At 36.5% G+C, this 272547-nt stretch overlaps 2 protein-coding genes, 1 long non-coding RNA gene and 1 pseudogene across 6 annotated transcripts; 1 reads left to right on the plus strand and 3 right to left on the minus strand.

Annotated features, from left to right (window-relative positions):
• The first annotated feature begins 35464 nt into the window (after positions 1-35464).
• LOC140699150 (uncharacterized) lies at positions 35465-209970 on the plus strand. Of its 4 annotated transcripts, none has more exons than XR_012077153.1 (4): positions 35465-35586; positions 104794-104829; positions 109805-109861; positions 209865-209970. It is a non-coding gene; the product is annotated as an uncharacterized lncRNA (long non-coding RNA). The 4 variants fall into 4 exon arrangements; XR_012077155.1 differs by lacking the exon at positions 209865-209970 and adding an exon at positions 118138-118220; XR_012077152.1 differs by lacking the exon at positions 209865-209970 and having other exon boundaries at positions 109805-109940.
• A 162-nt stretch (positions 209971-210132) lies between these two features.
• On the minus strand, positions 210133-214750 carry LOC140699148 (ral guanine nucleotide dissociation stimulator-like). The gene is made up of 8 exons (XM_072970906.1): positions 214537-214750; positions 214026-214136; positions 213197-213390; positions 212502-212561; positions 211358-211551; positions 211004-211157; positions 210642-210735; positions 210133-210317 (listed from the first exon to the last, which is right to left on the minus strand). Exons 1-8 carry the CDS (start codon positions 214672-214674, stop codon positions 210312-210314), a joined length of 951 nt encoding a protein of 316 aa, XP_072827007.1. The 5' UTR covers positions 214675-214750; the 3' UTR covers positions 210133-210311.
• Positions 214751-222581: 7831 nt separating this feature from the next.
• LOC140699503 (ral guanine nucleotide dissociation stimulator-like) lies at positions 222582-226750 on the minus strand. Its single transcript, XM_072972198.1, has 7 exons — positions 226537-226750; positions 226026-226136; positions 225197-225390; positions 224502-224561; positions 223358-223551; positions 223004-223157; positions 222582-222735 (listed from the first exon to the last, which is right to left on the minus strand). The coding sequence occupies exons 1-7, from the start codon at positions 226672-226674 to the stop codon at positions 222582-222584; spliced, it is 1005 nt and encodes a 334-aa protein (XP_072828299.1). The 5' UTR covers positions 226675-226750.
• A 26952-nt stretch (positions 226751-253702) lies between these two features.
• LOC140699662 (mitochondrial import inner membrane translocase subunit TIM16 pseudogene) lies at positions 253703-254052 on the minus strand (annotated as a pseudogene).
• Between the last annotated feature and the right edge of the window lie 18495 nt (positions 254053-272547).

The raw sequence follows: 272547 nt of genomic DNA on the forward strand, positions 1-272547 counted from the left end.
CCTCCATCTCCACTAGTAAACGCAGCAGAACAGGAGGGGCCAGGCTTACCGCTTGTGAAGAGGCGGTGGAACTGGAGCCATGCAGGCATATTTCTGCCGTGCCAAGTCTTTGCTCAAGTTCCTCTTTCTTGCACTGCAACTGCTGCACTTGGCATCTGCAATTCATCTGAGCTTCCCCGTCAGAGGAAGGGGGAACGGAAGGGGCACTTACTTCATCCTGCTCACAGAGCTAAGTGTCAGCCGAAGGGGGCTGAAGAGGGATTTGAGGAGGTGAGCTGCTCAACTGGAAAAATGCGTGAGGAGCCGACATGGAGAAAAACAGCACTTTATTGCAGTATAAGCAGGTGGTGCACGTGGCAGGTGGCGGTGGCGGCACTCAGCACTTTTTTCTGGTTTAACAAGATGACGCCGTCCGCGTGGTGCACTTGTCCTGCTTTTATCTATTTTGCTCAGTGTTCATTTCATTGTTCATACTGCTTACGTAACTGGCACAAGCATACATTTACCTCTGACCAGGTACAAGCTATTGTGAACTTTGGTCTGGGCCCCACAGCCTATTCACTCAAGGCTGGGCCCTGTGGCCTACTCACTTAAGGCTGCCGACACGTATCTATATGTCACTTCTTATATATCAACCAAAGTATCTTGGACCAAATAAATATGTGTTATAATTAAAACTTAAAAAGAACTGAAAAAAAAACAAGAAAATTATTTTAAGAATCTTGGGGAAGATAGTCTTTTTAAGCATAACATAACATCCAGAAGTCATATAGGAAAAAGTTACTGTTTAATATAAAAATTATAACAATTAAGATGAGAATAAGTAATATATTTGCAGTAACTCTGACTGACCATTAAGACACTGTCTAAATTATGGTAGTCCCTTAATACACATTGCTGAATGAATAGTCTTTCATGAGAAAAGTTCTTATCAATCAATAATACAAAGGTGTACAACTCCATAGAAAAATACGCAAAGAATATCCCAGCAAAATGAGAGATATCCATTAAGTACATAAAAATCAACCTTTCTCCTAATTATAGAAATGTATATTTGATCATCAAGAATATATAATTTTCCTTGTTAGAACAGAAAAGATTTTAAAACTGATATTCAGTGTTCTTGAGGATGTGGAAAATAAAGTATTCTAACATCGTGGATATACACTTGAGAAAAAGTTTGGAAAGCAATTTTCAATACATGTTTCAAAATGTAAAATATATGTTCTTTAATGACAGAGCAAAATCATTTCTATCAATTTACCCTCGTGATATACTAATACATCTGAGCAAAACATAAGAACAATAAATCTGAATAAAATGTAAATATCTACCAATGGGAGAATTTAGAATCTAATTATAATATGCCTATTTGTAAAAAAGAAGTTGATGTATTGACTGTTTTTAAAGATACACTGAATGTAAAAGCAAAATGGAAAAATCTTTTTTTTCAATAGCATAGTGACTCTGAAGACACATACGAAACACTGGGAAAAAAACTTTACATCCTTTTTGTATGGCTGCAATATTTGCTGTCCAAATAATATTTTAAAAGTAAGAGAAAATAAACAATAAAACTTAAAGTTGGTACTTTGAAAAGATCTACAAAATTGATAGATCTTTACCTAGATGAATAAAAGAACAAGAAAGAAAATTCAAGCTATTAAAAATAAGAATGAAAAAAGGAGACACTACTAGAAATAAAAATGATTGTAAAGGAACACTATGAGCAATTATATGCCAACAAATCAGATAACAGTGATGAAATGGACAAATCCTAAAAAGACACAAACTACAGAATTGACAAGAATAAACAGAAAATGTATTACAAATAAAGAGGTTGAATTAGTATTAAAAAAATACAAACAAGGACAGCTCAGGCCAAGATATCTTCACTGGAGTTTTTATTAACCATTTAAACACCTATACTTCATAAATCCTTCCAAAAGTAGAAGAGAAGGAACATGTCCAATGTCATTCTATTAAGGCCAATATTAATCTCAGACCAAAACCAGACAAAGACATCAAAAGCAGATTACAGCCTAGTATCTCTTAAGAATTACAGACACAAAATCCTCAACAGAACATTAGCAAACTGAATTAAACACTATGTAAAAATGAATAATTATACTAAATGAGATTTATCCCAAGAATGCAACTTTTACTTGGGCTGAAGATTAGCACCTCTCAAAAAGGACTAATAGAAGACAAATTTCACCATGTAGAACAAGTTGGGTCTGTATCTGACATTGTAAGAAAGAATCAGTTTTTACAAAATGCAATAGAATACATGCAGTGTCAAGTAGCTGTCACAAAAACATCTCTCATAACCCATTAAAAGAATGAATAACTGCTTCAGGAATCTCTAAGAAATGTTTGAGAGAATTTGTCTTATCATTAGAGAAGTCTAAAACTGCTTTTAAAATAAGCCAAAGAATGGAAAGGGAAAGTGAGTAAACTTATACAGGAAAAAATATTAGAAAACACTAAAGAAAGTTAAATGAAGCCCCTGGGTAGACACTTATAGAAGATGAGAAATGAGGCTGCACTTGTTGAAGAAGACAAAATAGACGGCGGGAGCTTGGAATTAGGTGTCATAAAATGTACTGGAATACGGAGATCACTTAGGAAGTGAATAAAATGTCTTAAAGAAACTGATGGAATTGAGTTAAATATTTATGTGAAAACTCTTGAAGAAAAAATCAAATGCACACTAAATTAACTAAATATGAAATAATAGATGCACTTAAAGGTTATATAAGTCACCAAGCTGAGAAACTTCAATCTAATTGGGGTGAGGAGGACCCAAAAAAACCCATATACATTTAGAAAAGGAGAAGCAATAGCTTCAGTAGAAACCTCAAGTTAAATCAAGGAAAAGAAATGAAATTTTTGCCAAACATCCAATTTAGAGAGAATTTGTTCTGCAGTGAGACAGGAAAAAAATCTATCCAAAGCACATGACACAATCTGTCATGCAGGTGAAAAACTGGTCTATAAAATACAAGCAAAAATTCTTTCAGGAATTTTAAAAATATATATTTTAGTTTTATTGCTATTAAGCAATTATACAATGGCTCAAATGGAAATGAATAGTACTGTAATACTCAGATAATGTTTTATAATGGTAGATTATTTAAATGTAACTCATAAATTAGTTGCTTGCATATTATTCTAAGTAGTATAATTACAGTATTTTATTATTGCTAATAAGTTCACTACAGTAACTCAGAAATACAACAAGGATTTTATTTTGTCTTTTTTTCCAAAATAAGTTTGACTTTTTTTTTTACTTTTTTTACTCATGTAAGTAGTTATATATATATAGTGTTTCACACTGAGGCTTGATGGGGTCACAAACTTTAGGATAATGTTTTATACATGTACATTATAAAAATTTGAATTTTATTAGTTGTTTCCATCCTATTTGAGTTTTACATAGTAAAACAGGGTAGCATTTTTGTTATTGCAATTTAGTAATATGTATCTATCAATAAAGGTATTGATCCAGAAATAACAGTATTTTCTCACTTCTAAAATACATTTGATTTTTTTTCTATCCAGCTTGATCGCTGTAGTTATGATTATACAACTACCAAAATGGAAGTTTAATAGAATTATAAATCTTAAGTGAATTATTTATAAATGTTATTTATTTAAAACTTAATTTCATGGGTAAATTGTCTCCTTTTCCATTTTTAGAATATGTAAGGATAATATTTTTGTCATTGCTATTTAAAAAGGCCCCATAACAGCAACTGTAATGAGAGTTTTATATGAGTAGTCTCACAATTGGAGACATTTAAAACCTAGAGTTCACTTCTGGTAAGAAATTTATTCTAGTTTTAACTGTAATATGTTAACTTTAATAAATCTTAGCTTAAACATAATGGATCAACAAATGACTATGTCTAGCTAGGTTACTAAAGAGGTTCAAAATAAATATGCTGGTTGACTAAATATTCAGGCTTATCTAGCTAGGTAGCTAAGATTCTCATAGGTACATGATGTGTGCTACTTGTAAATGAGGTTACATAGACTTTTTGAGATAAGGGTTCTCAATCTGCAAAAAAGAGTATTGAGATAGGAGATAAAATTATGTACACAGACTCAAGATTTAAAAATATCTTGGTTCTTTTTCTGCTACCAACATCCTTTTAATCTGGTATATTTTGACATCAATCGGGGAAAGCAGCCATTTTGACATATGTCCAGAGCACTCTGTTCTTATTAACAAGGCATATTCTACAGAAACTTTTTACCAGAGTCTAACCAACCGGGATTTTACCATAGCCTAAATGACATGAGGGAAGGGAAATTCTCATCTTCAGTCCCTATGGCCTTCCTGTTTCATCTAAGTGGGAAAAACACTGCAAAGCATTTGGTAAGGTCACAGCCCAGAAGCAAAAGATCGCTGAAAGGCTGAGACCTAATCATAGAAATATAGAAAGATTTCCTTTCCTCCATTATATCATAATGAGAATCCAACTGGAAAAAAAAAAACTCAGATCTTATTTAAGAGGAAGTTTCTAAAGAAACTCAAATAGAATAGGAGGAAAAAAATCAAGGACATCAGAAAAAGTGTTATCTTTGACACCAACAGCTACAACAAATGGTTATGCAGGCTAACCCCAGCTAAATAAACAAAATTTCACCCCAAAAGGTTGTGGATGTGTTGATTTTTCTCACCCTGAAAAAGTAATTCATTCTCCAGTCAGAAGATTCACTGCACACAAGTATGTCTCATGTCCATGCTTTATGACTAGCAGCAATTTTACTGACCTCCGTGTCCAGGAATGCAGACCGGAAATAACATTGTCTGCAGTCACTGCACTGTCATATTTATGGTATAAATGGCAAAAACTTGTTCATGATTCATTATTTGTGACTGCATCACTCCTTTTCTCACTGACATTGAGCAGAAAGAAAACAGTGATTGATGAGTAAGTAAGAATATTGAAGGAGAAAGATAAAATGTCATAAGGTCACTTCAGAAGTAACTCAGTAGCTAGCAAAGGTTTTTTTTTTTAAACAATCTTTTATCATGATAAGGGATTGTATTTATTATGAGTTATTTCTCTTAAAATTGTAGATATAGGACACAGTAAAAATAATTGTATATAGATGAATGAAATGCTATTTTTATAAGCACACAGTATCTTGATATCTCTTAGGAGGCTAGGCTCCCACTGAAAGGATTTTCATTTTTAAGTAGAGTAGTAATATGCTCATCCTCTGGTTTAACTTAAAAAGCTACACTGAATGGAGACGTTAAAAAGCAATGACCTCTGGATATGATGGAACAGGAAACATATGTAAGAAATGAAGTAGATGCATGAAATGTAGATAAAAGTTACCCTTTACAGAGAAATCCAAGTACCATTGCTTTATAACTCTGATGGACTATATATAGTAGCAAACACAATGTAACCCATAAAAAATGAACATTTCAAAAAGCCCTGTGGTTTAAAATTATAAAAGAACATACCATAAGTTAAAGAGAGAAAAAACAGAGGAAGATCTGAGAAATTGCAACTGATTTGCTCTCAGGATTATTAGAAGATTGCTTGTTATATGTAGAAAACTACTAAGATTTAATATAAGTAGGGAAAAACTTGTTCTAGAATAATAACAATCATAAATAATTTCAGGTTTTTAAAAAAAATGTTAGTTAACCACAAAGTTTAAGTTTGTTTTTTTTTTTGAAATAATAAGAAACTGACTCAGATAATCTGCATAGTAGATATGGAATCCTTTGTAAATAAGTGAATAATTTAGAAGACAATCTGGTGATGTCCTCTGATTAGAGAATGCTGAAGCAAATTTATTATTGTGTTTTACAAAGAGAGACAAACAAAGCTAGTTTCAAGGCTCAGACTGACACTAGTCCACATTTAATTCAGAACTGGAGTAGAGAGAAAGGATTTTTCTTGGCCTGGTTTATTTACAGTGTGTGATCATGCTGTATGCACCTTGTGGGTTTTCTGTTTGTTTGTTTGTATTTTAGGAAATACATGGAGATTGGTCTGGGAAGTTTGTTGGCCTGATCCTATTAACCACTGTCACTAGCTTGAGGAATCAGTCCATCTCTACCACTTCACATGCTTCATTTGCTTTGCAGAACACTCTAAACATGAAGAAGAGGGCTGTTGATTTTGGCATCCTTCTGAAATACAAAGGCTCTTGGCCAACTACAGAGCATCTTCCTCCAGAAGTTGTATTATGCTCTTTAACATTCCAGCTGCAATGTTGCAGAAATCATACACCCTGTAAACCCCAGTTAGCCAGGTGTCCTCCCAACTACTGCTAATAAAGGAATCTTGCCAATATAGTAATGAAATCTCATGATGCTGCAGCACTGCTTGTCTTTATCCAGCAGCTCCAGGCCTGCAGAGAAATGGGCTTTCTCGGGCTTAATTAGGCCAACATTTGGCAAGAAGTGCCTCAATATGTAGAAACCTCTTCTCCAGAAATGAGCAATCAAATTCTCACTCCTTATTCTTTCTGGAACAATCCATCAGAATAACGTTCCAGTGAGGCTTTTTATCCTTTTACGCTTCCATTTTTATCCACAGTTTTCAAAAATCACCTTGAGAATTTGAAGAAGCAGATTTATTGCATTTTGGAATGAAAAATATATTCTTGGGCTTTAGTGAGTGAGGCAGTGATACTGTAAATAGGTTCATCAGAGAGTTGGCAAGAATTATAATCCAACATATAGTTATGGTCCAAGCCTGGCACTTGCTCCAGCATCTCTTTTTTGTCTTATTTGGTGAATAAACTAAAAAAATTTAAAAAGCCTATGCTTCTATGTTACTCAGTGTTCTTTAGATGAATAGAACCAATAGGATGTGTGCATACAGAAAGCGATACAAGGAATTGGCTCACATAATCATGGAGGCTGGCTACTTCAAAATCGGCAGTAGACACTGATGAGCTTGAGACCCAGAAGAGCATAAGGTGCAACTCCAGGCCAAAGCCCAGAAACCTGAAGACCCAGGTTGCTGATAATGCAGATGAAGTCTGAAGTTAGTCAGCTGGAGAATTCCTTCCTGCTCAGAAAAATCAGTCTTTTTTATTTACTTACTTATTTCTATTCAGACTTTTGACTAATTAGGTGAGGAGAACAATCTGCTTTACCCAAAGTTTATTGATTTAATGTTTATCTCATCAAAAAACACCTTCCAGGTTGATACAATAAAATTAGCTATCATAAGTATTGATTCTTAAAATGGCACCCATATACATCTCCTTAAATCATACTTAATTGCCAAATAAAAATAATAACAATGTCACACCTCCACCTAACATAATACAACTATTACATGTACAACTGAAAACATAATAACCCTTCACTAGAGAAGAATGCAAAGTCCTGGGTTGTTATATATTCTTCTTGATATCTGTAACTTAAATACTCTCATGTAAAGATACAAATACTTGAATACTATGATATAAATTCAATGCATCTTATTGTATATGATAAAGGGATATGAGAGGGAAGAAAACAAATGTATACATTCTCCACACAAAATGTACTTAAAACAAAATAAAAAGGAAATACTCATGACAGTTACAGTGCTCATTTGCATAACTAGTCAGAAAGAAGGTCATGGGTGGTATTCATAACTACTTCCTTCCACTAACCATTCTGAATTCCCTTTGCCTTCAGGAAGTAACTCAAGCTGGTTGTGGCTCTTTACCTGGTAGAGTGACCCAAGCCTTTATTCCTGAGGGGTGTAAGCCATTAATAGTTCTGCCTGAGTTGGACTGTTGTAATTTTCCATTGACTTTAACCACAGGGAATGGTAATACTAAGACATGACCTATGAGAGCTCTTGTATCCCATATATAGTCTTCCTTACCTCTGTTGTACAGCACCAGTCCAATTTTCCTTTGGCAGTCAGGATCAGTCATTCCAGCTAGCACATCTTGTTTCCTCAATAATCAGTCCCATATTTGTCACCTAATAAATACTCACTAATTGTTATTATTGGACTAAACTGCTTTCACTCACATCCTCTATTTGACTAAAATCTAGATGTTAGCACAAGGGAGCTCTGATATCCATGTTTTAACTTACCTTTCAATCTTTTAATTAATTTCAGTAATTTGTAGGCTCCTTTCCTTCCTTCCAAAATTTCTGTTTAAAATTATGACTGTTACTACATTCTCTTTCCCTTAACAATTAATACCAGGACTGTAGGAACCACTCTCCAAGATAATTTTCAATGATCTCACTCCAAGCATTTAAGCCCTTGTGTATTTTCCTTTCACACTGAATTTGGGCCTCAAATTACATAGAATGTTCTATAAGTAATGCTGTATAGCTCTGGTGTCTCAGTTTTAAGAGATCTGTACTTCCACTTTGGCCTATTGGAACATGCTTTCTTTAAACTGAACCCTCAGACTGTGTAAGGAATCACAAGCCATCATGTGGAAAGGCACCCATGAAGGTATACTGAGCCTCAGCGGACCTCCCAGCTGCTGACCACCACCAGTGTCAGCTATGTGTGTAGCATTTCTTCACCTTCCAGCCTTCCCAGAACTTTGAATGATACTGTGATAAGCTGGAATTCTTCCAACCAACTGACAGAATTGTGAGAAGAAATTATTGTATTAGACCACTGAGTTTTAGGATGGTTTGTTATACAGCATGAATAATCAAAATAGTGAACAATGCAGTGATAATAATGGTCTTCATAACAACCTTTCAAAATCAGAACGGCAGAGACAAAAAGCAGCCGTACAATATGATTACCCATTTGAGATGTCATCAGGTGACAATTTAGCCTCTGCTTCATCTCCAAGTATGTCAGTAAATCACCACTTGTTAAAACAGTTGTTTCAACTTTTAGATAAGGCTATTTGAGTATACTCATTTTCATTTGGAAAAAACTCTTTCCTGTACTTACCACTTAGTCTGTCTCTGTCTCTACAGTCAACTATCATAAACCTTTCTAACCTCCTTCACTAAACACGTTAAATCTTCTGTATCTTGTGACTTGGAAAGCAGATCCTCTCTACCTCAAGTTTTTGACCTCAGAATACACTTTAGTCTACATACCTTTTGAAACAGCAATTCTCTTGGAGTAGCCTATTGTGTGCTGAATAGAATAGGATTATCATCTCTTACTTAGACATATTAAGTGCATTTGTATGATACTTTATAGTCTTCAAAATGTCCCCACATATTAACTCACATGATTCCATTGTCGGGTTCCTAAAGTAGGGTTGAGGAGTTCTTCAATCCTTGTAGTGAGAGATAAACTTAGCCCAAGGAATATTAAGAAACACTGCCAGACTATCAAAAATTTCTGAGTCCCAGGCTAGAGTTTTGTTTTGTTTTGAGTTGTTTTGACTTTTTTCTATCTCTGTTCCATCAAGTGTAAAGACATAATGGTGAAGAGGTACTCTTCCTCAGCTGTACCCTCACCAAGAAATCATTGTATTTCATATAAGTGACAGGTAAAAGATTGACTAAAGTCGTTATACTACAAGATTTGTTCAGCCTTGTTGAAGGTGAACTAATTCTATGTATATCTCAAAACTTTTAATCATCTATCTCTTCAGGCAGTAGAGCATCTGACTAAAACCATGGATCAACAGCTGTTCAAAATAAATTCTTTCTCAAAATGAAAAATCACTCAAGTTGTCTTCGTGGGTTGTCTTCTGTTGGTCCCAATTCAGCAAATATAATACAAAGTTCAAGGTGTATTCCTTTTCTAGCTCCATTAGATCATTTGCCATGATAACATATTTTAGGGGAACCAAATTATTTCGTATTAATTATGATAATTGGGGAGGTAAAGAAGACATCTTCCACTTCCATACCTAAATATTTCTTGGGCATATGTATAAATATTAAAATTATAAAAACTGAGCAAGAAACACCTATAAGTGTGGATGTACATGGAGATGCATGTGCAAGTGTGTATATCTGTGTGTGTGTGGGTGAGTAAGTGGGTTTAATCCAAGATAGCAATTTATATAAGATTAAGTAAGATATTCAAATACCTACTTAATTTTATGAATTAATCTATCTTTTCAAATTTTAGTTCTTTCTTTTTTAAAGCAGTATTTCATAGAGCAAAACCGTGGATGTTAATATTGGTAGATAAATATTCTTATTATTTCTTGTAAGGATGGAAAATAATATTTTTAGGAGAATTTTAAGGAGAGATTTGATAGAATCTTATTATATTTTAGAAAATTTGTCAAGATAAATACGAAAACTTATTTTTTCTTATGTAGAGAAATCTGTATAGTGCTCTCTTGAACCGTCATTCTGTACAATTGAGTACCTTTATTTGCATTTGGAGAACATAATTTACTTTTTTATGATCATTATTTTTCACATACTTTTACAAATTTCTTCATTTTTCTATCACTTCACATTACTTTGAGAGAGTCTCTTTCAAATCGTTTTCCGGAATTTCATATAATTTCTTTAATTGAACATATGGCCAGTTTTACATCTGTTAGTATTTAAATCTAGGAAATCACTGCTTTCAGCCTAACTAATGATTCCAAGCCAGCTCCCAATTGTACTGTTGTTAGTTTCAGCTCTCCTCAGTCTTAAATCAATTTCTTTTTTTAAAAAAATGACAAGATTTAACACAATATTCAAATGATAACACAAAATCATCTGTGGTGAAGAGTTTTGTCTCCTTGCCAAATTGAACTTATGTTATATGGGAAAATATGTGTTTATTAATTAATATATAATGCCCTCCTTTATTTAAGAAAAACTTAATGGTGTTACTGTTTATTTATGGAAGTAGAGGTTTTATAAATTCAGGGGCCATTTACAACAATTCTGGGACTCTTACTATGTTCCAAGACACTTTCAAACAGTGCTGGACATTATTTTTGATTTATCAGATAAATATACTGAGTTCTTAGATGTTAAGTATGATGTCTTAGATCATACAATAAGTAACAGTTTGGAGTCATGCCAATGTCTGTTGCCAAAATCTGCTTTTGTTTTTCTGTATCTTCCATTCTAAATACCAGTCAGAAAATCTGAGTTCTACCCACTCCCACCCCCATTTTTTTTTTTTTTGCTGTGAAGTAGCTGTCAACTCTTAACTGATTACATGATCAAAAGTTAACACGCTTAGCCTCAGTGTCCTGAAATGCAAATGCAGTGTTGTAGATGAGAAAATATGGATTTTCTGGAAGTAACTTAGAGGATATAGCTTTTAGTCATGGTTCTCAACCATCCACTTCTGTTCCAACTACATTTATCAGTATTATTTTTAGGGCCTAACAAATTATTATATTTGAAAAAAACTACTTCCATTTTTTTAAAAAGTCTATCGGTGAGCCATTTTTGCATTCACTAATCATGTCCAACGTTAAGGCTAAGCTAATTGTTAACTCAGTGAAACATTTCTGATCATCCCTGTTAGATGCAGACACTCCCTGTTCTGAACTATCTGAGACTTAACTCTCAAAGTATTTGTCATGATCCTGTGAGCAATTTAGAACATTTTGATTGAGATGTAGATACTCCTTAAAAATATAATATTTTACCTATTTTTATCAGCCATAGGACTGACAATCCATAAATATTACTTGAGTGAACAAATGAATGAACAAATGGTCACAAAAGTCTCTCACAGCTCTGAAACTTCAAATATATTAATCTAGCTCTCAAACTAGTAATTATTGTTCATCAGAACAAAATATACTAGGCTTGCAAGTAAATACATAGTTTTTAAAATATCTAATTACAAATTTCTTAGTATTCAGATTTAAACTATGTAATTCAGAAAGTCATAACCTTAAGAAAGTTGGAAAAATTATGTCAAAACTTTATTTTTTAGCTTTAACCCATGCTTCTATTCAATGAAAAGTAATGCTAAAGAATAGGAAATTAAGCAATCAATTTAAATGGTCTCATCAAAAACCACATTGAGTTATATACATGGCATATATCACAAAATTTTCTTCAGATTGATTAAATTTTATCAAGGCTCATTTGTTGTGTTTTTCTATGAATATGTATTTATATTTATTTCTCCATCTATATCTAGGTATATGTGTATGTGTTGTATGTGTGAATATATATACATGTATACGTTTATTCATGTGTGTAAACTTGTATCTGTGAGTGCACAAATTATTTATAGCCTACAGAGCTATTTTTTATAAGGCTTGAGAGAAGTCACATGGCCAAATTTATCTTGTTTCTATGATTTTATATCTAGGTTTCCCTGCATGAGTAGATATTCCTTGTTATACCTTCATCCTCAGAAACTGTACAGCTGATGGCCATCAGTGATGCCATGTAGAGGTCATTATCTGTTCTAGATAGTATTTCACCTGATTTACACAAACCAGTTCAAAAAGGTCCTCAGTGAAGTTCTCAGGGGTCTACCCAAAAGTGCGAAGGAAGTTGTTTCAAAGTCTTACAAAGTCCAGATGTGTGTGTGACATGTGGGTGGGCTTCAGCTGGTGGTGTTTGATTCATTGTTTCAGGGTCACACCTTCATGTTTCATCCTCATTCCTTTCATCATTACCTGTTGCCACCATTTCCCTTGACTTCACCCACCACTGTGTTTCTTTGTACTCTCTTTGTTGAGGCCTACCAACCTTCTCTAGAAAAGTAATCCATTTCTAGGTCCTTTTTACGACTCACACATTATATAACCATAGACTTCTTATGTGTCACCTTTTTTTCCTTTTCTACCAAATGTTATCTAACTTGATAGAAGGGAGAGTTCTGCATTGTAGGTGTCAACAGTATATGAAAGGTGGTCCCATAAATACATATGGATAAGTGAATCATGAATGGCTTCCTGTCAAATAGCACTATTAAAGTATCTGAAATTCAGAACACCTCACAACGAGAATATAAATATTTTTCTGGAGACTATTTCTCTATATTAGAAATCTGTACATGTATTCATTCAACTAATTTTTATTGAACTCTTATGATGTACCAGCTACTGTGTTAAATCCTGAACAAAAATGCATTTGGGTACCTTGGGTGGGGGAGTTATAAATGGGAAATTGATATATTAATAAAATAATCACAGAATGTTAAATTGCTACTATTATAATTATTTTTGAGAGAAATATGTATTAAAAGAGCAGATAATGTAGAGTTTAACTGAGTGAAAGATGGCAGAGAAAGTTTCCGTAAGGAAGTACAGATTAAGCTGGAATCTACTCACATAATAAAATTTGTTCCATTTGTATGCAATGTCTAGGCGTTGTCTAGGCTAAGGGGAAGAAGGAAATTCCCTGACACTCTTTGGCAAGAGTGAGCATGAATATATTACAGGGATGCTAGAGAGCCAGTGCAGTGAGAGAAGAAAGCAAGATACAATGTAATGATGCAGCAGAAGGGGAGATGCTGGCCATGAAGGGGCTGTAGATTATTTCAAGGACTTACATCTTGAATCTAAGAAGATAGAGTAGCCTTCAAACATTTAAACCAGAGTGGGCATGGAGGAGATTTGCATTTCACAAGATAACTTCAGTTGCATGTGTGAATTAGAAAAGTGCAAGGTTATTGAGAAAAAGAAATTGGAAGTCAAGGAGACCAACTGAAGATGTTTGGGAAGATAGCATGATTAAAGGTCTTGTTCAAGGATATATCAGTGTGGGATTTCCCCCCTTTTATTTATCATTAACTTCTAGAAATAAAATCTGAAGGGAAACTGGCTAATTAAAATTCTAGGCAAGTCAGAGATCAGTTAATTGAGTTTTTACTGTACTTGGACCATTAATTTTCAATACTTTTAATGAAATAGGATGGAATCTCTTTGGAATTTAAATGTGTCTATTGTATTTCAAACTGTAATCATCTTCAATTTCTTCTACAAATCACTATCTGTAAAACTTCTGTAAATGTTATTCTAAAAATAATCAAAAATTTGTGTATCATTTGTTATTTTTCCCAGTGGAAACATTAGCCCCATGTCTTGTAAATAAGGAAATAGAATGAAGGGAATAAAAAAACAGAGAGCCAAAGCCCTCCTCTCAGTGAATGGTAAAAGCAATAGTATATTTTGTGATTTTCTGCAAGGCAATACTTAGTCATGGAATCTGAATTAAAACTATGATAATGAATACATTTACAAATATTTTCATTTAGTTACACAATTTGAAAATACTACCTCTTTGACTCCCTCTTGCTCCCTCTCTCTCTCTCTCTCTCTCTCTGTGTGTATATATACACAGACACACACACACATATATATACACACATACCTGTACACAAATATACTCACATCCTGTTGATTCTTACTGGTTCTGTGTTTTCTGTTGTTGTTGTTGTTGTTTGGTAAACCTCAACTAATACAAAGACCATAAAAGATCACATGTGACACATTTATTTTTTCAGTGTTTTGCCCGATTAGCATCCTCTTTTGCTCTTAAATGTATTTTAGTTTGGCTGATAAATTGTATGAAAAACCATGGCATATAAAAAATGTATCAATGAGATGGACCAGTTCAGACTGGACACTGTATTTGGAGTGGGAGAGTAGGGACGGTAGCTATAAGGGAGATGAATGGATTTTGCTTAAGCCTTTGAATGAATGCCTATGTTTTCCATGAAAATAAGATATAGAATAGCATAATAAAGATTAGAATTAACTGGGACATATTGATGTGAGTGTGGAACTTCCAGTGGAGATGTCCAACTGGTAGTAGGTAAATGGGAGAAATCGAATGTGAGATAAATTTGGTGATCATGAGACTATAACTGATAATTAAATTCAAATGGAATTAAGTGAGTTCATCTATAGAGAGCATATAGATCGAGCAGAATAAGGAGTAAAGGACAATGCTTATGGAAAACACCAACATTTAAATATAAATGGAGTCAGAGAAATATTAAAGTGCTTGTCAAGTTTCCAGAAACACATCTCATTATTATCTCATTATTCTACATCATACACCTGTCCGCTGAGTTTCTCTGTATTTCTCCCATTCAAACTCCCACAAAAAAAATCTGATATGTAACCAGTGTAAGGAGTTCCTTTATGGCAGAGGTTTTTAATCACACCACTTCATAACTACAGAAAAATCTAGGTGCTTACCCTAGATCCAAGGAGATATACAAGTGAAGCAGAGTGTGGCAGAGTGATAAGATTCAAACTATGATGAACTACAGTTCAAAAAAGGTTCACACTTGAACAATCCGATCACTAGAAAGGAAATAGAAATAGCAATTAAAAACCTCCCTACAAATAAAAGTCCAGGACCAGACGGCTTCACTGGGGAATTCTACCAAACATACAAAGAAGAACTCATACCAGTCCTTCTCAAACTCTTCCAGACGATTGAAAAGGAGGGAATACTCCCAAACTCATTCTATGAAGCCACAATCACCCTGATACCAAAACCAGGCAAAGACACTACAAAAAGAATTATAGGCCAATATCACTGATGAACATAGACGCCAAAATCCTCACCAAAATTTTAGCAAATAGAATCCAACAACACACAAAAAAGATTATACATCATGACCAAGTGGGGTTCATCCCAGGGACACAAGGCTGGTTCAACATATGCAAATCAATCAATGAAATACATCACATCAACAAGAGAAAGGACAAAAACCACATGATCATCTCAATCGATGCAGAAAAAGCATTTGATAAAATTCAACACCCATTTATGATAAAAACTCTCGCCAAAGTGGGTATAGAGGGAACATATCTCAACATAATAAAAGCTATATATGACAAACCTACAGCCAGCATAGTACTCAACAGTGAAAAACTCAAAAGCTTCCCACTAAAATCTGGGACAAGACAAGGATGCCCACTATCACCACTCCTATTCAACATAGTCCTGGAAGTCCTAGCCACAGCAATCAGTCAAGAGAAAGAAATAAAAGGGATCCAAATTGGAAAAGAAGAGGTAAAAATGTCATTATATGCTGACAACATGTTACTATATATAGAAAACCCTAAAAGGTCCACACAAAAGCTACTAGAGCTGATCGAAGAATTCAGCAAGGTAGCAGGTTACAAAATTAATGTTCAAAAATCAGTTGCATTTCTTTACACTAACGATAAATCAACAGAAAAAGAAAGTAAAGAAACAATCCCCTTTAAAATAGCACCCAAAGTAATAAAATATCTGGGAATAAATCTAACCAAGGAGGTGAAAGAATTATACACAGAAAACTATAAACCATTGATGAAGGAAATTAAAGAAGACTTTAAAAAATGGAAAGATATTCCATGCTCTTGGATTAGAAGAATCAATATTGTTAAAATGGTCACACTGCCCAAGGCAATCTACAGATTTAATGCAATCCCTATCCAATTACCCAGGACATATTTCACAGAACTAGAACAAATGATAATAAAATTTATATGGAACCATCAAAGACCTAGAATTGCCAAAACATTACTGAAGAGAAAGAAAGAGGCTGGAGGAATAACTCTCCCAGACTTCAGACAATACTATAGAGCTACAGTCATCAAGACAGCATGGTATTGGTACCAAAACAGACATATGGACCAATGGAACAGAATAGAGAGCCCAGAAATGAACCCACAAACCTTTGGTCAACTAATCTTCGACAAAGGAGGCAAGAATATACAATGGAATAAAGACAGTCTCTTCAGCAAATGGTGTTGGGAAAACTGGACAGCAGCATGTAAAACAATGAAGCTAGAACACACCCTTACACCATACACAAAAATCAACTCAAAATGGATCAAAGACTTAAACATAAGACAAGATACAATAAACCTCCTAGAGGAAAACATAGGCAAAACATTATCTGACATACATTTCAAAAATTTTCTCCTAGAAGAAATAAAAGCAAGAATAAACAAATGGGACCTAATGAAACTTACAAGCTTCTGCACAGCAAAGGAAACCAGAAATAAAACAAGAAGAAAACCTATGGAATGGGAGAAAATTTTTGTAAATGAAATTGACAAAGGCTTGATCTCCAAAATATATAAGCAGCTCATACGACTCAATAAGAAAAAAATAAACAACGCAATACAAAAATGGGCAGAAGACCTAAACAAGCAATTCTCCAAGGAAGACATACAAATGATCAAAAAGCACATGAAAAAATGCTCAATATCACTAATTATCAGAGAAATGCAAATCAAAACTACAATGAGGTATCACCTCACACCAGTCAGAATGGCCGTCATTCAAAAATCCACAAATGACAAATGCTGGAGAGGCTGTGGAGAAAGGGGAACCCTCCTACAATGCTGGTGGGAACGCAGTTTGGTGCAGCCACTATGGAAAACATTGTGGAGATTCCTCAAAAGACTAGGAATAGACTTACCATATGACCCAGGAATCCCACTCCTGGGCTTGTATCCAGAAGGAAATCTACTTCAGGATGACACCTGCACCCCAATGTTCATAGCAGCACTATTTACAATAGCCAAAACATGTAAACAGCCTAAATGTCCATCAACAGGTGACTGGATGAAGAAGAGGTGATATATTTATACAATGGAATACTACTCAGCCATAAAAACCAACAACATAATGCCATTTGCAGCAACATGGATGCTCCTAGAGAATGTCATTCTAAGTGAAGTAGCCAGAAAGAGAAAGAAAAATACCATATGAGATCACTCATATGTGGAATCTAAAAAACAAACAAACAAACAAAAACAAAGCATAAATACAGAACAGAAATAGACTCATGGACAGAGAATACAGACTTGTGGTTACCAGGGGGGTAGAGGATGGGAAGGGATAGCCTGGGATTTCAAAATTGTAGAATAGATAAACAAGATTACACTGTATAGCACAGGGAAATATACACAAAATGTTATGATTAAATCACAGAGAAAAAAATGTGAAGAAAAATGTTCAAAACTATAGTTAAAAAAAAAAAGCTATTATAAGAGTGCTTTAGGTCTGACTCTTGCCTCAGGAGAGGGCATCTGTGGTAAATGTTTCCGTGAGATACATGCACTTGAATGAAGGGACTTGAGTGAGAGGAGGGGATGGAGTTCATTTGAGATTTAAGCCTCAGACAAGTTTAGTCCAAATTCAATGGGTCTATATTAACAAGTTATTGAGTTGCTGTGGTGTTTTCATCATCTTGAGTGATTCAGTCTTTATCTTTAATGTGTTGTCTATTTCAGGGTAACTGTGTCAATCATTTAGGTTCATATTTTATCTCTTTGGAATAAGGATTATACATTCCACTTGTGGCTTAGACATCCACCTTTCATAGATAAGTTATTATATTTCCTCCCTAGTTTCCCTTATTTTTTTACATTTCACAGCTTTTCTTATATGTAGCCAAGAGAATCCAACTAAGGTTTCATTTTTTTTAATCTTAATGAGGTCAGTGCTACAAATTCATTATTATCTGTTCTTCTCACATTTGGGTCTAATTTATCACTCCTGTAAATCCATAATCATACTCTCTTGATAATAAAGATAGTAAAGTTGCAACAAGATATGTCATTATTATAGCAGAGGTATCACACAGAAACTTCTCTACCCTTTTTTAAATAATCTTCACAAGCAAGATAATTCCAACAGTGTTTTTTTAACCTCTGTTGACATGATTAACTAGAAAGAATAATTCAGGGATAGAGATGTGAGAGAAAGTTTTAAAAATCATATCCAATAGACCATTTTCTATTAATTTCATATATGTATTATTTCAATTTATCTACATATTGGTGGCAAAAATATTTCCATCATTTGCAAGACATTTTACTAACATACACAAAGATGAATTTGAGATGCAATAGCAAGGGAGACATGTAAGAAATAGTTAAAATAATTGTTCTCATTCAGTTTTTGCAAATCTGATTCAAAAAACAAAGATTTATTAAAATTGGCCATTAATGCATGGGAAAGGGATGCAATTGACAAGATTGAAACTGAAATTTATTTTTAGAATAGCTTCATTTTCTCAATTTCCAGTTAGTTCCCATAACCAGATCAGGGCAAATAAGACAGAAAATGAGAATGAAGATCTTTGGAACTAGAACACCCATATGTGTTCTGTTATTTGATCCTTACTGTATTAGTTATGGTTCTCCAGAGAAATAGACCCAATGCAATATAGAGTTGAGAGAGAGAGAGAGAGAGAGAGAGAGAGAGAGAGAGAAATGAGAAATTGGCTCATGTAATTATAGAGGCTGAGAATTCTCACGACCTGCCATCTACAAGTTGGAGATCCAGAAAAGCCACTGGTGTGTAATTCTAGTCCTAGTCCAAAAACCTGAGAACCAAGGGAGCTAGTAGTATAAATTCCAATCCAAGAGCAGGAGAAGACTGATGACTCAGCTCAAGTAGGGAAGCAAGAAGAAAAATGGGTAAATTCCTTCTTCCTCAGCTTTTGGTTCTGATCAGTCTCTTAATAGATTGGATGGTGCCATTCACATTGGGGAAGACAGTCTACTCAGGCCGGTGATTATAAAGTGCTAATCTCATCCAGAAACATACTCACAGATACACCCTAGAAATAATGTTTTATGGGCTATCTCGGAAAACTTTAGCTCATTCAAATTAACACATAAAATTAACCATTTCATCTACTTTTATTTATGAGACAATTCAAGCCAGAAAGGGAAAAGGATATCGTAAAGTATATCAGATAGGCATATTTTTAGCTGCTGGTAACAGAACATCATTTAAAACACAAGCTTAAGCAAGTAGATTATTTTTTGCTCACATAATGAGAAATGTAGGGCAAGTCAGCTGTTGGATTGATTCAAGGGCTCTAAGTTGTCAGAACTGATGACTTACTGCTCCTGTCAATACAAGAAGCAGGACTGTGAAGGTAGGATAGCATCTGTGTCAAGAAAGCAAAGGTTTTCTAGGAACACAGAAGCATACTTCCACTTACCATCCTTACCATCCCACTTACCACTTACCTTACCAGAGTATCCACAAGTATTTGAAATCTAGCTCAGGGAAACAAATTTGGAACAGCTATTCAGTAGTTTATGCAATAACTCAAGCATATGGATTTTTTTATCTAGAAGAATAAAAAATTATTTCTATACAATGATGCAATGATCATGATAGAAAAGATAGTATCTCTAGGTTAGTGTTTTTCTCTAAAAATCAGTACTAGAAAAAATTAACATGGGCAAACAGCATCAGAAGGTTGGTACAAAACATAAAGGGTGAAGAAGTAAATTTCACATGATAGGTTTTCTTAAATTCAGTGACACTGTACATTAAATTAACTCTTCTTTTATGGAAGTAAGACAATTTACTATTTACTATTTTGAGCAAAATTCAAATGACATAAATAACTTGCATAGAAATTCCAGTACATGGATATATAATATTTCCTTAAGTTTTTGTTGAAGATCAACTTATAAAAAACTATAAAGATTTTCCTGCGGAGTGCTACCATCCTTAAGCACACAGTATCGTAATCACTAGTCCTGTTACCTGGCAGAAAAAGGGCAGCTACAGCTTCAGTCTATTGATCATCCCCTCTGCTGGAGGAATGCGTATCATCTTCATTAATAACCATGTGTTGATGCTTGTATTAATATTAATACATTAGAAGAATAAAACCAAAAGAGACTAACCTCACTAGATTAGTGAGACAAGAATCTTTACAATAGTTTAACCCAGTGGATCTGGTTATAAAGGCTAAGGTGTTTTGTTTTGTTTTGTTTCAGTCTACCTTCACTTAGAGAAAAGGAGATATGACACCAATAAGGCCACTTCAGAGACTTTGACATACTTTGTTACATCTCTATGATAAATCACACAGGATGCTTTTGTTATTTAACACACTTGTAATACTTGAAATGTAGAGGGAAAAAGTTGAAAAATACTGGATTAAAACTGTTAACAATTTCCAAATAAAGGATGCTAAAAAGTAAGATGACGGTAAATAAAAGAATCAGTACTAAAAGGCAGACCAAAATATTGAACTCTACAATCTGACACTCATAACCCTCAAAATTTACCTTTCAAGTGCTCTCTATCCATTATTATGAATTATTTGCAATCCACTTACTGCCTACACCATTTGGCATCTACTAAACTACTTTTTTTCTACTGAGAAACATCTGTCCATCCTATTCTCTTAAGCACACATTAAATATTGGTTTTCAGATCCTTCAGATTGTCTTTGTAGTCCTTTTATTCCTGTATTGTGCACTTATTTTGCTATTTGTTACACTCCTTTCCCACCTGCTAGAACTTTCATTTGCTTGACCAATACATACTACTTAGTATAGGTTCTCAGATGTTTAAATCTTTGGAAACTTCCTTCAGTCTTAAGAAGTACAAAGCGCTATGAATGTCTACTCTTCCACAATAAATATTATCACTTAAAAAATAAATGGCCGTCACAGTTTGAAAGAAAGCCTTTAAGTTGTCATTCCATATCTCTTAGCTGACATATTGTATAATTAGGAGTTCCTAAGTGCAATTCTTCAAAGAAAAGCTGGAAACAGAGTTCATATATTTGTCAGTGAGTAATACATACTATATCCAGCTCCCCTGGGGTTAAAAATTAGTCTGTTCTTCCCCCAAAAATGCAATAGGCACTAGATGACAAGTCATTTGTTGAAACAAATATGATCTCTGTATGATTCATCCCTTCAAGGAGGCATGACCTGTCTGCTGTGGGACATTTAAAAAAGACTTTGTTTTACCAAGGGGAAATACATAATGTTATCCACATCGTTACCTGAATTCTCTAATGGATTTGAGTGAAAAGCGAAACAAACAAAAAATTCAACCAGTTTTTCAGTCAGATGAGAAAATGGTGTTCGTGAAACCTAAGTTACATATTTTATTTTCCCAAGGAGTAAGTTATTTATGATTCACAATTACGGACTCAATCTAGAAGAAGAAATTTAATGAGGATTTCTTCTTGTATACACTTTCTCTTCCAATTCAACCATGGGTTAATAGTTTCTCTTCACTGCCTCAGATGCATACTCTTAGATATTGTTAGCTGTCATCATCTCTACACACTGGTGGGATGTGACAGGTATTGTAAGTAAGATAGTAAATAAGTAACAGAATAATTCAAATCAGTTTTGGCCTTATCCACATGATGTTATGCCAGAGTACCCCTAAAATAACAGCTCTAAGAAGCCCAGATGAACACTTTACGTAAATGTCAGAACCCCACCTTCCCAGTCAAAGCAAGACCAACCCATTTTCTTCAAACCTTCACTCCTTCAAGATTTCCTTGCAAACAGACGCTCCTATCTGCCATCTAATTCCTTTATTTTGTTTTACTGATTTTTGCCTTCCCAACTCTTAAAATTTCTCCCTGTTCTTTACAAAGAACTCTTTAAAAAGCTCAAAGGTATAATTTGTTCATTTGCATCATAATTTTAACAACAGAGGTTATATACTCAGATTGGTGTGCAAATTAATATATATACACATGTGTATATCCTTATTGTGCTAATGTTGCTAAAACATAGTCAATATGCTTGGATAGTCATATTCTTGCTCTATGAAGTAAGAGAAAAAGAACTTGAGAAATTTTAAAGAAAAATTGTTTTTATTCTTATATACATATAAAATACATAATATATATGATAGAATATGGTCTCTAATGTACATAACAATATTATATATTTCCTAATATAAATAACAACTACATGTGTATATACATACATAGCACAGCATTATTTACTTAGAGAAACTGTAATAATACACATAGTTTAAAAAGTTTTAAGTTTGGCATCAGACTACAGATAATTACATGTCAAAACTGAAACACATACTACTTTTTACTAATTGGATTATATCTTTCTATGGGAATCTGTAATTTAACATGCACTTTCCTTTCTTCCACTTTGGAGTTGTGAAAGAAAGACTGTGCCACTCAAGTTAAACAGGCAAGGAAGAATTTATTCAAGACTGTTACAATAGGGATTAAGACAACTGCAAAAGGGCAAAGAGATTGAACTCAATTCCACAGAAATAAAAGGCAGGAGAGTTTTTAAGTGCTAGGATGAGTTAGCAGAAAACTACTAGAGGACAGTAATGGGAAGGTTAGTCAATGTGATTAGGCCATTTGTGCTTGCTAATTAGGACTTTCAGAAGTTAGGCCACTGCCCTCCCACAGAGACTGGGAGATACAGACCTCATCTTTCTTGATGATTGTATTTCAGAAGGATGGCTCCTAGGTCACTGAGAAAGATGTTCCTGCGTTGTAAAACTGGCAAGAAACTGCAAGAAGATTTACATCTCAAAGGGGCAGAGAAAGAATTTACAATGATAAGTTTTTGGAAAGTAAATACTCTAAAGAAGGGAGATTAGGGGCCAATAGTCAGGAAGAAATCTGTCTAAAATTAATAAAGCTAATATATAGAGTATAAAAGTGTCAGAGGGAATACTATATTTCACAAATTTATTCATTTTTAAAATTAACCTGGACATAAATTCATGTGTGGCATTACCAAAATATAGACCAGAATGAGAGTCAAAGTGAAGCTGAAGTCATTTTAGACTCCTCTTTTATACAGTTGATATTCAGAAACCACTGTTTTTCTCTTGCCCTTATCCTGTCCTTCTGAATTAGATAGTTTATGTATACAGAGCAGTCTGGAGCTCAGTTTGACTCCAAAATACCACCATAGAAGCTATACAAATTTTAGAGAAGTGAAGGAGAAAATGACCTGACTACATATAAAATGCCTTTTATTAGGATAATGCCATTACCAAAGAAGTCAATATCCTTGAAACAGTTTTACTGTTGTCATGTGGAATAAGACCTTGGGGAATTTAGAGGGAAAGGATCCTAATTTGATCCTAATTATCTCTGTTTTAATTAGAGCTTTTCAACATTCACTTAGTGAAATTTACCAAGGTATCATAAGAGAAGCATTGTATCTCTCAGTTTTGTAACTGGAAAAGATCTCAGAGAGAGTATCAGGTCCAACTAGTTCATTTTAAAGTAATAAGATAAAACAGCTTGCCCATTGGGTATGTCTCTTACTTCTCATACACACACACACACACACACACACTCTAGTACTCAAAGTGATGGAATATTTCTAAATTTCCATATTTGGAAATTTCGTTATAATGTTACATCCCATCAAGATAAGTTTACATATAATTCTTATGATTAATAATTACATACTACTTACAGCTAACATACTGTATTTTGCATGGGACAAAAATTAATAAATAAATACTTGTTAAAATGTTCTCTACATTCTTTTCATTAAAGGTTAATTGATGTTTTAAATTATTCCTCAGTTACCACAACTTATTTTATATGTAAAGAATAGAATCCCTCATTGATTTCATTCTCATTCAGATAAAATGTGCTTTGTGACCTGGCCAATGAGAAATAGAACTCTCAAACTGCTCATTATCAAATAGCCTTATTATGAATCCATTTATTTCTGTACTAATCTTTTTTAAAATTAGCCCTGATTTACAATGTTAGGAAACAAGAAAATCTCTAAGTACTTTTAAAGAGATAATCCATCTTTTAAAGAACCGTTTGATATTTACTAAATCTTTTACATTCTGTATATTCAATTGAACCATATTTTCATGATTAGAACAAGTGCCTAAATATTTGTGTACCCTCAAAATTTGAATTTTGAAATCCTAACCCACAATGTGATGACATTAGGAGATAAGACCTTTGGGAGGTAATTCAGTAATGAGGACACAGCCTCGTGAAGCAATTAGTATCCTTATAAGAAAAGGCAGATTGTTTTCTAGCTGTCCTATCCATTATTGAAAATGGGATACTGAAGTCTCCTGCTATGTATGGTTATTGATTTCTCCCTTCAGCTCTGTCGATATTTGCTTTATATTTTGCAGCCCAATGGACCTAACAGATACATACAGACTTTTCCACCCAAGGGCAGAATACACATTCTCCTCTAGTACAAATGAGACACTCTAGGATACATCACATTTTAGGTCACAAGACAGGTCTTAACCAATTTAAGAAGATCAAAATAATTACAGGTACCTTCTCTGACCATAATAGAATGAAACTAGAATTGATATGATCATAGTTAACAATATTGTTTAACAATACTGTATTATGTACTTGAAATTTTCTAAGAAAGTAGACTTTATGTTCTTATAACAAAAAAGAGGAAAGAAAAATAGAAACTATGTGAAGTGAACAATGTGTTATTTGGTTTGATTATTTTAATTATTTCACAGTGTGTATATATATGTACTCTACATATATATAGTATACTTTAAATATATACAATTTATATTTGTCAGTTAGACCACAATAAGCCAGAAAAACAATTGAGTTCATTGACATCTTAAAAAATAAATAAATAAAAGACAAAAAGACAAAAGAGCTTGCTCAGTTACTCTACTCTGCTCTGCCATGTGAGATAACATGGTCCTTTGCAAACCAGGACATGGGTTCTCATCGGACATTGGATTTCACAGCACCTTGATCTTAGACTTTCCAGCCTCCAGAACTTTAAGAAATCAATGTTTGTAGTTTTTTTGTTTTGTTTTGTTTATATATATGTATTTTTTTTATTGAAGTATAGTCAGTTTGCAATGTTGTGTCAATTTTTGGTGTATAGCACAATGCTTCAGTCATACATGAACATACATATGTTCGTTTTCATATTCTTTTTAAACACGTTACTAAAAGATATCAAATATAGTTCCCTGCATAAATTGTTGTTTAAGCTATCCAGTCTGCGATAATTTATTATAGCAGCCCAAAATGATTTAAAGGATGCCTAAAACTCAGTTATGAAATACCTATAATAAACCATTTAAAAATTATCAGATAACTCACATGAGAGTAAAATAATGGTTACCTTATATATTAGATTGTTTTTCCCATAATTGAATATCTGTTCAAAGCAAATATTATATGATATTATATGTTTAAACAGTTTAATAATTAAGAGCATTGATAACAATCAGATCCTTCTATATTATGCCATAATACACTAAGCGTAACTCCTCTCATTAATACTCTTTTTTAAACAATTAAAATATTCTCTATATTTCCTTTTTTTAAGTCTTAGGTTAGTTTTAAAAAATACTTCTCACTGAACATAATACAAATGTGAACATTATACTTACTCTAAAATATAGCAAAATCAAATGTTTTAATTATATACTCAGATAATAATTTTAGATTAGTCCTACTAATTTGAAAATATGAAGAGTTGTATGCTCATAATTTATGCCTCTTTCATAAATTTTATTCATACAATTCCAGACCATTTAAAATTGCTTCTAGGAGCTGAAGAGAACTAAAATTTACAATTTATAAAAACAGTAGTGCTCTGAATTTTATATTGGCTTAAAAATAATTTCTCAATGTTCTGTACATCAATAAATTTTCCTAAAGGAATGCTTACTTTTTTCAAATTATTTAATTACCAACATACATAAATGAGGTCTAAAATGAAATGTGATCCTGTCATAACATGCTGGTTAAAGCAGAAATTGATGCAACTGAAAGTCATTTGCAAAGCAAATTTTTTTAAAGTCAAGAGCTTTCAATTACTTTGATAACATAAATACACTTATAGAAACATATATGAGAAAAACTGAAAAGAGGATAACATCTATATTTACAAAGAAGTTTTTTATAATATTATTTCTTTGTTATACTTAAAAAATAATCCAAATATCCAATTATAAGGGGTTGACAAAGTGTACTTTATCAAGGCAGTAGACTATTTTCAACCCAAAAAAAGTTTGTAGTTTTATTATAATGTAGGAAATTATTTATACAAGAATTAAAGAAAAAATTTTGTATATGCAATTGTATAATTGTATAGTTGGATATACAAAAATTATCAGGTATGTAACAGCCGTATGCAATGAAATCAAACTAGAATTAACATATCAAAAATAGTAACAAGAGTTGATTTTGAGAGGGGAGATTATAATGAGTAGACATCTAAGAAAACATCCAGATGGCCAACATGCACATGAAAAGATGCTCAACATTGCTAAGTGTTAGAGAAATGGAAATCAAAACTACAATGAAGCATCACCTCACACCAGCCACAATGGACATCATTAAAAAGTCTACAAATAATAAATGCTGAAGAGAGGGTGGAGAAAAGGGAACCCTCCTACACTGTTGGTGGTAATATAAATTGGTGCAGCTACTATGGAGGACAGTAGGGAGGTTCCTTTGAAAACTAAAAATAGGCTGTGGAGAATAAGGAACCCTCCTACACTGCTGGTGGGAATGCAGTTTGGTGCAGCCACTGTGGAAAACAGTATGGAGATTCCTCAAAAGACTAGGAATAGACTTACCATATGACCCCGGAATCCCACTCCTAGGCATATATCCAGAAGGAACCCTACTTCAGGATGACACCTGCACCCCAATATTCATAACAGCACTATTTACAATAGCCAAACTTGGAGACAGCCTAAGTGGCCATCAATGGATGACTGGATAAAGATGTAGTATATTTATACAATGGAATAGTGTTCAGCCATAAAAACCAACAACATAACGCCTTTTGCAGCAACATGGATGTTCCTGGAGAATGTCATTCTAAGTGAAGTAAGCCAGAAAGAGAAAGAAAAATACCAAATGAGATTGCTCATATGTGGAATCTAAAAAAAAAAAAAAACAAAGCATAAATACAAAACAGAAATAGACTCACAGACATAGAATACAAACTTGTGGTTGCCAAGGGGGCGGAAGGTGGGAAGGGATAGATGGGATTTCAAAATGGTAGAATAGATAAATGAGATTATACTGTATAGCACAGTGAAATATACACAAGATCTTATGGTAGCTTACAGGAAAAAAATGTGACAATGAATATATATATGTTCATGTATAACTGAAAAATTGTGCTCTACACTGGAACTTGACACAGCATTGTAAAATGATTATAAATGGATAAAAAATGTTAAAAAAATAAAAAAAAAATAAACTTACTACATGATCCAGCAATCCCACTCCTGGGCATATATTCAGAGAAAACTGTAATTCTAAAAGACACATGCACCCCAATGTTCATAGCAGCACTATTTACAATAGCCAAGACATGGAAGTAACCTAAATGTCCATCAACAGATGACTGGATAAAGAAGTTGTGGTATATTTATACAACAGAATACTACTCAGCCATAAAAAAACAGTGAAAAAATGCCATTTGCAGCAACTTGGATGGACCTAGAGATTATCATATTAAGTGAAGTAAATCAGAGAGAGAAAGACAAATATCATATGCTATCACTTATATATGGAGTCTAAAAAATGATACAAATGAACTTATTTACAGAACAGAAATAGACTCACAGACATAGAAAATAAACTTATGGTTACCAATGGGGAAAGTGAGGGGGAGAGGGATAAATTAGAAGTTTGGGATCAACATATACTCACTACTGTATATAAAATAGATCAACAACAAGGACCTACTGTATAGCACAAGGAACTATATTCAATATCTTGGAAAAGAATCTGAAAAAGAATATATATGTATATGTATAACTGAATCACCTTACCATGCACCTAAAACTAATACAACATTATAAATTAATTATTCTTCAATTAAAAACGGTTAAAAATTTTAAAAAGAAAGCAAATAAGCCTTGTTGCTGATATGGAGAAAATTTTAGTAGTCTGGATAGGATATCAAATCAGCCACAACAATTGCTTAAGCCAAAACCTAATCGAGAACAAGGAAGTGAGTTATCACTTCAATTCTGTGAAGGCCGAGAGAGATAAGGAAACTGCAAAACAAAAGTTTGAAGCTAATTGAAGTTGGTTTGTGAGGTTTAAGGAGAGAAGCCATCTCCATAACATAAACGTGCAAGGTAAAGCTGCAAATGCCAATATAGAAGCTGTAGGAAGTTATCCAGATAATTTAGCTAAGACAATTCATGAAGGTGGCTACACTAATCAACAGATTTTGACCATAGATAAACAGCCTTCTATTAGAAGAAGATGCTATCTAGGACTTTCATAGCTAGAAAGGAGAAGTCAATGCCTAGCTTTAAAGGACAAGCTGACTTTCTTGTTAAGGGCTAATGCAGCTGGTGTCTAAGTTGACATGAGTGCTCAATTGCCATCCTGAAAATCCTAAGGCCCTTACGAATTATGCTAAATAAAATCTGTCTTTGCTCTATAAATTGAACAACAAAGCCTGAATGACAATATATCTGTTGACCACATGGTTTACTGAATATTTTAAGCCCACTGTTCAGACCTACTGCTCAGGGAAAAAAGGTTCCCTTCAAAATATTACTACTCATTAACATTGCCCCCAGTCACCAAAGAGCTCTGATGGGAATGTACAATGAGATTAGTGTTTTTCATGCTTCTTCCACACCTCCTAACGCAGCATCCATTCTGCATTTCATAGATCAAGGTGTGATTTCAACATTTAAGAATTACTATTGAAGAAATACATCTTCTAAGGCTATAGCTGCTATGGATAGTGATTCCTCTGATGGATCTGGGCAAGGTAAATTGAAAACCTTCTGTAAAGGATTCACCATTCTAGATGCCATTAAGAACATTATTGATTGTTCATGATTTGTGGGGAAAGGTCAAAATATCAACATTAATAGGAGTTTGGAAAAAGTTGATTCCAACCCTCATGGATGACTTTGAGGGGTTCAAGACTTCAGTGGAGAAAGTAACTGCAGATGTGTTAGAAATAGCAAGAGAGCTAGAAGTGGAGCCTGAAGATGTGACTGAATTGCTGCAGATGTGACTGAATTGCTGCAATCTCATAAAATTTTAATAAATGAGCAATTGCTTCTTATAAATGAGTTTAAAAAAATGGTTTCTTGAGGTGGAATCTACTACTGATGAAGATGCTATGATAATTGTTCAAATGACAACAAAAGATTAGTAATATACATAAACTTTATTGATATAGCAGGAGCTGGGTTTGAGACAACTGATACCATGTTTGAAAGATGTCTACTCTGAATAAAATGCTGTTAAACAGTATTGCAGGCTACCAAGAAATTGTTCATAAAAAAAAGAGTTAATAAATGTGGCAAACTTCAGTGTTATTTTAAGAAATTTCCACAGCCATCTCAACCTTCAGCAACCACCACCCTGAACAGTCAGCAGCCATCAGTATCAAGGCAAGATCCTTCACCAGGGAGAAAGAGTACACCTCACAGAAGGCTAAGATGATGGTTAGCTTTTTAGCAATAAAGTGTTTTTTAATTAAAATCTGTACTTTTTTAAAGATGTAATGCTATTGTACACTTAATAGCCTATGGGATAGTGTAAACATAGCTTTTGTACGCACTAGGGATCTAAAGAATGTGTGTGGAATTTGACACAACATTGTAAAATGATTATAAATCAATAAAAAATGTTTAAAAAAAAAGAATGTGTGTTATTTGCTTTACTGTAATATTAGATTTATTGTTGTGATCTGGAATTGTACTTGCAGTATCTCTGAGATATGACTTTATCTATTTATTTGTTTTATGTATGACATGGTATCAAACAACCATGAAACAACCACCACTAGAATATTTAGAAAAACTTACACTGATTTACAAGGTTCACCCTTCTTCTATTTTCCTGACTTACCACCCCTTGCAGTTTTTAGTTCTATGCTTTTACTTTTATACAGTTTTATCATATGTATGTATAGTCTTAAGCAGTGAATGTTTTTTCTTATTTTTTTAACCTCATAAAAACTATCCAATCTATATATAATTTTGTGTGACCTATGTATTTCACTGAAAATTATATGGAAAATATTATGTTATATGGCAATATCATTCATTTTGACTGTTGCATAATATTCTGAAACATAAGTTTACCCCAGTATATTCATCCATTCTCCTGCCAGTTGTTTTTAGGTTGTCCTTACTTTTTTGATATTAAGACCCATGCTTCTCTAAGTATTCATGTATTCTATACATTGTTCTATCAACTACTGTTAAATTATTTTAATGATTTTTCTTGGCTTCAAATAACTCACTATATAAATCCACAAATACTTTAATTAAAATATAGTCTTATTCTGAGCTGAGAGGGTTCATGGCAGGTGACCCCAGAATGTGCCACTTTGTCATCTGGATTATTTCTAGCTGAAGTCAGTCAGGGCCCAGCAAACTCAAAATGAGCTTTTCACCTCCCTCTTAACTTCCTAAAATTATTTAGATAGGGCACCTGTACCAGGAAGAGAGCTATTAACAGAGACAACTTTTTATATCAGAAAGGCTTATCTGCATGGCCTGGCAAACATTTCTTTACCAAACCATTGTTTTTTTCATTCCTGTGAATTTTCTTCCTTCTATTTGGAGTCCCTGGTCCCTACTCTCTTCTCAGCTGAGGATGTATATAAGCCTCAATACCTGACTGCTTGGGAGTCTTATGAATTTGTGGGGCTCTTGTAGTACAAAATTAAATTTTTTTTCTCTCGTTAATCTGTTTAAGTAATTAGACCAGGCAAAGAACCTAGAAGGGAAGTAGGGAAACTTTTTCTGCACTACAGAGCATTTGTAACAGGTATAGGTTTAATTATGATAAGTGTCTATATACATCATATAATTCTTATGTGAGCTTCTTATTTAGAACATATAACTAGAGATTATCTAATCTGACAATCTCTATCTTTTAATATGTGTTCTTAGTCTATTTTAATTCAGTGTACTTATTCATATGGTTGGGTTTAAGTTTATCAACTTTATGGGTTTATTTCTACTATATCGTCTTTATTTCTACTGGAATGTCACTGCTTCTAGGACTTTATAGCACACATAACTAAGAGGTGTATGTATGTATATTAACCTACATATACGCACATATCTTTGTATGTTTATCTGTCCTTCCATCTGCATGTAAATTAAAACTAAACATGAATCCATACTGATATCTCCAATTCTGATCCAGGACCACAGGGCTGATTCTAGCCACATTTCTGTCACCTCCCTTCACCCCCAGTTACTTATAACTTCTACTTTGACACTGAGAAACCTGTCTCTCATAAAGTATGATTTATTTACTTAATTCAGTCCTTTTATTCATGTAAAGTGGTTTCAAAATTGAGAACACTTATTAATGTCACAAACAAATTTACCAACATAAGCTCAATATTAATAAATAGTCCCTTTTGTCCTCAGTCTTAGAATATCAAGTCAAAGTATTGTTTTCCAGTCACTTAGATCAGCTACTTTGACATCTCCTTCAGAAAGGCTATTCCGTATGTTTGTAGTATAATTAGATTTATTTGTTACAGTCTGCAGTCCATCCTGTGATCGCCTGGCATTTTAATGGGTTGGTTTTTGTTATTGTTGTCATTAAATTTGCACACAGTACACAGTGAGATTCACTTTTCATGTTGTTCAATTTTATAGATTTTGACAAATGTATAAAGTATCTACTAACACAATACTATATGGAACAATTTTGTCACTTTTTGTGACTCCTTTATAGTCAACATCTCCTGTCTTTCCCAATCTTTGGCATCCACTGATCTGTTTCTATTATTTTTCCTTTTCCAGAATGGAAAATTGATGACATGTAGTCTTAAGTCTAACTTCTTTATCTAAGCAAAATGCATTCAAGATTAATCCATGTAGTTGAGTAAATTAATATTTTATTTTAAGTTTTTTTTTGTTGCTGTTGTCATTGCCACTTGAGTTTTTATTTATTTGATTTTTTTTAAGTTGCTGAAGAGTTGTTCACTCAGGTATTGATGTATTGATGAGCTATCTGTGTAATGATGAACCACAGTTTGCTTATTCTTTCACCTGTTGAAGGACATCTTGGTTGCTTCCAGATTTGGGTGACTGTAAATCGAGCTATCATGAACATCCATATAAAGATTTTTATATAAACCTTTTTCCCATTTATTTCACTAAATACCTAGTAGTGAAATTACTGCAATGTATGCTATATGTGTTTAAATTTGTAAGAAACTATCATACTATTTCTAAAAGACTGTATACCATTTGCCATCCTCAGTGAGAGTTTCCTCTGCTCCCCATTTTTGCCAGAATTTGGTATTTTCCATCTTTTAAAAATTTTCGGCATTCTAATAATTGTGCAGTGATTTGATTTTTATTTGTCTAAAGACTAATGATGTTGAACATCTTATATGTCATCCCTACATCTCCTTTGATGCAGTGTCTGTACCGGTGTTATGTCTACTTTTATTGGGTTATTTGTTTTCTTATAGTTGAGTTTTATTTGCAAATATTTTCTCCAAGTTTGCGGCCTATGGTTTCATTGAATAGTATCTTTTGCAGAGAAAAAGTATTTAACCTTGATAAAGTCCAATTTGTTATTATTTTTTCTTTACAAATTCTGCTTTTGATGTTTTATCTAAAAACCTTTTGTCTGGGTCAGTGTCATGCAGACTTCCCATTATATATCTATCCCCAAAGACATTTGATAGTTTGACCTTTTATATTAAGCCTGATCCATTTTATGCTAAAACTTGTGTATGTGGAGTATGTTTCAAAATTCTCATTTTGCACAGGGACATTCAAACGTTTCTGTACCCTTTCTTGAAAAAACTATCTTTTCTCTAATAAACTAAAAAGAAAATGGCCCCTGTGTATCTTCATCACAAATCCGTTCATATATTTGTGTGGATCCATTTCTTGGATTGCTATTTTGTTCCATTGATCTTTGTGGGCTTCTCTTACCTTTCACTTAGTGTGGTACCTGAGTGTGTGAAAGGTTTTTCTGTGTTTTGTCTCCATTCTTAGCTTTTAGGAGTCCCTGCAAGCTTATGTTAATCATGGAAGGGTTTCTTTCCATGCTCTGTGCCTCTCTCAGAGCTGTAGCCTTCTGCATGGTACTTGATTACGATGGAATCAGGTGAGCCCTCAGTGTACCTGGGAGAGCCTGGGTCTTAGGTAGGCCTTGTGAGCTCAGACCTTGGGCTTGGGGCATTCTCTGTATTCCTACCATTCTCCTTGTTTGTCAGCCAAATACTTCATTTTATCTGTGAGTGGGTTCTGGGCTGGAAAGGGTTTCTTGTACCTCCTTAAATAATGGCAGACCTCTAGTCTGTATTAAAACAAATCCTGGGCCCAGCAAAGGATTGTTTTCCTCCTTTTTGAAAGACAGAGAGTTTTAACTTATACTCCCATTGCAAGGCATTGGGAGGTGGGGTGGAAGGGTCAGAAACCTGTGGGCTGGTAGCAGAGGTGGTTCCTGGCCTTCCTCTGAGCCAGATGGATTTTGCCTACCCCTTTTCTTGAATTATGCTTCCCAAATTCTTATTACAGTACTTAGCAATAGTCACTATGAAATTTGTAGAAATCTGTCATTTCAGTATTTCTCATATCTTTCAAGCACGAGTTTCATTTCCAAGAGAATGGAATGTTTTCCCTTCCTCCCACTGCAAAAAAACCCTCACCTCATGGAAGAATTTGATAGATGGTCAATCAATTAAGTGGAATTGTCACCTGTTGGTTTAAACTGTGTCTTATTTATATCACATTTTCTTTTTTTCTTTGATATTTTGGGTAATTATTTAGTGATAGGTTAACTGATACTTTTATTTTCCCTGCCATTTTAGATACTTGGTAGAAAGGATAAATTAAAATCCTATTATACAGAATGAAAGACAAGCTGAGCAAAGAATTTGACTTATTTTGCAAATTATAAACTTTGAAATGCATAGCATAAATAACTGTTTTAATTTTATTTTATATTTCTTATTTGATCCTAAATGCAAATGTGATCAGCAAGGAGTTTTCCTACATAGTGAATTTTATTCCAATAAATTATTTTAAAATCTTCAGCAATTTATAAAAGCATTTATAATTAAACATAAAAAATTGTTTTAAAAACATATTTTTCACTTGTTTAAAATAGATTTCTTAATGTTTTTCAACCAGTGCTGACAGTTTTAGAGCACTTAGTATTTCGTTAGAAGTATTCTAAGCACAGATGAGAAAAAAAATAAGTAAGACTGGAATATTAGCCTCTGTGATTATTATACAAACCCTGAAAATTATTCAGGTATAGATGTTGTGATATAGAAATTAAGTGAGTTTCCCAGATCCCAAGATAGGGATTTAAAGATTCAGATTGCTACAATATCATTACTGTTCTCCTTCCACTTTCAAACCCTGCTGTTTGAAACCCTAAGTGTTACTTTCTTCTTTGTCATTTAAAATGACAATAGTCCAATTTCCCAAAAGTACACAATCCTTCTCCAACAATTATTTTTCCTGTTCTAATTCAAACACACACACACACACACACTCATACAATTTCAACTTCTTATATTCCAAGGGAAGATAAAGTCAATAAATGTTAGATAGGCCTAATACACATTGTCCTAATCACTTCCCTATAGACCAAAGAGAGAAGAGGGAACCTGAGTAGGAATGTGTAAGAAAAACTCCTTTCCCAAAATGGCATGGAAGAAGATCAGATGCTGAAGGATGTCCAATCCTAGTATCCTTGGGAATAAGCCTATTTTATTATTTAAAGAACATATTGTGAATTCTGCTTTCATTTAAGATGTAGAAGGCCACAAGAAATATATTTACCCTACAAGTAAATGTACAAAAATAATAAAATTTTTTGTGTCCATTAGAGAACCAAGGTTTCAACTCAACTGGGTTAACTGAATTCGAAATGGTGACAAGCTTCTCCGAGAGGAGATGAAAACCAGTACACTATCTCACATTTGGCGGTGAAGAGGTGGCTACCACAGAAGCAGGTAAGAAGAATTCAGCTAAAATGTCAGTAAACCATAAAGGCTGAGATTGGACTAAAATGTCAGTTTAGAAGAGAAACTATAACCTTTCAAACACAAGGGAAGTTCACAGTCACTTGCAAACTCTTTCTTATAAATGTTCTCTGGGTGTTCATAAGAGAGACTTGTGGGGGGTTGAGGGGACAGGAGACTAGAGAGAATCCCTTGGTGGCATGGGTTTATGAGAGGTTAATGATTGTTACTAGAGACCAGAAAAAAATACTACCCATCTCTAGGGACTGTTTTTTTTTTTTATCAGAAAAAAACCTTCAACTGCTGGGGAAAGAGAAGGAAATATTGTGGTCCTCAGGGTCCCCCAAAAAAGCCACTGCTTCTGGAGGGGGGCAGGTAGAAGTGAACCTTTTGGCCTCTAAGCAAGGGGTAGAAAAACCTTTTAGACTTAAGAGGTCTGCTACCATTTGGAGAAAAGTGGGGAACTTTCTCTCACTCAAGACCGCCACAGACATAATGTAGAGTTCAGTTTCTAAGGAGACTGACAAAAATGCTGAGAATAGAACATCTCAGCACCAACGTTCAGTGCACAGAATTTGCATTATTTTATTTTATTTTTATCTTGCCTGGAGTTCCTTCATCTTAGATCTGTATTGGTTAAATGATTGATTGATTGTCTTTCTGGAGCTCAAATTACACAAACGTTACGCTGCTTCATATTGTTTCCTAACGCTTAGATGCTCTGTTCTGTTTCTTTTACACTTTTTTTCTCTTTGGTATCTCAGTGTAATTTCTACTTACCTATCTTCAGGTTAACTTTTCCTAATGATTTATCATTCTTCATCTCTCAAGTGTGTTTTTTTCCTAGAATTTTTATATGACCCTCATTAGTGCTTTCCATCTTTCTGTTCAAATGCTTCATCTAATGCACATTGTCCAACTTTTACTATAAAACTGTAATATGTTGGTAATGGTTATTTTACAGTTCCTGCATTCTAGCTCCAATATTTATGTTATCTCTGAGTCTAATATTATTATTATTATTATTATTATTATTATTATTATTATTATTAATCTCTTGCTTTCGAGTTTTTTCATAACTTTCTATTGAATGCCAGTGATCATATATAAAAGAAGAGTAGAGAATGAAATAGGTAAAGCTGGCATCTAGAAATGGACACATGTCTTCTGTCACACCATTAATGTAGATGAGTTAATTCAATCTAGTCAATTTAGGTTTTGTTGTTGCTGGAGTCACTCCTAATGCATCAAAGCCTTCATGTTTCTCCAGCAGTGGATTGATGTCACATGTTACAGTGTGAGACACAGGTTACTTAAGACTAGAGTCAGAGGCAGGGATTCTTGAACAGATGATTTATTGAGGGGTGCTCTCAGAAGAGGGAAGTGAGTAGTGAGTCAAGTTATCTGGGTCCAGGGGGAGAGGATGGAGCTCAGTGGTAGCATGCATACATTGCATGCAAGAGATCTCAGGTTCAATCCCCAGGACTTCTATTAAAAAAAAAAGATACCTGAGTCCTAGTCTAGAAATGATTATTAACAAACTCTGTTACTTTGAACAAGTCATTTCTCCTAACCATGATTTATCTCTAAAAGGCAGATACAGAAGACAACACATAATTTTAAGATTCAATTTGGCTCAGAGACATATTCTTCAAGTTCAGAATACATAGTATGTGCCTTTCATTTATTGCTAACAGCAAAACGATATTCTGAAATGTAGCCTATTCTCCACGCAAATTAACAATGATTTGAAATACTGTAATGAGAAATTTAAAAAAGTGCTTCAGTGGTGGATTAATTTACACCTGTATTTTTAAACCTTACTGCAGGAGGAAAAAAAAAAATATATATATATATATATATAAAACATATATAAAATAGCTCTGAGGAAAATAAAAGAAGAGAAACTAAAATTGCAAGTCAGTAGATATTTGGGTGAGGGAAAGGAGTGATTAAGGAGATCAGGTTAGATACAAGTGTGGTCATTTTTAAATGTCTTCCTTTCTTTTGAGTATGGTGTTTTATTGTTTTATTTTAACTGACAAATAAGAGAAGCATAAATTTGGAGATTTATAAAACTCTTATTTACATTTCAGAGAAGGGAGGACTCATAGTTTCTCACTTAATCTTCTGATATTACAAATGAGGACATTAAGGAGAAAAATGTTGGGGATGAAATGGGTAGGGGAATGAAAGAAAACTTTAAAAAACAAAATCAATATCATCAAAGCCCAGGGGCTTTGATCAGAATTGGAAGTGCTCTCTGGACTGCTGAAGCTAAACATGTCTATTATCTGATTTTCTAGAAAAAGTGTTAGGATTTTACTTTTAATCACCCTGGATTTCCTCAGCAATAACGAAATTCACTCTGGATAACCTCCACTACCTCTTTGTTTAATTCATATTTTTACCTTTCCCCAAATTCTTGAGTAGAATCTATATATAGTCATCCCTCAGAATCCACAGGTAAGATTGTACATTATTTTGTACAAGGGGCTTGAGCATACATGGATTTTGCTATCCGCAGGGGTTCCTAGAAGCAATATACCAAAGCATGACTCTAAATGTTTTATTTTGATTATCTATTGAGGATGTATATGGGGAACACCCATGTAAAGCCTTTGGTGAAACACAGAGAAAATATCTGATTCAACAGAAACCTTTCGTGGGCAGAGGCAAATATTGTGAGTTTTAAAAAGTCACAAAATCCAAGAAGATAATATTGGTCTATAAGACAAAGTTGGGGACAAAATTCCTATCACCAGACATAGTCTTTCCATTTTCGCTTAAAAAGTCCTTGTCATATAGTATAGGATGTGAATTCTATGGTTATGAAACAAAAGACACAAAGAGGAAGATGTAATGAAATAGTACAACGGATGAATAGTTTCCATAATTCTTCCTTTTTCCTGAGTCCTTCATGAGGTCATGTAAGACATCAATAAAATAGCCAAAGATACTTCAAGTTAGACGTGGGTGTACCTGTGTTTTATGCTATTCTGGGACTCTAAAGGCTCACAGTGCTGGAAGAGGGAGGTGAAGGCATCAGTAAACAAGCGGATTTAGACTTATTCACGTACAGACCTACTTAGAATAATATAATAAATGCACATTGTGGTTTAAGTGAAACCTCATCAGATTTTAACCATAACCATAACTATAATTATGGACATGTTGATATTTCTATGTCAATAATTCTTTAGACAAACAATATTTTTGTTATGTACATACTGCATTAGTAAGTTCATCTCTCTAAAATATGTATGAATATTCAAAAGAGCAAGAGAACTATTAATTATATGCAATCTTAATATGGCAAATATATGACAAGAAAATAACATATATTTTTCCCACCCTTCATGTTGTATTTATTCTTGGATATGAGGTCTAGCTTTCAATTCTTTCCCTGAAATTGTCCTATTCCTTGTTAACTTGTGCCTTGAATTATTTTAAAATAATACACAGTGGGAAAGTCATTACTAATTTGTGATTTAAAGCATAAAGTGCAAAAAAAAAACCCTGTAAACTTTACAGACTCATACTTTTTAGTGTTATAGACTACTGGAGATTATCTGGTTAAACTTCTTATTTCACAAGGGAGACCTGCAGATTTGCCAGGCTTGAACTTTTTGCCAGGGCTAAAGACATTTGACAGTAATAGATAAGGTGGGTAATTGATGTCCCGTATTCTCAGTCCTATTGAAAGTTGCTATTCAACATGTAGTCCTCTGACCTGAAGCTTTGGCATCAACTGGAAGTTGGAGAGGGATGCAGAATCTCAGTCACCACTCCAGATTTATTGAATCAGAATGTATACACTAGTAAAATCCCTGGTGATTCATTACATTTAGTAAATCACTGGTGATTCACATTAAAGTATATAAAAAGTACTTCTCACTGGGAAAAGCTTGGGATGGAAGGAGATTTCTCGCAATGACCTCAGCTCACTTCCATTTTCAGCTTTGCTTCTTGGGTTATAAAACAGTGTTCACCAAAGTGGGGTGTTTAGAGTAGGAAGTTTTCCTTGGTGTGTGAAGAACATAGTGGAACTTGTATTTATACATAATTTTAAAGATTCTATTAAATTGGTCACTCTGTCCTTGTTCCCCAAGATCCATTTTCTACCCTTTTATGTCCTGCTGTAGTCTGTGCTCTAAGGGCATAATCACCTGGGTTCATTGCCCTTTGGATTTTGATTGGGGTTAGCCAATGTGGGAGAGACCAGGTGGAGATCAGAAGATGAGCGCAAAATTAAGGTATTTCTCTCCCAGCTCCTATTTTCTTTGCTTGAACACCAGGATCATGGAAGTGTCTGCTTTTCTCTGCAGTTAAAGATGCTATTGGATAGATTATTTTCCAAGGTTTCTGCTCTCTCCTTGGCATTAGGAGCCCTAGTTCATTCCCTGATCCCTTCAGAGAATGGAGTGATACCATTTTCTGGTGCTGCTTACTTACATCAATAATATTTGTTGATTCCCTGAATCTCACCCTCAACTCTGTAAATAATCTCCTCATTGTTTTCAAAGTTTTGAAATATATCCATATTTTCTTGTTTATTTGTATATCTTGTAATTAATCCAGTTCATATATATGTATCTCATGTCATATATATCTCCTATATTATCTCTCTCACACACAAACGCATACACACACACACTAGTGGGAGAGGGAGCATGGTCAAATATATTTGAAGATCATTGCTAATAACATTCAAATTCTATAGTTAATATAGTAAAACAAACAAACAAGCAAACAAACAAAAAACTTCACCCTTATAGAGAAGCTATTGTTCTGTAAAAGTTACTGAGGTCACATACAGATAGGTCTAGTGGGTTAAAACCCTACCTGTATTTTTCCTAGATAAATTCTGCAGCATTTGCTTATCCTTGTGATCTGCACCACTGATTGGCTGGTCCTTTTAATGTAACATCAAATAAAGAGAAAAATGATTAAAACATGCATAAATAGGACACATTATGTATTAACTTGATTGATTCCTTAATTTTTAGATATACCTATACCTACTAACTGGCACAATTTCAGCTTCCTTTTTCCACTTGGCATTAAGAAAGTTAGCAGCCAGACTTATCCATTCCCCTCGCTGCCAGGCAGTCGATTGCTGTATCTTCTCTGAAGAAACAGTAGTCAAAAAGAAAGACCTACTAAAGCCAGACCACTCCACCCTTTACTGAAGCACAGGAAATCATTCTACATACAAACAGTGGCTGTGTTGTCAGGTTTTAAATGTTTTATTTAAAAAAAATAAAATGATAGTTAAATCACAAGAAAGAGGACAGAACAAACAAAAAATTGTGAAGGCAGCATAAAGAATTTATGATGAAGACAATACTGGGAACAGAAGAAAACGCTAAAAACCAAAATCAATGTCATCAAATAGCTTCAGTAAGATATTGCAACCATGAAATGAAAATAATCTTCAGTCTGAGAGAATACAATTACGCCTTTAAAGTTAAAATGCAACTGCAGAAATAAAAACCTTGATAAAATGTAAAATGGAGGAGATCTATCAGAAAGAACACAGAGAGAAAGAGATAGAATGGGAGATAACAAGAAAAAAACTTAGAGGAGTATCTAGGAAACCCAATAATCAAATAATAAAATTGCCAGGAATAGAGAACAGAGGAAATGAAGACAAAGAATTTTTTAATGAAACAGTTCAGGTACACAACACAAAATTAAAGCATGTGAATTTTTCATACTCAAAGGGTGCACCTAGTATCCAGTAAAATGTATGAAAAGAACTATGCCAACAGTCATTATTGTGAAGTTGCAGAACATTTGTGCCTAAGGGGAGATCCTAAATACTTCCTGAGATGAAGGATAAAAACAGTGTATTATAAAGAGAAGATAAGGCTTTAAAATATCAATTTTCTAAAACAGACAGAATTGAAACTTGAGGACCATGAAGCAATGCCTGAAAATTTAATGGAAAAGACTTCCTCTGCAGAACTCCATATCTGGCCAATCAAAACTGAGGATTGTCAAAGACATTCTATCACATGAAAGCGCTCATAAATTTCACCATGCATACACTCATCCCTTAGAAACTACTGCAAGAATGTGCCTTACCAAAACAAGAGAATAAATCAAGAAAGAGGAAGTCAAGGGAATCAGGAAACGGGGAATCCAACAGAAAAAAAAATGCTTAAAAGATTTTGCAAGATAATGGTAAAGACAGATTACAGAATAGCAACTGTGTAGCAGGCTAGAGAAAAATCATTAAGAAATAAGGTCCAGGAGAGCTATTGCAAAGGGGTGGGGGATAAAGTAATTTATAGATCATCTCATTCATTTAAATGTACTAGAGAAAATATATATTTTGAAACAGAAAAATATTATCAAACCAAAAAATGAGTAATTAAACCTAAGAAGTAGTGTGTATATAGCACTATAGAACTGTCTGTAATATTTCAGTAAGATGTAATCATTGAAAATAGGTCTGAAATATTATAATAAAAGTAATGATTATAAAAGAACATAATTCTGACTTTCCATGGTGATAAGTGTCATTATCTAATAACTACTCTTAACAGATAAATGATTTACATATAAGCAAGTTACCGAGAAATATATAAATGAGTACCATAAAGAAAAACAATTAAAAACATTGAAAATTGTTGCTTCTGGGAGACATGATGGCTAATAACTCACAAGTTTTTCCTCTGAATACCACTCAGATACATTCAGTTTACTGGAACCAATACTGACTGCAAAACAAAACATATGTAAATTCCACTTTCACAATCCCAGTTTTCAAGATCCCTACGAAGTTATTCAGAATCCAGATAATACTGAGGCTATTAGTCATTCTTGTACTCTTAGAGCAACAATTTTTAAATTAATAGCCAACAGTGAGCAAGCAGTACACTAGGCACCGAACATATAAATGCTATGATCTTTCCCTAAGGAAGCTTGAATGTAAACACAGAAACAGACTCTTTTCATCTTTTCTGCACCTCACTTCAATTTCTACTCTTGCCATGCCATTTCTACTCTGCTGTGATTCAGGAATCTTCCCAGGAAGGTGTTCAACTCCCTTAATAATTACACTAAGTTTTAAGAGTATGATTTTTAAAAAAGAAATTATTAAAATGCTCTCTGAAACAGTAACATAATCATGAAATCTTTATGTTTCACTTGCTTCAGTCAGTCAACAAATCATTCTATAAATTATTTTTTATTGGGCACACCATAGTGTGTTCCAGGTATCTGGGACATTATTATCATCTCTGTAGTTAAAAAGTCCCTATGCATCTTTTCTGCCATGAATGCTTCCTAAAGTTATCTGGGACGACTTGATATGTTCTCCTGTTTAGATCTGTGAATATTATTGCTATTTTCCCTCTTCTCATCTCATTGACATACTTCTCCTCAAGCCTGAAAAGACGTAACATGATTATTATATGAATGACATGGGTATATGTCAGAATATACTTTCTTTTCCTAATTTTTATCTAAAGACTCTATTGTGGACTGTAACTTCTCAGATAGTATCTATTTAATTGATTCAGACAGTTATACTATTTAAATGATTTCATCAGGTATTACAGTTTTTAAAAAATACTGTGTGTTTCTAACTGATATTAGACTGACGGTATGTATGTGACAGGCTGTGTTTCCATGTTTGTATTCAGAGCCTGGTCTAGACCACCTACAGAGGAATCCTTAATAAAGGTCTGTTGTTGACAGTTCTGTCTCATTTATCCTTCTGAAAATTTTTATTTTTATATCAGCACAACCTACATCATTTGCTATTTTTAGTTGAGATAAATATTTACCTTGGTTATTTCTTAAAGTAGGCAAACTAACAGTGTTGAGTAACAGAGGGTAAAGCTAGGTAAAATACTGTTAATATAGTTTTAAGTATTTTAGGCAAAACCATTTAAATGATTTCATCAGGTATTATAGTTTTAAAAAAAACACTGTGTGGCTCTAACTACTACTACTGTGTGATATTATTGCAGTGATTACTAGAAAAATATTGTAACAAAAATATGTGACAAAATAATTATTACTTAAATCCAGTAAAAAATCAGTTTATACGTCTTTTGTTATTCTGTCATCTTTTTTATTCTGTCATTTGACTCATGACTCACATTTATTTAAATGTGAAGAACACACAAAATACAAAAAGGTGATCAAATGGAATCTAGATGATTAATACATGTGAGTCCTTTATCAGACTAAGTTGACTGGATTATAAAACTTCATGGGTAGACAACTGCATGACATATGAAAAGAGATGACATCAGGATAGAAAAATATTAAAGATAATTCTGAATATTTTGACCTTTGCACAGCTGTATAAAATAAATGCAGTCCTGAACATTTTCTTTGTTCTAAAATGGAATATATATCATCCAAGGAGTCTGTCATTTCATGCTTTTGTATTTCTATAAAAAAAAACTGGGATAGAATCAGATGTAAATCCAAAGAGAAGTTATTTTTTTCTTTTAAAACTCCATAATTCTCATGGAATAAAAAATATTATCTTGGAAGTGTTAAAATTGAGAGCCATTAAGAATATGTTTTAAGCTTTGTTATAAATGAACATTTTGCTTAAACATGATAATTGTGCACAGACATGCTCTAATTTTAAATGAAAAAATAAAATAATTTTTCTTGGCATTTAATATATATCCATCATTTTCCAGAGGAGGGAACTGAGGTTGAGAAAGGATGAGTGATTTTCTAGAAGTCACACAGTAAATTAGTAGGGCAAGATAGAACTAATCCAAATTTGCTGTTTCTTAGCTCAGGCTAATTTCTTCTATTGTGCTTGAGTTTCAAATATTTTGAGCATTTAAGTGGATTCATTTTTAGAACTAAAAGAATATGGAGACCATTCTTCATAATAATATTATACTTTTAGTATTTTTACATTTAAACTGTCACTATATGCAGTATCATTTATAGTATTATTTCATACTTATGGATTAAAAGAGGTAAGTCTTGGATTTGATACATTTTGTGAAAGAAAAAGACATATGAACATAAGGTGCATTATAATACTATAATCTTATAACATCACAATTTTTTTTACTTTAAAAACTAAGAATGTGGAATACAGGAGAAAGGATAGTCAGGGAGTCTCAGGAACAGCTTCATCTAAGAGAATGGAGAGCATTTCAGCAAAAACACCGAGCACGAGAGAGCAAAATGTAACTGGGGTCTACATGTATAGACTGTGAAGACTTAGGAGATTCAGCTGATGAGGCAAGTAGGATCAGATTTTAAACAGCATTCAGTGATTTCTGTCTGAAGGCAAAAGGGAGCAACTGAAAAACGGAGGAGAGAACAAGACCATAGCTGGATATAAGAACCACTACATTCATGGCACAGTAAGACTAGATTGAAGGAGATGAGATAAGAGAAGTAAGGAGTATGATGAAAAAATTAATGAAAATTTCAAACAAGATATAATGAATGTCTAAACTGCTAAAGTAGATATTAGATACTTAGGACTCAATAGCACAGATATTTAAAGTTTTGATCATGTATTGACTTTTAAGGTAAATAAAATAAAGAAAATGTACCAATCAATTAGTGTTTGCAAGTGACATGGAATTTATTTGACTATTATACATATAGACTAGTTACTCCCTGGATATAGACCAAGTCCCAGGAAGAATATAGCGTTATAAGAAGGATTTAAAATATAGAATCCTTCAGAATGTTAATTCTTATAGATGCATAACAAAAGATGAATTCACAGAGAGATTAAGGGTAGGTGGCCAGACCTAAAGACCTCCTCCACCAAAAATAAAAAGAAAGCATCAGAGAATTGGTGGCCAGAGGTGTGTAATGTACATGGAAAGAGAAAATTATCTCAGAAACTAAGGGTGAAAAAATGTTTGAAAAAGGAGAAAATGGTCAGCAGTGACATATTTTGCCATGAAAGCAAAAAAACTGAAGTCTTAAAGATGAAATTATATTCTTTCTTTGATATAAGTTCAAATATTATTTTCTCTGACTTGGGTAGATATTGGGTGGTTGAACATACAGATGAAGTTAAATGCAAACATGTCTAACATAAGAGTGTTAATAACTGACAGATTCCTTTGTTTTTGTGAAATTAGAAGCAAAGTCATATGAAAGAGTTAGAGACAAAGTAGGATATTTGAGAAGAATAAAAAGAGTAAGGAATAAATGCCCTAGGGAATGTGATGAAGGAGTAAAGACATGTTATAGCACCACGGAGAATGATAGAGCGAGATTCAGTAATACTAAGACTGTTTTCACATGGTCCATCCAAGTCTGTTGTGATTCTAGGGATGCCCACATGTAGGTGGGCAGATAAATGTTTCCAATAATATACTTAATTTAATGTTCTCAGACTCAAACCAATTAATAAGCATTTTAGAAATGGAAACATTATTCATCCACACAGGTCCATCTCAAATTAATAACCCAAAAATTAAGTTCAACCTCCTGGCACCAAGCTTAATTGAATATTCTACTGAGGATCTCATTTCCAGTCAGATAATTTATACCTAATTCTCTCAGTCAACTACCAAGGATTTTTTAAAAGTATCAAATACATGCATAGCACTGTTCTTTAGGGTAGTATAGGAGGATTTTAAGAAATTATCCTTATTTTTGAGACTCTGACTCTAAGGCAGTATATAATGCAAGAACAAGTGACAAGGTATACATATTTGCCAAAATTCATAACTGAACTACCAATTTTAAATTGAAGTATAAGTAAAATCAAGTCTAAATGTTTAAGCATTTATTAAGCTGTGGAGGATGAGCTGAAGTCTTTGACTGGAAGTATCTTATAGTATAGTTTAGAAGAAAAAGTAAATACTCCCTAATTATTTTTTAAAATAAAAGGTAACACTTGTCAAATGACAAATGACAGAAATAAAATATTTATGATATAATCTGGATAATGTTAGAATAGGTAATAGTTGCTGAAATATTTAACTGGGTTTAATCTTTCATGAGAAGAAGGTACATAAGTAATTAGATAAAAGAAGCAGGGATTTTGGGAAAAATAAAAGAAAAGAAAGAGGGGTAACAGGCACGTGAATACATCTCTCTTTTAGAAGAACTCAGTAAATGAGACAGGTTAACACTACAAACTACATTGGATTAACTGGATGGATTCCCAGGTATAACTAAACCAAGACTGTACTTGCAATGACCCTGGCTAACAGTGAGACACTGCATTCTTTATCAGCATTCCTCCTACTGAAGATGCAAGGTATAGTGATTGTGAAGTCAAAGTGTTAGGAAGCATTAAAAATAGTGATGAATGACACAACTCTAAGCAAGTGGATGGAGGATTTATTTATGTAGTTTGGTATAGCTGTTATGGAAAACAATAAGAAGATTCCTCAAAAAACTAAAAATAGATTTACCATATGAATCCATCAATCCCACTCCTAGGCATATATCCAGAAGGAACTTTAATTTGAAAAGATACACGCACCCCGATGTTCATAGCAGCACTGTTTACAATACCCAAGACATGGAGACAACCTAAATGTCCACTGACAGATGACTGGATAAAGAAGTTGTGGTATATTTATATGATGTAATACTACTCAGCCATAAAAAAGAATGAAATAATGCCATTTGCAACAACGTGGATAGGCCTGGAGATTGTCATTCTAAGTGAAGTAAGCCAGAAAGAAAAAGAAAAATACCATATGATATCACTTATATGTGAAATCTAAAAGAAAAGACAATGAGCTTATTTACAAAACAGACTCACAGACATAGAAAATAAACCTATGGTTACCAGAGAGGGAAGGCAGTGGGCAGGGATAAATTGGGAGTTTGAGATTTACAGATACACACTATTATATATAAAATAGATAAACAATAATTTTATACTGTATAGCACAAGGAACTATATTCAATATCTTGTAGTAACCTATTATGAAAATGAATATATGTATATGTATGACTGAACTATTATGCTGTACACTAGAAATTGACACAACATTGTAAACTGACTATACTTCAATTTAAAAAATAAATAAATAAAGTATATGAGGGAAAAAGCACTATTTGGAGTATTCCTCCTAGTTGAAGGGATTTCAGGGAAGACCAAATGAGTGAAGGAATCAACGTCTAGAACTGAAACAAAAGTGGTAAACTATTTATGCAATAGTAATGACACTGACCATATCCAGGCATGTGGTATCTTTTGGAGGAATTAAAATAAAATACTTTAAGTAAGAGCGCAATGCACATTTGTGGCTTTGCAAGTCAGCAAAAGGAGATTTGATTTAAACAGTTAAGATTAGGAAGCCACTAAAATGTTTTGGATTAAGGGGATGTTAAAAGCAATATTGTCAGAGAATCTACCAGATTAGAGTAGATGGAAATTTTAAGGTTATTAACTCAAACATATAGGAAGATTAAAGTATTCAGACAAATTGGATAGAGATAAAATTGCAAAGAGAAGAAACAACTGTGAAGAAGATACTGTAACAGAGATAGTACCTCCCTCCCCTGTTTTTATGTTTTGGTAACAGGATTATGCCAAACCAATGCAAAATCTCAAATTTTGATAGATTGCTAACATATATTTCTAGTTGTCTTTTAGGGCTTTATAATAAAATTAGGAATAAAACATAAAATCTCTGATGCTTTTAGTCTTAATATGCTAAAATAGATTTATCTCAGAAAATCTATATAAAGCATTTATTTTTAAATGTTTTACTAGAATAATCTAGAAAGTCAGGGCTGTAATCTATGATGAAACCAAACTGTGTTCTCAATTTGTCTAAATTCAGACACACAATGATACCAATATGATCTCATAATACCATATCGGTCTTCAAAAATGTCTTGCACCCAACAAAAGCCACACACTACAAGATAACTATCACAAGAAATGATTATGGAAAGAAAGTTGTATCTAAACTCATTATTCATTTTTTTCTCCTCAGAATGTTCAAAAATAAACCCCTATAAACCTGAATTAATCAATTATTTTCCCTATCAAAAAATGCAATTCTTATTTCAAAGTCCGTTAAAGACAAATTTCATCTTCGGGTGTTTCTTGAGCTAAATGTATTTCAAAATGAGAGAGGCAAATAGTAGGTGTTCTGACAAGTTTAGGCAAATTTAAAGAATCTCTTCTGAGTATAACGTTTAACTAAAGCTGTCAAATGGCCAGGGTGGATTTCATGATAGAGGGAAAGATGGAGCTGGTAGTCAAAAGATTTGTTTTTCAAACCTGCATTTACTGCCTTATGACTTTCAGTTAAACTCACTGGATCCTGCTTTCCTGTCAGTGAAATGTTGATACAAATGAAATAATATACTAAATTAATGACACTGAAGCTGACAATGAAGACAAACTTTTCCATCTGAAAAGTTAAACTTTTTAGCAAATATATAAGTTACCTGTGTTGGAGACCATGACTTGCTCTTGTCTTGTGATATATATATATATACATACATATGTATGTATATATGTGACATTAATTTATGTCTTTTGGTGATGTATATACCTGTGTGTATATACATATACATATATATATATATGTATGTATATGTTGGTGACATGTATATACTTGTATATATATACATTAAACATGAGTTCATGAAATTAGTAAATTAAAAAACATCAGTTACAGAACCTGCAGTGCATTAGTATCTGCCTGCAGTGTTATGTCTGCTTAGTGACTATGTTACAATGGTAAATGCATTTAGAAACATGTTATCCTTGCTTTATAGAGAACAGATTTAGTAATGTACACCTGATACCAAAGATGTTATAGTTTATGGGTTTTACGTTCTGAGTAAGATTTTTTTCTCCATCTCCAGAACTTTTAATGTAGTTCAGGCCATTATCATTTCCCTGTCTGCCTTCTCACTCACATTCAGAACAGTTTAATTTTTCTCAAATTCATCATACTGCAAAGTACTAAATGATTTATAACAGTAGAGCTAAGAGCAGGTGTTACTGCCCTCCAGGGGTAATTTTGAATATCTGTAGAGTCATTCATGTCTTCTGAAAGAAATACGCCTGAGAATTTACATGTAGCAATGCGTATTATTTTAATATAGATTTCTTTCCTTCTTTATACTGATTTTTGAGTTTCAGTTATACATTGTATTGACATTTTATTACCAGTTTTCTGGAGGTATAAATAAGTACAATAAAATTCAGCAACATTGAGTATATAATTTGATAAATTATACAAATGTTCAGGTATATAACCTCTGACAAAATCATTTATAAGCATAGCTGTCACCTCAAAGAGTTTCCTCATGCACCTTGTTTTCAGTCTCTTCCCCACCCCTGGTTTCTGACAACCACTGATCTGCTGCCTGCCACTTTGGTTTTACCAAAATGTTTGGCATTTAGTGACCCACAATTTGTTTTGGATGGACAAAGTACAGTGTGTATGTAGGCAAGTGGTGAGAGCAAAGATCATATCAGGAAGAATCTTAAGTAACATGTTTAAAGTTTTTACTTACCTTGAAAACAATAAGGAGCTATCAGTGGATCTTTAATAAGCAAGATTCTTGACACAACCTGCATTTCCAAATCTTTCAGGGCAGTGGGAGAATTGATTGGAGAAATGTGAGACTGAGGTAGACCAGACAGATAGCTGTTGCTACAGTTCAAATGAAGAAAAATGAGACTTGAACTAAGTAATAGGAAGAACAGAGTAGTGGGTACAGGGCTGAGAGGTTTAGCAGGCTGTTCTACATTTTCCTAGAAATCGGAGAATGGTGGAATGACAAAGGTGGAAACACATGGATAAATAAACGATTATATCCAGGTTTCTGGCTTCAAAAACTGGATAGGTTTTAAAGCTATTAACCCAAAAAGTAAACAGAGAAGTAGAACTGAGGTATAGAGAGAGGGTAGTGAAGTTAAGCTTTGACCATATTTAGTGTGTAGTATCTGTGAAATATTCAGGTGAAGATGTCTAATTGTTTCCAAGACCAAGAAAAATGTTTAGATTGAAGTCATGTATTTGGAATTCATAAGTGTGTATTGAAAGCAATGTGATTTGCAGTATATTCTGCTAGCAAAATTTGAACAAAATGTTTTTCCTCTCCTCTATTTTTTCTTGAAGTTAGAAATATCCTCCTTTTGTAGTATCTGTGCCATCTGTATCCTCTTGTCATCTTCTTGCACTTATCTTGTCAAAGCTTTGATTATTTCCAACAAATACAACCACAATAACTTCCTCACACCTACCTGAAATTCCCCACCTAACACAACTTAAGTATTGCTGTAACCAGTCTTTACCCTTTCTTTTCTGTTTTCCTAAAACACTCTTCTTCTAACCATTGTTTGTAAAATTTGTATCCACCTTACACAATCTGAATCTCAAGATCATCTTCATTTGATCCCTTTCTGTTTCTATTCCCACACACGACCACATGCAATTTCTTTCTTTTAAGCCCTTATGGCATTTTTTGTAAAATATTCCTTATTTTGTACTGCTTACTCACTTATAATTAGTTATGCATATTTGATTAATCCTCTTTATTACACTGTAAAATCTTTAAGCATATGGTTTGGGCTTTAACCATTATATTTTCAGTGGAGCATACAAATGCTGCTTTTTTGGTCTTTTTTTGCTTTTATATACATATATATTTAATTGAAGTATAGTCAGTTTAAAATGTGTAAATTTCTGGTATACAGCATAGTGAGTCAGTTATATATATATATATATATATATATATATATATGTGTGTGTGTGTGTGTGTGTGTGTGTGTGTGTGTATATTCCCTTTCATATTTTTCACTATCGGCTATTACAAGATATTAAATATAGGAAACTGTCATACTAAGTGAAGTAAGCTAGAAAGAGAAAGAAAAATACCGTATTATATCACTTATATGTGGAATCTAAAAAAAATGACACAAATGGACTTATGTACAAAACAGAAACAGACTCACAGACATAGAAAACAAACTTATGGTTACCAGTGGGGGGCAGCTGTGTGGAGAGATATATTGGGGGTTCAAGATTTGCAGATACTAATTACTACATAGAAGGTAAACACAAATGCTCATTTATATTTAGAAGGCACTCAGAAATATTCATGTATAAACACTGACAAAAATTTTTTATCCATTTACATATAGATCAAATGTAACTGGTCCTAATAGGGCTCCCTAATTGAGGATGTCAATTATTTTTTAAAATCCTTATTGACATCTAAAATGCTTTGAAATGAGAACTACTTGAATAGTTATCAAGAGGCAAGTGGGGATTCTAAATTCTGAATATTGGTTTAAAAATATCAACAGGAAATTGAATACCTAGGCCCATAAAAATTTAACTTTTTAGTTCTTTATGGATTTTTATATGTTCAAATTACATAATAGAAACCAAGATTCTTAGTTTTGTCTTTTGGTGATTATTAAGCTAATTCCTATTCCCTAATTCAGTTATTATAGTAACTTGAACTATGGGTAACTTTGTATATAGTAACTTGAACTATAAATAACTTGAACAATGCAAACAGTTTTCTTGTGACTAAAAAGTCAAAGTTAAATGAAGGATAACTATCCTTTAAAAAGTTCTGATCAAAACTGTAATTAACAACCATGGATAATGGAAAATAACTGTTTTCAAATGCTATTGAGACAGTCCAGAATGGTTCTTGAATTTTTAATTATGTTATGCTAGAATTTGTTTTGGTCGTGAAAGATGACTATTCTTGGCAGTTCATAATAATCAAAAATGTGAAAACAAAGATTATTGGAGAAATAAAATAACCATCTGTCCTAAACCAGTTAGGTACTGTCTTGCCTAGAAATCTGAAGATAGGCCAGAAGATCTCTTTTCATATTCTGGGATACCATTAAGTGTTGGGTATCTAAGCCAGCTATGCAGACAACAACAACAGCTTTTAAAAATATTCATTGCAAGTATAGTTCATGGAGTTAAGAATGTCAGGTAAAAGGTAAAGCTAGACCAGTTACATAGGATGCCAGAGACAAAATGAAAGAATAAAATAGAAGAAATGACAGAAATGCCTAAATGTGTCCCTAACAGATACTGACAAAGCTCTAACATAAAAAATACGTCTTTTTTCTTTTTTATGAAAACTTTTAAATATTTTTATTTTTAGTCATATGTAAAGGCAGTAACTGTACCCACTTTTGTTTAATTAATAGGAAAAGTACATCATTTCTTTACATTTCAAGATTGCAGATTTAGATATTATCTTTATCCAAATGACTTCTTTCTCTGTCTGAAAAATGGTCTGAAATTATTGCTGAATGCAGATTGGAAGAACAGCTGTGAATCTTACAGCAAAGGATAAAGATGTGTGCCAGTAAAACATTACTCACTTCATAGGTTGACATAACCTAACTTCTTGATGCTCATATTAAATTTAGGAACAAAGAAAAAGTACTTTTACACATAAAGATAATAGGCTTTTCATGTCGGGTTTTTTTCCCATAAAAAATGTTGGGGAGAAACATTGCTTAACTTCTGTGGGTATATAATTAGCCCTAAATTTTCTATATCTAAAATTGTTTTGGCTCTTTTCTGAAAGGTTTTAAATAACTAAAAACAGTATGACTAAAAAGTTCAAATTTCCATGGTATCAAGTAATGTTTATAGGAGTTTGAATTAATTAATACACAATATTAATTATGTTTTCAGATCTTTTATTACTGATTCTCCAGTTTCCTTACAATGTATATTGTTCAATTTATGTATCTTTCTTTTTCAATAGGACACTGTCTCATTTTACTAAATATCTGTGCTTCAAAAATATGTTTTTATTGATTTAATCAGCACAGGCAGGGTTATTATCTATGGGCTCCAAATGAAAGCCAGACATTCTACTCATGCCTTTAGTTACTACCAGATCATGTTCTCTGGATAAGCCAATTCCAGTATCTACCAAATAAGAATCATAAGAATTAAACTACATTTATTTATAAGGTTATGGCATATATTATTTAGGTAATATAAACAATGTGTTTTTTCATGACATACAAAGAACAAGCTAGCATCATTAAAAAATATGTGATATAAAAGGGAAAAGAGGCACTGAAATAGAATTTATCAAAGAGATTTTCTGCAGATTTTCTTTTATATTATTCAGTAGTATTTGTGGAAAGATCTTAATTTGGTTTGAAAATGTCAGGAGATTTAGGCTCTAACCAAACAATGTGTTTTATTACCCCCATGACCATTTCTCCCAATAAGAACAGCACTTCTGAGGTTTTCTTAATACACTCAGAGTTAAGCTAAAAATAGGCACCTATTTTTAATATATTCATTCATGTTATATATTTTAATAAATTCAGCTTGGCTTGGCAGGTAGAATATAGGAGCAAACCAATAGATGTGGGTTCAATTTCTGGTTCTATATTTTGTGTTTTCTCTTTGGAATAATTTCAGATTAAAAGAAATTGGCAAAGATAATGAAGAGAATTTTCATATACCCTTCACTCCATATCCTCTTATATTAACATCTTACATAACTATAGTATACTTACAAAATTAAGAAATTAACATTTGTAGGGGGGATATAGTTCAGTGGTAATGTGCATGCCTAGCAAGCAGGAGGTCCTGATTCAATCCCCAGTACCTCCATCAAAATAAATAAATAAACAAATAAACAAACAAACCTAATTATCTCCCCCCAAAACACAAACAAATAGAAAAATTGAAAGAAAAAATAAATTAACATTTGTACATCATAAAGTATTGTACTGACTTTATACAGATTTCTACAATTTTTCCACTAATTTCTCCTCTATTGCCTTTTTTTTTTCTGTTTCAATGTCCAATACAGGATGCCATGAATTGTATTTAGTATCCCAGTCTCTTTGGTCCTATGTTTTAAATAAACATATTCTAACAGAATTCAGTGATATTGTGTAAGTGATAGGCCTTTAGAATAAGTCTACTAAAATACATGTAATCTCTCTTCAGAGAAGCACAGATGCACACATAATAGAATATTGCTCAAAAATTTTCAAAGAGGTTAATGAAACTCTAAAGACTATTGATGGATAATCTGTAAGGATCTGCACAAAATGATGCATGATGTTCTTTAAAACTCTAGAATACACTGATTATAAAACAATTTTCTCCTAGAATTGGTAAGAGCTTTGTCCAATTTCATATAAGATAATACTGAGTCACAAATAAGTTTTACCCAAGTGAATTTGTGACTAGATAATTTACATAATTTCTGTGAAACTTGATTTATCCATTTTAAAAGGGGGCTAATAATCCACACATCAAAGAAATGTTGCAAAGTTTGGTTGAGCCAGCGTATGTAAAGTGCTTCAGAGAGACACTGCCACATGAGAACACTCAGGAAACTGGGCATTGCCACTGTTGCCTTTGTAACAGCACACCAAATCCCAGTTTTGTAATCTTAAAAATAATTTACTTAATATTTGATTTGCTTTCTCATCTACAAACTAGGATTTGTTTTTATAAACTTGAAACCTTATACTAGAAATATCTCTTTCAAAATTCAACTTACAGTTGTTGGAGAACTAAACAGTGATCTTGTGTTCTAGAACAGCATCCTACCTGGCCCTGGAATCGATTCCATGAACAGTCATTGTTGTGTGGTCTCCCATTTAAGCCCCATGATTAGGGTTCTCCAGTTATGGATAAGTGTATCCCGTTGTTGCTCATATCTAATTTTTATTTATTTATTTATTTATTTATTTATTTATTTATTTATTTATTTTAAAATATATTTTTATTGAAGTATAGTCAGTTTACAATGTGTCAGTTTCTGGTGTACAGCATGATGCTTGTGTCATGTAAGAACATATATATATTCATTTTCATATTATTTTTTGCAATAAATTACTATAAGATATTGAATATAGTTCCCTGTGCTATACAGTATAAATCTGTTGTTTTCATATCTAGTTTTTAAATGGTAGTTGCTTACAGTGTGTTAAAATCATCCCCCTAATAAATTCTATCTTTAGAGTCTTATATCTTCCTTCTGGAATAAATAGTATAAAACAAATCTATTTCTTTTGCTACATACAAACAATGGTAATTAAAAAAATATTGCTGTCATTTTCATGACAATAATTTTAAATAATTCTAATAGCATCATTATAATTACTTTTTAGCAGGGTGTGTCATTTACTTATCAAAGTCACAAGCAGCATGTGGTTTGGGAATATAATACTAATCAGAGATAAAAAAATTATTTACAGTTTTATTTATTTCTACAGTGACATATGCTACTTCAAAAACAATAATGAGAATATAAGTGATGGTCAATTTTATGTATCTACTAGACTGGGTCATTGGGTGCCCAGACATTTGGTTAAACACTATTCTGGAGGCGTGCTTGAGGATGTTCAAGAACTAGATTAACATTTGAATTGGAAGACTGAGTAAAGTGGATAGCCCTCTCTAATGTGGGTGGACCTCATCCAATCAGTTGAAGGTGTGAGTAGGACAAAAAGATGACCCACTTATAAGTAAGAAGGAACTCCTCCAGCTTGACCTCTTGGACTGGTACACCAATTTTTTTTCTTGAAAATATCAGCTCTTTCTGGGTTTTGAGCTTGCTGACATTTGTACTAGAACTATATACGATTGGCTCTCCTGGGTCTCCTGCTTGCCACCTCACCCTGTATATCTTGAGTCTTGCCATCTTCCAGAATCACATGAGCCAATTTTTTATGATAAATCTCTTTGTGTGTATTTATATATCCTATTGGTTCTGGTTCTAGAGATTGTGATCAATACATTATCTCAATCATTATTATCTGTACATCTCCTGGATGATTAAAGGTGGTGTCAGTTGTCTTATTTATTCTAACTCTACATTAGGAGTAAACATGTAGAACTATGCATTTTATTAGTGGATGTAACCACCAGTTTAGGCAACTATGTTATGAAAGTCTTAAATAACCAGGCAATCTATAATATATCTCATTCTAAAAATAAACATGAAGTATTTGTGTATTAACTATGGAGGAATGCTGAATATGCCTAAACAAATCTATATACATAGAACCACACAGAGATATAAAACTTTATATAATGAGGTATCACCTCACACCCGTCAGAATGGCCATCATTCAAAAGTCCATGAACAATAAATGCTCAAGACAGTGGAGAAAAGGGAACCCTCCTACACTGCTGGTGGAATGTAGTTTGGTACAGCCATTATGGAAAACAGTGTGGAGAGTCCTCAAAAAACTAAAAATAGACTTACCATATGATCCAGCAATCCCACTCCTGGGTATATATCTGGAAGAAACTCTAATTGAAAAGATACATGCAACCCAATTTTCATAGCAGTACCATATACAGTAGCCAAGACATGGAAGCAACCTAAATGTCCACCAACAGATGACTGGATAAAAAAGCTATGATATATTTATGCAATGGAATACTACTCAGCCACAAGCAAGAATAAAATAATGCCATTTGCAGCAATATGGATGGACCTAGATAACGTCATTCTAAGTGAAGTAAGCCAGAAAGAGAAAGAAAAATACCATAAAATATCACTCATATGTGGAATCTTAAAAGAAAGAAAGAAAGAAAGAAAGAAAAAGGCCACTATGAACTCATCTACAAAAGAGAAACAGTTTCGCAAACATAGTAAACAATCTTATAGTTACTGGGGAAAGGGGGTGAGAACAGATAAATTTGGGAGTTTGAGATTTGCAAATGTTAGCCACTATATGCAAAATAGATTAAAAAATTCTTCTGTATAGCACAAGGAACTCTCTTCAATATCTTGCAATAACCCTTAATGAAAAAGAATAGGACAATGAATATATGTATGTATATGCATGACTGGGACATTGTGCTGTACACGAGAAATTGACACATTATAACTGACTATACTTGAATTAAAAAAGAATAAAATTATGTAAATGTAATGAGAGAGACAAAAATGTACCAAGCTTAAAATAATTATTAAGTTCTAGGATATAAAAACTATCAAACTGTATTTCCCATACAGAAATATTTCTGGTACAAAGAGTCATGCACTGATTTGAGATCAATTTCTGCTTTAAAAAATAATGTTTTTATCACCTTACACCAGTCAGAATGGCCATCATTCAAAAGTCCACAAATGACAAATGCTGGAGAGGCTGTGGAGAAAATGGAACCCTACTTCTCTGCTGGTGGGAATGCAGTTTGGTGCAGCCACTGTGGAAAACAGTATGGAGATTCCTCAAAAGACTAGGAATAGACTTACCATATGACCCAGGAATCCGGCTCCTGAGCATATATCCAGAAGGAACGAAGGAACCCTACTTCAGGATAACACCTGTATCCCAATGTTCATAGCAGCATTATTTACAATAGCCAAGACATGAAAACAGCCTAAATGTCCTTCAACAGATGACTGGATAAAGAGGTGGTATATTTATACAATGGAATACTACTCAGCCATAAAAACCGACAACATAATGCCATTTGCAGCAACATGGATGTTCCTGGAGAATGTCATTCTAAGTGAAGTAAGCCAGAAAGAGAAAGAAAAATACCATACAAGATCACTCATATGTGGAATCTAAACAAAAACAAAAACAAAAACAAAAACAAAAACATAAATACAAAGCAGAAACAGACTCATACACATAGAGTACAAACTTGATGTTGCCAGGGCAATGGGTGGAGGGATAGACTGGGATTTCAAAATTTGTAGATACTGACAGGCATATGTAGAATAGATAAACAAGATTATATGGTATAGCACAGGGAAATATATACAAGATCTTGTGGTAGCTCACAGTGAAAAAAAAAGTGACAATGAATATATGTATGTTCATGTATAACTGAAAAATTGTACTCTACACTGGAATTTGACACAACATTGTAAAATGACTATAACTCAATAAAAAAAGTTTAAAAAACTGAAAAAAATAGTATTTTCATTATTGACACAACTGCTAAGTTTTTTTTACATCTTAGAACAATCTTCATCTATTTCATATTATATTTATATAATGAAAAGCATTTTTAAATGAATACTGAAACATTTTGCTAGCTCTGAATCTATTGGGAGAATAGTGGACATTTGCCAGTGCATACTTAACTCTTAGCAAAAGATAAGAAACTTGGCCAAATGTTTTACTTTAATTCTCTTCCATAGCAGTGAACACAATTTTGTCTACGTAAGTAAGGGTTTCCGAATATATTGTACTATTTTCTCTAAGCTGTTTTCATCCAATTTTTTTCCTGTCTATAAATAAACTAGACATAAATGTCTCCTATTTCTAAAGGCACTAATTATTTTAATAGATATGACTAACCACATACCAGCTTGATCATTGTTATCAAGAGAGGAGAATTTATCCCAGATGAATGGAACTCCTTGAGAGCAAGGGCCGTGCTTTTGTTTTTTTCCAGTGTTTGTTAGTTATGCCCACTTTTTGAAATACATTTACAACAACATCATCGTAAGTAACATCAGCAGTGACATAAAACTTCCAACTGTAGCTGAATTCTTACCTTATTTGGCTTCTTTTGAACACATCCTTTTTCTTAAAATTCTATTAACCTCTACTCTCTCCTAATTTCCCCCCTCTTTTATTAAATAACACCATTTTAAGCTCTTCTTCTATAGGAAACTCAGAGATTCCCCTCTCCCCAGATCTCTTAATGCTTTTCAATTGGTTTTATAGATGAAACATTATTTGTGAATATATTAAATTTACAAATCTATTCATCAAATTATCAGTATATTTTGCATATCTATTTTGTTATTGAATTTCCAAATTTTATCCAAGGATATTAAAAGTATAAGAAATGATAAAAAATACACCTAAAATACATGAATTAGTGGTATGGTCATAATTATAAGATGCTTAAATGCTGTGTGATATTTTCACTGTGTGTCTTCTGAATTCACGTCTGTGGTTGCTCATATACTGCGCGTCTTTACTTAGGGATATTTGATCTGCTGGTTTGTATTTACGCCTGGGATGTCAAATATTTGTCAATCATTGTGTGATATCAACAACAATAAGTAACAGTTTTCTTCAAGCACAAACTAAACAGTGCTACCACTAATATAATTGTAGATGCAAGCACCAGATGTTTGAACTAACCTATGTAGTCACTGCATAGGAAATGAACATATTTCATCAAGCTTTTAAAATCTTGAAAATCTCGTAAGAACCCTGTAAAAGATTAATTGTAAAAGATGTGGATCAAGTTCTGCTGTTACCTGGATAAGACTGTTGCTGGCTTCCAAAGAAAAGCCCACAGGGTAGCAGTTCCTGGGTGAATTTACCATTGTTCAACCCCAGGCCACGCAATTTAAAGGCTAAGAATCCTGATTTGTCATCACCCCAGAGAAGATCTACCTTTACTGAAGGGCAGACTTTCTAACTTGTCTCACAGAGACTAAAATGCAAAGACTAGAATATCAATAAGTTAGTTTACACTGAGAGTTATAAGTTCCAAAGGAGGGGTGGACGCTATAGTTTTCTAGTAGGTGAATTATCTCCTTGTAGATAACATAGATGGCAAACGAACATTCAACAGGCAGGTTGCTTAGTGAGCCAACATCAAGAACGGAAGGGTTAGTTTTCATTTTAATGTGTAACACCACCAGCTAAGGATAGTTCGTTACATTTAGCTCCACAACAGAGATACACCTGGGTGACACAAGTGAAATATTTGGACCAAAGTGTATCTTCCCTGGGTAATAATTAGTTAGGAGCTTCTTGGTGTCCCACTCTCCCTTGTCTGTAATTCCAGTTGTCCACCAATCTACCACCTCTTTTTTTCTCTAGGAAGACTTTGGAAAAAAAACTCAAGGGTAAATTATTTGCATTGTTCTGATTAGATTATTTATATGTTGGTTTAATTGTTTAGCTCCAAGATAATGATATGACTTACTTTAAGATTCTTGGGAAGCACATTGTTTTTCTAGCTTTTTTTGAATAAATGCAAACCTACATCATCCCTTCTTACTTGAATCTCAAAAGAGTATAACTTCAGAACATGTCTTTTTTTCTGAGTTTCTTATCTTATATTTTCCAATTCAAGATCATGTCTGTGTGGCTTTTTAAACCAGTTATTCAAATTTAAGTACAGAAAATCAGATTGCTTTTTTTCAAAAAAAAATTTTTTTCTTATTCCCTTAAATATTACCATGCATCTCTTTTCTTATTTAATGGAAAGGTATATTAAGATTTCTGTCAATTACCTTATTAGTGGCATGTGGTTTTTTTTTATAGATTTTCTCTTTAATGTCACCCATTCTACACTGTATCTATGGAAATACTGAGAAATTAAGGAGCTTGCCCAAGGAAGCACAGTCTTGTAAATTGTACAGTAACACTTAATGCCCATTCTTTCTGACTCCAAAGATCTTAATTATACTTTCATGTCACAGTTCTTCCTGACTTCATCATTACCTTGCCATTTACCCAGCTGGCTTCATTAAAGTAATTCTCAACTGCCTGTTTTCTCTCATCACCCCTGTCTTTTAAGTCTATTTCTTCTTAACCATTGACTTGCCTATTCCATTTACCATTGCCTTATTACACTTTTTATCATCTTCTACTTAGACCCTAATATTATTATTCTATCGTCATTTTCTGTAGTCTGAAGATAAGCTGGCTTCCATTATGTTGTTACATTTAGTCATCTCAAATTTAAATCTGATCTTGTCATATTCTTGCTTAAGCTTTCAAAGGGCTTCATGTTGCCCCGTGGGTTAGGTATTTAAGCTGTAATATATTTCCCTTAGATCTCTCACATCTGTATCAGTGTTACTGTTCTCCTTTTACCCAAGCATTCTACCTCCTGCTTCCACCTTCTCTTTAACACCTTCAGACTTTGTGCATCCACTTCTCCCTTACCACAACCTTTGTTTTCTTTTGCAAAAAAAAAATTATTAATACTCAAAAACACATTTAATGAGGGCCTACAATTTGTCATGCATTGTCCTAAGATGAATTATTAAATTTTATTTGTAAATAGTTCTGTGAGTTTGTGTGATTATTATTCTCAGTTTACAGATTAAGAATTTGTGACTCAGAGAGAATAACTTGCCTAAAGTCTCAAAGCTGGAAATTTTTACAACATAGTGTTTAACCCAGGCCTAAGACTTCATGCTTTCAGTCACTACAGAAAGTAAAATGTACTCATCACTTTAATATAGACAGCTTATAAGAATTCAGTGTTATAAACAGCGAGGTCCTACTGTATAGCACAGGGAACTATATTCAATAGCTTATAGCCTATAATGAAAAGGAATATGAAAAGGAATATATATATATGTTTGTGTATGTGTGTGTGTATAACTGAATCACTATGCTGTACACTAGAAACTAACAACACTGTAAATCAGCTATACTTCAGTTTTTTAAAAAAAGAATTCAATATTGAATTTTTACATTGCAATTAAAAATTCAGACAAAATGGAAGCACATTAAAAATGAAAAAGAGTGAATATGTGAATTATTTTTAAAAATAGTATAAATAGTAAAAGTAAACAACTCAATTCAACATAGAATTTATGAAATGAACTTAACTTATACTATATGGTTCCATTGAAGAAAAATCTATATTGGAAAGAAAATAATGCTTAGTATGATTAATAATTGCCTTATTATGCCAAATAAGTTTTGGGATCATAAAAGACTTATCACTGCTTCTTGTCGTGGTAAGTCTTTCACTCATAGATGTTATTAAAAAAATAAAACATGAAAATGCATTGTTAAGATAAATGACCATTTAGAAATCATAAAGGCATAGAAAGTAAATTTAAAAAAATAATTTTCTATGTTTCTTAGTGAAATCCCATACTGGTATTTATGAATAAATAAATTCTTAAACTTTTTTTCTAAAACATAGTGGTATATATTTTAATACATTATGGAACACTTGCAGATTAGTGCTGTCCACTGGCCCTAGACCTTGGAGAAATTTAGGGCTGAAATTCAGAATCCATTTGCCATTCACCAAGTCACACAGGTTGCTTGCTATATCCCTTTATGGTTTCAGTGTGCGTTAGAGACCAAATCCCCTTCGTCACAATTTATTTTTAAATACCCACTGTGAGCCTTGGTTTTTCTTTTAACAAAGTAGATGGAAAAAACAATGAAGGAGCTGAATATTAGACACTTCTGACATTTGGCAGCTGCATTCACTTGCTGTTTCAGGAGGTATTCTCAGGTGTTCATGGAGGTCAGCTCAGGTCCACCAGGAGGCATGTAGCCAATGGTGGTCTCCTTGTTGCTGGGACTTTTGACCTGCTATGACCATATTCTTTCCACTTGTTTCTTTGTATATCATTGCAGTCCCTTATGTATTTCTCTCTGTTTTTGATTCCTCTTTGTTTTTGTCTTGCTCTCTGAATAGCTCCCTGCCTTGCTACTTGGGTTTTTGGGTTTTTTTCATATAAGATTTTAGATTGAACATCTGATCCAGTCTGCTGTCTAACTTGTCTCCGTTACCTGCTTGATCTGTGTCCCTTTTCCTTATTCTTACTGCCCACACATTTACATAATTAACTCCTTCCCTCCCTGCAATTTGAAAATGTGAATTTGAAATTCTGCTACTCCTGCCTTGACAAATCAATATGAAATTTGGACATAAAAGGTATATCAGATTAGCCTATAAAATCAACATGTAGATGAAATCAGAGGTACAGAGTTGACTGAAAGAGATGGAGAAGCTCCCATTTATCTGGTTGCTAATAGAACATGGATGGGGGTTAATTAGAAACACTTTATCGGTGCTCTTCTACCAGTTTTCAATCTTTCTGTCTACAAAGCTGTGTTTATAAATGACAGTCTTAGCCTTTGATTCTGTCATAATGCCTTGAAAAAAGTTCTAACATAGGTGACATATTTCATTGCAGTGATACTCTCGGACTAGGGCAGTCACAACTGTAACCCACCTGGCTGCTTTTGCCCCTAAATTGTCATTGGTGATGGATTTTCTATACTAGTCAATAATAAGGTACTAGTGAGGCCTTCATGTCTGTTGGGAAGGAGTTTTTCCTACACCTACTTCAGATACTGGTTCACTTAACTTTCCCTTCTAAAGAATCTTGAAGAAGGTAAAGCAGTTGCATTTATTGTTTGTTTGTTTCTGAAATTTATATTCCCAATGCTGTAAAAAGTTGGAAGTAGGGATTGGTGGAAATATTGGATTTAGGAACTGATGCTTTGTCCTGGTTTATCTGCTTTCCTAGGAACAACACCTCACTACTTAGGCTTGAAAAGTCCTTGCTCTTAAGCATTGTCTTCTTTCACAAGTTAATCCCTACTTACTTTCCATCACTCTCTCCTGTGATAGCCTTCCTTCTTTGTTACACACACTCCCTTTCCTAAGTTCTGCTTACTCTCTCCATTGAAATAGTCAGCCTCTTGAATCTGCTACTACCTTCAGCTTTAATGGCAAGAAGGTTGGTGTCTCCATCCAGTATGTTGGCTCTTTTGGAGGTAGGAAGATGAGCTTTGTAGAACAGAGAAGTGGGGGACAAGACCTGATGTGGTGGGAAGGTCGAGGTCTCTTCCTTGGGTGGTGGTTGAATTTATTTCATAGTAACTACCGTTTTAAAACAGACATCATTCTCTGAGGATTAATTATCTCTTCCAAGGTGGTAAAGCCCTCCTGTTAACATAATGCCGACCCCATTGCTGACAAAAGAGTAACAATGACTTCATTTCATAAAAAGAACATTTCTCCATTTCCTTCTCTGCACTACACTACAAAACCTCCTCCATTGTAACAAATTGTACTGTGCCCAAATTTCCTCTAATAACTAAATTTCTCTTTCACTAGAGTATAAGACAGAAGAGGAAACGGTAGGGATTGAATTGTGACTAACAGAGCTGTAGCATGAGGCCTCTTTACATGGTTCAGGCCTCCCACAGCGTAGCAAATAGGTCCTGAGAGGAAGTCTTCCAAGAGAGAGTGTTCACACAACAAATGCTCTATGAAAACCAAATGGGAGGGGAATGGCCTTTATTGACCTAGCTTCAAAAGGTACACAGCACCACTTCCACCTTTGAGCTGATAAGGCCAGTCCAGATGCATGTGATGAGAAATAAGGTCCACATCTTGATGGGGACAGAGCAAGGTCACCCTGCAGAAGAGAGTATGGGATGGGAGATACAGTCCCGTTATTTTTGGAAATGCAGTCTGGAACACAAGTCATACCTGCTGGGATCTGTCCAGATTCCTGACCCACAGAACCAATGAGCATAATGACAGTGATTGTTTTACATAAGTTTGGGGATAGTTTACCAGGCAGCAATAGATAACCAGAACACTAGCCTATGAGACAATGGCTGCTGAAGCATGTACTGCTGCTTCAGGCAACACTCAACGGCTGACCAATATAGCCCACCTGAATGGCTCACAGCTGGGAGTCGATAAAATGAGATCCATTTGGAAAATGAAATGCGGACTTTATTTGAATGCCACAGAGGCCACTATCATGGGGGAAAACATGTGGGTCCAAGTGATTCAGAGCTACCTTCATCCAGATTTCCCCCATTGATCTTGTTTTTGTGCTATTCTCTGTGATTTCTACTTACTTGAGTACCTTCTGAAGGAAGATAAATCAGGTAAGACACCTGGACACCATGATCCTGATCTTTGCCCTTGTTTACACTCTTGATTAATTTTTTCAAGGGTAAATAGTGGGAGATAGTTTTTTATTATATATTCATGGCATTTGTAGAAAGGCTTATGACATTACTTCCTACTTGCTTTTTCCCCTCATCAGTATGAGGAGAGCAAAAATTTTTAAAGCATGTATTCAAAAGTACATGTCAACTGTAATTTCTTTACAGCCTAGCCCAGCACCCCTTGCTACCCAAACAATTGAACGCACTCTAAAACTCACTAAGAAGCCACTAATTATAACTTGATGTCACATGTAGCCATTCTATAGCAAAAGGAAATATATGTATGGGTGTTTATGTGTATACACACACATACATACACATACATATGTAAAAGTGATTATATATGCTATATACATAAATATAGATAATACATATGTGCATCAATATATTAGCATAAACACATATATATAATTTCTCCTTGAACTTTTTTTTCTTATTATAAATTTAAATTTCTGGTTTATTCCTATGAACTTGTAAGCTTTACTATTTAGGGTCTATCTTTGAGAGATTGAGCCATTCACTGTGTACTTTTTTTTTTAACATTTTTTATTGATTTATAGTCATTTTACAATGTGTCAAATTCTGGTGTAAAGCACAATTTTTCAGTTATACATGAACATATATATATATTCACTGTGTACTTATTAAATCAAGATTCTAGTCACAAAATACTCTGGAACTGTGAGGGATTAAATAAGACAAGTTTCAACTCAAATGGTGTAGAGAGGCAACTTTAAATTCTCATTATGATTTTTGAATATCTCAGTGTACCTCCTTCTACTGTGGATGCATATTATCCAAATAGTTGCAAAGAATGTAGAGAAAGATGGGAAAAGCTCCTTTCAACTTGGCAGTTTGCATTGTTTTTCCTTCTGGCAAATCAAGACTATAGATCCATATAGAAAACATGGAACCTTTACTAATTTTTGCCATCACTCAAAATATCTATAACATTATGTCACATACTTCTGTCTATAAATGTATATATATGGATGGTGTGTGTATACAAAATTATGTATAAGAGATTATGATATAATAAACTATTATAGATTTCAGAACAAATATATGCTTATTTGAAATTAAAATTGTGTATAATAAATTTTAAAATAAACATATAATTACATATACTGTTTTTAAAATTACCTACTATGTTTTTATGCACATCTTTTTCCATTTATTGTCTTAATATTTCTTAAAGTAGAATATTTGAGTGAAGTTGATGCATACTTTAAAGTCTTTTGATACATACAGTGGACACTACCATCCAATTTTTACTCTCATCAGTAGTATACAAAACAGGAAATTGAAATATACCTTAAAATATTTTTGACTCATTTCTAAATAACTTTAGTTTTATTGTTTAAAAGTATTTCATGCACAAAAGGGGATTTTTAAATGATTTAAGTAAAGTGCCATACATTTTGGTTGATATTTAAATAACAATGTTGCTAACTCACTTACTTGCAAGTAAATAATTCATTTGGTGGATGACAATTAGAAAATTGTTTCTTTTAAATTGGTTGTGCTACATTCTTCTCAGCATATACTTGGACCAGTCTCTCCCTGGCTGTTAAGTGATTATGGGCTCAGGACCAACACCTTATTTTAAACTTTACCTTAATCAATAATAACTGTTAAGTAAATCTACTGCCAGAAATGTCATGGAGTCTGGCATTTCATAGCAAAAAAAAATGGACTAAAAACTTGGAATTATACCTTGTTAGAATTTATTCATGCCCCCAGTCTTTTTGTTCCCATGGATGTCTGAGAATTATAGATTCTGCTTTTATTAAATATTTAACCTTCAGAATGTATTTGCTACAGTTAGAGTAGCTATTTCTCCCACTTGCCAGTGTTTGAAAGCATTGTTCCCACCCCTAACCAAAAGATAAATTATTTCAAAAAGCTTTCAGATTCAGTTTGGACCAACAAAATAATTCAATATGAGCTGATATAAAAAATAAAATAGTTTCAATTTTGTTCTTACTGCTGGCCTTTTCCTGTGCTTCTTGATTTAGTGGTCATCATAAAAGTTTAAAGTGAGTTAACTGTTTTATGTCATACAGTGCAGGCTATATCTTCACTTTAAGAGACCTCTGTAAAAGTAGAAAGAACTCTGAGATGGCCTTTAAAACGGGTCAAGTTGGAAAGTTCACGTTCTTCCTGGTGTCTTTGTGTTCTACTGGTTGCCAGGTGCCAGAACATCTGCTCGGGAAGTTGTTGATGTCACACAGCAGCAGGGGAAGAACACTTGATTTCCTATAATTGATTTTATTCTTTATGATGTGGATGTCTGCCTCTGCTTTTGAAGGAGCACTTAATGGAGTTATATAGATTTTTTTTTTTGATGTAGACGGTCATGCCTACATTTTTAGGCACTCTGTATGCCATGGATGGAATTGTTCGGGTAAATAGGAGGCTAAGAGGGGGAGACCTTGTATCCCCAGTGCCTGAAGAGAACCAGTCAGAAACCAAACAATTAGTGGTTACTTATGCATGTCAGAAGCTTTAGCGAACATACAGTCAGTTATTAAATGGGTTTTGCCGCCAGGTGAATGTACTTCTTTGGAGGCAGCATGGAATTGCAATCAAGCTGATCAAATGCCATTTTTTGCTGAGGAGTGAAATAGGGACTTGGTGGAGAACAGTATCTACAAGCTAAACTAAAATGATCGTCATCTTGACATGAATAAATTACTTTTTATTTCCTTAAGAAAAAAAAATCAACTCAGTATGGATTAACTTCTTGAGTTTTGTCAGGAGTTTGAAAATAAATCCAATAAAACATCCTATGTTACCTTTAAATTTGTTTTTTAATATTAAAAAGCATAAGCAGTTTAACTGGGTCCTGACGCTTGGCAGCAAGCCACTCACATTAATTCTCTTCTCCTTTGTCTCCTACACACTACCCTGTCCTAATAATAAGCATCATTTTAATGAATTGCTGAGTTTTATTGACTGACCTGAGAACTTGGTCAATTCTAACTGGATTGAAATCATTAATTTAGGAAGTATACATTGCAGTTTAGTCCAAATCAGTTACAAAACATTAATAAGGACAGTAATAATGTCCCTGCCCATAATTATTAGAATCCATTGAGTCTCAATTGCCTAATAAGACTCCATTAGTAAAAACTAGAAGAATATACCACTTAAATCCTGAGGAAATTAAGAACTATGCAGTGATATTTCAGTAACAGCCAAAATTTTACCTAATGAAGCACAAAGGAAAAAGAAACCCCAGCTCCCATATGTAATGCCGTGTTATAGGGCCATAGAATTTTTCTGATTCAAAAGAAGAATGTGAATTTGTATTTGACTTGCTTAAATAGTTTACGTTAATAAAATTAGAAAACCCTACTGGGGATTATAATAATCCCCCTCTCTGAGGTATTTCTGAGGGGCAATTTTGCTGTTTCAGTTTTAAGAAATTTTTTATAAGGAAGAATCTCTTAGCTAATGACAAAATAAACAGATTTTAGGCAGAATTAACTTGGAGATAATGAACAGATGCCCAAGCAGCAGATTTTTAACTTAACCCTTTTAACTGATGGCAAAAATCACAGAAAGGTATCCATTATTTTCTTCACAACTGCAAAGGAGAAACACAAGATTTTATGGCTGAATATTTTGGCCTCCACCTCTGAAATTCATCTCATGTCAGGGGTACTACATCAAGCAAGAAGACCAGCAAATCCAAGAATAATTTATTTCATAAAGAATAAAATATGGGATACTTTAGAAATATGACTAGTAGTTAAACAAAAGAATATTACAGAATTCTGAATCATGGAAACAGAAAATGTTTTTTCATTAACTTGAAAACAATTTTTAATCAATAACCAAAACAATGCAAAACAAAATAAAAAAGCAACTAAAAACTATTGTGTTATAATCAAGTCTCAGTAGTTTATAATGAAAGAAACTTCAATTTCTACCATAGGCTTACTAATAAAGACCTTTTATATGAAATGTAGCTATATTTTTATCAAAATATATCATAACTGTTATGGTGAATATAAAAAAGTATTAAAAGAGTAATTATAATAAACAGAGGATTCAGATTATCCCAGAAGTATTTTGTCCTAGTAGAAAGAATACAGTATTGATAGTATTATTTTATATATATACATTTTACTTTTAATTATAAATGATAGACATCATATGACAGAAACATTGGAAATACTGCAAAGGATAAAATTGAAACCCATAATCTTTTCTTTTACATGGGTAGAATCAGAAGTGGTATTCAAGATATTAATAATTAGTGAGTTAATATAATTCAAGTATATAAAATTATACATGATTTGTATAATGAAGAGTTGAGCATTGCCCAGAGAGAGTTTTAGCCTTTGCCCTCACCTTCTCCATGTTAATCTCTTGGCCCCTTGAATGTTGTGCATGTTAGGTGTGTCTTGGTTTACTTGAGAACTTTGGGTCATACTGGATAGTCTTAAAAATGTGCCTTCAGGTAGGGCTTCAGTTCAAGTAATAAGAATCAACTTGGATACTTAAATCAGCCATAAGGACAATCAGTCAGTCTATCAATCATGCCTAGATAATGGAACCTTAATGAAAAAAAAAACTATGGACACTGAAGCTTGGGTGGGCTTCTCTGGTTGTCAGTAATCTGAGCATATTGTCACACATCAGTGCTGGAAGAGCAAAGTGCTCTGATTCAAGGAGAGAGGACAACAGAAGGTCTATGTTTGAAACCTCCTAGATCTGACCTATGTTTACATTAATGTATATCCTTTCCTTGTAATAAACTTTAGCAGGGAGCATAACACCTTTCAATGACTTCTGTGAGTCTGTCTAGTGAATTATCAAACCTGATGGTGGTTTTAGAAGCCACCTGAATTTATAGTGGGCATCAGAAGTCAGGGCAATTTTGAGGGCTCTCCTCTTTAACTTTGCTGTTGGCTTAAACTCCTTGATGTCTACATATATCACATGTCTTACTAGTTTTAGGACATTTACATACATTTGTATACATTCAGTAGTTACATACATTTAATGTAAACTATCCATGAAATCAGTCTGATAACTTCCTAATTATTGTTAATTTCTACCAATTGTTTATGTGATATCACTACTCCAATAATCCCCTGTTTATGCCAAGCTCTACTGTATGGAACTATATTAAACTTTTCAAAAGATGTTTTCTCCATTAAATGTATAGTCATTGCATGACTTTCATTTACAAAATATAAATAATTACCTTAATATAAACAATAGTATTTATTATACTCTGTCCTTTCTCATTATGTTTCCTTTTTTGTTCCTCTGACTAGATAATTTAAATGACATAAAATCTTTGAGTTTACTGATTATTTCTTTTGCTTGATGAGTCTGTTGATGCTATCTATTAGATTTTTCTGTTTAATCATTGTATTCTTCAGCTCCAGAATTTCAGTTTGGTTCTTTTTTGCAACTTCTATCTCTTTGTTGAAATTCTTATTTTGTTTGTGTATTGTTACCCTGATTTTGTTGATTTTGTTTTAGTTAATCTGTATTCTGTTAGCTCATTGAGTTTCAAGATGATTATTTTGGATTATTCATGAAGCAGTTCATGGATCCTCATTTCTTTTTTCAATAAAAATTGTATATTTTTAAATTGTACAGCATGATGATTTGATAGACATATACATAGTGAAATGATCACTACAATCAAGCTAATTAACTACCATCTCCTCCCAGAGTTACCATTTTTTATGTTGAAAGTACATGGAATCTACTCTCTTAGCATATTTCCAGTATTCAATACAGTATTGCTAACTATAGTGATCATGGTGTACAGTAGATCCCTAGACTTATCACCTACGTATCTGAAATTTTGTATCCTTTTATTACCATCTCCCCACTTCTCCCACCCCCACCGTTTTCCCTCTGCGTCTATGATTTCAACCCTTTTAGATTACACATACAAGTGAAATCATGCAGTGTTTGTCTTGCTGCATCTGACTTATTATTTCACTTACCGTAACGTCTCACAGGTTCATCCATATTATCACAAACAACAAGATTTTCTTTTATTTTAAGGCTGATTAATATTCAATCATATGTAGGTATACGTATAGATATACTGATTCCATTTCTTGGCTATTGTAGATCCCCACTTCTTTAGGATCCATTACTGGAGATTTATTTTGTTCTTTGGATAGTGTTAGATTTGCCTGATTCTTCACAATCCTTATACTCTATGTTGCGTCTGTGCATTTGAAGAAGCAGTCACCTCTTCCAGTCTTTACAGAATGCCTTCGGCAAGGGAGGCTCTTCACCAGTCCAGTCCAGATTCTGCATGGGCTAGCTGATGGGGTCTGTCACTGAGTCGACTGCCCAAGTCCACAGGAAAGCCCTCTACCGGGGTCGTGGGCTGCTTGTTGAGATCAACCCACTGGTAGTTGAAAGCTTTTACGTTTCCTTTTTTCATTCTTAATTATCTCCAAGTGATCTAGCTGTGTCTATCCCCTCAGTGTTTGGAGGGAGGCACAGCAAAAGCAGACCTCTCAGGTAGCACCTTAAAAAGCTGAGGAAGTTGAAAGTTCACCTCATTTTCTCTTTCCCCCAGAGAAGCACTCGTGAGCCAAAGAGCTGCACTAGCTTGGGGTAGTACTGATGCAGTTAAAGTGAAACTGTTCTTCTGAACTCTTTTCAAAGAATGTTTACTGATTTCTGTACTCCACTGAGGTGCTGTAACCTATCACCTGGAATCTGAGCTGTCATCAAGGTGTTTTTGTCTGTGGATGGGTATTAAAATAGTGTTTCTGAGGGGAGGGGAGGGGAGGGCTGGAACCTCTCATGCCATCTTGCTGACATCACTCAATTTCAGCAGAACTAACAGCAATTGCATGAAGACTTTCTGAGCCCTTACAAAATTGTCTGCAATTTTATAATTTCAACATGGTCCATCTTCAACATCAACATATTACATCATGAAAATTTACTGGGCTGTCTAAAATGAAGGCCCAGTATTATCTGCTCCTCAACATCTGGTGAAACCCAGAGGGCCTTGAAAGACCAAACTACACTTTTCCCACTCTCCTTTCACGATAAATCTCTGTAGCAAAATAGCACATTTCCCACTTACTTCTTTCTGAGTAGCAGTTTCAATTCCTTGTCAGCCTGAAAAATTATTCATACTAGCCAAGCACATCCCTGTGAGTGAACTGAGAGTCACCTCACTCTATTAGTACTACAAAACTCGCGTCCCAGAGCTCTGGTTGTTCTCTCTGTTCATGATTACAACCCCTGTCAGATCCTGGATGGTGTGTGATGCCCTTATCCCCTGGGATATATGTTGCTAATTAATATTAATTAAGTTAATCAATCTCATCTATCTAATATTAAATATGGTACTTTTGATCATCCCCATAATCCTCTTGTGGGAATCTCTTTCTCTCCAACAGAGTGGATAGGAGGTGATTAAAACAATACTTCCCACTTAAATTTTAAATAATCCCTCTGGGTGTCAGTTTCTCATCAGTACAATGTGTATGATAGTGATAATTATTATATTAGTTAAGTTAAATATATGCTTAGAATTGTCTGCAACGTAGATTGAACACTACAGAAGATTTTCTTCCATTTTTAAGAATTAAGTTATGTTCCAATGATTAACATGTGGGAATTCAGTTGGTTTTAATAAATTGTTCTGTTAAATGGCAATAAAATTCAACTTTTATGATAAAGAGTGGTATCCACACCTGGGTGTTTCCCAGCCCCAGATAACACAAAATCTTTTTCTATTCACACCCTTTTACTGTTGCTTATAATCCCTCTTTGCAAGAGCCCCTGTACCTAGCCAGTGTTTGATTTGTTTCTCTTTACTGCCTATAGCTTCATTCCCATCTCCCTCACTCTGTGGAGGCAAGTCCCAAGTCCCTAGAGTAGTTTGTATTAAGGTTAATGAGGGTAACTGTGAAGGAAAGCTGTCTAATGGCTCAGAGCCATAGTCTGTGGGGCATGCAGAAGGGGACTGAGGACTTGTTCTCTAAGGTACTGCCATTACCATCATGGAAATCACCCCCTTTATTTATATCTGGCCTTACTTTGACCATGAAGATAAATAAAAACGGTATTCAAAAGCGATGGTAACCTGGCTGATTCACAGGTATGGCACAGGGTGAGGAAGAGCTGATAGCTGTCCTTGAAAACCAGAACTCTTGAAACAGTACCAGTCAAAACCAGCAATAGACATAGTGGAAGTAAGATCCTATAGGCCCCCAGCGTGCAGGTTCAGAGATTCTAAGAAAATTTCCAGAGTAGCTGGGGTAGGGGATCGAGTGAAGGGACACTCAGAACATTTAAGAATTTGACCCAAAAATGTGAAAAAATTTCATGTCTTCACAATCAATAAAACCATCAAGGTATATATAAATTAAATATCAATCTTGGCTGCAATCATATTTTCATTTATTAATTTTCACCTATTACAATATAGATAATTTCACCCTTGTGGTTTAATGAATAAAAGTTAAAAAGTAGAGTGATGCAAAACAGTAAATTTTTACTGGTGTATAAAAATATCTTGTTGGACCTTAATATATTTTATTTGCTAATAAAAAAGCTATCTCCAAAACTATGTTTCAGAAAAGGGATCTCCAGGGTTAAGCTAGGTCAGATTTGGGTAGGACAGATGCCAGCAAATACAGCTTCTTCTGAAATATTTTTCAGTAAAAGGAAGATCACCCTCTGAGTCATCTCAAATTAAATCTTTGTCACAGGCCTGTGTATGTGTTTTAAAGGGAAGCCTATCATCAAAGGCCCAATCATTAGTGACTTTTGACATAATATCAGGATAACAATGCAAGCATTCAAGCACTCAAGACCTAGAATCAATACCACCTATACGTGGTTAAGAAAATAATGAATCCTAGAGGATCCATCACAGATAGTTCAGTTACCCCGTCGAGGGTTACTATCTACTGTCAGCTCTCCTCCCTGCTATCCAGTGATCACACACACAGCGTCTGTTCTCTTTCTCCCACTGCCGTAGCATTTCTGGGTATGACGTCATTGAAATATCACCAATGCCCTAAATGAGTACAGACGTTTCAGAAGGAATGGATGCATGGTTGTAATACTCCAAATGAGACTAGTAAACATAGGAATTGTGAGCCTATACCTCGAAAAGAGAAAACTGAATGAGGTAGGTAGTTTTCATTGTAGAAATGGATGCAAAGAAATATAAGTTATTGGGAAATCTGGAAGGTGCTCAATCAATGGGAAGATTTTCTCCTACCTCTTGGGTTGGTAATATAGATCTGGGGAGGCCCGCTGTGAACAGACATCCTTACCTTGTAGTCTTAAAATAAATGTATAGGGAATTATAAGAAACATATAAATTTTACAAGATAGTCAAAACACGGCTCTAATGGTTTCCTGAGTGGAAAAGTACAGATGAGTTGCCTTTTCATTTCAAAGAAATTCTGACCTAAGGCTGAAGGAACTTGCTTGCTATCAAAATTAAATATTTTATTGTAACTTTAGAGATAAGGCTCACATCTTTTGAACTTGGTTTAAGTCACACCTGGGGCATTAGCACCTAGGATAGTGAGACTTTTAGTTTTAACTTTTTGTTAATTAAGCAAAATCACAGAATTTTGTCATATTTTTTGTTTGTTTTTAACTGCAAGGTTTAACACTGGAGATATGTGGGCCAAAATAATAATAATGGCCTAATAGCAATAATAATAAATTGTAAATGCATTTTGCCCTAATCTATTATACTGTATCCATTGCTACCAGCTACTTCAAATTTGACATAGATGGGGAGTCCCAGAACATTTCATTTTATCAGCAAAACCATTCTTGCTGTCCTTGAAAGGAAGTGTTAATAATGCCGCTTCTGAAAATTATCCGGTTATTACTGGTCATCTTTCAGATTTCACTACATGTAACATCAGAAATCTGTTCACTGCACATGCATTTCAAAGGCTATTAAACAAGAATGTAGCAGAAGCTAAAAGCCCCAAAGGAGGTCAAATTCATTCTGTCTTATTTTAGTGGAACTATTATTAAAAATAGTTTATTGAAAAATAAATCCCAGAAGAAGCTTGAACCACACTGAATGTCTAGAACAACAGGTATAAATTGGGACTGTTCTGGCATCTTGGATGTATGGTCATCTTAATTGTAGATTATTGATTTATGGAGGGAACTCACTTTCCTTTTTGAAATTGCTATGGCTGTATAGAGTTAAGTGGTTAATTTTTAACTATTTGGTGAAACTGCTAAATTATTGGGAAAAAAACTGAGAAAATTTCTTCCTGAAAAAGAGAGCTACAAGCTAACAATTCCTAGGGCTTTGATATGGCCGCCTCAGCATAGTAAAAAGTCCTTATTCATGATGAGAAAATGAGATGGCATGTAGTTATTTTAATGGTAGTATGAGTTTTATTACTTATATAATGGCAATGATAAAAAGATGGCTATGATAGCTGTGAGTTGATTTCAAAGTCTATAATAAAACTAAGTTGGAGAATAATTTTTTTGCCAATAAATCAAAGTTAAAATAAGAAGTTAAAGAATAAAAATGACCAACACTCATGAGACTATAAGGGTAAATGTATGAACATAAAAGTTACTAGTTTTTAGCATTAGCCATAAAATAAAGAAAAAGAATGATACTAATATTTCAGTCAAAATTGTTCCAGACAACTTGATAATATCCCACCTGTATTTAATTGATTTAATTATATAATTAAATTATAGAATTAATCTACACATTATATTCCAGTGAAAATAAGCCAATTTTCTAAAAAAAAATAGTAAATTGGGACAGAATGAAGATAAAAATAGGAAAAATAAGATAGAGTCAAAAGTGGCATCAGAAGGCAGATTGTATAAATTTTTAAACATTGCTAGGTAGGTTTTATAAATTAACTTCTTGAGTGTCCCCACAGTTGATATAAAGAGAAAAATCAGGAATATTTGTGTCTTCACTTTATTCACAAGCTAATAAGCTATATTCTCAGGAAAAAATGGGCCTCTTTTTTGATGGTGGTGCCAGTAGAAAAGAATCTTGGAAAGCTACAGACCACCTACCAAGATTGAAGATTTCCTCTTCTCTACCTTCCAAAAAGTACCCCAGGCCTACTGTGAGTGCAAAGAAGTTTGAAATCAATGATGCCAGGAGTTAAAGTAGAACAGACTCTATGGGTGTTTATCTTATCCAGGTTATATTCCTGAGGTTGTTAGGAGAGAACTAGCTAACTAGGATATATTCACTCAGAGTAATATGTGAGCATAATTCACTCAGGTTTATCATCCATGATAAAAATCCAGCACTACCAGGTCTGTTCCTTAAGTAAATATATCAGAACGTTTTGATACAGATAATACACGACTCTGTAAAGACTGATGCACAGGAGACAATTGCTTCACGTTCAAACTCTTCCAAGTAGGACCTGGTAGAATGCATATCCAAATCATCTTTTAAGAACAGATTAATTACATTATAAATTACGTAGAATACACCAAAATTCATTGAGATTTTATGTATGTAAATTAAGACCATATGTATGCATACATGCACATACATTTATTTATATTCACATAGTTGTACAGTTCAACATAAATGTGAAGTTTAGAGTTTGTTATAGCACAAAGCATAGAGTAAGTTATAGAGTATATATGTGTAAGTGAAAACATATATATTCAGATATTCACGTAGAGAGTGTGTTCCCTTACAAGAGACTGGCAGTGTTAAGAATCATATCCAGTATAGGAAGAAGTAAGCACATAATACACCCTTAATCAAAGACATCCGGATTATCCTTAGTCAAACACACAGAGAATGTAGTACACATGTTCTAATCCATGCATATCTTATTGCTGATGTGCATGGACTAGAACAGGTCAACATGGACAGTTGGCTTTCAGTTTGCTAAAGGGAAAACTAACCTAACAGCTCTTTCAGGCTTCTATTAAAATGAGAGGGGTGTCACTGAGTATAGCTGATGAACTCTTCATTAAGACTCGAAGCTTTCCATGTGTTACAGTTAAAGCTGAACTTTTAAGTAATACATCTTTACTTTCCATGGGCAAAATATTTACAGATATATGGACGGAATTTTTTGAATGATATAGATACATCTACAATCTTAGATTTGGTTAATTTATTTATTAGTTCTCCTGAAAAAAGGAAAGATCTTTTTAGACAGTATTTCTTATTCTGTTTATTGAATCCATCAAAAGTAATTGGATTTTTCCCGCAAGGGGCTCTGAACATGCTTTAAATTTTTGAAAATTCGTATTGGAGATTCAGGTGCCTTTTGTTACTACTTAAGTACCCACTGATGTGACATGCCATTTCTAGAGGAACTATTTATATTTCATCAATGAATTTAATTATATATTGTCCTTCAGATAAATTTCTATACCTTTTATGTTTTGGTTTTAGTTTCTATTTGACATTTTGTTTATAATTTTAGCTGCAATTTGCAATCCAGGTGCAGAATAAATCTCAAGTTCTTAAACTGTCTCAAGAAGGATTTTACTGTTCTATATATTTAAAATTCATTCTAAATTTTAATGTATGGTTTCCACAAATATTATAATGAGAAATATGTATATATATTTAAAATTTTAGTTGAGATCCTATGGCATAAGTAATATAACTTTCACATTAACATAATTATGAAGGAAAATTGAAATAAGTTTTGCATCGCAACATCATTGGAAGAATTTATCAAAACTTTGCCAAAAGTGGGGAACCATTTCCATGAGCTCTACAGAGCTAAACAGTAAGAAAGAACCTCATAGAAAGAGCCAAATAGGGAGAAAATAAGAGGAGATTTCAGCTCATCTTCATTATCTATCCCTGGTTTAGTGACACAAACTAATTCAATTAAAACATTTATCAAATAACATCTCTCCATTGTGTCACACTGTCTTATGAAGTAATCAAAACTTTGCCCAGTTACTCTCACCACTGCCAACTATATGAAAGGGTTAACTTGAGTATTTGAAGACTAGAGATCATAACGGCATACTGAATTGTTCTCTTCTCAACCATGAAGACTGAATCAGTGTCAAGTATTAAATCAAGTGGCTACTTATCCATGTTTTTATTCCTAGTATACTCATTTGATTACCATGGGAGAGAAAATCCCCAGAATTAGGCACTTGGGACTGGAGAAGGATGAATACACACTCCTTGGGAATACTGCAAAGAATTATAATCATCTAGAGAAGGGGTAAGCAAGCCAAGGTCTCTGGGCCAAATATGGCCCTTGTCAAACAAGCAAAAAATCTCAGATACCTTTGGTATTATGAAATCATGGGAGAAGAACAACAGAGAGATGATGAAGTGCCACAAACAAGTGGGGATTTACGAAAGTAAACACGTAATAGCAGGAAGTTGAAGAGAAGTGCATTTTTGTGCATATCTGATCTATTCAGTTCATGCCCTGTGATTAATCTTTCTTGTCTACCTGCCTTCTTGCCATCCACACATTTGATTGAGAGCTTATCAATAGGAAAGTACAGGTGAACTAGGTCAAGGCTTAGGTCCTGCCTTCACGGAGTTCACAGTACATCAGAGGAAAGTGACATATCGACAGGTTCTTACAATATAGAATAGTGGGCACCATAAAACTGTTATGTATAAAGTGCTTCCTTGAGCTATTTATAGACCTCTTAGTATAATCTTGGAATTATCTTGGTAGAATTTTTGTATTTCTTTTAAATGGACTGACTCCATGTCCCTATGTTTGTCCTCTCTATGGGTTCCTAAATGTACAAATAAATATACAGAAGACCACAGCAAAATTCTACTAACCATATATTATTACCTATATTTAATAAAAATTTTGCTATAACTCTTGGGTAGATCCATTTGTTTACTTAAGTGGTCAATTCATTGTTATTACTTTTACACACCATTTGTTCTGAGAGAGATTATTTTCTTCAGATATTTGTCTAAGAAAATCTCTTTTTCCTGAAGCCCTAAGAGTTAAGAAATATATCTTTAATTCATCTTGAATTAATTAAAATTATTATGTGCTTTTTAAATAACAAATAGCCTTTGTGGTGATCTTTCTTTTACTACTTCACCCAGAAAAGGGCATTTTTAATTATTTCTTATATTTATTTATACCTACAATTTTCTATCCAAAATTACATATTCCCTGCCTCCTTGCTTATGCTATCATTTTTATATGCAAACTGCATACACAGCTGCACAGAATAATTTGTGGCTGTGTTTTTCCCTAGAACTTACTCTGAGCTTCTTGAAAGAAGAAAGCTAACTCACGGTTGTCTAGATGCCCCATTCAATCATGGATTTACAATTTTGTTTAAGTAAATGATCAAATTGTCAAATACTATGAAATTTTAAGGAATTAATGTCACTAGGTACCTTATCCTTTGCCATTATTCAATATATTTGGGACTTTTCATTTTATTTGTAATGACTATCCTTTAGTTTACAAAATTGTACCATATACACATAGTAGTCCCATAATATTTTTTAACATTTTTTATTGATTTATAATCATTTTACAATGTTGTGTCAAATTTCAGTGTTCAGCACAATTTTTCAGTCATTCATGGACATATACACACTCATTGTCACATTTTTTCTCTGTGATTTATCATAACATTTTGTGTATATTTCCCAATATTTTTAATATTTACTATATCCAGAAGAATTACAGCACAGCCGTAACTTTTATTGGTATATGCTATTCTCTTTGAAAATTGTCATTTGCTTTGAAGTTAAATAATTTTACTCTGGGTAATTATTATAAGTTTTCATTTATGAGAGAGATTCTAGTCTTTCTAAATCCCTAGAACATTTTGAGCATCCTTTTGGATTTGAATTCCTTTATTTTTTTCATTGTGTACTCTTTACTATTTAGATAGTAGCCCCTTTTCAGTGGGATAATACTAAAATACTTACAGCAAAAAAAAAAAAGTACACAGAAATGAAAAAAAGTGAACAGAATATCCACAAATCAAAAATACAAAATTTTGCAAATATGGAAAAGTTATAGTTAATAGTGAATGAAATTTAAATATAATTTACTTGACAATGATTATTTTAAACTGTTAATACTGGCAAGAATATGGTGAAACAAATATTTGTGCTGAAACAATGCAGACTGATACAACCCTTTGTGGGAAATGCTATGATAATATAACTCAGAAGTCTTAAATGTTCTTATACTTGTTGACCTAGTAAACCAATGATCCATGTTTTCTAAGGAATATATAATTTTTTTGAAAATAGCTTATTGCATATGGGAATAAATTATATGATTATTTCATAAAAAACTGATAGACTAAATTATTTTTAAAAATAGGAAATACCAAAAAAACTCAAGAATTTCTAACTTTGTCTCTGTGACCGTAATTCTTCCCCAAAGTGCTTACACAGTATTTTTAATAAAAGGTGATTCCATCTCTAGCATTCTCTGTTAACTTCCTGGTAACTGAAGGCATTTAAGTATATGATTACTGAATAGACTTGTACCAAATCCCCTAGATTAACTAATTTTTTGTCATTAATAGTTATATTTACAAAAAACAATTACAAATAAGTATTTTGAATGTTGAATTATTTAAAATTATATATATATATTCACCATTAATATGAAATACAAATGTCTCTAAAATAAGCTTAATAATAATATACCAATAGGTATAATGGTTATGCTTTGGGTGTGGAATTATAAGTGATTTCTTTCTTCTTTTGCTTTTTTTAATATCTGAATGAAAAAAATTTAATGTAAATACCAGTAGGACCAGGAAACCTGTCTGAGATATAAGCATAAAAAAGCCCTGATTCATAGCTAGTGGTGATTTCATCTAATTGCAGTGAGCTTCTCAGCGGTGGCCTCCTTTTCTGGCTGGTGTCATTTCTAAGAAAGGAGGGCTCTTCCTAATGTTTCTCTGTGCAGAAAGTGTTAAGTAACTAATGTGAGCATGCTTCTGGAATATCTTTTACCTGCTTTGAAATTGCTGATGCTCCTATTGTGCTTTTGAGTGTTGAGCATTCATTCATGGTTCTAATAAAACTGTTTTAACTTCACTATTTATAAAACAATTATAATATTATTTATTCACTTGTTCTTGGAAGAAGAAAGAAAAGCTTCTTGCTCTACTCCTTGAGAAGGTTGCACACATTTTGCAGTGCCATTCAAATTACTTGAGAATAAAACACCCTGAGATAAAACTGGCAGTTGGGTTTTCTGCTAATTCAATAATGATGCCTTTATAGTCATTGCTCCTTTTTTTTCCTTTGTTATACATATTTAGCACTTCAACCTAAATCTGGTGCAGAATCACAGTTCCCTTTTGTAAGAATGTTTTATTCAATATTTCATATTTTATTCAATATTTATATCATATTCACTTATTTTAATGTCTAAAAAGATCATGTTAATATTCATGGAGTGAGTGACTGATGACTGAGCAGGTGAAGTGCAGACTGGGTACTACACAACAGGTACTTTACGGTGTAGTGGGTACACTTCAGATGATCCTTTGTAGTGATTTGAAGGAAACCATATGGGATGGTGTTTGTGGTGAAGCTCAACTCTCTGGCAGGCCTCCAGAGTTCTCACAGGTGTTTTCTGCCCAAAGTTATTCACTCTATGGACAATATTAACAGAATTTTGCATGAAAAATCTCGGTATACCAACATCTGTAAGGGATGCATAAAATTAAATCTCTAAATAAAATTTCAGAAGTAGAATATTTGTTGGGTCCAATTGTTAGGGCTGTGAACTTTTGGCTCTTGCTTGATTCTGCCTTCCTTAGAAAATCATTGGTTATAAAATCCATTTCACAGAAGCACTGTGCAAAAGTGAAAGAAAATGAAATTTTAATAGTGAGAAGTAAAAAGTCAAATAGTTTGTGCCTTTATTTTTTAATCTACATTCATTTCTTCAATTCTGTCTGACTGTTGGTCTCCCTTAAGAATCTGAAGCCAAGTTAAGGGCTTTCTTACAGAATTTCAGTGTCTCGCACTCCCTTACTTCCACATTCCTAGTGTTAATTTCTAACATGGACACAAGAATACAGGAATTAACTGTCTTGGCCTTCCTTGTTGCAAGAATAAGCCTGTGTCAGAGTGATTATTCCACTTCCTCCTTGGAGCTTTATAAATATAACAACCTCAGTTGGGAGTGGTAGTTACTGTTGCATCCTTAGTCCCAAATGTCATTCGAAGTTACACATTTTGTGGTGGCTCCATTCATGCCATGAATCTGGGAAAGACCTGAAACAAATATGTGAGCAAAAAAACAAAAACATAAAATAAAGCAAAATAAAAAGAAAACAAACAAACAAAAAACCCCAGGATATTAGTATTACAATACCCCCAAACAGATAAAATTTTTACATAAACTGAAGACTTGAACTGCTTCAGAGGGAATCACTGCCACTATTTCTACAGGGTTAGTCTGTCACATCATCAAAGTACACAACAAAAGGTGAGCCTGTTCCTCCTCTTACAAAACGCTGAGGAAAGGTCAAGAGGGGGCTTAGATGAAAAGACAGGTTTTATAAATGTGTGTAGCCACACAGGGTATTCACTAAAGATTGAATGAGTTGGAGGTAGTTGGAGACTTTAGTAGTGTTAATAGTTAACACTTGTTAAATGAAGTGGAGAATCATTTGGTTATAAATATAGCAGAAAAAAGATTATGGATCTCATGCTTAAACACAGTTATTTTATCTGGTTTGCATAAGTCATTACTTTATTCATTTTTCCAGGTAAGTCGGATTGAAATGTTTTAGAATTACTTGTAAGAAATTCTTTGATATCCTTTAGAATGCTGACATTTGTGAGGATCAGAGAATGATATGATTCCTCTGTTTCATCAGTACATTTTTAGTGATTCCTCAGACTCCAGATTCATGAGCTATCCTAGTAGAGATTTTTCACTATTTTTTCTTTTATAGCCAAAGAAACTGGGGCACTGGGAATTTAACATACCTTTGGGTAATAAACTGAAGAAGAATGATATCCAATTTTCTTCCAAGGTCAGAGTTCTTTTCAGTGCACTGTGCGATTACACCACAGCCATTTTCGACTTCATAGGAAAGTTGTTTCTCAGCCTTTTAAGGGAGTAAATTTAGAAGATATAAAAGCTGTAAATCTGTTTTAGGAAGTAAACCTTCTGAACCTCTCTGTGTTATACGATATCCAGATCGATAGTGTATGTCTATCCATGCCTTTCCATCAGCTTTCAAGTACAGCTTGGAATCATTAGCACAGGATGATCTGGCCCGTGGCCTCCATGATCTGACTTCATTCACTGCTGTATCTTACTCTCCTTACCCAGTGGCTCCTCTCAAACTGAACTCTGGAAACTTTAATCTTCACACTCCTCCATTTCTTCAGTCAACTCCACACCTCTGTTCTTCCCCCACAACTAAATTCTACTCTTCTGTGAAGCATTGTCAGATATCCCAGCCAGAACTCCTTCTGTCCTTTGAATTTCCATAAGAATTTAGTTTATGGAGGTGTCTCACATCGCTTCTATTTCACTTGATGTGATGAATATCTGTGCAAACATTACTTTCTCTGCTACTGCATATTAATATATAATGATAGGGCCTGTGTCTTTGACTAGTAACTTTCAATATTCAATTAGAATTTAATAAAAAAAAAGCTGTTGAATGAATACAAGATACCCTGAAAGAAAAATATTCTGTAATATTATATAATTGGATCTAAAATTTTAAACTATTTTGTGACAGGAGCACAATGAAACAAGTTACAGGTAAAAGAATTAGTGCTTACAGCTCATCTAGTCAAGTAGTAGTAAAAACCTAACACCCTACTACTAAGAATGGTAGAATATTTATTTTAAAAGTGGGCCCATAAATTCTGGATATCTAAAATTAACCTATTTACTTTTTAAATGTTTTATTTTTTCTTGCTCACTCTTGAACAATAACTTAGCTGAATATATGATACTGTATTGATATCTACTTTCACTCATACTTGCAAATTAGAATATAAAATGATATTGGATATTGTTTGGTCTCTAATTTCACTTTCAAGGAGTTGGTTTTTAGGATGGAAATTCTAGTTTTCCACTTTTGATATTGACTAAATATTTTTTGAGCCATAAACTTTAGCTAATACTTTTGGGTATGGATTTATTTTTATTTTGTTGCTCAGACTTTTTCACCTTTCTTGACTTGAGAGATATTCTTTTCTCTTAACCACTTTTATCTTTTCCATCTTTTTATTTTTCTAGACTTCCTTATAAAATAGTTTACAAAATCTATTTTGCAGTGTATATACTCTTCATCTGGATGTAGTAGTCTCTTTAATGTTTTTATTGTTAAATGTTTTGAATAATATTACTACAATTTCTGCACTGTTAATTTCCCAATCCATTTGTTCTTTTTAAGAATCCATTTTCCTTTTCTTATAAATGATTTTAATTCCTTCTATCATTTGTATAAATATTATAGACATATCATTTTATATTCTACCCACATTTAAGTTATTTTAATAGATTTCTAATTCTACTTTTATTTTATTTGCTGAATCCCAGAGATGGTATACTGATTCTTTCTAAGTTATTTTAATAGATTTCTAATCCTACTTTTATTTTATTTGCTGAATCCCAGAGATGGTATACTGATTCTTTCTATGTTTTAAAATGCTTTGTTATGAACTCATCTTTGATTGGGATTATTTCCTTTATTTTCCCCAGTGAGAATCCCTTGTGTTTTGGGTTGTAAGAGTATCCCTTCAGAATCCTCTTATGTGTGTTTGATTCATTCAGAAACCCAGCATAAATCAAATACTACGATAATTTTGTGACTGAGATTCAGGAAGAATGCAGAGGACCTAAACTTAGAAGGAAAAACTATGCTTTTTAAAACTAGCCTAGAAGTTATCAATAGTGCTTATTATGCAAATTTGGGATATGGTGACAGCATCAGTGATAGCAGAATGAAATAAGGATGGCACTAAATACTCAAAATACTGTTTATTTAAATCAGATATTGAACCTCATTAACAAGATGCATATATGTGCATATGTATAAATGGAATTTGCAAAATTTGAGAGGTTAGAGGGAATTGATTGTTCCATTATACTGTATGTATGACAAATTATGATCTCTTGAACTTTCTACTCTTTAAAAAATTGGAAACACAAGGATATCTTTAATGCTTTTGAAGTATGTGGAAGAGTGACATGCAAATACTAATTATTTAATACATGGTTGTATTTTTTGAATAATAAGGATTAAGGGAAAAAAACATTTATGAGGGAAAAGGTAGGCTATGACTTTAATTTTCCAGGAAAAAGACTCACTAAGCTAGTGGTAGTGGGGATAAATCCTCAGTTTTATGCTCAGAAGACTTTACAGAGGCAGAAAAGAGGATCATATGAAATTTGTTTATAACATTAAAGAAAAGAAAGAGCTTAAAATATTGATTTGTTTTTGTTGTTTGTTTGCCAGCTTGTGACAAGATCAGATATTAAAGGCATTTGTGGGAAGAAAATTAGAGCTCAATTAGAACTTTATAAGTTTAAAGTTTCTCCAGAAACTTTATGTACAGGGGGAACTGTAACTTGCTAGAAATGTGTATCAGGGAATTGTCACCATACAGGCAGATGTTAAATTTCTATGACTGGATCGTATTTTCAGGATACCATATGGGTGGGAAAGTAGGAAATGGATAGATAGAGGCTTAGCAACTGTATGCATATTTGCACAAGTTAAAGAATAGTTCAACTAAGAAGAAACTGCCAAAAATAGGAGAGCTAGAAAAAAGTTATATACTAAAAATCAAGATAGAAGAGTTTTAAATTATAGGGACCTAGTTGTAAATGATGACTCATTTAGATAGATCAAATAGAAAAAAGAAAGATTTAACACAAGCCATTTGATTTGACAGATAAAAAGATGTTGCTGATATTAACAAGAAGAGTTTCTTCTTGGGTAGAGAGATTTGTGCTTACTAAAGTGGCCTGAAGCACTGAAAGTTCCAAAATTTCTACATATAAGAGGCTTTATGGATGCAGTCCATCTGGAGCAATTGGTAGGCTTAGGACTGCATCATACAGCACTTTGCATAAGACTGGAGAAACATCAGAGTCTTTATTAAGTAATAGTGTTGGAGTTGTGTGCTTCAAGATATTATTGAGAGGGTGATAAAGTAACCCTTCTCAATTTTAAGTTGTGGAAACAGAGGCATTACCTACAATTAAGAAGTTATGATTAAGGTAAAAGGAAAGGTTAATGAGGACATACATTAGGAAATAACAAAGTAAAACCATTTGCAGGCTAAAGGGAAGGAGGCAGAACGTCAAGCCATGAGAGTCTAAGACCTACAATAAACAAGGTTACATTAACTCCACAAAATGTGCAAATGAACTACAGGGAGCCATTTTAGAAAATTATTTAACATAATAAAAGACCATCCAAGACAGAACCACCACATAATCTAAAATAAATCTTCCCCTTCATACATACTACACACATGTGCATGTGCAGACATCCAAACTTCGTTGGGGTAGAGGTGGAGGGCCACAGTACTGGAACTTCTAGGTGAATGTCAGTGATGGTCCCCTGATCACATGAAATGGCCACCTCGATCTCTTTGCCACCTGACTCCTTGCCTGTCATTGTGCATTGGATCTGAATGAAGGTTTTCTCAAAGCTAGACGCAGACTCTCTAGACAGAAACTCAAACTTGTAGTGTTAAGAGTGGAGCACAGCACGCCCCCGCAGCAACCACTGTGCCATTGATTTGTACAACTCCAGGGTTTTCATACTTAATAAACTCTAATATTTTGGTACTGGATACCATTAATGTGCATGCATTTTCAGCTACTCCCACCAGCGACTGTAGGTTTTACAAATATGTAAATTTGTTTAAAAAATGGGTTGAACCATTTAAGATGAGGCATCCGTCTTTGGATGCAGGCAGCTCATGGCGATGTACTGAGGGTATCACCTATACATACTACCCCCCACCACACAATCTATACACACAAACACACATTTACATACCAAAACTGGGAAAAATTCATGTTCAAATTAAAGAAGAGAGAGGAGATAATTTAGAAAACAATTTTCCAGAAGACTTGGGTAGAAAATAAGATCTACAGTGTAGACTGAGAACTAAATGTTAGAGAGGGTAAGGGTAGCCCTTCTTCTGAGAGTTGAAAAATCGAGTATGTCTTGTAAGAGTTAAGGCCAGATGTGATTCGTGAACCTCAGAGATGCCATATAAAATAGTTTGTAATTCTCAGAAGAGGCAGACATAGTGTCATCAACTAAGAGGGAGGGGTACGATGGGTGGAGAAAAGTGAAAGGAGTGGAAAAGACTTGTGGCACAAAGAATGCCAGAGAATCTGAAAACGGCAAGTAAAAATAATGTTCCTATGAGGTAAGCTGCTATCAGGTTATACTGGTGCCGATAGGCATGGTAGTAAGAGTTTTCTCTAACAAAATATAGTGGTATAAGGTTAAAAATTAAACCGAATGGTCACAAGAGGCTAAAGTTCAGGATTTTTATGTGCAGACAGAGTTATTTTAAGTGGACCAAACACCAATTTCACCTGATAAAATGTGCCCAGGGTTAATGTGATTTTCACCTGTTTCATGAAACATTGATCATTTTTCTGATGTCCAGTCGTGTTTTTGTGGAGTGCTCTGAATTGTTACCTTCTCAACACACAGCAGAGAGAATAACCAGAGACTGACTTTATGTCTAATTATATTAATTTTTAAAATGTCAAACATGTCAATTCATCCAGATGACAGATACTTTTCTAAAAGCTTCATTTAATTCTAAATCTGCATTATAAAATGTGTACATGATTTAAAATACTTAAGACTAATTCTGCAGCTTCAGATGACTTAATAATGTAATATGAAGTTGGAATAATAAACTGCTTTGAGAGTAGAAGAGCATCTGATTTTAACATTTTGTCACTATCGCTTTTATACAAAGATTTCACAGAGGAAGAAAAATGAAAGTCTCATATGCAATAGAAAACAGCAATGTGTTGCCTGTTTCCAGAGTTCTCCAAGAATGTGCTAGAAAAATGCTTTAGAGCAACAATACCTTATAAATTAATACAGAGAAGTAAAATATTAATATATGCTTCAAATAGACTTAGGATACACATGAGAAAATCAGAAAAAAAATTCCCTAAGAAATTAAATCAAAGGAAAACATGTAATTTTCAAAAAAATTTTAAATACATTCCTGTTTATTTGCACCTAGTTTTGTGATTCCCTAAAGCTTGACACACTTCATGCTCCTCACAACCCAACAATTCCCCCGCAGAGTCTTCTGCATCCATTCCTCTTTATCTTTGCATGTGATCCTGCCTTTGCTTGCTTACCCTCTGCCTTTCCACAAATTTCTTTGCGAGGGTACACCTTAGGCATCATGGCAAAAGTCACCTCTTCCAAGAAGGTTTCCTCTACCGATACACGTCTGAACACTTTCCACAGGGGAGCATATTTTACAAATCCATGCCCCACTTTAATCAAGTCCCTTGAGGATGGCAACTGAGTCTTTTTCTTTCTGGATCCCCCTCCTGTAATATATAAAATGTCACATTTTCAGTGATCAATAAAGAATTTATTACATGAATAATTTATAAAAGGATTTCTCCATTAAGTTTTTTGAAGCGATATTAAGGTGTCTTCTATGGCTATTTCTAAAAACAAGTATTTAAATATATAGATTATCTTATGCTGCAGTTACCCACATCCAGGTACACTGACATAGTCGCTGTTCTGTGAACACACAGAGTGTACACCACCAGTTGAGATTTCTATCTGGAATGTTTTCCTCAGGTTGCCTCTTAGCTACTTCGCCCACTTCCCCCATGTGTTGCTTAAATTTACCGTTTCAGTGAGGTCTGCTATGACTTCTGTGTTCATAATTTCAGCCACCATCCTCCCCCATCTCAGTACCCTTGCTCTCCTTAAACTTGCTCACCGTTTTTGTTTTTGTTTTTCTTTCCCCACAGCATGTGTCACCCACTAGTACACTATACTTGATTCACTTATGTTATTGTTTGTGGCTACTGAATTCTGTTTCCTCACTAGAAGTAAGCTCCATAAGGGTTGACAATCTTTTCACTTAATTTAACAGATAGATCTTGTGAACAAAGACCAGAAGAGCATTGCTGGTTGCCCAGTTTTACAAAGTCAAGTCGTAACCCACTGCTGTTGCCCACCTACAGTGCACTCCTTGGATAGTTAGATACATGTCTCAAGAAGAATTTCAATGACTCCAAATTCCTCTACCTTCCCATACATAGAAAAGGCCTAAAATCACTAACTCTTGAGATATCTGTTCTTTGTGATTAGCAATGATCTACCAGACTGTATGCTTGACTGCATGTATTTCCTAATAAAAAAAATCATATATAAACTGACCTCTTCCCTACCTCAGAGTTAACTAAGTGTCAATCTCCCAAGTTATAGTCTTCAGTAAATCCCTGGATAAAACTTGACTCACAACTCCTGCATTGTGCATCTTTCTTTATGTAGACAATCTAATTGAGGATGGCAACTGCCTTTTTTAGAATAGTGTTTGACATATAACACACTCGATAAGTATTTATTATTTAACTATATGAAAGAACCACCACTGCCACTTTAACCTCATTAGATTTTATTTTGTTCAAATTATTTTATTTTCTTCTTTAACTTTTAGATAATCTGCACAGAAGGTTAATGAAGAAGATGATATTCAAGATAGAATCTCACTAAGGCAACTGACACAAGGAGAGAAACTTTGATTTAGGTGTTTCTTTGCTCTCTCAATTCTTCTGTTTATGATGACCCCTGCACAGAAAATATTTGCTTGGAGATATTCTAGTATTTCCCTTCTACACTACATTCTACTTAAGAATCTACAACCACAGCTTTGAAAGTAAATGCAAATTACACTACCTCACCAACATGTTTGAGTATGACAAAAAGAAGTCTTTGATAGCTTACTGTACTCTATGTGTGTGTGTGTATATTTATATATATGTGTATATATATATATTTAAGAACAAGACCTTTATTATCATAAATACTAGGAACTTTGTGAGACACTGAGTAAATATTATGAACTGTACTAAAAATAACTGTTAGGTTTTTGTCAGTGAAGCTGAAATATATGAAAGCCCAGGATATTTTAGGAAATGTTAACCACCTTGTTTACCATTCAAGTCTTTCAAAAGAGCTAGTCTGAAGTCATTTCAAAGAGGACAAGGTATCAACTCAGAGAAACCCACTGATGGTTAGCATAGAAGTAAGTCATTTTTACTGCCAACTTGTGGAACTTAACATTCTCATTTTTGTGATTGTGGAAATCACATGTAATGACTCTCATTCAAATTTAGCTGGTTTCAAATTACTACTTTCTATTCATCTCTGTCACTTTACTTTTCATTTTGAAAGCCTGGAAGACATAAATTGAATTTTGCAGCTGGTGAGGAAATGTTTGTAAATCATAGGAAGAAGCCTAGTCAAAATTTAAATCAATATACCTGTATCTCAAAGGTAATAAAACTAGTACATGATATACATTTCATATCACATAGGAGCCAAATTAAACTTGTAGTTAAAATATGAGTCTCTTTGCACAGTCCTCCTTTTTCCAGTGATTGGAGAAGGGACAATTTGTTTCCTTTGAAAAATAATTTTTTGGAACGTTTCATAATTGTTTTATGATATATTTACGTGTGTAAATAATAAACCCTAATTTGAATTAAAGTTATAACAGACTTTTTTTCAAACTAAAACTAAAAGTGTTTAAAAAGTGATAGTTCTGTTCAGTTCAGGCAACTTTGAGAAAGAATGCATATAAAGCAAAACTTGACCTTTGTGGTAAGAGTTCGTATGTGGGAGCATTACCTCATTAGAGACAAATCTTCTAGTTATTCTAGATTATATACACAATGGATTGAGCTAATACGATCCATTATTCTGACGCGATGAAAACCAGAGGTTGATAAGGTAAACTTTACCACAGATCTGCAGCCTCAAAGACAGTTTGCAAATAAGAATGATCATGTGTAAGAACTTGGCTGTTACATCAATCTTTTTAAATATCTTGTTTGAATCCTATTCCAGAAAGTACAATAAAGCAATTTCTGAGGGGAAAAAAAAGTCAACTATTTTCAGCTCCCTTCTCCCTCAATTTATGTACCAGCTGGAAACCCAAAAATGATGTTTCTGAGAACTGGTTGTCATCTGGAGTCAGACTAATATTGATTGGTTCATACTCCCTTTCTTGTAATTTATCAGCGCTTTACTCTTAAACAAATCACTTTGGCTATCAGTTTATTTATATTACTACGGGAAATGCAACAATACCTAATTTTTAAGGTTGTTCTGAGTCTTAATGAGGTAATGTTTACAAAGCACTTGGTACAATCAGGCTTTCAGTAAGTAAATCAACATGTTAGTCATGACTTTGATTATGATGACGCCTACAACAGAACTCTCCTGCCTCTCCCTCACCCACTATCACAAAGATCGTCCCAAGACCCAGAATGTTATTTTTTAAAAAAGGTTATGACAAACTCAACCCTTCTGAAAAGCTTTATTGAAGAAAAATCAGCCAGGGTGAGGTTGGCTCAGCTTTCACTCTAGGGAAAGTCACTAGTATAGCCTGATTATTGCTCCCCTGCTTATATTCCTCATGCTGTTTTGCCAAGCTACTGTCATGGCCCCTTTATAGTATGTTTCTTGATTTCAGTGCATGATTACTGTTTTGAAGATGGTGCTATCATACCAGGTGTCCCTGAAGAGTTGTATTAGTATATACATTCTTAGATTTCTCATTGAGGTTGTTTCCGCTTCAGATATGCACCATAAACCTTGTGTTTTTCTGTGAAAGTTGCCTACTTTGGCAAAGCATGATTTAATTTTTCTTTCAAATGCCATACTAATACTATGCCATATTTCATCTTTTTGACATTCTAATATAGTATCCAAGATTTTTCCTGCTGTCTCTCACTCTCCAATCTAGATTATATCACTAACAATCTGTGAATAGATTTAATATAGCACTTAATTTACAGAATTGCAAATTCTTCTTTGTCTGCCCTTCTCACTGTACTTAAATCCTCTGGGAAGAGAGGCAGTGTATCTTCTTAACTGCTGCTTCTAACATTTCTAGCACAGCAAAATTTCTATTGAATAAGAAATAGATGTATGCACAGAATAACGAAGGATTTTCTATCAGCTTGTTTTTTCCAACACAGTTTCCAGAATCATTTCATAGTTAGGTATTGTTAATTACCTGAATATTTGATCTAAATATAAATATTTTTAAATACTTAGTCCTACTTCAAACTATGGTAATTTTATCATCTTACTGTATTGGTCAACCTCAAGGGTTGTTCTCTATTTACATTATATCAGGTTAAATATGTTTTCTAGGCTTTCAAGTTTGTCCATAATCATTGTCTACCTTCATTATGCAAATGTAGTTCTCTAATTTTTGACATTTTCTCTAGTCCTGTCCTTATAGGGACTTTAAAGGCATACACTTATATTTTTTCCTTTGGGAAAAACAGATTGCCAATACCCTCTCTTGTCAACCCTTTTAACATAGTGTATGACAATCTGTTACGCAATTAATGATATATCTTTATTTTGTTTATAATTTCAAGTGTTTTAATTTTGTCATCTCCACCAGAGGATATTGATTAATTTCCATAATACCATTGATAAAATTTGATTTCTGTTATATTTTCAGCTTTATTCTTATAGATGGACAAATTTAAAAATATCTACTACCCACCATCTATGTCTATTACAGTTAACAGGAAACTATAATAATAGACTCAAAATTCTTGAATAATGCTACATAGACTTTTAATTATTTGGAAAAGTAGTTTTTGTTACAATTTCAAGGATAGAGACACTTTGCATGAATTATCTCATTGTGTACCATGTGTGGCATAAGTATATACTTTTTTAGTTTTAGAAAAAGTAAAACAGATCTAGAATTAAACTCTTATTCAATATTGAAAGAACTCCACATTAGACACGTAGAAGCCTCTGTTCCAAAAACACTACCATTATGACTACTCAAATATATTTTGGAACCATATTTCTCTAATTGCTACAGTAAATAAATTATTTTAAATGATTTTGTAACTTTAAGGGTATTCTGTTTTTTAGAGAAGCCTCAAAATGTCCCCCTCCCGAAATCCCTGCTCCTTGGTATACCTGCTCTTAATCAGCTTAATCCTACACTATATCGGTATTAGTCTATATGAACAATAGAATACAGCAGAAGTGACAACATGTCCCCTCCACAATCAATTATTAAAAAATTATACAGATTCCATCTTAATCTCTTTCTCTCTCATTTTCTTTCTGTCTAGGGAAAACCGTAGTATTAGTTTCCTAATGCTGCTGTTAAAAACTATCAGAAATAGAGTGGCTTAAAACAATACAGTTATTTAAAGTTCTAGAGGTTAAAATTCCAATATTAGTCTTATAAAATTAAGGATTGATTCCTTCTGAAGGCTCCAAGGGGGAATCTATTTCTTGCCTTTTCTAGCTTCAGAAGCTTCCCAGATTCCTTAGTTACAGGTGTACCACTCTTTGCTACTGTGGTCACATTGCCTTCTTTCTCTGGCTGTAACTCAATTGTTTCCTTCTTATTATGACCGTATGATTACACTGTTTCGCCTGGATTATCCAGGACAATTTTCCCATCTCAAGATTCTTCTCTTAATCACTGGGAAAATCCCTTTTGCTTTGAAAAGTAACAAATGTATAGGTTGGATATCTTTGGGAGACTATTATTCTGTCTATCACATGATGCGATGATCAGCTTTACGGAGGGGCCTATGCGACAAGGAACTGAAGCTTGCATCCAATGACCACATGTGTGTTCGAAATCAAATACTCCAGCCCCAGTCAGGTTTTCAGAGACCACAGCATCTACCTAAAGTTAAAATGATCCTCATGAGACACCTTGAATGAGAAGCAATCAGCTAAGATACTTCTGAATTCTTAACCCTCAGAAGCTATTAGATAATAATGGTTGGTTGTCTCAAGCTATTAAATTTGTGGTAATTTGTTGTATCAATAGATAATAAACCCCTAAAATGCTGAGGGACAGTTGTTCTTTGGTTAAAATCATCAACTTTAGATATTTTTCTGGGGTAAAAAATCTTTAGGTCAATTTTCAATGTGATATTTCATCAGAATTCACCGTTTCATTCAGTGTTTTCTGAACATTTTATGTAATTAAATTAGGATGCCAAATTATTGAATTCATTTATGAGTGTGTCCTTATATTATTCCAACCAAAACCAAAACTTCAGTAAAATTCATATTAGCAAAAAAGTAAAATAAAAAAATATTAGTTTAAATTCTATCCACAAACAATTATACTTGATGCCAAATCATTTTTGTTTTTCTGATGACAAAATATGAAACTTTCTTGTTATATTTTAAAACATATATCAATATATTAAGAACAAAATTAAAGTCTATAATTTAATAAGCAGGAAATAATCTTCGATGCACATTACCCTCCTCAGTGTGGGTGAGCATTATCCAAACCTTTGAGGTCCCAAGTAGAATAAAATGCTGGGTAAGAAAGAATTCTTTTTCTCTGCCAGAAAGTCTTCAAGTTGGGAGATTGGTCTTCTCCTGCCTATTTTTTTGAGCATTTTTTATTGATTTATAGTCATTTTACAATGTTGTGTCAAATTCCAGTATAGAGCACAATTTTTCAGTTATACATGAACATATATATTCATTGTCACATTTTTTAATCTCTCAGCTACCATAAGATCTTGTGTATATTTCCCTGTGCTACACCGTATAATCTTGTTTATCTATTTTACAATTTTGAAATCCCGTCTATCCCTTCCCACCCTCCGCCCCCTTGGCAACCACAAGTCTATATTCTCTGTCCATGAGTCTATTTCTGTCCTGTATTTATGCTTTGTTTTTGTTTGTTTGTTTTTGTTTTTGTTTTTTAGATTCCACATATGAGCGATCTCATATGGTATTTTTCTTTCTCTTTCTGGCTTACTTCACTTAGAATGACATTCTCTAGGAGCATCCATGTTGCTGCAAATGGCATTATGTTGTCGGTTTTAATGGCTGAGTAGTATTCCATTGTATAAATATACCACACCTTCTTTATCCAGTCACCTGTTGATGGACATTTAGGCTGTTTCCATGTCTTGGCTATTGTAAATAGTGCTGCTATGAACATTGGGGTGCAGGTGTCTTTTAGAATTACAGTTTTCTCTGAATATATGCCCAGGAGCGGGATTGCTGGATCATGTAGTAAGTTTATTTTCAGTTTTTTTTAAACATTTTTTATTGATTTATAATCATTTTACAATGTTGTGTCAAATTCCAGTGTAGAGCACAATTTTTCAGTTATACATGAACATATATATATATACTCATTGTCACATTTTTTCCTGTGAGCTACCGTAAGATCTTGTGTATATTTCCCTGTGCTATACAGTATAATCATGTTTATCTATTCTACAATTTTAAAATCCCATCTATCCCTTCCCACCCTCCGCCCCCTTGGCAACAACAAGTTTGTATTCTATGTCTATGAGTCGATTTCTGTTTTGTATTTATGCTTTGTTGTTTTGTTTTTGGGTTTTTTTTTAGATTCCACATATGAGCAATCTCATATGGTATTTTTCTTTCTCTTTCTGGCTTACTTCACTTAGAATGACATTCTCCAGGAACATCCATGTTGCTGCAAATGGCATTATGTTGTTGGTTTTTATGGCTGAATAGTATTCCATTGTATAAATATACTACATCTTCTTTATCCAGTCACCTGTTGATGGACATTTAGGCTGTCTCCATGTCTTGGCTATTGTAAATAGTGCTGCTATGAACATTGGGGTGCAGGTGTCATCCTGAAGTAGGGTTCCTTCTGGATATAAGCCCAGGAGTGGGATTCCTGGGTCATATGGTAAGTCTATTCCTAGTCTTTTGAGGAATCTCCACACTGTTTTCCACAGTGGCTGCACCAAACTGCATTCCCACCAGCAGTGTAGGAGGGTTCCCCTTTCTCCACAGCCTCTCCAGCATTTGTCATTTATGGATTTTTGAAAGACGGCCATTCTGACTGGTGTGAGGTGATACATCATTGTAGTTTTGATTTGCATTTCTCTGATAATTAGTGATATTGAGCATTTTTTCATGTGCCTATTGATCATGTGTATGTCTTCCTTGGAGAATTGCTTGCTTAGGTCTTTTGCCCATTTTTGGATTGGGTGTTTGGTTGTTTCTTATTAAGTTGTATGAGCTGCTTATATATTCTGAAGATCAAGCCTTTGTCAATTTCATTTACAAAAATTTTCTCCCATTCTGTAGGTTGTCTTCTTGTTTTACTTATGGTTTCCTTTGCTGTGCAGAAGCTTGTAAGTTTCATTAGGTCCCATTTGTTTATTCTTGCTTTTATTTCTATTGCTTGAGTAGACTATTCTAGGAGAAAATTTTTGAGATGTATGTCAGATAATGTTTTGCCTATATTTCCCTCTAGGAGGTTTATTGTATCTTGTCTTATGTTTAAGTCTTTGATCCATTTTGAGTTGATTTTTGTGTATGGTGTAAGGGAGTGTTCTAGCTTCATTGCTTTACAGGCTGCTGTCCAGTTTTCCCAACACCATTTGCTGAAGAGACTGTCTTTATTCCATTGTATATTCTTGCCTCCTTTGTCAAAGATTAGTTGACCAAAAGTTTGTGGGTTCATTTCTGGACTCTCTATTCTGTTCCATTGGTCTATATGTCTGTTTTTGTACCAATACCATGCTGTCTTGATGACTGTAGCTCTATAGTATTGTGTGAAGTCTGGGAGAGTTATTCCTCCAGCCTCTTTCTTTCTCTTCAGTAATGCTTTGGCAATTCTAGGTCTTTGATGGTTCCATATAAATTTTATTATGATTTGTTCTAGTTCTGTGAAATATGTCCTGGGTAATTTGATAGGAATTGCATTAAATCTGTAGATTGCCTTGGGCAATATGACCATTTTAACAATATTGATTCTTCCAATCCAACAGCATGGGATGTCTTTCTGTTTTTTAAAGTCTTCTTTAATTTCTTTCATCAGTGTTTTATAGTTTTCTGTGTATAATTCTTTCACCTCCTTGGTTAGATTTATTCCTAGGTATTTTATTACTTTGGGTGCTATTTTAAAGGGGATTGTTTCTTTACTTTTTCTGTTGATTCATCATTAGTGTAAAGAAATGAAACTGATTTTTGAACATTAATCTTGTAACCTGCTACCTTCTGAATTCTTCGATCAGCTCTAGTAGTTTTTGTGTGGACCTTTTAGGGTTTTCTATATGTAGTAACGTGTCGTTGTCATATAGTGATACTTTTACCTCTTCTTTTCCAGTTTGGATCCCTTTTTTCTCTCTTGCCTGATTGCTGTGGCTAGGACTTCCAAGACTATGTTGAATAGGAGTGGTGATAGTGGGCATCCTTGTCTTGTCCCAGATTTTAGTGGGAAGCTTTTGAGTTTTTCACCATTGAGTACTATACTGGGTGTAGGTTTGTCATATATAGCTTTTATGATGTTGAGATATGTTCCCTCTATACCCACTTTGGTGAGAGTTTTTATCATAAATAGGTGTTGAATTTTATCAAATGCTTTTTCTGCATCTGTTGAGATGATCATGTGCTTTTTGTCCTTTCTCTTGTTGATGTGATGTATTACATTGATTGATTTGCGTATGTTGAACCACCATTGTGTCCCTGGGATGAACCCCACTTGGTCATGATGTATAATCTTTTTTATGTGCTGTTGGATTCTATTTGCTAATATTTTGGTGAGGATTTTGGCATCTATGTTCATCAGTGATATTGGCCTGTAATTCTCTTTTGTGGTAGTGTCTTTGCCTGGTTTTGGTATCAGGGTGATGGTCACTTCATAGAATGAGTTTGGGAGTATTCTCTCCTTTTCGATCTTCTGGAAGAGTTTCAAAAGGACTAGTTTGAGTTCTTCTTTGTATGTTTGGTAGAATTCCCTGGTGAAGCCATCCGGTCCTGGACTTTTATTTGTAGAGAGGATTTTAATTGCTATTTCCATTTCCTTTCTAGTGATTGGATTGTTCAAGTGGTCAGTTTCTTCTTGATTCAGTCTTGGTGGACTGTACGTTTCCAGAGACTTGTCCATCTCCTCTAGGTTATCCAGTTTGGTTCCATATAGTTTTTCATAATATTCTCATATGATATTCTGCATTTCTACTTTATTTGTTGTAATTTCTCCATTTTCCTTTCTTATTTTGCTAATTTGTGCTCTCTCTTTTTTCTTTGTGAGTTTCACCAGGTTTATTGATTTTATTTACTTTTTCAAAAAACCAGCTTTTGGTTTAATTGATTTTTTCTATGGTTTTTTTAATCTCTATTTTATTTATTTCCTCCCTGATCTTTATAATTTCCTTCCTTCTGCTGACTTTTGGGGTTTTTTGTTCTTCTTTGTCTAGTTCTTTTAGTTACTGTGTTAAATTGTTTATTTGAGATTGTTCATCTTTTTTGAGGAAGGTCTGTATCACTGTAAACTTCCTTCTTAGCACTGCCTTTGCTGTGTCCCATAAATTTTGTGTGGTTGTGCTTTCATTTTAATTTGTCTCAAGGTATTTTTTAATTTCAGCTTTGATTTCCTCATTGACCCATTGTTTTTTTAATAGCCTATTGTTTAATCTCCATGCTTTCCTTTTTTTGCCCTCTGTTTCTCTGTTGTTGATTTCTAGTTTCATGGCATTGTGGTCAGGAAAGAAGCTTGAGATAACTTCTCTCTTCTTAAAGTTGCTGAGGTTTCTTTTGTGCCCAAGTATATGTTCAATCCTAGAAAATGTTCCATGTGCACTTGAAAAGAATGTATATCCTATTTGGGGGGGGGGGTGTAATGCTCTGAAAATATCCACCAAATCTAATTTTTCTATTGTATTATTTAGTTTCTCTGTTGCCTTATTTATTTTCTGTCTGGAAGATCTGTCTAGTGATGTTAATGCAGTGCTAAAATCTCCAACTATGATTGTATTCCCATCAATACCCCCCTTTATCTCTGTTAGTAATTGTTTTATGTATTTAGGTGCTCCTATATTGGGTGCATATATATTAACGAGTGTAATATCCTCATCTTCTATCACTCCTTTAATCATTATAAAATGTCCTTCTTTATCTTTCTTTATGGCCTTTGTTTTAAAGTCTATTGTGTCTGAAATTAGTACTGCAACACCTGCTTTTTTGGCTTTTCCATTTGCATGGAATATCCTTTTCCATCCTTTCACTGTTAGTCTATATGTGTCCTTCTCCCTAAAGTCTCTTGTATGCAGCATATTGAAGGTTCTTGCTTTATTATCCAGTCTACCACTCTGTGTCTTTTGACTGGAGCATTTAGTCCATTAACATTTACAGTAATTAATGATAGATGTGTGTTCATTGCCATTTTGAACTTATCTTTGCAGTTGATTTGATATTTCCCCATTGTTCCTTTCCTCTTCCTTTTGTGGTTTGGTAATTTTTCTTTGTATTATCATGGATTTTATTTAGTTTTTGTGACTCCCTTGTAAGTTTTTGGCTTGTGGTTACCCTTTTCTGTAAGTCTGTTAGCCCATTACTGTATCTCAAACCCATCCTACCGAAAACAAAAAATTTTTTAAAAGGAAGAAAAAAATACTCTATATTTTCTTCCTTCCCTCTCCCACTCTTAATGATTTAGATGTCTTCTTTTACAATTTTGTGTTTATTTTATTTGTAATTCATCAGTTATCACCTTTCCAGTTATAAGTTTCTCATTTCTGTAGCATCCTGCTGCTTTTCTATTTAGAGTAGACTTTTCAGTATTTCTTTTAGCATGGGTTTAGTGTTGCTAAACTCTTGTAGCTTTTTCTTGTCTGTGAAATTCTTTATCTCTCCTTCTATCCTAAAGGATAGCCTTGCTGGATAAAGTATCCTAGGCTGCATCTATTTTTCATTTAGGACTTTGAATATATCTTGCCACTCCCTTCTGGCCTGTAGTGTTTGTGTAGAGAAATCAGCTGAGAGCCTTATGGGGGTTCCCTTGTAAATCACTCTTTGCTTTTCTCTTGCTATCTTTAGGATCATTTCTTTATCCTTGACTCTGGCCATCTTGATTATGATATGTCTTGGTGTGGGTCTGTTTGGGTTTTTCCTGTTTGGGACCCTTTGAACTTCCTGTACTTGGATATCTGATTCCTTCTTTAAGTTTGGGAAGTTTTCAGTCATGATTTCTTCAAATACCTTTTCAACCCCTTTTGTTCTTTCTTCCCTTTCTGGGACCCCTATTAGGCGTAGATTGGCATGCTTTATATTATCCCATAGGTCCCTTATGTTATTTTATTTGTTTATCTTGCAGTTGTTCTGATTGGGTGCTTTCTGTTGTCCTGTCTTCTAGGTCACTTATTCGTTTGCTGCTTTATCTAGTCTACTTTGCACAGCCTCTATATCAGTTCTCATCTCAGCCAGTGTGTTTACAGATTCTACTTGGCTCTTCTTTATAGCTTCAATTTCATTTTTGACACATTTTATATCTCTAAACACTATCTCTTTTAGTTCCTTCGATACTTTGATCACTCTTTTTTCTGAAATCTTGATCTAGTAGGCTATCAATGTCTATTTCATTGATTGTTATTTCAGGGGATTTCTCTTGTCCTTTTAATTGGGAATGGTTTCTCTGCTTCTTCATCTTGCTCATATCTCTCTAGCACTGTGGCTTATGGAGTATCAGTTATCTATTGTGGTCCTTAAAGGAGTTTATTTATTTTTCTATCTAATGCCTATGTAGGAATAAAACTTAAAAAAAAAAGGAGAGATAGAGAAAGAGAATTTTAAAAGAAGGGAGAAAAAAAGGCTTGAAAACAGTATGTAATTATAGAAGGGCAATTTGAATCAGACTAGCATTAGAGTTGAGATGTCTTTTTAAAAAACCCTTAAAAAAAAGGAAAAAAGATCAAAAAACGGTATTTGAAATCTATGTATAATCAATAACAGGAGATCAAAACCAAAAGAAATGAAAATGAAATCAGGTGGATTTTTTAAAAAATAATAATGTAACTACTTTTAAAGAAAAATATTAAAGGAATTGAAACTAGAAGCATATACAATTGTTTAGAAAGTAAAAGTTAAAAAGGTAATAAAAAATAGAACAGATAAAAAAAGATATGATAGAGAATTTTGAAAAAGGGGAGGAAAAAAGGTTTGAAAACAGTGTATAATGAATAATTGAAGAGCAAGTTGAAGCACAATAGCAATCGGGTTGAGATGTCTCTTAAAAACCTTTAAAAAAGGAGAAAAGAGGGGAAAAAATTGAAACCTATGTATAATCAATAACAGGAGATCAAAACCAAGAGAGATAAAAATGACATGATGTGGTTTTTTTTTAATGATAATATTTTAACAGAAAAATTTAAAAGGGATTAAAACTAGGAGGATATATAATTGTTTAAAAAGTAAAAATTAAAAAGGTAATAGAAAATACAACAGGTAAAACAGATTTTTAAAAAAGGGGTGTGTGAGAAGGTGTTCTCCTGGAGACTGTGTGCTGTTAATGAGAAGTCTTTCTGTCTTCACCCTGTTTCACGATCTCAGCCTGCTGTTTCCAGAGGCCCTCTGTTGGTGCCCTCCTCTGTGCTGCTCCCAGTGCCTTTCGGCAAGCAGATCGCGCCCCCTCCCAGCACAGCATTCCTGCTGGAAAGGTGGGGGGCCACCCGCCGTCTCCTGACGCTGGTCGCTCCGCGACTTCAGCCGCTGTGTGCTCTGCCCTGGGTCGGCGCTCCACAGGCGGGCCCTGGGAAGACCACGGAACAGCCCCTCCCCTGCTCCAGGCTAAAAGTCAGCTCCTTGTTTGTCCTGGCAGCGTGAACTTTGCGAGGCACCAGGGTGGAAGGATCCTATCTGACTCGGGCTGCAAACAAATCACTGTCTGGCCTTTGAGGCTGCCGAGCCCCAAGGCACAGATTCAGGTTTCACCCTGGCCCCTACCTGGGTGCCAAGTGCTGGAGGATATGGCGGCTGTGCCTGAGTCCTGCCTCTCCTCTCCTCGCTGAAAACCTTCCATGGGTTTTCAGAGATGGGGGTATGTACCCTTCCCCCAGGGTTCATACAGCTGTGCTGTTTTATGGCGGACCCAGGTCGTTCTGCCCTGGGCACCCACTCATCCACATTGCGCAGCCCCCTGTAGTCCTCCGGGGCTGCCTCAGTGCAGCCGACCCCGTCTTCCGCCTGGCTTGGGCAGCCTGTCCCGGCCTCCAGCTGCTGGCTCGGGTCTCGGGCTGGGTGTCGCAGGGACCCTCTGTGCCCGATTAACTTAATTTTGCAGGTCAAGGGCTGCTCCGTACAGATCCAAGCCTCGGAGGCTCCCCCTCTGGCCTCACGCACGGTTGGAGAGGGGGAGACCCAGCGAATGAGCGCTAGTCCTCCTTTGCTGCTCCCTCCCTGAGGGACCAGTCCCGCACTGTTTTGCCTTTTGTCTTTCTTTTTTTTTTCCCTTTCTCTTACCAGATTTTTGGCATCTTTGTCTTTCGAAGAGGACAATGTTCTTTCGGAGTTCCGCAGGTGCTCTGGTTGGCTGAGTGGGTCTGTGAATGTGAGTCTTGGTGTATCTGTGGGAGAGGGTGAGCCATGAGTGTCCTACTACTCCGCCATCTTGGCCTCGTCTCTTCTCCTGCCTTTGGACTCAGACTAGAAACTTCATCACTGACTGTCCCACGGCTCCAGTTTACTGACTGCAGATCTTGGACTACTCAACCTACTCAAGGAATCACATGAGCCAGTTCCTTATAGAACTTATAGAACATCTCTGTATGTGTATGTGTATTTGTATATGTTTATCTCCTATTAGTTCTGTTTTTCTGGAGAACCCAGATTAATAAAACATTGACATGAGACTGGTATTTAAATATAGGCAAAACTTCTACCAGTGGTACAAAATTTTGATAACTATTGCTTTACTTTTTAATAAGTACATTAAGTAAACCTGAAATTGAAAATAAGTCAAATTAATCTGAAAGAACAGCTGTCTGATCTAAATTAAAAATCTAAATAGTGAAATAGGAAAATTCAGTACTTTTTCATTAAACATGAAGTTTCATTTGTTGAGCTCATTTCAGGCAAAAAAAAAATTTTTATTGCAAAAATTAAAGACAATAATTGCCCAATAAGATAAACAAAATAGTAGTTGAACCTGCCCATTTCATATTTCATATGAACATAACACAATTTTTCACATTTCCTATTGGTACTTCCAGGTAGCAATTAGCAGCTTCTTGTGTCTTACAGGTTCCAGCAAAGATAATGGCACACTTGATTGGTATCCCAATTGGCTGACAGGAGCAGCAGTATCAAATAGCTACTCCTACTTACTCATACCTTCAGTTATCACTTTCTATTGAAAGAAAAGTGTTGTTACCTTGGAGCTATATGTACATAGATTAGAAATTTAAAGTGGAGGTCAAACAAATGTACCTCAGCTTATTTAAGTAATACTATTAATAACAATAAGTAAAATTAGTAATACATTAATAATATCTACTTAAACTTCTTTAATAACAGTAGCACCTTTTATATAAGATCATATGATATATTTCACAAATTAAGGAATTCGGGTAATAGACATTAACCAGGACTTAGCACAAACAGAATTTATGATCATCTTACATATAAAGGAATACAATTTAAAGAACTGCCAGGACAAAATGGGAAACTGTATTAACAAGATACAGGGATGGTACCTGTAAAATGCAACTGCAGATACACATCAGGTACTGGAGTTAGGGACTAGAAGGATTCTGGGGCATCTAAGCTGTTGCATACTTCTTGTTTTAGCTATGCTCTGTACATCTGCAGCAGTTTTTCTTCTCTTTAAAGACAGTCTTTTTTTTTACCTATTTTCAAACTGCATCACAGTAATTGGACACTTCATTGTTTCAAAGACTGAGTATCTAAGTTTCAGCCATGCAGGTAGACTCATTGGCTGTCTTTTAGTGCATATTTCATATTCCTGGGAGAGAATATCTGATAATTAAAATCACAGGTCGGTGTGTGTGCTCACCCCTGTTTAGCTACCAATGCCCAGGTCAGGAGTTTGGGACCACACTCTGCATGTGTGACCAGTGACTGAGAATCAAGCTGCATTCTCAAAAGAAAAAGGGATATTTTGTGGACTGGATACACACTGTAAATAGTACTATCTATAAATGCAAGGAAATTGAAGGGAATTTAAAATTACATTGTATTTATTAAATAGATCTCTCAGAACTTTAAATCCTGTTTTTCAGAACTAAGTGTACCATTAAAAATGTCTGTGAATTTCATAGGCATGAGTATAATTGAACCTAAAATAGTGAAATGTGATCCTTTACTAATATAGAAATAATCGCTATAGTCCATATGGGCTCAGAAAAAAATTTTTGCAAAACCAATTTGGCTGCTTTCTTTGATATAATTAATAAAATGACATTAAGAGTGGTATTATAGACAGCATATATGTTAGGATTTGATCATGTCTTCTAAAATAGTTTTGTAGCGAACATAGACAGAATGTGTAAACAAAAAACGAACTTTAACAAATATTTTTTGTTTGCTTTTTGTTTTTTGTTATTTAGCTGACTGATGGAGATCTCTGTTCATCTGTAAAATTGGTGAGTTTTCTTTTACATCAGTCATTCATGAGTTATAATTATAACTTGTATTTTACAATTAAAATTGTGAAGAAAATAAATCTTATATTTAGGATTAATCCTGAAAGGACTATGTGGCTTTAAAAAAAAAATAGTGGTGTCTTGAAAATGGCCAATAATGAATGTAAATTTATTTGCTATGCCACAATGACAGGGCAACTATGCAATTTTTTGTTCATTAAAAAATCCATTCATGCTGATATTCTTTCACTTATTGAAAAGATAGCCAAGACAGAAACTGAAACAAAGAGAAGCACTGACTTTTCCTGCTTAATTCAACACTTTAACTTATCATCTCCTTTCAGCTTCTTTATTTCTTTTCCATAAATTTTTTTTATGGAAGTTACCTTGTCTTTAATTAAAACGGCACAGACAATATTAAACAGTCAAAGAAAACTTTATTCAAGATTATTGCAATAGGGGAGGAAGTCCAATACTAAGTCTGAACTTAACTCCACCTCAGTGGTAGTGGTACAATTTTAAGGCTGGAGTGAACAAGTGGAAAAGTACTGGAGAATGTGTGGCCATTTGGATTTGATCATTAGCTTTATCTTTATGACAGGAAGTGGTTTTACAACTTGGAATAAGGAGCACCCATCAAAGTTAGGCTCCTACCCTCCAACAGGAACTAGGAGATGGGTGTATTGTCTCCTTTGATAATTGTATTTCAAAGAGATGGCCCCCAGGTCCTTAAGAAAGACATTCCCAGATTGTAAAACTAGCAAGAGACTGGTTTCATTCATCTCAAAGAAAAAGAGAAAAAATGTACAATTATGGGTTTTCTAGAATAAAAGCTCTAAGAAATGGGAAATTAAGAGCCTACAGTCAAGAAGATTCTAAATGTAGTCTAAAATGGCTAAAATGAAGTCAAGTTATGGAGAACATTACAGTCTTCTGGGTCATAGGATTGAAGAAGGGTACACTAAGGACTTCATCTTCATGTTCAACTTTTAATTTAAAATGTAGCTAAAAGTGGAAAAAATGTTAAATTTGTTAAAGCTTTGAGATGTTGATTATATTATTCATTTATGATCATTTTAGTATTAACTATTATATGTTTACAGTATTACAAATATTTAATATTATAATTCCTCCCCAGCTATAAAAAAGAATGAAATTCTGCCATTTGCAGCAATGTGGATAGACCTAGAGAATAGTGTGCTTAACGAAATAAGTCAGAGGAAAGACAAATACTGTATGACATCACTTATATGTGGAATCTAAAAATAATACAAACAAATGTACATGCAAAACAGAAACAGATTCATAAATATAGGAAACAAACTAGTGGTTACTAGGGGGAAGAGGGAGGGAAGAGGGGCAAACTAGGGGTATGGAATTAAGAGGCACAAACTAATAGTAATTACATTATAGGCATTATTTTATAATAACTTTTAATGGAGTATAATCTGTAAAAATACTGAATCACAATGCTGTATACTTGAAACTAATATATTGTGAATCAACTATACTTCAATTAAAAAAAAATGCCATGTTCAAATTGTAAAACAAAAATTTATAATTTTCATTGTAAACTTAATAAAATGGGCTCATCCTATTCTGATAGATATTTTGTAAATATTTCATAGTTATAAACAATCTATATAAATTTATATTGTATTTAATTTTGTCACATAGTATCTGGGGAAATTCATTTGGCTATTTGACATTCAGAAATAATACTATTAAATGCAATTATCATGTCTTACGTACTTTCTATGGGAAGCTTCTACAATAAGAACTTAACCAGCATCGTCTCATTTAATCACTGTAATAAATATTATCACAGACTTACAAATGAGAGATAAATTAAGGCTTGTCCAAGGATACAAAGGTAATACAAAGAATTATCTCACTCATCATCAGTGCTTTTGACTACACAGTACCCTGTCTCCAGACTCCACCTTCTCCCCTTTCTAACAACTGACTTCTCCATTAAGCATCTTAAACATATATTTTAGCCCAGTCCATGACAAACACGTTTGAATTCTAGGCAATTAAATTATTAAATCATGCTTCTTAATCCTGAAAGCATTATCTGTCTCAAAGAATAGGCTAATGTTTATCTTCATAACTTTTAAAAAGAATTAAATTCTAATTTTTGCTTAGCCACCTAAAGATAACTCATTGCATACTATAAAAAAAATTGAGTATAAATTGAAAATGACACTTAAATTTCACTACTTCATTAAAGAAGTAGACCTTATGCTATTTTATGTACAAGAAAATCATAAATCTTAAATTTAAAACATCCTACATTTAGATCATTTCAGAAAGACATGCAGGATGGTGAGGCAATTAGCATATGATCTAGACAATCTAACCTTTTTATGTTAATGCTATGGACATACTCCAGGTAAGACTCACAGCTGCAGTCAGCATTCCCTTCTTTTACTGGTGTAGCATCAGCAATCAAGTTTAAAACTGTGTAAGAGCCAAGCATTCTTTCCATGAATGAAAACAAAAGGCTTGGCTCTCAAATTTGCTGAATGGCAAATATTTGTTCTCTTGTTTGCTGATATAGATGAGAGAAAAGGTGTGTAGGTTAAAACACTGAGCAACTTCTTAGGGATTGTTAGGTATTATGAAATGCTTGAGAGCTGTTTGATGAACCATTATTCAGCAACATAACTATTTTAGAGTTACTAATGACTGAATGAGGACAGTAGGCAGTTTATGCTGGCATGCAGCAATCAGCAATGTGGTATTTATGTCTGAACAAATGTATTATGTACCCTCCAAGATGAAAAAGCAGATGGGAGCAGACTATGCAAGTGCTGGATAATGTATTTCATAAAAACAAGAAAAATATGATTTGTGAAGTGGATGTAAAAATATATTTGACCAGCAGTTGGAAATTTGGATTCGACACTTGGCTCAGCTGCCTACTACCAGTTCTTGAATCTTCAGTGTCCTCATTCAGAATGCTGACTCACGAGGTGACTAGGAACAGTTCAGTGGTCCTGAGTCTTAGTACCTGTTCCGCCATTTACTTTTAAGTCTCAATAACTTTATCTTTTAAATAGTAAAACAATGGTCATTTTCTTGTAGAATAGCTTTGAGAATTAAATGAGATAATGTAGTGAAAGTACCCCACACAGTGCTCTGCTCTTGATAAATATTAGTCGTTACCATTTGTTTAGTTTTTTCTGCATGTGTGATGGAGGTACTGTGGATTGAACCCAGGACCTCATGCATGCTAAGTGTGTGCTCTACTGTTGAGCTATTACCCTCCCCCGAGCTGTTACTATTTTCAATAGAGATGACAATCTTTCACCCAGGATCTAATAATATTTTGCATTCGGTCAAAGATAAAAATGGATTTTAATTTGGTTTATAATGTTAGGCAAATGTTGCGATGTAAATTTAAAAAACCATCATCTTGTTCAACTTCCATTTAGTTAAAGCCCCAGTATAGCTCAGTTTATTCAACTTTCCATGCTGTGGATCATGTATTCTCCTTAGGCAGTCTATTGCAATTTATGTCTGAATGTTATAAAATGTATATACCAAATTAGAACTTAAAAATACACTTGAATATAATGATTTTACTGTAACGAGCCCAGTTTTAGAAATAAAATTCTCTGTTGGCATACTCTGGTCAATTTAGCTCTTCTAATTAAATGATATTTTCTCCCTCACTGTTTATGAGGGGTTACTTCTGTAGTGTTCAGCAGCAGCAACTTTAACTAGGAGATGTAACTGGAATATTTAACTATCTTTTGATGCCCACCTTGAGTTCAAATAGCTAATATACCTCATATGGGGACCCAGATTGTTTATGCTGAGAACTAATTACTTGCACTAATAGTTACACATAAAATATTGATAAGGGGAATAAAAAAGAAGAAAATGAAATGAAAAAAGTGAAAGACTATTTTCTTGTAAATATGATAATATTTAGAGTAACGTCCCTTGCTGACAAATGGAATACTTATGGAAAAGAAATTGAGACTTGATTCTAAGCCATTGAGAGGTTTTCTTAGACAAGTGACATAATCTGAGAGTTTTACTTGTTATAAGCAGAACCCCTCTGCATTTTGCCATGGATGGGGAAAGACGCAATAATACCTCATATACTAAATATTTCTGTAAGAGCCAACATACTCTATGTAAAAAAAAAGAAAGAAAGAAAGAAAGAAAGAAAAAAGCATCATCTGGCACTTGCTGTTGCCGAAAGTCAGTGAATTATCCTTTTCCTTACCTCCAGGCTATCTTAATAAAGATCTAGAGTTAATTAATTAATTTAAGGGTTAAGAAATAAAACCATTTGCCAGGAATTAGCAGAGTTATTTAAACATCTGTGTCATGAAAAAGACATTTTATTTCATTCCACTAATGAGTTGACTTAAGAGCATTTAATGTATCTGTGTTCTTTAAGATTAATGAAATTAAGGAAATATGTTAAAGCATTCTTATTTCAGCATTATAAACATTTATTTTACATACAGTAGGGCAATCATTTTGCCATATTCTTAGATCTGCCCGTTTTCCTTCTCTCTTGCATAATTAAGTGTTGTTTTTAACATATGATCCTACAAACACAAGCATTTGTCCCTGGGCTGAGAATATTATGGGGAGAAAGACCAAAACAGTGTATAAGCATTTGTAATATATTTGTGCCAATTTTAGGGATGGTTACAATTTGTAGCACGTTGACAAGGGTTTTACAAATTAATAACATTTTGGATTCCCTCTATATTCTAAGTTGATAAGCTTTTAATTTGCATATTGTAGCATTTGTACTATGTGGTACATAATTCTATGGGTCTTTTTTTTTTTTGTACATACAGGTTTCTGTGTGAATATAAGTCTTCACTATTTTTGGTAAATATGTAGACATGGGATTGCTGGGTCATATGGCAAGTATATATTTACACTACAAGAAAATGTCAAAATGTTTTCCAAAGTGACTACCATTTTTCTTTCCCTCCAGAAATGTATGTAAATCAGGTACTTATAACTGCACAAGCATTTGGTATTGTCAGAACAGGTATGTGATAGTATCTCATTGTTTTAATTTACAATTCTCTAATGACTACTGATGTTGTACATATTTTTGCATGCTATTTACTATTATTTGGGGAAGTGTCAAGATATTTTGCTGATTTCTTTATTGGACTCTTTCTTATTGAGTAGTAAATTTTTGGATTTGTTATATGTGAAATTTGCAAACAATTATTCTCAGTTTATGTTTTTTTTTTCTTAACAGTATGTCACATAATAAAAGCTTTTAATTTTTTAGAAATTCAATTTCATTTTTAATAGATAACTGAAAACTTTAATGAGCACTTTAGCACAAATATTTCTCCTATATTTACTTCTAAAAGTTGTATAGTCACATTTTATACTTAGGTCTATGATCCATTGAGTTAATTTTTATGTAATTTGTAAGAGATGAGTGAGTTTTGTCATGTAAGTGTATTTACATTCAACTCTTCCAGCATGATTCGTTAAAATGGTTATCTGTTCTCCACTTACTTGGCTTCACTCTTAATTAAAACTCAGTTGACAATGTCTGTGTGTCTTTTTCCAAGCTCTGTGTTCTACTCTATTGTGCTGTGTCTACACTTTCACCAATACCATATTATTTTTGTTACTGTAGCTTTAGAGGTTTTCTGTTTTCTTCTATTATGTTGATTTCTGCTCTTCAACATTTTAACCATTATATTTGCTTTTGACGTAATTTGCCCATGTTTTTTCCAGTTTCTTAAGGTACAAAACCAATTAGAAAATAAAGTAGAAAATATATTACTTTCCCAGTAAAAATAACATATAACTATAAATTCTGTATTTAAAAAAATATTGGTTTTAAAAAAGATACGTTCCAGACTGTAACAGAGAAATCAAAATAGTTTTATTGTTGTATATATACAAAATAGAATTTCATAGATGGATAAACTTATTGAGTTGTGGCTACATATATCAACAGGAAGTTGTTTTTAAAGACATTATGTTAAGTAAAGCAAATTAAGACACGGGGATTAGGAGGAAAACTAGCAGTCAGGAAGCTTATGGCTAGAGGTTTGGAAGATTATCAGTGCTAATAGAGGGCTGTTGGTAAAAATGCAGAAGCTGCAACAGCAGTGTTTGAGTTAGATATCCATGAATTTGCAGCCTCTTTCTACCTTTGGTTGGTAGTCATGAAATCAGTAGATTAGACATGGAAGAACAATGTCAGAGAAAAATAATAGATGGGTAATGAAAAGTTGTGAGGGGCTTTTATTTTTTCATGAATGAAAACAGAGATATAGAACTCCTTATTTGTATAATAATGTAACATTCACTGTTATAAGATTGTCACTTTTTTCAAAATGTTAGCATGTTACACTTTTTCATTTTAGTTTCAAAGATTCCCTGTGACACATTTCAAGCTGGTACTGTTATATAATTTTTATATGTCATGTGATCTGTTTCCTAGTTTGGTATTTACAGAGCTGTGACTAAAATCCAGGTCCAATTAACTTCTGGTGTTGTGAATTTATTTCACTTAGGCATGAAATTCAAAATTTCTCAACCTAAATCTGTCAAAATCTGACAAAATTACATATCAACATTTCCCTTTTAAATATGCAGCATAATGTATTTGGATTTTTAATTAGCAATGTGTTGTCTGAAAAACAAACAAAAGTTTTATCCAAGAAATTTTTAAAAATCCTCTTTCTCTACCATTTGGCATTACTCCTAAAAGATTAAAATTTCACTGTTAACAATCACATTTTATCAAAGTATAATAATTTATTCCTCTAATTCCCACCATATGTTGGTTGTTGCTATTCCCTATTTCTTCCCCTTCTTTCTATAGGAGCTGAATGGCAAACTCTAAATTCAAATGTCCAGATAATGATATGTGTTGTCACTCAGCATTCTCTTGTTATGAGATAGACTTGTTATGAGATAATCTTGCTTTTTGGTACTGCAAGTTTTAGATGAAATGACCTCATTATTATAGAACATACTAATTCATCAGTTTTTAATTAATCACTTATTGTCTCACACACTCTTTTCTTCAATAACTGAGGTCAGTGTTTTTAGTAAAACACATGCATATCTTTTTCAACAAGTAAAATAGAAAAAATACAAAAACACAGCAAAAATAGTTATTAAAAATCTCTGTACATGGCAGAATCTTTTTCTAGGAGTATCTGTGTGCATAAGCAGACAGATCAATAGACAGACACATGGATGGACGGATAGATGGATGGATGGGTGAGATTGAGCTCTCCCTAAACTTACGTTTCCTGAAGATCTCATTCACTCCTCTAAATTCAAAGGCATTCACTTTATACAGACCCAAAATGTATATATGTCACTAAAATAATCATATTTTTCCTGTATTTGACCACTTCAACTACCAGTACGACCAACAGTTCTAAGTTCCCACTAGTATTTCTTCTGGACCATTTCAGTAGCTCTCTGGGCTCCCTCCTTCATCTCTTTCTCTCTTTGATGTTTCTCCACAGTGGTGAGAATTACCCATTAAACGTAGAAATTAGGCCTTTTTATCCCCATTCAAAACCCTAGAATAGCCTCCTGTCACATCTACAATAAAACACAGCTCTTTGCAAGGCCTGTTAGAGTCCTATATGATCTGTCCCTGAACTGTCTTTCTGAGAGCATCCTCAGACACTTCCCCTCCAGCCCACTCATATCCAGTCACACTGAACTCGCTGTACATTGACCTAGGACGACCTTAGGTCATTTCTCCTCAGGGCCTTGGCACTAGCTCTTTCCTCCACCAAGAGTCTAAGCATGTATGACTCCTATATTTTAGATCTCTGCTAAAATATGACTGCAGAGAGGAATTACCTAGCCATCCTAAAGCAGCCAGCTCTATTTTCTATCCCATACCCTAGTTCATTTCTCTTCATGACATTTATATTTACTGAAATTTATTTTGTATGACTATTTGCATAATTTTATTGAAAATATCCCCTGTGGAATGCAAACCCTGAGACTAGAGAATGTTTTCGTCTAAGTTGCAGTTTTATCTGCAACAACAGAGTGGCAGAAGGCATACAAGAAATATTTGTTGAATGCATGAATTCAAAGGTAGATTAATAAAATGAGAACTTGATGTGCATGTAATTTTAAAAATAAAAATATTGAATATAGTTTTAATTTAACTAAAATATAAATAAATTGAAATTAAAAGTATTGTTAAAATAGAGCTATAATTCTTTATCAAAGGAGATGCTAGTCTCAAGATCCCTCTATGGTTTAAAAACTGTAATGGTTTTTTAATTGATTATTTAAGTCTCTATTCTATCAAGTGATATGTACTATTTCAAAATAAAATATGATGGCATCACTACATGAACTTTAATATTCAAATTCCCCTTCTTCCTATTTACTTTAGGTCATATAACTTTTACAAAATTAATTTTTAAAAAATTATTCTCTCCTCTGTATGCATAATGGTTACAGAAATTTAAACTGTGTGTATATGTGAATGGATTTATCTTTTAAATCATGGTTTTCTCTTTCTGAGTTGTTTATTTTCATCTTTTATCATCTACTTTATATCTGAATATACTTTCTTTTCCATTTGAAATATACTCTTCTTTTGGAACTTCATATTTTGTAAAGGAAATTTTTTGTCAATATTCCATAAAAATCACCTTCTTTCAATTTTGTCATTTTTTCAAATTTCATTTACTATGACTTAGTCAAACCTATCCATTATATTAGTGCTGTTTTTATTATTTTGATTGTTTCGGTTTTTTACTTAGCTTTTATTTCTTTATTATTTTAGTTTGTATTTTATCCTTTATCTCTGCAAACATATTTTTCTTTATTCTACTCTGTATGTATTTTTGAGATTTTTTTTCTTACTTTCTTTTATTCTTTGTTTTTTTTTTTTTAAGAGTTTTATGCCTGTACTTCCACTGCCTCTGTGGTGAATGCTTTATCTGTTGCCATTCTGTGTTTCCATTAGTAATGCCTCTTATGATACATGATATTTCATAGCTGTGTGTTTACATTTCTCTTTTTTCAAAAACAAATCCTATGCCTCATGTTTCACTTGGATCCTTAGCTTTGAGTTAGGCCTACGTGTCTGAAGAAAAGTGAAGATGTGAGTGAGAGTAGTAGTTGAGGAGCTACAAATTGAGGCAGCCGGTTGTCTCAACCTAGTGTCATTGTTTTGAGCAACCTCTCACCAAATCTTTTTTTGTTGTTTTTCTTTACTAGCTTTTACTACATTTGATGAAGAGAACTGCAGCAAAACCCTTTAGGTCACAACCTATTTGTGCTTAAATCTTCTGCTCACTGCTTTCCCTGCCTCTTTTTTGCCTTCACATCTGGCAAGCTCCAAAACTAGCGACTAGTTTGTGTACACTAGAAGTTGCTGTTCACACGATTTCTGTGCAATCCACTATCTGAGTCCTTGACGTCAAACTAAATCTCTACAGTACATTTCCCATTATCACCTCCCCCTCTACATCCTCACTTAACCAAACTCCTTTGAAGTACCAATCTCTGATACCATCATTATATTCAGATGATCTAGGGTTTATCTTTCACGGCTGCAATATCTCATTTGGAAAAGATACATCCTATTTAAAATATGTGGCATAGTCCTTTTCTCTACATAAAAGTCACAGTTTTTGGTCCATTAAGCTATACAGTATTTGGATTTGATTGTGTGGTAATCAATTAGTCCGTATTTCAATGTGGGTGAGAACCACACTGTTAATGCTCAGTATATTCATAACGATCAAAATATTATTGGCATTTAGTATATTCGAGGACTTGAAAAATATTGTTGAATGAATGACAATAGTTGAAAAAAATGAAACGAAATATTAGAAACAATAACGTAGACTGGTAATCTGCCTTAAAACTCTTAACATTCCAGAGAAAGCTTTGCATCTAGTAAATATATAATATATTGTTATCAATTTAAGTTTATGGTTGATATTTACAATTCTTCTCTAAGCAATATTATCTCAAAAGACCCAAATTTAAGTTAACACAGTTTTAGTTTTCTGCATGAACCTGAAAGTTATTTCCTAAAATAAGTATATGATGGTCTACTGGAGAGTGTACCTTTTCAATGAGGACAAATCATCCTACTGAATAACATTAGCGTAGAAATATCCCATTGCCTTCTTTCTCCATTTTCTCTTTTTCTCTCTAGATTCACCACATGACTCATTACATAATATATTTTTAGGATGTAAATAAACATATAGCTTACTTTAAGAAGATTTGTTATACAATTTTTCCTACCTCCTCTTACCTTTGAGCATTAATAATTTTATAGTAAGAATTTGTGAATATAGAAAATCATTCCTTCTTAAAACTATTAATAGGCCATGTGAAAAAGAGTATATATAGTATAACTTTTGTATTTACAAAAGAACAGATATAGCTATTACAATTTTAAGAAAAAGTGGCATTTGAGGATATTTTGCCAATATAAGCAATGAATTTTAAAATCCACTCTCACTAGAAAGAGGGTAACATTGGTGAATATTCTCTATGAGACTAATTTCTTTGGATTGTAAATATATCCCCAAACTAAAAAAGTAAAACACGTTTCTCCATTATTTCAGAAGATCATTTTTAAGTCCTTCCAGGGAACAAAAAGGAACTTAAATGCATTATATTTGGTAGTAAATTGTGACCTAAATCACTACCAAAAATTAAGTGAATTATTACATTGCCAAGCAATCATTACTGGGGAGGAGGGTATAGCTCAGTGGTAGAGTGCTTGCCTGGCATGCACGAGGTCCTGGGTTCAATCCCTAGGACTGCCAGTAAAATAAATAAATAAATAATAACCTAATTACCTCTCCCCCTCCAAAAAAAAGAATGTTGGAATGAAAGATACTTAAAAAAAAAATTACTAGTAACTACTCAAAGAAGTCAAGTCTCTTGATTTTACATATAAACACTTTCTATGAACATCAACTTCATTGATGATGAACTTTTCAGGGAACGAATCTATATGCTGATGAAGGTAAAACTAATGAGAATTCAGAGAAAGTAAGTCTTTGGTTTCACTGTATGACTGACTATTTGGTAAAGGCTGCTGTTTATTCAAGATTCAAGATTATTTTCAAATCAGAATAGGTTCATTATCACAATGTTAGAATGATAACTAGAATTAGGAAGAAAAATTAAAATTACAATCTTGAAACAAAATGATAGACTTTAATAAAATTTCCACTGCCAAATGATATTTTAAAAAGTAGGTAAGTTGATTAGATCACCTTGCAAATTAGAGAATTGCTGTAAATAAGTAAAATAGATTTAAATTTAAAAAATTTTTATGTTGTAGTATTAGAAAGTAAAACAAACTGTATAGTACAACAATTGTATAAACTATTAGAAGAATTACTGACTGCCAATATGAGAGAAAATTAATCTTAGAATATAATACATCACACACTGACAATGATTTAGACAAAAAACATTGAATAAAAGCATACAAGTACGAAAAAGAGTCAGGACAATTAAAGTAGTTTTCCTATTTTATTATTATTATCAATTCCTATTATTTATTTTTCATAGTACGGTTATGCATAAATAAAATATATATTGGTATAAAATTAAAAGGCATCTCAGTCTTTCTGTTGTAAAAATATCTACCAGCATAGTATTGTGCATCCAGATTTGTAAAAACTCTTTTTCCTTCTCCATCATGTAGAAGATAGTAACCTCTAGAGATAAAGAGTAGACTGACTGAACATTCTGAATTCTATAAATGGTGTCCTATGAGATTTAGATCCACCCTGCAAAAGAAACAGAAGTTCATAGACCACAAAAATCTTAGCCCTTTAATCAACTAATAAATTTAAGTGTAATCTAGGAGTAATTGAAGAGGACTCGTGAAAGCTTAACCTTTGTATTAATTATTTTCCTAAAATAAGAGAAAGAAGAGGTGAGGAGGCAAGGTGGGAGAGAGGAAGTATGGGGAGAGGGAGAAGAAGTGTTGAAGGAGGAGGAGGAGGAAGAGACGGAAGATAGCAGGTGCTTTGCTTTTATGCAGTAGCTGTCTGTCCAAGATAATCTTGTTTGGCAATACAGAGCAACTGATGAATGATGGAGACTGTAGAAGGGAAGGAGACATTCACACGATCCAGTCTCTGGTGGGCTTGTGGCAGAATGTAACTTTACTCAACTCACCAGTAAACCTGTAAACTTTTCCAGTATTTTTTAAAGTCTGAGTGCTACCTGGATTAGAATTATTGAGATTCTTTTTGCACAGTGTAGATTTGTACATGTTACGTATAATTGCCAGTTGATAATCATGCATAAGTAAATCAGATAAAGAATAGGATTAAATGTGTATCTGCAAAAGTGACATAGAATATGTATGGCGTGGTTATATCGGGTTTAAGAGATGAGGCATAATTGTTAAAATTTAGCATATTTACATAAAATTTAAATTGTATTGATATTTATCAAATGACATTTCATATATGTTTATTTCTTATAAACACTGATAATGATAAACAAAGATAAACTTATGATTAAAATATAATATTGGGTAAAGGAAATGGACAGGAAATATGATTCTGCCTATGTGGATGGAAAAATATTTAAAAACCAGTTATTTAACGGTAAATTCATCTTATTAAAAAACTGCTGTTTTTGAGAAGAATTTTATCCTAGTAAATAAGCTTCATATTACTATCACATTGTATTCATAAAATTAAAACAAAACATATCTTAATATTACAAATTCTATATTCTTTTAATCATGTGGCAGTTGAAACAAATACTTAAATTTCTCTTCTCACTTTAAGTAAATGTACAGTCAGCCCCCTTTCAGCTCTTCCTGCCCCACTTATATCCCCAAATAATTATTGTGAGGAGAGGGGAGCTCCACTGAACTTTTCCTTTAAAATGAACTGCTGCAGCTCCCTGAAATACTTAATGATTGTTCCAGAAAGTAATCAGAATATAAGAGAATAGTTCCCATTATATTAAATATTCAGATGTCAGCTAGACCCAAAGCTCTGCACCTATCCTTTCTTAACTGGAGGGTACTCTGAGGTCCAAGGCATATCATTCATTGGACTCCAAGAAACAAGGAACATCACTAGCCTGAACCCAATAACTCTGTGTCCTTGCTCAGGAAATCAAGGTAGTTCTGTGAGAACTGATAGTTATATTTTCTAAGAGACTCCAGCTTATTCAACTTCTGTTCAAGTATATAATTGCTAAGTAGCATTCAATCTCTTTAAGTCTATTGAATTTTTCACATTGTACCAGAATTATCTCCTGATTTCCTTTTTTATTTTTTTAATCACGCAGTTGAGATTATTTGTTTTCTTAATTCCCTGGAGTGAAGATCTTTCAGACATTATTCTTCTGTAGATCTACATTGTGGGTTGTCTTGGTAGGTGGAATTCAATTTTATTTTTAATGATACCTGATTCTTGGAAACACTTTTGTATGAATAAACTCTTCTATCTTATCAGAAAAAAATAACTGCAATCATGAGCCATTATATGGCAGTTTCATAAAATATAATAAGCATGTTTTTTATTAATTTTAGTAATTCTTTCACCTTAAATATACTCACATATGCAAACACCAGCATTCATGAACAAAACAAAACAAAATATGGTCGTTAATAAGAAGTTAGTCCTAAAGAATGATACAGTGGCACAGAAATACATTTTTATCTAATTCTTTATAAAATCAAATATAATAAATAATAATACATCATATATAATAAATATAGTAATATGCAATTTTCCAAAATTTTGAAAACTTTGATTCTTCTTCAGTCAGGAAGTTTTAACTAATTAATTGATTAATTAGCATAATTATATCAGCATTTCTCCTTTCTGCTCATTGAAATGAGCACAGAACTGAACAAGTAGTTGGTATGTAATAAAACTTTACTTAATTACCAATAAAAATGTGCAAGTGCACAAAAACAGTAAGTTAAATTCACATTTTACATTATAAAAAATATCAAATGATATAAAATACAAATTTATATCTGGATTTTATTTGGGGGGCTGTTCAACTTTTCATACTAAGCAGATTATTACCAACTTACACTTTAGTGATCTGTTAGCTTTACAGTCAGATGCTAGCAACTTTAAATCAAGATGGACCAAACTGACAACTGCGGTATAGCATGCTATGTTTTAGATTTACAGAGTTTGAGAAAACTTGTTTTAGGGAGTCTTATGAAGAAAGTTATGAACAACTTAGAGTGCAAATACATGTTTATATATTTTGTTCTTCTATATAGTTTATTATAAATATATAGAGATCAATACATATATATATATGCACAAATATAGGTAGCTAGATAGATAGATAAACAGACAGACAGGTATATTTACACACACACACTGCCAAGGTATTTGATGATAAACCTCCTGTCACATGCGTCTCTGTCTCTTGAAGAATACTCCGGGTTTGTTGCTTCTTTTGCCTGAGTACTTCCTCCAATACTGTTTTCAGTATAGGCCTTTGGGTGACCAACCTGCTTGGGTTTTGTATGCCTGAGAGTATTTGACTCTGCCCTTGCATTTCAGTAAGAATTTGATCAGATACAAAACTGAGTTGAAAGTTCCTTTTATCCACATTTTAAAAATGTTCCTTCATTGTCCTCTTATACTCATTGTTGTTAGTGAAAAATTTGAATCCAGCTGACTATTCTTTTCTTCTGGCTGATCAGATCTTTCTTTAATGGAAACTTACAGGATTTTTTTTTCTTCTTTTTAGTAACCTTAAATTTCACTATAATGGGCTATTAGTCAGCTTTTCCTTCTCTCTCTTATTTTGCATTCCATGGGGCCATTTATCTTTTATACTGGAATATTTATTGCCATTATTTCTCTAAATATTTCCTCCTCCCTACTTTTATAATTATCTTTTCTCTGTGATCCCTGTTATCTGAAGGTTGGCACCTCTGCTTTTATCTTCCTGTGTCTTAACTTTCATATTTACCTTGCTTTGTCCTTCCCTTCTCCTGGATTGCCCAGCTCACTAATTTGTTCTGTAAAAGTATCCACACTATTATTAATTATTCCACTTTATCTTTCATTGCAGCTCTTAGGTTTTTAAAATCTCCAGTATTTTACTTAACTGTACTGTTATTTTTCTTCTGTGTTTTTGTTTCTCAATGTTCATGTATCTCAATTATGTTTCTAATAATAGGAGCTATTTATCATTCCTTATTTCCACAGTTTATCACCACTCTAAGTAATGCTTCAGATTAGCGCTGCACTTTAACACTTTCCCCAGTCAGCGGCAGCTTATTAGGGTGGTACAGAATGCCTTAGAGTCTAGAGCCTAAATTGTGATCTACTAGTCTTGAGGATTTGGAGACAGAGGTGAAAAAGAGTGATTGCTTAAACAGTGAGTGGGATTGCAATATTCCAAGATCCTCCACTAGCTAATGAAATTGCCCTGATTTTACCACAAGCATCACTGGCCCAAGCCTTTACTAACACTAACACTCCTTTTTTACCCTTTTTCCTTTTTTCCAGCTTCATTGATACATAATTGACACGTAATGTTTTGTAAGTTTAAGTTGTACAAGGTAATGATTTGATATATGTATATATTGTGAAAAGATAACCACAATAAGTTTAGTTAACACATCCACCATGTCACATAGTTTCTGTGTGCATGTGTATGTCTATCTGTCTGTGTGTCTATGTGATAAGAACTTTTAAGATCTACTCTCTAAATTGAAGGGGCATTTCCATAGCCTCAGTGGAAGAAGGGGTATGAACAGAAATCAAGCTATTTTTTCTGATTTATTCTCCGTATAAACAGGCTCCTGCTTCATGGACCTCTATTCATTTTTTTACATTTAGAGTATTTCTCATAGTTCCCAGTTTCTGCTTCCCTCTCCCCCTCCAGGTGTCTTGATCCTTCCCTCCGTAGTTTTACATTTGATGTTGGGGAAAAGAACCAGAAGCTGAAGTGGATTCCCCATCTTGGTACAAACTAGCTGCCTTGACAGTTTATTAACTCATTAAAAAATTAAATAATAGTATTGTCAGTAAGCATTACTTAGAAATTCTTTGTAGCAGGTACTACTGTTTACCTACCTAGCATTTTTTTTAATTTACTTTTTCTTTTATAACAGAATCATATTATATATGATATATATCATATGTTACATATGATATTATATATATATATGTATTTGGCAGTTATCCTTATCTACACAACCACGTGCATCATTAAGCCAACAATTCATCCCCTAGCTATTATTGCTTTAAGAATAGTTTGGACCTATTCTGTTCAATTGTTGCCGATAGACGCAACCGGTGTTCCAGGTTCTTGTCCCGTCCCAGAAAGAATTCAGAGACAAGACTTACAGGTTAAAAAATGTAAAGTGAGGATTTATTAAAGGATGGATAGTACACTCTCAGGGGAGAGTGGGCAGACTCAGGTGAGCGGCTGCCCTGAGTTTCTTTGGCAAGTTAGTTACATAGGGTGTAAAAATGAATGGGCGGAATATTCATTGGGGAGTGAAGGGTTTGGGGTCGTATTCCCTGATTATCATCCCAACTCCACCTTCCCAAAGGGAGGAGGGGTTTTTGTCCTTATTTAGTCTGGATCAGAAGTGTCATGGCATCGGTGCATGATGTGTACTTCTGATCTGCAAGGCTAATTTTATTGAAATGAGGGCATAATGAGCAAAAGGTTACATTCGGACACTAGAAATTCCTGCCTTTTCTCACCTTTCTTTGTTTTGCTCCAGGCCACTTGTCATCCCAAAAGGCATGATCCCTTATCAGCCCCAAGGTTCCTGCTTTTCTTTCTCTACCCAAGGATCCCTGCTGCTTACAGGATGTGTGGTTTCCTGCATTTGGCCTGTGCTCCTCCTTTCTGCCCAATTCCTGCCAATTGGTCTGTGTCCCCCTTTCTCTGCTTATATCTAGCTATCTGCCTGCTCTAACACAATCACACATGATAGGAAGTTTCTTGGGAAAGGGGTTGTCTGAATGTGTTGATCCACATTTTATTTAGTTGTTACTGTGTGTGGATTTAATACCTACAACTGCTGCAGCGTTTCTGTTATCCTCCTGAAGATGAAGCTCACACATAAGCAGATAGAGTAAAAGGAATTTTAGGAAAATGGATCTGAGTTCAGAAGTACTGCATCTAGGACTATACTACTTCTGAATTTTATTATAGAAAAATAACACATTTCTTATTGTTTAAGTCAGTTTGGAGTTTGGAATTTTTGTTACTTGACAGTAAGGGCATTCTCATTGATGTGTTTAAATCAATTTATCATAAGAGTTTTAAAATTGTGCAGTGTATAATTAATTAAGCTCCTTGATGCTTGAGTATTTACTTTAATGATATATAAAAGCAGTTGACTATGAGGCTGAGATTGTTGAAATTGGGGCGTTTCCCAGCCACGTAAAGCAAATAAAGTTTACTGAAAAAAAAAACACTTCAAGCTAAAGATTTTATGTTGTTGATATGTATTGCAAAACTTAGTTTTCTACTTTTTAAAATCTATACTTAATACACATTTGTGGAACTCAGCCAAATTAATGTGTTTATAGCTGTATAATTCTAGGAAAGTTACCTACTGAATTCTAAACAACTCTCTGTAGGAAAACAACACTTTGCTTACTATTTGTTAATATAGTTTTCCAATCAGTCCTAAACTACTAAAAATGTACTATTTTAGACAAGATGTGTGGCTATGTGAATGGCACATATTTTACTTCAATTTAATTTTATTTAAAGAGCTCTGTTTAAAGTCTAATACTTACATTGTTTTCTGAAAGCTGACTAACAGGGAAAATTCATATGGCGTCATCTTCTACAAGTGTTCTATTGTGTGCTGAGCTTGGCTAAATGGGGTGAGCCAATGTGTGGTGAGCTTTGTTTTTTTTCAATCTTAATATGAGCACCAAGGATTTCCACTGTTTCTGTGAGAAAGAAGCAAATTAATGATTGTACACAGGGCCAATTTATTTCCCACTTCTATAATGCATAATAATAAAAGTCATCAAAGATTTATAAATATCAGAATAATTTTAATAAGATAGAAAGTCTCAATATTTATCATTTTTCTACATACTTGACATTTTTAAGAATTCAGGGACTAAGGACTGTATGGTTGCAAGTTTATATTTTTATTCTGATACAACTTCAGTTCCAGAACATATTATTTTAGTTTATGTCCTTGTGTCTTCTTGTCTCCTTGCAGTCTACTTGCAAGGATGCTTTTCTTCTGTTGTTAAATATATTTGAAAAGCAGATGTAAAAAATCACTAACTGTAGGATTCAAATTGTGTTTATATTCATAGTAAAATAATTGCCTAAACTTAGTTTAATACTATTATTTCCCCGACATATTTCCTATGTGTATCAGTCACCAGGATACTGAATTCCTTGAAAAATAATTGAATATATTTTACTCAAAATTAAAAACACCTATGCCAGATGATAGAAATCCTTTTTCTTACTTGTCATATCATGATAAAACAAGTTTGACAAGCATCTACTTGTCAAAGACATATAATCAAATACTAAGTTTTTTAATAAAATAAATGCTAGCTAAAATTTTAATTCACTGTAATTTATGTATGGAAAATTTATACAATTTTAAAACATGAGGTTTTCTTAAAAACTGCTTTGTTGTATTTCAATTCATATGGATAAAATCTTCCTGTAGAACCATACTTTCATCGCCTTCCTTTCCCATATTAAAATCACATTCTTGTGAAACTTCTATTGCTTATGATAGAATGGAAAAAATAGGTGAATATCTAAAAATGTTTGAGTCTCATCCTCCAATATTTTTAGATTGAAGTAGCCTCAGGTAAAATCAACTAGGATAAAGCAGTAAGGGCACTTCAAATCCATGTTACTTTATATTACAGTACCCTGTATTACATTACTTTGGTTCTAGAACCCTGATGTACATAATTTTCCACTGAGATCAAGCTATGAAGAGCCTTACTTAAGATCTGGTGCAACACTCTCTAAAATGATCTGAATTTGTGTGCTTACATTTACAAGCATGGCATGTAAAAAAACCAAATCTCTAAAAAGAAAATTCCTGGCAAGATAGTTAATGCAAAGAATGTTAAAGATGAAAAAGGTAAGGAATATGTAGGTACAAAAAAATTTGGTCCTAAGGATTCAGAAGAGTCAAAGGTATTGTCTCTGAAATACAAAAGGTATAAAAGTCACCTAGATGAAATTCCATAGCATTACCAAGGCATCACTGGGATGTGACTGTTAGATTTATGATGCACTTAAGATCTTATCAATACTTATGTTCTTAAACATCAACTATGTTCTGATCATTTAAATTTGTATTCCAAATACCAAGACACCCCCAAAGCACACTGAGTTTTAAACTTGTATATCCAATTGATATTGAATATTTCCAGATGTCCTCATAGAAAGTTTAGATACAGTATGATCAAAACTTAAATCTACTAAGCCTGCTCTTTCTGCAGCATTCATTAACTTATAGAATGATACCATTATCCATTCAAGCACACAAGAAATGATTTTTTCACTCTGTTCTTTATCTGCACATTTAATTAGTAACCAAGTCTGTAGACCCTCTAACCTAAACATCTCTTATTAATATAACTTTATTAAAACATCTTTCATATCATTTAATTCATCATTTCAAGTGTACAATTAGAGCAAAAAAGTATATTTACCAAATTGTACATTCATCACTTTAAACCAGTTTTAAAACATTTTCGTCACCCAATAATATCTTCCATGTCTATTGACATTTACCTTCTGTCCCCTCGCCCTCTTTCAGGCAACTGCTAATCTACCTTCTATCTTTAGAGATACTGGTTATTTCATATAAATAAAATCACACAGTATATGTGAGGCCTTTTGTTTTTAGCTTCCTTCACTCAGAGTAATTCATTTATCCAATAATTTTTAAGCAATTTTATGTATAGTTAATTAATTAGGTAGAAGGAATGATATGATTGGCAAAAAAGGTAAGGCTTCCCACACATAGAGTTTGAAGTCTTGTTGAGGGAAACATATGCTAGTAAATAAATAAATAAATAAATAAATAAATAATATGTGATTACACTGAGAAAAGTACTAAGAATAATTGTATTGTTTCATGATAGACTGAAAGAAGAAAATTTAAACAACCCAGGAATAACAGGAAAGTCTTCCCAGAGGAAGAATATATTAACAGAGATCTGAATAGGTTAAGAGTTTAAAAGATCATCTAGATTAGTTAGTTGGGATGAGAAAAAAAAGGAATAGAAGGAACGGAATGAGGATAGGGAAATACTAATTAGGAGGCTACTTCAGTAGCACTGCTTAAAAAAATAATAGGAATTATTAGTGGTGGTAAATATAGAGAAAAGCAGATGAATGCTTGAAATCTATTTGGGAAGTAGAATGGATACCAAGGAGAAAACACAGAGGAACCAAATAAACAAAATAAAAAATGAAAGAGGAGAAATAACAACTGATACCACAGAAATACAAAAGACTGGACCAGAATATTATGAAAAATGTGGTGGGTTTTATGTTTCTAGAAACTTCTCCATTTCTTCTAGGTTGTCCAGTTGGTTGGCATATAATTGTTCATAGATTTTGCAGATGATATGATACTCTGTACGGAGAACCTGCAAGTCTCCTCACAAAAACTACAAGAACTGATAAATGAATTTAGCAATGTAGCAGAATAGAAGATTAACACACAGACATCTGTTGCATTTCTTTATACTAACAATGAAATATCAGAAAGAAAAAGTAAAATAAATAAATAAATAAACAAATAGGACCTAATCAAACTTATAAGCTTTTGTACAGTAAAGGAAACTATAAACAAAATGAAAGGACCACATGTGGACTGGGAGAAAATATTTGCAAATCATTCAACCAGAAAGGACTTAATTTTCAACATATATAAACAGCTCATACAACTCAATAACTGACTTAAGGAAAAATCATAACAACACTTTGAAATTATGAATATGTGCACCATATATGACACCCGAGCACAAGAGAGAGGGTAGAGATAAATGCAATAAAATAGTTACACATTTCTTACATTTTATGTACAATGATGTAATGTTCACTCTAAACACTGGCATTTTGGCAATGCATATTATAATTTCTAATGTAATCAATAAAAAGAAATGCAAATTATCAGCACAAACTCAACCATCTCAATAGCTACATTAAATGTAAATAGTCTAAATATGTCCATCTAAAGGAAGGCATTATCAGACTGGATTAAAAAAATGTTATACTTACAATAAGAGACTCAATTTCAATTTTAATTCAAACACACAGATGAAAAGTAAAACGATATAAAAATATATATCATCCAAAAAGTAGACATACAAAGTCTGAAGGGGCTAAAATAATACCACCCAAAATAGACTGAAAGACAAGTCTTACAACAGAAAAACTGGTACACAAAAAGAAATGGGCTCAGTTCCTCAGGAAGAAGTCATATGTGTGTGTGTGTATGTATATTATATGTATTTTATATATATATATTTATATTTTATATATATATAAAATAATGAGACCTCAAAATTCATGAACTAAAACTGAGAAAACTAAAGGCAACAACATGCAAATCCATTATCTGTGTTGGACATATTATACACCTTACACTAATTGATAAAAATGTGTAAAAAAAAGGTGAATAATGATATAAAAAATAGGAACACATTATCTTGAACTAGTTGCTATTTGTGGAACATTATACACAATAATAACAAAATGCTTATTCTTTCAAATTGATAAGAAATGTTCACCATTATTGTCATATGGGGATCATAAAAAGTCTCCATGAATAACTCAGTTATTACAGAGTATATTCTGTAAGATTACTCAATTATAAATCATAAAAACCATATTAAAGTATAAATCAACAAAATCAAGATGGCAAAAAGTTTCTAAATATGTATAAATTAAACAACACAGTTCTAAAACAATGTATTGGTCAAAGGAGAAATAAAAAAAGAAATTAGAAAATATTTGAACTGATTGGTAATTAAAATATAACAAATCAAACTGGGAGATGCAGTTCAAGCAACAGCTAGAAAGAAATTCCTTCCTTTAAGTGCATTTGTTTCTTCTTTCAAGAGAAGAAAGGTTTGAATTTACTGACCTAAGATTCTACTTTATGAAGCCAAAGGAGAGCAAATTAACCACTAAATAAATAGAAGAAGAGAAACAATGACAATAGAAATAGAGCTAAATGAAAAAGGAAACAAATAATAGAAGGGATTAAAGATAAAAGTTGGTTGTTTGAAAAGATGAAAAAAAAAATGGCTAACTCCTAACAAGACTGACCAAGAAATGCAATTTGTCATGTAAAATATAAAAATTTGGCTGTGTAAATGCTGAACATATGAAAATTAAAGACTATTACAAAGATACTGTGGATAATACACCATGAAATTATGTATTAACTTAAATTCATAAATTATGTATTAACTTAAAAATCAATAAGGAGCAATTTTTCATGTACTGAAGTGTCTTCATTATCACCATTTAAAAATGACTGCATAGATTTCATTATACAGCTCAATCACAACTATTATGTATTAACTTAAAAATCAATAAGGAGCAATTATGTATTAACTTAAAATTCATAAATTATGTATTAACTTAAAAATCAATAAGGAGCAATTTTTCATGTACTGAAGTGTCTTCATTATCACCATTTAAAAATGACTGCATAGATTTCATTATACAGCTCAATCACAACTATTTTTTTTAATTTTATAGAAAAACATAGTCCCCCAATTCCTTGTTGTTATAGTACATAATGATATATTTACCTTTTTTCTTGTTAATGTATACAGTCTTAATTTTCCTCTGAAAAAAATTACTTAAAAATAATGCACTGAATTAAGGACTCAGATGCATATTGCCAAAGTGCCAGTGAAAGAAAACTATAACCATTTAAAGTTGTGTTGGCACTGTATGAACATGCTCATTGCCCTTAAGTAATATTAACTTTGTCTTTTACTATTTAAAAAAATCTAGCCAACTTGATAAAATTGATAGCTTTTTAAATTTAATTTTGCTATTCTTTTATTAGAAAGAGGTTAGAAACAAACAATATATGATCATAATAGAAACACCACAAAATGCAGCTAAATAATTTATTTTTTTAATAAAATCATACTTTCTATAATTAGCATTTTGGTGTAAGGATTTCCAGATACTTTGCCACAGAAGCAGCAGCTTTTTGTACTATTTAAACTGCTTGAGATTCACCTTTTCCCCATTCTCCTTCCACCCTGCTAGCACCCTGCAACCAGACCAAAGTAAACAGCTAAATCAAGCTGTGAGAAGCCTATTCTCTCTCCCAACAATTAAAAACTAGTACTCAGCAATGAAATTTGGAACTGGGAGGCAACTTTTCCATTATGTGCATCAAGAAGCAAAGAAAATGAGTTTGTAAAGAAAGAATGATAAGGCAAATGTGAAAGAGATACAGAGGCTAGTCATCCAGTTGTCAAGGAAGAATGATGGAGTCAACTTGATTGTAAGGTCTGTGTAGCCACCAAAAACTAGCTTAGATTTAGTCAAGTGTTTCCTGGGAGCTCATATTAATCAGTCTTCATAGTCAGCCTTAGAGTTGTGATGGCTTAGCAAAAGCCTGGAGCTTGGTGACAATAGCTATATGACCATTCACCATTTCTACAGTGTAACAATTCACCTGTACATAGTAATTGGTTATGTAATTAGCCTTGCCAATTCTCCCTAGAGAGGGATTGTTATAGTATTATATCTGTCTCAAATTATCTAGTTTCACTAAATTTCCCATCAGTATTAGTTAAAAGAGACTTTTATAAAGAACAAATTTGATCGATATTTTAATATTCAACCACATTTTAAAATGTGTAGGCTACAAAAATAAGTGCTTTTGTGTTAAGCACAAATGGAAAAATAATTAAAGTTATCTTGTTTGGATCATGATGTGTACATAAGAAATAATACGATTTGGTACAGAATTACTGAAGATGTTTATTTTTATCAAGGAGCTTTTACTTGAGTTATTCAGAATTTTCTGTAGTGCATGTATACAGATGTGTGTGCTTTTCATATCACAAAATAATACATGGAACTAAGTAGTTTAGATCAACCTGTTTTATAACAGTTAATATTCCTGTAAGTTATATTAAAATATAATTATGTAAATATAAAATATGTTCAGAATTATTATTGCCAAGTTTTTCCTTGATGAACTGTTGTTCAAGTAATTTAGAAGGGAAATGTGTACTTTCATATTTACAATATTTTACTTTTTTCATGTTGAGGTTTTAAAAGAAAACATTATATATGAGAATCATATTGAAAGTCAAAACATTTATCAGTTTTGGTGTGGTAAATCTGAACTGAAGGATCTTAAAATCATAGTTCAAAGCAGTCTTTCCATCCTGCTATATATACTCACCCAATTCTACAGCTTATAATCTGCCCGTGAGGGAGAATGTATTTGTAGTGCATACAACACTTACCTAATTTTATCCAATGGGACATGTTGCTTCTTTCATATCAGGACCCACATAAAAAGGCAGAAAGGGATGAATCTTATAGACATGTTTGTAAGTAGGCAGATCCTCAGTTTGGCCCAGGGGTTCTTATTTCTTGGAGTTGGGCTTGTTAAGGCATCCAATTTCAGCTATCCTAAAGAAAATATAAAATGGCAGGGCATCTGAGAATAGCAATACCGTAGCACCTTATTAAACAAGAGAGAACAAATCAATGCATTTTAGATTAGTACTGTTCCAGCAATGAATTAATTTATATATGAGAAAACTGTGCAAGAAATGAAAAGAATTGAAGGTGTTTCTCATATAAGAAGCATCATGGAAAAAAGAGACAGTGGCAGAGGGAATCCTCAAACAAAAATCAAAACCATTTCCTCTTTAATAACAGCTTATTTAAATCCAAGGAAAACCCATGTCAAACAGTAACACAGATGGAGCTGTTGTTAATTGTAATCAAAGATAAACCATGGCTTTTGTAGTATAATTATTAGAATCAACGTATATCATTAAAGAATTCACTAACAATATTACCTTCTAAAGAATACGTCTTATCAAATTAACCTAATTACTATGATAAGATGGAAACCTAGTAAACCTATGGAATGAACAAAAATAATAGTTTTAGCATTCATCTGAATCAAATTTGTGTGTTGAGCCACACACGTGCGTCTTGTTATGTGTGCATAAACTAAGACCCAAAGTTTGTGTCAGTAAGTTAGTGCCAGAATCAGATTGGAACCCAGTGATCCAGTGCTCAGCGTTCCTTTCAGTATACTACATGATATCACATTCTGCTCCTGTGTCAAAATTGTGTTACTGCTTCAGTGCACTCAGAGCTTGGACAGTCTGAAAGAGTTAATGCCTTTTCCAAAGTTGTCTCTTTCAAATTACCCAGCTAATATGAGAAACTGGATCCTCATAAATAAAATATTTTACGTACTTAGGTGGTATTATAAGGAATTTATTCCTTGTTAGAGATGTGCAAAGATCTTGAGCCTTCCTGTCACCAATTCATTTGAAGACAATATGAGTATTTTTGGAGAAATCTCATTTAATTAGAAGTTTGATGAAGGTTGAAGTCAGTCTGAGGGACTCAGATGTTAAAATATGTACTTTTATTTCACATGCACGACTTAGTCACAACATGCCACTCTGATAACAGAATCTGAATGTGGGATCTGAGTAACAGTGTTATATTTTAGAATTATTTATTCAGCTTTTGCCACACTTCAGGAAAGAAAAAAAAAACATCTATTTATACTTATATTGGAGGAAAAAAGCTAAAATTAATGGGCTGTGTTGTGTCCCTTTTAATGTTTAATTCTTCAGGAGATCTCCTTTCTTTATCACCATTTTGAAGTGAGTTATGGTTTTATATTTATATAAAATTTTTATTTCAAGCCTTACGATTAAGTTTATTAAAACTCTCACAGTGAATGTCAACAAATAGTAAGAGTCTGTGTTAAACAAATAAACACAAACTACTCTTTAAATCACTCATTTAGTTCTCAGATTGGCCTTCATAAACTTTATGTTGGCGATGACAGTAGGTTTTGGTGTAAAAGTTGTCATCTTGGTAACCATATAATCTCCAGCGGGCTGTTTTTGTCTGTAGCATAGGTTACAATTGTTTAAAATGATTATTATTTTCACTGCTTTATGTCACAAAGAACACAAGCATAAAACTGATTTTAAAAACAAATTACCAGGACATTTCTTTATTGGATAGATAAAGACTGAATTCCTAATTCTCATTTTATACATTTATTATTTATTAATGAATTAATTATTCATTCAGATAATAATTTTATCAGACTTCTAGTATCAACAAAAAAAGAAAAATAAACAAAAGGAAAGACAAAAATAGAGTACAGGACATAGAGATAGAGGAACCTATTTAGGTTTCTTGAGAATGTATGTATTATGCTAAACATGTTTTTTTAAAAGCCCACAATAATGAAAAATTCCATGGGAGTATCTCAGTGCCAGAGAAGCAGAGTCAGAGGAAAAAACTAAGAAGATATTAATTTATTCCATGGAAATATAAATAGAAAGAGTGATGGAGGCAGGAAGAAAGGGAACTAAACCTGGACCTATTGACTGGAGACTTCTTTAAAGTTTAAAATTACATCAAAACACTTTTGTTTACAGTTTCTCCAGTCGAGTGTCTTTTCCTCTTTTCCTTTTTTGAGCAGTAAAGCAGCTTTCACTCTGCCCCTTTGTCCCCACTGTGAATTCTTTCACGGCCTGAAGACAAGAACCCACTCTTCAAGTACTCCGCCTGCTAGGGGGCTTCCCCATCTGCTAACAAAAAGGACTTCCATTTCCAACTCCTACATAGAAGTAAGTTAGAGTTGCCACACCTGCTTGTTTAGAAAAATCTAAACAAAGGGAAAATCAATAAGTTTTCTTGTACTCAGCAGATAACTGATGCTGCAGGGCAAATCACCACTCTGAAATCTAGAGCAGAAGCCACAGGGGCCATAAACTGGTTGGAATACTTACATGGTAGATTTGACCAGTTCCTTAAAGCTGTATGTGGACTAGCATGAGAGTGAGAAATTCATGGAAGTAACAGTCATGGGGAGGGGTTTCTTTGGGTTTAACCTACAGGAGCCCCACCAACTTCTCATGGTGAAAATCCAAGAAAGAACCTATGTTTCTGGAAGGGAAGAAGAGTAATCATTGTGAAATTTGCCCATGGAATTCTCAATAACAATGGCCTACTTTCTGAGGAAAGCATGTTTCCAGACTATATACTACATGATTCCAATTATAAGATATTCTAGAAGGACAAAAATATAACATTGATAATAAAATCAGTGGTTGCCAGATATTGGAGAGTAATAGAAGAACTGAAGAAATGAAGTACAGGGGAATTTCTATGGTGATGAAACTATTCTGTATGATACTGTGACTGTGGATTCATGACACTGTGCATTTGCCAAAACTCATAAAACTTTATAGTGCTGAGTGAATCTCAGTATATGCAAACTGAAATAAGTCATTTAGAAAGTTAGAGAACCTCAGGATGGAATTTAGAAGAGAATGTATCTGTATTACAAACATATGAAATAATCTCACTGAAGGAGAGTGGAGGGAAAATGTAGATCTAAGTAACTAAAAACAAGCAGTTTGTAAGACTATAGGCCAGAGATACTGTACTAAATAATGTACTCTCATTGGTGATGTTATTTCCAGGGGCGTACAAGATAACAATTCTGATACCGTTATGCATATTTATGGGGACTGAACAATTAAGTAAATGATGGAAAATTGTGGGAGCCAGACTTCTTACTGTTAGTGTGGTAGTTTAGACATAAAGAAGGCCAGGAGGATAGAATTGTCTATATAGCAATGGGTTAGAAGTTAGAGACACCAGTGCGAAATCATACTCAGCTGTATATGGATACAGATGACTACATGTGTAAATATTTATAAATATGTGTGTATAATATATGTGTATATTAACGTATGCACATATATTTCCTTGTTATGTCTGCTGAGAGGGACTAAAATCAAGAACGCCCTAGTGAAAAGGATCCCACCAAATGTTAGCTCTTAGTTTCTACTACCATTCAGAAATAAAAGCATTCAGGGATTCTTGTATAAGTGGCTGATTCTAGGACTGGAGAAGGAAATATCCAAAATGAGTATGAAACATCATGTGATGCTTGAAAGTAAGAAAATTCTCAGAAAAACAAACAAAACCTCATAAGGAAATATCCAAAATGAGTATGAAACATCTTGTGATGCTTGAAAGTAAGAAAATTCTCAGAAAAACAAACAAAACCTCATAATGATGTCAAAGAAACCAAGAACAAACAGAAAGAGTGCATGTGCTTGAAAGTAAGAAAATTCTCAGAAAAACAAACAAAACCTCATAAGGAAATATCCAAAATGAGTATGAAACATCTTGTGATGCTTGAAAGTAAGAAAATTCTCAGAAAAACAAACAAAACCTCATAATGATGTCAAAGAAACCAAGAACAAACAGAAAGAGTGCATGATGGCCAAAGATGGAACAACAAAATTAAGTAATGTTGGATTACAACCCAAAGTATAAAATAAATATCATAAATTAATACTAATAGTAACACATGAATGAACAAAGAATTGGATAGAAAAGACAAATCTCCCACATAGAACAACTCCAAATAATTTATGTAGATGCTCCTCCCTCCATGAAGTGGAACATAACTCCCCAGTCTCTAAGTGGAAGCTGTACGTGGTGACTTTCTTCCGAAGAGTACTTAGAGGAAAGCAGAGAGGGAATATGACAATGGAGAAACCTGAATAAACACAACCGTAGCCAGGTGATCAAGGTCAACACCAACAGTGGAAAGTCATGTATTACCTATGAAGTGATGAAAATGGCACTTCCTCTTTACGGTCTTCCCCTCAGAACTCTATACTCCTAGTCTAACCTAGAGAAAAACATCAGAGAAATCCATACTGGTAGACATTTTATAAAATAGCTGATCAGCACTCGTCAAAACTATCAAGATCATCAAAATCAAGGAAAGTCCAAAAAACTGTCATGGTCAAGAGATGGCATAACAAATAAATATGTGGTAACCAGCTGAGAAACTGGAATAAAGGACTTTAGGGAAAAACTAAGGAAATCTGAGTAGAGTGTAGATTTAGTTAATAGTAATATTTCATTATTGGTTCATTAATTGTGACATATATACCATACTAAGATGTTAATAATAGGGCAAATGTAGTATATGCTATATGAGAACTTTCTGTTCTGTTCTCTCAGCTTTTCAGTAAACCTAAAACTGTTCTAAGATAAAGTTTACTGAAAGAAACTAAACAGAAAGTAGGGATGATCCCTAAAATGCAGACATTTGGAATAATAAAGACGAGCCAAACTGCTCATGTGGGGTTTCCCCGGTTGTTCATTTTCATCCCAGATATTAATGTCAGTTTTTCTCATATAGAGGCAGGCTTTGTTATGTCCACAGTGACATAGCAATGTGGATTTACTCTCCTAATACTCTCCTAATGTATCTCTTCTCACAAATCATTACCAGGCTTTTTCGGGAGGTCAATTTGTTATTTCAAACATAATCAACATTACTAAAGGAAATAATGTATGATCTATTCCCTATCTATTTTTCTCATTTTATACTCCCTCCATTTTAACCACATTCTAGTAGTGTTGAATTCTTTATCTGAAACATGCCATGGGTATTCGTTTTGTGAGTCATTTCCATTTGCTGTTGTTTTGTTCTGAATGTTTTTCCCATAGATTTTGCTTGTCTGGCACTTTCTCATAAGCCAAGTCTCAGCTCTCATTGTTATCTCTACAGAAAAGGTGTTTTTTTGTTTTTTTTTTTATCTGATTAACTACTCAAAATAGCAACTTCCTTTAGTCACTCACTGAATTCTATCATTGATTAATTTTGTAACCTTTTGCCACTATCTGTAATTATTTCATTTGGTCCTTTGTGTATGCGTATGTTTTGTCTACCACTAAAATGTTAGCACCATGAATATAGAGACTGTGTTATCTAGTTCATCAAGGAGCTCAATAAATATTTGTCATATGTATAAAGAGATTTCATTGTCCCATGGGATAAGGACATAACTGTAAACTTCAATCTTATCTTCAGTCAGAATATAATTGAAAAAATACATGCAAACCACGAAGGGGATCTGGCCTACTGTCCGTTTAGAAATTATCTGACCTGAATGACATTGTGAGACAGCTGAGATAGCTAATATTATTCCCATTTGAATATCTCCCTTATTTGAATCTCAGGATAACAGGAAAGATGGGAAGACCTTGTTTTCTCAAGGGCAAAACCAGGTAGAAACACTCCAACAAGTTTAAGCATGATAAATACTTTGTCTTCTCAGGAAGAATATCTGTAAATTTATCTGTAACTTTCAGGCTTAGGTGATCTCATCCGTTTCGGTGAAAGCTCTACCATCCCTCCTTGACATCAGGGCTTGTAACCAAGCAGTGCCCTATGGGGCTTTCCTGGAACAGGCCCCTCTCCCATATCCTCTGCTGTAGCTCCTCTCTGAAGTACCCAGATAGTATCTCATGCATGTTTCCTGAGCTTTTCAGATGCTAAAAACTACCGCCAAATGGAAGAAATTACCTACTTGATGATCGTGAGCACATAGCCCCCAGACCTTCTGGCATCTAAGGATTGATAATATGAACAGCTGTGTTGTCTCAACATCATCCAGTCAGAGAACTGAGTGTGAGCTGATCACAAACCCTGGGATGCCCCTCCCTCACTTTGCCTATAAAATGTTTTGCTGCAACCTTTTGAGGAGTTGGGGGCTTTGGGGGCACAAGTCACACATTCTCCTTGCTCAGCCCTGCAATAAACCTTTCTCTGCCCTGAACTCTGACATTTTAGTGTTATTTGGCCTCACAGTACATCAGGCACATGAACCTGCTTTGGGTAACAGGCTCCCACCCTACCTATCTCACCATTCTGGGGAGCCCATAGATCTTCAACAGGCTTCTCAAGTCTATTTACACACTTCCTCCACATGCCCAGTCTAGGGATATTTCGAAAGCAGACCTCCACACATTCAACAAGCGGTACCGACAAGTGCTAAAGAACAAATGGAGAATTTGTTTCTCCTATTCTGTTTGTGTGTAGGTCTGAGAGAACAGAAATTCTGATTACTTCTGAGACAACATCTGCAAATTCTCATAGGAGATGCCTATCTGCTCAAGAAAAGGTAAACACTACCATTTTGGAATAACTGGCAAATGAGTTTTATAAAGCAGGACTGCTCAAGGTTTCTGTGTTTATATTCTGTGTGTGTGTGTTTAATAGTTGATGTATGTGTGAAATATAATTTTCTGTTAATTAAACCTTTACCATTGCTTTTGTGGCCAGAATCATTACTCTCAATGTAAGATATTCACAGGAGCGATATGTAGCGGGAACTGCTGATAGAAGATTTGTTTTTTCCCTCCCTAACGGCATTTTGTTCAACTACCTAAGTGGAGGAAATCAGAAGGGGTTACAAAGATGATGTCACTACTGATATCAACATAGTTCTGAGTCAAAGGAATTTTCCTCATCCCCGGGGATCGGTTTTAGCTAATGTAGACCAAATCAATAAAACATGCTTATTTTTCTGGTATTACCTGTGGATGTAGGCTTGCTTGAGAAACAAAAGTTGAAAGTTAACTTGTGAAAGATAGCCCATGATTTTATCAACTTGAAACACAGGAAAGAAAGAAAGAAAGAAAGCTTTTACTTCACATTTATATCCTAATTCAAGCCATTTCTTTTCTCCCCGTTTACATATACATTTCTCAAAACAATTTGCTACACATGCTTTCTGCATTTTCCATTTTCCTCCCATTTTTCTTTAATTGACTCTAATCAGGATTTTTCTTTTAGACTCTTCTCTGAAACAGCATTGACAAAACAACCACGTGATTTCAAATTGCCAAATCCAACGTTGAATTATCCAGCTATTGCCAAATTAATCCTGCATAACAAATAATCTCAAACTCTCAGTAGCTTCTAAAAAATAAAAGATTATTTCCAGCCTCAAATGCTGCAGATTGACTAAGTAGTACTAATCTAGGGGTTTAACAGGAGTACGGATGGATTGGTGGCTCTGTTTTGGGTTTCCTCATTTGTTTCAATTAGGTTCAAGTTTGCCACTGTATTTCTCTCATCTTCCCTGACCCACCTGTTATCCAGAGCGTATTTTTTTATGGTGAATGGTGAGATGATTTTGTCAGGGTAAGTAGCGAAAATAAGAGAGATCAAGCTGCATTGTTCAAACCTTTATGGCAGTTTGAATCTATTTCCTTAAGTTTCCCAAAACTGTTAGTTGTAGCACCATCATTTCATAGCAATTGGTTTTTCATGTCCTGACATGCCCTTATGGTGGTGGCCATTCCCTCCCATTCATCTTCAGAGCTTGGTCTTCACAGTTCAATATAGATAATTTTATTAACTGTTTTACCTTGCAAGTCATAGGATGCCAAATCCCAAATTTTTAATAGTAACTAGACTTTTTACTTTCACGTAGGCCAGTGACCAAGACTAGATTTCAAATCTATTTACCTGAAACCCACTCTGATATAGTTTGCAAATTCATGGTTTTTGAGGTAAAGAATAGTCAACTGTAATTAATTTAAACAAATAAGGAATACGTTTCAGAACATGAGATTACTCAAAAAATTGGGAGGGGGGCGGATTTCTGAGGCAAGTTTCATAATAGTTTATAAGGAGATACTAGGGATGAAAAGGTCAGAACCACAATTAAAATCAGGCTTAAGATCCAAGTAACAGGAGGTTTCCCAAGCATACAGCGAGTTTCAGATTCAGAACAGGCAAAAAATGTGAACTGTTCACTATTCAGTTGTTTTTCGTCTCTCATTCTGCCTAATCAGTTAGATATCCACGTTATAGAACTGACATTAGCATCACTTTTTGTTTGTTTATATGAAGCAAAGCTGAATGAGTTGTTATAATGAAGTAAAAATTTACATTTTAAGGCAAGATAAGAAAAGTGTAAACATAAAAATTTCCTCTGCCCATTTGCACCTCCTCAGTCCCCTCTGGTGTGCTTTGTGCATCTGCGTATGCATTAACCAGACCTCCCCAGTGGCAGAAATACCTGCTCAACCATAAAGATCAATTTCTCTTCTTCTGGCCCCAGCCATGTAACTCCTTAGAAGATAGCATCCGGTTCTCAATCCTGTAAAGGGTCACAATAACCCACCACTTGCCTTGTACATGCAGACGCCTTTGATGAACCTTATGTACAATTCCAATATATTGTTTCCCTTAAAGATACCAATTGGGACAAAACAGCCTGACCAATGACCTAGGGAGATACCAGGCCACACCTAATGGAAGTTCTTAGCTTAAATACTTACTTATGACCCTAGTAGTTTGCTAGCTGCATTACTTGTATTCTGCCTGTTTTACATGATGGTTATTTCTTGCATTACCAAATGTGTGACTGAGCCTCAAATAAAAGTAATCATGATTAGGCAATTTGAAATGATTGACCAAATCAAACTCTAGGTATGGGAAGAAGCAACAAGAGGGAACAATTTCCTGGGCCATAATAGGCTAGTAAGACAGGCAGTCCAGAGGCTTTTGGTTACTGTTAACAAGGCCTACTCCAGTAACAGCACGTACTGTGGCCTATCAATGAAATCCTCGCCTGACTTGGGAATGAGCATTCCTAGGGCTGTGGGACAAACTAGGGAAGGGGATTGTAAAATAAATAATGATGTCCATCATCCAGTTCTGCAGGCATCAAGCCATTAGCCACTGCAGTCACCGACCTACAGTACATCTTGGAAGGGGTTCAGGGTGAAGATTAGGATGAGGCTCTTTGTGCTCTGGGAAAACTGACAGAACTGGTCCTCAGGCAGTTAGATATTTTCAGGAGAAAATTTTATGAACCCAGTTTCTTGCATCTTCCCATACTTAGAAAAGCACTACAACCATTAAGATTTCTGATGACTAGCAGCAACCGTCTGCTGAGATGTGTGCTTCATCCCATGTACCTCCTTTGCCAAAATCACGTGTGTAACGTACATACTGGCCTCTCCCTCCTCACCTCTTCAGAACAGTTCTCAGAGCTCTCTGAGAGACTGTCTCCCAGGTTATAATCCTCAATTTGGCTCAAATAAAATTTCCCATTTCTCTCAGATTGTCTATTAATATTTTTCTTGACAGTTATCTAAAATTTTAAATTTTCTCAGAAGTTAGTGCAATATCAGGAATCTTGAAACATCAAAATTCCAGTCATTGTATTGGCAAGTCTAATTTTTTGGTGTTTAGAGGCATCTCACAGCCTACACAAACAATAAGAAATCTTCTGAAACTTACACCTTAATTCAGTAACTTTCCCATCCATTTTACTCATTTTCAGCTGCATTTCTCCCTTAAGATGTAAATACCCACCTTGCTAAACAGAGTTTACAAGATTTTTAATCAGTTAGTAAATTAACATGATTCTTTCCTAAACACTGCTGTGTCTTTGTTTTCATAATGATATACATTGCTCGATGTTTCCCTTTGATTCAAAAAATACATGTCTGACTTGAAATATCTGTCTTAGACTTCATAAATGGCACTGACATTTTGCAGTGAGAATAGCACTGTGTTTCTGGGTCAAAGTTAAATACTACTAACATTTCTTTTATTTATGGAGAAAAGAAAAGACAGCACTGCTAATATGCTTTAATCATTTACGTGAGTTGCTTAACAAAGATTTGAAAGGCCTTCAGGCTCAAACAGCATTTGCTGCTGAGCATTCAATTGCAATTGCAGGCTTCCTGGCTGAGCTGAAAACAGGCCACATCTAAATTTTCATTTCAATTTCCTAAGCTTGACAACTAAGAGTTACACTGTGAGTAATTCTGTAGCTGGGCAAGGGAGATGTATACTCTAGAAATACTAATAATTTGGTTTGAAAGTCTAGTTGAAATTTACTTAAAGATATTTGAAAAAGCATATTTCACCTAGAAATATCATGCCTGATGTAACCAAAGCATTGAGTATTTTCTTCTTAGATGGTGTGTATGTGGAAAAGTAAGCATTTAAATCGAGTATCCTGACTATTCATATTACATAAGCATTTCTGTTCTATTTGGACCATAAAAACTTTTTTTTTTTTTTAGTTTTAAATATAATCATAGGGGAGAGAGTATAGCTCAAGTTGTAGAGTGCATGCTCAACATGCCCTAGGTCCTGGGTTCAAAGCCCAGTACCTCCATTAAAATATAATTAAATAAATAGACCTAATTAACACCCCCAAAAAAAACTAAAAAAAATTTTTTAAATATGTAATTGTAATTCCCTCTGTTTCCTACTTATTTGAGTAACTTTTTTACCAAAAGAATACATAAACCTTAATAAATTGACCCACTACACTATGTAACCTATTAACACACAGAACAAAACTAATGACATTGAGTAGAAGCTAAGGTATAAAACTGCTTTCATATATTCTGCTTTTATTTTAGGTTATTTTTACAAACTTGGCAAAAAAATCAATATAGATATTTTAAGGAATGATATTGTATGTCAATTTAATACTTAGAGATATAAATACTTTCTCCTTTAAAATAATTATCCATGAAGTCAACCATTCTAGCTCAATCAGAGTTTATGTCTTTTTTACATATTCAGATGTGTGTACATAAAACACATAGTGACAATAATATATACTAACACTTTCATTCAATGTTATGTATACGTTAACTTTTTTTTTATTTTTGAACATCCTCATAATTACTGTTTAATGGCTACTTAATTATCGATGTTAAATTACAATTTAAGCTATTTCTCTAAAATTTCTTTCAGTTTATCGAAGTAGCTTATTATTAGCTGAGAGCATTGTGTTGAATAATTTCCTTACGATAATTTCTTAGTTGTGGAATTATTGTGTATAGAAACATTTTCTTCACCCTATATGTGTAACATTACTACACTTCACATATGTTTTACCACTTTACCTCAGCAGAGTGTATATTCACCACTGGATTTTATCATTTAAAAATGATACTAGTTAAGAAGTTATTTCTTAAGTGGAATTTTCGATATCTCTCTCATATCTAGTCCCACTTTTTCTAACTTCTCCGCTTTCCTTTTTTATGTGATAATTTTCTAAGTGGATAGGACCATAACTGATAGTATACAGGGTAATTGCATATTAAAGTTAAGATATCATCTTCTCTTCCACCTCTTAAAGTTGTTCTTCTTGTATTTCATCATGGATCTCTCTGTTCTAGTTTCACATGGTTGTGAGTGTGTGTGGACTCAAAATGCCACTGGAAGACAAGCCATCCTATCTTTTTTCTGCTGCAAACCCAAGCATTCCATTCCAAATATTTAAATTAGAGTAGAGAAGTAAAGAATAGAAAACTTGTCTTAGGACATGATTCTATGTCATGTGTTTCAATTCTACCTTTTACCATTAATTTAACGAACGAGTTTTTGAACACACCAATGAATGAATAGATAAAGGAAATGCATGTGTTAAGTAATATATTAATTTGGTTCAACTAGTACAATATAAAGATCTGACTGAAGCTCTTGAGCTGTTCACAACTGTTCATGTCCATGTTCTTGGAAAGACTAATGTCCGTTTACACTTGGCTTGACCATGTGACTTGCTTTGGACAATGGGACAACAATACATGTGACACAAGGAGAACCTTGAAAAGTGCTTATGCTTTGGCTTTTGTTTTACTTCGTTGTTCTTGTGAAAACTATGGCCACCATCATGGGTGGGATGTTAAGCCCAGGCTAGCTTGCTAGTCATAACCCCAGCTGATAACTGGCACTAACTCCAGATTAAACAAATCAGCCCCTATCTGACTGATGGTGAATGTGTGAGCTCAAGCCACTTCAACAGAAAAACCATCTAACTGATTCAAGCCTAGACCTAAAACATACACAATTGCGAGCTTATAAATTATTTCAGCCATTGAGTAATGGGATGGTTTGTTACACAGCAAAAGCTAAGAGTAACATCCAACTGTAAATTGTTTTTTACCATAATACTACAGTATTAGTACAGTGTTAGGTTTACCAGCAGTTATAAAATATTTAATCAGTAATGGCCAGTGGTACTAGATTTCAGCCTTATATTTATTTTTTGTAGTCTTCCTTTTAAGGGAGTCCTAGAAAAAAAGTCCCAGAATCACTGCAAGCAATAAGGCACTTTTGTATGAGAAGTATATTTGCTGAGGTTTCATGGGTTCTGTTGCCTCTAGTGGGCCCATATGTTAGCTAACAAAAAAGAACAAAAAATTATTAGAGTTAGTGAGCACTCTACACATTATATATAATATTAGTAGGATATTATTCTTTGCATGTGTTTCTGTGATTGTGATAAATTAGGGAACCTTATAGTATTTAATGGACCTGAAGCTTGAATTTGCTAGTTTATGTTTATGTAGGTTCTGTATGTCAGAAAGCAGCAATGATCAGTATTTGATATAAAATATATCAATTTTTCTCCTAAACTGTTTGCCATTTTTTCCCATAATTTTAATTAAATTTTAAAGGTAATCTTAATAGTTTTTTGTAATTAATTCTAGAAATTAAATAATTTATAGAAGCATCTCTTAGATATTCACAACTACATAAAGTAGTCTTGCACAGATCTCTCTCAGAGTCTGTAACTCTCTAACACAATAAAAGAAAATAAGGCCAAGTAAAAATTACTCCTGTGAAGGGATATTTCCTTAGGGAATTGTTGCAACTGTGATTTTTGAATAGTTGAATATAGCATTCAATCTTAACTAGAAACGAATGTAGCATTTGGAGATAAATTCTCAACTTGACATGCTAAATGAATTCTAAAGTTTTGAAGCTGATTTCCAGTCTGCCAACAACCTGTATTGAGTGCCTGCTGTGCATGGAGCACCACACTGGATTTGGTGAATGAAAGCATCTATCATACAATTTCATGATACAGGGTGTTGGATTATAACTGTTTCCCGTGGTGATTTTACACTTCTTTCATTTCTCCTAATCACCCCATATGTTTCATGTTCTATCTTATCCTCCAAGGCTTCCTTTTCTATTTATAAATACCCCAAGGTGAAATAAAACGTTTCTTCCAATGAATGGTAGCTCAATCATAGATATATCCAGCCCATTCTTCTGTGTCCTGTTGTAGCAATGTGTTACATCAGTTAATATGGGATAAGATAGACTGTGCTATGAAGATGAGAGCAGTCCTGAAGATACCAGAATAGTTGAAATTCTTTAAAATACATAGTAAGGAAGTGAAATCACACTGATTATAAAGAGTACTGCATGCCACATAGAAAATAATTTCCCCATCATCTTATGGACATTTATGAATTTTCCTGTTAGCCACAAACATAGTATGACAAAATTACTTTTAGACATCTTCTCCTGAACCCCCATCTCTTATAGTAGTCCCACCTCCATTACACAGAGGCTCGAAAAAGTTTGTCTCTTGGTCCAGGGTCCACAATTCTATTACTACTGGTTGCCATAAAGAAAGTAAGTGCAAAGTACCCTCGTGATTTAAGATGTGAATGGCAGAAGTGAAAAGGGGGAAGGAAGATGTAAAGAGCAGGAAGACTCGACATAACACAGAAGTACTAAAACCCTTTTTTTTTCAGTGTAAGGCTATGATAAATTAAGAGATACTGTCATTGGAGAATTGCTTGCTTAGGTCTCTGTCCATTTTTGGATTGTGTTGTTTGGTTTTTTGTTATTAAGTTGTATGAGCTGTTTATATGTTTTGGAAATTAAACCTTTGTCAGTCTCATCATTTGTAAATATTTTCTCCCATTACATAGATTGTTGTTTTGTTTTACTTATGGTTTCTTTTGCTCTGCAAAAGCTTATAAGTTTTTTAGGTCACATTTATTTATTTTTGCTTTTATTTCTTTTGCCTGGGTTGACTGCCAAGGAGAACACTGCTAAGATTTATGTCAGAGAATGTTTTGCCTATGTTTTCTTCTAAGAGATTTATCATGTCTTGTATTATATTTAAGTCTTTATACCATTTTGAGTTTATTTTGGTGTATGCTGTGAGGGAGTATTCTAACTTCATTGACTTACATGCAGCTGTCCAGCATTCCCAAGGCTGTCTTTTCTCCACTGTATATTCTTGCATCCTTTGTTGAAGATTAATTGACCAAAAGTTTATGGGTTTATTTCTGGGCTCTCTACTCTGTTCCATTGATCCATATGCCTGCTTTTATGCCAATACTATGCTGTTTTGGTTACTGTAGCTCTGTAGTACTGTCTGAAGTCTGGGAAGGTTATTCCTCCAGCTTCATTCTTTTTCTTCAGTATTGCTTTGGCAATTCTGGGTCTTTTGTGATTCCATGTAAATTTTAGGATTATTTGTTCTAGTTCTGTGAAAAATGTCCTTGGTGATTTGATAGGGATCGCATTAAATCTGTAGATTACCTTGGGCATTATGGCCATTTTAATGATATTCATTCTTCCAATCCAAGAGCATTGGATATCTTTCCATTTCTTTCAGTCATCTTTAATTTCCTTAATCAATGTTTTGTAGTCCTCCATGTGTGAGTCTTTCACCTCCTTGGTCAGATTTATTCCTAAGTATTTTCTCTAGTGAAGACATACAAATGGCCATTAGGCACATGAAAAAATGCTCAATATTGCTAATTATCAGAAAAATGCAAATCAAAACTACAGTGAGGTATATAAAAGTTAAAAATATGAATCTGTTCTTACAAAAATACCATATGTAGAAAATTCTTTTTCTTCACAGACATTTTAAGAAAGCTCTGCACATAGAAATCCAGAATAGCCACAAATGCTGCCACATGTAATTTTAAATTTTCTAAGAGAATAATCATTGCCCAAGACAATGAAAAAAGTTTACTGTGATCTTTTCATCCATATATGTCTGTCTCTGAATTTCAGAAACAGAATAGATAATCCTACTTTCCCAATCCTTACAACATCTTGAGACAAAAGAACAGAATTGCTAATTAACTGACAAATAATAATTCCTTTAGGCTGGTGAGTTCTCCCCTGCCCCTACCACACCCTCTTCCCTGTCTCTGCTCCCAACAAGGAAATGGGAAAGAAGTATGAATAGAAAAAAGAAAGGAATTAATAAAGATGATAAGAACAGAAGAAGAGGAGAGAAGAGTGTGTGTTGTGTGTGAGGAGATGGAGAGAGACAAAGGGAAAATCAGCACATGTTTTGAATGGGGTGGCCCTGAGGTAGAAGTTGAAATGAATCTTGGCCTCCTTGATTCCCTCAGTCTTCAAAGTCTCAGCAGTTCCAGAATGATGGCTGACCTTTTATAATTAGGATATTCCAGAAAAGACATTAGAGTAAGGTTTTTATGACTTTAGACTGTGAGTAAAAGAAATGCTCCTGTCAGTTTTCTATCCAGCACTCTTTCTAACCTCTTATTCAATAACTCGTTACCTTAGTCATTAATCTCTCATATGTAACGTGGCTATTTGCCTGGAGGAAAATACAAGGGTACTACATCATTGAATTTCTATCATCTATTATGGATGTAATATTTTCAAATAATTCCAGAAGGCTAGTTAAACATGACCTCCTTCAACTGAACCAGCAGTGAGTATTCATCATGACATTTCCTTTTCCATATGGAGTTTCCACAGCATCTCTTTAATAGCTTCCATTCTTTTCTCTACTCCTTTAATTCAATTTTCTCATATTTTAATGAAACAAATCAGCAGAGGTTGATGAAGGAAAGATGCTAGTATAAAGGAAATGAGATGCTAATAATGCTTAAACCCTTTTTATACTGAATTAAATTAAAACATATGCAGAAAATTGCATAAAATCTAAAGTACAGCTAAAGAGATTATTATATAGTGAGCATCCCTATACCTACTTTCAAGGTCAAGAAATAAAATATTCTGAGTACCCTGAAAATCTCATCTCAGTCACAGACTGCTCCTTTTTTTCTAAAGGCAATCACTGTCATCAGTTCAAAGGTAATCACCCCTTTACATTCTTTGTAATCTTACTACTTAAGAATACATATATAAATGGAATATTTTTGGTTTTGTTTATTTTTGAGCATTATGTGAATGGAATTACAAATTATGTATTCTTTAGGTCTGGTTTATCTTGTTCAATATTACACTTAAGAGATTAATCCACATTATTGTTTGTAGCTCTAGTTCCATTTTCTTGTGATTGTTGTAAAATATTTCAGTATATGACTATACTACAGTTATATACAGAGACAATGACCCAGAAATTCTACTCCTTCATATGTAATGAACAAATATGCATACATACATCACCAAAGGCGTGTACTGAAATGTCCATAGCAGTAACTTTTGTGATAGTAAACAACAGCAAACAAAATCTTAAATGTGCATCAAGGTAGAATGAATAAATAAGTAGTAGTATTTGGTGGAATAATTTTACAGCAAGGAGAATGAATTAAAATTACCATATTTTTGATGTGCTGACAATGTATAATTCTTTATCTAAAAGCTGCTTCCATGGATTTGATTGTAACAAAGACTACAGTAATAATAATAATAATAATATTATTATTATGACAATAGCTAAAACTTAACATGATCCAGATGCTGTTACAGAAACTTTTCTGTGTTAACTCTTTTACTCCTCACTCTAATCCTAATTGATGGACATGATTATTTCTGTTTTACAATCAGAGAAACTGAGTCACACAGCTTAAATAATTTGCCCAAGCTAATTAACCTAGAAAGTTGCAAAGTAAGATTTGAATCCAGACAGTGTGTATCTGGACTCCATATATTTTAGCATCACATTATACTGCTGTATGTACACTTTGGACTCATTAGGACAGATTGGAAATCAGATGCTTCTAGGGATTAAGGTTTGGATAGAGTGGTTAATATTTTCCTCGATTCGCAGATAAAGAAACTGAAAAACAGCTACTTAAATGATTTTAAGTGTTCATACAGAGAATAAAGAATGGAATCAGGTATGCAACTTGGGTTTTCAAACTAGGTCTGCAACTCCATCTCTGAACCATATTATAAAGCTAGAGAAATTATTTCAAACTAAGAAAAATTAGGTGAAATTGGAAGATTACCTCTAAGATCTGATCTTGAGGACATCGCTGCATCCTGGACCTGACCTTGCTCCCATGTTCTCCCCAGCACCTCCTCACCTGCCCAACTCCACCCAAAAGGCTGGGACTCCTAAAGCTATTTGGATCACAAGAGCAAGTGTAATAAAAGAGAAACCTGTGTGTTTCTCTTCCTATCTCTCACCATCCCAGATTGAATTTTTGTGCTGCATCCTTGTGATTTAAATTATAAAGGGGTTTCCTATAATCTTGAGAAAGATTACCTGATTTACAATGAAGGCTATGGAAGCAGGGACACTGCCCCTTTGCCCTTGTCCATGAGTTGGTAGATGTCAGCTGGATCAGACCCGTGCATCCTGACCACTCTCTTATTGCTGTCTCTCAGGGGGTGGTGGTGAGACTGAACTTCATCTACTGTGCCGAGGTGAAAAATATTTGCTCATTACAGCAGTAGGGGGAGTCCCGTGGGTGCAGTATATGTCTTCATGCATTTTCCTTGAGTATAGCAGAACATTATTCAGAATGGATGTTCTTGGTGCATGTAGCATGACTGACAGTTTTATACTTATCTCTTTATGGGTCCACAAAGTCATATAAATAAATAAATTTTATTAACTGTCAGGAATCCCTTGGTAACCATTGGGTGTAGTCCTATGGATCTTTGCAAATTCCTGCACAACTACATAAGAAAACTATTTATTTTGGAATCATTCAGGAAGAGGAAAAGGTAACCTTAATTTGCTTTTTAAAAAATGACTTGTTTGTTCTTTTTCTCTCTCTTCCTCTTTTCCTCCTTCTCTTCCTTTCGTTCTGTACTTTAGCACTATTGAAACATAATGTATGAAGCTAAAATACTTCCTTTGAATATGAGGCAAAGAAGTGAAGATACTTTTATCTACAAAAAATAATTATAATGAAAATGCTTAAGAAGTAGAAGTACAGACAAATTTTAACCAATAAAGTTCTTAAATTAAAATAGAAACAGAAAATAGAAAAGGCTAACTTTGTAGGCTTAAACATTTTATGGTTTTTACACAACTTACAGGTTTCTGGAACAGGGCTTATTAACATTTTTATTGTTTGTCATATTTTAAAATAATATTGTTATGTACCATTGGATAAAATTAATAGTGCATTAAAATGGTTCCACCTTAAATCAGGGACAGCTTGCTGTAACGAGAATTTTCAATTCTCTAATGACTTTTTTTCTCTGCTATGAAAAGAAAAAGCTTCTATATGAAAATGATGTACGAGGGCAAAAGGAAATTTATGATCTAAACTTGCTGCAAATCATTTGTATTGATCTGTTTTGTTTCCATTCTGCTGAAGCTAATAGAAATCATTTGTCACCTGACTTGTCCCAGCTGATTTGAAAAAAAAAAAACACTGTACCATTTATCAGACCAGCTGAAGGTCTGGTACAAGTGTGCTTATGTCTGCAACTGCCAAGATACATTTAACTTCTAGGGAAGTAGTAAATATAAGCCTATATTGCTCATAGGCTTAAACACATAAATTTAATATTGATATGAACATATATATAATACATTCTAATAAAACAGTAAATAAGGAACATGTATTGGCCAGTGGAATATTCTACTTACAATATTTTAATAGTTTTATGTTATGAGAGCTAAAAATATAATATAACTATGTGATATCAACTATGGTAACATTACACACATAGAAATAAAAGTTGAAGCTCCATTAGAGTAATGCATTTAAAGAAATAGCTTCTTTTCCTTTTCCTGACCCATAAATTCTTCTGAGTTTAACTCTTCCCTTTGAAGAACATTTTGGTGAATTAAACCTTAACCTTTAATCCTTACAATTTTGTAAATAAAATTTATTTCAAATTTACTCACTTGAAAAGAAACCTTAAGATGAGTATCTGTTTTTATCCAAGAAATCGATAAAAGTCGGCCTTGAGAAGCCAATACATTTGTACAATTTTCAAATTCTCATAGGATGTGTCATCACTCCACCTCAGCCCATATACTTCAGCTCAAGGTGAAAGGAGATTTGGTCTCACAAATCTTTTGTAATACTCTTTGAAGCTCTTAAATAGCAGAATTCATTGTATGAAACATTATTTAAATTTTGTCATTATGCTATTTCATGATACAAAATTATCTTGTAGTTGGGCTAATTTACCCAAGTTAAACTTACATACAAAGCAGCACCATAGACCCCAGGCAAAGAGTGACCAAGTTCCAGAGTTGCACTGGCCCTTTAATACACATAATGCACATCCCTATTTATTTATTTTTATTTATTTTATTTCCCCATTCCTTCCCTATTAATTGAGTAGTAAAATTTGTTTGAGCCCAGAGTTACAGAATTTGCATGTATGTCCTGAAATAAATGATGCTAAGGGTATGGTTCTTCACTTACTCATTCTTTACTCATCCAATAACTATTCATCAAATACTTTTAGGAACCAGACACTCTGACAGGTTTGGGGATGCAGTGGTATAGAAAAAGGAGACACTGTCTACCTTATTTAAGAATTTATATTTGAGCAGGGTAAAGATATAATTTACTCTGAAGTTTTTATTTGTTTGTTTGTTTGTTTGTTTACTTTTCTTATGACAAGTTCATAGCATAAGCAATTTGATAAGAAATAAAAACAATAAGCTGGTTCAGGCTAAGCTTGAAATTTGGCCCTTTTAGTCATCTAATTATTTAATAGCACATTTGGGTCAAAATCTTTGTACAGGTTGATTATGTTTTTATGAGCATCTAGAAGATTGTGAGTGAGGACAAGTGTTTTAAGTTTTTCACCTTTATCTTGTTACCTGTTCGATTCATATTTGTTGAACGTATAAATGAATGAATTAATGAATACTGCCATTTTCCACCTCATGATTTGGCATTCTCTTTGCATTTTAAAATTACAGGGGGAAAAAATCAATGATACTTATGAAATTGTCCAATCGTGCTAAATAAAATTTTAAAATTCATATTCATTATTTCTTGACATCTTCTTACCACTATAGTACAATCTGTAGACCTCAGATTAAAACTACCTGTGTCTTAGTCTGATCTCATTCATTCATTCATTCATTTACTCCTTCAACATTGACCAGTTACTAGTAGTTGAGTACACTGATGCGGATACAGAGAAAAATTTTAGAAGGCTCTGCCCTGAGGAACTTAGTGTACTGGAGAACACAGTCATGGGAAGGAAAAAGTATGTAATACAACATAATGTGTGATCTGATAAAGTTATAAACAAAATTTAAACTAAATTCTTTGAGTATAGAAAGAAGGAAGCAAACTGTAAAACTCCAGAAAAAACTTTACAGAGGAGAAAAGAGAGAAACTGTCAGAAACAAACAAACAAACAAAACAGAAGAATATGAGATACTCAGGTCAAAGTGAAAATAATCAAGTGTGGGTAAGGAGGTACTTTGTGGTTAGATGGTGAAGGACATTGTTTAAGTTCCATACTAAGAAATCTTACATTGTTGCTGAGGGAAATAGGATCACTAGAGGTTTTGAAGAAGAGGGGAAAATTTTTTTTAGTTAAAAAATGAGTCATATGCTTAAATAATCAACAAATATTTTAGAAAATAAAGAAAAAAACACAAAAACAAAAAAATAAGTATACCTAATCTATTATCAATCTATAACCTGGAGATACTCTGTGCTAACATTTAGGGTATATACGTTATTGCAGAATATGTTTCTAACATTCAGTTCTAATACCACTTTTTTGATGTTGCAGTGAGGACTCATATACATGCTCTTTGTAATCTATGTGTGCAAGTAATGATGCATTTCAATATTCAATGATAGAAAGATATGTCTTAATACCAGTTAATGTTAAATTTGAAAAGTGGATTTTATATGTAAACTATTTAATGATTAGGAAATATAATCCCAATGAAGGTGATAAACATATAATAAAGTCATAGAATATGTCAGTGTAATTAAATCATGTAGACAGATCAATGATATATAACTAAGAATCAATAAATGTACCCAAATAGAAAGACATGATTTTGAATGTGGAATAGGGAGCAGATTATTCAAAAAATGTTGCTGTGACAACAGGGTATCCATCAGGAAAAAGGTAAAGTTTATACTTATTCCACTCCTTACATAAAAATAGCATCCAGATGGATCAGAGACATAAACAACAAAACAGAAAAGAAGCTCTATTGTTGGGTTCTGGGAGAATACACAGGAGAATTTTTTTCTGTATCTAATGACCTGAGGTTGAAAAAGCTTTCCAAGTGTGACACAAAACTGAGACATCAGAAAATAATGATTATTAATTTGCCTACATCTTTAAAATTTTTTACATACAAATTCAATTAAATGCACTGAACAAAAAATGAACAAATCTCTTGAAAATTCTTGTAACATGATACACAAATATATAATTAATATTCTTATTATAATACATTCCTTCAAATGATTTATATGCTTTTATATACCTAAACTAAATTTTTAATAATTATTTTATTTGAACATACTTAAAGGTAGCAACCAAGAAGCAGATTTCTAAGGATGACATATACAAAAACCGATTTACTCAAAGTGATTTGTTTTATAATTCTATTTCTTGGGAATAATCGGGTTATATGATGCCATTCGGTACAAAAGGACCTAACAAATGTTTTTCAAGAATTTGTATCTGAAAACATGTTTTTTTTAGGCTTCCTGAAAAACAGCAAAGTGTTATTTTGGAAATGTTAATTGTTTAATGGATATTGAAAAAGCAGTCAATTTAATTTTCTGATTTGCCTGACAATTGCTAAAATATCCAGACTTATTTAATCCCACATTTAGAATACTTCTAAATTTCCCCAAATCCTAAAGGAAATACAATGCTTACAGGTGATATTAGGGTCTAGAAGTCTCTACAAATAGCTTTGTCTTTTCAGTAGCTTCTCCTTATGCTTCTGGTATTAATTATTTACATTTCTGTAGTGTGGTCACAGCCATATCATTCAAACCCAGAAACAAACCAAGAAACTATTTAAGTTTGGGGACAATTTTATGATGTCATGGTGGTCAGGGTTTGGCTAATTTTTTTTGTTCATGATTTGCTTGTTTTTTGATGTATAATACTAGAAACTTCATTTAAAACCACTGAGAGAATTTATAATTTATTTACATTAAAAACTTTCTCACTTTTTCCTTAAAAGCAAATTGATATTTTTAATTGTTTACTAAAGTTACCATTCTTAAAACCAATAATATTCATTTATTTATTATAGTTATTTACTGAGGAATTTTCTTTCTATCTCTAGCACTGGCTATAATTTTTCCACTTTTTATATCTACATGTAGCATAACAGTTTTTTCCCTTTTATTTTTGGGTGACAGTTGTGCTACAGTTTTACTTTACATAAAGTGAGATATTCTCCTTGTCCTGAAAATGTTTTCTTTCAACTTTTTTTTTTTGCAAAGTAAGAACATAATAAATAGATTTTTTTCTAAAAAGAAGAATAAGACAACATTATAAGACAACATCTGCAGGAGGTAAAATAGCTAAGTAGATTAGACTCAGCATCCCTACCTGCCAGGTCACAGGATCTTACCTCTATTCCTTTCTCTATGAGACTAATAGCCTTTTCTTGCTGTTTCTCTCTATGAAACTCTAAGAGCCTTTCTTGTATTTTCAAGCTTATAAGAAGTTCTTATCGAAGGGCAACATACCTATAAAAGTATACACATCATAGATATATGGCTCAATAAATTATCACAAATGTAACCCCTTGAATCATCAGCACTTGGATCAAGAAACAGAATGTTACCAGTGTTCTAGACATTTCCCTTAACTCCCCTTCCTGGCATCACATTCCCCAAGAGAACTACTATCCTATCCTCCTCAGTATAAGTTAGTTTTGTCTGTTTTTTCTTTATATAAAAATAATCATATATACATACATTTTTGTCAGACTTCTGCTCCATGAATGTGATATTCATCCATATTGTTGTGATTGTTGTAGATGGTTCATTAAATTTTCTGAGTAGTAACTCATTGTGTGACTTCCACAGAATAAGTATATTTGTTCTCCTATTGATATTTAATGTTCACCTCTCCTACCTACTGCTTTAATGCTGTTTGCTGCCCACCAAGTGGCACTGCTTTTCAGATGCCTTAGGGTAGTTCCTCTCAAAGCTTTGCTGCCTAGAATTCCTTACCTTTTGCCTGCTGATCTCCCAGCATCACTCCTGATATACTTTCTTATCCTGGTGTTTCTTTCTGGCAGCTGGATCACAGAACAACAGTTGAGCCTTCTAGAAACACCAGTCTTTTGTATTTAGCGTATTTCTCTCTTTCTTAAACCTCAAGTGTTCAGAAATAGGGGATGCTGAAGCTATGTTGAGGTGGGTTCAAAAGCAATTTACTTACTGTATCAGGAAAAGCTACTCCTTTGCAATAGTCAGGTCCCTCTCTTCAGTACAGGCTCTCTTTCTAGATCATGCATCTTTTCTAGATCATATAAAACTATGTGTAGCATATTCTAGCTCCAGCCTACCCCAAAATACCTGATTACTCTTTATTTGTACTGGGACAGGATGAAAAAAAAGAAGTATTTAACGATGCAAACATTTTCAGAGATACTGTAAAACAGATGTTTCCTCACTGGAACTGGCTGAAGGATGAAGTGACTCTGTTTCCTAGAAGCTATGAAGGAGAAAGATTCTGCCTTTGGGATTTTTAAGAAGTTAAAAGATTAAGTACTAGATTCAGTTAAGAAATTAAAAGATAAAGTACTAGAAATTTGCACCAGGACAGATGGGGCATACACTGTCTCCAAAGCCTTAGAGGTCCCTTCACACTTTTTTCTATTTACATAGAACTATTTTAATCATTCTTCAAAAGTTGTAGTGCTCCCAATTTTGTACAAATTCTGTAAAGAGGGTCATTATTTCATTTTGAAATCCATTGATCCATCTAATCATTTTGATGACTCTAAATAAATTGTACATTTTTGTAGTCACATTCTGACTCATTTATTCTTTGTCCATTGTATGATTTAGTTTAGGATGGAAACTCAGTTGTAAAAAACAAATTCTGTTTATACAGAAACGAACAGAACTGGCATAAAAGGAAGTGCTCTCAAGGAAGATATAATAGGAAAAAGTTTACTCTATGTATATTTGTGACATTACATTTGTTTCAGCTAAGAAAACATTAAGGATTTTTTTTCCACCCAGCACTTCTGTGCAAAGCTTTGCTTAAAATGTCTATTGTTTTCTTTCTTGTACAGAGTCCTCATAATAGATCAATTTTGATTATGTTTGAAAAAATATTAAATACACTGTCACTTTCTATGAGTATAGTTTCCCCCACCTAGAAACTTGTGATCAACATGTCTCCAGTGCTTAGTGGACAACACATTGCCTTTTATGACATTGCTTATGTCAATTGGCAGGTAACTGATTATTGATGGATAATAATAAAGGCATAACTATCTTTTAAGTCACAACTTCTTTTTGGCTGTATGAAATCATTTCAATATTACCTGTCCCTGAAAGAACATCAGGGACATCAGAGTGATGATCTGTCAGTTCTTTGGTCCTAAGAGTAGTACACATGTTATGAATGCCAGTGTCTTTTACCTTAGTCTTTCCTTTTGATGCACTTTCAAAGCACTAATTTAATAACATTGACGTTTCATCAGATCAGATTACAAGGATATTTTGAGAAGCCATTTCAAAGTGTTAATTTCAGTTCTTATACTATCTAAAGTTATTAGTGTATCTCTGAATTTCTAGTGTCAGTAATGATATTTGTCTGCATGTAGTCTATGTTTTAATTCCAAAGCACTTGCCTTAACCTTTCTGCTACTTTGGGTGGTACTACACTTTAAAGGGGGAAAACTGTGCATTTCAAACAGTGATTATAAATTTACTGGGTTTTATTTTGTAGGGGTGACTGAGAAGCACAGAAAGATTTCCTAGAAAGTAAATTGTAATTATTTTATCAACAGCTCTGATTTTGACATCATATGTAGCACTTATATTCAACTACACATTAACAGTATTTTTGTAGCCAATGTGGACAATTTATAAGTCTACTCTCTGACACAATATAACTGAATTCATTAATCATTTACTCATTTTCCTTAGTGAAAGAAAGTCTGTGAAACAATTTATTGTTAACCACCTGTGGAACAACGTTCATCACAACATCTGTGATAAAGCTGTATTTGAAAGGAATTTCTTGTCCTCAGTTTAAAGTTCAGCTTTGAATATATCATGCAAGGCACTTTGGAAGATGCTAGTTTCAGGTTATGATGATATAAGTATCAGAAACTTGTAAAAGGGAATTAAATACTTCTTTTGGGATAGCCATTATTTTAAGAGTTTCATATGGATTATGAAATCTAACTTTCTTAAAAATCTATAAAATTGGTTCAAATGAGGAAATAGTTAAAAACATTGCCCAGGATCACACAGCTAGCTAAGAGGCAGGGCCTTGTATGAACCTGAGCAGTTCTTAGATGACAGCATACTTTTAAAAAAAGTATAGTATATCACACTACTCAGAGTGTCATCCATGGACTATATCTGTGAACTTGTTAGAAATGCACTGAGTGCCGGGTTTTCATGGTTCATGTCAATATTACGAGGGCAAGAGTCCTTGGATATGGCTTCCTTCCTAATACGCAGAAAGTCTTCTCTAGGAGAAAGCCCTCACTGCTGTGCTAATTCTTTTGCTTTTTTCTCTTTGTCCTTCCTGGACAATGTATTTAAAGTCTGATAGCTTGGCATCGATCTTGAAATCAAAAGGCAACAGACAGAAGGAAAAAAGTCAAAACATTAAGTATTATGGGAAGCGAGCATTGAAGAAGCCTAGGATACTGATGCCATTGAGGCAGAATTCCTGTCCTGTGCCATCAACCTACAGCAGTCTTATAAGAAAAATAAACCCCTATTTCATTTATTTACCATTATGAAGTTTACATTGCTTTCAGCCAAATTCATTTATCAGTTTTAATAACCAACATGGTTTTGGCCTGTATGTAGTTTATACTGTAGTTCAGGAGATTAACGAGTAAGTTTAAATTTGAACATATAAGATGAATGAATTGATTAGTTGCACAATAGGGAATATATCTGTCCGTATCAGAATATTACCACTAAGTGTCAGAAAAATCAAAAGTGCTTCTAAGGAAAGATGCAACTCTGGCTAGACTTTGTACAGAGGGTGCACTTTGGGTAGATTATGGAGAGAACAGCTGGCTTTCAATGATTTGAGAACACAATTAGTACAGGCAGGCATGTGGGAATGGGCTTTTTTTTTTCTTTTATGGGTAAAACTGAGCCTAGTATTACACTATAGACCTATGTGAAATAAAATTTGTAGGCAATGGGAGGTGAGATGGAATGACATAATGGATAGCTCTGAAATCCAGCCATAGGAATTTAAGACCATAATCCTATTGGACATTTTAGCACTGCTGTAAATTAAATGAACTAATCTGATATAATGTTGATTCAAATTTTGGTGTTAGAGTACTTTTCCACAATAAAATTTTATTGAGTGAAACTTTACCACCAATAGTATAATAAACATACTTGGATAAAACATCATTATTGATTCAAGTAAGCTTGATAGTTGTTTACAATGATATCCATTTTACCAAAAATAACTAGCATTGTCTTTTTGTCACTTAGGACCGTTTGTTAAATGCCTGCTCCATTCACTACCTCATCCTAGGAAGGTAAAAAATAGGAAAGAAAGAAAAAGTTACTTACAGTATGAAATACACACACAGGATAAAACATGTAATGATAGATATAACTGTTTTTAGTAATATACATAATATAAGTGTTCTAACTCTTCAAGAAAGATAGAGAAATAAGAGAAAAGTAACTGTCTAGTGATCCTGATACATATTTAAAGAAATTGAGAATTATATTGGTTTATTTGAATAAATAGAAATTGTACCAGCAATTATTGATTCTATTAACAATATTTTTTGACACATACTATGTCTCAGGAAATCTCAGTACTAAAGCATAAAAATTAAATAAAAAAAAATGCAGACCTTGCTTTCAAAGAATGTACATTACATTAGAGTCAATCAGAACACAAGCAAATATCCAGAGGTGATAAAAAATGTGAATAATATTTAAAAAGCAACATGTGATACAGAGTAATGCTATAGCAGTGTGTCATTTTTTAAAAGGGTATTGTTTGAATAATGATATGAAAGAAAGAGGAAAGTGAGCCATTTACACATTTTGAGAAAAATATGATTGAGGAAAAGTAAAAAACCAAGAATGGTTAAAGCAAAAAAGGAAAAATTATAAGGCATGAGGTCAGGGAGTTAGCCAGAAGTGAAACTTGTACAGTCATTAAAGCAACGACAAGGACTTGGATGGAGCAAAGTACAGATAAGTTAGACGGTTTTGAGTAGAAATAAATGGCATGAGTTGATCTGTGTTTAAGATGATAATGGTGGCATGTAGTGGGGCAAGAATGGAATTTGGAGACCAGTTATGTGCACTAATACAAATGAGCAATGATGATTGGCTTGAACTGAGATGATAGTGTTGTGAAAAGTAGTCAGATTTTGGATATCTTTCTCAGGAAAAGCTGATAGGAATGTTGATGAATTTTGTGTCGATGGAGAAGAAAAAATGTATCAAAATATATGATTAATTATTAACTGTATCAAATAATGCTATTAATTCAAGTAAGATAAGACTGAGAATTGACAATTGTATATGGTGAGATGGAAATGAAAATAACTTTGGTAAGGTGGTTCATTACTGTGTGGATGCCACCACTACGTTACCAGGCAGTGCTTCCCCTCCCAGGTTTCCCTCATCCCAGCCTCCATCAGTGAGAGTCTTATCATGTGAAGATACTGCATCCTAAGTGTCATCACCCCCCTACTTACAACCCATCATGCTGCCCATGTTGTCATGTGCTGTTGAGTGATTCACTCCCAAAATCTCATCTGAGGAGCAGCTCTCAAGAGTTACACTGATACCAACTGTCAAAGCCTGAGTTCTACCTCAAAAACTAAAGATTAAAACAAAGGATTTACTTTGGGAAAGTGACACTAGAGAACAAGAGTGAGTGATCAGTGAGACTGAAGCAAAGTGAGGAGAAGGTGCATCCATTACAAGGATGCACTGTATATCTGCTCAATGTTTGACAACAAGCCTCCCTCCTTTCCCCACCAGGAGCAGGGCCTTAGAATTACCTATTTTTGAAGCAGTGAGTGGAACACTAGTTGATGGCTTTCTTGTGAAGCATTAACTCTCTCACACTTCTAGGTTATGCTTATATGACTACAGTGCATCCCACATTGTTTTTGGGTTAATGTGGTCAAAATCTGGCTGGAGGTAAGGCCAAGATGATTTGAGTGGTTGGTGCTGAGGAAATGATACTTTAGATAAGATATGAAGACGTTAAAGAGTTAACTTTCAGGAGTGCAATGGTGAGCCCATATTTGTGTGAGTGTGTGTGTATTGGGATTCATGAGTAGGGAGTTAGAACGCAAGATAGATGGAAACAACATATGTGAAGACCATGAAATAGAAGGAAATATTTACTATTTGAGGACTTGAAGGAAAGCCAGAATGGTTAAGTTGTATAGAGAAAAGGAAAAATAAAACCAGAAGAGACTAAAAATACAGGAAGAAGACATATCCCACAGTGTCCTAGGCCATCTTAATGATCTGGTCTTTGTCTCAAGAACAATGAAAATGCAACAGTAGATTTTATAATTATATAATTAGATTTGCTTTTGGAAGATAGCTCTAGCTACAGTGTGGAATTATATTAAAGAGGGTTAAGATCAAAAGCAGTAAAACACATAAGGAGACTTGTTTAGTAATCTTACTGACACTTTGTAGCTCAGAACTAAAGGAGAATAAGTGAATTCAAGAGATATTTTAGAGTTAAAACAAGAGAACTTCATCATAGATGGGGTGTATGTGGAAAAACAGAGAAATATTCAAGATATCTCCTGAAAAGATGTTAGTGCCATTCACTGAGATGTGGACCAGCAGAGGCAGACTCAGTCCAGTTGGGATGTATAGCTCGTTAGTTTAGCTTTCAACACGTTGAATTTGTTGCACCTGTGGCATTTGACTAGTAATGTCAAAACATGTCGTTCCATGTGAGAAACTGGAGATGACCTAGTGTTCGATAATTGCTTTATAAATCATTTTCTGAGCTTTATATTGTTAATGAACTGCCAAGGGTGCTATTTAAAAAAAAAGAAAAGACTGTTAAACTTTTAAAATTTAACCAACTAAAATGCACCTGCAGTCGCCACTGTTTGCAGAATGGTGCTCCTCCAATTCCTTTCCCACCCTCTAATGGGGGTGAGTTTTGGCTTTATTACCATTTACAGCTCCACTCTTCCTCAGAGAACTGATGGGGTGACATTCCAGGAGAGGCCTGAAAGGGCCACACTTCTAACCTCACCCTCCAACCACATTACAGAGCCCCTGACAGGATCAAGCTGAGGCTACACCTCTTCATCAAAAGGACATCTTTTGTTTAACTCTTTGCCTCATCCTAACCTGCTTTCCTTACTTCTTTACAGAGCACTTGAGTAGAGTCCCCATGTCAGATTCTGATTCTAGGGAATCCAACCTAAGATACTTTTAAGCATTTTTTTTCCCCAAAAGGATTTAAGCAAATTGAAAACCCCTTTAAAATTAAAAAAAAAAAAAAGTTCTTCCCGATAGATTGGCTCAACTCTAGACAAGAACAAATTGACCTTCCATTTGGATTAAAATCCTATTCTTCCTGACAAATGTCCATGTTGTATCTCATATAAATGTTGTTTAAAGCTTCATAATCACTGAAAAACAACAAACTGACAGACACTTATCAGAGAAAACAACTATGAAATAACCACCACTCTTTATGTTCAAAATTTTTAATTGACTTTATTTGGGCACATGCCAGTTATCAACCCTGCTTTAACAGAAAGTTACAAAATCTGTTCTCCGGAATAGTAAAGAATGCATCACTTATTTAAAACAGTTACGTTATGTGAAAAATAACTTTTATGATTAAATAACTCTAAGAAATACAGAGTTAACAAATATAATCAGATTTTTGTGTGTGTGGCAGAAATTCTCAAAGATATTAACATCCTAATATAAATTATGCAAAGTTAGAGGATCAGATAGCCTGCCAAGACTCCCAACATTATTTAAGTAGGAAACACCTTTATCACAGAACACCTTAGTGATTTAGTTCCCCAAAGTAACTTTGGGAAACCATTCTAGAACTGCCTAATTAGAACTCTCTGGTGTTCTATTTACTAACATCACCAGAAATTTATATACCAAGTCTAACCCCGCACTGCTCCCAGTGCCCTCAGGGTTTATAATTAAATGTCATTTTTTTCAGTGTTTATCAGTGTTGATAAAAGTTATATCATTTGGAAAGTGCTTTTATTTCTACTGCAAACTCTGTTGTAAATGTGATCCATCACATTACTCACATCTTATATCAAGACCCACACAGCAATTTCTTCTCAAAACTGATGTTAGAAAAATGTTTATGTTTATAAGATGAACTCCTTTTTGGCTTTGCTGTGAGAAAATTCACTGCAAGTGCAATGTTAAATTGTAGTTAGAAGCTCATAGTGTTTCATACTAACATTGGAGTACTTCATAATTTTTGCCCATTTTAAATATTAACTTGTCCTGTTTCACACTGTATTTAACAAAGCTACTTTTTTACTTTAAAAACAAACAAAAAATAGTGTTCATTAATTTTAAGTGTTAATAAAAGACTATAAACTTTAAGTAAATATTTCTTTAATATATAAGTTGAACAATCAAATGGTACCAGAGAGATCATCTAGATGGTTTATTGGATTCTGAAGAATATTATACAAACAAAACTATTTTTATTTTTCAGTCTGATAAATATGAAAAGCATGTTTATTGAGACCCAACTGTTCTTTAGCTTCCTTACCTTTGAGGAGAAACAAATCTAAGATGAACTTCCATTAGAAAAATGGTTATTATGATGCAAAATATGGTTTGCTATGACTGCGGGAACATGATTCATTGTGTTTTGCTATTTGAATTCACAGGGGAATGTTGAATATTTCTGAATATAAATATGGAAAACTTCCACAACATCTGCTGCTAATTTCTGCCAGCAGAGAAGTGATAATGATGATGAATATTCTTGTTGATGATGCGGATACATTGGTCTAACTAAATTAACTTGCAGACTATGGGCATCTAATTGAAAACAACATGATTTGTAATATTACCTGGTTGGCTTTATGTTTAGTTACATTTTAAATTGTCCCAATATGTTTACTTTTTATGATCTGCACTTTTTAAAGTTAATAAAACACTACAAATGAGAAATATGTTACAGTGTGTCATACTAACAGCCACATTCATTTATTCATTCACTACCATATATGTAAAAGCAAAATTTGCCTGATAGCTGCAAATTTAGGGCATGAAACCACCACTAAAGATGAGAAAAAAATTAAAGTCGTCAACTAAATCACATTAAAATGCTGTTCTATAATTCACTATTTTACTATTGACAAATGAACATATCGCGACAATCTTAAAGGGGCTAAAATTAAAAGCCTTCATTTAAAAATTGAGCATATATATATATATATATGTTTTATTTGTAGAAGTTCTGTGACACAATAAACACAGAAGCTTAGTGTGTCTAGACTGATAATTGAACCTTTAATCTTTGGAATTTACTGTAACAAATCACTGTAACATTTTGTGCTTAGTTTTGTACCAGCAAAGTGGAGAAAAGAAGAACTACTTTTTCGTGTACCTTTTTATTTGAGAAAACTGGCAAGAATTTTACAATTTTTAAGCTGGAATAAGTTGGGCAGTGGTGTGTTTGCCTAATAGGACTTTACAGATCCTCAGGACTGGAATATTAATTCATTTTAAGGGTTCATTATGTACTTGCTTGGTAAAAAGCTTTGATTCAAAGTCCTTGTGATTTATTATTTAACCAACATGCAGTTCTTATTAAATCTCCATTAACTGCATATTTGGGTTTATTTTACAGTTTGGCTAACAAATTGAGACAGACACTATTATCCACAACAAATGTTTTATGTCTAATTTTCCAAAATTAATATAAATGAAAAGGTATTCATGGCAGAGTGACAGATGAAAAATGGTAAACTTTGAAAGGCAATGATTCTGCTTTTTAGCAAACTTTTTTCAAAGACTCCGTTAAACCTCAGAGTGAATTTCCTCAGCTAATTATTGAAGTTGGAGCAGTAACAAATTTTCTCTTCTTCCTGATTTATCTTGAACATGAAACCTGCATAATTCTTTTTACTATTCACCAGTAGAAAAGTAAAGTAAAAAGTAAAAATGTCAAAGTTATGTACATCAGAAGAGAGTCTTTCTGTCAATGATCTTTTAAAAAATACCTATTCAGTCTGTGATGTGCTGCCTTGAAAGTCCCTAGATGATGATAGAAAGGTACTTCTGAGTCATCTCACATTAATTTCCAGCATGTACCCTTGGTGTTAATTGAGAGGATCTTTAGATACTTCCAAGTACAAATTGCTAGATCACACCTTGATGAGTGTTCTGATGACACATTTCACTCCATCCGGACTCCTTTTCTTCAATGGTACGTGTTCAGTACTTTTTTTCCTGACATCTTCTGGAATTCGGGAATTTCTCAAGCCAATATATGTTGATTAGCTTCACTAATTTTTCACTATTTTCTACTGATCATCCTCCTTTAGTCTCTTTAGTACCTATGTGTTCAGTCTAGACTCTGTTATTTTGAATTTTTTATAGATTTTTAAATAGTCTATCATCCCTTAATTTTATATGCTCTAGGTGTCCATTTAAGGCCCCTCAAAAGATCATCTCTTATATTTTCTTCCAGCTTAGTCAGATTGGGTTCAAATCATAGAACAAGAGTTTCTATGCTGTGAAATCTTGTTTAATTTATTTAACCTCTATGAGACTAAAAATTCTCCTCTTTAATAGAGGTTCTGGTTAGTATTTTAAATTTTTTTTCTATTCCTTGCCCATACATTTGCAAATAGCTTCTACACTAAAACTTCCCCCAATATTCCTAATTTCATTGTGCCATCGGTTTTGTTTTGAGACCCTGATCACCCTTTCCTAAGTAATTTAGAGCACCAATTCTCAAAGTTTGGTCTGTAGGCCTGTGCCTTTGGACCATTCACTAATGTCTATAAAGATATAGGTGCCAAAAGAGAGTATTTGAAAACTTCTGCAATTATCATGATACGCAAATGTGTCATTATTCTTCTAATATTGTTCATTGTATTGATAGTTAAGAAATTATGAAAAAATAAACTAAAACTGGTTCTCCTAAAAATAATTGGAAAAGCATGAACATAATGAGTCTACAGTTAATTTGAAGGGAACAGTTAATTCTTCAATATCTTGTGTTTCAGTGGGCTTGCTCACCCACCTGGGACAGGCATATGGAGCACCAGTGAAGTAAAAACATTTGAAAAATAAACTGGTGCAACATTATAAGCATGGGATGAGCACATGTAGTGAATGCACACTTTTAGTATTATTGATAGACGTAGAAAGCCAGGATGTGATCATTCGTGCATCACTTTTAAAGAAATGAAGGAAACAGAAAGTAGAGAACCCTGAATAGAAATCCGAGCTCACTAAAATAAGTATTCATTATATAACTTTAGCTTTGAAAATTTTTCTCTTTCCTTTAAGTCAATCTGGTGAGAATTGTAGAAGTTTTAATTTTTCCCTTATAACTAATGATGGTGAACATTTTCTGACTCATTGGCTATTTATTTTGTTAAGTGTCTCTCCAAGACTTTGTCCATTTTTAATAGGTTATCTTACTGTTTTGTAACGTATCTTGGAGCATTTAAGATACACTTTTTTCGTGTAATACCAATATTACAAAGAACCTCTCCCAGATTTTGGCTTGCTTTTTAACTCTGTTAATCATGTCTTTGGATGAAAGGTTTTTGATTTGGATTAAGACCATCTTATCAATTTTTCCTTTATAGTTGCTACATTTGAGTCCTATGTAAATGATCATTGTCTACTCTGAGGACACTAATAGATTTTCTTCTATTTTCACCAGGAAGCTTTATTGTCTTATATTTCACACATTGTACACAATCCCTCTTGCACTAGTTTTTGTGTGAGGTTTGAGGCATATGATTAATTTAATTTGGATAGTATTGATATTTATCCTGTCATTAACATGTTTGCATTACAAACCTTTTTGCTTTAAGCATTAATTCAATTTGTCTTGTTTGATGCCTCTCTTTTATTGTTTCCACTCTATTATTTTGTGATTCTTGATGGTGTGCATACTGTTTTACAGTGATAATTATAATTCACATGTCAGCTCAATCCATAGAGGAGTAAAAACAGCAGTAAGATGTGCTACATGATTTAAGTTTCAGTTTCTTGGTGGTTGTCTTCTCAGGGTGGTCGTTACCTACTTAGCAGCTTTTGGAGACACTCTCCTGATTCTGCTGTTCCAATTTCCACACTAATTGCTTAACCTCTGGGTTAATGACATTTTTACTTATTGCTTAGTACAAATCCAGGAGAGAGAAAGGTCAATCAGTTTGTTTTTCCAAATGGGCTCTCTGCCACTTCTTATATGAATTGGACTAGACTTCCAGATTACTTAAGTGCTAAGATGTTTATCCTCAATACATTTAATTCTTAATGCATTTTATCCTTAATGCATTTGTGCCATTATACCATTTTTTGAATAGCTGATCCTGTTTCCTGTCTTTTTTGAGGGGGGAAATGACACTTTCATGTTTTCCTGTGCTGCTTTAAGTGCATTTGTTCTCTTTTACATTTATTTTGCCATTTCATGTAATTTTAGGTAGAAGTTTCCATGGCACAGTTGCTTGGTCCCTACCTAACTCTTATCTTTTGTGATTATTCATTCTTGCAATTTTGTAGTCCTTATCTGAATACATACACATACACACATACGTGTATATACATATACATACACAACACACATATATACTTACTTATTTGAATATATAAGTACTTTACATGTACACACACACATATATTGTGTATATGTTTATGCATGTGTATATATACATTTATGCACATACATAGGTTTATGCACAGAGGCATAGACATGAGTATAAATATATATATGCTTAAATTTACATTTTAGAAAGTCATATATAGCAGGTTAATACATTTTGTGTTAAATTTTCAAATATTTTTTCCCAAATAAACTACTTAATGTTATAATTTCTAAGTATTTTAAAATAGTAATATCTGACTGAGTGCATATTTGACATTCTATTACTAATTGGATGAGCAAATTCTTAAATCAACACAAAATGAAACTGATTTAAAGTCAGAAAAAGGTGAACAGTGGCACGTTGGCTAATGTATAATATACCCATTCTGTGATTCTTTAATGTTTCTAATGATTGATATGAGTGTAATATTGAGACCAATGTTAGGTTAGATGTAATTAATTCATAATATATATATATAATGTATATATTATACAACCATAGGTGTAAATTGCCTCTGTTGCCTTTGCTGATTATTTTTTAAAATTGTGTGGGAAAACTAGCTGTTATTAGGGCAACAGAAGCTAATTCATTAGTGTTAGATATAATCATTCCACGCCCTCTCAACAGATCATTAGTATCATTCACCTCACGAGCTCTTTTTAGGACAGTTCCCACCAGTAACAGTAACAATTTCCAAAAATCTCTTTTCAAATATCATAAGTCAAAGTAATGATGTGCACATGTTAAAATATTCACCATTTGTATATCTAGTGATGTGAAACTAGGAGTCAGCAGATACATTATTTTTAATTTATCGAACTTGTTATTGGTGCAACTGCTAGGAAAGCACCTTATTGAATATTGACTATGCAGGCAGTTTTATTAAAATCTCTAATTTAAGTATCTATTAACCAATAGAATCTTTCCTACTTCTCTGTTCTTATTTACATTCATCAAATTTCCTATAATATGATGAATTTTCAAGCTGACTCTATAGGACATAATACAACCATTACAATATCTCAGTGTATAATGTTTACTCTCAGTTTATAATGACTTAATATTTGATTGAAATACAAGTAGTCTTGAAAGTAGTACTCTAATGTGATAAATACAATATGGTGATAAAAAAAGCAATTGTGTTGTAAAATTAATATGTAGTACTCTGATCATCTTTTTAATGATATAATGGACAATATGAATGAGACATATATCTGATACAAAGGTATAAATTAAATTTCATTTGCGAATTAAATGAATTCCAGAGAACCTAGTGTATTTAATTAGCAAATCAAATTATATAAATTACATAATAACATAATTATGAAGGTCTGTAATTGAGAAGGGAAAGCAAAGAGATCATATGTATTGAATTAAGGTACCAACCTAAATGATCATTGGAATTATGTTCCAATATTTTTACACAATAAAATAGAAATATTGAACTGATTTAAAAATATTTATATGGCAGAAACTGGCTAGAAACTATTGAACTCATTTCTTGTTGCATGACATGTCTCACCTCACTTGCCTTACTGATTAGTTCTTTCCAGTGGAAAGAGGACAAAGGTGATGTCTCATTTCCTAGCCATGGTAGTTAAAAGCCTAAAAAGCCCCTATTTCTTTCTCCCTCTCTCTTCTCCCTTCTGCTAGCCAACCAGGTGCAAATGATCCACAGAAGCTTCTAACACAGAGAGTCCGTGTCACTGAATGGCTCAGTATAGCTGAGCTCCCCAGCCACTGCTAAGATGTTTAGAGGTTTAGGCTCATTGTTGTCAGCAAATGATCTACCTTTAATGCAATTTGTGTTTACCTTATATATTAAGCATCAATCCTTTTGAAAGATCCCTAATTAAATCTTACTCAGTCTCTGTCCTTGGATGGAAAAATTTACAAGATTTATGTCTTACTAGCCTTTGATAAATCTTACTATCACTGGCTTCTTGAAATACTTTTATCTCTTGAATTCCAGGTTAACAAACATTTTAGGTTCTCCACCTACATCATAGGCTGCTTCTTTTCTGAGTTCTCTGCCGTTATCTCATCCTCCTTTAAGTATTAAAGTACCTAAAGGAGAAGTCTTTAGCCATTCTCATGGTCTTTATTTCTGCCCAGGATCATTTCTTTCAGGCCAGTGGCTTTAATCTACATCTCAGATCTCTAATTATCTTCTTGATCTCTATCTTCTATGCCCACTTCTTAAAATTGTCAGTTGGTCTGTAAGACATTACAAATTTAACATACCCAAAATGGAATTCTTCATTTCTCACTTAAAAGAAAGTTTCTCTCCCTAGCCTTCTTCACTTCAGTTTATGGCATTAGTCATCCAATTATTTAGTACAAAACCAAAGGAGTTATCTTTGAGTTCTGTCTTTTTTTCATTTCCTGCTTCTAATCCATTTGGATCTTCCTCCAAATGTATCCTCTCTCTTCTCACCCTCTCCACAACTGCCTGAGATAACATCATCTCTTATCCAGATTTAAGAATTCTAAGCAAGAAAGTTACATCATCTCATTTATAATTTCAAAAGGCAATCTTTTAACTAGTCTATCTTTTTTGCTCTTCATTCTCTTAGACCATAGCAAGAGTGACCTTGTATAAGCAGAAAACAAATCATGTAACTCCTCTGCTTAAAAACCCCCAGGTGATTCTCACTATGTTTTTATAAAATCTAATTTCATACTATGGCATCTGTCTTCATCTGATAACACTAACATGCAGACTGGTACACAGCTGTGAAAGACTGCCTTAACCATTAGGTGAAGAATTAAGTTTTAACATGCTTTAGAAAGTCTAGAATAGTGTCTTATAGTTTATCAACTAGATGGAATTTAACAAAAATTTTTGCGTTAAATTATACCAACTAATAGTTAAAGAGCCAACTAATAGTTCTGTTTTCTGGATTTGTATAGTCTGTAAATTTGACAAATCTTTCTGCATTCACTCTGATAGAAGTTTCTACTTCTGTACTAGTTCTTATTTCATCATGCTTTGTAGTAGATTTATCCTTTCTTCCTGGAATATAGCAATTATCTTTTACCTAAGTTCCCTACTTCCACTCTTACCTTATAATCCTTTCTCTGAACAGAAGCCAGAGTGACCTTTTAAAATTATAAATTAGATCATGTCTCTTCCTTGCTTAGAACTGTTGAAAGCTTTCCATTGCCCTTGAGGAAAAGCTAAGCAAAACAAATAAAACATCCTTACTGTGGCCTAAAGACACAACTTGATTTGATTTCTGGTTACTTCACTGACCTTCTTTCATTTCTCTTTCTTTGGCTTTTTTTTCGATAAGCTCCATCCACACTGTCCTCACTGTCCATGGGTTGTGCCAGGCTCTTTTGTGGATTATACTTTATGAGGCTGTTCTTACTGCTTGGAAAACAATTCCTCATGTCTCCACACAGCTACCTTCTTCTCATTTCTGTTCAGGTAGGACCTTTCAGGGGAGCTTTTCCTCAGAACCCCACAAAAAGACATTATATCCAATCAGTCTTCATCACATTACCCATATAACTTGTCAGAATCAGAATTCGATGTGTCCACACTTATTTGCTTGCTCATTTTATTCATTTGGATTAAATCCCCTGGAAATTAAGCTCTCATTCATTGTGGTGCCTCCTAGCTCCTGGAAGAAGGCCTCACACAGTCAGTCAAGACACATATGTTGGCTGGTTGCTTGGTTACATGCTTAACTTTGGCCTGGATTAAACTCTCCATAGAGGCAAAGAATGAGTTTGACTCATTTTATTCTAACATGGCATTTGAAGAGTTATCTAATAGAACATATATTTAGTAAATATATTTGTTACACTGTATGCAGGTCAATAGTCAAAAAAAAGAAAAAATCAGCACCAAGGACCAGTTCAGAATTCACTAATTCACACTCTTCAGATGCTGAATCAACTGCAAAATCTTATTATTTTTAATCAGGCTATACAGTTTTCCAAGTTGATACTATGAATTATTTTCAAAGTTCTCATTCAGAGAGTCATTTTGTCTACAGAAAAATATGTCTCAACCCAGGCAGCATATTAAAATCATCTGTAGAACTCTAAAATGTGCTAATTTTCAGATCCCACTGCAGACTGATAGCATCCCACTATTTGGAGTTGGGATATGGGCAGTCGTAGTTCGGAAAAAACCCCTCTAAGTAACTTAAATATAAGCAGAATTATAAACCACTGGCTGTAGACAGTTGTGATATTTTCTTTTATCATAAATTCAATATGTATTAATGATTACGTTTTCTCAAAATGTTCAATAATAATGTTTGAATATTATCTTCTTTCATTAACTCTGAGTCTGCATATTTACTCAACTATGTGTTTATTTTTTTCTGCTCTCTCCCAGCGGAATTCTTATACTGATGCAAAATGGATTTTCCCCAGTCTTTATTATAATACTTTTAAGGATAGAAAGTCCTATTGTTAGGAATACTACATTGTATCAAAATAATAAGTTGAATATCTTTTTTTGATTATCTACATTTATAGAATTACAAGGACTATCTGCAATTGATTTACTGAGACTATCTTTCAAATCTCTGAGAAGAAAAAAATATATTTAGCTTGCTTACTTACTTACTCAGATGGTTCAACAAGATGGGCTTTGTGGATGCCCCACATAGAAATAACTGAAATAGTGGAAAAATAAAGATGTATTAAAATACATATTTACTTTGAGGTAGACCTAATCCATGGTTGTTTATCAGATGCAACTGTGTAGCTTACTTAAAAATAAAATGTGTAGATTTACCGAAGACCTACTGAGTCAGCACATCAAGAAATGGGCCTATGTATTTTTAATATATTTAACCTTTTATTGTGGAAAATTTTGAATATACTTAAAAGTAGAAAAACTTTTCCAATGCATTTTCCAATGCATCCTGATATACTCAACACCTGTCCCTACAACCACCAAACATGGTCAGTCCTGCCTCATCTACAACCTCATTCATTCTTCCCTTCTTGAAATATTTTGAAGTAATCCCAGACATCATGTTTCCTCCACAGAGATATTGGTATGTATCTCTAAAAGATAAAGACTTTTTAACATCACCAAAATGCCATTATCACCTTAAAAAATTAATGAGTATCATCAAATTTATTATAAATGTGAAAAATTTGCAGTCACCCCCCTTTTTTTAAGTTTGATTAAATCAGAGTTAAACTAAGGGAGATGTACCACCTTACAAGTTTCTTTCATCCGTAAGCTTCTCTCCACATTCTTCTGTCAACTTATTTGTTTATGAAGCTAGACTGATTGTACTATAATTTCCACCGTCTGAATTTTGCTGATTTTTATGGTGTCGGATAATATGTTTTTCATATATGGAGAAACTGAGGTATTATATTCTCTTGCCAGGAGGAGTAAAATGACTGGCTGTTATTTCTCATTTTATAATGTCAACGTGTGTTGACAGTTGATATTCTAGGCAAATCTATTTAGGAAAGTGATTCTTATGTATCACTCTAGTTAATCGGTATTATAAGGAAGATAGTAAAATGTCTTTTAAGGCACGAAGATGTCATACCAGAAAAAGGAAGAAGTTAGTCGAATATGTTTCATGTCTGGTATACCTGGTAATAAAAAAAAAAGAAAGAAAGATTAATTGTGTGTGGGAAGGTGTAGGGGGAGCAGTTTTGTTTCATTTTTAGTACTTGAAATTTTATTTCACTCCAAATGACTTAACATTTGAATTACTGTACTCATGGACTTTCACTAAGATAAAAGATAAGTCAGTATTATCCAAACTTGTCTGATCATTAGAATGATATATATGGAAGGATAAATTGGGAGTTTGGGATCTTCAGATACTAACTACTATATGTAAAATAGATAAACAACAAGGTCCTACTGTATAGCACAAGGAACTATATTAAATGTCTAGTATTAATAGTGTATAATGAAAAAGAATATGAAAAGGAATATATATATATACATATATATATAACTGAATCACTATGCTATACACCAGAAATTAATATTGTAAACCAACTATACTTCAATTAAAAATATTATTTTAGAAGAAATATATACATGCCTTGATGAAAAAATTAAAATTCCTGGGATTCCTATTGTAATACTTAATCATAATCTCTTGGGAGAGGGCCTTGAAATCAACATTTGAAACAATTATCCCTGAGGAAAAATTAGAGAGCAATGAGGTATACTTTAAAAAAAAAATGTCCATCATTCATTAACCAATCAAAGAAAATTGCTTTGCTTACTTTGGGTTTTACAATTACCACTTCCATTTCTACATTATTACAGAGTAATTTTTAAACTCTGCATAGTAGGAGATAATTATTGAAACCATTTTCATAACGAGAAAGCTGTTTTCAAGAAGTGAGTTAACTCCTTCAATGAAACTACTCAGACTCGAATCCAGTTCCTGTGAATATAAATTCAATAACTTTTAAACTTCAGCAAGATTCTCTACATTTATTTTGCCCTAGGTAATAATCCCAGTCTTCTTGAAATCAAATCCTATGATGCGGATTATTTTATAATTGTGTCTATCACTGATACAAATGTTAAAGTAATTGCTAACAGGGTGATATTCATGATGGAGAAATGCTTACTATCAAGCATTCCGCTCATAATAGATGTTATTTCAGTTATATGACAGACATGTACTGATGGGGTTCAAGGCAGGGCATTCCAAAAGGTGCCACTAATTTCAAGCTGAAGAAAATCAAGTCTCCACAGACTCTAGAAGAACTTTTACCTCCCCCTTAACTGCCTACAAGTATTTAGTTAGGGAGCCTGCACCAGGAAAAGAGCGCTTTTACCAAAAATAACTCTTTTTATATCAAAAAACACTTCTCCCTAGGCTTGGCAAACATTTCTTTACCAAACATCTGCTCTTCCCATCTTCCTGAGAATTATCTTCCTCGCCTTTGGTGTCTCAGATCCCTACCCTCTTCTCCTTAGCTCAGGATGGCATATAAGCCTAATTCCTCACTATGGGAGAGTCTCATATTTCTATGGGCTTTCATAAATATAAATTAAATTTGTTTTTCTTCTATTAATCTGCCTATGTCAATTCAATTACTAGGGCAGCCAAAGAACCTAGAAGGGAAGAGAGAAAATGTTTTCCTCCTCTATACAGTATCAGTCTTCAAGCAGCTGATGCTACATTTATAACCACATAATCTTACCCTGGGGTTTAGATGCCAGATGTGAAGGATTCATTTTACACTTTTCAAGGAAAATTAATATATTAGATGTGATTCCTTGAAATGATAGTCAATGAAATATATGTGAGATAACATTATCCATTTTAAGGAGTCGACTTAACTTTAGGAGAAAGTGGTGGTGCCTAATTTCAGCAAATAGGAGCAGTTTATTTTTTGGATGTGCATAACCATGGTGTGATTGTTTTGACATAAAGAGCATACTTTGACAGCATCTGGATTCACAGCTGCAGATGGCACTCTTAATCAAAAGAAGAGGCTGGAACTTAGGAGAAAACTGTCTACAGTTTCGTCCTCATGAAATTAAATCTTGAAGGTCTCACTAATTACCAATGCCCTTTTTAGCCCCTGTCTTTAAAAAGTAGAATCAACTTTAGTGATATTCCAAAACTGCAAACCAAATTAATGGAAATAGATAATTAGATTTCAAATTAGATTTCATGTAATTCTGGCTTGCCCTTTAAATTTCTAGGTAGTGTGTTTGATGAAACTGCATGAATATATGTTCCAAAAGCTTTTTATTAATATTTAATACTAATTATTATGACAATGTCAAAATACTTATGGAAATATAACCAAGTGAGTTTCATATCTAGAATGAGAGTGATTGAAGTCGTCTCAAGGCAATATGGAATGTGTAAGTTGTCATCAAAGCAATAATATAAAAAGTGTTGAAGTTTAGGGCAATTGTATTCCTTCTTTTTAAAAGTTTTACTTCTATGTCTTCTCTCTCTGCATTTTATTTTTGCTTCCAATCTGTACTATAGTTATATTTGTTGTCAAGACTCAAAAGAAACCACATGTTCAATTTTTAAATGAGACTATGAAAATTCTCTTAGGAAAATGGCCTGTGATAAATAAATTTATCCTACTATTTTTATGTACACTTTTGAAAATGGATGTTATGATAAATAATCAGGTTGTTTTTCAGTACCATCTAGAAGTTATTTGTCAATGTTTAGTGAGGATTTGAAAAATATTGCCATGCCATTTACTAAATAGTCCACCCTTTCTCCCCTTTCTGGTTATACTATGTTAAATTATATCAAGGGTCAGCAAAATCCATCCTGCCAACATGTTTTGGTAAATAATGTTTTACTGGAACACACTCATGCTGATTTGTTTATATATTGTGCATGGCTGCTTTTGTGCAGCAAAGTAGAATTAAGTTAGCTATGACAAGGAATGTATGTAAAGACTAAATTATTTATTATCTGGCCCTTTGCTGATCCTTGAAGAATATGTATGGAGAGAGAGAAAAGGAAGGAAGTAGAAAGAGATGGAAGGATAGATAAATAGATATGATATTGAGCTGAGAAGCACACATGCACACACACATTTATGGGGCTTGTTTTTCATCATCTATTGTGTTTTGTTTATCTAGAATTTATTTTGAAATTTATAGGGCAAGTCTTATTTATTTTTAGTTTCTCTTTAACACTATCGTATTATAGTATAGTATAGCATAGTATTAATTTATATACTTTCTAAATGTTCCTTTCCTCTTTGTGAGTTTCTCACTAGTTCCTCCATTAGTGCTAATTTTGCTTCACCAGATAACACAAAGCAAAATCAAAGGCTAAAGAAGGCACTGGCTCTAGCATGACATAGAAACATTTGCAGAACTAGTTTGTCCATTCCCCAAACTACAGACCAGATGGTTAAAGTGAAGGGGAAGACAGAGAGGAAAAAAATCCTTCTTTAGGAAAGAAAGGAGAACCCTGGACACAGATAGGAGTGTCTCAGCTTCTAGCTCTTCTAATATGTAAATATCCACAAAAAAAATCACTAACCTATTCTTTGAGTTCAACTCAATGACTATCCTCGACCCTTGAGTATAGGAAAGCCCACTGAACAGGGTACGTGGAACCTGAGCATCTTGCATGAAATGTTGGCATTGAGGGAATATTTCTTTCCTGATCAAGCTAGTCTTGAATAGAACCTGAAGAGTATTTCCCAGGATGCTGGGTTAGCACTGGGCATATTGACAGCATAGCAAGTATTTTATTTTATCATTATTTAACGTAAAATACAATTTTAAAACTTTATTAAGTGTATTTTTACACTAGACTTAATTTAACTAATTATAATAAAGTATGCATTTAGTTATAATAAAATTATAATTTTTAAGTAATGATTTTAAACATTCCTAGCCCATATTTGATGAAGACTTCAATAAAACCTTCAAATATTTCAGATTTAAAACTTGAAATATAAGCTTTCTCCAGAAAAGTATATTGGGTGCTTATAAATCAATTTCTCTCAAGATACTCAAAATTCAATGTGCCTGAGAATTATCCATGGAGCTTGTTAACATCTTCAGAGATTCTTAGTCGATAGTTTGTGATTTTAGGGGGACAGTAAATAACATTTTCTTTCCAAGTTGAAACGTGTAGGAGTCAAACAGATAGGGATGAAAATATCTTTAACTGATAGTAGTATTGAGAATGCAGCTTTTGGTTTGCAGCTAAGTGGGTTTACTGTTACTCTACTCCTGAACTGGACGGCCATCCCCAGTCAGTCGCCTACAGTGTGGACAATCCCAAGGCTCTTCTGCAGAGGGAGCATCTCACCAGAATTCATACATCCTATAAACAGGCTGGCTCCAAATGAAAAGCCGGTGAGCTATTCAGGAGCGGCTCCTTCTCCCAAACCAATGAATCAAACACATCTCCCTCCTCCCAAAAGGAATAAATAAGGTGTGAGGAGAGATACATATTTATCTTAAATATTTACATGTTTAAGGATTAGCATATAGAAAGAGAGAACACCTCCATAGCCACTGTGTTTTTAGTGGATTTGCTACTGCCTCTGAAATTTGAATTAGAAATAGTTCCTGATAGAAAAAGCCTGGTCAAATGGTTTGTATATTACATTTTCTTGTGAAAATGTTGAATTATATTCCTGTGATTATGAAAGTCTTGACCTTGACTGTTACTATTGTGCTATTGCTGAGTGCCTTTTTGTTAAAACTGGGTGAGACTATCATGGTTTGTTTTTAATTTGGATGTTTTGTTTGTTTGGTTGTTTGCTTATGAACTTTCATTTCCTTTGAGCTGAAATCAATATTAGGCATAAGCGGTTTTAATAAGAAAAGAAAATTAGCAGGCGGAAAACCAGTGGGAAAAAATCCTTCTTTTTTAGAAAGGAACTTATTATTATCAAATTATTATCAGAACTTCAAAATTACATTATGGATTTGTTTGGGTTCTCCTACATGCAGACACTGAGGCAAGGATTCTAGTGCAACTAGTTTATTAAAGAAATGAGAAAAAGAAGGAAAGGGAAGACAGTCCATAATGGATAGCAGCTTCTACTGTGGGCTACTGGGACTTTCTTACTGGAGAGAAACTACAGGAGGCAGTATAGGGCGCAGGCTTTGCTTTACCCCACCCAAGAGTCAGGTGCATCTGGTGAAACTTCCCTCAGCCACACAGAAAGCTTCTCCTGAGAGCCATTCATTCCCTGGCACATCTGGCCTGCCACAGGGGCAACCCAGCTGGCTCCAACAGGAGGAGAAAGCCCCGAGGCAACGGAATGCAGATGCTGGAAGTTGAAAATCAAGCTGATTTTCCCTGACCTGGTAAGATACCAGGGCTTAAAAAGAAAGCTTTCTGTTTCACCACAGGGTGTTTGCTCTATAGTTTGTGGAAACATGCCTTATCAGATCAAGAAAATGCCTTTCTATTCCTAGTTTTGTGTTACTACAAGTGGATGTTGAATTTTATCAACTACTTTATTTGCATCTACTGAAAAAAATTATATGATTTTTCTTTAATCTTTTGGTGCGGCAAATTATAACTGACTATTGAATGTTAAACAAAACACATATTCCCTGAACAAACTGAACATTTATGTTGATTCATTTATTGTTTGTTCAATATCTTATGAAATTTAAGATTGTGGCTTCCATATCCTTTAGAAGAGAAACCCGTAACTTTTGGTTCTGTTAATACTCTTGATCTGTTTGGCATAAAGTGTATGCTGGATTCATAATACAAGTTGATTACTCTTCCCAAATTTTCAGTTCTCTGGAAAACTTTCTGTAAAATTGATTGTAATTTTTCTCTTAAATAATTTGTGTAATTACTCAGTAATGCATTTGGAAAAAATTTGAAATGATGAGTTCAACATCTAAAATAATACATGATCTTAAGAGTTTTTTCCTTTTTGTGTCATATTTGGTAGGTTGTATTTTTTTCTAGGAAATCATCCATTAATCTAAATTTTCCAAATTTATTGGCATGTGTTTATAGTTTTATGTTGTTTTTTGTAATATCTGCAGGATCTATTTTAATGCCTCTATTTACTCTTGACATTGGCACTCACTATTTGGGACTTTTCTCACAATTGATACCTCAGTCTCACTAGAAACATCAATTTGATTAGATTTTGTGAAGATAATTTGTCTTTTTTTATTCTCTTTATTGTATGCTTCTATTTTATTAGTATCTGATCTAAGTCATTTTCATTCTTTGAATTTTGTTTGGAGTTTATTTGATCTTTTGTTCCTAATCTTTAATATGGATGGTAATTCTTTAATGTATATGAAATTTTCTTTTCTTACATATGAATTTTATCTATAGTATTTCCTCTGGTAATGATTTGGCTGCTTCCCACACATTTTTTTAAATTTTTAAAATATGACATTAAGAAATGTTTCAAATATATATGTGAAGTAGAGAAAATAGTAAAATTACATCCCCCATGTACACAAAATACAGCATAAATCCTTATCAATGATTGATAGTTTTATGTCTGTCCTCTTCCCTCCATCAGTTAATACTTTAGGGAAATTTAATTTTATATCATAAACTTTCTTCAGTTAACATTATGGTATTTATCACTGAAAGACAGGACACTTTTCAAACTATATATATGTGTGTATGTGTGTGTATATATATATAAGCCCTATTTTTCAATTGTTATAGACTGCACATTTGTGTCCCCCCTAAATACATATGCTGAAGCCCTAAGCCCTAATAGGATGGTATTTAGAGGTAGGACCTTGTGGGGTGATGAGATTTAGTTAAGATTATGAGGGTGTAACTTCTGTGATGGAATCAGTGTCCTCATAGGCAGAGAAAGAGCCACCTGAGCCTGCTCTCTCCATCATGTGAGGGTGTAGCAAGAAGATAGCCATCTGCAAACCAGAAACAGGGCTCTCATCAGAACCCAAGCTTGCTGGTGCCCTGATCTCAGACTTCTCAGCCTCCAAAACTGTTAAAAATAAGTTTCTGTGGTTTAAGCTCCCCAGACTGTGGTAACGGTAAAATAAAATTGGGTTACACATTACAAATATGTGTCAAGTTGGCTTCTCCTATTTTTCCCAAGAGTCTCCTATACCCATCTTTGTCACACGTGTGACATATTGATCTTTGGAAAGTTCCTTTCCAAGTGTTATTTTTCTTATTTCTACACTAAAGATGAGAGTGGTATCTATTTTATATACAGTTATGAGGATAAAAATAATGTATTTAAAATATTAAATAAGAGAATGCATTGAAAAAAACTAGCATTGTACTTGCTACAAAGAATTTACCAAATAATATTGCTGAGCTTTTATGTTAAAATTCCTTTTGTTAAAATTTTTCTTCTGTGTACAAGAGGAGTTCAAAAGAACATTTTAAATTATTTCTCTATAATTATATTTAAATTAAATTTAAATTATATTCTCTATAAAGTTGTCAGGTAAACCCCATCTAGAACAAAATAAAACCATGTTATGTGCTATTAGGCCAGAAGTTACATTGTCATTCCTGACATGTATACTGAATGGAAATTACTGAAGAGATTTTTTTAATGCTTACTGTAAGCTCTCTCCTACTTTTCAGATGGTGCCTAATGCTTTTACTCACAGAATAAAATAAGCAGTCAGGGCCCCAAATAATTCATCTCCACAAGAGTTACAAAGGCTATTGAATATTCCTATTTGTCTTTCTAAGGAAACTTGGTCTATAAATTTTATACTATTTTTTTCTGCTAGTGGTTTATCTGTATGTTTTACTTATAAACATTATTTGTATTTTGAGTACATGCTATTTTAAAATGAATAGCATATTATGTAAAGAAAAACAAGATAAAAGTCAAGTAAACAAAACAAATGGTAAAACTTTATGAGAATTTAAGCATCTCTGGAAGAAAAGAAATACTTCAGAATAATTAGATGGCTTATTTTTGAGTGATCAAAATATAATCTATTTGAAATTTTTGCATTTGAAATTTTCTGAGCTTATCAAAGTTTATCAGAAGGGTATACTATCGATGGCATTCTATTTCATTTTCTGTTGGTCTCTATCAAAAAATTTAATTATGGTTTTGTTTTTTTTGTTTTGTTTTGTTTTTACACATATTTTTTTATTTTTTTAACATTTTTATTGATTTATAATCATTTTACAATGTTGTGTCAAATTCCAGTGTAGAGCACAATTTTTCACCTATACATGAACACACATATATTCATTGTCACACTTTCTTCTCTGTGAGCTGATTGTGGTTTTTTAAACAATATGTCCCTGATGGTTGTGCAGTTGAAGCTCCCTGCCCTATTTTCACATTAAAGTAACTCAGAAGCAATATGCAAAGTGGAGAAAATGAACAAATGCTGAATAATTTCTCTTTTCTGTGTATCAATGTATTTTTTCAGGGCATTCCTCTGCAACCCATGATGATCCAGTCAACTTTCTCCAGTCTGATTTATTGCTCTTTTATTATCATACCCTTTTTCTACAAACAAATATTGAGTAGAGGAAAAGGTGTACTAGGGGAAAAAGTCACTTGAATTTAGGGGATTTTTAGTTATCTTAGTTTTAGATTGTCAACAATAATTGTCTCTTTTTCTATGAACCAATGGTTAAAAAGACTGCACCCGATATCAGCATTGGGGGAAGGAAGTTCCACACAATCAACAATTTAACTTACTCTATTCTGACACTGTTCTGACCTGGAGATAGTGTCAGAGTCCTGTTTAAGGGCTCAGTCCTACAAAATTATCCCTCACCTCCCACTTCAGAGGCCAGTGGCAGGTCAAGATTGCCACCTGTGTTTCTGACTGACTAGCTATGTATTGGAGATTCCAAAGATCTTCTCCCCTTTGGATTCAATTAATTTGCTAGAGTGGCTCACAGAACTCAGAGAAACATTTTACTTACTAGATTACTGGTTTATTATAAAAAGGTATAACTCAGGAAGAGCCAGATGGAAGAGATGGTTGGGGCAAGTTATAGGGAGAGGGTGTCACATCACTTTCCCAGCTCCCCACCTGTTCACCAGCCCGGAAGCTCTCCAACCCGTCCTTTTGTGTTTTCATAAAGGCTTTATTACATAGGCATGATTAATCAAATCCTTGGCCACTGACTATTGAATTCAGTCCAGCCTCTCTTCCCTCCCCACAGGTTCAGAGGTGGGGCTAAAAATTCCATCCCTCTAATCTCAGGTTGGCTTCACTGGCAACCAGCCCCTATTCTTAGGTGCTTTCCAAAAGTTACCTCGTTAACTTAAGGGACACCAGTATCACTCTCATTTGTTAGAAAATTCCAAGTGCTTAGGAGCTGTGTGCCAGGAAGGAAGGTGAAAACCACATATTTATTTCTTGTTATAAATCACAATATTACGAGCTCTCTGTTTGTATACCTATCTACTCTCACAGTCACATCTAGTTCAAAACAATGACTTAATACATTCATCATTCATTTTTTGGGTTAGTCATAGAAAGTGGTAGAGAATAATACAAATTCTATCTTACTGCTATGTCACCATGGCTTGTCGCAGTACTTATTATTCATAATAACAAAAACATGGCTGAATAAGTGCAAAGGGACAGATTAGAAAATCCGCACATCAAATATAAAATGATGCTCTACTCTGCTAGGGTTGCTAAGTAGAATTTCTCTTTCACTTATTGTCATACTACTCTACAAAGGACTTTCTCAGTCTTGGCACTATGGACAGTTTGAGCCAGATGATTATTTGTTGGGGTTGAGTGGGAAGTTTTCCTGTACATTGTAGAATGTTTAGAAGCATTCTTGGCCTCTACTCACAAGATGCCAGTAGGACTTTTACAGTTGTGGCAATGAAAAATATTTCCAAATACTGCCAGAGTTCTCCTGGGATACAAAATCACCCAGATTGAGCAACCAGATTGGTTGCTCTAAAACCAAGCCACAAATGGCCCAGTTAGGGCTTGAGTTTCTGTGGTGTACCAGTAACACCTAGAAGCTGCTCATACTAAGTTTCATCATTGCATGTCTGAGGTGCCATCAGTTAGCATTCTTTCATCATATTCTCAGTCTTTTGGTGCCCTTAATAAGTTTGTTCTCAGGAAGGTGATCAAATATAGTGAAAGAAAAGAGGTGAAAATGTCAGATGATCACTTTAAGAGCTGTGGACTGACTCATTATGTCAATGCTTCTCAAACTCTCATGGTGAAGGACTTTTTGCTTTTTATTTCATCTAATCTATTGTGAGATGACAGTCATAAAACATACTAAACAAGCATATGATGGATGTGCTTGCTCGTAGCAAGAAGGTCAAATTCCTATTAAAAATAACTTGGTCCAAGTCAATTTAGAAAAGATGTTTTTAACTTTGGGTAAAGATATTTTATTACTTGTTTGTTTTGTAATATTATGTGACAAGGAGAATAGAAGCAGTGATTGACCTATGAGAAAAGATAAGCAAGAGTTCCCTCACCCCAGTTTCATTGACAACAACAAATACATATTTAAAGTGTAAAGGTGGTGATTTGATATACATATGCTTTATGAAATATTTACTAAAATCAAGTTTAATTAACACATCCCTCACCTCACATAGTTGTCTTTTGTATGTGTGTGCAGTGAAAACATTTAAATCTACTCTCTTAACCAATTTCAAGTGTGTAACACATATTATTAACTATAGTTGCTACACTGTACATTTGATCCTCAGGAGGTATTCCTCTTATAAGTGGAAGTCTGTACTCTTTGATTAACAATTCCCCATATTCCTATTTCCCCCACCCGCTAGTTGCTGGCAACTCTCATTGCACTCTCTGTTTCTATGAGTCCAACTTTAAAAAAAAAAAGTCACATAGAAGTGTGATGCCATGAGTGATTGTGTGGGGTTGGGAGAAAGCTCACACACTTGAGCATTTCAGGGCACCACTCTTGGGAAAACAAACAGGAGACTCCCAGCACCCAAACTGGCTTTTCAGGATTGAGTGAAGGCATATATATAATCTTAAGAATTTTCCCCCAGGAGGGCACAAGACATATAGAATGGGTGCACCCATAGAGAAGGTCTGAGAAGGTCTCAGAATCCCTAGGCAGACTGACAGGTGAAGGAACCTCTCTCTCAAAGCAAGTCTGTAAGGAAAGGAAGAGGGCTTCTTCAGATGCAAAGACAACAATGCAAGAGTTCAAGGAACATGAAAACGTCAAGGAAACATGACACTCATGGAATACAATAATTTTCCAGTAATTAACCCCAGTGAAACAGAACTTATATACAACTCCTTGACAAAGAATTCAAAATAATTGTTTTAAGGAAGCTCAAAGAGCTACAAGAGAACACACATAAACACCTAAATGAAATCGGGAAATAAATACATGAACAAAATGAAAAGTTCTGTAGAGGGGGTTCCACCCAGAGGGGATTTCACTGGGATACATTATAATAAAACTGTCAAAAATCAAAGACAAATTTGAAAGCAGCAAGAGAAAAGAAACCCATTTCACAGAAGGAGAAGCCCAGAAGGCTTATAGAAGATCCCTCAGCAGAAACCTTGCAGGCCAGGATAGAGTGGGATGATAAATTCAAAATGCTGAAAGAAAAAAAGAAATACTGTAAGGAAAAAAAAAATACTGTCACCAAGAATACTTTACTCAGCAAAGCGATCTTTCAGAAATGAAGGAGACAAAGATTTTTCTGAAACAAAAGCTGAGGGAGTTCATCACCACTAGACCCTTCTTATAAGAAATGCTGGAAGAAATTCTTCAAGCTGACACAGAAGGATGCTAATTAGTGACAGGAAAACACATGAAAGGATGAAGCTTGCTGGTAACGGTAAGCATATAGCCAAATTTAGAATATTCTAGTACCATGACATATTATCTCTATACATTTCTGTCATTTTTATGCACACGTTATGGATGAGGAAATTGAGAGTCAAGAAATTTAAGAAACTTTGCCAGAATCATAAAACTATTAATTTGTAAAGTCAGGGTGCCAAGTCAGGTAGGTCTGAAACCAAATTTTTAATAACTTGTATACAACCTCTGTGAGGATGGGTTATTTTGTGTATTTTGCAACCAAGCATTTCCAAGTACCTAAAACCAAGCTTAAGCTTAGTGCCTAACAGGTAAGGAAGGAAAGAAGGGTGGAGGTAGAGAAGAAGGGAAGGAAGGAAGGCACTGTACCACATGGTTTTAGTGGCATTTTTACATCATCCTCAGTGTTGTGTAGCAGAAGCGGTCTTTCACATAACTGAATATCCTGAACATTGAAGTCCTTGAATGATCATTTCATGCCTTGGGTCTCGGTTACCGGTCACTCCTATTTTCCCCTCAACTGTGTCCCACAGAGTGTTATCCTTGAAGTAACCCCATGCAAAAAGAGTCTTTGGGGGACTAGTGAGAGATTATTGTGATGTTTCTACAGTCAATAGTGAGGTATTTTTAGTGGACATGTTCCAGTTCTGTCCTCTGTGCAAACAAATCATATTTAGATGCTTAAAAGAGCTTGTTTTTATTTGCGATTGCCAGATGTTTTCTATTTCAGTGATAAGAGCCTTTTTCCATGCACATTACAAATCACATTGATTCTGAGCCATAATAGAGATGAAAATGAATATGTAACACAAATAAAATATACTTCATTTCTATATCACATATTCTTTTTATTCTGATTATACATTTGGCACACATCCACTGTGAAAAATTTAGAAAATAAGAACAGTAAAAACAACTGTTCTTATAATTCTAAAATATTTTAATTTGGCATTTCTTGCTAATGCCAAGTAAATCATATACAGTAAACATAAGGAGTAAGTCCTTATTATTCCAACAGATATTAATCTATGAGCACTTAGATGACTAATGTCATGATTGTTCTGAACCCTCTTGGGCTACCACAAAATTCTGGATTTTGCCTGTTGGTGTCTATATATAAAACTGTTAAAATTTTATGTCAACTTGAAAGAAGATCAGTAGAAAGAATATTTATTTGGGGGCATAAATACTTTTTATTGATGTATAGGCAGTTTACAATGTTGTGTCAATTTCTGGTGTATGGCATAATGTTTCAGTCACACAGATACATATGTATATTCCTCTTTATATTCTTTTTCATTATAGGTTGCTACAAGATATTAAATACAATTTCCTGTGCTATACAATAGAATCACTGTTTATCCATTATATATAGTAGTTAGTATCTGCAAATCTCAAACACTCAGTTTATCCCTTCCCACCTCTCTTCCCTCTAGTAACCATAAGTTTGTTTTCTATGCCTGAGTCTGTTTCTGTTTTATAAATTAGTTCATTTGTGTCATTTTTTTAGATCCCTCATATAAATGATATATGGTATTTTTCTTTCTCTTTCTGGCTTACTTCGCTTAGTATAATGATCTCCAGGTCCAACCAAGTTGCTGTAAATGGCATTATTTTATTCTTTTTTATGACTAAGTAATATTCCATTGTATAAATATACAACTTCTTTATCCAAACATCTGTTGATGGACAGTTAGGTTGCTTCCATGTCTTGACTAAATAGTGCTGCTATAAACATTTAAGTGCACGTATCTTTTCCAGTTAGAACTTCCTCAGGATATATGGGGGCATAAACTTTTGAAGAGTGACTTTACAAGCCTTGAATAAAAGTTAATAGGAATTAGTGTCAAATTCCACCCTGATGATTCCCCAGATGGCCCTGGCCATGGTTCCCACTATAATGTAGACATAATTCTCTAAAATTAGTGTGAGAGTACACCATAGCATAGTTGTGAGAATTAGAGTGATTTCTACAAAAAGTTCTGAGGGAAATACGTTGCACTTCTAGGATGGAAACTAAGAACTCAAACACAATTCATTATAAGAAATTTTACCTCAGTTGGCATAAGTGCTCTATGCTTCAGTAGATGTTGAGTGGCTGAATATGCACAGAAACGACAACCAGACCCTGTATAACGACAGAGCTCTGACCTACATTCTCTGCAGCAAGCAGCCTGGGAAGCCCAGCCAGAAGTTTTACAGCCAACAGCCCAGGAAGCCAAGCCGCGAGCCCTGCGGCAATTGGCCTAGAATTGTCAGGACTTGGTCAATGACTACCAGCCTTTCCACTTCCAAACTGGAGCTCACCTGAGAAAACCAAGTATGTTCTCCAGACTAGCCACCTAAAAGACCCCCCTTCTAGTTAGCCTACATCCAGCTTCCTCATGCCAATAAACTTCATTCAGAGCACACCTGGAAACCTTTCCATTTTCTTCACTGTAAAACTTGCCCTTTCTCTTGCACCCTTTTGAGTTTCAGCCAAATGCAGATAATGATAGTTTATTTTTTCATTTGGGTGTTTCTTAAATTTATTTTGAGAACATTGAAAAATTGACACAAAAACAGTAAAACTCCATCAGTTAGTTTATTGCAGTCCTGGTATCAATCACTTACGAATCATATATTCCCTAAAGAATAAAAAGCAAACCAGGAAAAGATTCTCATAATATATCGCAGAAAGAAAACCAATGGCTATTTGTGATATGGTTCCAATTGAATTGATTCAATGTTTAATCCATAACACTTGAACATCTGTTACTACATTTTAGATTTATTTAGCAAGCCAGTAATTCCTATATCAAAATTTAGTTTCATTTTTAAGAAAATCTCCAGGAAGAGATTGACCTCCAATGCTAGGAAGACGAACTTGAAAAAATTGTCATCTGGGGCTTTATGTTAGAAATGCTTCATTCTAAAAAGAAGTACAACTTGAATGGTGGTTACACAAATTTTTAACTATTGAGGTAAATATATTTTAAAAAGAAAAAAAGAATAAACTGCACATATCTTGCTGTGGAAGCATATTTAAAGCAAATTTTTCCTGATTAGGAAATTAAATATAGTATTATGCAAAAGAGGCTTTTATCTGATTTTTATGCAATGTTAGATAAAACTGATATAAACTTGAGGCCACAGCTTTAATACAATTTTTAACATCTATTTTAATTACGGTGTATTTGGTGTGTTCCTCTCTGGGTTCACCCTGTTTGGGTGAGCTTCCTGGACTTGGGTGACTGTTTCCTTTCCCGGGTTGGGGAAGTTTTCAGCTATTATATTTTCAAATGTACTCTCAGCCCTCTTTTCTCTTACTTCTCCTTCTCGGACTCCTATAATGTAAATAATAGTATGCCTGTTGTTGTCTCAGAGGTCTCTTAAATTGTCCATATTTTTTTTTATTCTTTTTTTTCTATTCAATGACAGTAATTTCCCCTACTCTGTCTTCCAGCACACTGATCCATTCTTCTGACTCATTTATTCTAGTACTGATTCCTTCTAGTGTATTTTTCATTTCAGCTATTGTAGTCTTCATCTCTGTTTAGTTGTTCCTTATATTTTCTAACTCTTTATTAAAAACTTCTAACTTCTTGCTCTGGGCGCCGATTCTCCTCCTGAGTTGTGTCATCATCTTTATGATCGTTACTCTGAACTCTTTCCGGGGTAGATTGCCTGTCTCCTTTGAGTTCCTCTGGGGTTCGTTCCTTCCTCTGCTGCCTCATTTTGTCTAAGTTGCTGTTTGTATTTTTATGTATGAGGTAGGTGAGTTACGTTTCTCGACCTTGAAGAAGTGAGCTTCTGTAGGAGAAGGCCTATCCATCCCAGCAGCACACTCCCCTCTCATCACCTGAGCTATGTGCTCTAGGGATTTCCCTTCAGAGGACAGCACGGGTCCTTCAGTGGTGGTGGGCTGACTGTGTGGGCCGTCTGGTAGGCTTTGCTGGCCCGCAGTCTGGGTGGTTGCTGGCCCTGCCTCATGTGGATGCTGCTGGCTGCTGCTAGCGGAGCCTGGTCATGACAGCTGCCTGCAGAACCCCAGGGGGCTCTCGAGCCAGTGCCGACTCACTGGTGGGCAGTCAGCATCTGGAGGACTCCTGGGCGGTGGCCCCTCACTGACGGGAACCCAGGTCCTGGGTTAGTGCCAGACTACGGACAGGCAGAGCCGGGTCCTGGAGTCTAGCTGCAGGACGAAGGGACGAAGGGATCCCAGAGCTGGTGTCAGATTGCTTTCGTGGGGCGGGTGCTGTCCTGAAGCTCGTCCTGCCTGTTGGTGGGCAGGGCTAGGGCTCAGCTGGTCCCAGCTTAGGGTTCCGCCTGCAGTGGGATCGCGGTTTTCCTGGGTCCGGCGTCTGCCCTCCGGCGCGTGGGACGGCTTGGGGGGGAGGGGCGGCTCCCCGCCCTCCGGTGGGAGCGCCGTGACTCGGAGCCTGACTGGAGGCAGGCCGTCTGCTGCCAGGTGGGGGCCGCCTGTACTCCGTTGCTTGTTTGGCCTGAGGCGCCCAGCACTGGCGCCTACGGACTCTCGGGTGGAGGCAGGTCTTGGCGCTACTGAGCTAATAGCGCTCGTCCCTCCAGCGAGGCTTCCACGGTGAACGAGCTCCGAAATGTGGCTGCCACCAGCGCCTCCGTCCTGGGTGAGCCGCAGCCGCCCCCGCCTCTCAGGGAGCCTCGCCAAGTCCAGCAGGTAGGCCTGGCCCCGCTTCTATCGAATAACTGCTTTTGCCCTGGGTCCCAGGTGCGTGTGAGGGTTTGTGTGCGCCGAAATTGAGCCCCGCTGGCCTTCAACGCCGAACGCTCTGAGGGCTCGTCTTCCTGGTGCGCGACCCCCAGGCTGGGGACTCGATGTGGTGCTCAGACTCTCCTCCTGTGGGAGAACTTCTGCACTATAATTATCCTCCGGTTCGTGGGTCAAACTCTCGCTCTTGTGGGAGAACCTTTGCACTGTAATTATTCTCCGGTTTGTGGGTCGATCCCATTCCTCACCGCTGCCCCGCTCCCCGTCACAGTATGAGACTTGACTATATTCCGAGTCTGCCCCTCCTACCCGTCTCCTTCTTTGTGTCTTTACTTACAGAAGATATATTCTGGTAGGTTTTGGTGTTTTTCATCAGTGGTGGTTCTGCAGATAGTTGTGATTTTGGTGTGATTTTCAGTTGTTGAGTTTTCCTTGTAGAAGGCAGCTATCAGCTCGCAGTGGCCTTACCTGTGAGGGGAAATGTAGGTTCCAGAACTACAGTAATTTGAGTTTAATGATGTAGATTTTAAAAAATATTTGTTGGTGTCTTGAGTGTACATTGTAAAGTTTTTTTGGAAAATGTTATTCCAAAAATAATTTACCTCCAAATTATGACTGTATTTACTTGTCATATAAAGACAGTAACATTTAGAAGTAACTAGTTGTTTGCTTTCTGAAGTTCAGAAGCAGTGAAGTTTACATATATGTGGTATATATATAATATATCCTTTAAAGGTATTAATTTGTGTTCTTGCTATAAAATTCATAAGAATTGTCCATCAGACATTGATTTGGTTGATTGCATGATTTTTTTCCATTGTGCATATTCATTGTTCTTCAAAATGAAATTTATTTTATACTAATGAGTAGTATAGCTTTTTAATATTTGTGAAATAACTATTTATGTGTGTATAAAATATAAAAATTCCAAAATTAGGGAAAAATTTTAAACTATAGAATTGTTTAAATTATAAGATTTTCTATTATAATAATTTTGAAAAATATTTAATAAATATCTAGTTTAAATTTAAATGTATAATACATTTAGTTGAATATTTAACAACATCAGGTTTGGTGTTATAAGGTCATTCTCAGGTTTGGTGTTATAAGGTCATAAATAATGAAAGTCTCTTTTAAAATTACCCAGTTTACTTACTATTTAATAAATTTCTTAACATTTTATGAAGGGAGATGAATTTTTATGCCATTTCAAATATGAGCTTTGAGTTTTAAGATTATTACTGAATTATAGAGTTGGTACTTTAGAGTTACATAAATTTTGGAATAACTACATTGCAGTGGTACTCCCCGGATTTATTAAATCACAATTTTTGCTGTTACGTAATTTGGCCAGGTATATGGGCCATCTGTTGTATTGACTACGAGCTGTATAATCTGCTTCGACCATCCTTCTGTTGCACATAGTTTACCTCATTTAATTACTACATGCTTCCAGATTTTGTAATTTGCAATATGTTCTCTCAATGAAATTTTGTTCGTATTGCATTCCTTACTCATTGAGTAGCAACTAACATTTCTTGTTGATTAACAGTCTGGTTTGCTTATCATCAGTTGTGGAATGATAGCACTGAATTATTTCTTTTAGTTGTTTTTGCAAACTTTATTATGTGTTTGTCATTAATAGATTTATATATTTTATTAACATTCTTCAATGTTTGTTTTTAAAATTTGAACATCCTACGGATATTAGGTAGCTGTCACTTATTTTCTTGTTAATTTTCTGGGATATTTTAAAATTGAAAATATTGGAGAATGTAGAGTTCTCTCTTCTCTCATTGTCAAAATATCATCCTGATATTTGACAATTATGACAATGTATACCTGATCTTTCATCTCTTGTAGGTTATCTGCAAGTATATCATGGTCATTATCAGAGAAATCTTTTAGATAATCCCTCTGATACATATTTATTCCTATTTTCTGGTTTTCCACAAAGAGTTGAGATTATATCTTCTTGCTCTTCTCACTTGAATAGATTTATGTTATATGGAAAGTGAACGTCATAATTTCTGTTATATGGTATCAACACATTATTTTCTAAAAGTTCTCTAAGTTAAAGCATTTCACATTTCATGCACTTGAATGAATTTTAAAAAACAATTAAACCATTTTCTTGTTTGGTTGTCCATTATGTATTATAAAGTGTTCTTTATCTCTTTTAATTTTTTCTGAAACCATTACAATATCTGTATTGCTTTGCATGTTCAGAATCAGTTCTCAGTCATCGTAGAATTCCTCTAATTTATTGTATTAAATTGCTTAAATTTGAATATTTGTTTAAACTGTTTGAGACTGGACACTGGGCATTTAACATTTCCCCCTATGGCAAACCAAACTATTGATTTTTTTCCATCATTTTTTGTTTGCTTTTATATAATTAATTGACATAATTCCACCATGTCAGGAGTTAATTTGATATCATGTTTTAAATTTGGATCATGTTTACTTTCAATTTTTAAACATCAAGACACTTTTGCTGTAGAACACTTCCATTAAGTACTGTAAAACTGGAATAACGTAATAATTTAACAAAAGAGCTAGTTGAAGGCATTTGGGAGTGACTTCACTGGCAGAAAAGACTAGAGGTTTCAAGATCACAGAGAAACAGAAAGCATACCCACATTAGGGTGAGCCAGATATATTCTGCTGCTTTTCCCACCCAGGCATGTGCTAATTTCTAAGCCACAATTGGCAAGAATTATACATTTGTAATTTGTATGTTTTTCTCTATGTATGTTTTTCTTCAACAGAAAAAATAACATATTAATCATGTCACTCACTCATCTGAGTAGAGTATGTGATGAAACTAATTGTATTTAATTTTTTTATTCTTTTGGCCTCTCAGCGTGATAAGTAGCTGGTTTTCAAAACTCAGCAGAATTTGTGCACAGTTTTCATTCATTTCACATAAAGCCTTATTTTAGTAGATTTAAAAAAATGAAGTACCTGATTCTAAAAGTCTTTGTACCTCTTTTCATTAATTGACAAGCCCAGCATCATGTTTAAGATTGTAGAATTTAGAGTTAGAGAGACTGGGGCTTAAATTACAGCTATTTCATTTACCAGCTCTGGAAAATGGCCAGATTATTTGACCTAATCCTTTTGTGTTTCAGGTTTCTCACTTATAAATAGAAAAAAATATACTATCTACATAGTTGATAGTTATATTAACATGACAGTGCATAGAGAGCAAGGAGAGAATTTGCTCTAAACTGTTATTTTTACTATTAATATCTTTATTAGAAAGCATCTTAAAGTAACAACAAAGAGATGGTTCTCAGTTCTGACAAGAAATTAGAAAATGTGTTTTTTAATGTGGAAAGTTATTTATTTACTCATTTTACTGTAATTATGAGGAAAAATTAGCAAATACATATTGCTTCTTAGTTACAAAGAACAATCACAATGCTAATTCACATAGTTTTCAAAATTAATTCAGAAGACACAAAACAGACATTTTTCAGATACCACTTTACTAGTTTTAAGAAATCATTGTTAATAAAAATAAAACTACTTATATTTTAAAAGGAACATTTTTTTGGCCAACAATTAAACCGTTTAAATGGAAAGTAGATATGATAGAACATGAATCCTACAAAGCTGTACAGAAAAGATTTTACAGTATACATATCCACCTGTAATGAATAATTAGACTTGGCTTTTATTCATCTTTTACAGGTTAGGAAGATTTGGTCAAATTACCCAACTTAACTTCCACTATTATAGAATAAGATTAGTAATAAAATCCTGTGTCTGATCAATATGAAGTGTTCAATAAATATCAACACTTTATAATGTTACAGAAATTATTTTTTCTTCTTACTCAGTTATTTTTGGCACTATAAAGTCTGGTAAAAGCAATAAAAAGATTAAAATACTATAGTCTTTTAAGTATTAAGTGGATATTTATTAAAAAATAATGCATATGTTTTTCAACATTTCAAATAATCTTTCATATGAGAATATATATTTTAGATTTAGAAACAATTTGTACCTAGAAAGGAATTAGAGACCTTCCAATCTAAGTCTCTTATTTTACAGATAACATAACTGAGATGTATAGACATTAAGTGTGTTTTTTCCAGCATCAGATGTCTACTCCTGACAAGTCTAAAGTTAACTCTCACATTACCTTCTTTCTGTTCAGCAGTTTGGCTTCATAGCTGCCCATCTCTTTTAATTTATTCTCACCATTAGAAAAGGAATTGAGGTAGATCTTTGTGATCAGTAGTGTCTTAATATTGACTAAGTAAAATTCAGTTATGCTGTAACTCACTACCATCATTCCAGTTTTAAATGTTTTTTTTAATTTTATTTTTAGGTTTCTGTTGACAATGTCCAGTGTTTCTATTATGTTAATTTTTGTTGTATCCATTTAGGATTTATTTAAACTGGAATATAATTTTCTGAAATATTTTAATGATTTTAATTCCAGCAGTGCTAACATAGAGCCAAAATGTTTTCGAATAGAATTGAAATATTACTTTCTTTGGGAAAATATCATGAAGGGTCTCTGATTTAAAATGACTAATTGAAAACATGTATGAATTTCCTCTTCTTCCTATAAAATGACCATAAAGGAATACGTTCATTGGTAAAACTGACACCAAATGAATGTTCACTAAATTTTGGAATGTAAAAGATGAGAAAATGTATGAACAAGTAGAATGTACCAAAAGAGGGAAAACTCAGTAAGTAAGCCATTTGCATCACTAAACCTCCAAAGTACTCTGCAGTGAGTAGTACAAAAGATACCCAAAGATAGTAGCAAGAGGTGGAGATGAAGGTAGGATATTAGTTGAAATTCTATCTAAGGAACCGTTAGATCCCTCTGATCTCCTTTTCCAGTTTTCATGTTGTATAGACTGATAATCACCCCTTCACCCAGCAAGAGGCAAAGAGGCTTCACATTTGGACACTGGGACCAAAAAAAAGGGACGGGGGAGTTGAGGATAACTCAGCTTCCTAAATGTTGTCATTGAGACTTGGAAATTCTTCCCAAGTTCCACCCTTCTCCTATTCCTGGGTAAGAAAACCTCATCTGAAAATTTATTTAGATTGAGCAGGCAGCTACATTTGGCAGGTGAAATATATGCTTTCTTAATGGACTGATACTGTATTAGCATTTACATTATTTTGTTATTGCTTACATGATTCAGGAAATAAACTAAAAAGCTCATGAAATTAGTTAATTTGGCTAATAACCTTATATTCAGTTTTCTGTGCTCTTCAGATTGGTGATTGAATCTAACTCCTGGTTTAATTTGAGCATATTTGGAGTCTGGCTTAGAAGTGGCTATGAATTCTGATTATATACATCTTTTTAAAGAATTTGTCCATGTGGAGGTGTCCGAAATGAGCTCCACAGAGACTGAAATGCTCTTGCACACTTGCTGTCCTAGCAAAACATCCAACAGTTGATCACTCATAAAAGGAACAAGAAAACCTCATGTTCTTAGAAGCTGAAATGACCATCCCTGGGAATTTAATATCTAACTAAGCACTATTCCTCACTCAGCTGTTCTGATTTGGATTGATCCTAATAATCCAGATGATAATGGTTTATTCTCCAGCTCAGGATGAAAAATGTTCAGTTCTGAGAACTGAGGCCATCATTGTTCATATGCTTTTCGTCCAGGAAGTTCTTGTCCAGGAAGGCAAGGATAAGGCTGCAAACCTTCACTGTAATGCATTGTTTTAAGAAAATGATGGAACTAATTTATCTAACCAAACTGCTCATCTGAGCAATTAGATACAACTCAAACAATTTGCTTACCAAGAATTACTTCAAGACCTATGTCTTGCTGTGTCCAACAATTTTAAACTGTTAAATTACAAATATTACCCAATCTCAATAAGCAGTCCCCTTAAAAGACAATGTGGGCTCAGATTCCCAAGCCATATAAAAACCAATCCATAATTCCCCCCGTAAGCTTCTCCCAAAGTAAGTGTTCTCCTTTACTGCAGCATGCTTAATAAACTTTGCATAGTCAACAGATGGGTGCAGTGGTCTTTTAGGAGAATTGGCTTTCCACAGGGATTTCTTTCACCAAATCACCAGGCTGATTATAAAGTCAAAGTTCAAACATATCTGAAATTCAAGCCAGTAGTTTAGTTTCTCCCAATTAATATTTTTTAACCTGTTGAGAGCTATGGTATAGAGATTGTGGAAGTCATCTTTGATTATAGGGAAAGTTGATTTGATGTCTTTACACTGAGTCTGTTTCAGTTCCTTATCTTGAGTGTTCTTGAAGATTCTTTTCTTCAAAAAAGCTTGAACACTCCCTGGCATGTTGTTGCACTCCATAATATTTGTTGATTTAATGAAAATATCAAATGATTAATGGCTTTTAGTTTTCCCTTTACTTCTTTCACCTGTGGATTTAATTCAGGTTTTTCTAGAGGTAAACATCCTGTCAAGATAAACTACATTTTACATGTTATATTTTATCCACTATGTCTAGATGTTTATAGTGGAAGTGTTTCTGTTTTGGCCTTACTGGTCTTCTTATCAAACATTAGCTCATTCAATGCATCCAGTCAAAATCTGGGAAAGAATCAAGTGAGAGGGGAGAACGGTCTAAAAAAATAATTTAAACTTGATAGAATTGCTTACATTTCTGAATGGTACTAAATTTTAGTCTTGGTTTTGCTAAATTTAGATCTACTTGTTCCCAAGCAGATGGTGATGCTTATAAAGAAGATAAAAATCAGCTGTTGAGAAATGAAGGTGTTACATTTCTTTTACACATCCCAGTTGTGGTGTTAGTACGCTACTGACCCATCTCTAACAGGTCTTATTCAGACACCTTTTCAGATTTATTTTTGTGCATTGGAAATATTGTTATCAGATAAATGCTAAGTATTCATTTTGTATGTTCTGTGATTAGGGATTTTTTTTTTCTTTCAGAGTCAGAATAACATTTCTCTTCTTAGTGTGGCACATAGAGGAAAATTGGTGTTCCTCAGTCAGGATTGATTTCCTGTTTTTCTTACCTTCTTCTTTCTTCCCTCTTAGAGAAGAGTTTTCTCCTATAAAAATATATCAGTTTAATGTTTTAATAGAAGTACAGTGTTGTCAGGAAAATGACTTATTTATCTTATAAAGGTTTCCCTTTGAAAAATCTAAACAAATTAATTATACTAGCTTAGGAGGATCTTGCACTTAAGAATCCATTGCCTTGCCATTAGTTAGCCCACCTGAGCCTTGATCACTGAAAGTACAAGAAAGATGGATTCAGGACTTTAGAGAAGGGAAGATGGAGGAATAGATAAGGGGAGGGATTTTAAGAACAGTTTATTAGTGTACATCCAAGTTGACCTGAAAAATAAAAACTTTTTAATTTTCTTTGTGCTCTGAATATATTTATGATAATCTATAATTCACTGCCCCTACACATCCTTTGAGAGATAGGATTTATACTTCAATTCAAAATTTGGGAACCTGCTGTATGTCTAATGTGATACTGATTTTCATTCTCACCTTTTTTTGTTATACATATTCTTTCAAAAACTGACTTCATGATTTGCTTATCATCTGAGTTCAATGGTGGAAGTTCTACTTTTGCTAGAATATATGTGGCAAATTGTTTTATGTGATCTTGTAAAGTTTAAATGATAGTAGCACAGAGAAATAACTAGGGAATGTTGAACATACAGGATAGGATAATCAAATGATTTATACAAATGATGAAAGAGGAAAGAAGAAAATGTGAAAAGAGGATATGAATAAACATCATAATAAAGACCAAATCAATATCCATTGTATTGTAGTTTAATATGGAGTTAGTTTCAAACTGATATAAATTTCTTATACCTCATAATGTCTTATTATTTATTGTCTTTTTTTCCGGAGTGCTTGGTATTATGAGAATTATAATTGAAAACTGTAAGCCAGTGATTATCTTTGAAAAATTATTACAACTAATCTCATTGATAGTCCAACTATGCCAATATCTTTACATTTTCTTATAATCTTCATAGAAGATGTAAGTGCTTAGTTAACCATATTGCATAGGCAGTTAAATTAATTTACAAATCTAACTCCTGATTTTTAGCAGTAAAACCAATGCACAATATATTCAGTCAAGTTTACTGTACAGCACTAGTTTAACAAAAAATGCTATTATTTATCCAGTAGCCAAAATGAGAGCTAACAAAAAGGTTGCTCGCTTTCTCTAGTAATATAAATTATCTGTAGTACAAATATAGCAATAAAAAGAAGAATCTTGAGGTCTGTTACAACAAACCACTATTTCTTTATTACTATAACAAGATGTTAAACAGTTACAACTCCAGGTTATACTTTGGCTGAAGGAAGATGAGAACCAACCAACACAAGTGACTTTCTGCCTTATGCTGAGTAAAGCTTTTAGAAGTTTCTTCAGAGTAGTTTCAAATGCTGAGTAGAAAAAAAGTTTCACTTATTGAATCTCTCTCCATGTCTATTTTCTTGACAAGGTAGCAAGGCCAAGGTGTGTTTTGAGGAACTGCACAATCTCCCCATAACCTCCATAAACTACCTATGACTAAGTTGCTTGAAATGAAGTATCTGGATAGACTTCACCTAAGCATCTTCAGAAAAGAAATTCTTGCCACCCTTTCTCTCGATTATTAGATATCTTCCACTAATTCACATCCTAATGTCCAAAATTACTTTGCATTTATTGAGTAACATATGTACAACTTGTTTCTTGCCTTTCATAATATACGACCTGAATGTGCAGTGTCATATCTTCCGGCACCACTGATGTATGTAACATTCATTGGATTCCAGTCTTCATCTAAGTTATGATTTCTTTTATTCTTTTACTATGCAAAATACCTTGAGATCAAATATATCCCATATCTCTGGACACATTCCTGTAACAATTGATGTTTTAAATGAAAAAAAATTAAAAATAAATTCCTTTACTTGGAAATAATATTGGGCAGATGATTATCAACTCATATGTCTTAACCACTTACCAAAATGGTTTTTACAGGGTTCGAGACCTTTAAGAAAATGAATGCTATTGAAAAGAAATTGGCATGTTAAAAGGCCTAATGTTAAAAGTTATTAATATAAACCATGATACTTTATTAATATCCTACAAGGAGGATAAATAATCATTAATTTCCGGCTGTTATTTCAATATAATAGTGTACAGATTCAAATTTTTATTTATAAACGCAGTTATCTAAAACTCACCAGTTAGATGATAGAAAATAAAAATATTTTATACTAATCAACATTACTACTACAAAAATTATTTTTGAAAAACTTATTCATCACTGACATATTCTAATTGAATCCAACTTTTTATTTAAATTTAATTATGAAAATTTCTCTCTAAATTTATTTTCTATACAATTAAGAAAAAAATAGAAAAAAAGATCCATAATTTGGAAAAATAAGAATGATTAACTATTTAAGATGTCATTTTCAGTAATAATTGTGGATAAAAACATAATAAAATGTCCCTCCCTCTGGAAAATAAATTGAAATATACATGATAAAATTTTAAAAGAAAATGAATTTAAAAAGAAAAAGAATCTGGAGAGTGACAGAGTTGCCAGAAAGAGAGAGGCATTCCACTGAAAGATGATAACATGTAGTCCAGGAGAGAACTCTGCAACAGCCCTGGTCAATTACCATAGTGTTTTGATTACAATATCTTCGTAATAGAGTTTGAAATCAGGCAATGTGATGCCTCCTGCTTTGTTTTTTCTCAAGATTGCTTTGGCTATTTGAGGTCTTTTGTTGTTCCATATAGATTTTAGAATTGTTTTTTTCTATTTCTATGAAGAATGTCATTGGAATTTTGGTAGGAAATGCATTACATCCGTAGATGGCTTGGGTAGTTTGGACATTTTGACAATATTATATTAATTATTTTGTTGCTCAAGAAGTCTGGCCCTCAGGCTTTTAAAGGTAAAGCCTTTTCAGGGAAAGACTTGGAGATGATGTTTTTGCCTGTTCCTTCTGCGTTGAGTCCTAGTTGGATAGCTGCTTAAATACTGCTTTTTTGTTTGGTATAGTCCTGTGGGATTCAACTCACAAACTGAAGCCCTGTTGGCTGTCAGAGCCAGATGATCTGGGGATCAGCCCCTCATGTAGCAACCATAAAATCTGGGTTACAGAGCATGTAAAGTTCCTTCAAGGGCGATACTCACAATTTAGATTGGGTTGGAGGGAGAAGTCAGTGGAGTTTTCTGCAGGCTTCCATAATCTCTCGGGAGCCTAAGAGCCAGCCCCGGATTGTGCATTAAGCTAGAAACTCTGCCCTTACGCAGTGGCTTTGAAAGTATGTAGATCAACCATTTCAAGAAAACACTGGGGGATGGGTATTTTTATCTGTTACCTCTGCACTGAGTTCTGAGGGAAATAGCTGCATCAAGTGTGTGCCTACTAGGAACCACCTTTTTTTCTTCTATAGTTTTCTGGGTCTCCTGGATATAAGCAGCGTTGGCCTTCAGAGGCTAGTGTTTTGAGGGTCCATCCCTCAGATGAGAATCTTAAAAGCTTAGTCATAAAGATTTAAAACAGAGAGCCCAAAAGTAAACACATATAAATGGTCAATTTTGTGGAAAAGTAGCTAAGAATATATACTAGAAAGAAAGAATAATCTTTAAAAAATAACGTTGGGAGGAATAAGTTAAGAGTTTGGGATTAACAGATACACACTGCTATATATAAAAATAGATAAAACAACAGGGATCTATCTACTGAATAGTACAGGGAACTATATTCAACATCTTGTAATAGCCTACAATGGAGAAGAATCTGAAAAAGAATAAATATATATATATATAACTGAATCACTTTGCTGTACACTTGAAACTAACACAACCCTATAAATCAACTATACTCAATAAAAAATAAATAAGTAAAAATAATGTTGGGAAGACTGGATAGTCACATACACAAGAATGAAACTGAGCCTTTATCTTACACCATACACAAAAATCAATTCAGAATGGATTAAGACTTGAACATAATATCTGAAACTGTAGAACTTCTAGAAAAAAACATAGGAGGTTAAGTTCCTTGACATCAGTCTCTGCAATAATAATTTTTAGATTTGACACCAAAAGTAAAGGCCACAAAAGCAGAAATTAAACAGTGGGAATACATCAAACTAAGAAGTTTCTGCACTGCAAAGGAAACTTCAAAAAATGAAAAAGCAGTTTGTAAAATAGGAGAAAATATTTGCAAACCACATATTCAATAAGGGGTTAATAGCCAAAATATACAAGAACATGTACAAGTCAATACCAAAAAAGCAAACAGTCCAATTAAAAAATAGGCAAAGAACCTGAATAGACATCTCTCAAAAGACATACAAATTAACATCACTTATCATCAGGGAAATACAAATGAAAACCACAATGAGATATCACCTTACACCTGCTAGGATGGTTATTATCAAAAACACAGGAGATAATGTATGCTGATGTTGATACGGAAAAAAAAAAACTCTTGTATACTGTTGGTAGGAATGTAAATTGATGCATCCACTATGGAAAACAGTTCGGATTTTCCTCAGAAAATTAAAGATTAGTCTACCATAATGATCCCGCAATCCCAGTTCTGGTTACATAACCAAGGGCAATGATATTGTATCCTCAAGGAAATACCTTTACCTTCATGTTCATAGCAGCATTATTCACAATAGCCAAAGTTGGAAAAACAAAACCTGTGTCCATCAGTGGATGAATGGATAAAGAAACTGTTATATTAGTAGACTAGAAATGTTATCAAGAATTTGGAAAGGAGAAAGCAGATGGTAGTAATGGAGTAAAGGAAATAAAAATCTAAGATAGCAGCCACAGTCCATGGCTTCCCAAGGAGTCACCAGAGAAACTCTAAATATGGCAATAAGTATACAAAGATCAAGGATGAACATATGTAAATTGTTGCAGACACAATCCTCTCCCTTTTCTCCACAGAAGCAGCAGCTGCCAGTTGTGACCTCTGTACTTAGGTGAAGTCTGAGTAACTCCTTAGATGATATTGCACTCGACTTGAAAAGTTTAAAGTAGAATACTAATTCCTGTGAAAGGAAACAGAGAAAAACCTAAGAGACCAAGGGACTTAAGGAGGTGTTGAAAGGGAGAAAGGAGGGAGAATAAATCTCTGCCTTAAAGTGAGATAAGTTAAAGTGTTCCTCCAAGACTTTCTATCAGAGGAGATTGGGGGATTTTACCTGCCTGCTTATGTCACATCCACATTGGATATGCTGGACCAAAGGGATAAATCAGGTCTCAGGAAGGATGGAGCCAGTGGCCATGAGATTTCATCATGCTACTCAGAGGGGCATGCAATTTAAAACTTTAAATTATTTCTTTCTAGAATTTTCCATTTAACATTTTCTAACTGGGAGTAACCTTGGGTAACTGAAGACATGGAAAGTAGTACTGCAAATACAGGGGGACTACTGTACTCTTTAATAGAAAGTAAGAAACCATGTGACAAATAGAGCAACCTAGAGACTCAGCTTTATAAAATTACAGAACCAAAATATAAAAATAAAATACTAAAAATTTTTGGTAGATTTTTTTCTGATGTTTATATTTCAAGTTATAGATGTATAAACACAACAAATACAAAGTTTAAATTGTTGTTACCATTTGACAAATATAATGAAAATCATATCTGGGCATAAAATTTCTGTTGTTTTAAAATCCTAATATTCAAATCAAATGCATGTGATAGTCCGGTTTTCATCACTGTGATTTTTTTTTGTGTTTTTGTGAATTTGAATCACCTGTAAAAGCTGTGTATAGGTGAAATTTACATTTTTAAACTGAAATCATATGGGGAAATATTTATAGCAGACCCTGTGCACAGCCCCTGTTCTGACCGTTTTGATCTGCTCCTGAGGGCATCTAGCGCCAGTCTCTCTGGACCAGGGGGGCTTTTTCCAGAACTGTGGTGCACTAGTAAATGTCAGTCTGTTATCACGGTGAATTGACACCCCCTGGTAGCAGCCCTGAGTGAATGATTCCTAAGAATTGGTGCTTTCCTTTGATATGATAATTCTGTGATGTGTGTTTAATAACATTTTTCAAAGTTTTCAAACGGAATAAACTTCAATTGCCTGTGGTGATGGTGAGCTTGGTATTCATCCTTACTGGCTGCTTTTTCTTGCAGGTACCACTTCCCTCCCCTGTACAGGCGCCTCCTATATAAACTAGGACTATTCAGATCTCTACCTCGGGGTCTTTTGTAAGAATTCAAATTTAAACAGTCTATTTTCAGAAGACTTGAAAAAGATACAGTAATGCACACATTGTGTGTTTTAATGAACATCTATTGTAAACGATCACTTATAATAGTGAAATAACTTTATAAATAGCATTAAATTCCCTTACTAGGATTTTAATGCAAGACCAAATAGATGTATATATAATTTCAAAGCTTTAGAGATGACACTTAGAAGCAGATGATAATGTTTTAAGAATTAGACAGTATGTTGTGAATGTATTTCTATAAATCCATCCAGAAAAAGGCCTTTGAATTTTAATTTGGACTCTTTCAAAATTTTTAAAATTTATTTTTGATGGCAATGAGTTAGTAATTGATTTTTAAATAGTTCATTCAAATAGATTCCAAATTTTTGCTTAAGAAATATCTTGTTAGTTTGAATCTTTTTGTTTTTACTAGCAAGCTATTAATTATAATCAACTTTTCCTTACAGATAGAACATAAATAATACATTTTTAAAAATGGGTTGTATCTTAGTCACTTTTATCTAAACTGTAATATGCAATTGAGTTCAAAACCTTAAGTTTTCATAACAGAACTAATAAAATGCCCTGGTGAATAATTTTCTGTCTGAATAATGATATATTTAGTTATGATTCTGATCAGATAAATGTATACTAAGTCATGAATGACTTGGTTTGTGTTTGTTTTGGTTATAAACAGAACACAACACAATTAAATATAAGTTTCCTAAAGTATTTAACAGTAAATTTTTGACATGTATAACATGTTCCTAATATTATAACTCTTAAAAGTCATCAATATTTAAAGTATTACAATTTCTGTCATTAAGACTGATTGCACACCTGTAAACTGCCTTTCCTTATAATTAAAGGATTCAGTTTATTCATTAGCATGTTATATGGTTATATAGCATGTTTAAATTTGAAGGGAAAAAAAGACTCATTTATCAGAAAAAATAAAACAAAACATGAACATCTTAAACCCAAACATCTAAAGTTGCTAGTATAGGACTGTCTTTTCTTCAAGATTGTCATATGGCTGTGTTTAGATATTTGTCTCTTTATTATTTTTTTCTGATACTTAGGGAGCTATTTTAATGACAAAATTCAGGTTTTTTTTAATTTAAGAAAGAATCTGTATTTTTACTTTTGTATGTTGTTACCTATTTAATTTTTTCTAGTTTTCATGGAAATATATATAAAACTTTAAAGACAAATTTAAAAGATTATTTTACATGGGAAAAAGGTAGTCTTGAAATGTGAATTTCCTGTTTGTGTAGGTCTATCAGCCTATAAACCAGTGAACTATCAGCCATGTTTATATGGTTCTAAAATATTTATCTTTTTATTTTTGCAAAAGAAAGAGCACAACCACAAAATTAATTCAAGAAGAAAAATGTTTTAGTTATCCAAAAATTCACTTAAGAATTGAATATCAAATTTGTATACTATTCTAGCAGTGTTTGTGTAGTTTCTTATTTATATCACTTTGCTTACTGAGAAGATAAGGGGTTGAAATAATAATATACTTTTTCTAATCATATTGATCTTAACAATAGTTATACATCATCATAGAAATATACATTCAAATTCAACGGAAGGGTATTTTAGAATTAAAAATAGTCCTACTTGGCTTAATTTCCAAAATATACAAACAGCTCATATAGCTAAATATTAAAAAAAAATCAAAAAATGAAAAGAAGACCCATATAGACATTCCCCACAGAAATACAGATGGCCAGTAGGCACATGAAAAGATGATCAGCATTGCTAATTATTACAAAAATGCAAATCAAAACTACAATGACATATCACCTCATACCAGTCAGAATGGCCATCATCAAAATGTCTGCAAATGATAAAAGCTGGAGAGAATGCGGAGAAAAGGGAACCCTCCTACACTGTTGGAAGGAATGTAAATTGGTGCAACCACTATGGAGGACAGTATGGAGTTTCCTTAAAATACTTTAAAATAAAGTTACCATATAATCCAGCAGTTCCACTTCAGGGCATATATCCATAAAAGACAAAAACTCTAATATGGAAAGGTGCATGCACCCCAATATTCATAGCAGCACTATTTACAGTAGCCAAGACATGGACGCAACATAAATATCCATGAATAAATGAACTGATAAAGAAGATGTGGTGTATATATACAATGGAATACTACTCTGCCATAAAAATAAACTAATGCCAATTGCAGCAAAAACATGGATAGACTTAGAGATTATCATACTAAGTGAAATAAGTCAGACAGAGAAAGACATATAATATGACTTATATGTGGAATTTAAAAAAAAAATCAATACAAATGAACTTATTTACAACTCCAAAGCAGACTCACAGACAGAAAACAAACTTACTGTTACTGAAGGGGATAGGGTTGGGGAGAAGTGAATCTGGAATTTGGGGTTAACAGATACAAACTACTGTATATAGAATAAACAACAAGGTCCTACTATATAGCACAGGGAACTATATTCAATATCTTGTAGTAACTTTTAATGGAAAAAAAATCTGGAAAAGAATATACATATATGTATAACTGAATCACTTTGCTGTACACCAGAAACTAACACAACATTGTAAATCAACTATACTTCAATTATAAAAAAAGCTTTACTTACTCCTTCTCCTACACCACACTAAAAGTTCAATTTTTAATTTCTTTTTATTTTTGTCTATTAAAACATAAATATGTATTTTCAAATGTTTTTTAATATATATACACACATATATATATAATATACATACACATACATATATATGTGTGTGTATATATATATGCTCAACTTTAGGTAATGCTTTAAATGTGTATTTCCCCATCTCATTTGATAAATAATTTGACCGGAATTAAAAATTCTAAATTCAAAATAATCCTCCCTCAGAATTTCAAAGGCTGTGCTTGGTTATCTTTTAGCTTTTAATGTCGCTACTGAGATGTCTGATTCAAATTTTGTTATTCATTGATCTTAGATAATCAAGAAAGTGGGACAGTGTTTACTTCTAGGGAGATGTAACATTTTACTGAATGCAGACATCCCATTGTCTTCAGTACCTGATTTCCTTTAGAATAGAATTGTAGATGTGTTTGGGAAAGAGTATACAGATCTTTCATTGTATCTGCAGTGACTTATTTCACAAAGAAAAATATTTGGAACAAAGGTAGGAACCAGTTAAGATCTGTTAAGTATAGTTTGTGTTATTCTCTGGACTCATGTGTGTGCAACAAACACATACATATATGTTTGTGCATGTATATGTCACATCCTTGATGACACGAAAATGCATTTGTAGATTTATTTTTTGAAACACAATGATATCACTTTGCAGATTTTTCTTTTAGTCTACATACAATTAGGGACAGACATAAAATAAATATTTTCAGAAGATGATGCGAATCAATGCACGAATGTGTCGATGAGATAAGGGAAGTTAAATAAAGTGGAGGAAACGATAGGAATGGCACAAGCCTAACATGCAGAAGAGTTTTTATACCATCAATTTCACTAGAATTAATTTAATGAGTAATGAATTTTATACTTAAATTCAAAGTCTTAACACTAACATTCACTTGTTATATGTTAAAAAAAAAAAAAACCAGTCCATACTGTGAATACATTAGGTAGAATAAAGTTTCACAAATTTTGTGTCTCCTGGAATTTTTTCTTTTAACACCATAGATAAGTGGCAGAGAAATTGTTTTTAAAAGCGTAATTATGAATAGACTGAAAAAGCTTCTTGATGCACTTAAGACATTCTAATTTATTCTTCTTGAACACATTATGCAAAGATTCATCTATTCTTCACATAAAACACCACAACAAGGAGATGTGCCACCGTACTCATTTGATGTTTGGGGAAAATGTTCAGTTTAGCAAATGGTCAAGTTTCTTAGTGATTATTTTTCCATTGAAAAAATACATTTTTGTGTGCTGTTTTGCAATTATAATGATCTACTTGGGTTCTGCATATGCTCTACTTCTTGATGAACCCACACAGTCTTCTTGCTGCTTTTTTGTCATTCAGAGTTTATTGTTTTAGATTTCTGAGGTTTTCTATTTTGGTAGTGTAAGAGTTCTGAAGCTGAAATGGTATCTCTGTCATCTGTTTTCACTTTTTAACATGCTTTTACATAAGATATTGAAAAAATGCAGAAAATAAAAAAATAGATAAGTCTTAAATATTACTAGCACTTACAAGTTATCAGCCTTAATATTTTGGAATGTATGTTTCCAGTTTTATCAGTGTATTTCATTTATCAGTGTAATTAATTTTTAAGATAAACAAGACCTATATGATCCCATATGTCTTTTAAAAATAAATTGCAAAAGTAGAGATGAAGCCAAAGTTCCCTAGATATCACAACTCATATGGATTTCTCCAAGTACAGGGAGGACTATCAGAAGATAAGCAGCAAAAGAAGATTAAGTGCCCCCGTAGATCATTTCCAGACATGGAGGCTCTCTATTTTCTGTTGGATTTGTTTATTTGTGATGCTATACACCAGTGAATCATTATTTAAATTACAGCTTTCTTATACATTTGATGATTTTAAAAACTATCTGCCTTTGTTCTTTTATTCAGACTTTAATTTTGTCTCTTATTACATGTAAACTTTAGAATTAGTTCTTCAGCATCAGAAAGTTACCTTTTAGGATTTTGATTGCAATCATGCTGAAGATATAAAGGAACTTGGGAAGAACTGACATTTTTTTCTAATACAAAGTCTTATATCCATTGACAACATGGGATATACTGTCATTTATGTAAGATTCCTTTCATCAATCAACAGATGTATGGCTGTTTTTCTTTTTTCTGTTTAAAAAAGATTTCTGTTCCCCTGATACTTATTCTGTATCACCACTTGCCAGTATTGATGTAGTAGCAGCTGTCACTTCAAGAAGCCTAAGTCTGGTGTTTCCTGTGTGTGAGATTAATAAGTGTTAAGCTTATATGCAAAATGTTGGTCCTGAATGAACATGGTGACATTTTAAAAATAATTAAGTGTGTAGCTATTACATCATCACTTATCTCCTTCAATATTTAGTTTTGACAGATGTCATAAGTTGTGTATTTCAACTCTCCAGAATTGTTACAGAGGTAAACATATTATCATAGATTTGTACAGCCCTAAAGGAGTATTCTAATAGTAATTTAATAATAATATTGGTGGAAAATACTGTGTTTGCCATTATGATGTTTGTTTTTTGTGGGAATTGTTGCATTTAATACTAACAAAGATCCTATAATTTATAGAGTTTGGAACATGGATATAGAGTGAAATTTAGTAATTTGCAATAGATTCTATTACTAAAGTTGTACCCAAAGCCTACGACATAAGCTCCTTAGAAATGCAGGATCCCAGGCCCCATCCCAAGCTTGAATTTACATTGTAGCAAGATTTAACAATGTAATTCATTTACATATTGAATTTTGAGAGGTGTCCAACGTGTCACAGAGTTAGTATGTTCTGTGGTTGGAGTTTGTGTCTGGACATTCTGAGTCTTGTTCCTACCCTCTTCACCACTTTCCTATCCTACTTAACCAATTTCTGTTGTAGACAATCCCAACAAATTATCATGTATTTTTTGTATAACCTTCTAAAATTAGAGAAGTGCATGAGAAAATACATCTCATTTTGACCAGCTACAATTATTGTTATTTTATAGAAAGGAAATCAACCTTTCTCTGACTTCCAACTCAATATTTTGTATTGCTTTATGCTACGGAGAAAATAAATCTAACCTCTTCTCTTAGGAAGGGAAAAATTTTCCCTCTTTCCTTTCTCAGCTTAACTGATTGAGTAATTAAAATGATACAAGACTGATTAACAGGAGAAAAAAATTAATTATATACATGGTAAACATACCATGTTTAAACATGAGAGATTTCGAAGATAGTCAGGCAAAATTGAGGTGTATATGTCCTTCTGGATTAAGGAGAAGGGGGAGAGGGTTTGAGACTTCAAGAGGAAGGAAGGCAATTCACAGGACAATAAAAAAAAGAGCAAATATTTTGTAAACAAGTATTTACTGAGCTATGCAGAAACAACAGAGCACAGAGAGGAATTTTAACAAATAGACTTTGCTAGATTCCTCTGTGTCTACCACACCACTTTCATATCTATACTATAGGTATCTCTGGTGATGATTCTCTTCCCTGGAATAAGCCTTCTCTCTGAATTCTTTTGGGCAGTTAAGGGAGAGGAGAAAGGAACAGCTTCCTGAGTCTTCTGTTTCTTCCTCATGCCAAAGAGACACATTTTGGGGTGGCAAATTTTCCTTCCTGACCTCTTGATGTGCCTGCCCTGTAAATAGTTCAAGACAAGTTTCACGTTACCGGTTTTTTTCCTAAAATGCATAGCCAATTGATTTAATCTATTCCTAATGTTTTTTTATGTATTTTTTTGTCATCACATCCTCCCTTATGGTGTATTCTACTTTTCATTGAGTAACCTTGAAATGCCTATCATTCATTAATTCATTCATGAAAATTTATTGAGAATCTATTATGTGTCTCTGCTACATGCCAGAGAAAGAATTAGGAGCAGCAAGATATGCTTGTCCCTGTCTTTATGGATTTTGGGGATTGAACTAATAAATGATATTGAAACCTTAGCAACACACAAACTATTATTTCCCTTGTTCTGGCTGTTATAGTTCTATTATTGAAGACAGACTATATAATTTTTTTTGGTTGTTATATGACAGCAGGCCAGATATTATCACTTAGTTTTGAAAGTGCTTTTTGAAAGTATTTTCAGGATTTATTAGTCTAGAAAAATGAATACACATAATCTGCATATGCAATAATAATAGTGTATTTTAAATAAAATTTTACTTTTTTCAAAACAATACTATATACATAATTTCATTTAAGCTCGCAGAACACCCTGAAGAATGACATAAAGAGGACATGGACTCCATTTGAAGATCAAGAAATTCAAGTTCAGAAAACATAAATGATCTGAACAAGCTCAGAGTGGGTTATTACTGGTGCATCTTCAGAGTTCCAGTTTGAGGCTGTTTCTCACTCATGTATGCTGCCATGACTTTGAGAGAATATGACCAATTGTCATAATTTATTTTCTTTTTAGTCCCCTTTTTTCTAAAATTCTTTTTTTTGCTTTTAATCATTTTTATAATAACATTTATATTAGTAAACATCACTCTATCATTGCATTAGTAGACACACATATGTGAATACAGCTAAATGACATTATTATTGGGTGAAAATAAAATCACAACTCATTTATCCTACTGAGAAAGATATGACAATGATGTGCTTTGTCAGTCTTATTAACAGGAACTTAGATTCCTTGATATGACATTAGAAATTCTAAAAATCTCCACAGGTCCAATTTTGGCTATTTTCATTAAAATGCTATTGTGACTTTTACAAGACTTTACTAGGTACATTTTCATGAGTAGGCTTTCATATAATCTTTTCACAATTCTTAACACTTAGCTATCATTTTAGCAAACAACCGAATGATTTATTCAATGACAAGGTGAAAAGTGGTTTAATGCCATTGAATCCAACATAGAACTGATGAATAGACAACTGTACTTAAGAAAATGATGTGGAGTTTTTTACTATAAGGTGTTTACTATTCGTTAGTTTTCTTGTTTTTAATCATTAAGGCTGATTCATTTGCAACACATACATTTTGTCATAGTATTATTGGTAGCATCATTAAGGACACAATAAATGCATGCTTTTGATGAAACCGAAAAACAAATTTTGTGAAATGTATTTGATTCGAAGAAATTAAAACAGCAACTACAAGCACATTAATCAACTACACAAGAACTTAAAATGAAAGTATAAAGAGAATGAATAACAGCTAGAGTATTTACTATTTTCTGCTTCTAACATGTAATTAATAAGCAGTGACATAAAGGTATAATTTGCTTAAAGAATTTTACAAAGAAACCTATCATGATTTTTTTTTACACAAGAACCAAAGCATATATGTTAAAATATCTCTCTAATTTGGTTTCTTTTTCATGGTTGTAAGTTTATTTTAGAATTAATATATGCCATTATTTATAATAGCCAAAAGATGGAAAGAAACCAAATGTCCATCAGCAGATGGATAAAAAAATAGTCTATACATACAGTCAATATTATTGAGCCTTAAAAAGGATTGAAATTCTGATACATACCACAACATATTTATATAAACCATAAAAATATTCTATTATGTGAAACAATCCAGACACAAAAGGACAAACATTGCATGATTCCACTTATACAGGGAACATAGAAAAGGCAAATTCAAGAGACAGAAAATACCATAGAGATTACCAGGGGCTGGGAGGATGGGACAATTGGGAGTTACGATTTAATGAGTGCAGAGTTTCTATTAGGGATGATGAAAAAGGTCTGGAAATGGATAGTGGTGATGGTTACACAACATTGTGAATGTATTTTATACCACTGAAGTTTACACTTAAAAATAGTTAAAATGATAAATTTTGTTATATATATTTTACCAAAATAAAAAGTATACTGCTAAGAAACAGTATACTGCTAAGTGTAAATCTAATAGAGATGTTCAAGACCTTTATGAAGAAAATTATAAGACCACCTGAAGATCATGAAAGAATAACTAAATACATGGGAAAATGTACCATATTCATGTGATTAGGGATCTCAGTGGTAGAGATGTCATTTTTTTCCTTATATTAATCTATACATTTTATGTGAATCCAATAAAAATTCAAGCAACATTAAAAAAGGAATTAATACATACTAGATGATTAAAAATTCATGTTTTGAGCATAGGTAATCTTTGGAAAATGTTGACAAATATTTTTATCAGTGATTGAATTAGCATTTTTTTGCATTCTCTTTCTATTGTATTTTATATATATATACTTTAGTACACATGTATGGATTATTGAAAGGGTTCAACTCAATGGAATTACAATATGAAAATGGCTTTATTTTATCAATAATCACTGCCTTTTAACCAGAATAGTGCTAAGTAATGTAGAATGTTTATCTCAAGTGGATAATCTAGAAGAAAATAAATTGAAGGAGAGGGGAAAGCTCAGAACATCAATAAAAGAAAATAATTCTGTCTGCAAAGTTGCCAATACATAGTAAGTACTAAGTAAATTTGAGTTTCTCTTCTCATAAATTTGATTAAAACAATTATCAGGCTGATAAACTGTTTCTTAGTATTGATCAACGTTACACAAAATAGTGATTATTATAATTACAGGCTTTGGAATCCCAATTAAACTACTTCCTAGGTATGTGACATTATTTTGTGTAAGGCTATCTTTGTTACACCTCAGTTTTCTTATCTTAAATGGTTATAATTAGAATACCTGTCAAAACGTATTGTGAAGATTAAACACAATCATTAATATTTTCCACTATGACATCATCATTACGGCAGGGGAGGAAGGTGCCTAGGTATGATGACCTCCTGTCAGGAAAGCTCCAGGAGAGTCCCCATTTCAAACACATTCCCCTAGCCTGTCCTATCTTCCCTCCCAACTCTATACATTCAGCAATACACGTCCATCTTCTTGGCCAAGTGCTGGGCAAGAGACCTGTAATATGCTCAAGTCCAAGGTGTAGACTCTGCTCCCAGGTGGCTGAGCGTTCCTTATAATACAATCCAGGGAAAGCCACTGTAGGTAGAGGAGTAGGTAATTAAAATCAAAACCTGTCCCTCTCCCACAGTTCTTATCATCACTGTTCTTCCTTCTGACACTTTAGGATACACGGGATTGTAGCAAAGCTCCCCAGGGGAAAGCAGATTCAGTGCTCTGGGGATAGAAGTCGATGAGGACCCACCTTGGCTGTGCTGAGCAGGAGAACTTCCCTGGTGAGTGACTCCCACTGAGACCTACTGCCCCGCTTCAACTGTCTCCTAGGGATTCAGGGACAACCCCACTGTCCTGTGAGCAGACCGCTTTCTACCCAAGTCTACATCACACGCACACAAGGCAACATGAATTACAATATCTCTTGTACATTGCACTGATTGTCAAAGTCTTTTATTTAAATAGATATTTACAAACGCAGACGGTTGGAGGGAGAGAGGAAGGGACAGAGGTGGACACAGATGGGGGCTGGACACAGAAGAACACACGTCTGTGTATCCCAAGTGACGACTTCCACTCAGTGGCTCAATTTCTGTTTGTGAATTAAAGTGTATTGAGATTAGGGCTGAAACGAGATTGAAGAAAGAAAACAAACCTCTATAGCTTAAAGAAATCCTCACTTTCTAAAACATGTTCTGAGGAGGGCTAAATTGGGAAGGAGCACTTTGGAATGGAACAGTGTTTCTCAGAAGCAGTGGCATCCCTCCCTCTGGTGGCCGTACGGGGAATGGCATGTGAGCCGCTGGCTCCATGGATGTCGGACAAACAGGCAACATTCACACAAACACAAAATCAGTCTCACTGCTGGAAGAAAACAAATCCTCTAAGGTCAAAATTTGGGGTTGCCTTCTAAGTCCTTGTCTTGATCATGCCATGAGCGGCCACTTACCAAGGGTGGGGTCTCAGGGAGTGTTGATGGAGGCCCTGAGCTGGGCCCTGGGCCCACAGCAGACAAGAGGGAGGAGGCCGCTGCCTCACAGGACCTGCAGGGAGAGGGTGGGAACGTGCTGGGGCCACTTGTCCACATCCCCGCCCTGTGTGTCTGGTGCAGAGAAGTGAGTCTATCCAAACAGAGACATGTAGGGCACGTTGATGTTTCTATTAACCATAAAACACCGACACAACAGGCCGCAAGGAATATGTTATCACCTCTAAGAATAATCCGGAATTGTAAATCACAGACACCTCAGGAACAGTGGGCGTCCCGGCCCTGAAGGCGACGGGAGGCAGCAGAGCCGGACTGATACTTACAGTGCGTCCCTCTGCTCTGGCTCTGGCTCTGGCTCTGGCTCTGGCTCTGGCTCTCGCTCTGGCGCTGGCGCTGGCGCTGGCGCTGTCGCAGGCAGGAGAGCTGGAGCTGGCTCTCCACCCAGAGGGGTTTCCCCAGCGGGTTCTGGAGCTGGTGCTGTAGCTCCAAGAAGGGAAACTCTCATCAATAGGACTGCTTTCCCACGTGTCTCCCAAAGCCAGGGGAGCCCTCACTGCTACTCAATCAAATCTCACTCCAGGATTCCACCCCCAGGGAGTCTTCCCAGACTCTGCTCTGTGGGGTCCAGTGCCTTCCCCTCCCCACCCACCAGATCCCCCACCCTGCATCCTCCTCACCATCACTGTCTGCCTCTGGGAGTTCCAGTTGCTCCAGCTGTGCCAGGAGGAGGTGGGCCTGCTGCTCCAGGTCTGAGCCAGGCATGCTGAGCTCTACATAAGCGACAACCATCTTCAGGCATGGGAATTCTGGAGGCTGGTGGAAATCGCCTGGGTACTGGAACATCCAGGTGCCCAGGATGGAGGCCATGGCCCTGGGGGTAGTCAGGGGGGCACCAGAGTCAGAGGCTTGGCCTTTCCTACCACGTTGGGCTCCCAGGGCAGCCCTGCAGGGACCTGGGCCTTTTTGCCTTTGGCTCCTGCCCATCCAGAGGCCGGCTCTGCTCCATGTGCCATCTCAGCCGGCAGTGTGGGCAGAGGCGGGCTTGGACACAGAGGAGGGGCTGCTACAAGCCTTCTGAAGGGACAGCCCTGGCTCAATGGCGTGACCACCTGTCCACCGCTTCAGGGACACCTGTCACCCTGCTATGTCCCTCTGCCTGCCCCTCCCCACTGGATGGCACGTCTGTGAGGACAGGCAGGCTGTGTGCTCTGGCCACTGCCCTCTAAGGGACACGGGAGCTGCTCTATGAGTGCCTGAGCCCGGAGGGAACAGACAGGCTGTGTCGGCCATCCAGGCTGCCCACGGGCCTCCTCACTCCTCAGACTTTAGCTCCTGCACCTGCTGGCTGCAGAATCCTCCAGGGACCCTGCCTGGGTCTCCTTCTGCCCCTGCCACTCAGCATCATCAGGATGGGCTCAGCTGTCCCATGAGGCTCCCTGGGTCCCCTGAGCACCAGCTGAGTCCCCACCATTGAGGCTCCACTAGATGGTGGGCAGGGTGCTCTCCACCCCTCGTGTTCTGTGTCTCCCAAAGGGCGTGTGGGCAGGGATGGGATGGATAGGGGATGCTTGTGGGTTTTCTTCACTTTTGACTCTGTCCTCTGACCTCCCAGATGCCCCTCACAGCGCCACAGTCCCATCCACAGCTCTCTGGGTCTCGTCTCTTCTTTGCCAGGGGAAGTCCTAGGACTTCTGCTCTCAAGCCAGACTCGCAGGATATGCAGGATCCAGGATTCCGCCCACCTCTGCCCAACCAGAGAGCCCAGAGCTTCACACACTATTTGGGGAAGGAGTCCTTCCCGCTTCAATCCAAGAGACTCACTGTTTCAGCTGGTGCAGGGGTCCCCCGTCCTCTTCCATAACAGGGAGGACGCATCCGTATCTAGAGGAGAGCAGGAAGGCGTCACATGGACTGTCCCGAGCACACTAGCTGGATGTGCTGTCTAGTGTGACAGTTGACACCCGAGAGAATGGAAGCCCTGGAGGGCAGGGCTGATGTGTGCTCGATGCATTAAATGATGGTTGTTCCTAGAAAAGCCTCTGTCCCTGGGGGCCCTTCCTATACATTTGAGGAATGAGTGAGTGAGCCCACCTGGCCCCAAGGCGCACATCTGAGTGGGCCTGGGACCCCACTTGTCCCTCCCAGGGATCCCTGTTCTCACTCTCCCAGGACAGGGACAGCTAATGGCGTCACCGATCCCCTTTGAAATGGGAAAACAGTTCCACCCGAGGCCAAAGTCCCAGTGACACAGGAGGCAGACGCTAGCTCTTGGGCAGGAGGACAATGACAAATTCGCACAACCACAGCCCCGCCAGCTGCCCTTTCCGTGAGCCAGGTCCCCGGAGAGCACCTTCCATGAAGGTCTCCCTCTGTTCCTACCCTCCTAGGGCCCGATCCTCTCTTGACCCCAGCGTGCAGGGGGGACCCTGAGGCTCAGAGAGGTAGAGGAACAATGCCTCATGGCTCTGATGGTAGGTGGCCAGGTCCCCAATGTCCCATGAAGACACAGTGCTCACCTTCGGAACAGATGGTCCAGCACCTGCTGGGCGGTGGCAAAACTTCGATAATTGCCCAGAAATGTATTCAAATAGGAGGGGTGCCCGCCCAGAACGGCAGGCACCAGCTTTGCCACCAGCTTCTCCAGCCTGTGTCGCTGGAGGCTCCAAGCCCTGTAGGCCTCATCCCCGCTCCCTGATGGTCCAGCTCCCCCCTGGGGTGGAAAGAGGAGAGACATGAATCAGAAGCAGCACCGGGGACCCCCAGGCACTTGGGGCTGGAGATTAGACCGAATCCTCAAGCCTCAAGCACTTGTGCCTGAGGTGGAACGGGGGAGCCCTGAGCAGATCCAAGGTTCTCGGCATCACCAGTACCGGGGGCGAAGGGCAGTGATGAAATGCATCAGTGTCTCAGATCCCTGTGTTGGCACCGCAGTGCCGGCCCCTCCCTGCATGTACCACATTATCCCCGTGACTGCTGTCACGGCATCCCATTCTAGGGATGAGAACACAGCGGCTGAGCCTGGGGTGGGAGGGCTCAGGATCTTCAGGTTAATGTGGACACGTGGGGATGGAGAAGAAACAGGACAACGTGTAGAAAAATGCAGAAATACCCTTGACTTCACATAGACTGAAGTTCTGTCTGAGTCTCTTTCTGAGAGTCGGACTCATATGTGGGCACTGACTTTGCGTCTGGCCAAGGCAGGGCCTGGGTTGTGACGGCAGATGGGGGAGACGGGGGATCAGATCCCTTTGCCAGCAGCTCTCTTAAGAGGCAGCCCAGGGGAGAAGCGGGGCAGCAGCGGGGCCCGGGGCTTCCTGGGTGTGGAGTCTCCTAGCTCACACTCACCCTGAGCGCGTCCTGGGCTCTGCTGCTCTCGTGGGGCACCTGCGCCTCCTGCAGGGAGGTGGAGCGGGGATCTCCGTGGACCAGGTCCTGTCCCGTCCCGTGTGTGGAGTCCTGTAAATACAGTGCCCAGAGGCCAGGCAGGAGCCTCAGAGCCCTGGCTGGTTCTCCGACCCACTAGACATCTCCAGTCCTGACACACATCCACCACTGTCTGCACAGACCTCCTTCAGGGGCAGAAAAGCTGACAAAGTGGGAGCCTTTTATTCCCATTGACACAGAGATGATGCCCCTCAGGAGTCCTCTTTCCCCCTTATCAGCCCTGTCCTTGGGTGCGGCCATGACAGGACCCCCGGGTCACCAAGTGTTCAACAAGCCATTCCTGCCCAGAGGGGACACCTCCTCTCAAGTCCCCCTTCAGCGACATGGAGATGAGGGAAAGCGGGCCTGCCCAGGGAGGGCCCCCAATGGAGGCCGGTCCCAGACTGGCCTTCTCCAGGCCACCCAGCGTTACCTTAGGTGACCTCCTCAAAATAGGCCACAGGCGCCTGGGTGGAGGGTTCCACAGACGCCTACAGCCACCGAAGAACCTCGCAGTCCAGGGTTTCCTGGCGGAGAAGCCCCGGGAGACCGGGAAACAAGAGGAGAACATCCTGTGTCTTCAACTGTCTCCAGCCAAGTGCGCTGGCTCTGGAGCTGTTGTCCGAATGTGGGTGCCTGGTAACCAGGTTCCATTTCGGTTGGGGTCTGTTAAGGATGTGATGTCACTTCCTGGGGTCCACTTCCTGGAACCCCCTCCTCAGACGACACCTCCACATGAGCCCTCTGGGCTGCTTGCCTGCTCACGCCCTTCTCAACGCAAGCCCGCACCTTGCACAGTTAGAGCAGCCCCGCCGTCTCTATAGCTGCCGGGGGAGGTTCTGCAGGCAGCTTTGAGGAGACGCCCTGGCTTCCAGAATCCACTCCTCATCCTTACCTGTTTTCCATCCTGGGGAAGTCCTGGTGTGTGTCCAGGCCGGTGTGTCTCCCCAGCTGCCCAGTGGGAATGATTCTAGAAAGTACTTCTAGGGATGTCCTCAGGTGCAAATGGAATAAGGCCTAAAAATTTGGAGAGTCATGTCACCTGTAGGTGTTGCCTGCGACCCAAGTTATCTTCCTCTGACTTCCTCCTCCATGTCTGTTCCTCTTATGATGGGACACGATAATTCTTATTCAATGTCATTGTACACGGGTGTCTATGTGTGTGTCTTTGTATATGTGTGTGTGTGTGTGTGTGTGTGTTTGTAAACCAGTGCTCACACTCTGTGTCGCCAGCAGGAAACTGTCCCCACACAGGAGAAATGGGCAATAGCATCCTGAGGTCTGATGGTTTCGGTTTTCTAAAGCAAACCGAGTGAGAAAGTCTGAGGCCCTTGCTGGAAGGTTAGAGCTCATGAGCCAAGGCCACGCAGGTAGCAGGGCTGGAACTGGGATTCTAGACAGCCTGTGTCCACTGGGCACACTCAGTAGCTCAGTCCTGGGAGCAGGAAAACTGTCCACTTCTCTGATTACACAGTGTGGCAGGCTGAACTTCGCCAGCTGGATATGCAGTGACCCAGGGACAGATGGGCAGATGGTGGCTGACATCGGTAGAGTGACGTGACCATCTCATTGGCTGCTTCCATGCCTTCAGGGAGCTTCCGACCAGGTAGGAGGAAGGCCAGCGAGTAAACTGAATGACAAGGAAGGATGTGATCAGGAAGTAATCATTGTTCTGATGGACTACAATGGGGACGTGAGAGAGAGCAAGGCCACGGGCAGCATGGCGTGGAGGAAATGACAGTAGGGGCCTCATGACCGGGGGGCCCAAGATTCTCAACTCGGCATCAGAGATAGCAAGGTCAGGGCGAGAGGGCGCCCACCCACAGGGAGCTGGCCTCTACCTCTAGCTCCGTGTGGCGGTCTGGCCTAGCTGCTTACCAAGGTCACGTCCTCCTGTTCGTGGGCACAGATGCGGCTGGACTCCATTTCCCGGCCTCCCTCGCAGTCGGGCACGCTCAGCTGTTGAGGTCTGATGGTGGCATGCGAACTTCAGCACAGCCCATAAAAACCTCCCACACATTCTCCTTCACGTCCTTGAGACCTGAGAAGCCATACGTCGAAATGATAGATTCAGCGGATAAAAAGAACCTGGATCCCTGAACTCTGGCTAGGAGAAGAGCTAGCTGCCCACCAAGGAAGAGAAACCCCTTTTGGATGTTACGCAAGTGAAGAAACGCCCGGGATTGTATCAAGCCACTGAGATATTGGGGGTTCCATGTTCAGGCAGCTCACACGAGACCGATTCACTGAAGTCACTGTGTCATTGCCACGGCTGCTCATTTGGCCCTTTCTCAGCCTTATCATATTACCACTTACCTTTTGACTTGCAGGTCACTTTTCCTTCCTATAGGTCCCACTCCCTCAAGTGGGATGGCAACAGGGCAGTCAGAGGTTTGCCCTTGTAAGGTGAATGCTTTCTCTGTTCTCTGCTCCTTAAAGTGGATTCTGCCTTCAGTGCTGTAGCATGTCAATGGGTGCTCTTAGGGCCCTTGAAGCCATTTGTACTTTTAGGTGCTTTCTCTTTCAGTTCGCTTAGACGACATGCTTTGTAGACTAGCACGAATACAGTCCTTATCTCAGGCCTTCCCCAAATTGTGATCATGTCTGAACTAGCGGGGCCCGGCTGAGTAGGACAGAACTGCTCAGACGCTGCTGTAGCTGCTTATTTCCATGTGCGACTGTACGCTTTTTCAGGACAAGGAGTATTTCTTGGGCACCAGGCACAGTATCAGGCACATAGGAGGCGTTCAACGAATGACGCCCGCTGAAGGAACGAATCGGGTCACTCCATGTCGTCAAACACACCGGGATGCTATGGAAAGAATCCGCAGCTTTTGTTATCCCCCTCCACTTTTTGGTATTTTAGTTAAAAAGGTTGATTTATATAGACAGGTATTTGGGCAATTAATTAATCTTCCTTTATCATTTTGTCAATTTCCCGTGGAGAGCACAATTTTTCAGTGATGCGTGAACATACATATAATCTTTGGAACAATGTCTTTGGCTGTGAGCTACCACAAGATCTCGTATGTATTTCCCTGTGCTATGCAGTATAATGTTGTTCATCTATTCTGCATCTGCCTGTCAGTATCTGCACATTTCCAACTCCCAGTCTGTCCAGTCCCACGCCCCTGTCCCTTGGCAACCACAAGTTTGTTTTCTATTTCTATGAGTGTGTCTGTTTTGTATTTATGTTCTTTTCTGTTTTTCCTTTTTTTCTTTCTTCCAAACCATCTTTAAAGCAACAGCCTAGGGAAGGCTGCTTCCAAGATGTCGAAGGCGTGGCCTGGGCCTTGCTCGGAATTGGGGCAGAGGGGGGTGCGGGGTGGTGTGGGGAGGGGCGTGGAGGGGCGGTATGGGCTGTGCGGGGAGGGCCAGAACAGGAGGGGAGAAGACTGCGGAGCAGGGGCAGGGGAAGGGCTGGGCCAGGAGCAGAGAGCCCGGTTGGGGCTGTCTAGGCTGGGCAGAGTGAGCTGGGGCGTGGGGCGGCGTCTGCTGCGCGGGGAGAGCTGGGGCTGGGGTCTTTCTCGGCCGCACCGGGCGAACCGGGGCATGGGGCGGGGGGCGATCTCGGCTGCGGCAGACAGCTGGGGTAGGGGGCGGCCTCTGCCGCGCGGGGAGAGCCGCGGCGCGTGGAGAGCCGGGCGTGGGTCGGTCTCGGCCGCGCAGGGCGAGCCGGGGCATGGGGCGGGGGGGGCGATCTCCGCTGCGGCCTTACAGCTGGAGTGTGGGGCGGCCTCGGCCTGGCGGGGAGAGCCGTGGCGGGGGTCGTTCTCGGCCGCGCCGGGAAAGCCGGGCTTGGGGCAGGGCGCGATCTCGGCTGCGGGTGGACAGTCTCCTCCGGAGGCGGGGTCTGCCGCGCCGGGCGAGCAGGGGCATGGGGCGAGGGGCGATCTCGGCTGCGGCTGGACAGTCTGTTCCGGAGGCGGCCTCTGCCGCGCGGGGAGAGCCGGGGCGGGGGTCGGTCTCCGCTGCGCAGATCATGGCGGGTGGGGCCTGCGGGCGGGATCCTGTGGGCAGAGCTGAGCTACCTGCCGAGACTGTTGAGAGGCGCGGGACTCCCGGATGCTTGGCCTGAGGTGGCGGCTGGGGGCTCGGTGCCTGCCTGGAGGCTGCAGGGTGAAGGCGGGCCTGGGGCTGGGGCTGGGGCTGGCGTCCCTCCAGCTCTGAGAAGGGACCCACGCCCGCGCACTACCAGCTAGTCATCACCTGCAATGTCTCTGGGACTAGGTCCTCCAAGCATATCTCCAAGCTTGCCTATCACCAGGGTGTGGTCATTGTGACCTGTCCTGGCTGCCAGACACACCACACCATCCCCGACAACCTAGGGTGGTTCTCGGACCTGGATGGGAAGAGGAATATTAAAGAAATGCTGGCAGCCAGAAGGGAGAAGGTATGCCAAGTGGCTGGCAAGGGGGTCCAGGAGCTTGTTTTAGAGGCTGCGGGGTCCCCCAAACCCACCAGTGCTGTGGCAGGGGCTGAGGACCAGGATCCCACCCTACCTGGCAAGAAGGAAGCCAGCTGACCCACCTTCTGCCTTCAAGGATACTCTGGCCCTGGGCCGCTCTGGACGTGACTGTTGTTGTTGTTGTTGTTGTTGTTGTTGTTGTTGTTGTTGTTGTTGTTGTTGTTGTTATCAATAGCTATCAGTTGCAGATGTGGGGCCTGGGAGTCTCCTGCTTTCCCTGGCTCTGGAGTCAAAATGACTCCCGAGAACCCTCTGTGGGCTGCAGCTGGGGCCTTCTGCAGCTGCAGGCCATGTCCCAGTGGGAAGGGGCTGGACATGGAGTCTGAGCCCCTCCTGGCTGCGGCTGTGTGGCCTTGGGCAGGTCACTTTGCCCCTGTGAGCCTCTGTCTTCCTGTCTCCAGATGAAAATGCTCAGAGCGCCACCTTGTCAGGAGGACAGGCAGAAAGACAAGACTCAGAAGAGACATGGGGTGGCTCAGTCCTGTCCCAAATGTCAAGGCGCCCATCTTGCTGGCTCTCAGGGATTCCAGGAAAGGACGGCCAGTTAGCCAGTGAACTTCCTGGGTGCAGGATCAGCACCCCCACACCCCTCTGCAGATCTTGTCCTTCTGGCCAGACACAAGGAGGCCCCACAGATCCTTCTGTGGCACCTGCTGTCCCCTGGACAGCACTGGTGAACAAGTGCCAACCTCAGCCCTGACTTTTGGCCACTGACCAAGCGGTCAGGAAACCAGGCCACTCGCTGTCTCCACTGACAGGCCAGGCAGCCGTAGTGACAAAGGGAGTGGGTGCGAGGGGTGCTGTCTGATGGGCGGTGGGCCGCGTGCCCTGCATTTGCCTCCCAGCCTTGTTTGACTGACTTCTCAGGATGTTCCTGTGTTTATGAGAGCGTGTTTATTTGCAGAAGCCTTCTGGGCAGTGTGAGCTTCAGCATTAAACAGCAGCCACCATCTTACAGGGTCCCGGCAGGATGCGCGCTCCCGGTTGCCGACCCCGTCGGCCCTGGGCCTCCGCATGGTTCTCCAGGCACTGGCAGTCTGTGCTCTGACTCGGTTACCCCCGTCCTTCCCGTGGCGAACAAGCCTGCATTATTCCAGCCCAGAGCCCCTTGTTCCATTTGTGAAGTCCAACCTGGAGGCTGAGCCAGCAGCCCCGCCATGGCCTGCTCTTCCTCAGAGGCCCCAGGCGACCGACTGGCCTTGAAATGCCTGAGCTGCAGGGCTGGGTAGTGGCGTGGCTGCCTAGTTGACCCCAGACGCTAAGGACCAGGATTTGGGGAGGTCCTGGGAGCTGGCTGGACTCTGAGAGTGCAGGGCTGGGCCTTGGGGGGCCACTGAGACCAATCCCGCCCTCCACGGATGCGAAAACGGAGGCCTGTGGTTTGCACATGTATGCTAGCCGTTTTTTATTGTCTGTTTTCTGACACTTTGACATCTGGGTCCCACTGAGCCTGGAGGGGCTGCCCCTCCCAGGGCTAGTCCTAGAGTTCCTAGAGACAGTAGAAGATGCCAGTGAGCACACCCAGGGCGGGGACAGACAAGTAGGGGCAGCCCCTCCACCCAGAGATGCTTGAGTCCTCCCACCTGCTAGTCCTGCCTCCCTGTTGCTCCCCATGGAAACCACAGGAGAGGCTCACGCCCACTTTTCCCCTCCCCTGCCACCTGACCCGCGAGGGCCCTGCTGATGCCCCTCCAAGGGCAGTGCCCCATCTGCACGGATGCTTCTCAGCCCAGCCAGGGCCCAGTGGTCCAAGTGAGCCTACTTTGTGCGAGGCCAGGCTGCCACTGATTTCAAGACTTCAGAAGGACATCTCGGATGCGAAGGGACACATCACAGGCATATCCATATATTTTTCCTTCTAAGCCATGACTCAGGAGTAAAAGCAAAATAACATTGTGTTCAGATCCAAGAGACTCAGAGAGTTTGCCGCTGTCAGGCTGTCACTGAGAGTGAGGACGGGTGGGTTGAAGGAAGAAGTGAATGAATCCCAGAAGGAACGAGTGGAGAGTGAGACACGAGGGTGGGAAATGGGTGAGTGCAGGTCTGTCTGACAGTCATGACTGTGTAAATGAAGCATCAGGGGTTAGTAAGAACAATTATCATGACTAATGAGAAGGCAAAAACCTCTGTGGTTCAGTGTTGTGTCCTGGCCATCACCGGCCACCCTGCCAGGGCTCAGGAAGCCTGAGCTGAGGTAGAAAGGGCAGAAAAAGTCTATACACTAGTCATTCCTATCCATCTGTGTAAGAAGAATTGCACACCATGAGCAAGTGGGAATGATTCCTGGAATGCAGGATGGCTTCACCCTAGCAAAATGCATGACAGTGTGAGGAGAAAAAACAGGATCATCTCAATGAATGCTGAGAAAGGAATGGATGAATTCACCAGCATCTTCTGAATTTCATGGAAACATGAGAAATTTAAAGGGTCATATTCACACAATGTTTTTTTTTTTCAGTAACTCTAGCCCAACTGGATAATAACAATTTTTAGAAGTATCACAGCATTCTATACCACGTTACAGCACAATATCACTTCACTCTGTTCCTCATGCTATGGGTCAGGTCTTTTAGAGCCTCATCAGAGAAATGGCTCAATTTAGTAGGGATGCTCATTGCAAGAAAAACATGCTTCTTTTATGCCATCGATTTAACATGGATTGTTCAAGAGAAACCCCCCCCCCATTATGACAGTCATGCAGAGCGGTATTTCTCCATGTGGTGACTGATTCATAAATTCAGTCCCATCGTGAACCTTCAGGTCCGTAGGATCTAATATTCTGACTTTGGATCCCTGAGGGGTCAGAGACCTAGGGAGCAGAGCCACACAGTAGGAGAGTCAAGGGGACCAAAATGAGAACAGAAGTGAGAGCAGATGCTGAGATGTGACGTGGGAGAGCCCTGGGATCATGTGGGTCCTGGCTGAGGGGCTCTGTGGGAAGGTCTTCAGGAGTAAAGGGCCTGGCAGGGGAGGAAGGTGCCTAGGTATGATGACCTCCTGTCAGGAAAGCTCCAGGAGAGTCCCCATTTCAAACACATTCCCCTGGCCTGTCCTATCTTCCCTCCCAACTCTATACATTCAGCAATACACGTCCATCTTCTTGGCCAAGTGCTGGGCAAGAGACCTGTAATATGCTCAAGTCCAAGGTGTAGACTCTGCTCCCAGGTGGCTGAGCGTTCCTTATAATACAATCCAGGGAAAGCCATTGTAGGTAGAGGAGTAGGTAATTAAAATCAAAACCTGTCCCTCTCCCACAGTTCTTATCATCACTGTTCTTCCTTCTGACACTTTAGGATACACGGGATTGTAGCAAAGCTCCCCAGGGGAAAGCAGATTCAGTGCTCTGGGGATAGAAGTCGATGAGGACCCACCTTGGCTGTGCTGAGCAGGAGAACTTCCCTGGTGAGTGACTCCCACTGAGACCTACTGCCCCGCTTCAACTGTCTCCTAGGGATTCAGGGACAACCCCACTGTCCTGTGAGCAGACCGCTTTCTACCCAAGTCTACATCACACGCACACAAGGCAACATGAATTACAATATCTCTTGTACATTGCACTGATTGTCAAAGTCTTTTATTTAAATAGATATTTACAAACGCAGACGGTTGGAGGGAGAGAGGAAGGGACAGAGGTGGACACAGATGGGGGCTGGACACAGAAGAACACACGTCTGTGTATCCCAAGTGACGACTTCCACTCAGTGGCTCAATTTCTGTTTGTGAATTAAAGTGTATTGAGATTAGGGCTGAAACGAGATTGAAGAAAGAAAACAAACCTCTATAGCTTAAAGAAATCCTCACTTTCTAAAACATGTTCTGAGGAGGGCTAAATTGGGAAGGAGCACTTTGGAATGGAACAGTGTTTCTCAGAAGCAGTGGCATCCCTCCCTCTGGTGGCCGTACGGGGAATGGCATGTGAGCCGCTGGCTCCATGGATGTCGGACAAACAGGCAACATTCACACAAACACAAAATCAGTCTCACTGCTGGAAGAAAACAAATCCTCTAAGGTCAAAATTTGGGGTTGCCTTCTAAGTCCTTGTCTTGATCATGCCATGAGCGGCCACTTACCAAGGGTGGAGTCTCAGGGAGTGTTGATGGAGGCCCTGAGCTGGGCCCTGGGCCCACAGCAGACAAGAGGGAGGAGGCCGCTGCCTCACAGGACCTGCAGGGAGAGGGTGGGAACGTGCTGGGGCCACTTGTCCACATCCCCGCCCTGTGTGTCTGGTGCAGAGAAGTGAGTCTATCCAAACAGAGACATGTAGGGCACGTTGATGTTTCTATTAACCATAAAACACCGACACAACAGGCCGCAAGGAATATGTTATCACCTCTAAGAATAATCCGGAATTGTAAATCACAGACACCTCAGGAACAGTGGGCGTCCCGGCCCTGAAGGCGACGGGAGGCAGCAGAGCCGGACTGATACTTACAGTGCGTCCCTCTGCTCTGGCTCTGGCTCTGGCTCTGGCTCTGGCTCTGGCTCTCGCTCTGGCGCTGGCGCTGGCGCTGGCGCTGTCGCAGGCAGGAGAGCTGGAGCTGGCTCTCCACCCAGAGGGGTTTCCCCAGCGGGTTCTGGAGCTGGTGCTGTAGCTCCAAGAAGGGAAACTCTCATCAATAGGACTGCTTTCCCACGTGTCTCCCAAAGCCAGGGGAGCCCTCACTGCTACTCAATCAAATCTCACTCCAGGATTCCACCCCCAGGGAGTCTTCCCAGGCTCTGCTCTGTGGGGTCCAGTGCCGTCCCCTCCCCACCCACCAGATCCCCCACCCTGCATCCTCCTCACCATCACTGTCTGCCTCTGGGAGTTCCAGTTGCTCCAGCTGTGCCAGGAGGAGGTGGGCCTGCTGCTCCAGGTCTGAGCCAGGCATGCTGAGCTCTACATAAGCGACAACCATCTTCAGGCATGGGAATTCTGGAGGCTGGTGGAAATCGCCTGGGTACTGGAACATCCAGGTGCCCAGGATGGAGGCCATGGCCCTGGGGGTAGTCAGGGGGGCACCAGAGTCAGAGGCTTGGCCTTTCCTACCACGTTGGGCTCCCAGGGCAGCCCTGCAGGGACCTGGGCCTTTTTGCCTTTGGCTCCTGCCCATCCAGAGGCCGGCTCTGCTCCATGTGCCATCTCAGCCGGCAGTGTGGGCAGAGGCGGGCTTGGACACAGAGGAGGGGCTGCTACAAGCCTTCTGAAGGGACAGCCCTGGCTCAATGGCGTGACCACCTGTCCACCGCTTCAGGGACACCTGTCACCCTGCTATGTCCCTCTGCCTGCCCCTCCCCACTGGATGGCACGTCTGTGAGGACAGGCAGGCTGTGTGCTCTGGCCACTGCCCTCTAAGGGACACGGGAGCTGCTCTATGAGTGCCTGAGCCCGGAGGGAACAGACAGGCTGTGTCGGCCATCCAGGCTGCCCACGGGCCTCCTCACTCCTCAGACTTTAGCTCCTGCACCTGCTGGCTGCAGAATCCTCCAGGGACCCTGCCTGGGTCTCCTTCTGCCCCTGCCACTCAGCATCATCAGGATGGGCTCAGCTGTCCCATGAGGCTCCCTGGGTCCCCTGAGCACCAGCTGAGTCCCCACCATTGAGGCTCCACTAGATGGTGGGCAGGGTGCTCTCCACCCCTCGTGTTCTGTGTCTCCCAAAGGGCGTGTGGGCAGGGATGGGATGGATAGGGGATGCTTGTGGGTTTTCTTCACTTTTGACTCTGTCCTCTGACCTCCCAGATGCCCCTCACAGCGCCACAGTCCCATCCACAGCTCTCTGGGTCTCGTCTCTTCTTTGCCAGGGGAAGTCCTAGGACTTCTGCTCTCAAGCCAGACTCGCAGGATATGCAGGATCCAGGATTCCGCCCACCTCTGCCCAACCAGAGAGCCCAGAGCTTCACACACTATTTGGGGAAGGAGTCCTTCCCGCTTCAATCCAAGAGACTCACTGTTTCAGCTGGTGCAGGGGTCCCCCGTCCTCTTCCATAACAGGGAGGACGCATCCGTATCTAGAGGAGAGCAGGAAGGCGTCACATGGACTGTCCCGAGCACACTAGCTGGATGTGCTGTCTAGTGTGACAGTTGACACCCGAGAGAATGGAAGCCCTGGAGGGCAGGGCTGATGTGTGCTCGATGCATTAAATGATGGTTGTTCCTAGAAAAGCCTCTGTCCCTGGGGGCCCTTCCTATACATTTGAGGAATGAGTGAGTGAGCCCACCTGGCCCCAAGGCGCACATCTGAGTGGGCCTGGGACCCCACTTGTCCCTCCCAGGGATCCCTGTTCTCACTCTCCCAGGACAGGGACAGCTAATGGCGTCACCGATCCCCTTTGAAATGGGAAAACAGTTCCACCCGAGGCCAAAGTCCCAGTGACACAGGAGGCAGACGCTAGCTCTTGGGCAGGAGGACAATGACAAATTCGCACAACCACAGCCCCGCCAGCTGCCCTTTCCGTGAGCCAGGTCCCCGGAGAGCACCTTCCATGAAGGTCTCCCTCTGTTCCTACCCTCCTAGGGCCCGATCCTCTCTTGACCCCAGCGTGCAGGGGGGACCCTGAGGCTCAGAGAGGTAGAGGAACAATGCCTCATGGCTCTGATGGTAGGTGGCCAGGTCCCCAATGTCCCATGAAGACACAGTGCTCACCTTCGGAACAGATGGTCCAGCACCTGCTGGGCGGTGGCAAAACTTCGATAATTGCCCAGAAATGTATTCAAATAGGAGGGGTGCCCGCCCAGAACGGCAGGCACCAGCTTTGCCACCAGCTTCTCCAGCCTGTGTCGCTGGAGGCTCCAAGCCCTGTAGGCCTCATCCCCGCTCCCTGATGGTCCAGCTCCCCCCTGGGGTGGAAAGAGGAGAGACATGAATCAGAGGCAGCACCGGGGACCCCCAGGCACTTGGGGCTGGAGATTAGACCGAATCCTCAAGCCTCAAGCACTTGTGCCTGAGGTGGAACGGGGGAGCCCTGAGCAGATCCAAGGTTCTCGGCATCACCAGTACCGGGGGCGAAGGGCAGTGATGAAATGCATCAGTGTCTCAGATCCCTGTGTTGGCACCGCAGTGCCGGCCCCTCCCTGCATGTACCACATTATCCCCGTGACTGCTGTCACGGCATCCCATTCTAGGGATGAGAACACAGCGGCTGAGCCTGGGGTGGGAGGGCTCAGGATCTTCAGGTTAATGTGGACACGTGGGGATGGAGAAGAAACAGGACAACGTGTAGAAAAATGCAGAAATACCCTTGACTTCACATAGACTGAAGTTCTGTCTGAGTCTCTTTCTGAGAGTCGGACTCATATGTGGGCACTGACTTTGCGTCTGGCCAAGGCAGGGCCTGGGTTGTGACGGCAGATGGGGGAGACGGGGGATCAGATCCCTTTGCCAGCAGCTCTCTTAAGAGGCAGCCCAGGGGAGAAGCGGGGCAGCAGCGGGGCCCGGGGCTTCCTGGGTGTGGAGTCTCCTAGCTCACACTCACCCTGAGCGCGTCCTGGGCTCTGCTGCTCTCGTGGGGCACCTGCGCCTCCTGCAGGGAGGTGGAGCGGGGATCTCCGTGGACCAGGTCCTGTCCCGTCCCGTGTGTGGAGTCCTGTAAATACAGTGCCCAGAGGCCAGGCAGGAGCCTCAGAGCCCTGGCTGGTTCTCCGACCCACTAGACATCTCCAGTCCTGACACACATCCACCACTGTCTGCACAGACCTCCTTCAGGGGCAGAAAAGCTGACAAAGTGGGAGCCTTTTATTCCCATTGACACAGAGATGATGCCCCTCAGGAGTCCTCTTTCCCCCTTATCAGCCCTGTCCTTGGGTGCGGCCATGACAGGACCCCCGGGTCACCAAGTGTTCAACAAGCCATTCCTGCCCAGAGGGGACACCTCCTCTCAAGTCCCCCTTCAGCGACATGGAGATGAGGGAAAGCGGGCCTGCCCAGGGAGGGCCCCCAATGGAGGCCGGTCCCAGACTGGCCTTCTCCAGGCCACCCAGCGTTACCTTAGGTGACCTCCTCAAAATAGGCCACAGGCGCCTGGGTGGAGGGTTCCACAGACGCCTACAGCCACCGAAGAACCTCGCAGTCCAGGGTTTCCTGGCGGAGAAGCCCCGGGAGACCGGGAAACAAGAGGAGAACATCCTGTGTCTTCAACTGTCTCCAGCCAAGTGCGCTGGCTCTGGAGCTGTTGTCCGAATGTGGGTGCCTGGTAACCAGGTTCCATTTCGGTTGGGGTCTGTTAAGGATGTGATGTCACTTCCTGGGGTCCACTTCCTGGAACCCCCTCCTCAGACGACACCTCCACATGAGCCCTCTGGGCTGCTTGCCTGCTCACGCCCTTCTCCACGCAAACCCGCACCTTGCACAGTTAGAGCAGCCCCGCCGTCTCTATAGCTGCCGGGGGAGGTTCTGCAGGCAGCTTTGAGGAGACGCCCTGGCTTCTAGAATCCACTCCTCATCCTTACCTGTTCTCCATCCTGGGGATGTCCTGGTGTGTGTCGAGGTCTGTCTGTCTCCCCACCTGCACAGTGGGAATGATTCTAGCAGGTTCTTCTAGCGATGTCCTCATGCATATGCAGAATAAGTCCTGAAAAGTAGGGGAGTGTTGTCATGTGTGGGTGATGTCTCCTTCCCCTTTTTTCGTTTTCTTTCTTCCTCCTCTATGTTCCTCTTCTGATCCCACCCCATCATCCTTTTTCAATGTCATTGAGCACAGGTCTCTTTGTGTCTGTCTTTGTGTGTATATGTTTGTGTGTGTGTCTAATCCAGCACTCACACTGTGTGACCATCAGAAAACTGCCCCCACAAAAGAGTGATGGGCAAGAGCATCCTGAGGTCAAGGGTTTCTAATTTCCAAAGCAACCCCAATGAGTGTGGCTGAAGCCCTGAGTATGGTGTCACAGCTCACATCTCAAGGCCATGCAGGTAGCAGGGCTTGTACTAGGATCAAAGTCAGTGTGTCTCCACAGTCCACACTCAGTACCACAGTGCTGGGGTCAGGGAGTCTGTCCACATCTCTGGTCACACAGTCTGGCAGGCTTAACTTCTATAGCTGGATATGCAGTGACCCTGGGATAGATGGGCCGATGGTGGCTGACATCACTAGAGTAACGTGACTATCTCGTTGGCTGCTTCCTTTATGTTCTCGTCTTTAAGTGCTTCTCCTCACGACTGAGGCTGGCTGTCAGGTTTAACCAGGCCCAATTCCAGTAGAAACAGAGGTGAGGTCACCAGGAACAAGAGGATTGTTAGTCAGCTGGAGTAACTCAGCTTGCTTGTAACCCCCTGAGAAGCACTTTTTCCCACTGACTTCATTATAAAGTGGTATCTGTTTTGCAGTTTGTTTAGATGCCTTGTATTATTTATATCACATTGTATTTATCCTTGTCTATCTGACTGACTTCCATTAGTATGACTGTCTATAGGTTTCCCAGACATACACCCCAATGTTCACAGCAGAACTATGTACAACAGCCAGGACACAGAAGCAACCTAAATGTCCACTGACAGATGAGTGGATAAGGAAGATGTCGTATATGCACACAATGAAATACTACTCAGCCATAAAAAAGAATGAAGTAATGTCATTTCCAGTAATACAGTTGGAAATGTCATTTATCATACTAAGTGAAGTAAGTCAGAGAAAGACAAATACATCACTTGCATGTGGAATCTAAAAAAAAAATGATACTTATGAAATTATTTGTAAAACAGAAACAGACTCACAGACATAGAAAACAAGCTATGGTTACCAGGATGAAAGTGTTGGTGAGGAGGGTTAAAGTAGGAGTGTGAGATTAGCAGGTACACATGACTATACACAAAATAGATAAACAACAAGGGCCACTTTATAATGCAGGGAACTATATCCAGTAAGTATTAATAACCTATAATGACAAGCATATGAAGAATATAATGTATAACTGAATCCCTATGCTATACAGCAGGAACTAACACAACACTGTAAACCTGATACACTTCAATAAGCCATGGGGATGGAGAGGGCACAGGGATCCCAGAAGACACACAGCTGCCCAGCCCTGATGGTGGTGGGGGCTGAAGGATGATGATGGGAGACCTCCAGGCAGAAGGACTCCTGAAGGAAATGAATGGGGAATCCTATGGTGGGATTGACGGATCAGCTTGTAAGGACCACGCTGCCAGGTGACACAGAGAATGGACCAGAACAGGTGAGGTGGGTAGCTTTGTGCCTACCTGGGAGGCTGGCACAGGAACAGACAGGAGAGAGCAAGTGTGAATGAGGCTGGGCCCAGGCTCTGTGTTTGGGGAGATGGGGAAAGGGTCAGAGGGGGCTGATGGAGAAGAGGTGACAGGATCTGGTGATAAGAAGCCCAGAAGCAGAGGGAGACGATCCCTGGGTTCCTGGCTGAGGAGCCTGGGTGGATGGTGCTGCCATTCCCCACACACAACACAGAGAGAGAGCAGGTTGAGGGAAGGGTGATGGCTTTCCGTAAGGACATGTTGCTAAAAGTGTCTGTAGGCCTCTGACTCTGAGTCCACCTGCCTCGCGTCACTGGGAACTTAGAGAAATGCAATTTTTCAGGCCTTACCCCAGACCTCCTAGATCAGGAACCCTGTGGGTGGGTGGGGCCAGCAATCTGGGTCTTAATAAACCCTCCATCCCTCCCAGGAAGAGTGTGCTGGTCAGTGTTAACAACTCATTCCTGGGGAGGGGAGGAGTCCTGGCTTTAGTATCTGCCCATTCAGTGGTGGGAACCATCCCACCATGGCTGAGTTCTAGCCACTCATCTGACTTCACACAGAGTTGAGAAGAGACAAAGCAATTGTCACCCTCTGGCAGCATGGTAGTTCCAGGTGGTTGTGATGTGAACCTGGGGCCCCAGAACCACTGCTGGAGGCCAACTGCATGAACTTGTCTACTAGGCAGGCAGATGTGTGGGCGTAAAGCTCGAGAGGGAGGACCTGGGGTGCAGAAAGTGTTTGGGAGACATCAGTGGAGATACGAACTCTGACCAGGTCAACACAGGGATGCAAACATCAGTAATGAGCCTTGCTTCCTGCCCCAAAGGAGTGTGCAGTCACTTAGAACCAACCATTGCGGAGAAAATGGCAGAGGTGCAGAGGGGGTGAGCCCCTCAACCTGGGAAGTTTTCTGGAGGAGGTGGCAGGAGCTGAGATTTCAAACACAGGGAGGACATTAGGTAGGTAGAGAAGATGGAGGCCAGTGTCCCAGGCAGAAGGGAAGGCAGAGGGGAGAAAAGAACTAACAACGTCCAGGGGCTGCATGTGGCGGAGCACACTGATGGGAGGGGTTAGCAATGTCATGACAGTAGGGGAGGCCAGGGAATTCAGGTTCAGGTGGGAACTGGGCTCAGAGCGAAGGAATTAAACTTTATTTTCAAACCTGTGAGGAATTGGTAAAGAATTGGAAGGAGTGGTGCCTATGATCAAAACTGAAAGGTCATGCTACCTCCTGAATCATCATGCTCTATTTGCTATGAAATTTCTTCTGCTTCTCAAACACATCAAGCTATTTGTCACTTCCAGCCTCTTTGTGTGCACTTTCTGCCTAGGACCCTCATGCTTGCTCACCTCTGGGTTGACTTCGACAAGATACTGCCCAAGTGTCACCTCCTCTGAAGGGCCCTCTGGGGCCATGATGTGAGTTAGAACAGTCCCCCTCAGTTCTCTCCATCATAGGGCCTCCTCCAGTTCCTTGTGAGAGATGGTACAACCACTAACTACAAGGATCTTAGTGGTTTCTGTGGCTGAGTTTAAAATGTGTGCATTTCAACTACAATGTCAAAAGGAGAACTCAACTTGATTTCCCGCAAATGAAAAAAAAATTTTTAATGTATTTAATGGCATTGAACTTTGCTCTCAAGGCCCTATTCTAATGTTCTCCCAGCTCAGGATACTTGGTCCAATTTAGTAGGCATTTTTCAGAAACGTTTAAACATTCTCTGTCCAGTTTAGAGTTTGACTTCAGTTTTAACAAAAACCCTCAGTTACTCAGGGTGTCTTCATATTCCTCTTCCCTTGTCTTCCTTTCCAGTGGGCCCCTGGGCAGAGGGAAAGCTTGCACACCACAACCCTTGGAAGGGGGACTGCAGAGGGGAGAGGCCTGATGCAATGTTTCCAGATGCCAGCCTGTAACCTCTGACAGCCTCAGCTGCAGTGAGGAGGGGCAGGGCTTCCAAAATTAAACACAGAATGACCAATTGATCCAGCAATTCCACTTGTAGAACTAAATTTCCAAAAGAATCGTAACCAGGGTCCATGTTCACAAAAGCATTGTTTTCAACAGCCTATAGGGGGCAAACAGCACGTGCCCATCTGCAAATGAATGGGGGATCAAGTGTGGTGAATTCATAGAGGAATATTATCCCACCTTGAAAACGAATTCAGTTCTAAACTTAGGGTTAGCTGGGGTTAACTGGGGTTAATGTGGGTGCGAAGGTATAACCTGGGTATTTGAAATTTGCTCCTCTTGGGGAGTGATGGAAATGTTAGCTACCTTGATTGTGGTGGTGGTGTCATTGCTGTATACAACTATCAAAATTCATCAAATTATACATCTGAAATAAGTGTCATTTACTGTTCAGGAGTCTACCACAATAAAGTTGTTTTAAAAAGATCAATGTAATGAAAATGCAAAAAGGAAAAATAGGAATTAAGTTCTGATACCTCCTACAACATGGATGAATCTTGAAGACGTTATGCTAAGCAAAGTATGCCAGGCTTTGGAAAGGAAAAATATTGCAAGATTCTGTTGCTGGTGGATGTAACTGGTGTTCCAGGTGCTTGTCCTGTCCCAGAAAGAATTCAGAGACAAGACACAGGGGTTAAAAAAGTCAAGTGAGAATTTATTAAAGAATGGATAGTACACTCCCGGGGGAGAGTGGGCAGCCTCAGGTGAGGGGCTGCCCTGAGTTTCTTTGGCAAGTTGTTTATATAGGGTGTAAAAATAAATGGGTTGTATATTAGGGAGGGAAGGATCTGGGGTATATTCCCTGATTTTTATCCCAACTCCACCTTCCCAAAGGGATGAGGGATTTTTGTCCTTATTTAGCCTGGGTGGGAAGTGTCATGGTGTTGGCTCATGATGGGTACTTCTAATCTGGAAGGCTAATTTTATTGAAATAAGGGCATAATGAGCAAAAGGTTACATTCAGATACTGGAAATTCCTGCCTTTCCTCACCTTTCTTTGTTGCTTATCACCCCCAAAGTTGTGACCACTTATCAGCCCAGAGGTTCCTGCTTTTCTTTGTCTGCCCAGGGACCCCTGGTGCTTATATGATGTATGGTTTCCTGCATTTGGCCTGTGGCCCTCCTTTCTGCCCAAATCTGCCATTAGTTCTGTGTCTTTCTCTGCTCTTATCTAGCTATGTGCTTGCTCTAACATCACTGCAGGACTTCTCACCAGCCTGAGCATTGGTAGGGAAGGAGCAGGTGATGAGAGCCTCCAGTCTCCCAGCCAGGGCTGTGAGCCCTGTGCTAGAGAAGGTGGCACAGTCCTTGCCATATGCCCAGGGTAGGGGTTGGGAGGGGCTTCTGGTGCTTTTTACACCCAAGTATTCTCCAGAGTAGTGTTTTTCCGCACAGCCCTGTTCAGGGCATGAGTTTGGGGCCACACACGGGTTGGGATGGGAGGTGAGGGGCTGACAGCTGGTAGTGGTGCTCAAGATGGGCCGGTCGCCCCACCATCTACATTCTACAGTGGGGCCAGGGCAGGCTCTGGGTGCATCTTAATAAACTGTAACAGGCAGCAGCTCCTAACCTGTGTCCATCGTTGCCGTGACCCACGGGTGAGCCACACCCAGGCAGGCCCTGTGTAGCTGGGGATCCCCCACCCCACTGATAGGCCTGGTGCCCAGAGCGGGGTTCCTGGATGCGGGCGGGCCTGGGTGAGCTGCCCTTGTCCGTCCAGATGGGGGATCTTGTGCCTGTAGATTTTAGCTGGAAAACCTCAATGAGATGAGCTCCAAGCAGTGGCAGAGAGAAGCCTTGAGCCTCCCTGACCCACCCCCACTTCTATGGCCTCCTCACCCAGCCTCAAGGCCTTGCCCTCCCCCAGGGTTGTCCTCACTGAAAGGAGTTCAGCTCCATCTTTCCTGTTACCTTTTTTGTTCCTGGAAACTTTGCCTATTAAGTGTGAATCTCATGGATTTTGCAAATAAAGTAGGCTGTCAGGAACGAAGCTGTTGTCACAGGGCCCAGAATTAGAGAAATGGTTAAACTGCACCAAACCACCTCAAAGAAAGGGGTGGGACTTCCTGAGGACAAGACTGATGGGGAGTGGGAGGGCTGTGGGTCTAGGGGTTCAGGTTGGGGGATGGGGTCTGGGAGAAAACGGCATGCTCCCTTCATGTCTCTGTGTCACACTCTGCTAATTCTCACAATATTTCATACTTTGCATTACTGTTTCACTTGTTATGATAATTCGTGATCAGTGATCCTTGATGTTACCATTACAAAAAGACTGCAAGTTGCTGAAGGCTCATATATGATAGTCAGCATTTTTTAGAAATAGAGTATTTTTTTTTATTAAGGCAAGTACACTTTTTTTTTTCTGATGTAACACTATGGCACACTTTATAGACTATGGTGTGAATATAACTGTTACACGACTGGAAAACCAAAAAACCTGTGACTCACTTTACTGTGATATTTACTTTATTGCAGTGGTCCAAAACCAAGCCCACAGTGACTCTGAGGTGCTCCTGTAACAGTCTTGTTATTTAGCCCTCTAAGTCCTGTAGACTGACTGTCATTTTCAGATTGACATAGCTGTTGGTGGTCACTTAATCTGCATATACATTTTACATTCAGACTTGCTGTTTTCAAAAAACAAAACCAGCTGTTGGATGGTGATTAGGGCAGCACTAACTCAACCAATCTTGGGAGAAATCAGTCATCAAAAGTCCTTTTTGTCTTTTCTCAATTTTGTGATGCAGTGTTTAGATTTCTAGAACTGCTTTAGGCCTGTTATAAATGTAACAGCAATGTGACACAGTATTTGAAATGCACATATTTGAATTGTACAACGTGATACAATTTAACAGATATAAATGTGTAACCATCACAATATAGTGAACCTACCCATCACCTCCAAGGATCTCTGCCCTTTATTGCCCGACATCCAATGACTTGAAAATAATTATTTTTGTTTCATTTTACCCAATTTTGTCAGGCAGGAGGGTAAGTCTGGCCCATGCTACCCGATCCAAAAAGGATACAATTGTCCTGGTATCAGTTTTTCTATTTGTTGGTTATACACAAAAATATGATTTTTATATGGTCAATTTGCTAAATTCACTTATTTCTAGTAACTCCACAGTTTTTTTTTTAACTTTTTGATGAATACAATGGTATCACCAGGAAATGAGTTTTACTTCCACCTTAACAGTTTTTACACCTTTTTTTTTTATCTTTTTGGCCTTAACTGACCTGACCAAGATAGAGCTTTCAGTCCAATGTTGAATACAAATGGTGGTAACAAGCCTTCTTTTCTCATTATTAGTATCAGGAAGAAACAGTTCAGTATTTATCTGCTTAGTATGGTTTTTATTTGCTAGTTTTGTTTTTAATGAAATTTCCTTTCATTCCTAGTTTAGTTTTTTTTTTTTTTCAATCATGAAGGTGTGTAAAGTGTTTCCAAATGTTTTCTGTGTCTATTGAGATTCTAACGTGGCTTCACTTGTCTTTTTCTACTAATGTGTTAGGCTACATCAATTAACTTAAATGTTCACACATTTACTTTGAAATGACTTCAGACTTTAAGTCACAGGCAGTGTACAAAAAACTCAGATTTCCCCAGCTGTGCACTGCATTTCCTCCAGGTCCCTCACACACTTGCTTGCACTCCTACCTCTACACTCACTCACACACATTCCTCTTTCTCTAAAGTATTTGAAAACAACCTGCAGACATGAGACTCTATTTCCCCTAAATACTGGTGTATTTCCCCCAAACAAAAACACTCACCTACTAAACCAAGTCAGGAAATAGACGCTATCATTCAACCCACACACTCTGAATTATGCCAAATGTTCTATTTTTCCTTTTTGTTTTCTTGTCAAGTATCTTCAGCCTCCTTCAATCTGGAAGTCTTTTCTTTTATGTCCTTGCCACTTTAAACACAGGCTTTCCATTCTGTGAAAGAACCTTTCAAGTGGCTTCATCTAATGTTTCCTCATGACACACTGGCCACGCGTCCTCAGCAGGAACACAGCACGAGTGACGCTGGGTCTTCTCAGTGCATCTCGTCAGGGGGTACAACACGCTGACGTGCTCTGCTGCTGAAGTGAACTTTGATCATCTGATTATGCTGGTGTCTGCCAGGTTTATGATAAAATCACAATTTTCACCTTTGTAGTTGTTTAGTATTTTGTGGGGAAATATTTGGAGATTATGCCAACATCCTGTCCATCAAACCTCTACCCACAAACTCTAGCCTGCATTGTCAACAACGTACTGAATCAACCACCAGTATGACGGTTACATTGTGTTTTTCTATTGCCATTGTTCCGCCTACATTTATTAGCTGGCGTTGTATAAAGCTTTCCTTTGTTTATGGACTCAAATATTTGTATCAGTACAAATTAATGGATTCCTATTTTGTCTCTTGCATTATGATGCTGTTCATTTGTTTTGTTCAAATTGTCTCAACCTTGGCCAGTGGAAGCTGTAAAAGATGGTTCTTTTGTTCTTTTAACATGTCTCCATAATTCTTTGACATTTTATTGTCTAATAGCTAAGATGATTCAGGATCATCTTGTATTTCTCCCCATCTCTGACTTTCAATAAGCCATCACTTCAGAGACCTGGTCTTTTATTGGTGGGAGGATAGTATTTAAAATTAACCCCCTGGCACCTGGTGTGCTCAATGCTACTGGGGTGTCACTGTGTTTAGGCCCTCTCAGCACCCAGATCCAAAACACACCCACAAGCACTACTCGATTTGTGTGCTTAAAATCTGAATTACATTCCAACACTTTAGGTGGTTTTCTAGCTTTCCTCTTCTGTGTTTACAGATACCGTCTCCAACAGTGAGAAACCTGGCTCTCACCACCCTCAGTACATTTACTTATCTGCCCAGTGTTACCAGCATCTCAGCCCTGCTGATCATGTCTTCCATCTGCCCTCAGCACTTTTGATGCAAGGAGGCAAATCACCTCAACACCTTTCTCATCCCCTATGTCAAGGCACTTCTGACTCCCACTCTAGGACAGGCAAGCAGGAGAGAAATGTACAAACTGCAAGGGAGAAGGCAGAATCTGAGAGGAAGGGAATAGAAGGCCAAATCAAGTGATTTTAAATATTAAATTCATCTTTTGATTCCTCTAATAAATATCATTTAGTCAAGATATGTTATCCACTGATATGGCTGGAATTTTTTTTTCATTTCAGGATTTTGCATCTAAATTCATAAGATAGTGGAATGTACATTTACTTTCCTGAAATATCTTATAGGTATCAATGTTGTACTAGCCTCATAAAATGAACAGGAAAACCTCCCTCATTCTTTCTCTGGAAGAGCTTATAAAAGCTTGGTACTATTTCTTTAAATATTTGGAATAACTGGAGTGAAGTCATCTGTTCCTATGAGTTTTCTTTCTGGGAGATATTTTAAATATGAGTCAGGAATTGTTTGCAGTTTTGGTAAGGTATGGTCTACCTCTGGTATGACCCTGCACTGTCACTGAGCACATGCATCAAGTGGCATCAAGGAGGCCCTGCCCTAGACTGAGGTGGAGGTCAGGGAGGGCTTCCTGGAAGAAGAGGCATGAAGATGAATTTAACTCTCACTGGCTGAGAAGGGCATGGGGGGGCCTGCAGACTCAGGGACTGAGCAAAGAGGGGCTTCAGGAAGCTTCATTTCTGTTACCAGCACATGCACCCCCTAAGGCTGTAAGGCCACCCACCTCTATCTCAGCGAGGGTCTGGGGCGGCACCCAGAGGGGGCGAGGGTGCTTCCTCCTTGTGTGGGGCAGCGAGGGTGGAGCTGGGCAGCCATCCTACCGTCCTTCCTCCAGGAGATCTTGGGGAAGGGGATGCCCTGACATTCTCAGGACAGCCTGGCAGGGTGTCCCTCAGTCACAGTCAGGGTGCAGGGCTCCCATGCGGGGAACACTGGAGGGACTGAGTAAAAGCAGAGAGGAGATGAGGGGGCAGGAAGCTTTCGGCTGGAATGAGAACAGGACCCCACGGGATAAGGTGAGGTGGAGGAGGGATGTATTCCGGGACCCATCCAAGACAGCATTCCACCCCCACCCAGGGCTTGAGAGCCAGCCTGACAGGGGCAGGGGAGGGACCCCTGCCCAGCCCAGGAGACCCTCACCCCTGACATTTAGGTTGTAGTGTTTCTCCGAGAAGCCCACCTGGTTCAGTGCCTTACAGGTGTAGCAGCCTGCATCCCACACCTCTGCTCTCTCCACCTGGCCAATAGCAGAACAACCCATCAGCGGGGGCTGCACAGAGATGGGGTTACCCCTGGACATATCACTTGACCTCACTAAGTCCCATCCTCCCACTTGGGACCTGGGGGCAATGACAGCACCTGCTGTGGCACTTATACTGGGAAGGTTCTGGAAGCCAGTGCCTTGGAGGCCTGACACAGCTTGGGCACAAATGGTGGCCCTGCCAGCCTCACCCCACTTCACATCCACAGCCAAGCCCTGTTCCAAGGAGGAGGCAGAGGGAGCCCTGTCATCAGGAGTCAAATCCTGACCTGGGGGAGATGGAGCTAGGCTGTGGCTTTGAAGAATGAAGGGAAGAAGAAACCACACAGTGGTGCTCAGAGTTGGCAATGGTCATATCACATGGTGTAGAGGGGTGGGAGAAGGAGGAACAGGGTGGAGTGGAGGGTTCTTCCCAACAGCTTGGAGAGGTACCTCCTCTTCCCCAGGTGACATGGATGAGCTGTTCTCTGGGGCAGGTGAGGACCTCACAGGCCACACACCTCCAACAAGGCCTTGCCTGTGGACAGGCGGACACCCGGCCGAGGCTCCAAGGGTGGCCGTCCTTCCGTTAGCTCAGCACAGGAGAAGGCAGTGTGCCTCTGGAATTCCATGGCCACTGACTGGTGGCCATGACGGACACGTTCAGCTATTCTCCAAGGATGCTTGGGGGCACTGCAGGAGGGGGCAGGAGAGGGGCTGTGTCAGGCACGTGAGTGGGGCTGGCAGTACATGGCCATGACCTGGGTCAGGTCCACCCCTTCCAGCAGCCAGGAGCCAACGCCAGGGGATGGGACGTCATCACTAGGATGGGGGCCACCCCCTGAGCTGCAGCCCTCTTGTCATCCCCTCAACGACCTTCAGAGGAGGCCCCCAAACCTGAATAGGATGGTGGATTATAACATCAGTGTCCCGAATATGACTGTGTACTTTAGTTGTATCTGATGTTACCACTGATGAAAGGGGACCTAGGATCTCTCTATTTCATTTCTTATAACTGTATGTGAATTTAAAATATCTTAAATTTTTTTTAATTAATATATTTTTTAAAGTTTTTAAAAATCACATGCCAGAACCACCTTCTTCCCTGTGGCATAATCAACCAGTACAGTGTCGGAGTTAAGAAGGCAGGGTCCGGAGTCAGTGCTCCTGGGTTGAAGCCCTGCAAGCTATCCTTGGTCACACTGTGAGGCCCTGGAGACCTTACTCAACCTCTCTGGGCCTCAGTTTTCTCTTCTGTCAAATGGGGCCTAGCTTGTGGGGCCACATGAGATTAAACATAATGACGCAGCTGAGTTCCCAGCACAGAATATCTATTATCTTGACTCCAGCAAAGGGAAAGAACTAGATCCAGATACTACCTCACCCCTCCTGCCCAAGGCTCTGCATTTGCCAGAATTCTCACGTTTTCCTCCACAGATCCCCACAAAATCCCCGACAAGGAAATTTTTCAATAATAGCGACTTTAACTGGGTGTTTCATGAGCTTAGTGAATCCCATGACACCCTCTGAGGTGGGTGCTATCTTATCCCCATTTTATGGATGAGGAAATGGAGGCTCAGAGAAACAAAGCAACCTGCCCAAGGTCACGGAGCTAGAAAGTGGCAAGGCAGGATTTGAATTCAGGTCTGCGGCACTAGAGAGCCAGTGTTCCTAACCACCACCCCATACTGCCTTTCCCCAAACAGATGGTTACCCCCATTTGACCCAGGACAGTGAGATCATCCGGCCCCATGACTCTCAGCCTGGTGCTCCTCCTGCTATGTCCTGCTCCCTGATACAGAGCTTCTGGCAGAGCTGGGTGACGCACCTGCCTACCTGCCTACCTGCCCACCTGCCCACCTGTCCATGATGAGGGGGTTCACACTCTAAGACAGGCCTCTGGGGGGTCCAGCCACAGTCTCAGGCCAGACATACCACATCCATCTGCACCTTCCCCCTTTGGATGTGGCTGGGGATGCCCTAGATCCATGTTCTTAAGCTGCCGGCCTGGACCTGGCATCCTCCAGGGCCTGACACTCACTGTGGACATTTAGGATGATGTCCCGGTGATCCTCGCCCACTGCACTCATGGCCATGCAGGAGTAGCTGCCTGAGTCTGAGGCCTGGGCACTGGCCAGCATGAGGAACCAGCCCCCAGGGAAGACCTGTGCCCCACAAGGAAGCCCACATGAGGTCATGCACCTTCACAAGCTGGCCCTGCTGGACAACACACCTGGGCAGCCTGCCTCAGACCCCCAGAGTCCCCCACAATGCAGGGGAGCTGGGAGCTGTACCCAGACCTCAGGACCTTTGCCACTGATGGTCAATTGCATTGGATCTCAGAATGAGTTCCCAGGAGCAGGGCTGTGGCTGGGAACCTTTTGAAACCAGGCTTGTCTCCGAGTGTAAGAGGCACAACAGATTTCAAAGACTTTGTACAAAAGAAGAATGTGTCATGTCTAGTTGATAATTTTCTTTAATGATCATGTGATGAAATCATGCTTTTTGGGTATATTGTGTTAACTAAAATGTGTGATTAAAATTGGTTTTGCCTGTTTCTTTTTATGCATCTTAGCACAACTACCAGGAAATTTACAATTCTACGTTTGGCTCATGTTTGTGGCACGCGTTGTGTTTCTGGAGACCATCTGACTCTAGGCTTTGTTTAGCAGCTCCAGCCAGCCAACCCTTCTGGGCCATCACTGCTTCCCTCACATCTCGGCGCTCCCAGACCCTGACCTCTGCTCCCAGCACCTGCTTGGGCACCAGGGAGGTGAGCCAGGACCACCCAGCCCTACTGACCTGGAGGCTGGAGATTCCTGCAGTGGACACAGGGTTTCCATCCTTCAGCCACATCAGCATGGGGCTGGGGACTCTGGTGGCATTGCAGGTCAGCTGAACCGGGGTGTGGAGCAGCATGGTGCATGGTAGGCTGGGCAGCAGCGTGATGCACAGAGCCACTGCAAAGCCAGGGTGACACAGGGCACAGGCTGAGCCCCCCAGGGGTGAAGCAGGGAGGGCCCCTGGCTGGGCACCACCACAGGAGCACACAGCCACACCCAAGAGCATAGGGCACACCACTCCACAGTTCTCATTTCATCCTTCTAACTCCATAATGCTTCCACAAATGGAAAACTAAGGCTCAGAGAGTGCAATTCACCTGCCCAAGGTTGCCCAGCTAGGAACTGACAGAAGCAGCACTTGATCTTGGGCCTCTGGTCAGCATGAGATCATTACCATGGGCATGGTGCAGGGTAACAAGGGTTAGGGATCCTCGGGCAGGTTTTGCTTCCCACCTCAGAGGTATCAGCCAACAGGTGCCCAGTCTTGGGCAGAAAATGGCCAGAAGATTCAGTTGCACCTGGGAGGCCTGAGCCATGATGCTCAGGGCCCAGCCTCATGTCCAGCTACCCTCTTCTCTTAGGATACAGACCCGATCTCTCCAGCTCCATCTGGACACCAGCACACCTGGCCCCTCCTCTCAAGGTTCTGTAAGCTCCAGGCACCTGGCTTCCTTTCAGTTTCTCAAATTCTCTACAGCCTCAGGGCTTGGCAGATGGTCTCCATTTAGCTATCCAGCTCTCACAGATGCCTCCCGGGACTCCCCAGGCCAGGTCAGTGCCCCAGTTCCAGGCACTCACCTTTCCTAGGTCTTCTCACCGCAGTCATGAAACAGCACTTGGGTAAGTGTCCAGTTACTATTTCCTTGACTAGACTGACAGCTCCCAGGTCTGTCTGGTTCAGGGCTGCAGCTCCAGGGTCTGCCCAGGACACATACGGGCACACCTCATCTTACTGGGCTGCACTCTACTGCACTTTGCAGATGTTGAGTTTTTTTTACAAACTGAAGGTTTGTGGCAACCCCGCGCTGAGCAAGATTGTTGGTGCCATTTTTCTAACAGCATTTGCTTACTTCTGATCTCCTTGTCACATTGTGGTAATTCTCACAATATTTCAAACTTTTCCTTTATTTTTGTATTTGTCGTGGTGATCTGCGATCAGTGGTCTCTGCTCTTACTACTACAACTCACCAAAGGCTCAGATGATGGTTAGCATTTTTTAGCAATAAAATATTTTAAATTAACATATGTACATTGTTTCTTTAGACATAATGCTACAGCACACTTACTAGACAACAGTACAATGTAAGTATAACTTTTGTATGCACTGGGAAACCAAAAAATTCATGTGACTTGCTTAATTGTGCTATTTGCTTCATTGTGGTGATCTGGAACTGAACAAGCAATGTCTCCAGGGTCCACCTGTGCTCAATAAATGTGGTTGGATAGAAGATGGATAGATGGAGGAATGAATGTTTAAATAGATGAATAGTTGGGTAGATGGACAACTGGATGGTTAGACAGGTGGCTGGATGGATAGGCAGGGGATTGGATGGATGGTTGGATCAATGGATGGGCAGGTAGGTGTTTCCATGCATAGATGGAAGAATGGATGGGAGAATGGATGGATGGATATATGATGGATGGAAGGAAGGAAAGATGAATGAAAGAAGGATGGATGAATGGATGATAGATGATGGGTGGAAGAAAGAAAGGATGGATGACAGATTGATGAATAGACTAATGGAAAAATGAATGAAAGACAACTTTTCAGACAAGGCTTCTTTTAGTTATAGGGAAGGTCACCATTGACCCATAGGCCATACTGCAGTTCTGGGCTGCCTGCCACATTGGATACCACACAGCGGTAGATCCCAGTATCAGAAAATCAGGCTTGCTCAATACAGAGAGCTCTTCCATCAGCTGACAGAGTCACTCCCTTCCAGGCAGAGACAGGCTGGTGGCCCTTGAACCAAGAGATATCTGGAGAAGAGAGGAGAGATGCTAGGGGCCCTGCCAGCCCTTTAGACCTTGCCAGTGTCATGGGCATCTGAGAGAGGCTTCCAGGGTGGCCACATGGTGTGCCACTATTTCAGGCACTGGAGTAAGTGGGGTGGAGGCAGAACAGGGCAGTGCTGTCTGAGATGGAACCCAAGGCAGAGAGGGATGCAGCCTGAGGCAGCCAGGAGCAAGGAGAGTCAAAGCCAGCCTCACCCCCTCACTTCTTCCCCCTGCCAGGAGCCCACTCTTGAGAGCCAGCTTTAGAGGAGGACACGGTGCACCCAAGACAGCAGCCTCTGAAGTATGGACCAATTGTATCTTCACCTCCTTACATCCTGCCAGGACTCGTCCCAGAATAGGGTTCCCCCACGGGAGAGGGCAAATACCTCCAGGGCTCAATGCCCCAGACAAGGCAGGGTAGACTTGGTTCACTTGGGGGACAGAAAAATGGATACTTTTCCTGGGCTCATTCTGTCTGCCGAACACTCACCCCAGCTCCCAGCCCTTTTCTCAACTGCTGGTCCAGAGCAGAGGCCCAGACAGAGGGCAACTCAGACAGAGTATTTGACTTTCAGTATTTCAGACCCTGCTTGTTCGTTTGTATGTGGTGCAGCCCTGGGATGTTGAACTAAATGAGGAGGGGGTTTGGTAAGATTTTTGGAGAGAATCTGGTGACCGGAGGGGAGAAGATCCATTTGGGGATGGATTCACTACACTTGCATCTGAGTAGTTTGATGGACACAAGGGCCATGTTTGGGGAGAGAATAAAGAACAAATTACAGAAATTAGAGCAAGGAAGTGACAGAACCCAGAGTCCAGACTAAGCAGTTTGACCCCAGAGCCTGCACTCTTAACCACCACCCCCTCGGACCTCTGAAGTGCCTGGGATTTTGGGGAAAGGGAGATCTTGGAGGTCATTTGGTTCTACACCATCAACTTTCAGATAAGGAAGTGGAGGGGCCCACAGGGGTTGAGTGTCAGCTCCCAGCCATGAACTGATCTGGTATAGCCAACGCTAAACGTTAAAACAAAAATCCAAGTACTGCTTTAAAATTTCCTGGGATTATAATTCTAATTTTATAGGAGGAGGGCCCTCAGAATAGCATTGATTCTCTCTTATGATTTCTAAAGAAGAGGCATCCTAATAGTTGAAAGGAACTGAATATTTGAAGACTTCCTTCAGGCTGCTTCTGCTTGGAGTCTTAGGATAGAAAGTAATTCTGTGAAAGCTATATTTTAATAGCAACAGCAGCAGTTCTCTGGAAGGAAGGGATACATATAAAGCAATTCTTTCCTCAGTCTTTTTCCCTTCTTCATTTCTTTACCTCTTCAGGACAAATCCAATGTGAGGCTTTCAAAAGCAACATGGGATAAGACCCAGGGAGAAGCTTAAATAAATCTAATTAAGCATTATTGTCTCCTAACTTCAAAGGGAAGCCAAGGTTGAGGGACATTTGTGAAGATTCAGCAGGCTTTCAGTTATCTCGTGACAGTTTGCTTGAATGTGTAGCAATTCTAAGTGTTAGGAGCATCTAACAAAGCCAGAAGAAGCCTTTAGGGAAAACTCGGTACTACCAGACTCTCAGAGATGTTAGTAGTCATCAAATGAGGTTGATAGATTATCTGGTAACTCTGTGTGAAGGGTTTGATATTCAAAACAGTGATCTGATTATGTCTTCATTTGTTTGAACCAATCCATTACTGTCTCATAACTGTTCATTTCCATTAGATTGACAGGTTGAGAGGTTTGGGGGCAAAGACCAGATACAGAACAGAAGACGAAAGGCTTCTGCAGAGAACATGCATTTGAATTTTAGTGCAGCTGTTTGCTATTTAATCTTCCTTTCAGTCAGAATCAGCTCCTATCTACCTCCCTATGGAGGCTCTAACCATTAACCTCAGTGGCCTCAAGTCCTTTGTGTGTGCACAAACTAAGACCTAGGAAGGTAAAACGGTTCACCTTGGCCACATGTCCAGGTGGCTGCAAAGCCAGAGCATGGGCTCCGGTATGTAATACTTGTCCATGGTGTCAAGGTTCTTAGTTCCCAATCCAGTTCATATATAATGACTTCACAAAGGGAAAAAAAGAAAAGATAAAATGAGATGATCAAATGTGCCTGAGAAGAGGAATGAAATTTACTGATATTTTATTTCCATCCAGGCACTGATCTTTAGCCTGAAAATTCTGCAACTTCTTTAAACTTTAGGAGGCTGACTGGATGCTATCAGACTTAATTACTGACTGAAATGTATTTTGAAATCCTTAGATGAAAGGTGTTGCATAAATTTAAAGTATTCTTATTTCAGAGTAGCTGCATGGAGCCGGGTACGTGTTTGGATGGGATGCATCTCACTTGGGTAGCCAGCACTCAGGTTATTTGGGGAGATTATGTCTTCCTGTTGCAATAACAGGAGCAGAGAGGGGGTGGCACTGGCACTAAGTCTTCCTAGAGCAAGCCCTAGGGTGAGCCCCACCCAAACCTCCCCTCCTGCTAATTGTAAGTCAGTTTTGCTTTTTTGCCTTCTGTTAAAAGTCATTGTGTTTTAAGGTTATAACAACTGGCCACAGCACTTTATAGTTAACCAAATGTCCTTACAGGTTATCCCTTTTGAGAGTCTTAAAGTCTAGGCAGGCAGGTAGGTATCACCAGCCTCTGTGTGTGTATAAGTATAGGCCATTCTTAGAAACACTGCCAGAAAATGAAATTCCTTACCAGAACAAGGCTGCTTCCCTAACCAAGCCTCAGCCTTGAGCACAGGTAATGATGTCGTCCCTGCTGGGGCATGCCGGGGCATCATTGCTGAGCGGGAGGTTGGCAGCTCTGGGAGGATTACTGAGAGGGATTCAGGTTATCTCGGTTCAAAGTGCCAGGAAGTTAGGTCTCTCCCTTTGGTTTTTATCATCATACGTTATGAGGTTTTATGGAAAAATTGTCTCATTCTTCTGGGCCTCAGGTCCATGTCTTACCTCATCTAGGTGACTCTGCCCTGGAGCAGTGGGAGACAGGCACCAGGGACAGCTTCCCAGGTCTGCTGTGTATGGTTGTACAAGCTATGTACTACAGAATTTTAGGGATACCATTCAACTCAAAGACTTTATAAATGTTCACATTTATTATGATATTGTTCCAACAGATTGAAGGAAAGTGTTCAGGAAGAGGGTTTTTTTTTTACTTTTAATTGACATATAGTCAATTTACAATGTTGTATCAACTTGTGGTGTACAGCATAATGTTTGGTCATACATACACATACATATAATCATTTTCATATTGTTTTTCATTATATGTTACTTCAAAATATTGAATATAGTTCCCTGTGCTATACAGTATAAACTTGTTCATTTTATATGTAAGCTCAAACTCCCAATTTATCTCTTTCCACCCCCTTTCCCCTCTGGTAACCTTAAGTTTGTTTTCTATGTCTGTGATCTGTTCCTGTTTTGTAAATAAGTTCATTTCTATCTTTTTTTATTTTTAGATTCCACATGTAAATGATATCATATGGTATTTTTCTTTCTCTTTCTGACTTACTTCACTTAGAATGACATTCTCCAGGTCCATCCATGCTGCTGCAAATGGCATTATTTTATTATTTTTTATGGCTGAGTAGTATTCTATTGTATAAATAGGCTACATTTTCTTTAGTCATCTGTCGGTGGACATTTAGTTTGTAGGAAAGTTGTTTTTCTGATTTATACAAAAGTTCGAGGCAAGTAGGGCCCTGAATCAGAACAAATTTATAGAAAAAGATGAGAATTAAGCCAAAAAGAAGGGTTATTAGAATTCTTTACTTCACAATCAATTCATTTAGGAGGCAATGAATCAGAATACAATTCAATTTATATTCAAGGACAAAAAGACAATCAGTAAATTCTGCATATAATAGGTGTCCCATCAGATAACATGAGAACACAGAAATTTCAGGTGCTATGCCTAATTTTCAAGAAAATTTAGAATTAATTAGAAAACAAGTCTATACAGCTTCAAGTATCAAGAACTTTAAGAAAAGAGGAATTTTCCCCCCACCTGTATTTCACAGGTGACTGAGAGACCTAGTTCAAAAGTTTCTAGATCATTAGAAGAAATTGCCCAAGGATATTTCCATTTTTTTCCCAGTTCTATAATCTCTTTAAGAGTGACTACTCTCTAATCAATATTTCCTCAAATTATATCAACAGTGAAAAATGAATCTAGTCATAGAAGAGTAATGATTTAAAATATTTTAGCTTGGGTGGGGTTTGATTGAACTGAAGCTTGACTAATAGAAATCTGAAGTCAAAATTGAGTGCAAAATTATAAATCAGTACACCAAGGAGGGCCCAACATTACCAAGAATGAGAGTATCAAAACAGATAAACTAAGGTAATTTGCATTTGAACACAGCAATAAATAACTGCAGCAGAAGAGCAGCCATCATGCATTTTCTCCAAAATTCTATAAAATCCCTATTTTTCAGTTATATTTCCAATTGATTCCTTATATCACATGGATGAGATTGCAGGTATTTCTCAAAGAACTGCAATAGCTCTCATTTTTTAAAATCACATTAACCAAAAATTAATCTCTGGCTTCAACTGTTCAATGAAACCTCTCCATAATGTCCCTCAAGCCAAATCTACTCTTTTTTCCTTTTCAGTCTTGACATTGTCTGACCACCTTTTCATCTTGGATGCTCTTGATTTCAAAGTTTCTGTGCTTGCTCCACCACCCTCATACTTCTTTTATTTCTCCTTTTGTTCACGCTTTCCTGGACTCTTCTCATTCTCTGCCTTATATTCTATCTACATGCATGTATTTTTTGCATGTACTTCTCAAGCATCTTTATCTGTGTTGACATTTCTCCAGGTTTCTTTTTTGAACTTTTTCCCCATCCCCACGTTGCTGGTCATGTCACTGTATTGGTTTGCTTGGCTGGCCAACAATCAATTTACTGTCCATCCTGTATTTTTTCCCTCAGGTATTTCCAAATCCACCATTGGCATCTTTTCATTCTATGGTCGCAGAGCTTCCAGCTTGCTGCCTTTAGCAACCTCCTTGCCAGTTTCCTTGTCTTTAGTCTATCTTCACCTGAAATCAGCATTCACACACAAAAAATATCATTTTCTTCATTTTACATGACCTCTTTTGTAGTAATTTCCAGTAACACGTCACATCAAATTTAAGTCTCTTCTCAAGAGATTCTGGTCTTTCCATTGCCCTCTTCCTTCTAATCTCATTGCCCTCTGCTCTCTGTAAGGAATTATATATCCTGATTCACCCAGGAGAGTCCTGATTTATGCCTGTTGTTCCTGAGCACTTATTAATTGTGCCCTCTTACTCTCAAAAGTGTCCTGTTTGGATATTAAATTATAGGGTTATCCTGTCTATATGGGACCTTGGCCATGACTGCGCCTGCTGCACAAATCTCCTTTGCAATACTCTGTATTTGAGTTGTTCTCATGCTTGTAAGTAATGACACACCACGCCTTGTGAATTTTTTTCTCATGTTCTCCTTATCATGACTCTCATGTCTAGCAAACTATGTTCAAGTTCCATGTGGTAAAACCTTCCATTCTCTCTCCTAATCACCAGATTCTCTCCAGAAACTCTAATATATTTCATCTCCATTCATCAAGGCTGCACCCCACACATCAGTGAGAGCCTGGAAGTTCTACTTTCTCTTCTTAATAATGTGGCCACGTAGAACCAGAGTCCTTTTTTTTTTGTCACCACCTAATGGTATAAATATTCAGGAGCCATCTTTGATCCATGTCTTAATTTGTAATGTTACCTGGTATATTTCTGTGTAAAATAATGTAGATCTGAGCTCTTTTATTTCATTTCCTCAGAAAAAGAGTCCTGCACCATCTCCAGTTAAAGAGTATCCCAGCTATAAAGAATTTTTTTAAAAATTGCACTTTTGCCATTTAGAATAAATAAAGGATGTTAAAGTTCTTCCTTATACAGGTGGTCCCTGACTTACTGTAGTTTAACTTTACAGTGGTGTGAATATGATTTGCATTCAGTAGAAGCCATACTTTGAATTTTGATTTTTTTCTGGACTAGTGATATGCAGTAGATACTCTCTTGTGACACTGGATGGGGCAGTGAGCCGTGGCTCCCAGTCAGCTGCATGATCACAACAGTAAACAACCTATACACTTACAACCGCTCTGTACCCATAGAACCATTCCGTTTTTTACTTTCAGTTCAGCACTCAATAAATTACATGAGATATCTAACACTTTATTATAAAATAGACTTTGTATTAGATGATTTTGCCCAACTAGAGGCTAATTATTGTAAGTGTTCTGAGCGCATTTAAGGTAGGCTAGGCTAAGCTGTGATGTTCAGTTAATTAGATGTATTAAATGCATTTTTGACTTAACAATATTTTCAGTTTAGATGATTTTATCAGAATGTAACTGCTTCATAAGTCAAGAAAGATACATACAAAACTTAGAGATTCTAACACCTTTAGTTTTTGTACTTCGGTTGAAAGTCAAACATGACCTGGAATTGTTTTTGCCTCCCTCTGGGGTTCTTAACTTTAAAAAATATTGAGGTTGCCAAGTATTCAGTTAGGATCATGCAGATTTATCATTATCTATGAAGTGTTCCAATGGAATTTGGGACAAATGTTAGTCAGCATTAGGGAGGGACAAATGACTGAAAGCTACAATTTCTGTCTCTTGTTCCTAAAGGAATTCTGTTGGGCCTTATCAGAGTAGCTGGAAGAGAACAGCTGGGGATTGAGCACAGTGAACTCTTTCCCCCATATCCTTCAATAAGCAGTAGTTGGGGAAAAGGAATGTAAACATTCTTGTGGTAAAAAGAGTTCAAAAAGAAGCCCTAAATCCTTAAAATTTATAAACCAGTAAACCAAAACATAAAACTGCACAACTATTTGCATGGCTGATAAGAAGGAAAAGAATTTCAGATATCTTTTTGAAGAAAGGAATAATAAAACAGTAGATAAAAAACTAAAACCATATTAAGTACTATACAATAGAAAAGATATAGAAGGCACCGAATGAAAGTAAACATAAGCTCTTGCTGACAGAGAGTGACTTTAAGAGCGATAATTCAAGTTGTTGACTTCCTTTACTTCCAGATCCCTTGTCTAAAACTTCTGCATTTTCCCCTGTTTTTCTTTAAATCTTATCTTGGACCGTTCACCTTTCCCTGTTCATCAGGGCATTTCAGAAAGCTTCATTTTTCTGAGTTACTTACTCCTTACATGCTGCAGCTATGGCTACATGTTTTTCAGTTGTTAGCACTGGCACTGAACTCTCAGCATCCCACCTCTGGGTTTGTTTGATTGTTTTCTAATAAAGTTATCCTTCACTTTACTAAGGTGATACTACTGATTAACCATCAATGTTAGGTACTTCTTGCTGTTTTCTGGGAGTGATGATGGATTTATGTTACCCGCTCATATTTTTCCAGTGTGGTTCCCTGGGCATTAGTTTAAGTGATTTTCCAGGGCTGGGGGTGCAGTCTAGGGTCATGGAATAGAATGGCTGTTCTTAAATTTTGCTGCATATAAAATCACATAAGGAACTTTTAAAAAATCTTGTTATCCTGGTCATATCACTTCCCAATTAAATCCAAATTTCTGGGTGAGGAAACCTGGGATCAGGTTTATGGTTCTTGTTTCAGCTATGTTCATGAGGGGTATGAGACTATAGTTTTGTTTTCCTGTAATGTCTTTCTTTTTAAAAACCTCTTTATTAGATATGATTAATATATAATAAGTTTTGACGTATGTATATACTGGTGAAACCATCACCACAATTAAGATAAAGAAAACATCCATATGTTTTCCTCGTGCCCCTTTGTAAACTCTCCCTTCTGCCGTTCTCTGACATTCCCAGGCAACCACCAATCTGCCTTTTGTTATTGCAGATTAGTCTGCATTTTCTATAATTCTGTGGAAATGGAATCATTCAATATATACTTTGGTATATATTGGCCTGGCTTCTTTTACCAGAGAGAGGTTGAATATATCAGTGGTTCCTTTTTTATTGCTAAGTAGTATTCCACTGTGTGGAAAAACCAAAATTTGCTTATCAGCTCATTTGTTGATGGACATCTGAGTAGGAGCTATTACAAATAAAGCTACTATGAACATTCATGTACCAGTTTTTGTATAGGTGTAGGCTTTCATTTTTCTTGTATAAATATCTATGATTGGATCATATGATAAGTAGAAGTTTAAGTTAAGAATCTAAAAAATTTTTTTCTAAAGTGGCTGTATCATTTTACAACATCAACAGCACCAGAAATGAGATATATTTAACATAACGTACCTACTAATATTAGGCACTGAGAAGGACAGACCACTTCTGTAATATTCTGGCAAAAATGAAAAATCTTAATCTAATAATCATTTTAAAAATGCTCCCAATTGAGGAACATTCTACAAATCAACTGACCAGTACTCTTAAAAAATGTTAAGGTCATGAAAGACAAGGGAAGGATGGGAACCATCACAAAATGGGGAGACTGAGGAGATAGGACAGCTAAATGAAATGTGGGATCCCGGATTGTGATGCTAGAGCAAAAAAAAAAGGACATTCCTGCAAAACCGGTAAAATCTGAATCACCTTGTAGTCTGGTTAAGAGTTTCGTACCAACGTTCATTTCTTAGTTTTGATAAGTATACTACAGTTTTGTAAGATGCTAACATTAGGGGAGGCAGTTCTACTTTTGCAACTTCTATGTAAGTTTAAATTTATTTTAAAATAAAAAGGTGTTTTAAAAGCTATGGACGCCTGAGTCCCATTACAGACCAATTATTTTGGGATTTCTGGGGTTAGGACTTAGACTTTTTAGAGATCTTCAATGTGCCTCAGTCTTTAGATTGAGAACCACTGATTTGGGTTACCAAAACTGTACTGGAAGGTTTGAAAACTCCTGGTAATCAACATCCTTTTAACTAAGCAGTATGTACTTATACATTTTTTAAGTCTTCAGAAACAGTTCCTTTACAAGATAAAGAAAGAATAAAATCATCAAATGTTTGTTAAGCATCTTCTGTGTTCTAACTGTGGGGGATGGAAGGATGACTAAAGTTCCATTTCTGTCACTGAGAAAGTTTATAGTTTAATAGGAGAGAGAGACAGGTGAACAAAGACATTTACAACCTATTAGATGTGAACCATATACAGGCAAGTGGGACAGGACGGATGGAGTATGCGATTCCTTCTGGGTGGAAAGTGAGTTTTAGAAATGCCTCAACCCTTAAATTAGAAGTTCCATTGGAAAGATGGTGAACTCCTCTTACTAAGAGCTTCTGGTCTGCCTGGAGAAAAGATAATGCAAAGCAAGATAACTTCACAGCAGTGGAAAAACAATCACAGCCAAGTACCTTGTGCATTGCATAAGGGGTAGAGAAGCTTTTAATTGACCTTTATATTGTCAGGAGCCCAGCAGTTCATTTTTTATAGTTAATAGAATGGAGCTTTTTTTGGAAAATTTGTTTGAATGGGTGGTGTCAAAATGCTAATTAAGCCATGTCTTAGAACCAAATTCATTAGTTGAGTTATTCATAGAAATGGCTCAGTCTCAGTGAAAGTGTCAAACCCATTAAAAAAAGTTTAAATTCCATTTAGATCATCCAGGTGAAAATAACCAAAATATCTGTGGACTCCCCTCACTCCCTGCCTCTGCCAAATCTAACCAAAACCGAAACTATTTGTCTTACACTAAATAATTCAATCTTGTATTTTCAAATGCCTTACATTTCAGCCAGGATTTTTCAAGGGTAATGTAATTGCAGAAGTTTTCTTTTGCAGGGTGGGCAGTTACCATACAGGGAGAGAGAGGGATTATTTCGTTATAACAGATGGATTGAAATGCGACAGTTTTAGACATGTCCTCAAATTCTTTGACATTTTTCCCATGGGGAGGTGGGATCTATGTCCTCTCCTATGGAATCTGGGCTATCTGTAGTAACTACCTTGGAAGCAACAGATTGCAATGGAAGCAATGCTGGGTTACTTTTGAAGCTTGTTTTAAAAAGAGCCATGCAGTTCCTCCAGTTTCTCTTGGGATGCTCACTCCCGGGAGGTAGCTGTCTGGAAGTCTAGCCCTGAGACTGCCTTGTGGGAGGGGCTGTGTGCTGGCACTCTGGTCAGCCCCGGCTCAGTGCCCAGCAGCAGTCAGCTTCAACTGCTGGCCTGGTAAGGAAGATATCTCAGATGGCCATCTGATAGAGCCTTCAGTTGACTCGGGCCCCAGCCCACGTCTCACTGCCATCTCCTAAGAGACCTCAATTGAGAACTGCCCAGCCAAGCCCTTTCTACACCCCTGATCCACAAAATACTGCCCCAAGTAAAACAGTTATTTTAGGCACTAAGTTTTGTAATAATTTGTGATGTGGAAAGTGTAACTAAGAGTATCAGAAAATTTATATGAACTCATCTCTGATTTCTTCATTCATTTCTATGTTTCTGGAATAATTTGTAGTTAGGATCACACACAGTTCACAAAAATTGATTTACTGTGTTGTCCAATTTTTGTCTAATTTTAATTGTGTACTCTAGATTTTGCATGCATTATCAAAAGGTAGTCACTGATGAATTGTATTCTTAGTGGAGAGAATTCCTGGTTTACTCTTAGCAGGACAGCTGCTTCCAGGGAGGAGACTGGTTTCAAGGGGCAGGAGACCTAGGCCCCAATTTTTCCTGCTCCAGCCACCTGTTTCAGCTGAACTAAAATAGCCTGCATGCAGAGATTTTGGAAGTAGTCATTAGGAAAGAAAATAAACTATACTCATTTTTGAAAACTCAGTTTTATGGAAAGGAAAAAAAAATGAAGACCCAATTTAGGGTCTAGTTATGAAAGCAATTTGCAAATGATTTAGGATTTATTAGTGGAGAATTTTATATCCGAATGGTAAAGCATTTGCTGATTGCAGCAGAAATATGAAGCTGTGTTGAGAAAGGAGCTTGGTGAGGGCTGATTTCATGAAGCTGTATTGTTGAAAGTGATATAGTCTAAGTCCCTATGTATATGGCATATAAACCTGTTCTCAGGGCATATGTCCTCCCAGCAAGGCACGGGATATAGTGCTGCATAGAAAATCAGCTGAATTCACTGTTGTATGAGAATGTCTCTATAACCAAGTTATTATAACTACTATCCCCTGTGAATTTAGAAATTGTACTAATTTTCTAAACTTACAAACTCCTATCTTTATTATTTGTCCTTTTTTTCTTTACCCTAATTAAACTAATTAGAAGAAGTATGTTAAAAATGGGAGAATCTGGGAAAAGAGAAGAGGGAAGCTCAACTGTTTACCTGAGAAAGAGAAAAAATAATGTGTGAGATGTAATTATCAATTAAACTTTTAGTGTATATATCTTAAATGTTTTGAGGAGAATATAGTTTCTTTTTTTGAGTATTGTGTACTTTTATTTTAATATGAGTTAAGTTTATATTATTTATATAAGTAAGTTTATATAATTTAATTTTTTAATTTTCTTGAAGTATAGTTGACTTACAGTGTTTCAGGTGTGCTGCAAGGTGATTCAGTTTATATATGTATGTATGTGTATATATATATATACATATATATATATAAAATATATATTAATTTATTCTCTTTCAGATTCTTTTCCATTATAGGTTATTAAAAGATATTGAATATAGTTCCCTGTGCTATGCAATAGGCCCTTGTTGGTCATCTATTTTATATATGTTAATCCCAAACTTCTAATATATCCCTCCCTACATTTCCCCTTTGGTAATTATAAGTTTGTTTTCTCTGTCTTTGAGTCTGTTTCTGTTTTGTAAATAAATTCATTTGTACCATTTAAAAAATTTTTAATTATTTATTTATTGTGGAAAAGACATTTATTATAGAGCTATAAATTAGCGGTGGCAGGTGGGGTGGGCTGGGAGGAGCCAAGTGGTCACGTTTTGGGAGTCTGCTCTTTCTCTCTGTCCTCCTGGGCCTGGATCAAGGTGCTCTTCACTCAGACCACTTTTGACTGCAGGTAGAAGTAGCCACCCACAGATTTATCATTCACCTTGAACAGGTGTTCCTAGTTCTTCTGAATCTCCTCAGGGCTCAGCTTGGAGATGCTGAGAATCTGCTGTGCCTCTTGGATAGGTTGGAGGCGGTGGAAGGCTGGTGTCCTGTGTGACCCCACGTGTCAGCTGCTGCCCAGGTAGCTGCAAAATCCTGCTGCAGGGTCCAGGGGAAGGCCCTACCTACCACTTGCATGCCCATCACAATGATCTGGGCCAGGTACTTGACCATGGAGGCCACTCTGCCTCAGGGGCCAGGCTCTGGCTTCCTGGCCTCACAGCTCTGGCTGGAGGGCTGCCGGCAGGTCAGAGGTCAAGGGAGGCTGCCCATTTTGCTTTTAGATTTTACATATAAGTGATATAATGATATTTGTCTTTCTCTGTCTGACTTACTTTAGTATGATAATCTCTAGGTCCAACCTTGTTGCTGCAAATAGCATTATTTCATTCCTTTTTATGGCTGAGTAATATTCCATTATATAAATCTATATATATCTCTATATATCTATATATATACACACACACACACAACATCTTCTTTATCCAGTTATTTGTGATGGGCATTTAGGTTCTTTCCATGTTTTAGCTATTATAAATAGTGCTGCTGTGAACATTGGAGTGCATGTATCTTTTGGAATTGGAGCTTTCTCCAGGTATATGCCCAGGAGTGGAATTGCTGGATCATACAGTAACTCTATTTTAAGTTTTTCAAGGAACCTCCATATTGTCCTCCATAGTGGCTGCACCAATGTACATTCACACCAACAGTGTAGGAGGGTTCCCTTTTCTCCCACACTCTCTCTAGCATTTATTATCTGTAGACTTTTTGATGGTCATTTGGATAGATATGAGGTGATATTTCATTGTAGTTTTGATTTGCATTTCTCTAGTAATTAATGATGTTGAGCACTTTTTATGTGCTTGTTAGCCATCTGTATGTCTTCTTTGGAAAAATGTCTATTTAGATCTTCTACCCATTTTTGGATTAGGTTATTTTTTTATATCAAGCTGCATGGACTATTTGTATATTTTGGAAATTAATCTCTTGAATAGTCAAAACAATCTTGAGAAAGAAGAATGGAGATGAAGGAATCATGCTCCCTGGCTTCAGACTATAATATAAAGCTACAGTAATCAAAACAGCATGGTACTGACATGAAAACAGACACATAGATCAATGGAATGGGGTAGATAGACCAGAAATAAACCCACAAACTTATGGTCAATTAATCTATGACAAAGGAGGCAAGAACATACAATGGAGAAAAGACAATCTTCAATAAGAGGTGCTGGGAAAATCGGACAGCTACAAAAAATAAGAAAAAAATGAAATTAGAACATTCTCTGACACCGTATACAAAAACTCAAAACACATTAAAGACCTAAATGTAAGACTGGGTACTATAAAACTCCTAGAGAACAGTCCAGGCAGAACATTCTTTGATATAAATCACAGCAATATTTTTCTGGATCCATCTCCTAGAGTAATAGAAATAAAAACAAAAATAAACAAATGGGACCTAATTAAACTTAAAAGGTTTTGCCCAGCAAAGAAAACCATAAACTAAACAAAAAGACAATCTATGGAATGGGAGAAAATATTTGCAAACAATGTAGCTTCTTTATATTACCAGGTATAATAATCTTTTTTGGGGGGTAATGTTTCAATTGTTTTGTCTTTTGAATCAGAATTATTAAATGTATGTAAATGTATGTAAATTTATTGAAAGAACTGGACCTGAGAGGGTATAAATCAAGAAAACTTTTTTTTCCTATCTTATAGATCTCCCTTCCCAAGAACTAGAGAGCTTTTGTAGTTGCTTTTAGGTGTTAGAACAGTCTTTTTTTTTCCCGGCTATCAAAAAATTAAATTAAAAAAAATAAGCTGGCACCCAATTTAGAGGGGTATTCCTTTTCCCTAACTGAGGCCTCACCCAGGCATGGCTACTGCTTTCCCATGTGTCAGAGGAAAGGGAGCAAACACCTGGACGAAGCCCCACCCTGTCCCGACTGTTGTGCACTCATCCAGCTGTCAACCCTCTTTAGGGCAGACGCCCAACACTTGCTTTTTGCCAGATGCAGTGATGGGTTCTTTTGGGGGGGGCACTCTGGAATGCCCACACTGCAGTTCCCTCACAGGTGAGGCTTCCCCTGGTTCAGTTTCTGGAACCTTCCTTCTCTCCTGCTCTAGAGGTGTACCCCTGTGGTCTCCTCCAGCCTATGGGCTGCCCTCTCCACTGGGATTCTTTCAAGGCAGCTAGAGCCTGGCTGCCTTCTGCAACTTTCTTGTAACCTGAAGGAAAACTCTGAAAGTCCAGGTTACCCCTACTGCTACCTTCTCTCCTCCCTCTCTGTTCTAGTTTCCTCCAGCCAGCCTCCCATCCTCAGACTTCTTTAAGGAGAGGCAGCCACCAGTGTCTCTCTTCTTGTATAGCCCCAAATGCCTGGAGACACTTGTCTACACGTCAGGGTTCCCCAGTCTTCTCGAAAGGGCAAGAAGCCAAGATTCTGCAGCTCAGCAAATATCGAGCTGAGGGTGAGGTACAAGGCACATCTGAGAGAAGACAATTACAGTCTCTAAAAGAGTTTCCCTCAGGGCCCTTTTCTCCTGGTTTGAAGTGTGTGTATGTGCTTGTCTCTGTGTGTGTATGTGTGTATAGGAGAGGGAACATCCCAGGAGGAGGTGAGAGAGAACACTAAGCACTCTCCATTCCAACCAATGCCTTTTGAGAAAAATCTCCTCTATTGCTTCTTCAGCTCCACCAGGCTGGTGTTGGCTGATGGACTTGGTAGTTGAAGAAACCAATTTGACCATCTCTCCATGAGTCCTTTGGGAATATGTCTAGATCTTTTTAAAATGGGGAAGGGGATAATAGTTAACTTTGGTCCTTAGATTCAAAGCTTTTAGATTTGAAGGCAAGCTTCTGAAACAGTAGGAAAAGCTTCATTTCATATCTTGCTATATTTGACCTTAGATATAATTAAATAGCAGTAGGTAGCAAGTGAATAGCACAGTTGGAGGGCAGTTGCTACATTTTTATTTTGGAGTTATTTTTACAGAATTCATACTATAATAATCCATACTCTACCTCCTTTCATATGACCCTCTCCCTGTTTAATTCTGTGAGACTCTCATTTCAGTTAATCACCACAAGTATACTATACAGCCCCTCCCCTTCATTGACTTATACTTTCTGTTTTTCTTAAATTCTTTCCTTCCTCCCTCCCTTTTCCCTTTTCTTCTTCCCTCTTCTCCCTTCTACCCTGATGTGTCCCAACTCTTTTTTTCTCCATTCTCTCTTTTCTTGATATTTTCTTCCAATAGCAACTGAGCTAGTTTTTTCTATGAAACATAAATCATAAGTAGTTGTAAAAAGAAAAAGCAAATGAGATAATATGGAGCTAAGAACAAACTGGTTATAAAAACATATTCCATAAAGGCCAACAGAGTATATAGTACAAAAGCACCATGAATCTGAGACTAATTGGCGTCCCAGCAGCCACGAAGGAAAAGAACACTGCTTGATCACTTATACAACCTACAGAGTCCACGACATAAAAAGAGACTAATCGGACAGAAAAAAATCTTAACTATTGCTTAGGACAGACAGGAATTTCTCATGAGGGTGTAAATTTATAAACAAAAAACTCAACAAACTACCTCTCAGTAGACACAAGAGTGAATTTTGTGGGGCTCTTTCATCAAGCAACCCTCTGTTTGCAGATAGCATCTTGCCAAAGCTCTGTTTGGTAACAATTTGATGAGTCCTGGTCACTGCTCTGCCTCTTTTTATCTGCTACAGAGATGAGAGTGACTTACAAAGCTCAGGAGGGGAAGTGAAGGCAAACAGCATAGGCAGCCTCGTTTGACCAGAGGCCAACACCTAGATTCCCATCTTCATAGAATGTCAGCTGAAAGTCAGGCTTCACCCAGAGAGGAAGTGAATACTGTCTAGAAAATTGAGTTTCAGAGAAGATAAATTGCATTTGCATGTTTTCCTGTGCAATCTTTAATCAGCACCAGCACACCAGGGCAGTAAACAATTCCCTGAGTCTAGCTGGCCTTCCTGGGGCATGGAAAGGCCAGGTCCGGCCTAGACCATACCACTTGCTAACTGCTAATTCTGGACCTGGAAATAGTAGGAATATAAAACTGCTGACGCCCGACATTTGAATCCAAAGAATTTAACTTTAATAACACCGAGAAGACCAAGAAAAAAAGTGTGTTTTCTATGGTAACTGTTAGGCAACAAAATGTTTTAGGTGTTTTGTTTGTTTGGTAAATCTCTTTAGGGTGTGCCAGAGCCCCAAATTTCTAAGAGCAGCATCTTAATCTGACATTTCATTGGTGGTCTCTCTTCTTGGTGTTCTTGAACTGTTTCTTAGTTTTGGTTGGAATGAAGATTTTGACTTTGGGCAGAGCTTTGCAAAACATATGTGGCAAGGACCAGGGTATTTCCTCCCTCCTCCTATCCATCGTGGATTCATATTTTTATAAAAACCAATGTATGACCAGAAAAATGATCATGTGTTTGGAGATTGTGGCAATGTCAAATTGTTAAAAACATTTCTAAATACTTACTCTCAGTTTTTGTGTTTGCCCCTTTGAGGACTGGTGACAGATTGTAGATGGACTTAGCATCTGGGCTCTTCTTGCAGGGAGCCCAGTTCCAAGGTATCTGATGCCCTTCAAAGTTGAATTCTAGTTGGTGTGTGATCAAGCAGAGATGCTCTTTGCCTTAATATCTTCCAACAGTTTTAACTCACTTTCCTGTCCATTTAGAAGGTATTATGCTGACCTAGCAGATAAGAAGGTGCAGGGCAGCCACCAGGGCCAGTGCAGGCTGAAGAATGAGCAGGGCTCAGTGCAAAATGAAAATATGGGGCTTGTTATTCAGAAATTATTAAGAGTTCCAAGACAGCAATGGCAGAGAATTAAGTCAAGTTTGCAGGGCCCTTCTGATGGTAGGGCTCTGTTCAACTGCAAAGGTCACACGTCTGTGATGCTGTCTGACTGGGATCCTCAAATTGCTCCTACTAAACTTAATACCTTAGCAAGACTCCATGTGCCTGCACTGACAGATGCTCTAGGAGGCATCCCTGTGAAGCTCATTCTGGTGTCCACTCAGGTCCATGTGGCCTCTGTTCAAAGATGCTGTTGCTGCTGACAGAGGTGTCCCTTGACATGTGTGCTTGACCTAAAAAAAAAAAAAAAACCATGAACAACAGTCCTTTTCACATTGCATTCGGTGAAGCCAGGTGCGTGTTAGAGACTATTGTTAATGTAATTCCAGCTTCTTAGCCCTTTAGAGGACATTTACTTAAAACTGGCTCTCAGCTTTCTCTGATTTCTGAATGCCAGGGCAACAAGGGGAAATAAAAATAATCACGTTGGCGAGTGCCAGAATTATTCTTAGGGAACAAACTGTGTTTTTTCCCTTTCTCTATAAACAGGGTTATGTGGACCAATCGAGTGTGATCAAAAGATGCCCTTGGTTCTTTTGGAAGGTTTGTTCTGGAAGGTGAGGACAAGAAGAAAAGGAAGGCCCTTTAGATAGACTGATGTTTACAATTCAGTATTAAATTGTTTTAATAACTGTAAGGCAGACATCCTCTTTCTGTCTTCTTAAACCTTTAATAAAGTCTGCAACACACATAAATGCTTTGTGTGATCATTTTTTCTTTTCTCTCACTCTCTCTGTTTTTTTCTTTTTTTCTTTTTGGTAAATCAAATAAAGAGGTTATTCCATTTAGGGTCTGCGAGGTGCAAAATAGAAACAGCACCTGCAGGACAGGATGATATCAGCAAAATTTAGGGGATAAGAACTTAGGCTCTGGGACCAAAGTGCCCAGGCTTGGATCTTAGCACCAACAGTTACCAGCTCTGTTAATCTTGGGAAGTTATTACCTTCTCTGGGCTTCAGTTTCCTCTGATAATAGTAATAGTCCCCACTAAGGTTGTTGTGAATATGACACAGGTTATCATCTTTACAGCTCAGAGAACAGTGCCTGGTTCAGTCAGTGTGTTAGCTATTATTATCAATGCATAAGCTACATTAATTTAATGAGCACTCATTGAACATCACCCCCCTTTTAAAAAAAAACTCCTGAGATATTGTGTCCATGTTTGATCCCTGCCATTCATCCAGTCATCCCTCACCCTCCCTCCTTCATTTTATCATGACTCCTTCAGCTCTAGAAAAATCTCCTGTTTGGGTCTCCACAGCAAGGGTCCATTGCTTAACTTTACTTTCCTACACAGTTTTTCTTTAATATATCTTTACAACATTTTTCTTAGCTGTTTGGCATCCACCTCCCCCTTTCCCAGTAACTGCATGCTTGTTTAAGAGCTCTGACGGTATTCACCTGCTCTTGACGTCTTGTCCAGGGAGGCTGGCTCACCACCACACTCACGCTCACCCCTGCTGGAGAGAGGACATTATCAGTGGCCTGTTGTGCTAAACAGTAAAAAACCCGTGTGGAGCCTGCCTCAGGGTCCAGAGGTTATTACCGATGCAGCAAGGAACACGCTTCCTCTCAATAAAGAATTTAAGAGCGGTTAACAGAATTGATGTTCAATTGTCCCAACATAGTTTTTGAATTCTGCTCCTGAACTATTCAAAAAGCTAAATAACTATAATGGTACCAGGGCTAATGACAAGAAGCTATTTATTGGGCACATACATGCCAGGCTTTGTTCTAAGTATTTGTATGTACTCACTCATTAATTATTACAGAAATCTTGTGAAATAGGCTTTTTTTTTCCTGTTTTTACAGATGACTGAACTGATCCTTGAAAATGGGTTCCATGTTTGTGAAATAAAAGCATTGATCTCTGTGGTCCCTTTCAACTTTGAGGGTAAGAATGATCTGTCCAGGGAAGGCAGTAATGTTCTACTATAAACCAGTGGTCCTCAAACTTTGGTTAGTATCACAATTGCCTGGATGGCTTGTTAAAAACCAGACTGCCTGGCCCTACCGCCAGAGTTTCTATTTCAGTGGGTCTGAGTCGTGTCTGAAAATCTGTAGTTCTTTTAAGTTCCCAGGTGATGCTGATGGTGCACTGGACTGTGCCCAATAACATGAGGTCATGATGTCATTCAGGACTGGGGGGGAATGATGGCAGAATTCTAGGGCTGTGGGGTCACCTCCCATAAGATCACCTCCCATATAAATAAGTAAGCTGCAATGCCAGTTATAAATACATATATATTTGTACATATATATATTTCTCTTTACCCCACTGGAATAAGAAAAACATCTTTTACTTCTTTTAAAATCTGGGGGAGTACATTGATTTGTGTCATGTCAATCTGCTTTTTTAAAATAATAGACTATTTTTCAGAGCAATTTTACGTTCACAGCAAAATTGAGTGGGAAGTACAGAGTTCCCATAAAACTGCTGCCCCAACGTGCACACTCTCCCCCATCATCAACGTCCCCCACCAGAATGGTGTGTTTGTAACTGTCGGCCTTGACGCGTCATTATCACCCACACTGCCCATAGTTTACATTAGGGTTCACTCCTGGTATTGTGCATTCTATAGGTTTTGACAAATGTGTAATGACATGTATCTAAAATCCTGCTTTTTTAAAAAAATTATTCTTAGCTATTACTAAGTAAAAAATTTTCACATTTTCCTTTGCTTTTATAGAATATGTTGTAATTTTGTTCAGAGGTAAAATAATATTCATTTTACTGAAAGAGTCCATCTGTTCCTTGCCTCCCACCTCTACCCCCGCCCTCCCAACCACACACACATTCACATACTTTTTTTTTATTTTTGAAAGTTAAGGAAGGCATGATAAAAAGATCCTATTGGCTACTTTAAATTTTTTTCAAAGTTAGGAAATTCCCAGTAAAAGAAACTCTGCTTCAGATTTCAATGGCAAACCAGCCATGGGATTACGTGGATTAATATAAAAAGCTTTCTCAAAAAGAAAAAGAAAACCCACTCGTTTTCTTCTGAGTGACTGTGTCTGTGATTTCAACGACCCCAACAGGGCCAGTATGACACAGCCACCACACAAATGGATGGTAACAGCTGTACTGTAACACAGGGAAGACAGAGATTGCACGTCAGAGCGTGGTTCCGAAGTGCTCATCTTTATGTGAGTCCCTTTATTGTAGGTTGTAGGGCTGTCCTTTCAACAAAGTTTCCCTTCAGTATATTAGCAATATTTAAAGGGCCCTGTGTTATGGTGGAAGAACTATATAGGTTTTCGATTAAGTCAGGTTTGAGTTTGAATCTGAAACTCATATATTTTCTTACATATTTTTAATATGATTACAGAACCTGAATATTATGTCATGAATCAGTTGTATTATTATTTTTGTTACTTGTCACATCTAATTTGATCAATGATACTCTGCTATCTTTTCAATTTTCAAAAAGACAAAGGATGAAACAAAGTTTAGAAATAAGGAACTAGCGAAATAATGAGAAAGAATAACACATATGTTGCCCAAATAAAAAAGAAATTCTCTTTAAAAAAAATCATAGAAACCTTCCTCAGGATCCAAAGATAAATATTACATGTTTGTTCTCTTTGGATAAAGAGTTTTACAAATTTAGTTTTATTTTAATTCTTTTTGATTCTGGCCTCACTTTACCTCACACTGGCTCTAAGTATCCAGGTCAATGTGAGCACTGATGGGCATATCCTTTCTAAGAATATTTACCATGTCACTGATAAGGTGTGAGTGAAGAGGGGGAGAAATCCAAAATAGACAGAAGATGAAATGGTGTTCGAGATCTCCACTCTTAACCAAATCTGTGACAAATGGGAGGTTGTCCTTTGTACAAAATATCTTTGCTGTTGCCTGTGAGATGTCAAACATCGATTCTTCTGAGATCACGAACATAAAATCAACCTGAATTAAAAAAAATTTTCTTAGGTGTAAACCAATTCAGCAGCCTGACTCACAGGATATGTCAGAATGTTGGGGTATATCCAGGGCTCAGGAAGCCTTGGGAGAGTTGTGGATTCTGGAGACAAAATGTTATAGTTGTGGTATTTAGCCATAGTTGGGATAGTCCTACCTATTCATGACATTAGAGACCTGAATCACCTGCTTTGTCAGTGCCACAAAGGCCTTGGAATTTATATTTGTGGTTTGAGGCTTGAGAAGACCTGAAAACGGCTCCTACTTTTTTTCCCCAGCATGAAACCCAATTATACTTCAAGGGCTTTATACCAGGAAATATAATTATTTCTTTTTCAAAGTTGATTCAAATCATTACCACAGCTGTCGGCCCTGAAGTGAAAAAAAAAAAATCACACAAGGTATTATTACTTTTTTTAAAAAAGGAAAATAAAATGTAATGAATACTATTTACTCCCTAATTTCATGTCTTTGAAGAAAAATTTTATGGAAAAGGTATGATTCTCATCAAATTAAAGTGGTTTTATCATGGATTTGATTAGTCAATTAAAAAAAAGAGGAAACAATATTCCACTTAACGCATATATGCTTATCATTGGTAAAACACAGTTCCATGTACATGGCCAACAGGTAGTCAGTTAAGTCATTCATGGTGGTCAAATGTGGGTGATACAGGGGACATCTATTGGACTCAAGGATGTGATTGACAAGGGAGCAGTGATGGTTCTAACACTGGGTGCTGGAAAAGCTCAAGGCCCACCAGTCCCCATGCAATTTACGCCACAAACATTTTTTGATACTCTCTGGGCCAGGCTTCCCACTTTACTGGGCATATAACACCATTGAGGTCAACCTCGACTCCCAAGGGGCTCACAGCCCAGTGGGCAGAGTCAGAAATCAGCACTCTGAGCGAGGCTACTGTGGGAGCCTTGAGTAGGAGATTCTTATGTCCTTCGGGTGGTGGCGAGAGGTTTTGCTTTTGTTTTTGCTTTTTAATAGAGAGGATACTGAGGCTTTAAGAACTCATATAATCAAGAAGTGACAAAGCTGCGATTTGGAGCCCTTGTCCTTTGTGCATGCTGTGTTAACTCCTCTGAGGGTGGGAAGGGCTTGCTGAGGCATTAGATGGAAGCAGTGGGACAGAGATAGCTTGGAAGATTTTTAAGAGATAAGATGGGGGAACTAATTGAATGCTGAGTGACTTAAGAATAAGTCTGGATGACTCTTGGGGTGGAAGTCTGGTTTGGGCAAGGAGGAGGATAGTGACAGCAGTTCCCAAGAAAGGGAAACAGTGGGTAAGAGAAAGAGCAGGGATGGTAGTGGTCTCAGTTTTAAATCTGCTGTGTTCCTACTGCTTATGAGTCTATATGATATTTAACGCTTACAGGAGAGGAGTTGTGAAGTGGCAAATGGGTTATGGAAGTCTTCGGCATATGGTTGGTGGTTAAAACTGTGTGAAGATGGCATTCCCAGGGAGAATGTGTAGGGTAAAGAAAAGTAGTTTGAGGCGAGGAACCTGAGAAACACAGGAAGAGGAATGGCAGACAAAAATGAGTTGGAGCAGAAATGATCCCCAAAGGAGACTGAGAACTAACAGTAAAGTGGTTGAGAAATCAGGGACATTGGTTTCAAGAATGGTGATGGTTGGTAAATACAGGCTCATAGTTGCCTGTTGTATGCCCAGCGCTGTTCTAGTCACCACACAATTAGCTTCTTTGATCCTCACAACGACTCCATGAGGTCAGTGCCATTATTATTTCCATTTGATGGCTCTAACTTGGCCAGGTCATGCATTAGAAGATAGGGAAGCTGGCAGTCTGCCTCCACAGCCCATGCATTATATTGCCTTATACCGAGGGTTTGGCCTGTTCACTTTCCAGAGAAGCTACAAAATGTGATGATTTCCTTATCTTACTTTTGGCTTTTTATACTTATTTTTCCTTTTCCAGGTTAACCTTGAAATTCTTTTAAACCCAGTTTCTCCTGTGTAAACTCCTGGGGGAATGATTTGCTAATGTGCCTTGGGGACTGCTCTGCTCTCATTATGCTCCTGGTATAAACTCAAAGAAAAGTGTTTCACATGGTATTTGGTTCTTAACAAATGCTTGTTGACTGAAAACATGAAGGGGCCTCACCTGGACACCTACCTGTGCTATGTTCAACACATTTCTTCAGTATCCATACCATACCATACGATACCATACCATCCTAGACCATACTGTGGTGGCCAGTCCCCAAGATGTGCTAAAGATCCTTGTCTCCTGGTATTCATGTTCTTCTATAATCCCCTACCCTAAGTGTGAGCTGGACTTAGTGTCTTGCTTTTAATGAATAAACTAAGGCAGAAGTGAGGTTGTATGACTCGGAGATTAGGCCATGAAAGGTAGTGTAGCATCATATATTTTTCTCTGAGGGAAGCCATGTTATGAGCTTGTCCTGTAGAGAGGTATACACAGCAAGGAAATGAAGCCTCCTACTAACAGCCACATGATGAACTTGGACGTGGATCCTCCAGCCACAGTCAAGTTTTTAGAGATTGCAGCCCCAAATGGCACTTGATATAGGGGGCCGATGGTCTAGGTTTTCCAGGGATGTTCCTGGGTTTAGCACTGGTATTCTGTATCCAGGGAAACTCCTCTGTTATAGGCAAACTGGAATGGTTGGCCACCCTAGCTTCATTGCGACCTCCTGAGACCTCCCAAGCCAAAGCCATTGAACTAAGCTGCTCTCAGATTTCTGAATTTCCAGAAACTGTGTGAGACATTAAATATTTCTTAGAGTGATTTGGGGGTCATCTGTAACCAGTAATGGATAAGTAATACCCATACCATGTCATACTGCACCAAGAAACCACATTCTGTCCTGACCAGAAGGCTGCTGGAAAATGCAAAGGAAGAGGCTCTAATTTTCTATACCTCTGCTTAGGAGATTTCTCTAGATCCTACTCCCCTATATGAGAGAGAATATTTTGTTTTTCCTGGCACCTTGATTTTTATTTCAATTGCTATGGAGAAATGCTAACAGAATGCCTTCTCGCTGGAGTAGTAGGAATGCCCTACGTGAAAATTAATGGAATTACTGCCTGTGAACAACCCCAAACAACAAAGAAATGCTTAAATCAGGTAAAATATAAAATGCTGATGCTTCTTCTTCTACCTTTGACTCCTGCTTCACTGAGTCCAAGAGAGAACAGTCTGGAGTAAAGGTTTCAAGTTTGAGTTAGCTTTAGGTGTCAATAAGATGTTATATTTATGACATTTACAAGTATGTTTATAGCTGAGAAACAAAAAAAATTTCTCAGTTTTTGCTTAATAAGTAAATTTAGGGTTCCACACTGTAGTAATAACTTTTACTTCTCAATACATGCTGGTGGGTTTTTTGTTTGTTTGTTTTTTGTGGGCTTTTTTTGTTTGTTTAGTTTTGTTTTCTGCTAGGTCTAAAATGTTATGGATTATACATTGTTTTATGTGGGTCTTGGGCTTCCGGTCTATAAAATGATTTGGTGATCCTAAACTTTAAAGTTTTGTCTAAATATTCTGAAGCCATAGCTTTAGCATTAGTGATACCTATGTATTGCGTTACTGTAAAGTACTAATAAATACCAAATATGATCAAACTCAGATCAAACACATTTTTATTTAATATAAAACAATATGGGCATCTACTTTTCTAATGCTTCAAAAGTAAACTCTCTTGTATGAAGTTTTATTCCACTGTGACACCTTGAGTCCTTAAAAATGGCTATGGTGCTCTTAGTGGCTGAGCTGTTGGAGAAAGAGCCTGGGGAGTAAAGAGCAAGCTGAGTCCTTCTGGTAGTTGAGGGAACTCAGGTGCTTGGAGAGTCTGGGGATTGGGTTTCATGAAGGTACTTTGCACTGGATCTTGGGCAAAAGAGAGAAGGATCATGAGGGTACTTTGAATGGAAGATACCAAGTGGATAAGAGTAGAATATAGGCCTCCAAATGCTAATATTACAAATCAGAAAATAAACCAAGATAGGTAGAACAAGGCAATGAGTTTTATCTTATCTAGAATCAAATATTTAAGGTGATTAAATTCTTTATTTTTAAAGCTGTTAAATGAAAATGAGTGATATTTAACATAAGATGTAACAAAACAAGCATTATGCAGATAAAGAGTTAAATACTTTCTTGTCTATAAAGCTGGAAAACTTTCTGATAAAAAAACGTTCTTTCTCCTTCTGGTATTCTTTGTTCCCCACCCCTTCTCAAGCAAAGGAAGTTAGTTCTGGTCATCTACAAATGCTGCTGCATTTCTTCTGTCACTTATTTTAGTGAAAAACTCATTTTCTTAATTTTTCCCTATCGTTTTTATGCAGTGATTAGTAATTATCTGACTTATTTTGTTTTTATCTCTCAGAGCCTCTTGTTTTGGTTTTGGTTTTTTTCAGATCTCTCCAGATGGTTCTTCTGTTGTCTATGATTCTTTGCTCTTGTCTTAAAAAGAATTCACATCCTATTCCCTGAAACTTCCAGTTTCCGTGCACTTAATCACTCTCTGTGAAACCTGCCCATTTTAACCTCCCTCACCTCTGACCTGCAGCACCCAGATGATTCCTGTGAGACAAAGCACAGGCACTGACTTAGGAGTTACAGGAAGCACTGTTCTTTCTTTTTCCCCCTAGTTGAAAATGCTAAAATAGTGTAAAAACGCACTATGTTATCTCTTGATTATTGAGAGGGTGGTCCCCTTGCTTTTAGATTTTCCTCCTCTTTGGTGACTTTCTAACCATTTACATCAATTGTCACCCCTGTGCCAAGTCTGGATAGAGACTAGACACACAGGTGAACTTGGTCCTACTCGTTGGTGTCTCCAATGAAAAATTTGGAATGGAGGGACATGAAAATTCTAGGCAACCTTTGACTGTGTCCTATGTTGGAGGAAATGTTATCCATTTTCCACAATGGGTGCTATTTTAAAATCACTATTTTGAAATGTAGTTTGATGGCCACATTTAGATCTGGATGTGTTTGATATTCTACAAGTCTTTAACACTTCAAAGAAAATCATGAGGCTGAACTGTTAAAAGGAAATGGTGATAAAATCATTTGTCACACTCCCCTGCTCAGTCTCCTCTACTCTGGGGAGAAATGACATCACATCTTAGACTGATACACGTAAAAGCACAGTCAGCAGGAAACTAACCCGCTCTTCCACACTTACTCATTCAATAACTATTCATGAGAGTCAGCTTTTGTCAAGTACTGTGTTAAAGGCTGAGGATGAGTGTGCTGGAGAGGTATGCAAGACATTACAAGGTCTTGGAGGGGAGATGTTCAACTCAGCATGGGGCATGGAGGGGAGTGTTGCTGTCAGAAAAGCCTTAGGGAATTATATTTTGCTCATTCTCGAAGGGTGAGTAGAAGCTAAGCAGGTAGGTGGTGTTGGCAGAGGTGAGGGGAAGGTAAAAAGAGATAGGAATGGAGACAGCCCGAGCAAAGTGTGATGGCACAAAATTGAACACGGTATGAGAAACTACAGATATTTCAAGCTTTCTGAACTATGAAGTGTGGGAATGAATGGTGACAAGTTAAAGGTGTGAGATCAAGGGGCAAGAAATGAGGGCTTAGTGGTGGGCAGGGGGCTGTGTTCCATGTCAAGGAACTTGGACTTCGTTTTGAGGAGTGAGAGCTCCATCAAAAAGATAGACATTTTAGACATAACTCTAGGGCTAGTGGAAAATAGAAACAATGTAAATGAGGTGAAAGAGGAGGTTGCCACGGAGTTTAAATGGAGACAAGAGCCTTAGTTATAATAGTAGTTGGAGTAATAAAAAGGGTAGATTTTAAAAGTACTTTGAGACAAAGTCATTAGAATTTTGTCATTTCACTGATTACCTACGAAGATTCAGGGGGATGGCAAAGTGAAAAATGACACCCGGGTTTCTAAATATTTGTTTGAACAGCAGTATCATAAACTAAATAGATAATATAGGATAGGAACAAATTTAAGGGGAAAATGGGTGATTTCAGCTTTCGGTATGTTGAAGATTTGTTGTTTATTCTGGTGGTGTTATCCAGCCTTCAGTTTAGCACATGAATCTCAGTCTTGCTAGATTAAGAAACTACATGCATTTCAAGCTTTCTGAACTATGAAGCATGAGATTGAACGAGAGAAGCGAACCAAGGATTTGAACTTGAAAGCCATAAGTAAGCACATGGTTGTTAAACTACGTGAAACCTCAGAGGGAGGTGGGGAGAGATGAAGAGATGAAACCACAGATGGAGAACAATGCAGTAAAAGCTCTGGGCCCAGACAACACTGAATGTTTGTGCAGACAAACCAGGCAAAAGGAAGACTCATAAAAATATAAGGAAAATCAGAAAGCTGTGATGGCATACAGTCCAAGGGAGCAGAGCTTTGAAAAGCAGGTATAAAGACCAAGTTGTGTTCCACAGGTAAAGACTGGAAAATCACCCTCGGATGTGGGAACTTAGAAACTGTGATCTTAGGAGGAACAATGAGAACAGTTTCAGTCCAGTAATGGAACAGATGTTAGCAAATGGGAGTGTGGGCTGTGCTTCTGAGAAATTTGGAGAAGGGGTAAAAAGTTTGAACGGTTTGCCAGGAGATAGAATGGGACCAAAAGAGATTTTTTAAAAAAGGTCTATGGAAGAGTCTTGTACGTGTTTAAAGAATATTGAAAGAGGAAGAAGCCAGGAACTAACCCAAGCCTTCAGTGCCTCTGCAATACTGCCTGACCCTCCAGTGCTTCACTCAGAGCAGATATACAGAAACCAGGGCCTTGATCAAGCAGAATCTAGTTGATCCAGTTTTGCCAACCACAGATAGTCACTAACAAAATATGCTGTCTTTCTGGTTAGCACGTTGCTTGGGGGTGAGTTGGGTAATTAAATGAATTAGTTGAAGAGGTGTGATCTAACTCCTTCATGTCTATAGAATGCTTCTGGGGTCTTAGGAAACAAAAAATTTGATGGAGATTTAGGAAGGAGGATGGGGAAAGGCATTAATTGAAAAACCACAAGCAATGTTTATCATGAATAAATGGATTAAAAAGACTGAATATCTTGTTTAAATAAAAGTTTTGGGATTTGGTAAATTAATCTTGTCCCTAATTAACATGGATAATTGAGGGCGACTTGCTTCTACTCTGTTCTCCCTTTTTTTAAAATAAAAGTTCAACCTTATGACTCCCTCTAGGAGTTTACTTTCTTTCCTTTCCTTTACATAAAAGAAAGGGAGTTTATCCTTTAAAAAAAAGTGATTCTAGACACATCTAGATGTCAAGCCCAAGCCTCTAAATGCAAAGGACATTGGGTAATGCATGGCCCACATTTAGACAGAGCCTCAACAGGACTCAGAGGAAAAAATGAGGCCATTTTCTTCTTTGTGAACAAGTCTAATAATATTCATCACTTTTTGTTACGCTGTCTAGGCAGGCCTGTAGGCTTTTAAGGATATTCTTCCTGTGATATTCTTATGCAGAAATATCACACTTTACTGGTGATCAATGTATTCCTGAAACTTGGTAAATAAAATCTTCTTCAAAGGAAGGAAAAGAGCTATTTGAAGAAATCCTATGGCAAATCTTTTCTTAAACATAAAGGGTATTTTTAAACGGATCTATTGAGGAGGCAGGCATTTTTGTGAATCAGGCTTTGTCTATGGGGGTGGAAAGACATCTACAGTAGACAAAGTCCTACCATATACAAAAATCAGAGAACTTTAATCAGAAATCACCTCTGAGTTTACTTCGATGAGTCAAGCTCTGATTAGCAGCAATAGGTCCTGAAGATCAGGGCGGGGACCTTCCTCATTCAAGTGTAATTCCACTGAGCCACTGGAGGATGAAGAATGCAGGATGTCCCTTGGGATGTCTGTAAGGTGAACTGAACTGGGGCAAATGTAGCCTGGAGCACAGATGAGCCTCAGCCTGGATGTAGACGATAAATAGCGGTAGCACACGGAACCATCTGAAGCACAATCTTGGAACAACTCTTGTGTCAAGGTTCAAGGTGATCCTGTAACACTAAGGAGAGACAGGTTCTGCAAACATCAGGTATACCTGAAAGGAGAACTGATATAGTTCTTTGATTTTATTACCTCTAAATGTCCCTTTGATGTGTGCATTAGTGAAGTGGGTTATCATATACTTTAACAGCTTTATTGCTAAATTTTATGAGCACAATTATATTTCATTTGTCTGTGTTATCACCTCTGTACCAGCTCTTTTTCTATCTTTCTTTCTTTCTTTCTTTCTTTCTTTCTTTCTTTCTTTCTTTCTTTCTTTCTTTCTTTCTTTCTTCCTTTCTTTCTCTCTCTCTCTCTCTTTCTTTCTTTTCTTTCTTTCTTCCTTCCTTCCTTCCTTCCTTCCTTCCTTCCTTCCTTCCTTCCTTCCTTCCTTCCTTCCTTCCTTTCTTTCTTTCTTTCTTTCTTTCTTTCTTTCTTTCTTTCTTTCTTTCTTTCTTTCTTTCTTTCTTTCTTTCTTTCTTTCTTTCTTTCCAGCTTTTTTAGCTGCCCTTCCTTTGCTAATCCTTCTCATTAGTGTTAATACCACCTTCTGTCAGCACCCTCTCCTTTGGACATGATTTATCTTACCTTTCCCTCTTGCAATGAAATACAAGACACTTTGAGAGCAATACCACACATCTTACTCATATGTTCAGAAGCAGACATTTAGTGATAACCTGTTCTAGGCACTCACCTTGATTTTCCTGTTTTTAAAGAATAACACTATTTTGCCATGTCTTACCATGAATGAAGACGTTCACATTTACTCATCTGTTTACTTTTCACAACTACCCCAAGAGGAAGTACTGTGCATTTTGTTTTACAGAGTAGAAAACTCATGCTCTAGGAGGCCATACGAGTCTGTTGGGGGGGAACCAAGAACCAGTATGTTAAATGAATATTCCCTTAGGGAGCCATATAGGCTATTCCCTCAAGTAGACTTAATGAATTTCCATAGTTAGTTTGCAGTAAGTAGGAGGAGGTGGGTTGGAAAGCGAGTGACTTAAGGAAGAAGAAAAAAAGCAGTGGCAACAGCAGTTGTGGCCACATCAACCAGCTGCCCGGGCAAGTACCTGGTAACTGCAAGACACTGCAGAACCCAGCCCCCAGTGGCTTCCCGGCTTTTATCCAAAGCTCTTTTTAAAGAGTCTAAGATTGTGCAGGATGAATATAGCTTTTGGCAGATTTAGGGCTCTTGACTGACTGAATTATGAGGCTTGCACATGTGCACAAACCTGCACATATCCCAGCACATGTCCATTATATGTAACTCAAGTTAGTGAGAATAAAAATTAAAGATGATGTTGGTTAATTTGGGTCCATTTTAAAATTGACTAATGATTATCTTACATGTACCTAATCCTCTTCTTCCGAACAACTTAAAAATATATCACTGTTCCAGTGGAATATATCTAGGGAAATAATCCAGGGAAAATATTGGTCAAATCATGCATATCATGCATGAATTAATGTTGAATGCAACCAGGATACGAAGAGCAGAGTAAAAGGAAATCTAAGATGTATTTCCCTGCCTGTGGAGAATTCCATTGGAGAAGGGTGGGAGGTGTCTGTGCAATTAATGAAACAAAGTCTCCAGAAATTATTATCTCCTTAAATTCCTTCACCTTTTAACTGTTGATTTGGGCCTCAGTCAAGTTGGTTATGAAATACCTCGCCTAGGAGTATATAGCACATGGCAGCTGAGTGTCCAATAGTCAACACTGTTGCATATTTGAGATGTGGTGAGGGGCATGGGAGCTCCAGTGACTACATCTCCAGGTGTGACATCTCTTCCACTATAATTCTACTGCCGATCTGGAACATAGTTTCAGTTCAGGCAAAACAGCG

This window comes from Vicugna pacos, chromosome 11, assembly GCF_048564905.1.
Source record: "Vicugna pacos chromosome 11, VicPac4, whole genome shotgun sequence".
In the NCBI taxonomy this organism is placed as follows: Eukaryota; Metazoa; Chordata; class Mammalia; order Artiodactyla; family Camelidae; genus Vicugna; species Vicugna pacos.

Excerpts from the sequence above, each read along its gene's own strand:
- LOC140699148 (XM_072970906.1), bottom strand. The coding sequence starts at position 214,674 with ATGTTCTCCTCTTGTTTCCCGGTCTCCCGGGGCTTCTCCGCCAGGAAA. Across the intron at positions 213,391-214,025 it reads GAGCCCAGGACGCGCTCAGG|GGGGGAGCTGGACCATCAGG; the intron begins GTGAGTGTGAGC and ends TTTCCACCCCAG. Across the intron at positions 212,562-213,196 it reads CTGGACCATCTGTTCCGAAG|ATACGGATGCGTCCTCCCTG; the intron begins GTGAGCACTGTG and ends GCTCTCCTCTAG.
- LOC140699503 (XM_072972198.1), bottom strand. The coding sequence starts at position 226,674 with ATGTTCTCCTCTTGTTTCCCGGTCTCCCGGGGCTTCTCCGCCAGGAAA. Across the intron at positions 225,391-226,025 it reads GAGCCCAGGACGCGCTCAGG|GGGGGAGCTGGACCATCAGG; the intron begins GTGAGTGTGAGC and ends TTTCCACCCCAG. Across the intron at positions 224,562-225,196 it reads CTGGACCATCTGTTCCGAAG|ATACGGATGCGTCCTCCCTG; the intron begins GTGAGCACTGTG and ends GCTCTCCTCTAG.